General features: G+C 49.3%; 5 protein-coding genes across 6 annotated transcripts; 3 read left to right on the top strand and 2 right to left on the bottom strand.

Annotated features, from left to right (window-relative positions):
• The first annotated feature begins 14,867 nt into the window (after nt 1-14,867).
• On the top strand, nt 14,868-73,467 carry AHRR (aryl hydrocarbon receptor repressor). The gene is made up of 10 exons (XM_016212525.2): nt 14,868-14,929; nt 21,867-22,048; nt 41,776-41,882; nt 60,043-60,132; nt 66,339-66,468; nt 67,657-67,790; nt 69,415-69,614; nt 71,107-71,168; nt 71,404-71,545; nt 72,328-73,467. Exons 1-10 carry the CDS (start codon nt 14,868-14,870, stop codon nt 73,340-73,342), a joined length of 2,124 nt encoding a protein of 707 aa, XP_016068011.2. The 3' UTR covers nt 73,343-73,467.
• A 5,423-nt stretch (nt 73,468-78,890) lies between these two features.
• On the top strand, nt 78,891-96,884 carry EXOC3 (exocyst complex component 3). 2 transcript variants are annotated; one of them, XM_016212280.2, is made up of 13 exons: nt 78,891-79,027; nt 80,391-80,585; nt 82,126-82,345; nt 83,231-83,912; nt 86,546-86,663; nt 87,500-87,625; nt 88,918-89,018; nt 90,562-90,672; nt 90,751-90,901; nt 92,489-92,611; nt 94,834-94,995; nt 95,524-95,651; nt 96,459-96,884. In XM_016212280.2, exons 2-13 carry the CDS (start codon nt 80,442-80,444, stop codon nt 96,628-96,630), a joined length of 2,238 nt encoding a protein of 745 aa, XP_016067766.2. In that variant the 5' UTR covers nt 78,891-79,027; nt 80,391-80,441; the 3' UTR covers nt 96,631-96,884. The 2 variants fall into 2 exon arrangements, with proteins under 2 accessions (XP_016067766.2, XP_016067775.2); XM_016212289.2 differs by lacking the exon at nt 78,891-79,027 and having other exon boundaries at nt 80,044-80,585.
• Nucleotides 96,885-103,721: 6,837 nt separating this feature from the next.
• Nucleotides 103,722-144,806, bottom strand: SLC9A3 (solute carrier family 9 member A3). Its single transcript, XM_016212512.2, has 16 exons — nt 144,590-144,806; nt 119,531-119,833; nt 115,723-115,883; nt 113,487-113,565; nt 112,606-112,783; nt 111,683-111,903; nt 110,353-110,555; nt 109,743-109,832; nt 109,550-109,620; nt 108,530-108,659; nt 106,302-106,417; nt 105,451-105,580; nt 105,001-105,177; nt 104,662-104,734; nt 104,300-104,413; nt 103,722-103,969 (listed from the first exon to the last, which is right to left on the bottom strand). The coding sequence occupies exons 1-16, from the start codon at nt 144,804-144,806 to the stop codon at nt 103,722-103,724; spliced, it is 2,511 nt and encodes an 836-aa protein (XP_016067998.2).
• Nucleotides 144,807-201,410: 56,604 nt separating this feature from the next.
• On the top strand, nt 201,411-228,713 carry CEP72 (centrosomal protein 72). The gene is made up of 12 exons (XM_016212257.2): nt 201,411-201,513; nt 207,009-207,136; nt 208,427-208,619; nt 211,355-211,463; nt 213,539-213,717; nt 215,132-215,344; nt 216,783-217,060; nt 218,923-219,061; nt 220,293-220,489; nt 224,063-224,189; nt 226,934-227,045; nt 228,213-228,713. Exons 1-12 carry the CDS (start codon nt 201,432-201,434, stop codon nt 228,370-228,372), a joined length of 1,917 nt encoding a protein of 638 aa, XP_016067743.2. The 5' UTR covers nt 201,411-201,431; the 3' UTR covers nt 228,373-228,713.
• A 9,411-nt stretch (nt 228,714-238,124) lies between these two features.
• Nucleotides 238,125-246,681, bottom strand: TPPP (tubulin polymerization promoting protein). Its single transcript, XM_016212602.2, has 3 exons — nt 246,365-246,681; nt 238,953-239,106; nt 238,125-238,664 (listed from the first exon to the last, which is right to left on the bottom strand). The coding sequence occupies exons 1-3, from the start codon at nt 246,679-246,681 to the stop codon at nt 238,470-238,472; spliced, it is 666 nt and encodes a 221-aa protein (XP_016068088.1). The 3' UTR covers nt 238,125-238,469.
• Nucleotides 246,682-247,018: the final 337 nt, after the last annotated feature.

The raw sequence follows: 247,018 nt of genomic DNA, 5'->3' as shown, positions 1-247,018 counted from the left end.
CCTGCCATGTGTCTGAGTCAGTCCCCGTGGAGTCCCTGCTGCTGGATGGTCCTCTTGTCTCCTCTGACCAAGGTGCCCACGAGGAGGGGCTGCCCTGCTGCCCTGGAAGGTGGGGACCTTAGGAGCTGGGCCGTGTGTCTTCCTCATCCCCAGCCCCTCACCCTCATGCCACCTGACAGACGGGCCTGGAGCAGTTTGGAGTTTGCTGCTTCTCTAGCACTTACGTGCAGTGTGGGCTTACTCATGCGTGCACATGTAAGTGTGAGTGCATGTGTGTGTGAGTGTGTGTATGAGTCTATGTATATGTGAGTATGTGCATGTGATTATTTGATCAATATCTGACTTCAGACTAGAGGCTCCAGGAAGCTGGCCCATGTCTGCCCCTAAGAGTGGGGACATACATACCTGCTGGATAAGTAGGTAAAGGTGGGGATTCTTAACCTGTTTGTGTGTGGTAAAATGTATAGAACATAAAACTTACCATTTTAACTATTTTTAAGTGTGTGTTGGCATTAAGCACATTCACATTGTTGCACAGCTATCATTTCCACAACTTTTCCATATTCCCAAAATGAAACTCTGTCCCCATGAAACACTAACTCCCCATCCCCGCGCCCCAGCCCTGGCACCTACCATCTACTTTCTGTCTCTATGAATTCAGTGTCTCTAGGGGCCTCATATAAGGGATATCACAGTATTTGTCCTTTTGTGACTGGCTTATTTCACATCAACGTTAATCCATGTTGCAGCCTGAGTCAGAAGTTCCTTCCTTTTTAAGACTGAATAACATTCTGTAGTATATATGTTACCACATTGTGCTCATCCATTCGTCGATGGGCATTTGGTTTGTTCCCACCTTTCGGCCATTAGTGCATAATGCTGCTGGGAACATGGGTGCACAAATATATCTTCAATACCCTGCTTTCAATTCTTTGGTTCTGTACCCAGGAGTGGTGGGTTATTTTTTTGAGGACCCTCCATGCTATTTTCCACAGTGGCTGCACCATCTTACATTCCTACCGAAGTGCACCAGGTTCCAACTTCTCCACATCACTTTTTGTTTTTATTATGATAGTCATTCTAGTGGGTGTGAGGTGTCACCTCATTGTGGTATGATATGCATTCCCCTAATGATTAGTGATGAGCATCTTGCCATGTGCTTATTGGCTACTTGTATATATTGTTTGGAGAAATGTCTGTTCAAGTCCTTTATCCATTTTTAATTGGTTGTTTGTCTTTTTATGATAAGTTACCTTTTCACTCTTGTTAGTGTCCTTTGTGCACAAAAGTTGTACATTCTGATGTATTTTTTTCCCTTTTATTGCTTGTGCTTTTGGTGTTGTTATGTAGGATACCAATGCCAAATCCAATGTCATGAAGCTTTTCCCCTATGTTTTCTTCTAAGAGTTTTATCTTTTATGCTTAGGTTTGATCCATTTTGAGTTAATTTTTACATATGGTGTGAGGTAAGGGCCCAACTTCATTCTTTTGCATGTGGAAACCTTGTTGTCCCACCACCATTTTTGTGGTTTTGGTTTTTTTTTATATATATATTTTTTTATTGATTTCAGAGAGAGGAAAGGAGAGGGAGAGAGAGAGATAGAAACATCAATGATGAGAGAGTCATTGATCGAGCCCGCAACCTGGGCATGTGCCCTGACCGGGAATCGAACCCTGATCGCCTGGATCCTAGGTCGACGCTCAACCGCTGAGCCATGGCCGGCCGGGCTCCCACCACCGTTTTTGGAATGACTGTTTTCCCATCGAATTATCTTGGGACCCTTGTCAAACATCATTGACCACGCATGAGAGGGTTTATTTCTGGGCTCTTAATTCTGTTCCATTGGTCTATATTTACCTGTTTTATAGACAGGAAAATGGAGACCCACAGAGGGCCCATAATTTGGCAGAGGTCACATGATCAGCAGTAGTTAGGCTGGGGTTTGGCCCTGACCTGTCACACTGAGAGATGGGGAGTGCAGAGGTCACACCTGAACTGTCAGCTCTTCCCACCATATGCCACACAGGCCAGCAGGGGTGTTTTAAGTAGGTCACACTAGCTGCCAGTAATTCAGGAAGGTTTTAAGATGGCAGAGTACCTCTTGATATTGCCTTCAACAATGCAAAGAACCAGAGCACCCAACAAGCCCACCACCCAGAGTGCTCTTCAGGGCAGTGCTGCCCTGTATGAAGCACGGCAGAGTTCACCTGACATTTGTAAAAGGCAATTGAAGCATTTAGAATCCTGTACTTTACAGTTGGCATCTCCAGGATGAATGAAGACACTGCATCCATTAAAAAATGAACCAATCCTTTAAGAAAGAAGGAGTACAAGATGAGAATTCACCTGTAAAAATTACAAATAGAATATCTGGTAGGGGAAAAAGAAAGAACAGAAAACTATAGGGAAGAAAACTTCAAAACAAAAGTGGGGGCCGCTTTCCAGAACAGGTGAGGCTTTTTTGGAAGAAAGGTGCACTGGCATCTGGACAAGGCTGCCTTGAGGACCACGGGGGACAAGGAGACCGGAACCCTCCCGAGAGGGCTGGCACAGGCCCACATGAGGCTCAGGGACAGGATGGCCGCACCAGGAGCAGCAGACATCAGGCATGTGGAGGGAAAGTTGTTTCCACCTACAATTCTATCCTTGTGTAGAGTCTGCAAGAAGTTTTCCTCCTACATTTACCTCCTGGAGGGTTTGCTCCAGCAAAAGTGAGTAAACCAAGAGGAAGGCGAGGGGTTCAGGAAAAGGAACCAACATGGGACAGCCCAAGGGAAGCCGGGGGAGTGGGCAGCGGCCCGAAGGGAGCCGTCCCTCTGTGTGTGGGATTGAGATGGTCTGACTCATGGAACCGTGCAGAAGGCTCAGGGACAGAATTTACAGAGCTGCCAAAGGATGTGGAGGACAAGAGCAGGTTCAAAGGAAACCAAGCAAATGAGTCTGTTCAGTCGGGGCTGGGGGTTGTGCAAGAAAGGAAATAAAATATAGTAAGTTGGCCCTCCCTCCCCCTCCTCGACACCTCCCACCCCCACCCCTCACTCTCTTTCCTCCTTTCTCCCCCTTCTCTCTCCCTTTCCTCTCCCTCCCCCTCCCCCCCCTCCCCCTTTCCTTCTTCTCCCCCCTCCCCCCCCCCATGGGCTATGGAGCTATATAGCAGGTTATAAGGTGAATGAAAGTTCCTGCCCTGCCCCCCATCACAAGGCCAAATGGGGAGTGTCATCTTGTTTCCTCTCAGTTCCATTGACTACCTGAGGCTCTGCTTTGGGGACCAGCGGGGGGGGGGGGGGGGGGGGGGGGGTGGCCTCTGCCCATCCAGGGCAGTTTAAGGGAAGGAGGGGGAAGGTGGATACTGGTTTTCTTCGGACCTTGGGCTGTACAGCTTCACCTGTCTGGCTGCAGCCAGTCCCCTGATGGGATGGGGTGGGTATGACTGGTGTCTGGACAACAAGACTAGCAAGAGGTTCCCTGAGATTTGGGGGTGCTGTCTTCCCATGCAGGGGAGTGTCAGCTCTTACTACAAAGTTCTAATTCCTCAGGGTGCCCACCCAGGTGTCTGCCCACATTCCTAGATCCAAAGGTCTCCTACAGGCCTAGACTTCCCACAGCAGACCCACGTCACCACTGCCATTCCAAGAGCCATCCCCCCAACACCATAGACATGCTTACCTATTTTCTTTAACAAAAAGAAAAAACTACCAAAAAGGTACGAAAGTACTACGTGCTTTTTTTGTTTGTTTGTTTTTTATGTTTTTATTGATTTCAGACAGAGGAAGGGAGAGGGAGAGAGAGAGAGAAACATCAATAAGAGAGAATCATCCATCAGCTGCCTCATGCATGTCCCCGACTGAGAATTGAGCCTGCAACCCGGGCATGTGCCCTGACAGGGAATTGAAAAGTGACCTTCTGGCTCATGGGTTGAGGCTCAACCACTGAGTCACACCAGCTGGACCCCACATGCTTCTTGCAAAAATATTTAGAAATTGTAAAAATTTTAGAAAGTATAAAGAAGACATTAAAGTTCACCTGTAGCATTGGAGTTAGCAGACCAACTTTTCTGTGTATAATTGTAATAGGCAGTCAGGCAGACAAGAGAAGAACAACGACAATGGGCCAGGTACAGAAGGTCACCAGGGTGGAAAGCCCCAGATTCCTAGCACCAAAACCAAACAAGCAACACCATGGCTGCCTCAGGACCAGCTGCATTTGACCAATGACCCCGTGCTCTGGTGCTGACCAAGCAGTGGAGACCTCAGTCCTAAAAGGACACACCTGGAAAGCTGATGAATATTCTATTGAGACCCTCCTCTGAGACCTCCCCTAAGATTCCCACCTGCAAGAGAGAGAGAAATACTCCCAAAGCAAAGAACCCAGTGTGCATCCCTGGCTAACCCCCTGAACCTGTCTCCAAGGCTCCCTTTTTTCTGACTTCCCAGTGAGCCAAAGCAGCCCAGCCTAGGCTCCCCTGTTGCTTCCTCTATGCTAAGCCCTTCCTTGTTTCACTGTCCCCAGCTTTAATAAAAGTCCCATCTGAGTGTATTTTTGCTGTGGCCAATAAATTCTTGCTTGCTTTGCTGCACTTGACTGAAATCTTTCCTTCAAGAAGACAAGAACCGAGGTCTCATCCTCTCACCAGTAACATATTTTACAAAAATTGGACCAAGTCACAACTACTGATTTTAACTACTTAAAACAATCAGCATTGTAGTTGCACGTTGTTGCATGTCAAAAAATAATATAAAATCATTTACTCCACCAACATTTTCAGCCCCTGCTGTGCAGCAGGTGCCATGCTCTTCCTTGGATAGAGGCGTACAGAGCAACTCTGGCTGGTGCGTTTACCTGTTAGATCCAAGGAGTAAAGAAACACCTGCTGTGATTTCAGGGGTGTATACACTATGAAAAACATCGAGGAGAGGAAATGGATAGTGGTGGCCTTCCATTTGGGGTGGGTGTTCTCTCTGAGGCAGCAAGAACAGGAGGCTGGCCCTGTGAGTACCTGGAGAAGTGCATTTTCCTGAGGGGACAGTGAGTGCAAAGGTCCCAGCACATTGCTCATTCAGAGCACATCAGTGAGGCCAGGGGGAAGGCGCTGGGGGCTTCTGGGGAGACAGCATTTTGCTCAGCCTGGGGGGCGCCTGGAGTGACATCTTTGGCTATGATGGTGGGGCAGAAGAGGGCACAGAAGCCACTCCAGGGCTGGCTGCAGGGTTGCGAGGTTGGTAAATGGGGCTTGGATGAGAAGTGCCACCCCGGAACCACCGATGGACTGGACTGTGGGAGAGAGCGGAGGCCTGGCGACCCATGGGCGGGCTGGTGAGGGCAGTGGCCTCAGAGTGGGCTGGGGTGTCTGGGGGCCTCTCAGACGTTGGGCAGAGACTTCCAGATGTGCGCCCAGGCTCGGGGGGTGTGCGGGGAGCTCCAGGGCAGGACACGGGGTTGAGCCTCGCGGGGTGTGTGTGTGTGTGTGTGTGTGTGTGTGTGTGTGTGTGCGTGTGTGCGTGTGTGAGTCCTGAGGTCTGCACCAGGACAGAGAAGGAGAAGGGCCCTGAGGACCCCAGAGTGGAAGAAAGGAGGAGAGGAGGGAGCACGCCCGGGGGGCTGGCAGGTACTCCCCCCTGGAGGTCCAGGGAGAAAGACGAGGAGAGGGTCCTGCACTTGGCCGCGCGGGGTCCAGGTGCCCACCGCGCGCGGGCTCGCAGAGCAGGGTGTCCACGCCATGCGCACCCCCCTGGTGGGACCCGAAATATCCCGGATTGGGACGTCACACGAACGAAGCTGGGGTTCCTGGGAAGTTCAGGGTCAAAAGATTAGATGTATTACTATTTTATAGTTTGTAAAACCTTTTGACTCTCACAAGCCCTTGGAGCAGGCGGGGCCGGCCACTACCCTCCGTTTTCTATTCGGAGGGGGACCGCCGGGACCCCGCGGCTGGGGGAGCCTGAGCCTGGCCCCGGGCCCGCGCGCAGGTGCGCGCTCGAGCTACGCGGGCGCAGGTGGGAGGGGAGCGCGACTGAGGGAAGGAGTAGAGGAGAGGGGAGCGTGGGGGCCTCGAGGGGCGCGGGCACCGCCCACCCCGGAGCGGACAGTTCCTGGGGACGCCACGGGGACAGAGGGACGCAGGGCGCGAGCCCGGCACACAGCCCGGCGGGAGCCAGGGGATGCGCGCGCGCGCCCCCTGCCGCCTGCGGGGCGGTCGGCGGGGGCGGGGCGGGGCGGCTCGGTGCCGGGGTGGGGCCGCGCTTCAGGCTGCGGCCGCCGCCTGGTCCCCGGGATGCGAGCGCCCGCCGCCGCGCCGCCGCAGCTCCTGGCCCGGGCGGGCTTCCCCCGCGGGCGCGCCTGAGCCTCCGCGCCGAGCGGCCCGGTAAGTGCCCTGGGCGGGCTCCCGGCCCGGCCCGGCCGCGAGACGGGGACGCTCGCAGGGAGCCCTCTTCCCACCGGTCCCCCGGCCCCATCCTGCCCCGGGGCATCCTCCCGCCGCATCCCCACGTCTCCGCGCGCCGGGGTCCGACGGGCAGCTTCTCACTTAAAAATTAAAACGGGGCTTCTGAGGAAAGCCGGCCACGTCCGCTGATCATGGTCCCTGGGTCCCCCCACCCGCAGCCTCAGCCCCCATCCTCGCCTTCCCCCCACGCGGTGACTTGACGCTCCGGCTGTGACCAGGCGGCTCTGGGGGAGTTGGCTTCATTGCCCTTCAGTCTTAGTCCAGTTCTCTCAGAGATGTTTTGGGAAGATGCTGGCAGAGGGGCTTTGAACCCATGCCCTGAGCCCTCACCAGGGCAGCTGGGGGTGGGGAAGGCTGCGCTGGGGGCACCCAGAGCGGGGGTGGCACAGCTCGGCTCCTGGCACAGCTCGGCCCCTGCTTCCTGGCATGGAGCACCAGGCTTGGGTCTCACACTTGGGAAGGGCGGAAGGGCCCAAGTTCCAGGAATTCGCTGGGTTTCAGTTAGTGGCACCAAGAAAGTTTTTCCCCTAAAGTCCTGTTTTGAGTGGCTGAAAATCCCAGGTCGTGGATACTCTGTGAGTGGCACAGACCCTCAGGGACCTGCCCACCCTAGTGTTGCCCCAGTGACCCCCACTGGGAGGGGCAGGTGCTGGTCAGGGTCAGGGGTGAGAGGCTTTGGGCCACTCAGCCCTTGGGTTCCTCCTATTTCCCGGTAGGTTCCAGGGGCTAGGGCTGGAGGTATTTGCCCCCTGGAAGCATCCAGAAGGCCTCCAGCTGTTAGTGTCATCGTGGGGTTGGGGAGGTGGCTTCTGTGGGATCAACCACAGGCTCTGGTCCTAAGTGTGTGCCCTGGGCATCTGTCCCCAGGCTCTGGGTACTTGATAGCTATGAACTGGACTTCTCAGCCGAGGCCACTCTCCGGGGGTTTCTGGCAGAGGCAGGCCCCTAAGCCTGGTTGGCCTCTGCCCCACAGCAGGCCTGGCTTCTGCAGGCTCCTGGGTGGGAGCCTGTTAGTTGTGGTGGAGGAGACCCTGCAGTCGTGTGCAGACCGTCCCCCCGAGGCCCTGACCCAGGGGGCTCTGCCGTCTCCTGCGGCCTTCCTGAGGTGGCCGGAAGTCACCCTATTTTACAGAGGAGTTCCAGGCACTGGCTGGCAGAGTTTGGACCCAGACTGTGTGGTTTCTGTCCAGGGTTGGTCCCAGAGTGATGGGTGCCCTGTGGAAAGAGGGTGGGGGCACTGCTGGGTGGGGAGGATTTCTGTTTGGTTTTTCTTACCTGTATTTTCTTAAAAGGACAGTTATTTCTCTTACCTCTTATAAGAGAAGGGTTTGTGCAAAAGTTCAGATTTCTCTGAGACACACAATCAGGTCAGAGCTTGGTAGGGGTGGAAGGCCCACGAGTCTCCTAGTAGGGCTCAGTGCATCTGTTGTTCGCCTGTGTGGCACCCAGCCCCCCACGTGCCCCTGCCCCGGCACTGTCCACGGCTGCAGGAAGACCCTGGGCCTGGGCAGCTGCAGGCTACAAGGGGCCTAATGGAGAGGGTCTCCTCCCCCCCTTAGAGAAGGAGGCTGATCCTGGGCTGAGACCTGCGTCCCTCCTCAGAGGGACATTTCCGTGGGAAGGTTGGTTCAACCCTAGGAGGCTTCATGTTTTTGAGGAGAGTACACAAATATTTAGTAGAATGGAGAACCTACTGCGCAGTATCCGCCTCCGTTATTTATGATTCCTAGGCTGGGAACTCGGCACAGATCAGATTCCAAACTGTTACTCAACTGGGACTGTGGATGGGAGAGGGGGCGCAACAGCCGGCTTCCACACCCCCAGCGGAGGGGTACCTGGAGATAGTTACATGTTCTTGGCACTTTTTATCATAGCCTGCGTTTTTAGGGCCCTTTGAGCACCGAGCTGGAGACACAGGGAGAATGTGGCTTGTGGGGGAGCAGGCGGTAGCCGAGGACAGGGAAGGGCCACACAGAGGAGTCTAGATCCTGTCTTAGCTCCTGCTGTGAGGAGGGTCTTGCATAACAGTGTCCAGCCACCAAGGACATGACTTGCTTCTCAAGAAGTGCGGGCCTGGTAGCCCTGGCACAGGGTGAGGCTGAGAAGGCGGGGCCTTCTGAAACATCCGTCCACCTGTTCCTGCTCCAGCCTGTGGCCCCCTGGACCCTATCCCCACTCACCCACCACAACCCATGGATCAGGGCTCCCCGTCACCTCCACAGCACTATCTCCACCAGCCTAAAACGGGCTTTCGACCTTCAAGCCCCTGCTGCTCCACCATTCTCCACTCCCTTCCTGAAGAGCTCCCTGCAGGCTTTTCTGCCTCTGGCACCGGGTTCTCCCCTGCCATACCCTCTCCACCTTACCATTCCAGAGATTTTATTTACATTTGTATATAAATTTGTGTTGTACATTTTTTATTGAGGTAAAATTCGCATAGCAAAGAATTAACCATTTAAAAATGTATACAGTTCAGTGGCATTTATTTAGTATATTGCCAAAGTTGTGCAACTGCCACTTCTGTACAATTCCAAAATATTTTCTTCACCCCAGATGGAAACTCTGTACTCATTAGTGCTCACTCCCCACCCCCACCCCCCACTCCCCACCCCCAGCCCCTGGCAACCACGAATCTATTTTCCATCTCTATGAATTTGCCTGTTCTGGACATTTCACATCAATGGAGTCAATGTGTGCCCCTTGGCGCCTGCCTTCTTTCACACAAGTCGCGTTTGCAAGGTTCATCCATGTTATAGCAGCAGAACTTCATTCCTTTTATGGCTGAGTCATATTCCACTCTACAGAAAGCATGTCTTGTTTGTCCATCCACCAGACGACGGACGTTTGAGTTGCTTCCCCTTTTCGGCTCCCCGTGAATATGCAGCTGGGAGCAACTGTGTGTCAGGTTTTATTTGAACACATTTTCAGTTCTCTTGGACATCCACCTAGGAGTGGGGTTGCTGGGTCATATGGCGACTCTGTGTTTAGCTGTTTGCGGAAATGCCACACTGTTTTGCGCAGCAGCCCCACTATGTTACGTTCACACTGGCACAGCGCAAGGCCCCAGTTTCTCTGCAGCCTCCCCAAGCCTTGCTCTTCTCTGTTCCTTTCCTTACAGCCGTCCCAGTGGGTGTGGTGTGGGATCTCGTAGTGGGCTGGATTGACATTTCCCCAGTGACTAATGGTGTTCAGCATCTTTTCACGTGTTTGTTGACTATTTCTGTATTTTCTTTGGAAAAATATCTACTCGAGTTGTTTGCCCACTTTTAAATTGAGTTGTTTGTCTTTTTGTTGTTGAGTTTAGGAATTCTTTGTATAGTGTGAATTCTAGACCCTTATCAGTTATATGATTGGTAAATATTTTCTCCCATTCTGAGGGTTGTCTTTTCACTTTTTTGATAGTGTTCTTCAGAGCACAGCTTTTAATTTTGATGAAGTCCAATTTGTCAATTTTTTCTTTTGTTACTTGTGCTTTTGGTAACATTTCTAAGAATCCATTGCCAAACTTAAGGTCATGAAGATACATGTATAGCATTATGTTTTCTTTGAGAGTTTTATAGTTTAACACTTACACTTCGGTCTTTTAACTAACTTTGGTTAAGTTTTTTCATATCCTGTGAGGTAAGGGTCCAACCTCACTCTCTGGCCTGCGAATATCCAGTTGTCCCAGCATCATCTGTCAAAGAGACTGTCCTTTCCCCATTGAATGGCCTTGGCACCCTTGTTGAACATCAGTTGACCACAGTATGCCTATTCTTATGGCAAATTTTCTCCTTTTAGTGCTTTAAAAAGTTATTATGGATATTTTCAAATCTTTTATAAAAGTGGACACAATTTTATAATGAGCTCAATTTATTCATCAGCCAGCATAGATGGCCAACCATCCATATAGGCTGATCCAGTTCCATTTAGACCCCACTCTGCTCCCACATAGTAGAAGCAAACTCCTAATATATCATTTCTTTCATATGTGTTTCAGTATGTATCTCTAAAATACATGCGCTTTAAAATAGCTTTTTATATTAACTTAATTTTTTTGTGATTTGAGAGACTTAAATATAAAGAAGTACTAGATACAACAGTAGGATAACTGCAAAGGTGAAAAGAGGACCCTGAAGGGTTCTCCAGGGCTGAGCAAGTCGAGGGTCACACTTGGACGTGGAGGGCCCTCCCCAAACCTGGGCTCTGGCCTCCTCTGGGAAGGTATTGTTCAGCCCCCTGGCTGGTGAAGTTCATTGGGTCCCAGCCTCTGGCAGTGGTGAGCAGAAACAAATAGAAAGATTGGAAGCACTGGAACCCAAAGCCCCTCACTTTGGCATATCCCTCCAGTGCCTCTACTGGCAGTGACATATTGTGCTAACTTCAAAGAAGAAATGCTTGAGTGGTCCAGCCCATCAGTGCAGAGCAGAGGAGGAGGGTGAATGTGGAGCTTGGAGGCAATACTGTTCTACCACTTCAGGGGTAGTGTAGGAACCTTACCCCAGCCCACTTCTCCTTCTGGCCTTTGTGCTGTCCTTGCCATCTACATATGCTATAAACCCCACAAAACATTGTTATCATTATTTTTAAAAAGGCAACTATCTTTTAAAGATATTTAATAGCAAGAACAAATCCGAGCTTTGTGTTCCATTTTGTGTTCCATGTTACCATCTGGTATCAGTTTCCTTTGGCCTGAAGACACCCTTTCACATTTCTTCTAGTGTGGGTCAGCCCGCAGTGAATTCTTTCAGCTTTTGTATATCCGAAAAAGTCTTTATTTCACCTTCATTTTTGAAAGGTATTTTTGCAGGGTGTGGAGTTCTAGGTCTCAGTGTTTTTTTCTCCATGCTTTCAGGCCAGTGCCCCATTGTCTTCCCGTGCACATGTTTCTGCCAAGGCATCTGCTGTCATTCTCACCTTTGTTTCTCTACCCAATGACTGTTTTTCTGGTAACAGTTAAGATTATTCTATTTATCGCTGGTTATGAACATTTGATTATGATGTGCCCGGGTGTCATTTTCTTCACGCTTCTTGTGCTGGGAGTCATTGATCTTCTGGAATTTGTAGGTTTACAGTTTTCATTACATTTGAGGGAAAAATTCTGCTATTATTACTTATTTTTTTCCCCCATTACCTCCTTTACCATCCTATTCTTTAGAGCCCCAGTTACACCTCCTGAAATACCTAAGTACATAATTTTTAATGGTTTTAAAAAATCTGTATTCAGATTGTTCCTTGCTGGTCTGTAGAAACATAGTGGACTTTTGTGTATTGTTCTTACCCTGTGACCATGCTGAACTCAGTTATTGGTTATAAGATATTTGTCTTAGTAAAATTGTTGGAATGTGCAACCGTGTGCCTGTGAACACAGAGCATGTTTCTTCCTTTCCTGGCTTCATGACGTTTCTCATTGTCACTTTGTTGTCCTTACTGGTGCACAAGAGATGTTTGATGGAAGTGGGATGGAGGATGTCCTGGCCTTGTTCTATCTTAGGGGAAGTGCTCAGTCTTTCACTGTTGGGTGGAATGTTGGCTGCAGGCTTTTTTTTGGATGCTCTTTCTCAGGTTAATTAAGTTAATTAACCATTACTAGTTTGATGAGAATTATTCATTATTATGAATGATTTGGATTTTGTCAAAAGCTTTTTTGTATATCTTGAGATGATCATATGTATTTTTTCTTTAGTTTATTAATATAATGAATTACATTGATGAATTTTTGGATGTTGAAGCAGCCTTGAATTTCTTGGATAAACCTCACTTGTGATGTATTGTCCTCTTTATATATTTCTGGATTCCATTTGCTAATATCTAATCAAGGATTTGTATGTCTATGTTCATGAGGGCTATTGGTCTGTAGTTTTCTCGTCTCAAAATGTCTTTGCTTTTTGGTATCAGGGTGATGCTGAACTTATAAGTAAATTGGCAATTTTTTATTTTATTTTCAATTTCTGCCAGAGGTTTTAGAGAATTGGTATTATTTATTCCCTAAATTGGTAGAATTTACCAATGAAACTGTTGTTGTTGGAATAGATATAGGAATAAACAGGTTATCTATTTTTTTCTTGAGTGAGTTTTGGTAGTTTGTGTCTTTCAAGGAATTTGTCCATTTTTTCTAATTGTTGGATTTGTGCAGATAGTGTTTGTCTTAGTCAACTTGGGGTTCCATAACAAAATACTGTAGACTGGGCAGCTTAAACAATGGAAATTTATTTCTCATGGTTCTGGAGGCTGGGAGTTCAAGTTCAGGATGCCAGCTGATTTTGTTTCCAGTGAGAGCCCCTTCTTGGCTTGTAGATGGCTACCTTCGCATGGTAAAGAGAGAGCTCTTTTTCTTCTTACCAGGGTGATGGTTCTACTGGGTCAGGGCTCCACCTTCATGGCCCAAATTAACTTTAATTACCTCCTGAAAGGCACTGTCTCCAATACAGTCAAATGGAGGATTAGGGCTTCAACATATGGATTTGGGGGAGACGCAACTAAGTTCATAGCAGCACTCTCTTATGTTCCTTCTAGTGTGTGTGGGGTCTATAGTGATGTCCCTTCTTTCATTTCTGATGGTATTTTGTGTCTCTGTTCCTTGATCAACTTTGTTGATCTTTTTAAGGAACCAATTTTTGGTTTCTTTGATTTTTCTCTATTTTCCTATTTAAATGTCACTGATCCCCCCCCCCCCCCCCTTTATTGTTTCCACCTTTTTGCTTGATTTGGATTTCTTTTCTTCTGGTTACTTAAAGTGGAAACTTAGATTACTTACTTGAGACCTTTTTTCTAATATAATGTTTAATGCTATCAGTTTCTATCAAAATACTTTTCAGCTTGTAGCCCAGAAAGTGTGATATGTTATATTTCCATTTTCATGCAGTCCAAAAGACTTTTAAACTTCCTTGAGACTTTCTCTTTGACCCATGGTTATTTAGAAATGGGTTGCTTTCTAAACATTTGGGAATTTCTAGTTTAATTCCGTAATTGTCAACAAACATACTTTATATAATTTCTATTCTTTTAAATTTGTTTTAATTTACAGAATATAGTCCATCTTGATGAATGTTCTGTGTACAAAGGCTGCATACTCTGCTGTCGGTGGAGGGAGTGTTCTGTAAGTTGCAATTAGTTCACGCCTGTTGTTTGGATGGTCTGTATCCTTTTGGTTTTACATGTTCTATTGATTACTGAAAACAATGTTGAAGTCTCCGGTGACTTAATCATCTTTTCAGTTTTGTCAGCTCTTGCTTCATGCATTTTTACATATACATGTTGTTAGGTGCATGTACATTTAGGATTGCTGTGTCCTCTTGGAAAACTGAACCACCTGTCATTATGTAATAGCCCTCTTTGTCCCTGGGAATATCCCCTTTTGAAGCTTACATTGTTTGATACTCATACAGCTCCTGCAGCCTCTTGTGATTAGCGTTTGCATGGTGTGTCTTCTTCTATCCATTTACTTTACCTACTTGTGTCTTTATATTCAGAGTGTGTTTCTTGTATTTAAAGTGGGTCCAGGACACATTTCCCATATTCTCGCGCACTTTCTGCACAGGGTGGAGCTCTGTGTCGAGTCTTCCAGGCTGCACACGCTTGAGGCCAGGTGAGGGCTCCTGACCTCCTCGCCTCGTCCATTGGCCCCGAACCTGGCACTGTGTGGTCACTGCACATTCACCTGCAGGACATGGGAGGTCTCAGATGTCCTCACTGCACAGAAGCCTGAAGTGATGGGCAACTGAGCAGCCTCAGGACACAGATAGTGTGCCCGCCCCTCAGGGGCCGCTGCTCGAATCCAGGCACCTGTGCCCGGCAGTGCTGGTGGAGGCTGGCGGGCTTGGTCAGCTAGGCTGGGTGCAGCTGTGAGTTAGTGGCCAAAGTGGGAGATTTTACACAGAAAAGAAGAAGCCTATTGGCCCAGAAGTTCAGGGCCATAAGGGGGAGATGGGAAGAGGAAAGAGAACCACCACAAAGGCCACTGAGGCCACGCAGCTGGGCCCACATGGAGCCCTTACGCTCTGCCCTGGCTGCGTGTCCTGCTCTCGGGGGCCATGTGGACCGGTGTCTGTGTTGTGATAACAGGCCCAGTGCATTTGTCTATCGAAAGGCTCTCAGAGCCAGGTGCAAGAGCACAGGGCTGTTCTCTGTGGGGAGCGGCGATGTGGGTCCTCGGCCAGGCTGGGGGACCGTGATGCTGCCCATCGAAGGGAAGATGTCACCGGGGCTGTGCTGAGTGAGAGGAGGCGTGAGCAGTGCAGGCTTGTGCTGGAAGTGCTGTGGGTCACCTTGCCTGCGTGGCGATGGAGGGACCCCAGTGGGGGAGCGGGATGGCATGACACCTCGATCCCGGCACAGGGACCTCAGCTGACACTGCTGCCTTTGGTGGTTTGGTGAGTCAAGCGGGCCCTGGGACCTCTTCAATGTGACCAACTCGGTGCTCCTTTCTTTTCCAGGCCAAAGACGATGATCCCGCCAGGGGAGTGCATGTACGCCGGGAGGAAGCGAAGGAAGCCCATCCAGAAACAGTAACGTATCACCTTCTTTCTCTGCTGATTGGTACTGACGAAGGCGGAAGGCGTTTGCGTTCTTGTTGGCAAAAGTGAATTTTAGGAACCAAGTGAGGGAGGGGGAGGTGTTGGTCCCACCTCCCTGAGGGACGGAGGGACTTGCCGAGGCCTGGCGGGTGGTGTGCATGTGGCTCCTGCAGCACGAGGCTGCCGCTGCCCTCCCTTAGGTGGTGGCTGATGGCAGAACCAGCTGCGGCTGCTCTTTTGACTTTGATGGAAGGTGAGGTGAGGCCCAGTGACACTTATTTGGCCAAAAGCCCACATGGAGGGCTGTGACATCACCCCTATCAGTGGTGAGCACCTGACTCCCTCTCTGCCCCAGTGACACCCCGTCCTCAGTGAGGACGAACCCAGCACTCCTTTGAGAGCTTCACCACTGGCGAAAGGAGACCGTGGGGGGCTCATCCTCCCTGCCTGGGGGCTTCCGGAACCCCTTCTACCCCCAGATGGCTCCAGGACCCCTGCTGCTCCCAGGACACGTCACCACTGCTCATGGTCCCTCTACATGCCTGTGGCTGGCCCAGAGGAGCTCTGGGCCACAGAGGTGCAAGATCTGTGGTAGCTGCAGGAATAACAGGGTTTGGAGGGTGCCCCGCTGGGAAGTCAGTGGAGAGTGGCATCCCAGAGGCCCACAGGCTACCTCTGACTCCTCCAACAGGGGTCCTGTAGGTATCCACCATCAGCAGGGGTGTGTGTATAATACAGCTGTGGGTGTGTGTGAGCGTGTGTGCAATGCAGCTATGTGTGCATGTATGTAATACTGTGTATGAGAGTGTGTGTAGTACAGCTATGTGTGTAATACAGTTGTGTGCGCATGTGTGTAATGCAGCTGTTTGTAATAGCTGTGTGTGCACATGTGTAATACAGCTGTGTGTGTAATACAGCTGTGTGTGCAATACAGCTGTATGTGTATGTGTGTGATATAGCTCCGAGTGACTGTGTGTGCATGGGCTGTGTGTGTGGGTGCACACCTACAGCAGCGTCTGTGTGTGGGTCTGTGTTTCTGTGACCGGGCCACCCCCCGGAATTTGGCAGCTGCAGGATTCTGTGGGAGGGTCTTGGGAATATGGCACCACCAGCCCCAAGGATAGGCAGGAAAGGCCTGTGAGACTGGACTTCAGCAAGTGGATTTGTCACCTCAGTCTGTCGTGCGACCACTGTGGCATCGGGGCAGCACAGGCCGTAAGTGGGGTGGGTGCCTGGAGCACAGGCACAGCATGGCCTGCAGGGGAAGGCAGCGGGAGAACGGAGCTATGTGCACCTGGACGAGGGCAAGGCAGAGGGGCGCAGACTTGTGCCTCCTGCCAGCACCCATGGAGCAATGGCAGGTTATCAGTTTGCAAGAAGGAAAATCAAGGCCCAGGCCCCACATGCACACACATGCCTAAAGTGGGATTGCTCAGTCACCGGTGTGGGCATTGGTGATGTTGGCGGGTCACCAAGCTCCCCAGCGTTCAAGAAGTGCCTCTTCCCCAGCCTGGGCACATGGTGTAGTTCAGACTTTGGTAATCTGTATGCTTTTCTCACAAGTGAGGTTTAAGAGCCACTGTATTTCCTTCTCTGTGAACTGTCTGTGTTGAAAATTTTTGCTCATTTTTCCTTTAACTCGTTAATGTTTTTGTGCTTCTTGATCCTTGGGAACTTGTATACTAGGGAGACTAATTCTTGAATGTGTTTAAAATACTTTCCCCCAGTTTTAATTTATTTCTGGTGTTCTTTGCCATGCAGAAAAATTTAATTTTTATGAAGTTGAATGTATTAATCTTTTCCTTTGTGGTTAATTAATTTTACGTCACGATTAGAAAGATCTCTGCTTCACGTTTTTAAGAGAATCTTGCAAATATTTCTTCTCAACTTTTATGGATTCCTTAAAAAAATTTTAAACTTTTGAGCCCTTAGAATTTTTCCTGGAGTAAGAAGTGGGGTCTGAATCCACCTCATTCTTTTCTGCTGTGACCACCAGTTGTTCTTAACAGTTTTATTGAAGAATCATTATTTTCCTCACTGATGTGACATCGAGCATTTTAGAATTGGGATTTGAGAAGCTCACGGGGAGCAGCTGGGTGTGTGCATGTGTTCTGAGCATCTCCACAGGGACATATTCCAGGAAACTGGGGCCAGACAACTTCTGTTTTTGATGCTTGAACACAGGGCACCCGAGCCCGCAGCCCCTCCTTGGGTGTGAGCTACATCCCTGCATCCCAGCTGCGGTCCCAGACTCCTTGCCACACCAGAGGGTTGTGGGGCTATGGTCTGGCCCTGCCCTCTGGAGCGGTGGTGGGTGAGGGGTCTGTGATTGCCCATCTTTCCCCTGGAAGGAGTGGGTGATGAGAGTCGGGGAGCATGGGGTGAACAGAGGAGGTAGGATTTGGCTGGACCCACAGAAGCCTGGCTCGGGGGCAGAACCTGCTCCTGAGAGGCTTTCTCGGGGCTGGATGCAGAGAGTGGATGCAGAGAGAGTGGACCAGGAGCTGTCAGGTCCCATGGGGCTTCTGGGTGCTGCATGACTGTGCTCTCCTGGGGTGGCACTTTGAGCTCACAGGGGTGAGCAGTGGGCCTTCCCTTCTGTCATCTGCATTTTCCACCTTTACTGGACTATAACTGAAGTGCGCTGAACGGCACAGATTGAAAGTGCACAGTCCGATTGGTTTTGACCTATGTAAACACCTGTGAAAACGTTGCTGAAACCAAGGTCACAGACATGCCTGTCACTCCCAGAGTTTCCCTGTCATTCCTTCCCGTACCTCATCCAGGTAACCTCTGATGTGCTCCGTGCTGCAGACTGGTCTGCATTTCCTGGAAGTTTCTATAGATGGAATCCCACAGACTGGGCCTGCCGTTGTGTCTGGCTTCCGTCACTGGGCAGAATGACTTTGAGATTCCTCCATGGTGTGTGCGTCAGAGTCGTGCCCCAGATGGGAAGCTCCGCGTCTGTTTGTTCACTTGTAGACGGACACTTGGGCTGATCCCAATTTGGGGCCTTTGGGACCGAAGCTGCTGTGAACATCAAACGTGTGCAGGTCTTTGTGTGGATGTGTTTTCACTTCTCTTGAATAAATACCTACGAGTGGAACTGCTGAGTCATACAGTGGGTGTGTATTTAACTTCTTAAGAAACCACCAAACTGTTTCTGAAGCAGTTGCACTGTTTACATCTGGGGGCAGTACATGAGCTCCTGGCTCTTAAGCACTCTGTCCAGGACCTGGAACTCCAGTCCCTTTGCGTCTGCCCTTCTGCTGGGTCCTGTTGTGCTCAGCCTGCCTTTCCCTACTGACTGCTGGTGTTGAGGACCTTTCAGGTGCTTGTTTGCCAGCCACACATCTTCCCTGGTGAAGTGTCTGCTTAAATAATTTTTATATCTTACTGGGTTATTTGTCTTTTCACTGAGTTGTAACACTTCTTTGCATGTTCGGGATACAAGCTCTTATTAATATTTTTTTCCTATCTATGGCTTCACTTTTGATCTTTGTAAAGGTGACTTTCAAAAGACATTTAAAAATTTTTGGTAAAGATCAATTTATCAATTTTTTTCTCTTATGATTTTTTGTGTGTGTTTTGAGTCTGGGACCACCCCAAGGTCACTAAGATTTTCTCCCGTATTTTCTTGTAAAGTTATACTGTAGCTTATGGGTTCAGGTCTATGATGTGTTTTGAGTTAATTTTGGGGTGTAGTGTGAGGTAAGGGTTGATGTTCACTTGTTTTCATGGATGTCCAGTTGATCAGCACCATTTATTGAAAAGACTTTTCTTTTTCTATTGAATTGCTTTAGTATCTTTGTCAAATGAATTGACCGAAAAGATGTGGGTCTATTTCTAGACTATTTTGTGGATCTTTATTTCTATTTTGTTTCTAATACCAACTCATCTTGAATATTGTAGTTTTAGAGGAGGCTTAAAATCAGTGGGATAAGTCCTCCAACTTCGTTCTTTTTTAATGAGCTGTTCTAGGTCCTTTGCATTTCCATGCAAATTTAGAATCAGCTTGTCAGTTTCTGTAGAAAGGCCTGTTAGAATTTTAATTGGATTACATTGAATCTATAGATCAGCTTATGGGAGTGTTGCCACCTTAACAATGTAGAGTCTTCCAATCTATGAACATGGTATATGTTTTTGTTATTTAGGTCTTTAAAATTTTTTCTCAACAATATTTTTATAGTTTCTGTTTAGGTGTCTGGGATGTCTTTCACTAGATTTTTCCTAAGAATTTCATATTTTTGGTGTCAAGGCTTCCTTTGTAACTCTCCTTCCATCTGAGTTGGCTGTGGCTCCTCCTGCACAGTTTCTGTGCTGATGGTCCCTTGTCCCCATCGCCTCCTGCTGAGTCTGTGTCCTGGGGGATTGGAGCTTTCTCCAGTGCCCCTTACCGCATTTCTTCTCATCTACTTGGGTGTAGGATGGGTGGTTCCTGGCCCTTGGAGCTAGGAGTGGGGTGGAGGAGTTGCATCAGGGGGAAGCCAGATGTTCTGAGAAAGTTTGAAGGAACACAGTGTTGATTGCCAAGCTCTTCTGACACCTGTTTCTTTAGCAGGTGAGTGCCCATCCCCTAGGTGGCCCATGGGGGTGGGTAGGAGAATAGTCACACTCAGCTCATTCTCAGGCATGTGCTCTCTGGGGAGGCAGGTGGGCGACTGCTCCCCCAGGTCTACATAGAGGTGAAATTTGAGCCAGGGCTTCCTGCCCATTTTCTGGAATCTCTCTTCTTCTTTGAACCCACACCTCCCCTTGGTGCTGCCTTGTTTATGGGGACACATGGTGGGAGTCTTTCACTGACAGGGTGGGCCTCTTCTCTGGCCAGGAAGTGCCTGTCCATACTGGAGTCTGCTCAGTTTATCCTCAGTCTCGTGTGTACTTACATTTTGGCTAATGGTGTGAGTAAATTTGGAGTAGGGGCCTCATTAAGAAAAAACAAAAAACAAACCCAACACAGCAGAAAGTGAAAAGATCACCAAAGACATGGGAGAAAATATTTGAAAATTATATATCTGCTAAGGGACTTGTATCTAGAATATATAAAGAGCTCCTACAACTCAACAATAAAAAGACAAATAACCCAATTAAAAATGGGCAAAGGAATTGAATAGACATTTCTCCAAAGAAGATACACAAATGGCCAACAAACACATGAAAAGATGCTCAACATTATTGGTCACTAAGGACATGCAAATCATTGAGGTACCACTTCACATCAGCGAGAATGTCTGTTAGAATAAGAAGGAAAATCACAAGTGTCGGCAGGATGTGGAGCAACTGAGAATCTCCTGTTGGGACTATGAAGTGGTATGGCCCTCGTGGGAACAGTTTGGCAGTTTTTCAAACAGTTAAACAAAGAATTACATACCAACCCAGCTATTCCACTGTAGGGCTATGCCCAAGGGAGCTGAGCACAAGTGAAAACTTGGACATGGATGTCTGTGCAGCATATTCACAACACCCACCAAGTGGAAGTGACTCAAATGTGCTTGGGCTGGCAAGGGGATAAATTAACTGTGGTAAATCCAAGCAGAGGAACATTATTCAGCCTTAAGAAGAATAAAGTTCTGATAAATGCTATACCATGGCTGACTCTTAAAAACATGATGTTCAGTGAAAGAAGCAGGACATGAAAGCCTCACATTGTGTGGTTCCATTTATGTGAATTTCCCAAACAGGCAAATCCATGGGGACGGAGAGCACATGGTGGTTTCCTGGGCTGAGAGGAGGGGAAATGGGGAGAAACTGGCTATCAGTTTTATTTGGGGGTGAAGAAAATGGTTTGGACACTGGTAGAGGTGGTGGCTACACAACACTGTGAATGTACTAAATGGCACCAAACTATACACTTTAAATAGGTTAGTTTAATGTTATATGAATTATATCTCAACCAAAAAATGAAGTGACTCTGGGATTGGGGCTGCAGGTTGTCATGGTTCTTGTGGCAGAGACCCTCAGACAGCTCGGGGGACAGTTTTGTAGACAGAACAGAGGACAGACTGTTTAATGTACTTACAAGAGAACACACAATAGGAAAATAGGAACTTCTGGACAAGAGACCCAAGTCCCTAAAGGCAGTGGGAGCCTCCCAGCAGCTCCAGTGCTCTGGCTGCCTTTAGGGGCAGAAGGTTTCCTTTGATGAGAGCTGGGAAGGACAAATGGGAGAAGCTGTTCTGTGAGGTGGGAAATAGGGTCAGATGAAGGGGACTGTCATCCTGGGGGCAAGAGGGGCAGATGAGGGAGGTCATTGTGAGGCAGGTTGAGGTCTGGGGTCAGGGAGGGTGGGCAGGGGACACCCCCTTTGAGGGGAGAGCAGATCTGTTTTGGGGCAAGAGGAGAAAGCAGCCAGGGCCATGCCCATCTGCGTGGTGGCACAGCCTTTGACTTCAGGCCTTGGAGGAGTAGGCGGGACAGCACCCATGGTGCCCAGGGTTCCTCAGTTACCCTCGCCTCACCACCTTTCAACCTCGCCGTGTAGAGGAGAAACTGAGGCCCAGAGGGGCCGCTTGCACCTGGACTGCAGGGCTAGGAGTCCAGGTCCTAAGAAAGCTGTGTGTTTAGACACCGAGAAATTACTAAAAGAGGCTGAGCAAATGCAGCCTAGCGCCAGCTGTCCTCCCACTTCTGGGAATATTAGCACAGAGAAGTCAAGAGCCATGCTGGAATCACACAGCTTGCACCAAACCACGTTCCAGGCCGCCTGTTCTTCATCTCTGTTCATGCCCTCCCAGTGATGAGATATAGTCCCCGAGGTGTGGTTTCAGATTCTCAGCATGTATGTTTTCAGGAATGGGTGAGCTTTAGTTTGTTTCAGCACTTTTTTCCTGGTGGTAGCTCCATTTTGAAGCAGGGACAGGTTTCCACCTGTGTGGCCGATGGGCCCTGGTAGAGTCACCCGAGCCTGACTGTAGTCATTTCCCCACAGGAAGCCCTCTGCGGGGGCTGAGAAGTCGAACCCTTCCAAGCGGCACCGAGACCGCCTGAACGCCGAGCTGGACCACCTGGCCAGCCTGCTGCCCTTCCCACCCGACGTCGTCTCAAAGCTGGATAAGCTCTCGGTCCTGCGTCTCAGCGTCAGCTACCTCAGGGTGAAGAGCTTCTTCCAAGGTAGGCTCTTACCCGTGTCCGCCTGTGCCCAGCTGGGTCTCGCCTGGGTTCCTCCTCTTTGCTGGGCTGGACCAGTTGGTGCCTCTTGTCCTGCGTAACCATTTAGAGGAGGATTCGCTGAACACTGATTAACAAGAGCAGCTCTGGCAGGTCCTCCCCCTCTTGACTCACTTGCTGTTGGGGCCCTGGGACTTCCTGACAACCCCAGGGCTCCAAGGGACCAGGGAGATCTGCATCGTGTCCTGCGCTGATTGGTGAAGGCTGCGTGGCCGGCCTCATGGCTGCTCTGCTGTCCCGGGTGCTCTCCCGCACCTCGCGCTCCAGGGCATGCTCATTCTCCATGTGGCCGGCTCAGCTCCTGAGAAAGAAAGGTGGTTGTCACTTATTTTAAAACCTGTGACTGCCACTACCAGTGAATTAAGTGTGTACTTCTTACAAAATCATGAACTTACGATAGGTCTTCGGGAGCAGGAAAGGTAAATGTCTCAAATGGGCCTATGTGGACAACAGGGAGGGGTGGGGACTACAGCAAACTGTAGCGTTCCTGCTCCTCCTGCCATCACCTTTTGTACGTCCTCATGGTGCTAAACAAAATGCCTTGGGCTGCAGTGAGGATGGATGGCAGGTGAGGGCTGAGGCCTGAGACCATGTGAAGCAGGTCTGTCTACCTCCCACAGCAGTGGGAGCAGTTTGCGCTGAGATGTGTCTGGGGTAAGACTCAGCCCCTGCCCACTGCTAGCTTTCTCTGTCCCCCCAGGAGAGGGAGGGCAGTTTTCCTGAGGACTCAGCTCTGTCTGCCATGTACTCCAGCTGGATACCATCACTGATCCCTCCTCCATAGGGCCCCCTTGGCCTTCATTTCCTCTCACGGAGCAGGAGCCCCAAATCCTCTGGCCACTGCTGGCTCCCGAGAGTCCCCGCTGTGTGTGAGATCTCTGAGTGGTGGTCTTGGCTCCCTCCCAACCTCTGTGTGAAGGCCACCCATCTGTGTTCCCACTCTGCTCCGGGACGTGGACCCCTTGTTGGTAGTGTGGGGTTGGTCCTGAGCTGCTCTGAGATGTCCCATCATGGAAAGGCCATCTGCTCCCAGGGAAGGCCAAGCACACAAGGCTGTGTGGCTGTGGGATGAGCTGAGCTGGACTTGGTCCTGTGTGCTGGTGGCTGAGGTATCAGCCATGCCTGGGGCTCCTCTGAGGTGTCCCTGTTCCCCGTGCATACCTGTGCCTCCCCGGGCCAGCTGCTGTGTCCACCCCATAGTCATGCCTGTGGGCACCTTAGGCAGGGATGGTGGGCTGAGATTTTGCAACCCAGGCCTGGAGCTCACCCAGCACCCAGCCCAGGTCAGTCCTCCCCCAAGAACCACACACTTTTCCTTTGGGTTAAAAGGCTGCGTCCAAGTGTCTGTCACCCAGACCCAAGTGGCTAGAGGTGCAGGCTCACAAAACACTTCCTGAAAAGTAGGTTTGCAGAATGGCAAAGAACAGTGGGTGCCATGGGGTTGGACGATTCAGTGGGGGTCACCAGGAGGATCGTGTGGGTTGGAGGGCTTCCTGGAGGAGATGAGGGGCCAGGTGCCCTCTGCAGGCTGCACTGAGGTGTTCCGGCATCTTGGTGGGCCCTCTTCAGTGCTCCTCCCTTCCCTACTATAGTCTGGGCCCCTTCTCCAGGGGCAGAGGGATTTTTTGTCCCTTCTCCAGCTGCACTGGGATTTCACTAGGCCCTATGGTGATGGACTTGCTGCCGGCCCCTCCCCCGGCCTGCACTAGAACTTTTGCCTGGCCCCCTCTTCTCTGTGAGCATTCTGAGATCCCTAGAGAAGCAGCTGCAGTGGATGCAGGTCCCCATCTCAAACCTGTATAACTACCAGGGTTCTGGGTTCTCTCACTGGGTTCCAGTCCCACATTCAGAATTATGTCTGAGTTGTGTCTGAATTCTCCTGCCCAGTGTCCACAGTATCAAGCTCGTGTCCTGTTTGTCCCCAGGAGCACCTTTATTTCCTTAGGTTTTGGGTTATTGGATGCCCTGGGACCTTGGGTCTCTGATGAGCCCACAAAAACTTGCAGACTTGCAAATAGCTTGGTGCTGTTGTGAGGTGGGCTGATGGGCTTTGGGCTTCTGTGTATGAAGCTGAAAATGACATCTGCTCAAGTAGTTTTGAATCAGGCTTCTTTCAAGATTAAAAATCAACAGTTTTTGTTCCAGGTCCTCTGTGGACTCAGCACTGGCTGCCAGGTCCTGGGGGACTTCGAGGAGACCAGGGGTGTGGCCGGCTTTCTGGCTTGGAGTAGGGGCTCTGCACAGGCCTCTCACTGGCCCTCCTGTGTCCCTTCAGGGAGGAAGGGCTGTCATGGGTGCCTGTGACAGTTCACCACAGGGACCCTGTGGTCTCCACGCATCTCAGATGCCCCTCGTGAAAGGTGTTGGCTGTGGGGATGCTGGAGAGGGCAACTGAATGGCATTAACACTCAGCATTGTCCTGTGGCCCTGCAGCAGGGCTTCATAGGCCCCCTCCCCAGGTCCCGGCCAGCTCCAGCACCCCTGGAATTGAACACACGAATGTGTTAGCAGCAGGTATCTCTGAGTAGAGACGTTCCAGAGGTTTTGTTTTACTTTCCAGTGGTTTCAATTTCATACTGAAATGTATTAATTTTATAAATAAGAAAAACTCATATATGTAAAACAGCTAAGACAATCTTAGCAGAGCTGCTGTCATCTTGGTGTGGGGGGTCCAGGCTCCTCGTCTGGGAAAGCCAGTTGTGCCAGGGCTGCTGGATGGATAGGTCCAATTAGTCAAATAACTGTTGAAATCATCACTTAGTCCCTCATGTATAAGTGTTATAACTGCACATTGCACAGTAATTCATACAATTGAGGACGGGCCGATGTCGCCCCTGTACATGCTGACGGCAGGACGGCCCCCAGGCGGGGGTGGGGACAGGCATCCACCAGGCCGCACGGGAAGCCTGCTGTGGAAACAGTGATGGAGCAGAAGGAATTCTGTCTCATCAGGAAAAGCTGCAAGACTCTGAGAACTGAGAAAGTAGAAGTTATTGCTCCCTGACCGCTGAGCCAGAAGGGCTGTGTTCACGAAGCTGGGAGAGTCCCTGGAGGGAATGACCAAGGAAGCCCTGCAGATGCAGAGCATGTGCTGCTGGCATATGGCTGGATGTCCCTCAGAACCCTCTGCCTGGCCTGACGCTGTGGGGCCTCGTACCCACGTCCCAATGCCTGGGTATCCCCTCACTGGGGCCACATCCCCACGCCAGGGGCCCCATCCCCACGCCTAGTGCTGAGGTCAGTTTGCTGTGGTAACCTGGAGCCTTGTCACGTCTTGCAGGATGACTGTGCCTTTCTAGGAGGGCTGTGATGTGTTGAAGTAGTCAAGAAAGTCATGCAAAATGACAGTGTGTTGTTGTGTGGGACGCAGACTTGCCTCTGCGAAGCACCTGTTCTATGGCTGGAGCTACTGGGCTGTTTGGACAGCTCAGGCCAGGTTTGGGGCCACCCACCTCCACTAACACACCCACGAAGGCCAGACCTCCTGGCCGGGAGATTGGGAGGTGACCGGTCACTTTCTCTCTGGACCTGTCCAGCTGTGCCCAAGAGTTTAGATGACTGTCCAGGTGTCCACCTGAGTGCCTGATTTTTAACCAGAAGCAGAGTGACAGTCCGATCTCACTGCTGACCCCCTTCCTGAGTCTGTGAGGCTGACTTCATGCTCCACTGCAGGCTGGCCAGGCTGCAAAGCTCAGAGATGCCATGGGAGCATTGAGACATCACCACTGAGTGAAATGACAAACCTGATTTCTCCATCAAACCTTTTTTTTCAAGGATTCCGAAGTTGTACATTTTAGAGAAAATTCTAAACACTTTCCTGAATTCAGTTCCACTGTGTAGTTAGAAAAAAGTTAAGCTATAAAAATTGGATCTTTATCTGTGCTTCCTGACTCAGAAAGAGATGAATTAATTTCATTACAGCTTCTATAAAAAGTCACCTTTGAGAAGGACATGAACTGGAAAGTTTCGTCCTCAAAGGGTAACAATGACCTGAAAATTCTCAGTAATGTTTACTTTAGTGTTGACTTTCATGAATTTTTAAAAGGCAGTGGGATTATTTTACTTATTTGGTTTCTACATAGAGCAAAGAGCCAGCACTTCTGAGTTATAAACCCTCTGCTTGTACCCAAGAGCAGAGTTTTCCACTCGTAAATCTCACCATTCACAAGAAGGATGTTGTGAGGGAAGGTGGGCAGAGGAGAAGCATGAAGGACCCCCTAGGTGGGGCTGGAGCAGAGCTGTGTTCCTTCCAGGACATGTGGCCCCTGATGTGCAAGTCCAAGAAACCTCCACCCCCTCGCTTAGGCTGAGCATTCAATTAGGTCACCCTCCCTGAGCGCCCACTCATTTGGGAGACTCATTGGGCCCAAGGGACAAGCACCCGTCAAGGAGAAGCAGCTTACACAGGTGACAGAGAACTTAATGTCCATGCAGGCCTGGCATGTTGATAGCGTCCCCCAGAGTCACACAGATGGGAGCGTCTATGGAGGAAACAGATGTGTACGCCTGGTGCCCTGGAGAGAAGTGCTAGGGAGATGGGAACAATCTCAGTAAACACAACTGAGAAGGGAAAGATCACAAAACCTGGAGATTCTTCACATTGTGACAACACTGCCCCCCCCCCCCCCCCAATTCTTCACATATCCTGTGGTTGATTCTTTGTGCTCAGCCTCTGGCACCCAGTTCCACACATGCCTGTCCTGGAGCCCTGCTTGGTTGCCCTGGTCCCCTACGCACCTGGGCCGGATGGGCCTGCTTCATCCCACCATGGGCAGGGCAGGTCCAGAAGCCCTCAAATCACGAGTGTGTCTCCTGGGACCACCACGCAGGTGCCATGTTCATTAGATGTCCAAAGGGAAGTGCTCTCTGAGACAGTTAATGATCTTAAAACCCGCAACTGAAGAGTATACAATACAGTTATTAGGCTAAATTGTACCAGTTCACAGCCTTCACTAAAGAGTCATCTTTCCCTTGTGAGCCTATTATGGACGGAGTATTCGTGTCCCCACAGACGGATATATTGAGGCTCTGATCCCCAGGGTGGCTCGTCTTTGGAGACAGGTCTCTAAGGAGGTAGTTAGGGTTAAATGAAATCACAGGGTGAGGTCTCGATCTGATAGGACCAGTGTCCTTACAAAAAGAGACACCAGAGCTCCCTCCCTTCCTCCCTCTCTCCCATGGGGCTGAGGAAAGGCCCATGGGAAGACACGGGAGAAGGTGGTGTCGCAGGCCAGGGAAAGAGCTGTCCCTGGAAAGTGAATCTGCAGGCACCTGGTCTTGGAAGTCCAGCCTCCAGAATGCATTTAAGTTGCCCATGTGTGGCATCTTGTTAAAGCAGCCAAGCAGACTGAGATGGCCCTGTGGTGTGGCTAAAAGTCTGGGACCAGCCTTTTCTCTTTTGAACATTTGGTGAGTTTCTTCCCGCGGGATGGATGTGGTGCGTTCCTGCCAGAGCCACTTCCAGAAGACAGCTCCCTCCTCTGGGGCATTTCCAGCAAGGACACAATGGCTTTGAACCTTTCAGGGCAGAGAGCCAGCCACCTCCAAAGTCGAGGTGACCATCATGTGGCCACCTGCCTCTCTGACCCCAGGGCCCCAGGAGGTCCCCTCACAGTTGTGCGGAAAGATCTCTCTTGATTATTTTATGCAATGGTTTTATTTTTCCTACCATCTCTTAATAAATTCCAAAATATAAACCTGACCAAGAGGAGGGGCAGGCCCTGGGTTCATTCATTCATTTGTCCACCCACCAGGACACAGGAAGGAGCCAGAACGCAGGTTGACAGAAAATAGCTTTGGCTTTCTCTCGTTGCCCCAGCCAACCTCGTGTGTTCACTGGCTCCCCCTCTGCACCTGGAAGAATGGGTGCAGCCCCAGGACTTCTCTGGCCCCTTCTAGTTAATTCAGTGTTTTCCAGTTACTGCCCTCCAAGCAGGCTGAGCAGCAGCAGTGGGAGAGGGGAGAGCTGGGAGGGGTTCCTTGCAACTGGCACTGCTGTGACCTGTGACTGGCACATGCAGCTCAGCTAGGATCGGGGCTCTTGTGTGCTTTCATGATTTCTTGAGAGGCCACTTACCTGGGGCGGGGGTGTCTGTCTGCTGCTGTTGGCCAACTCAGATGATCCCTCCTCTCTGGCTGGTCCCTTGCACTTCCTTCCTTAGCCCCAAGTGTCAGATGGTGGCTCCAGCCTCTTCTCAGGCCTGCAGACACCTCCAGGGAGGATTTGCGACATCTCAGGTCAATGTTTGGGGGTGTGGCCCTACCTGCTCTTCAGGAAACATGTACATTTGACCCACCTGCTTGGCACATGGTACTTCCCACACAGCTCCAGGTGCTGCCTTTGCCCCTTGGATTTCCTGAGTGTAGAGAGACACCAGCCTTCAGTGCCACCACTGGCCCTAGGGATTAGATGGCAGGCCCTCAGAGGGGTCCTCATGAAGCCCCTCTCACTGAGCATAAGGTGAGGAGATAAGTGCCCCACCCTTCTGGTGCAGGTGGGAGCATGGGACTCACTGCACAGCCCCTCCAGGGAAACCTTTCTCTCAACCCGAATGTCTCTCGTCCCTGACAGCAGCTTTGCAGTCCTGCCTAGATCACCTGGAATCTCACTGTGGGGCTTGGGTGTAGTTGGCGCCTGTGGTCTTGGGGCCAAAATTCAGACTAAAAGAGTTCCACGTCAACAACCTGTTATAAGAGCACGAAGAGCATGTTATAGAGGAGCCATAGTCCTGCTCTCCTGGCATTCAGAGTCCAGTGGGAAGAGGTGCTCCAAATACATAGTCTCTCCCATTTCCAGCAGCATGCAGAGAAGTCACCAGTCAGCCCTCCTGCTTATAAGAGCCAAAAATACAACAAAATGTCTGAGACCTTGTAAAATATGTTGATGAGCCAGCAGAAAATTAAGGAATACTCAGAGACCAGAACTAAGTGAAGCTGAGAACCCAAGGAGAACTTTATTAAAGGAAATTGTGAAGAAAGGAAATTACAGGTGGTGGATCTGAGATGCGAGGAGGAAGAAAGACAAGAAGGTGGTCACTGTGGGTGCATCAGGTCCTGATTATATGAAGCAATAGCACTGATACTCTGTAAGAATGAAGGGAAATAAATTCCAGGCATAAGAACAGATACATTTGGAGCAGGAGATTTCTGTTAAGTAGTTCAATGGTTCTTGCATTAATTACCTTTGGAGGTTGATTAGCTAATTTATTATAACATTTCCATGATAATCAAAGACAAGAGAAATGCGATTTAACTTTCAAACTAGTGGAGAGAAAAAAGTGGAATGAGAAATGTAATCAATCAAAAGAAAAAAGACAAGAAAGGAGAAAAAAGAAACACGAAAAGGGTGGAACAAATAGAAAGCACAAAATTCCAAACATGTTACTAAATACAGAAAATGTAAGTGGACCTAGCATGCCAAATAGCAGCCTAGGGTTATGAGAGTGGACAGCTGGGCCTGCTCACAGAGGGCACAGGACAGGAGAGTGAGAGGGTGGAGAGATGCTCACCAAAAGAAATCTAATGAAACCATATTAATGTCAAAAAATCAATTTTGGGGTAATATTCAGACAAAATAACTTTAAATTTGTGTGCTTCTAATAACAACTCAAAAATAAAACAAATATCAGCAGAACTGTAAGGAAAAATAGTACATGAATTTATCATCAGAGAGAAAGATGTTAAATAATTTTCTCAGTATTTAATAATCAAATAAATAAAAATCAGTAAAGTTTATAGGCTATTTGAACAATGCAAAAAAGCTTAATCTAATGGACATACATAAAACACTATAGATTGAAACGAAAGAATTTACAGCTTTTCAAGCCCTCATGAAACTTGTAAATATATTGAAAACAGATTAGTCAATAAAGCAAGACTTAATAAATTTCAAAAGACAAAATCATGGAGAATGCATAGTGAGGCCTCAATGCAATTAAGCTGGAAATCAATAATGAAAATGTGACTTGAAAAACCCTCATACTTGGAAATAAACACTTTGTAAATAACTCATAGTTCAAAGAAGAAAATGTGATGGAATTTAGAAAATATTTACAAATCAAAATGTGTGGGAAACAGCTGACACAATACTTAGAAATAAATAACCTTAAGTGTTTATATAAAAGAAGGCTGGAAATTTATTTCCTGAGCATTCAGTTTAGTAGTTTTGATAAAGAAAAGCATAATAAACAAAGAGAGACTCAAAGAAAGCAAATAATAAAGGAAGATATTCATGAAATAGAAAAGAAACATACAATAGAGTTCCTTTGCAAAGATCTGGTGAGATGGATAAAGGAGAAAAGAGAAACAGTGTCAGGACTGTCTAAGGGACACAATGATAGAGGATGTAGCTATTTCAAAGATACTTTGAAGCTACTCTGAACAAATTTATGCCAATAAATTTGAAAACATAAATGAGTAAATTCCTACAAATACAGCTTTATTAAAATTGACTCAAGAAGAAATAGAAAACATGAACAGTCTTATGACTATTAAAGAAGCTGAATCAGAGAGGGAAGATGACAACACTGTGAGAAGCAGCAGAACGCCCGTGCTCCCAGCCACGGACTCGATTTACTCCTAAAATACTATGTAGCCAGCTTGGAAAAACCAGAGAAACATACCTGAGTGGACAGAGTGCAAGTAGGGAGCACTGAAGAAACATCAGAGTCTGAACATGTATTCGCCCTTCATGCTCCCAGTTATTTTCACTTGGGTTGTCTTCATTGTGACTGTCAAGATATTTTGTAAGATGCCCCTTGTTTCCTGGAAGTTTAGTTGGGTATTGTCCTGCCTTGCCAGCACGCATACAACAGCTTACATGAGGAGGTTGGGGCTGAGACACACAGTTAGCCAACCTGAGAGGAGAGTCCTCCCAAGGACTGGTTAAAGAAGCTGAATCAATTATAAATCTTCCACAGAGAAAATATAGGCCCAGGTAGTTTTAAAGCAATTTCTAACAAATACTAAAGGGAAAACAATTTCACTCTATACTGAATCCTGTGGTGTTGAGTTGGAATTGGAGGTATTGGTATGATATCATGAATTTTGATATGTAGGTTGCTCCAAAAAAATGTATACACACACTCCAAATAATTGTAAAGGCAGTGTTTATTAAAATACATTTCATTTTCAAAGTTGAGCTATCAGCAGTTAAAGCATATATACATTCTTGGGGACACTCTGTATATAGATATAGACATAAATATATATGTATAAATGTGTGTGTGTTCTAGCTCTCTCCACTTATGACACCACAGTTTCAGTGAGCACAACTCACATTCACACCTTGGTGTCTAGACACCATTCACCATTAAAAGGGAAGAGGGCCTTTTTTTTGGTCTCCTTCCAGAGTTGGAGCAGGGAATGTACAAGAGAAACTTAGAACATTTGGACCAGAAAGGAAGACTGTGCTCAGACAGTGATTGAGATGTCTTAGAACACAGAGCCATCAGAAGGGGCTGCACTGGCCATATCTGGGGCAATTTCAACATTAACAAGAGTAAGGATAATGATAGATTATAACCCAGTGAATAAATAGGATTCCATAAGTCCACACTGATACGAATAAATGAATAATAAGAGAAAGACCCTCCTTACAATAAACTGCTAACTAATAGACAGGAGACAGGATTCTAGACAGACAATTGTAGGTAGAAGAGGTGAATTATAAACTAGCCAGTTGGTAACAATTGTAGTAACAATTCAGGCAGCAAACATCAATGATGCTAAAATTAGTGTGTTAAAGTGAGGTGAGAAGTGAGATTTTGTAGTCTTGAAATATCTCCCAACAATATACAAATGAATTACAAAGGTAAAATACTTAGAGTGGAGATACCCAGCACACAGTGCCCTAAGTGATCAAATCTGATCCCACCAATAATGAAATAGCTGACATTGTGCAGGAGAAGAGCACACTGTTACTTCTGTCATATTCTGGCTGAAGATAATTGATCATGGAACACCCAACAAACCCAAATTGAGGGGCAGTCCGCAAAATAACTTGCTATAATGTTTAAAGTCAAGGTCATGAAAGTCAAGAGTGGACCAAGGAGCACTCTAGATGGACAGGAACAGAGTGATGGGGCAGAAGGACCAGACCCAAGGCTAAAAAGATGTTAGTGGGACAACAGGCAAGACTTGAGTGGAGTCTCTGGCCAAAGGATATTTGGGGTGCTTTGTACTATTCTTATAACTTTCCTATATGTCTGACATTGTCTTGAAACATAAACAAACAGAAGAAAGAACAAAGACAACTGCACAACCAAAAATTTGCTCTGAGGTGTGAACGGTGGGGCTCCTGGAGGGGCAGAGGGGAGAGCGAGTCCCTCTGGGAAGGGAGGGCGGGAGGTTGGCAATGGCAGGTGTTTGGGGCAGTGCTAGATGCAGCAGCCTTGTTGGGGAGCATGGTATGCTTGTAAGTGTTTGTGAGGAAGTCATGTTTGGACCTTTTAGGAGCACTTGGCATTTTGGGGCACCCAATCTTTTTGTAAAGAGAAATATGAGAATAGCCAGCGCTTTCCTCACAGCCACCATTGCCACCAACCATTTCACAAATGCAGTCTGAGCAGAGGTGGGTGGTCAAGAGGGAGCAGGCGAGTGGGTGGCTGTGGCCCTGAGGACTGGGGTGTAGCCCCAGCAGGAGCATGAGGTGCCATGGAGCATGAGGATGGGTCTCCTACCTCAGATGGGGGTGCTCTCCTGACAACCCAACCACCTGGGGGTTTTTCTTACAGCCACAGCCTCACGGGGCCCTCAGCTCCTCCAGGTCTTTTCATCAATTCGGTCTATATCTATTGATGGTGAATTATGCATGAACCTATAGTGACTCGTGATTGATTTCTGAGAAAACTGAAGGTGATGATGACTGACAGGCCAACTTCAAGTCAGAGTTATTTGCAAATCTGGGTAACTGAAGGCCGGGCCTCCAGTTTTTACTACATATTGAATTTGCCATAAATTCACAACTCATGTAGGAATCAGATGCTCTCTGACAGCTGAGCTGGGCACTCCTCTAAAGTCTAGGACCCTGGCCCTTGAGTGAACAGCTCTGGGACTGTTGTCAGCTGGGACTGCAACTGAGGGCACTGTGTGGGGCTGTCCCTCAAGGCTCTGTACTGTCTGAACTCTGACCAGGGTTCCCTGTCGCGCTGAGGTACTGGGTCCTGCATGGTGGCTTGTGCACCTTGTCTTCACACCTGCATATTGTGCAGTTATTAATTGAATAAATATTTGAATTTTTAAAAGCACCAGGGCACCATTTTTTGGTTTTGTTTTGCAAAACACTTCTTGAACCCTCAGCTTGACACGTGCACTTTCCTTCCAATGTATTGAAACTTAACAAAAACACCCCAATAGTTGGCTTCTTCCAGGTGTTTTACACCATGAACAAATATGGACCCACAATGTGTATAAATAATATTCCTTTTTCTTTTTCTTTCTAAAGAGCTATTCTTGGTTGTACTTTGCATTGTGGCATAGGGATTACAGGAAGGGTGTGTTTGTGCTGCAGGACCTGTGCCCAAGTTTCCATGGAGCCCCCTGAGGACTCCAGGGAGGAGTGACCTCCGAAAGTGGTTAGCAGTTCGGCCTCTTGACCGGAAAAACCAGGCTCGCTGGCCCTGCCTCCGCACCATCACTGGCTCTGAGAAAACACATTTTTGGTGGTTCTTTGAGCTGTATCGCAGTGTTAAATGTCTAAAGCTTGCCTGGTGCATTTTAGAAAATATGGAGGTTCTATATATGCACGACCCATAGACACAGACAACAGTGTGGTGATGGCCGGGCTGGGAGGAGGTGGACAAGGGGCCATGGGGCCGTCGGCAGTAGTGTCAACAATAAAAATAAAGTAAAACACGAGAGAAGAAAATATGGAAGTTCTTTCTATAGAAAATTAACAACTTGATGCATAAATATCTTGGAACATGCTCTCATTTTCTAAATACATGAAATGCACATGTTTATTTATACTCCTGATGAGTTTTCTTGTCTAAGGGAACTTGGGGCTTTGAATGGCAGTTTTAATCCCTTCTCCCGTCAAGCTGTACCAGTAAGGAGGGTGACAAGCATTTGGAAGGAGGTACACCCATGCCAAATCCCACATGCTGGGACCCTCTGCCCACGTGTGTGTCACGCTCTGTTAAAACACGTCCACACCATGTGTGGAAGCTTCCTCACAAAGGAATCGTTTTCTCCCTCATTGTCTTAACCCAAAACAGGACATTCACACGCTCACAGCAGTCATGCACACACACACACACACACACACAGAGCATTCACACACAGAGTGTTCACACAGTGTTACACACACAGCATTCACACAGTGTTGACACACACAACACACACACAGCATTCAGACACAGAAGCATTCACATACACACACAGTGTTCACACACACAGAGCATTCACACACAGCACTCACACCCAGAGAGTTCACACACGTTACTCCCCCTCCTGTGGTCCTTCCCCACCTGACTTTTTTTTTACATGTTGGGCCCACCCGCTGGCTGGCTGTGGTGTGTGGCTAGCCCTCATAGGAGGGGCACTGCTTAGGGAGGGGTGCCTGGCAGACAGTGGGGACAGTGGGGCTGTGACCAGGGAGGGGGAGGCCTGCAGGCTTGCCCCTCACCTTGCCCCTCTGTGCTGCCCCTGGGGGTCTCCTCCAGACCAGGCTGCAGCCAGGTGAAATGGGGCATGGAGGAGAGGGGACATCATGTTTTCTACCAGAAACTCCCCATTCACCTGCAAACCTGGAGCAGGTTGTAGAGCCTGCAGGCAAAGAACACCTTGGGCACTGCCTTTAATCAAGGCAGGTGAGGTCCCCATAGATCCACAGAGGGAGCTCTTGGGTAGAGGAGAGCCACTGAGAGGCCCATCCTCTCGGGGACAGGGCCAGCATGTCCTCATGTCCTCACTCTGCGGGAGAGGACAGATGCACCTCTGTGATGCTCAGGAGCTCCCACAGACCCACAGGTGGCAGCCTGGACAGCACTCTGCTCCCTCTCACTGGTGCCACATGTTTTCTGGGAGGGCTGGGCTCTCCGGAACCCTCCGCACCCTGGCCCCTCCCCAGACACTCACCCTGGCAGTATCCCTCAGGTGCTGGACTCACCTGCCTTGTGTGTGTGTTCCTTGCTTATTTGTAGACGTGTGCACACAGCAGACTGTCCAAAGCCACCGTGGTCGTCTCACAACCTGGCGCCCTCTGTGTCTTTTCACAAAGTTTGAGTTTAGGCTGCCTTTACACATTTCCTGTCACCCATCTGGGCGCTCCGGATTTATTTGTGGGGACTTCACCTCCTTGGGGTGGTTAGATGAAAGCTGTGCTTGCCCGAGTCTCCTGCACAGAGAACCTTCCAGTGCTTCCCCACTCCCCCCACCCCCCACTTCTGAGCCCAGCAGGTATTGGACACTAAGCACCCGTAACCCTGCCAGCTACTTAGAATGCATGAAGGATCAATCGTCCGCACCCCAGGTGCCTGCAACACAATCTGTGCAAAGGATAACTGAGGCCAGGAGCTTCCTCTACAAATTTAGTTTGTAGTCATCAAGAAACACTAAATACATGTACACTTCATGATCCTCTCCCAAGGCAAAGCAAGGAGTTTATCTTTTAGTTCTGGGGAAAGAAAGGGAAGGAGACTGAATGTGGGAGAACTGTGCAGCGGTGATGTCAGGGAAGGTGGGTGTGTAGACACAGTAGGGATGGGAGCAGAGGTCAGAGGTGGAGCACACCCTCCCTGCAACTTCACCTCCCACTCCTCCCGCCCTCCCACGGAGCACCTGCCCTCTCTCTGCATTTGCCTCTCTCCATCCCCTGAAGCACCCACCCTCTCTGCCTCCCTTGAAGCACCTGCACTCTCTCCCTGCACATGCTCTTTCCCTCTGGGCTGGAGCACCTGCCATCTACTCTGGGGCTCCTGCCCTGTCTCCCTGCATCTGCCCTTTCTCCCTCCCTCCCCCGGAACACCTGCCCTCTCTTCCTCCCCAGGAGCACCCACCCATCTGCTCTCCCTGCCAGGCCCTGGTCATTTACTCCCATGGCCTGGCTGCACTGCACTGCATTGGACTCACAACCATGCCCAGCACTCATGGAGAGAGCAAGTGTCCTGAGAGGTGAGCTGGGGATTTCAAGATGTGTGCCCATGTGGTCGTAATCTGGATACTTTGGTAACTACCTATCTTAGTCAACTCAGGCTGCCACAGATAAGGCAACTTATAAAGAACAGGCACTGATGTCTCACATTCTGGAGGCTGGAGGTCTGAGTCCAGGGTGCTCACACAGTCAGGTTCTGGTGAAAACCTATTCCAGTAGCAGGTGCTGCCTTTTCTCTGTCCTCACAAGGCAAGAGAGGCTAGAAGCTCTCTGGTTTCTTTTTGTAGGGGCACTAACCACATTCATGGGGTTCTACCCTCATGACTCAATCATCTCCCAAAGGTCCACCTCCAAATACAACTTGGGGGTTAGGTTTCAACACATGAATTTGGGGGAGGGACACACAGTCAATAGCACCACCTTACTGTAGCTGATGTTGAGTCAGTGGCAATAAGATGTGGAAGCAGAAGAGGAAGGTGTTCATGGGGCACCTGCTGCCCAGGCTGCATAAGGCATGTCAGGTGTATGGCCTTGTCGGACCCCATCTCACAGGGGGTCCTGGGAAGCTGCTCTAAACTGTGCATACCCTTGTGCTGAGCATGACTCCCAGGAGGCCCGGCTGGAAGTTAGCTTCCAATGAGATGGGCCAAAATGGGGGTCATGTTCATGCCAGCTGCCTATAAATGGTCACAAGATGATGTGGAGGTGGGCTCTGACCTGTGAGGGCCTGGGGCAGGAGGCTGAGCCCCAGGGACCAGCAAGCTGCTGGACCAGGGCTGGAGGAAGAAATACCCAGATGACACTTGCTGTGGGTGCAGCCCCAAGCATGCAGGTCAGGTCACAGAGCAGAGCCCTTGGGGCTCTTGACTTGGTGATAAAATAGTGCCAGATTTTCCCGGGCATTTGTTTTTTCACAGCAGGGGCAGGTGTGTGGTCATGAACCAGTCCTCTCTAGGAACTGCAGCTGGTCAGAATCAGGTTTCGGTCCAGCCTCCTGTGGGAGCCCTGGCTCTCTAACACCGGGGTGACAGAAGTCCTGTACCCCAACCCTTAGATAGCCCCATGAATTCCACATTCGGTTTATCCCACATCCTGGGCTCATCTGTCTTGGACCCACCTGTCCTGAATTCACCTACTGTGGACTTGCTTGTCCTGGGCCTAACTGTCTGCCCACCAAGGAGTTGACTTGACTTGAGCTGGGAACAAAGTGGCTGCCACCTTCCAGGCATCACAGCACTGTCCAGAGGCAGAGATGGGGGAGTCTCCTGACCTCTGCCAGGAGCACTTGGCACCTCTCACTGGCCAGACTCAGGCACATGACCCCTAAACAGCTGCTGGTAGGAGTCGGGCCCCAGTGGCACATGGTTCAGCTCAGGGTCACACCTTGCCCTGAGTCTCCTCTGTGCAAAGGAAATGGAGGTCGCTTAGCAAGCAGGGTGGGGGATACTGAGTGGGGGTCAGCAGGCAGGATGCAGTTAGCCCCACTCTGAGCCTTAAAGGGAAGCCCCTACCCCATTCTGCATGGGTACACAGAGACATCCACTATCTCCATGATAATTCTTCTAATTCTCTGTTCCAAATGAAACTTTACAGGGATCCAAGAAATCAATGAAATGAGAGAAAGGCTGGTTCCAGTTAATTCTGCAGCCAGTTGGGGAAAGCGTGGGCAGGGCAATGAGAATCTCAAGTGTGGCTGCAGTTCCGGGGTTCTGGAGACTCAGTGGGGGAGGCTGCAGTGGGACCAGACTCTGTCAGGGTCCAGGAAGCTGCATGAGCCTGCGCCCCTTCATTTCTGGGATTGGACAGCCCTGGCCCTTGCCATCTAGCCCTGAGCTCTGTCTGACAGATAGGAAGCCCTATGCCCCAGGCTCTGCCCAGGGTGAGATGGGCTTCTGTGGGACCCCACCCCTCACTGCTCTTCAGAGGCCAGGCACACTGGACACTAGGATGTGGATGGGCCTCTCAGTCTCTGGTTGGTACCACAGGAAAGTCCTTGCACTCTGGGTCTTGGGGCACTTCTTGTCCCTGGAACATCACCTCCTTACCATCTCCTCCACAAGCTTGGCTTTGGGAAGTGGGGTACACAGTGATTCTCCACACTTTCACCACCTCCCTGAAAAGACACCCCATGCCTGCTCCGCACCAGCCTTTCCCCTTGACACATTACCTTGGGCAGTTGGGCACAGATGGAGGTGACCTGGAACCTCGATGTAGGCTCTCCCTCCTCATACAGGAGCAGGAGACTGGGTATGAGAGGGTGGGCCCTCCAGGGTGTGCCCAGCAGTGAAGCTGGGGTCTGTTGGCTGGCACCCCTGCCCACAGCCCCACCTTCGCTCAGCTCCCCTCTTAGGAGGGTCACACCCTCAGGTCTGAGTCCCAGGGAGAAGAGTGTCCCCGGGGAGAACCCCTAGGATGGAAGGGCAGACGCAGAATGACCAGGAAGTGCTGAGCCCAGGAGCTGCTGGGAGGGGACCTGGGGTGCCGGCAGGGGCTGGGGGGTGAGGGCTGCTCCTCATGACCTCCTTGCTGTGTCACCGCTTTTACCCATTGATAACACGAATGACCAGACCCAGAGCCTTTGGGCCCCGCTGTGACCCCCCATTGGCGTTTGCCGCCCTGTTTCAACATCCCGAGCACCCCTGAACTGGGGCACCTGGGAAGTGAGGGGACAGGCCCTGTCCGCTCAGGGTTTGGGGGAAGCTCCCCCCTCCGGCCCTGGAAATCGCATTCGGTTTCTTTCTGTCTCGCCTCAGGCCTGGGGTGGGGGTAGCGGCTCTGCTCGCACGCGAGGCCCTGGCCGGGGTCCAGGCGGCTGTCACTGCGCGGAGGCCCCATCGCGTGACAGGGCCGGAGGCCGCTGGGTGTGGCCCGGAATGCGGCTGCGGAGGAGGGAAGTGGGGGTGCCCGCGGCGCAGGGGAGGGGACCCGCGATGCTGGGGGTGCCGTGTCCGGGTGCAGAGATGTACGGAGGAGGGAAGTGGGGGGGGTGCCCGCAGTACAGCGGGGATGGGGGCGGCGGAAGGGGGCACGCGATGCTGCGGGGGTGGTATCCGGGTGCAGAGAGGTGCGGGGGAGAAGGTAGGAGGTGGGGCGCCCCCCCCTTTTGGCCGCCGTGTGGGCTGCAGCCTCCGTGTGTCTGGGGTGGAGCGGGCGCGCTTCAGTGCGGGCGGGGTCCCGGTGGCGGTGAAGGGGTCAGCCTCCGCGTCCGCAGTGACGTCAGCGCCCGGGGTCCTCCTCCACCCAGCCCCACCACCGCGGGGGCCAGCATCCCCTCCCCCACGCGGCCTGCAGGGGCGAGGGGTGAGCAGTCAGGACAGTCCGGCCCCAAGCCTCCCCTTCCCCTGGGTTCCAGGGAGGTGCTGGCCAGGGCTGGGCGGGGAGCTGACCCACCCTGGGGCGGGGGCGGGGGCGCGGGCCGGGCGACCCCTGCAATGGAGTTTGCTGAACGCGAGGTCTTGGTGGTCTGGGTCTGCAGCAGGTGACCTGGGTGCACTGAGGTGGGGGTCCTGCCCCCCTCAGTACCACTCCTGGCCTTTAGGGAGCCCCAAGTCGTCCCAGGCACGGTGGGCTCCCCCCACCCCACGGGCCCAGCCTCCAGGCCTAGCGTGGTGGTACAGTCAGTACCGTGGGCTGGGCGGGGAGCTGGACCTGGCCTCAGGGGCTGCCTGGAGGGGTGGCGCTGGGAAAGGAGGGGTGGGGTGGGCCTCCTGGTCTCGTTCTCAGCGGCTGAGAGCACACACTGGCTGTGAGACCCTCGGTCAGCCGCTGGCGCAGCCTCCAGAGCGTGCTGACCCAGGAGGTCCCTTCAGGGGAAGGGGCCGCTCCTGGAGCTGTCTTGAGGAAGGGGAGTGCAGCACAAAAGGGGATTAAAAATAATCGCCTTTACTGTCTCAGAGCTCAGCCTGTGGGCCTTGAAATCCAGTAGCAGTGTGGGAGCTTGGTTGCTCTGAGGTTTCCACTTGGACTCACGGCTGGCAGCTCAGACAGCCTGTGTGTATTTGTCAGGGACCCCCAGGGACCCCCCCCCCCAAGTGCGACTTCTTATGTCTCCAGAAATACACCTGCCTTCCTGAAGGGAATGGGTTCCTTCTTGTATTCAGTGCAGTGACCAGAGGTTAGTGGGTATTAGCTGTGGGAGAGGAGGGTGAGGGCACAAAGGCTTCTGAGAGAGGGAGGGAGGAGATGCCAGCCGAGACCAAAGGCCACCATATGGCCAAGATATGGCCTGTCTGTGGGGCTCTCCCAAGGGCTGCCTCCCTGAGTTGAGCTCTCTGCCCTGAGGACACTCTGCTGGTCAGTACCAGAGGGCTTACATGAAACGGCCCAGCATGGCCTCTGTGGGGTGGGGGCACTGCTGGCCCAGGGCTGTAACCTTGTGTGTGTCCACTCTGTGGGGAGGAGGGTCACATTCTGGAGCTGGAGCTCACATTTGAGCCCTGCTGTGCTGTGGATCTGGGGGCCTGGAACCCCTGAAAGCAGCTGCTGCCACTTCTTACTAACAGGGGTGAGGGGGAATCTGTGGGGAGCAGGTCCTGTGTCTGAATGGGGCTCAGTGGAGAGGTGAAGGCAGAGCCTTGTGGTTTCCCTCACAATCTTTGGATGATGCTGCCTGAGTAAGACAAGCATCTCAAAGCAGCACATCCTGGAGCAAAAGTTCAATACAAACTACTGGTTTTGAAAGAGAAAACACTGGAGGTTTAAATGCCTGCACTTATATTTTATCCCAAGACCGGAGCAAGTGCTCCGGCTCCACCTGGCCCTCAGGTGCACTAACATCACCTGTAGCTTCAGTTTGCAAATCCCAGAAGTGAGGAGAAGCTGTGAGGCACTTCCCCACCCACCCTCCACGGAGTCAGGGCCCTGAGCTTCTGACTGGATCCCTCTACTGGCCTCTCCTCTTTGCCTCGGGGGTCTTCCCATAACTCCTCCCATAACAGGATGCTGAGCGTAGAGTTGCAGGTCTCATCCAGCTCCTGGGAGCTGTGATGTGGGTGTCTCTGTCTGTCTGAGCTCTTTCCCCCAAAGTGGAGGTGAGGCCAGCCTGGGGAGGATGTGGGAATGTGAGAATGGGAGAGGCATAAGGGTGCCACCAACATCCCAGGGAAGGATGGCAATGTGAGTAGGGGGAGCTTCCTGGACTGGAGCAATCAGTGCAGTAATGGATGCCTGTGGGGTGTGGGCTGCTCCACACCGTGGGGGAAGGGTGCCCCTGAAGCCAGTGGGGCTCTGAGGGGTTTGTAGGAGGTAGGTAGAGAGCAGTTTCTGGGGAGCGGAGTAGGGTGGCGCCCTCAGGTTAGGCCCAACTGTGATGTCCCCATCTCCCAAGTGTTAGCAATTTGCTGCCACCTGGCTGCCCTGGTCCTATGTTCTGGCTCCTCCTGCCCTGCCCTCTTCCTGGGGAGGCCGAGTGGTCCCAGTACATCCTGGTGGCCACGGGTCAGCATGGGGCTGTGACTTTGCCTGAAGAGGGTGGCAGTGAAGAATGCTGGGGTGAAGATTGGAGAAATGTAACTTAAAGGTATGCAACCAGGCCTGGGGCCCAGGAAGGGTGCTAACATGCTGTTTTTCTCTCTGGCAGCTGTGCAGGAGAAGTGTCCGAGGCAGCCAGTGGTCGGTGCCCCCTCACCAGGAGACAGTGGTCCTCGTGGAGGGTCAGCCGTACTAGAGGGAAGGCTGCTGCTGGAGGTGAGCTCCCTTCACCATTTGATCACACTCATGGTCATAGCTTACAGGCCATCTCCCCCAGGGCCCTGAGGCCATGACCATTTACAATTAACTAGAAGTTAAGGCTCTAGAAGTATCTGTGGATGGAATCCCAGGATCTCCTGGGAACAGAGCAAATTGGGGTCTTAGGTACTCCGGGTGACGTGCTGGACAGAGAGAACCAGCCATGCCAGTCTTCAAATCTGAAAACATTTTCATTCTGCATTCTTTGGTTTTACTTGTCCATGGGTCAACCTAATAAAATATTAAGCAAGATTTCTTTACTTTGAAATTAAGGACAGAAAATTGTGCATTAAGCTTCTTGGGGTCTGGCAGGTGTGGCTGGCTGTCCGTTTACTGGTATTACATGCTGGATGTCAAGAACTGGGTTGGCCTTTTCACCTGAGATGATTCTGGGGTGTTTTTCTGACCGTGCTCTGTGCACCTTTCCATGCAGGATGGGGGGCCATGGTCAGTTTCTTAAGGAGATGTAATGGTGAGGAGTTTTCTGGGTTGTATCAAGCCAGTGTTTCAAAGTGAGGGCGTCACTGCCTCACCAGGGGCCAAAAGGCTCTGAGGACCGAGGTCCTGGCTTGTCCTTTCTCGGGCTCACTCAGCCCCTCCATTCTCCTCCTCTGACTCCAGCCCTTCTGTCCAACTTCCCTCGATGCTTTTCTGGGCCCTCCTGGCAGCTTCCCTGACCAGTCTCCTAAGATCTTAGCTATTCAGCTGTTTAACTGGCATGGGCTGTAGTGGACGTAGAGTGACCTCTGGTCATCTCAGGCCTTGAACTTGGTCACGGTCAGTAGTGCTCATGTCCTTGCAGCCCTCTCTGGCGAGGAAGGGGAACCTGCCTGACATCTTTTCTCTCCTACTCATCCAGGCCCCTCAGAGACTGGCACCCTCTTCCCCTCTTCACTTTCAACTTTTTATTAGAAATTTCTAATGGTGACAAAGAGAAGATGGAGTGATGGATGGCCAGGGACTCGTGGCCAGGCCTCAGTGGTAGTCGGCTTTGGCCAACTTGCTCCTCTTTGTCCCCCAAACTCTCCTTGTCTCTCCCCACAGACCCCCCACTCTGCTTTATCTTCCCAGAGCCCTCCGTCGTCCCGAGGCTTCTTGGTCCCCTGATGCCCCTCCTTGATGCTGCACCTTCTCATTGTGTGGGAGCTGTGTCCAGCCCTCTGCCTTCCCATCTGCCTGGCAGTGAGCTCCCCCATTTCCGAGTACCTGGGTGGGTAGCTGAGCACAGTGGGGCCCAGTAAGGGTGATGATGGGCAGACTGACAGACAGACAGAGAGCATCCAGAGTATCTGAGGGGACTGGGAGAGCAGGAGAGGTTTGCAGCACAGGATCTGGGGGTGCTGGTGCCAGATGGAACATGGTAGCTCTGTGTTCCCACCTGCCCCTCATGTACCACCATGCTCCCACCCAGCTCCCATGGCCTCATGAGGATCAATGAGCTTATAAATCATTTCCTTTTAAAAAAAATAAAAATACGTGAGGAAGTACATTCGTGCTGTCTATTTTGCTGGGTTCGTGGGTGTTCGGGGGACTCCCGTCGTAGAGTAAGTGCAGGTTTCATTTCAGTTCTGTCTGGAGCAGAACATGGCAGTGGGGGGATGAGGGAGACTGTCATGCTCTCAGTGGAGGAAATACTTCCATACTTCATTATTTAGCAGGTCTTTTAGGAAGCAAATTCTTAAATATTATCTTTCCTTAAAATTTTTTTTGTCAGTGCTAGTAAAATTGGAGCTGGAAATGTGGCAGTTTGGATTTTATTCTTGGCAAAGATAGTTGGCATTACTTTTTTATTATTCATGTTCAAAGTTAAGATAATAAAATCTTAATCATAAAATCTTTTTAAAACTTTTGTTCTGAGCTATAAATACAGGAGCTTATGCACAAAGCGCCTGGCCTCCCGGTTGGAGTTCAGGGGACAATTTCACACATGTTCACATGTGTTCACACCACTAACCCTCTTCCTGCTTCTCTGCTGGGTTTGCAGAGAGCAGCACCTCAGAGGCTGTCCTGCGCAATCCCCCCACACCTCACCCCTTGGTTCTGCTCTGGCAGCTGGGTCTTCCCTGGGGGCCTCAGGATGTGGATGGCATCCAGGCTGAGACTGAGGCCCAGGATCTAATGACCAGGCCTGACTCTTGGGTCCCCACAGGCTCCCTCAGGGCCTGGGAAGGAGGGGAAGGTGGAGCCTAGCCCCATTATCTGCCACTGATTTTCTGATTCCTGCTCCCCAGTGAGTGTGGATGATTTTGGAGCTACCCTCTGGGGTTGGACTTTTACAAGGAAGAGGTCCCGAGGCTTAGGGGTCAGGGTCTGCTGCCCGTCTGCTCAGGGCACTGTGGTGGTCACCCTGCCCACTGGCTCGAGCCAGGTCGGAATACTGTCCTCCCTCCTGCATTTCAGAGAATGAGATTTCTAAATGTTTGTGAAGTCTCATTCTGCTGCCTCTTTATTGTTCTCTGTGGCCCACAGGAAGTTTCTGGAAGCTCCCTTTGGTTGCAGTCAGGGAGGTTATATGGTGTCCTCCTTCACCTGGTGACTCTCAGACTTTGGGGTTAGAAACTCTTTATGAAGTTTAAAAGTATTCCCAAACAGAGCAAAAGAAGCAGATTAGCAACAATAACAAGAAAATCCCAGCTTTTATTTCCAATCTGCAATCTCTTGAAGATAAGCTAGAAAAAAGGAGAGGTTTATGGCAGGGCATTATTAATTCATAAAAAATTTAGAGCTGGCGCAGACTTTAGAGTGCCTGTGGTCTAATGTCTGTTATTTTAAGATGAAGAAACCAAGATTTGCAGCTGTTAGGGGTTGGTCCAGGGTCCCCACTGGGGTTGGGGATGAGGCTGAGCCCGTGTTTCTTTGAGTTTAGTGGCTCTTGGGTCCAGGGGCTCCAAGCCCTTGGCTCCCCTGGACAGACAGAGCTGCCACCTAGTGAGCTCCTTGGCACAGGCCCTGGGTATGGGTGACAGTGGAGGCCTGGGGGTGAGAGGTTGGTTTGAAGAAGAAAGCAGGAGGGGACATGCTGGGAGAGGGGATGTGGTGGAATAGAGGGTCCTGGACACGTACACATTAGGTATATAATAGAGCAACGCTGTGAGTTTTGAGCATGGATCAGAGTACCTGGGTTCTTATTTCTACTTGTAAGGTGGGCTGCAAGGCCATTGTGTTTAGTGTGGACATGGCAACATGTTCACAGGAACTGTGAACTTGGGCCTGGGGGGATGGGCAGGAAGATGTTATGACTGCTTGACTCTGGCTAGAGTTCAAGTGCATTGTGGCTACATGATACATCTTCTAACATTTTAAAAATTAAATTTATTAGGGTTACATTGGTTAATAAAGTAATGTAGCTTTCAAGTGTATAATTCTATAATACATCATCTGTATATTGTATTGTGTATTCACCATCTACAGTCTAGTTTCCATCACAACTTATTCCTCCTTTCCACTCTTCTACCTGCCCCCACCCCCCTTTCCCTCTGGTAATCACCATACTGTTATCCGTGTCTATGAGAGTTTTTTTGCGTTTTTTGCTTAATCCCTTCACCAGTTTCACCCAGCCTCCCAGCCCCCTATCCCTCTCCCCTCTGGCAGCTGGCAGTCTGTTCTCTGTATCTATGAGTCTGTTTCTATTTTGTTTGGTTTTTTGTTCATTAGATTCCACAAGTGAAATCATATGGTGCTTGTCTTTCTCTGACGGGCTTATTTCACTTAGCATAATACACTCTAGGTCTATCCATGCTGTCACGAAAGGTAAGATTTTCCTTCTTTATCATGGTTGAGTAGTATTCCATTGTGTAAATGCCCCATAGCTTTTTTATCCACTCATCTCCTGAAGGGCATTTGGGCTGCTTCCACATCTTGGCTTCTGTAAATAATGCTGCAATGAACTTAGGGGTGCATATATTCTTTCAAATCAGTGTGTCAGGTTTCTTCAGATCTGTTCCCAGAAGTGGAATCACTGGGTCATAAGGCAGTTTCAGTTTTAATTTTTTGAGGTAACTCCATACTGTTTTCCACAGTGGCAGCACCAATATACATTCCCTCCAACAGTACACAAGGGTTCCTTTTTCTCCACATCCAGGCCAGCACTTATTGTTTGTTGATTTACTGATGAAAGCCATTCTGATAGGTGTGAGGTGATATCTGACTGTGGTTTTAATTTGCATTTCTCTGATGATTAGTGACACTGAGCATCTTTTCATATGTCTATTGGTCATCTGTATGTCCTCTTTAGAGAAGTGTCTATTCAGGTGCTTTGCCCATTTTTTAATTGGATTGTTTGTTTTTTTGGTGTTCAGTTGTTTGAGTTCTTTATAAATTTTGGATATTATCCCTTTTTCAGATGTATCATTGGTGAATATGTTCTCCCACTCAGTGGGTTTTCTTTTTATTTTGTTGATGGTTTTCTTTGCTGTGCAAAAAATTTTTGGTTTAATGTAGTCCCATTTGTTAATTTTTTCTTTGTTTCCCTTGCCCAAGGAGATAGATATATCAGAAAAATATTGCTATGAGAAACGTCCAAGATTTTATTGCCTGTTTTCTCTAGGAGTTTTATGGTTTTTAGTTTTACATTTAAGTCTTTAATCCATTTTGAGTTTATTCTTGTGTGTGGTGTAAGGAGGTGATCTAGTTTCATTTTTTGCATGTATCTGCCCAATTTTCTCAGCACCATTTATTGAATAGGCTGTCTGTATCCCATTGTATATCCCCTCCTTTGTCAAATATTAATTGACCATAAAGATGTGGGTTTATTTCTGGGCTCTCTATTTTGCTTCATTGATCTATATGTCTGTTTTTGTGCCAATACCATGCTGTTTTGATTACTGTGGCCTTGTAGTATAGTTTGATATCAGGTAGCATGATTCCTCCAACTTTGTTCTTTCTCAAAATTGCTGAGGCTATTCAGGGCCTTTTGTGGTTCCATATAAGCTTTTCGAATATTTGTTCTAGTTCTGTGAAATATGCCATTGGTATTGTGATAGGAATTGCATTGAATGATAGATTGCTTTGGGTAGTATGGACATTTTAATGATATTAATTCTTCCTATCCATGAACACGGTATATGCTTCCACTTATTTGTATCTTACTCAATTTCTTTCTTCAGTATCTTATAATTTTCCAAGTACGGGTCTTTTGCCTCCTTGGTTAAATTCATTCCTACATACCTTATTTTTTTTGATGCAATTTTAAATGGGATTGTTTTCTTAGTTTCCCTTTCTGGTAGTTTATTATTGGTGTATAAAATTGCCACCAATTTCTGAATATTAATTTTATATTCTTCTACTTTACTGAATTCATTTATCAGTTCTAGTAGGTTTTTGGTGGTCATTAGAGTTTTCTGTATACAGTATCATGTCATCTGCAAATAGTGACAGTTTTACTTCTTCCTTTCCAATTTGGATGCCTTTTATTTCTTTTTCTTGACTGATTGCTGTGCCTAGAACTTCTAGTACTGTGTTGAATAAGAGTGGTGAAAGCGGACTTTCCTGCCTTGTTGCTGATCTTAAGGGAAACGCTTTTAGTTTTTGCCCATTGAGTATGATGTTGGCTGTAAGTTTGTCATATATGGCCTTTATAATGTTGAGGTTTATTCCCTCCATTCTCACTTGCTGAGAGATTTTTATCATAAATGGGTGCTGGATTTTATGAAATGCTTTTTCTGTATTTATTGATATGATCATGGAGTTTTTATCCTTCATTTTCTTTATGTGGTGTATCATGTTTATTGATTTGCAGACATTGAACCAATCTTGCATCCCTGGAATAAATCCCACTTGATCATGGTGTATGATCTTTTTGATGTGTTGCTGGATCTTGTTTGCCAATATCTTGTTGCCAATATTGGTTTGCCAATATTTTAGCATCTGTGTTCATCAGGGATATTGGCCTATAATTTTCTTTCTTTGTAGTGTCTTTATCTGGTTTTGGAATTATGATAATGCTGGCTTCATAAAATGAGCGTCAGAACCTCCCCTCCTCTTGAAATTTTTGGAATAGTTTGAGAAGGATTGGTGTTAGTTCTTCTTTGATGTTTGGTAAAATTGGCCTGTGAAACCATCCGGTCCAGGACTTTTGTTTACTGGGAAGTTCGGGGGTGGGGGGTGGGTTCTGCTTCAATTTCATTAATTGTAATGAGTCTATTCAGATTTTCTGATTCTTCCTGATTCCGTTTTGGAAGATTGTATATTACTAGGAATTTATCCATTTTATCTAGGTTGTCCAGTTTGTTGGCATATAGTTGTTCATAGTCATTTTCTAACATTTTTCATTTTACGCACACTAAAATTTGTTCTTTTGGCAGTGTGGTGGGACCACCACCATAATCAAGATACACAACAATTCCATCACCCCAAAATCTCCCTTGTGCAGTCAGACCCCTGTCCCCAACCACCACTGCTATGCTCCTTATCCTTATAGTCTTCTCTAACAGCCTTTGTCAGAATGTCCCTTAATCATATCCAACAGCATGCAGCCTTTGGGGTCAGGTTGCTTTCAGGCAGTGAGATTTAGTTCTGACCCACGGTGTTGCTGCATGAATCACAGGTCCTATCTGGCATTGGTGGCTCAGATGTATTTCAGTGTGCTAAACAGTGAAGGAGGCATTTGGGTTGTTTGCAGGATTTGGTGTTTATGAGTAAAACTGTAATAAACATTCACACACAGGTTTTTCCCGAACGGAGATTTTTGTTTATTTGCGCAACACCTATGCGTGTTATTGCCAGGTCATAAAGTAAGTGCGTTTTTAACTTTATAAGAAACTGCCACACTGTTTCCCAAAGTGGCTGTGCCATGTTCAGTCCCTACTGGCAGTGATGGGCATTCCAGTTTGCTCCATCTGAGGGTTGATATTGCAAGGTATTATCTGTTCTCAGACCCATCTTAGGAAGTGTACACTGGAGCCTCACTGAGGTCTTAATTTGTATTTCCTTTAGGACTAATGATACTGGATATTTTTCCTTGTGTTTATTTGCCATCCATCCATCCGTCTTTGTAAACTGTTTGCCTGTTTTAAAATATCAGGTTGTTTGCTTTCTTACTGTTGAGGTAAAAGAGTTCTTTATTTATTCTGGACACATATCCTTTGTTGTATGTATGATTTGTAAGTATTTTCTCCCAGTCTGTGGCTTGTATTTTCATTCTCTTGACAAGGTCTTGCCGAGAGCAAAACTATTTGATTTTGAGGAAGTACAATTTATCAATTTATTTTTTAATGGAAGATGATTTTGGTGTTACATCTATAGGTCCTTGAGGCTCTGTTCACTTTTTCCTAATATTTTCTCTCTGAGGTTGGATAATTTCTATTGGTCTGTCTTTAACTTTACAAACTATTTTCTCTGTCACCTCCATTCTGCTATTGAGCCCCTCTCTGTGGGACTCTACAGGGCCCTGGGCTGAGAATGCCCCTCTCTGTGGGACTCTGCAGGTGGCCCAGTGGGGCCTGGCAGTGTGAGGGGCTGGTGTCAGGGCCAGGGGCTGTCCCACTGTCAGCAGAGACGAGGATCTCCAGTATAGTGACCACTCCCAGACCTGCAGAGTTCTTCGGAGCTTCAGTTTCAAACCTCAAAGTTCCAGGGGAAAGCTGGCCTGGGGCAGCGTCTGTCAGGCTTGCGATGCAGTCCCTGAGGCCTTCAGTTCCTGCCCACACTGAAACACAAAGGTATCAGGGGGGTGCTGCGGCAGCCAGGGCTGGGTGCCTGGGCGCCAGTTCTCAGAACTAAACCCATATTGTAGAGGATTTTCTCCAAGCATTTCACACAGAAGATAAAACGGAACCCAGTTGGAAACCCAAGGGTGAAGGGCCTGAGTAATGACACTCAGAAGGGAAGGCTGGCTGGGTGACCCATGGACAAGGGTCCTTCCGGGGGTGCTGCTGGGCAGGACGCTCCTAGGAATCAAGGTTCATGCATGTGGCTGGGTCTGGGTGCTGCAATACTGGCTCCTCAGGGAAACCTGAGCTTAGCAACAATGCTGGTGAGGGTCCCAGGGAGCCCAGGTGGGGGCTGTCAGGGCTGAGAGATGGGGAGCAGGTGCTTGGGTATGAACGGGACTTGTTAGCAGATCAGGCTGAAGGGGCAGATTTTCAAGGGAAAAAACTGTGAATTCAGGCAGTGCTAGTGATAGTTTCATAATTTCACATAAAGTTCTTAGAAACCAATGAGAAATATCCATGGAGATCATTGGGAGCAGTGGTGACCAGGCCCTGGACTCATGTTTTCAAAGAGAATTGAAGAGATTAAAGTCAAAACACAACCAACATAGGTGGATTTAGGTACCATCTCAGCATGTGGACACGATGGCCTCTGGTCGGAATAACTGTTAAAAACACAACTAGGAAGCAGTTAGCCACCGGGAGGCCCTCCTGTCCTGAAGACGAGAATTGGGGTCTCTGGGCCCTGACGCAGCGGGATGGCCGATGCCGCACACCTGTGCTGAGCCCAAGCCCTGACTCGGCCCCCACAGCACTGACCACTTCCACCTCGAGATGCAGGGAAGGACAAGGCACATCCAAAGGGCCTGACAGCTCAGAAAAAAGACCCAAAGATGCCGGCCCCAGGTCTTCCCGGGAGAGCACACTCCCCAAAGCCTACAGGCTCCATTGTGGGTGCAGGGCTTCCTGTTGAGTCCTGTGCCTGCTCCCAACCCGAGCACACCAGGATCGCTGGACCCTTCAGCAAGGGGGCTGATGTGAAAGACGGGAGCAAAGCACAGGCCAGGAGTCAGGGCAGCGTGGACGCAGCAGACATGCAGAGGGAAGAAATGGAGAGCAAACAAACCAAGACGTTGTTGGGCTCCTCAGGACTGAAGGTCGACAAAATGGAAACAGGTTGCTGTAAAAGGGAATATTCAGAGATTCAAGATGAATAATGAAAAGCATGCGAGCAAAACTTAGCAATCCGTAGGAGGGTCAGAAATTAAAGTTGAAGGGATCTTTCCAAGAGTAAAAGAAAAGTAGGGGAGGAAAGGAGAAGAAAGTCAGGCAGACTGCCAGACCCCACAAGACCTGAGTAATCAGAGTTCCAGAAAAATCAGAGGGAAGGAAATGGGCAAGGAAGCAACCAGAAGCTTTCCCAGAACCAATGACCCAGTTTCCGGCCCAGGAGGTCCCGCTGGGTGACTAGCACAATGGATGAAAGGATGCGGGTGTTTGCCTTTGTGAGATTCTACACCTGGGACAGTGAGAAAGCCTCTGTGCTCCCAAAGAGAAGGAGCAGGTTTCATGACGTGTCCATGGGACGCTGGAGGCTGGACCACCAGGAGGACAAGCCTGCACAGCGCTGGAGGAAAGTGACTTCTCACCTGGGACGCACACACACCTGGGACGCGCACACACGTCCACCCCATGGTTGGAGAGGTGGTGGCATCAGGACAGCTTCAGACATTCTGGGTCTCGAGGGTTTCGCTTCCTCTGCACGGTCTCGCAGGGAGGATCTCTGCAGCAGAACCAGGGTGACAAGGAGGGGAAGGAGGCAGGCTTCCCGGAGATGGGTGAACAGGACGCCTACAGAGAGAAGGCTTTACTCCGCTCAGGGGACTTGGGGGACAAGTCAGGGACGGTGTAAATAAGTCAGCGCACAGGTATTTGTTAACTCCAGGCCCACAAGTTGTTGAGGGACAGCAAAGGGTTCAAAGTGCATCCGCCTGGCTCAGCCGAGAAGACTCTGTAATAGCACAAACACTGCACAATGATTTAAGCAAAATTATGACACAGCTAATTTAGGACGGTGGAGGGGAAGTGAGCGTGTGAGCGTGTGAGCGTGTGAGCGTGTGAGCGTGTGTGCGGTGGGCAGGTACGCGTGGCAGCAAGCCAACAGTGACGTCTGAACCCAGGGAAATGGAAGGCAAGCGTCATGTCAGCCAGCGACTCAGCGAGCTGAGGCCAGCCCCATGGGCCCCCCCACCGCAGGGCTGGAAGCTGCAGCTCTCAGGACGGAAGCTGTGTGTCGGGGGTCAGGCACCGACTGCTCATTGTTACAGGCTTGGGGTGCCCCATGCCTCTTAAGTCTTGCACGTTTGACTTTAACCCTTTTATCCTAGTAAGTTACATTTTATCAGATATAAAATTGTCCCCAGCTTCCTCTGGATTCCTTGCCGCTTGATACATCTTCTGCATTCTTTTATTTTCAGCTTTTCTTCTCTTTTTAAGTCTGCTTCTTGCAGATGTACATGAGGGGACCCTTCCCCCAAACTTTCTTCTGGTGATTATTTTAACCTATTTGTACTTTATGTAATCACTCTAATTTCTGTCATATTTTCAATTTTCCATTTACTATACACTCATTGCTTTCCTTTTCTCTCTCTGGGTCTCCATTTATAGATTGAACTTTCATATGCTTTTGTTCTTATGGGGTTGCCTTTAGCATAAACGCGTTTCACGTTGGTTTGATCTGATTTATTAGACTTATCAGTGTTGGGATTTCCCCAAAAAGACTTGCACGTGGTATATGCTTGGGTCTTCTGGTGCCCCTCGCACACACACTTCCATGTTGATTTGGTCTAGAAGTTGAATCCTGGATGGCACAGATTCTTGTCTTTGTTCCTAACTTTTTAGAAGACTCTTTAGAGATCACTGGGATTTGGTCACCACCCTTATCATGTCTTGCAGCGCGTATGTGTTTCTCTTCGCGTGATTCCCCCAAAGGGCTTTTCTTGTGGGTCTGGGTGTGAAATCTTCTTGTTTCCCGCAGGCTGGGGAGTTGTTATGCCTTCACATCTGGATAATAACTGGGCTGAATATACAATTTTAGGTCCAAAGTTTTTATCCTTCTACCTTCAGAAATACTGTTGAGTTGTTTGCAGCGTCCTTGTGGCTGCTGGTGTGGGGAGTCTGAGGGGTTTTATTCCCATTCTTTCTCACCATCTCTTGCAACTTTGGGATTCTTTCTTTGGCTTTAATGTCTTAGATTTCACTGTGTCATTTGCCTGTGTCACCTGCGTGGTGCTCTGCTCTCTGTCTGTATGAGCTCTTCCATCTTCAGTCTGGACATCTTCCTTCCATGTTCATCCAGCATTGTTCCCTCTGCGTCATTGTTTCATCTACTGGAGCTGCAGCAGCTGCCCAGGTTCCAGGTCTCTATGTCAACCTCCCCTGCCTCGCTTCTCTTATATTCTGTCTGGTTCCCTCCCAGCTGCTTCAGCAGGTGGTGGATCCATCACTCTCAACCCCTCAACTGTTTTCATTCCTTTGTGCCATTTTCATTCCTATATTTTCAGTTGATTTTTTTTGTACCGTTTTTTGTTCTTGTTTCAGTTTGCTAATAGCTTTTCTTATCTCCTTAAATATATGTATTTAAATAATGCTTGTCTCAGCTCTTTGGCATCTACTTTGTGCTGCCCATGTGCTAGACATCTCCCAGGCTCCTGTGTCCTCTGTCCCTGCAGGTGTCTGACACCAGCTCCTCTAATTAGCTATGTGCTGGCCGAGTGTCAAGGGTCGGAGGGGAGGGGAGGGAAGGGACTGGGTGGAGGTTTGTCTCCCCTTTAGAAAGGGGCACAGTGGGAGGAAACCCCTAGCCTGGGGTTTGCACAAGAAGAATAGGAGAGGTGAGTACCTGGAGGGCAGCTCAGCTATGTCAGCTTCTCACTCCAGCTGGCCCTGCACCTCTAGTCCTGCCTTTGTTGTCCTACCAGGCAGAGGCTGTCCCCAGACAACCGAGAGGGTCAGCAGCATAACATCAAAGGATTCCTTCTCCCTAATCTCTGCTTCCGCAAATCCCCTGCAGGCTGCAACCTCCAGGACCCTCCTCACTCCAACCCAGACAGACTTGAGCTAGCGGGAGGCGCCCAGGGTCCCACCTGCCCTCTTTGTAGCCCTACCGCCCTCAGACAATTGCATCCTTCAGGAACTGCGCTCAAGTGCTGTAGCTGCTTCATGGCAGAGAGTCAAGCCTGAGTGTACTGTTCGTGGGATCTATAAACAGCCAGTTATTCCGCTCCCCAAGCAGGAACGCCGCTCGCACGCACGCTGGCTGGCCGAGGAGAGGCCCAGCGAGTGATCTGGCTCCAGGAGGCCGAGCCAGCTGCCTGACACCCGCGGGTTGGTGCCCGCTTGCTCGCTTGCTCACTGGGCTCGCGTGACTAGCGGGGCTTGGCCTTGTGCTGTTGCTTGGTGACCTTGGCAACAGTTCTCGGGGGAGTTCTCTGCTCCCCGCTGCCCTTTATTCCTGGAGGAGCAACATGGGGCTGTGAGAATTGTTCCTTTCCCCTCTTTTTTCCCCCTCTGCTATGACCTTGACAAAACCACCTCTGAAGTACTTGTTAGCTATTTTTTTTTTTGCCACAAGACTGGAAGAGATCAGGATATACAAAGTATCAGCCAAAGGAAGTCCTGGCTTTCTCAGATGTCCCTTTTTTCCAAAAAGGGGCTGCGGATGGCAACTCTGTGGCCAGGCTAGCAGGGAGGCACTGGCCCCTCGGACCCTCCCCCTGAGGTGGCAGGTGCATGTTTCGTGACTTTCAGTAATTGAATGTAGATGTGATTATTTTCCCCTTTTAAAAAAAGTGCAGCCTTAAGCTTGGGGCCAAATCCTTTTTTCCACTTGGAAAAGTGATCTCATTTTCCATGTACCATGTTTAAAAAAAAACACAAAACTCTTGTAGGATTAAAAAGAGAGAGGGAGAGAAAACAAACAAATGCTCACGATGCATATTTGAAGGATGGTCCCACATGTGTAAAAGTATTTGGCGCGATGACTCTGGACCAGAAAGTCAGTCTGATATTGAATCCATATGACTCGGCAAACAGCATTTTATGGTCTTTCTTCTTTTTTTAAATTTCTGCTTTGTGAGTTAAAATTAAGGTTGTTTTGGTTGTGACTAATCTCATAAAATCTTTTTTAAGAAGGCATTTTATATGCTCAAGCCTTGAGCATTTCTTTGGTCTTTGAACTATTATTAGTAGGACATCAGTACGCGGCAACCTCGGCATTGGGAGAAGCTATGGGGGAGCTGGTGCCCAGCCCGGGTGCCCACTTCCTCCACCCAGCGCCGAGTTGCTGGGCATGGAGGATGGGGCTGCCCTGAGCCTGCAGGTGGCTGCACCCCTTCCGCTTGTCCAGGAGATGGTCCCTCGAGGTCACTACTGCCCAGCACTCATGGGTGATTGGACTCTGACCACTGCCCTTTTAGAATATGTTCCCTGGACCATGCAGCCCGCTAGTTACATGAGGTTTTCACTTTTTAGTGATTTGCTGTGGTAGCAAATAGTTGCTCTGATAGTCTATTAGAATTGACGCCTTATCTTCTAACCCAGCATCACCCCACCCTACCTCTGCCAAATCCTGGGGATGGGACTGCAAGGGCCTGATGGAGTGGGTATTAGAAAACCTGTAGGGTTTCCCATCCTGGGCTCCTGTTGCTGGCTCCTGATAAGGCATGAGCCACTGTGGTGACAGCACTGCATCCATTGAGCACCTGTGGGAGCCAGGCATTGAACTTCCCTGGTTTGTCTGAGTGTGCCTGTTGCCATCTGGGAAGTGGATGGTGCCAGCCCCGCTCTTAACTGCTGAGGCCCTGAGACTCACATCCTCCATCAGCACCAGCCCCAGAGCCTCGGCTCTGCCCAGGTCCTGCTGAGCACAGAGTGGGCATGATTTGTGCATGAGTTCTGATCAAATCCAGGTGAACAGGAGCTCCAGGGTTTCCGAGAAGAAGCATGTGGAAGCCATCACAGGAAGGGCATGAGATGCAGGCTGAGTACCAGAGCACCATCTGTCCTTTGAAAAAGAGTTCCAGCTCGGCAGCATGTTTAAACCTCCTTATGAGCCTCTTTTATCTTAGACAGGGTGTCAGGGAAGAGCAAAGTGTTCTTGAAATGAATTTTATTTTTACCTCAGATACCTTCCTTCTTGAAAATGCACTCACTGTCTTACTGGTACCTCCATGGTCACAGCAGCAGCATTCACAGTAGCCAGAAGTGGAAGCAACCCAAGTGTCCATTGATGGATGAATTGATAAGCACAATGTGGCCCGTCCATACACTGAAATATTACTCAGCCCTAAAGAAGGAAGGAAATTCTGAAATATGCTACAATGTGGATGAACCTTGAGGACATTATGCTGAGTGAGATAAGCAGGTCGGAAAAGGACACATCCTGTATGATTCCACTAATATGAGGTCCCTAGAGCTGTCAAATTCATAGAGACAGAGAGTAGGATGGAAGGGGCCAGGCTGGTTAAAGGGAATGGGGAATTACTGTTTAATTGGGACAGAATCTCAGTTTGGGAAGATGGAAAAATTCTGGAGAGGATGGTGGGTATGGCCCCACAACAATGTGAATGTGCTTAATACCAACAAACTATACACTTAAAAATAGTTAAAATGGTGAGTTTTGTGTTATGTGTATTATACCACAATTTAAAATGTTTAATTAAAAAAACTGTCATAAAAAATGCACTGCCTTGCCTGGTTTGGTGGTCCGAGGGAACAGAAATCTGGCCACAGTGAGTCCCAGCCTGGTCACAGGTGCTGACAGTAAAGGTGCTTTGGGAAAACCTCTGAGCTGGTGGATGAGACAGTCTTAGATTTTTAGGTAAAATGTCTCTGAAGTGGCACAGGACACAGTTGTGGGAAACATCCACATTCATTGCTTGCCAGGCAAGGGAGATGAGCCTTCGAGCACAGACTTGCCTGTTTAGGAAAATACCCACATGATGCTTTCACACCCTCCACTCAGCCTGCTTCGTGTCCTAGAGTCTGACCCAAATGCCAGGGTAAGAGCTGTGTCCTGTCTGCGCTCATCAGGCCAAGCAAATCGGGTCTTTTGTTAAATTATGTAAATCTCAAATGTTTCACAGATTTTTCCCCAAGAAATACTGTGTGTCTGAGAACAGAGGCACTGGGGAGACTGTGGCACATTCACAAACTCCAGAATAACCCAGTGGGACGAGGCCCAGGCAGACACTGCACGTCCCACTCTACTCAGAGATGTTAGGACAGTGGGACCAGGCACTTCTCCATGGAGCCGCACAGAAATTGAAATGACAAATGACACAATTTGTTTAGTTCCTGGAGACACTGTGGCGGATGTCTATGCTGCACGGGTCAGTTTCCCATTCTTTAGAAGTACATCAGTGTTTAGGGGTGAGTTGCTGATAATGGGCTTTGCGATGATTTGTGGTCATCGTCTCTGGCTGGACCATTTAAAGCAGCCCCCGTAGCTGTAGTGCCATGTGAGCTGGGATTTCTTGTTCGGAAAACTCAGCACAAAGTCTAAATCATATTGTGAAGTCACTGCCCTGGTGTTTGCACCTCTGTGTCAGGAAAGTGATCTGAAACATTCAAATAAGGCAACAAGCCCAGCTGGAGTGGCACAGTTGGTTGAGTGTCACCAAAAGGTTGCCAGTTTGTTTCCCGGTCAGGGCACATACCTGGGTTGAGGGTTTCACTTCATATCTTTCTTTCTGTCTCTAAGAATGTCCTTGGGTGAAGATTGGGAGGAGGGGGCAGAAATAAGGCAACAATTTGGGTGTCACATCCTTTCCACTAAAGGGTCATCCAGGGACTTAATTTTGCATTTAACAGCAACCATGTCCAATTGCCTAGAGTCACCTCACTTCCCAATAGTTTTTAGACTGGTTTTAACATCTCATTGCTTCCCTCTTGAGTAGAACTCATTTTATATTTTCATGAGCACTGTGGCTTTTCCTTTAACCGGCTGTCCCAGATACATTTATGTAAAGGACTTTTCTTTCCCCATTGGACTGAACCAACACCTCTACTGAAGACTGCCTCTCTGTCCTTACGCCACGTGGCTTAATCACCATGGCCTTAGAGTCCGTCGTGGAGGCAGTCAGCATAAGTCCCACAGTTTTGTTCTTTAACAAGATTGCTTTGCCAAGTCTGGGCCCTTTGCATTTCCACATAAACTTTTTAGAATTAGCTTGTCAATTTCTACAAAAAGAAAAACCCTACTGTGATAGGATTGGGGTTGCTTTATATCTTAGATTAATGAAGGGGGATTAGACATTCTAACTCTACTGAGTCTTTCAAGCAGGAATTTGCATATCAGTGTATTTAGGTGTCCTCTCCGCCCTGTCATTGTTTTCAGCATGTAGGTCATGCACATGTTTTATTAGATTTATTCCTAGGTATTTTTTTAAATCTTGTTTCATCTGGGCCTGGAGTTTTCTTTGTGGGGTAGTTTTGATTGCAACTTCAATTCATTTAATAGATATTGGGCTATTTAGATTTTCTAGCTCTTTTAATATTACTTTTCTTAGTGTTTTTCAAGGAATGTGCCCATTTCATTTAAATTTTTACTTTATTTTTATTTATTTATTTTTAAAAATATATCTTTATTGATTTCAGAGAGGGGGAAGGAGAGAGAGATAGAAACATCAATGATGCGAGAATCATTGATTAGCTGCCTCCTACACGCCCCCGACTGGGGATCGAGCCCACAACCCGGGCATGTGCCCTGACTGGGAATCGAACCCTGATCACCTGGATCCTAGTCGAGGGTCAACCGCTGAGCCATGCCCAGCTGGGCGTAAATTTTTACTTTATTGAAGATCAATTTTAATATTTCCTTACTTTAATGTCTGTAGGAACTGTAATGATGTAGTCTTAAAAATTCCTGGTGTGAGTAATTTGTATTTTTCTTGGTCAAACTTGCTAGGGATTTATTAATGTTATTAATCTTTCAAAGAACCAAATTTTTACTTTATTGATGACCTTTATTACTTGACTGCTTTAGACATTTTTCCTTGATTTTTACTTTTATTCTAATTTTTCTTTCCTTCTACTTACCATGGAAAGCCATTTCATTGGCTTCTTTCCCTAGTTTCTTGAGGGGGATTTCTACACTTTTCCTTTTGAAACAGTTGTTTTAGGCTCACTGGGATTTCTGTTGCCTTTTTTGCTTATAAGTAACTTGAAGTTTACCGATTTTCTGTGTCCTCAAGGTGAGGGCTTGGATTGTGCAGCTTTGCTTGTCCTTGTTGCTCTCCTCCATGTTTTGGACATGGGGGCTTGAATCTAGGTGGCTCCCATTATCCTAGGCTGCCTAGAAATCTTCAATACTAGTAATTTAAAGCTCTTAGAAGTTGATATTTATAGACTCTAATGGAAAAATTAGCACATGACCTTCATGGACAGTTTACCAAAGAAGAAATACAAGTTACCAATGACTGTATGAAATGTTTTCAATCTCATTGATAATGAAAGAAATGAAAGTCCTACTAATGATAAAATAATTTAGCACCTATCAAATTGGCAAAGGTTTTAAAAAGAAAAGAAAAAAAAAGAAAGTACCCAGATGGCCAAGAATTAAGAGAAATATTATAGTATAATGGGGATGGCCACAGACTTTCTGAAAGTTAATTTAAAGTCTTTAAATGTCTGCATTTTAAAGACACAAATCAAAACATTTATAAACTCCACTGCCTGGGTGTCTCAGCCCCCCTCACCTCCAGCTCCTGTGCTGGCAGAGTGGAATCATAACTGTTTCTGCCTCATGGAGGCGACCTGAATTTGAATGAGATATTCCACATAGGATGCCTGACACTCATGAGGACCCACACAGTGTGTGCTGTCCTTACTTTATCATGGTAATGGTGGTGATGAAGGAGAAGGTGATAGGTAGATGGTAGATAGATGATAGATGATAGATAGATAAATAGATAGATGGTAAATAGATAGATGATAGATGGTAGGTAGATAGATGATCGATGATAGATAGATGGTAGATGGATGATAGATGGATGATAAATAGATGATAGATGATAGATAGATAGATGATGATAGATAGATAGATGATAGATAGATAGATAGATAGATGATAGATAGATAGATAGATAGATAGATAGATAGATAGATAGATAGATAGATAGATGGTAGATGGATGATAGAATGCTCACTGGATGATCTTAGACTGAAAAGTTTGTGTCACCCAGGTTGTTGCCTCTAACAGCAACCATATCCCATGTCACCTGCTAACCTGGGACCTGCTGAAAAATGGTCATAAGTAAATTAAAAGTAGGCATTTCTGGGAATTAAAAATATAGGCTACAAAACAGGAGAAAAGGTGGAAAACTCAAGCAAAATGATGCTTGCACTTTTTTATTTTGAGTGATTACATGAATGTATCTTGAAGCCAATTCAATTTTTGTTTCTTCTAGTCCCTGGATGGCTTTGCTCTGGTTGTGAGCTCGGAAGGGGTGATATTTTATGCATCGGCAACGATCGCGGACTACCTGGGCTTCCACCAGGTAAGCAAACCCCTCTCTCTGCCACACGATAGGTCCCTTTACCTGTGAATGCTCATTGTCTTCACGGTTTAAACATCTCCAAAATCAAGCTTTCCTTATCACAGATGTTTTATCAGATAAGGATTTCCACATCCCAGCTTTGTCTGGGGCCCAGTCACGGCAAGAGGAGTGATGGTGTCCAGGGTGCCCCAAGTCTAAAGAGCAGCAATCTTGCTGACTGTGGCACAGCCCCCACCTGTGTTACACTCTGACGAGTCCTTGCCAGCAGCATGGGTACCTTAAACCCCAAGACAGTGTTCTGGAAATGCCCTCATGGATGCGCAGATAATCCATTTGGGATGTTGCCGCAGACCAGCCAAGAGGTTGGTTCCAGACATTGAGGCCAAGAGGCGTGGCTGAGGCCCATCAGATGCTGGGACCCAGAAGGTCAACTCCAGCAAGAAAAGGTGCAGTGAGAATTCCCACGCAAAGCCCAGGAAGGGGAAACGAAAGTTCTCTGCATGGCCTCTGGGAAAGGAAAGAAGTCTCTTGTGAAAAGTCCCAAACCCAAATGCAGTTTACATTCCCACAGAGAGCATACTCCTGAGTCTGGTGAGAGGAGTCCACAGTATGAAATCACAAGCACACAGGAAGCCACGGCCTATAAGGGGCTGGCGCACTCCCCAAGGACTCGCGATAACAAACAGGTGGATTTCAGAAAGAGCAAAACAGAACTTTGAAATAGAAAGGATACAGTGTGTCAGTCAAGGTTCTGTCTGGAAGCAGAAACCATGCAATAATTTGAACAATTTAATATAAAGCATTACTGTAAGTTTACATAAAGATTTATCAACTAGTAACACAGATTAGCAATAAGGGAGATAGACATAAACACACAGTGGATGGAGGGCAGCAGTGCCCACAGCGCTGAGGCCGGGCACCAGGCAGGGAGCACATTTTGGAGACCTCACTGGTGAGGTGGGACCTTGGCCCCTGGATAGAGAAGTCCCTGAGGTCCCCTAGGCCAGGGCTGGCCAGCAGGTAACTGCCCACTGGGATGCTAGTGGTACTCTTGAGGCTATCCATGATGGGGTGCTCCTCAAGAGGCTGATGAGAGTGTCTGACACTTGAGGGGATAGACCTTCCGATGCAGAGCCCCAAGTACTTTTGCCGGCCGAGAGGAAACGATTGTGGGATCCAGGATCAGAGCCAAGCTATGGAAGGGGGGTTTGGAGCCAAGAGGCAGACTGTGAAGTTAGTAACAAAAATCTCACTGGATGGGGAGAACACCAAGGGAGTGCCTGGAATCAAGGGATGGTGGGAGCTGAGATCTGAGAAGTGCGTCCCTGACACACCATTGGCCCCTGAGGCAGAGGAAGCATTTGATCTGATTTCCATGGAAACCATCATTTTGAATGTTTGCAAAACTAAAGTAGCTGTCACTCTACCATGATTCTAAGGAGCAGTTCCTCTTACACCTGCCTCTAAGTTTGCTTTCCTACCACCTGAACCGAAGGACCGAATGGCCACCACCCCTTGCCCTGCCCAGGCTTCTTTCTTGTCACGGGCTCTGTGCCAGTCCCTGATAGGACACAGGACTCTACCCCCGCCCCAGCCTCTAGTGTAGCCCATCACATGGCCTGGGTGAGACCCTGCAGCATGTGGAGGTGTGGCCCCTGAGGGACCCCATGGGACGGCCAGGTCACGGTGAGTGAATGAAGCACCAGGGCTGAGTCCTCTAAGTGGCATTCCCAGGCTGCGTGTGACCACAGGATTGAGCCGTGGCTCTGCCGTTTTGGTGGTTAGGTGACAGCTCTGAGCCTCATTTTGCTCCTCCACACAATGGGGCAGCAGCAGTGTCCACTGCCAAGGCAGCCGCTGGGACCACATGGGTCCCTGAACATGCAGAGCACTGGGAAGGGCATTGGCGCCTGTGACACTTGTGAGAGTTGTCCCCACAGCAGCCCTGCTACAGAGGAGGCTGCCTGAGGTATTTCTCCCCTTGGCTGCACCTAATAGTGTGTGGCAAGAGCTCTGTCACCACATCCATCTCCTGAAGACACCCCATCTCAGGGAGATGGGAAGTGATGGGTAATGAGTCTCTCATTCCTAGGACAATACAAGCACCAGGTGTGGCCAGCTTAGCCCTGATGCCCACCCTGTCCACTGTCCCCTCCTGTACATCATGGTCACTGGCTCTGGGGTGCCTCCTTTACACACTGCTGTTCACCCCTAAGTGACCAGTAGATTGGTGGGCATGGCTGGGTTAATGGCTCCCTCACTGGGGGTCCACTTGCACAACACAGAGCTCACAGCACCGCTGGTGGACAGCGCGAGTGGACACTACTTGATTCCAGCCCCCAGGTGGTGAAGCTTTCTACTGACTTCCCTCGATTGCTTGCACAGGGCCCGAGTCTAGAGAGACATTATTTGGTTTGCCTTTCAGTGCTGTCACCAGAGTTGCTTCATGAATCTTTAGCCGTAATTCAAAGGTCTTAGCATAGACTTTGGCTCAGTGATCAAGGCAGGGGTCCTGTAGAGCAGCCCTGATTCCAGGTCTGAGCTAGTCATTGGACTTTTGTTTTATTGGAGTTTGGTTATTTCCCTCCAAGAGTTGGAAGTTAAAAAAAAGTTTTGCCTTTTATTATAAGGAAATTGTTTCCAAATGCCATTAAATCAGGCATCGGCTCTAATTTATGCAAAACATTTCATAAAAGTATGAGAACAGCTCTGTGCTATTGTGAGCTTCTTGCTCAAAATGCTTTATAAAGTCAGGAGCCAGATTCTTCCTATCACAACCTGAGCCCATTGTCTATCTTCAAGTCCAGCACTTTTTGTGATGAACACACAGGTCTAGGTGTATATTCCAGCTGCCGTTGACATTTATTGATTGAAGAAGTTGCTTGTTCTCTCAAAGGTCAGCAGTGGGGAAGTTGTGCCATGTGAGCCAGGGCACCTGCTGGAGCCTGTTGAGCGGAGCACAGGCTTGGATCACAGATATGCACACACTTTGCACAAAAGAATAAAGATGGTAACTGCTGGAATGAGGACTTTGTTCGAATAATGATGGTTTAGAGCTAAAATAACAGGTGCTTTTACTTGACCAAAGCCGTGTTTTTGTCTATTTGAATAATTGTTACGTTACTCTCTCCCCTCCTCGTACTTTTCCCACCGTTTATTTCTCTTGACCTCACTTCCAAGGCCTCAAACTCTAGGATATGAAGAAAGACGGGTGGTCAGACATGCCACGCAGATTACTACAATGCAGGTCCTTGTTTCCTCAAACTGAAAAATGCATTTCATGTCTTCAAATTTGCCTTAATCAGAAATGCCTTTTCCAGCTTTATTATGCCCTCCTCCAAGTGAATCTGTCCCCTGTTTTGGTAGAGCCACAGACTCATACCTTGCCTGTTAATTCCACACATCCCTTTTGTTAATAACTAAGACGTGATGATGACGAACAGGGCATCCAGGGAGACACTGCCTTCTGGGTTCTGTAAAGCTTGGGGTAACCGACTAAAACTCATGAGGGACTAATGTGAACCACAGTGAGAACTTTGACTACCCAGGGCTCAGAGGCCAGCACACTCTCTTTCTTAATCAAAACCATAGAGGGAAAATGCCATCTATCTACAACAGGATGGAAAAACCCCAAATTCTCAGTAATGACTCAAGCATACAGAAAATATAAAACATTCTTTAAAGAAATTAAAGAAGATCCAGATAAATTAAGGGATAGGCCGTATTCATATTATTATAAAGATGTCAGATCCAGTTATAGAATTAATGACATTACCACAAAAACGGAGCATCTTTTCTGGAAATTGACAAGCTTATTGGAGATGCGGAAAGTTAAGGTGATCCAAGTGGATTAAGGGAGTGGGGGGGATTATGCAGGATTTATGATCCCAGACACAAGACTTCCTGCAAAACTCAGCAGTTAAGACAGTGTGGTTCAGTGCAGGGACAGACAAATAGACCCATAGGAGACCTGGAAGTCAGTGCAGATGTGTGTGTGCAGATGGAATTTATGATAAAGGCGGTACTGCCGATGGTGGGGAAATGGTCAATAAATGGAGCTGGGTGAACCGGATCTACTGTCAGAAAAACGAATCTTGATTCTTGCCTCAATACCATGCACAATAAATACTAGGTGGATGGTAGAAGTTTCTAGAAGATAACAGGGCAGAGTTAGGAGATCTATGAAGAAAGATTTCTTAGGGCAAAACCCCATTCCTGAGGATTAAACTGTGTTAGATCCATTAAGAGAGCAGGAAGGCAGGCCAGGGAGTAGAGATGTTTGCAATGGAACACGCCCAACAAAGTCCTCGTGTCCAGAACAGATAAAGAGCACTGACAAGTCAGCACGACAGTGCCATGGAAAATGGAGACATAGACACAAATGGGCAACACGCACACACACACACGACATGTGCACTCACATCTAAAGACCAATAAATATGTGAGATGCTCAGTTTCCTTAGATTTCATGACGTGCAAATTAAAGCCACACTAAGAAACCATGACACATTTGCCACAGTGGCTCAAACGAGAAAGGCTGAAGTGCCGAATGTTGGCCAGAATGGAAAGCAACTGGACTTCTGCATTCGCCACAGCAAGAGTGTGACACACTCACTTTGGAAAGCTGTTTGGCATTATCTACTGAAGCTGAACTTTGGCTACCATGACCAAGTAATTCCACTCCTGGGTGTGCACGCAGACACGCAGCAGCGTCACGTGTCGCGGGCCTAGATGGGAAGCAGCCCAAATGTCCGTCCGCAGGCGAGAGAATCAGCCAGAGGTGGGGTATCCATACAGCGAAACTCATACAACAGTGGAGGGGAAAACTGCCACACACACACATGGGTAAATGGAGAGGCACCAAAGAGCACACAGCGCTCCATTTAATACAGAAGCAGTGGAGTCAGCACTGTGACCCTCCGGGGAGGCAGGAGCGGAGAGGCCTCTGAGGGCTGTTGGTGTCCTGTTTCCTGATTGGGTGGTGGTCACCCGGGGAACTCATCAAGCTGTATATTTATGATTTAGGTACTTTTCAGCCTATACGTTATGCTTGAATCATAAAAGCTATTAGGAAAACATCCCTGTGGGAAGTGCACTTGTGATCATAGGTCTCCAGGTAAGGTGAGAGCCATCAGGTGAGCTGGAAGCTACCAGGGGAGACAAGAACCTTCAGGTGAGGTGGGAGCCAGCAGGTCTGGAGCTGGAGGGAAAGCCTGGTGCATCCCCTTCTACCATGAGCCGGCCTCTGTCTGCTGGTCCCACATTCAGGTCCAGAACCCCTGACCCTGGACAACACTGGCCAAGGACAACACCACTTCTGACCTCTGTGTCCACTTCTTTCTGTGAAAACAGAGTCTCTTTGGATTGTGGGGTGTGCAGGTGATTGGAGTCCAACCTTGGAGTTACTATCCCAGTCCTGCTCTACCTTCCGGAGATCGTGTCTTGTTTGACATTCGGGGTGTCCCAACCAGCCTTAGCCACAGAGTTACAGTAGGGAAAAGTAGTGGGAGATGTGTACAGGCCCTTGTCACTTATCAACACACTCAGGATGTTTTTCCAACAATAGCAATAGTCCTGTGGTTGTGGCTTCTGTGCCCCAGATGGTGGCTTCCTAGTGTGGGCCTGGTGCTGCGAGGGTCGGCCTCTATGCCCAAGCAAATGGGAAGACAGAGGACCAGAGAGGGACCTGTGGACTGGTGGGCTCATGTGGTGTCCCGGAAGGGGGTGGATGTGGCCTGGAGGTGCCAGGAAGAAGGAAGTCACTGGCCAGGAGGCACTGGTGTCTCCTACCTTGCCTCACAGGAGTGATTTCCTAATAAACTTTTGTGATTTCGAGTATAATATATAGGCTGCAAAGTGCCCAAATGATACAGCTCGATGAGTTCCCTGAGTCATTGAGGGTCGGAATCAATTTAGAAAATTGGGTATCTTGACTTTAGAAGATATTTGGTTTCTGCCCTTGAAGTCACCACCTGGCAGATGGATGGGAGGCTGGGGGGGGGGGTCTGTGTTCCAGGCCACATGCCCCAACTTCCCAGGAAGGGAATGGCCTTGAAGCCAAGCTCTGGTCTTTTCTGTGGACTTTCTCTTCACAGAGGTGACTTGCTCTTGACAGATGGATGAGGCATTTGTGCAGGTAGTAATCACTGGGTACTGTGTGGCAACACCCTCAGGGTAAGGTTGAAATAACTGTTGCAATGTTTCAGACGGACGTGATGCACCAAAACATTTATGACTACATCCACGTGGATGACCGCCAGGACTTCTGCCGGCAGCTCCACTGGGCCATGGACCCACCCCAGGTGGTGTGTGGGCAGCCCCTGCGCTCAGAGACAGGTGGGTCTCACCGAGACTGGGAACCCTTCATGTAAATGCATGGGCTGCCCAAGAAACTGCCCACCCAACTTCCATCTCTTTTTCTTCACAGTGAACGCAGTTTTCCCCCCTCTTTCAGAGACCTCCTCCCACACTCCTTCTGCCTCCTCCAGTCAGCCCTACAGGGCTCTCGGGCTCCTGAGTGTGATGGCGTCTCTTGCCACTTTTCTGTGCTCTGCCAGGGCCTGGGAATCCCTCGCCAAAAAGCTGCGGTGCTTGCCTTCCTCTCGAGATGCAGTCTTCCAGGAAATTCCTCTGGCCTGCATTAGATTTACCTAAAAAAAAAAAGCCCCAAAAGATTGTTGTCTGCTCACAGATGTTGCCCCTTGCAAAGCCCACAGACCAAGGCCCCTGCCCACTCAGGCCGCGCTCAGCAGGCGCCCAGCTCCTGCAGAGGTAGCAGAGCAGCCTGGCACTCAGGGGAAGTGCACTCCGGCGCCCGAAGACAGGGCGCCATCCACCTGGCGTCCAGCAGAGGAGAGGGAGGCCCGGTTCTCTCACACGTCTCCCCAGAAGTTGTAAATGATTCAAGAAAAGTTTCCAACACAACCTCACGCAACAGCACAATTTTCTCATAAAGCTGAGTGAGGAAAGCAAGCCGCAGGTGCCAACACACAAGCCCATTTTATAAAGCTTAAAGTGGACAGACTAAACAACCGGTGGTGGCCCACGTGCAGTTGTACTGAAGTGATCTGCTTCTTTTGTTTTTTTTATAAATCCTCACCTGAGGATTTGTTTTTATTGATTTTAGACAGAGAGGAAGGGGGAGGGAGAGAGAGAAACATCAATTGGTTGCCTCCTGTACACACCCTAACCTGGGATCAGACCCACAACCTGACTGGGAATCGAACCGGCAACCTTTCGGTGTAGGGGACGATGCTCCGACCAACTAAACCACCTGGCAGGGACTGAAGGGATGTTTCTAAGGGCAAAGGACTGTGAGCACATTTGTGGGAGCAGCTGTCTATAAGGTCTTGGAGACGGGGGGTGGGCGGGAGCACAGGGGACATGTGAATTGTGCCCTACAGGGTGTATTAGGTGGTGACAGCTGGCTGTTACATGCACAACCTTGCTCATCAGCATGTTTTTTCGGTTTCTCTCGGTCATTGCCTTCGTGGTTCTCATTGCTGCCTACGCCCACCTGGGCAGGAGAGGATGCCATCCTGGGGAGGCTGCTCAGAGCCCAGGAGGGGGGTGCAGGTCCCACTGAGTACTCGGCCTTCCTGACCCGCTGCTTCGTGTGCCGTGTACGCTGCCTGCTGGACAGCACCTCAGGCTTCCTGGTGAGTGAGCAGCGGGGGCTCCAGTGATGTTCGGGTGCATTGTGTCCTATTGCAGAAGGAACAGAGTGGAAAGTGAGGGGCTGGGGGGTAACCTGCATGTAGTTCTCAGCGGGACTGAGTAACAACAGGTGGGTGAAGGAGAGTGAACATGTGACACCTGCTACGAATACATGGCACAACACAGCTGAAATGTTAAAAATCTGCAGTAGGTCTTACACCATACAGGGTTTTTATTTATGTTTAATTGTACCTTAATTTCAAATTCATTTTCAAAAATTTTCCCAGTAACCCTGATAAGCACCCAAGACCATGTTCCTGCCAGGGCCTTTGGTTTAACCTCTTCTCTTGCAAATAGATAACTGTGTTCCCCCTTCTCATATTTGACCATTTCCTCTTCCAGCTCCTCACTGAAGGGATGAGGGGAAGGGAGAAGACGTCCTCCTGGGGCATGACAGAGCTGAGTCCCCAGCCCATGCCAGACCTCTGCCCACCTCTCAGGCTCTGGGGCATCCCAGAGCCTCTGCTGCTGTCCCCTCCCCAGCCCAGTCCCCACACTCTCCTCTGGGTCACAGCCACCTAAGAGCCCCAGTGTCCCCATCCTTGGGCAGCAATTCAACAACTGAGACCCTCTGACGCCAGAGCCTTTTGTCATCAGTGCTGCATGGCAGGCCCCTGGGGCTCAGCTTCCAGCCCCATATGGGCGTGTGCACTGCTGCCCCCATTCCCCCAACCACTGCACACCCCTCCCAGCCCCACCTGGACTGTGCACCCCTGAGAGGTCCATCTCCCCTACCTGAACTTTGGGTCCCTCGAGGGTCCGTCTCCCCACCTGGGCTGTGGCCCTGGGAGGGATGAACCCCTGGAGTTTGGTGGTGTTTGGTGTTTGGCAAAGCCCCAGAGTGTTGGGCCAGGGCTGGGCTGGCAATTTCTAGCTGGTGCTCAGTGTGCATGTAGGAAGGGAAGGCGGGCAGAGGACGGTGGTGTGTTGGAGGATCATCTTCTAAGTGGCTCTGGAAGAGGGAGCAGTCCCTGCAGACCAGCCCTCGGGCACCACCTACTGGCTTGTTGCATCGATGCCTGTCTCACTGATCTGGATTTGAGCCAGCTTTCCCAGCTCAGGGTCCGTTGAGCCACCATCACCCACTGCCTCCCAGCCCTGGACATTTGGGAAATGCACATCCAAAGCAAACTATCCCACATCGGAGCTGCCCATCGGTTCTGGGCCGAGGGCCAAGCCCCATCAGAACTCCAGACCCTCTGCATCACCAACACGGGCTGGCCCATGGCTGTGCCCTGGGTCAGGGACAGCCCAAGCTGATGCATATTCACGCTCATGTGTGAGGGTCGGCTCACACACCCACACACCGCTGAGTGCACACACGAGAGCATGCTTGTTGGTTAAAGGATATTACAGCGACTCTGGGGAAACCGTGAATCAGCCGGAAGGCCTTGGGATAGTCCCTGTCCCAAGGAGGCCAAGCACGGAGAAATGTTGGTTCATGTCTCCTCAGCCACTTAGAATAAGATTCTTGTCCATGTTTCTATCCCTGAGAATGTCATTTCCACATCATTTGACCATGTTGTTAATCGCTCTGTGAACATATTTCTGTCTTTAAAACATCAGACGATGCAGTTTCAAGGAAAACTAAAATTCCTGTTCGGACAGAAGAGGAAAGCGCCGTCGGGAACAGTCCTGTCCCCTCGGCTCTCACTGTTCTGCATCGTGGTGCCTGTCCTCCTACCTTCTGTGGCAGAGATGAAGATGAAGGGCGCGTTTTTGAGGGCGAAGCACAGGGCAGACATCTCAACTGCGGTGGACACAAAGTGAGTAAGCGCCCCTCAGCCGCCACGCCCGCTGTCGCTGGTGCTTAAGGCAGAGTGCTTGATACGTGGTGCCTTCTGTCTACTTTTTCTTCATTTCCAGAAAGCAAAAAAAAAAAAAGAAAAGAGATATTTGGTGTGTTCTAAGCTAGCACATTATGGAAGCAACTATTAGAAAAAGAAATGCTTTTGTGAGCTGCGGCAACAAACACTGCCTACACCACTTTGCCCCTAAGTCCTCTAGCCACAGTCAAGCCCCAAAGGCCATCTTCATAACTCTCCCCTTTTGTGGGTGTGAGTGTCCATTCTTCTTCAGCACCCAGGATTCACCTCTGATGTCTTCAATGACCACGTGTCGGACAGCAGCCGGGGTGACTGGCGCACCCCCACTGTGTGGGCTGGTTTCTCGCGATCATCATTCTCATGTCCACTCTTTGAGATGTGGTCGGCCTCGGCTCTGCAGTTGGAGCCACTGCCTTCATGGTACAAGCCCCTACCTTGCTGCTGCTGGTCTCACATTTCTGCACTGAAGTGGCTTCCAGGGACACAGCCGGCCGTGAGCCTAGGGCTGTCCTCCGGGTCCCTGACACATGCCAGCATGCTAAGACAGCAGTTTTGCGGAGCAGTTTCAAATGAAATACATATGCCTTTTAACTTTTAAAGATGTAATATGGCATGAAATATGAGAGAGGGAAACCAGAATAGCCAATGAAAACAGCTATAAACGTAAGTGATGAAGCAAGCTAAATCAGGAAAGTGTGCCAAAGTGCAAAGGTTATTGCCCGGAGACCAACGGACTTGTGCAGAGCCCATGGCGAAGGTCTTATGTGTCTGGGAGGGAATGGGTCCGTCCACACCTGCTTTCTTACCACCTGGGCTAACACGCTCACGCTCTGAATTATTCTCCATCTTCATCTACTGTCTTCAAGTTTTCTGTGTTTATGAGCTGTTGTAGCTTGATAATTATTATTGAAGCTCACACAATGACTTTTCTCTTTTATGTACATGTTTTTCAATCCTACAAACAAGAAAGAGGAAAATTCTACTCTTCCCATCCCCTCCTAGAGGTCTGCGTGCAAGGCGGGCTTCTGCTGCCCCCTGGAGCCCATGTGGGGAAGCGCAACTGGCTGCACAGGTGCCGCTGGCCCACGGTGGCAGTAAGGGATATGAAAGCACACATAATGACAGTTGAGGCAGTATTTTCATTCTGGCCATCCAGAATAAAACAAAAGCACTGAAAAATTGTCCTGTGTGCACATCTACTTTCTGAAGCAAATTCATTAGCCCTTTATTGGTCTAAAATGGGATGTGAATTGGAATTTTCAGCAAATTATCTAGCTGAGAAAAGACTTTATGCTCTATACAAAGCTAAAAAGTGTGAGTTACTGTCGTGTCTCCCTCTCCTAGCCATGACTGTAACGCCTGTTGTGCTATTAACTTCCACCATCAACACATGTAATCTGCATGTTATCTTGCTATTATTTGTTTTCTGCAGAGCAAAAGCCACCAAGAGTCTGTGTGTATCAGAATTGCACGGAAAACCCAATTACTTAGCAGGTACTTTTAAAGTTCAGTCTGTCATCCTATTTAAATGGGTAAAATGTGCCTGTGTCCTTGGGAGGGCTCTCCCTGCTCCTGGAAACCATAGCACATTCATTGGAGATGCTGTTTGTAATGAGGGAGGCTGGGACGACAGCCAGTCCCTGTGGTTGCTGGTCTGTGCGTTTCTGGGGAACTCCATGAGTCATGTCAGTTCACCAATGATGCTTTTACCTCCTCTGAATCCTGACAGGAAGAAACAATGGAGAAAACAGCATTTCAGTGTTCAGGGCACAAATGGATGCCTGCCGCTGGGCCCGGGTTCCAGCCAGGACCACATGCCTGTGCCTCAGGGGCGGCCCCGACCTTGTCCTTTACCCTGAGGGGGCTGCAGGGTAAGTGGTGCCTCTACACAGCCCAGCTCCTAGCTAAGTCACAGCAGGTGTTAAGAAAAAAAAAAAGAGTGGCTGGTGGCCTTGACAATGATGGATAAACCTTCCTCTTAGTTGAACATGCAGATATACATGAAACACACCCAAACATGCTTCTCACCCTAGAAGTCATCATTACACATGTGGGGACTGACTGGAGATGGGGGAAGTGACTTCAGCCTTGACCCTGGGTGCCTGCCCCATCCTACCCCCTCACCTTTGCTTGGAAACCTTCCGCACTCACCTCCAGTCCCCACCCCTCCCCTGAACAGCAGGTCTCCTCTTGGAGGACTACCCTGGCTGTTTGTTTACAGGACTCCCCCTCCCCCTCAGTCATCACCTCCCCTGTCCCCACAGGTGAGGCCACACCATGTGATGAGTGTGGCAGCAGCAAGGTCTGTGACAGGACCTGGCACACGGGAACCGCCCAGAACCCCCTCTCCCAGGGTTAGTGGCTACTGGTGGGCAGACTCTTCACACGCGGCCTGTGTGTCACTGCGATGCTGCTCCCTGTAGCCCTACCCCACCTGGCCCTCAGAGTCCCGTCTGGCACCCAGGAGGTGGTGGGAGGGTCAAGCATAGGAAGGGAGGATGCTGGCACTGGCCTCATAGGGCTGCAGGCTGGTTAAGAGCGGCAGTGCAGTGTGGGCACCTAGTGGCCCGCACAGATTCAGTCAGTGTCACCCTAATTTATAGCCCTCCTTCATCTCCGCCCCCACTCTTTCTGATGGGTCATCTCTCCACAGGGACTGGGGAGGAGAGGAGCACGGGAGGATGCCAAGCGGCTCCTCTGGCGTGAAGAGGAGGAGGGACATACACGCTTATGACTGCCACTTCGAGACACCGGGACCCGTGAGGCAGCTGAACTGGACAACAGGGAAACACAGTCAGGATGGCACCAAGCTGAAGCTGGAGCCCAGCAGGAGTGATCCGTTCTCTGTGCATGCCACGTCCCAGGGCTCCTGCATGCCCTACCCCAGTGTCCCGGGCACCATCCCTGCCTTCAGGAATTCACCTGCCACTCATCAGTCCCCCAGTGCCTATGCCAGCCGACCAAGCAGAGCCTTGCAGGATGGTGATCAGGGCCAGGTACACCGTCCTACCAGCGGCCCCTTCCCCCAGGGGAGCCTGGAGAACCAGCTCTCTCAGCCTGGAGTGCAGTGTCTTGCAGCAGGGGGCTATTCCACTGAGGACATCAAGTTGCCAGGAGTGCCCATGCCCCCGGAGGCCCCATGCAACCCCATGTTGTCACTTAATGTGCCCATCAAGATGGAAAGTGACTCTGGATCCGAGGATGCAGCAGATGGCTACTCTGTGTCCCCAAGCCAGGTGTGGCTGGGAGCCAGTGATGTGACTAAGAGACAGCTGGTCACTTTCCCTACCAGGATGCACCTGAAAACAGAGCCAGACTCCAAGCACCACCTATACCCCCCTCACCTGGGGCATGGCATCCTGGGGGCTCCCCCTAGGCCTGGCAGGGAGCTGGCCCCATTCCACCCCACACACTTCGTCTGCCTGGAGCATGGGCATGGCCCTCCTGAGCCGGAGCCTCCCCCCTGCCTCTGCATGCGGGGACACCGGCCCCCTACTCTGGGTTGTGACTGCAGAGCTCCCGGGACCACACCCATGATCAAGCTTGAGCCCTTGGACTCAACCCCATGGGCTGCTCACAGCCAGGGTGGGGTGCCCAGGATGCTCCCCAAAAGTGCCTTGGCAACACTGGTACCGCCCAAAGCCTCCGAGTGTTCTTTTCTGCCATAGAGCCGGGCATTTGTTGAAAGTGGCATCTGTCCCGCTCCAATTTACCTGTCAGCTGGGATGGCAGGAGCAGGTCAGAGCCTTTCCTTAGTGATGCTCTGCAGAGTTGCACAGGTTTAGTCTTCTGTTATATGTGGTCGCTCATGCAACAGCATGTTCTATGTTTTGTAAAATATCACCGAAGTTCTTAAAGTGGTCTTAAGTCTGTTCAAGTATGACAGTACTTCTCTCTGAGGGGTTAATTTTTTCAGGAAGCGGACACAGTGAGGCATGTGGGCCTGCTAGGGCGTACTCTAGGCTCGAGAGGTGGCGGCAAGCTCCGGGCTGACTGGCAATCGCAGTGCATGAAAGCTGTTGAGGTGAAGTTTCCTGCAGCCTCCCAGCTCGTAGGTCCAATTCAGAGAGCAGCCTCTCCCTGGGGGTTCCACTGCTAGACAGGAACTTAGGGCTGTAAGTCACTGAGCTGCAGGTGACCATGCCCCGTTCATGGAAGGCACCTAGGAGTTCCAGGCAGATGGCACCGGAAGCACCACATCTTGCCGCATGTGCTCTGAGACCCGTGGCAGACTTTGAGACCAATAGGAGTGGAGATTCACGGGGTAATGTCCGGTTTCTTCCAGAAGTATCTCTGGGGTTTTGAAGGGGCCTCTGAAGATGGCTTATGCTCCTCTGTCTCTTGGTGCTGCGTGTAACCTAGAGTTCACAGAGTCTGAGTTTGGAGGTAGAGAGAAATTGAAAGAGTAGAGAAAAGAAACAGGAGGTGCTGCTGTCCTGCTGTCTTGCTGACTGTCCTCAGTTTTTCACATGAGGACTCCAGTCACCATCCCAGGAAGAATTATTTGAGAAAAGCCAGGCAGATCATTTTTTTTAATTGAAAGGGTAATACATTCTGATTGTAGGAAATTTATATACAAAGCATAAATCAGAAAGTGAAGGCGACCCCCCAATCCCCACCCAGAGAGGACTTGTGGCTGGTGGCAAAGTTCCAGGGGGACCCCAGGGCTTCCCACAGGGGTATGAAAACCAGCAACAGGCAGGGGAACACAGCAGGGAGGCCCTGGATCTGGGGTCCCCCTGTGGCCCAGCCCACCTGTACGGGACAAGGACATCTGTCCTTAAAGTCACCTGCAGCTGGGCATCTCAACAGGTGGCAGGAACCCCTGGTGAGGACTTGCTACTTCACCATCTGGAAATTCTGCTCTTCAGTGCAGGGTGTTTCTCATTGGTGGCTTTGGGGTGTCAGTGTTCCATCTCTGGGTTAATGCTGAAACTGTTTGCTAAATGCCACCCTGAGGGCCAGCCACCCTGAGAACCAGCCACCCAGAGGACCTGCCACCTGTGAGGACAGCCACCTGTGAGGAACTGCCACCTGTGAGGAACTGCCACCTGTGAGGACCAGCTGCTCTGAGGACCACCTACTTTCCCTTTTCGCCCCCTGCTGGCCCAGTGTCCCCTGTCGACCCAGTTCTCATGCTGAGCATAGCACACCTCTGCTCTCTGGGTAGCTATAGATTTAATCCCAAAGACAAGTGAGGGAGTTTCAGAATTTTCCTGCTTCCTTCCTATTCAAATTGAGTGCCCGCCCCTCATCACAGGAAGCCCCGTGTCTCTCAGAAGTAGCCGTCCACTCTCTGTGCTCCCGTCTGGGAGGGCTCTCCCTCAGCTCCTCCTCTCACTTCATTCCACGGAGGGGATGCAGGCCACTGCCCTTCCCCATCTCAGAGTGCAGCGGACAGGCGGTACTGCACACGTGTAATATGTAACTGGGAGAACATGGGACTGGAAAGATGGAATTCAGAGACATCATCGCGTTTTTTGCACACTGTAGCCAGATCCCAGCGAAACTAAAGGAGACTGCAGGCATGAACCTCACCGGAGGAGAAGCCTTTCCAAACACACTCAGTGGTCCCTGCCCACAAGTGCCAAGGTGCCTGAGCTGCCCCATCCTGCCACGAGTGCCCGTGCTATCCCACCTCCTCCCTAACGTCTGTCCGCATTCTCCTTGGACCATGTGCATCCAATTGGTCTCCGTTGGGTGGACAGGTCATGCTTGTTGGTGTAGAGTTCAGCATCTGGACCTCAACTCTGCAGGTTTTCTGTCCATGAGACCTCCATTGTGCTTGGGCCCAGGCCCCTTCCTCTGCTGGGTCAGCAGCAACAAAACTTCTGTTATTTTACATGCTTGCCTGTCCTAAAAATTATGTGAGGAAGATGATGACAGGAGGCAGCAGGTGCAGCTGTGGCATTCCTGCTCTGAGATGTCAATAGCAGTACTAATTACATGCTGTGTTCTTCTGTTGTCTGTAGCTTTTGCCTGTGTCGCTGAAACAGGTTACAATCAAATAGAAGGTGGGGAGGGGATGGAAGGGGGGGGAGAGAAACACAAATTATATTTTATATTTTTGCAGTTTCTACTGGAAGAAAAGTTTTCGATATTTAGACTGATTTGTCGAATTTTACAAATGGATGACTATAATGTCATTTTTTGCAGTTTTCTTGGTGCCTTTAGGAAGAGCTTTCAAATGTATTTCTGAATCTGTGGTTTCATTACATTTGCAATATTGATATTCAATAAACCACGGTAATATGTGTTTAGCATAAATGGAAACATCTACTTGATTTTTCAAATGAAGTCACTTTATTTCCTTTAAAGTGTGTGTTGGTTAATTTACATTCTAAGACAGGCCTTCACTACAGATACAAGGTAGTAATAAAAGTAAAAATAAACGTGGTGGAGTCAAAAGTCATAAGGGGAAGGGCGACCAACTACCTGGGCAGCATTCTTGCTGTGGCCTAGCAGTGCTTTCTCCCTCTGCCTGCCAGCCACTCTCTTGACCATCAGTGAGGCTTGGGGGACCCTCCCAGGGGCCTTTAGGACACCCCATGATTTGACCTTTTCTGTGAGAATAGGTGCCCCTGCCCCCCACCATGCATGTGTGTGGGGGGGAACCCTGTGGGGTCAGTCTTGCTTGGCCCAGGACCTGGTGATAGGTATGTGGGAAGGGTAAAGGGTCATCAGGGCACACGCAGAGACCCCTCCCAAAGCCCAGAGAATAATGATTTTGTTTCTTGTTTGGTCAAAGAGCACCCCCAAAAGGGAACATGTTTCAGGTGCCCTGGACAGAGCACAGATCTGCCCCTGCTTGCTGCAGGTCAAGCCCTGGCAGGCCTCCTTTGGGGTCCTGAGATTCCTGTGTCCTCAGGGGAGAGCAGGCCAGCCAGTCCCCATTTGCTGGGCCAAACCCGGCTGTTCCCTCTGTAGTGGCCTCCTGTCCTCCCTTGTGTCCCCCTCCTTCCTCCCTGTCTTGCCCATGTTTTTCACACTCACCTGTGTTGAGACCTGAGATGGAGGTCACTCACTTTCACTGTCACATGACTACCTCACTCCTGTGGGGACAGATGGGCATGGGGGTCAATTCCAGACTTCCCAGTGCATTCCTTGGCAGTGAAGGCACCTCAAGAGTGCTGCCCGTGGTCTTCCTCTATGTGGGTGCCCCCGTCTGCTCAGGCAGCTCTAACAGCACCACCACAGACAGGGGCTCATCAGTAACAGGCACTTATTTATCATATTCTGGAGGCTCACCCCGAGATCAGAGTGCTGGACAGTGGGTGAGGGCTCAGCCAACTCCTCAGTGTCCTCACTGGTGGGAGGAGCTAGCTCTGTGGAGTTTTTTGTTTTTTTTTAAATTTAATGTTTTTATTGATTTTGAAGAGAGGAAGGAGAGAAAAAGATAGAAACATCAGTGATGAGAGAGTCATTGATCGGCTGCCTCCTACACCCCTCTCCCCCACTGGGGATTGAGCCTGAAACTTGGGCATGTGCCCTGACCAGGAGTCAAACCATGACGTGCTGGTTCATAGGTTGCTGCTCAACCACTGAACCACACCGGCCCGGGCTGTGGAGTCATTTTTTAAGGACACTTAGGGCCTAGTCCCCTTTCAAAGGTCTACCTCCTAACGCTATCACCTTTGGGGTTACGTTTCAACATATTAAGTTTGGGGGATACAAACATTCAGACCACAGCCATACCCCACCAGCAACCCCAGTGCTCACATTCCCACCAACACTGGGTGTTGTCAGAAGCTTTGGTTTTTTCCTTCAGAGGGTGAGTGGTAGTTAGTTGTTTTATGTGTATTTCCTTCCTTCCATCAGTCAACAGTGGTTGTTGAGTCCCAGATGAATGTCAGGCTCTGTGACAGGGCTGGGGACACACTAGAGATGGAAGGATGCAGACACTAGTGCTGTGCTGGAGCTGACACCCGTGTGTGTGCACACGTGTGCATGGGGGGGGGGGAGAAGTGACCACAGAATCACTAAGTTCTGTAATTCGTCAGAAGGGGATGGGCACCACACAAATAGATTAGCTGGGATGGGGCAGCGGGCAGCCCATGTGGCAGTTTTGTGGGCAAGGCGGTGCTGGGAGGCTGTGTTTGAGACAAGACCTGGAATTGGCTTGCAGGCACAGGAGCAGCTGGGGCAGGTGGGGGTGGAGGTGTCCGTGGGCTGGAGTGGGAGGGGAGGAGAGGGTGAGACAGGTAGGCCTGCAGGTCACAGGCAGGCCTGAGTGAGAAGGGCCGGCAGGGCTTCGAGCGGGAACGCCCCTGGCCTGCGGTTTGAAGGTCCCAGTCTGGAGGGCTGCAGGGCGCCAGGAGCCCGCGTGCCTCCCTCAGGGTGGGGCCAGGCCCCAGGCAGCACAGGCCTGGTTTCTTCCCCGCTCCGGCACTTGTTTGCCCCCCCCCCCCCCAGGTGACTTGCGGCAATCTTTGCTCAGGATAGCAGCTGCCTCAGGGGCCCGGTGTCTCCAAGAGGCCGCATGAGCCTGGATCTCCCTCCTCCTCAGCCCCGAGGAGCCGCTTGGAAAGGAAGCTGGAGGAGGACGGTCCCCGTTTACTCCCTGAGGGAGAAATATGTCCTAATAAGTTTTCAGGCTTGTCTGTGGAGAGAAGCACTATTTGCCTTAACTCGAAGTGAAAAGGAAACCTTTCGCTGTTACCAGCTGCGGCACCTCCTGAAAACCTGCCGAGATGGTACAACTGGGGCGGAGCCCTGAACGGGAAGGGACTGGGTCTGGAGGGGAGGAAGGTGGGGGCAGCAGCCCCCATTTACTGAACATCCGCCACGTGACAATCGCTGGTCGGGGGACAGCCCTGCCACACTGTGCCGGGCAGACAGGTGTGGCAGACGAACAGGGAGCGTCAGAGGTGGACGCCGCGGTGGAGACACGAAACGAGGTGGCGCCTGGCTGCCTCGCGCGGCGCGGGCGAAGGTGCGTCCCGAGGACCGGGTCCGGGGGAGGGGACGGCGGCGCACTGACCCGAGAGGCCTGAGGGCCCCTCCCACCCGCAGGCATCCCCCCCTGAGGGAGCAGCGCCGCGAGTCCCCGACGCCACGGTGAGTGGGCGCCGCCCTTGGGCAGGGACGCCACCAGCCCCGCCCTCCCAGTCGTACGGCCGGAAGCGGAAGTGGCCGTGGGCCGCTGAGTTCCGGTCGGGCCGCTGGCCGCAGCGAAACGGACGGCGAGGGGTAGTTGACACAGGGCGGGGGCGGACGCGGACGCCGACCCCTGGGCAGTGGTCGCGGGTCTCCGCCGCTGTCCCTCTCCGGGCTCGGGCGGGCCAGGGCGCGGCGCGGCCCCGGGGGTGGACAGCGCAGCCTGGGCTGCAGCCACCGTGGCCCCAGCGCCTCAGGTATGTTCAGGCCGAAGTCGGCCGTCGCGAGTGGGTGACTGTTCGGTTCCGAGGGCGCCCGGCTGTCCCGGGCAATGGCGGTGGGAGCTGCGGCCTCCCACTGCCCCGAGGCGCAGACGGACGCTTTGCGCACCTGCGGCCTCTGGAAGCCCCTCCTTGTGCGACTGCCCGCCCCTTAGTGAAAATCCTGCAGGTGTTAATGTCGCTGGAAGTGCTGGAAACATGTCAAAGCGAAACAAGGGAACAGAAGCAAATATAGAGTTAGGAACGCGGGTGGATGCAACTTCGGAATGCAAAGGAAAAACCAGGAGCCCTGGTGGAAGTGCCTGCCTCTGATGGCGGGTTTAAGGCGGGTTGCCTGTTCAGATTTTCTGCATTGGTGTCCGTAACTTCATAATCAGAAAAATAAAAAAGAAAGACAGTGGTTGCAGTGTAGTTCCACTTGAAAGAGAAATAAAAAAGCATACAGTATACAAATGGAGGGATTATGTAACAGCCCTTAAGATAGCCTCGTGGATTTCAGTGTTTTCCTGAAAGCGTGTGGGAGTAATTTAGGGAGAGGTTCGGTCTTTTTCATATTTTTGAGAGGTTGTGTAGAGAAGGTGTGCATGGAAATGGGAGTTCCGTGGCTGAAGTCAAGGGGAATGGGTTCTTGCGTTATCTTCTCACTTGCCAGACTCACCAAATCTCCCTTTTGGGTTCACAGCCAGGATGTAAGTGGAGCTGGGTTGAAGGCAGGTTTGCTTGGTATCAGAACATCTCTGTTGTACCTCGTATGTGAGCCTTGTGCCCTCTCACCTCTGTTGACCAGGCTGTGTTAGATAGTAGGAAACAGGAATCTGGGTGCTACAGACAGTAGTGATTTTTGAGGGGAATCATGGGATGTGTGCTGGGACCTTGACTGGTGTGGTGAGGTGTGCTGTTCCTGTGCCTCCATGTCCTCACTAAGACATTCTGGTGCAGATGCCCCACCAGCATGGCCCAGAGGTGGTATGAATGATTAGGAAATAAGAAATTGGCCCTGTCTGGACATTATAAATGCTTTGGAGACTGACACCTGATAGGCTGAGTGGTCTGGGGTCCACATAGAGATATCCTCCATATGTTTATATCTTTTACCTGTGAATGCCTTTGGTCCCCTTAAAGGTAGAACTTTCTCCATAGTTGAGTTCTGAAGGTTTGTACTTCTTATTAAAGAGTTGATAATCCTAGTTCAGTGTTCTTTCAGGTTTACTGGATTAATCAAATGCTTTCCTTACAGCTCTACTATGAACAACTGGCTGTTGAGGGAGGGGGTTGTACCTAACATTTCTACCGTTCTAACACATCTTCCCCTCCTGTTCCCTCTTCCCCATGCACACAGGGTACATAACTCTAGTATGATAGATTCGGAGATTCTGCCTACTTTTTAACCATGAAGGAGACAGACCGGGAGGCTGTTGCAACAGCAGTCCAGAGGGTTGCTGGGATGCTTCAGCGTCCGGACCAACTGGATAAAGTGGAGCAGTATCGCAGAAGAGAGGCCCGGAAAAAGGCTTCAGTGGAGGCCAGATTGAAGGTACAAGGCCAGAGAGGCCACAAGCACCTGCTGCACCCTCAGGCAGGATAGGGCCATTTATCTGGAGTTTTAGGTCCTTGCTTAGCTTCATTATTGTAATTTTCCTAAATGAGACATAGCGATCTGGAAAGAGACAGAGTGGAGCATGACCTTTACTTAGCACATTCCTTCCAACAGTATATTACCAATCAGTAGATTTATAAACAAGATTATGGGAATATTGAAAACACCAAGGGAACAACCTTTAACAGTTATTCTTTTTTCTTAAAAGCTCTTGTACAGAGTGCTTCCCAAGAATATTTTGTTTATATAACTTCAGCACACATTGTGTAGCAGGCTGACTGTGTGCCAGGTATTCTGCTGGCCCTGGTGTGGGAGGGGGGAGGAGAGTTAGACACATTTATTAAGAGTGTGTGAGAGTGGGGCAAGAGTGAAAATCATTCTTTTCAAGGTATTTTATGGTTTGGATTGGCTTTCAGCTTAATTCATATGGAAAGGAGGTGAGGTTTCATTAAAATATGCACATTCAGTATAGTTATGAAAATGTTAAAACCCTGGACTGCTATGGTTGACAGGCAGCAGAACTGTCTTTGATGAAAGTTAATTCTCACACTGATACAGCAGTGAGATCACCTCTCCACTAGAAAATACTAGCATCCAGGTAAGGTAATGGCAGCCTTGATGAGACAGGATGAGGCCATTCATTTGTACTAAGGAGGCATCCCAAAACCCATGGATGGATTTGAAACAGCAGTTTTGTATTAATTTTAAAATGAGTGTAGACCTGCTGCATTTTTAGTCAGAATGTTAATCTGCTCTGGAAACTTGTGGAATTAACTGAGGATCATCAGTAGTGACTTAGAAACCTTGTGTGGTCTGTTACAATCATTAGTAATTATTTCTAAATGCAACTTAAGACTCCTGGGTTAAAGGTGTTCTTGGCCTCTTTTATGCTACCCATCCACCTGCTGTTGCTTTGTCATGCCCTCTCCCTTCTGACTATACAGTTCCCTGGGTGGCATTCCTCTGGGGCTGGAGAGTGAGCCCAAACCTTATGTGTACCAGCTCTGCTCAGTGCAGCTGGCTGTCCTTGAGCGGAGTCTGGTTTGGGCTGAATGGCAGGAGACCCCTCATCCCTAAAGCTGATGAGCAAGTCCTGACAGTTTTCTGTACTGAGATAAGGCCTGTTAGGAAACTGAGAGGCACCTGGGAGATTATGGAAGGGGTCCTTCTAAAGATACCATTTAAGGGATGGCCATGGGACCTGAGGTGCAGCCACAGGGGCATCCATTCTCTTTAGTAGGAGGGGCTGGATGAGGAGTGTTGTGAGGTTTTCTGAAAAAGCTTTAAAAGACATTGTTTTTTCCAAGGCAGCAGTGAAAAAGAAAAAGTTCCCTTGGGAATCAGTTAGGTTCTTGTTGAGTTTTATTCTCTTTTCTCTGGTATTGACTGTTCCCTGCTACTACAATGGCATTTCTGCACTTGAGCCTCCTGGGAAGATTTGTTTGTAGTGCCCAGCACTGTTCACTGTCTCCCCCAGGCAGCTATCCAGTCACAGTTAGATGGGGTGCGCACAGGCCTGAGCCAACTCCACAATGCATTGAACGACGTGAAGGACATCCAGCGGTCCCTGGCCGATGTCAGCAAGGACTGGAGACAGGGTATCAACACTATTGAGAGCCTCAAGAATGTGAAGGATGCCGTAGTGCGGCACAGCCAGCTTGCTGCTGCTGTGGAGAACCTCAAGAACATTTTCTCAGGTAGCTGGGCTGACATTGGGGCCGGTGGGTGCCACGAGCATTATGGTTCAGAGTGCCACCAGTGCTCATGCCCATGGCTCTTACCTGGTTTTCCTTGCTCTGTGGGTGATGCAGAGGCAGTCTAGCTTCTGTGCAGTATGTTTTGTAGACCTGTCTCAGAGTGGGCAGTAGATGTGATTCCTGCTTGCACCATTACTTAGTGTTTTGAACACGGATGGAAATGATCAACTGAGCAAGTAAGAGCCAATAGTTCTGTGCTTTTTAGGACAGAGGCACAGAAGTGGGTGACTGAACCAGCGCTGTGTGAGCTGCGTTCCCTCAGTGGTGGTAGTTAGATCAGTAGACCAGCTAGGACTTTGCTAGATGCAGAAGAATAAAAATGCACCACACCCTTAAAAGGAGCTTATGGTTTTCTAGAGAAGCTGTCCTTTGAAAGGACAGAGGGAGTAGTCCCCAGAGGAAGAGGTGATTAAGGAGAGCAGCAGTTCCCAGGAGGAGGAAGAGAGTGCACAGGCCAGGGGCCTGGAGGTCAGGGGTGGGGCACGCTTAGGAGTCTCAGTCTTAGTTGGAACCAGACCTTGTGGAGGCTGCGTGTAAGATGCTCTAGAAACATGGTAGGCATAGTGGGGGCTTGGGGACGAGTAGTTTCTGTTGTGCTAAGAGCTGAAATTCACCAGAATTAACTGCAATTTACTGTCAGCGCCTTCCCTTGCAAGTTGCATGCCCTCCATGCTAGAATAGTTACATCAGACAGATTCTCTCAGTGCATTTGTTGTCCAGATAGGGAGGAGACAGATTCCTGGTGCTTCCTCCTCTGCTATCTTCCCAGAAGCCTGCACAGCCTTATGTGGTTTTTTACAGTGCCATTTGTGTCTTTTTCCCTAGTGCCTGAGATTGTGAGGGAAACCCAGGACCTCATAGAGCAAGGGGAGCTCCTGCAGGCCCACCGGAAACTAATGGACTTGGAGTGCTCCCGGGATGGGCTGATGTATGAGCAGTACCGTATGGACAGTGGGAACACTCGTGACATGACCCTCATCCACAGCTACTTTGGGAGCACACAGGGGCTCTCTGACGAGCTGGCCAAGCAGCTGTGGATGGTGCTGCAGAGGTCGCTGGTCACCGTCCGCCGTGACCCCACCTTGCTGGTGTCAGTTGTGAGGATCATTGAAAGAGAAGAAAAGATTGACAGGCGCATACTTGACCGAAAAAAGCAGACTAGCTTTGTTCCTCCGGGGAGGCCCAAGAATTGGAAGGAGAAGATGTTTGCCATCTTGGACAGAACCGTAATTACCAGAATTGAGGGCACACAGGCAGACACCAGGGAATCCGACAAGATGTGGCTCGTTCGCCACCTAGAAATCATAAGGAAGTACGTCCTAGATGACCTCATCGTTACCAAAAACCTGATGGTTCAGTGTTTTCCTCCTCATTATGAGATTTTCAGAAATCTCTTGCGCATGTACCACCAGGCCCTGACCACACGAATGCAGGAGCTTGCATCAGAAGACCTAGAAGCAAATGAGATTGTGAGCCTGTTGACTTGGGTCTTAAACACTTACACGAGGTAACACTAACTTTGTCTTGTGTTTTCTTTTACATAGAAACTGTATAAAAACATACTGACTGGCTCTGAACAGCTACTGTTGTTTTACTCCAGTCAGGTGCTCGGCACCCACAGGCATTATTTTCTGGTTGATAAAGTTGTCTTTCTAGTCCACCAGTGGGGGCTTGTCGGTGAGGTCAGGGCGCAGCCTCTGGTTGTTTGAGTGCTCTTATGTTTGGGTGGTGCCTCTGCTCCTGATATCCAGTCCATATTGAGCAGTTCAGGTTGGACTTTCCTATGGTACTAAGTGTTCACTATGTACTAACCTGCTTTCTCCTTGAGGTGACACTGTGCAGGTGGTTTCACCTCCATGGACAGGTGAGGACACTTGGGCCCAAGAGGTCCTTCAGAGTCACATGGTTGGTGAGGAGACACCAACTAACTCTTTCCCCAGGTTTGGTTTCTTCTTCTCACCGGTATATTGGGAAAATCAGTTATCCATTTCACATTTCAGCCTTGGGGCTTTGTCACTTCACGAAAGTGACATGAGCCAATTCATTCATGTATTAGTTTAAGGTAGGGTTTGGAAAACGAGGCAATGGTGGGGAATTCTGAAATTCTTTAAAATCAGCTAGCTGAAAGGAAAACACATTTTAATCTTGTATGGTTTTGTGAATAGAAAACTATTAAGTACTGTTGGAATTTATTTATTTATTTATTTTTTCTATCTTGCTACTATTGTTTTAGCAGTAAGGTTCTGGGATTTTTTTGTTTGTGTCTTGTTTTTTTTAATCCTCACCAGAGGATATTTTTTCCATTGCTTCTCAGAGAGAGTGGAAGGGAAAGAGAAACATCAATGTGAGGGAGAAACATCAATTGGTTGCCTCCTGCATGCACCCCAACCGGGGCTGGGGATAGAGCCTGCAACCGAGGTATGTGCCCTTGACCAGAATCTACCAGAGACCCTTCAGTCCGTGGGCTGATGCTCTAACCACTGAGCAAAAGTCGCCAGGGCTGTTTTTAGTAACTGCTTATAGTAGAGAATGAGTACATTTCAATGCAGAAAAATATAAAGAGAGAGGAAATATCTTTTTAATCATTATCCTTGGGGCTGCAGCTTTGTTACTTCCTGTGTGCTGCCTTCACACAGCCTGGGAGTCCACAGCTGCCACGATTGCCAGTCATCTCCATGCAGCCTTGGCTACGTGTATTACCTGTGAGGAAGGCACCGTAATGATTATCTTCCTTTCGTACATGAGGGAACTGAGGCATAGGGAGTAATGTGCCCAATTCACATGGCCGGGAAGTGGAGTGGGGAGCAGGATTAAAATTTGGATCCTGGGCCCTTGCCTGTGCTCCAGCCACCTCACCATGGAGTGTGCATTTGTGTGGCATGCCCATTTTTGTGTGTTGACTTTGTTTTTTACTCACTACGTAAGCACTTTTTGTCCTTGGGAACTCTTGGGCAGCTTCCTATTGTCATCCTGTTCTGTCATATTGAACTTTACCGTGGAAAGAATTGAACTGCTTTCATACTGCAGACATTTTCATGCTGAATTAAGGTTTCTGGGGGTGAAAATAATGTGGGTTAAGTAAATAGTCTTTTAACATTGACATAATTTTATGAATTGCTTTTTTTAGTTAAGAAGACCTTGGATTTTTTATAGAGTGGACTAGTGCCATTTAAATACACATTTAGTGACTGCAGCATAAGGCATATGAATTTTCTGAGCAGTTGAACCTAACCACATACACAGGTATTAACTGTTTTTTAGGAAAATTTTTTTCTGAAACTTAGTCCACATCCCTGCCTTTTTTTTCTTTTATTTTTTTTAATCCTCACCAGAGGATATTTTTCCCATTGATTTTTCAGAGAGAGTGGAAGGAGGAGAGAGAGAAACATCGATGTGAGAGAGACACATTGATTGGTTGCCTCCCTCATGCACCCCGACCAGGGGCCGGGAGTGAACCCACAGCCCAGGGACGTACTCTTGACCAGGAATTGAACCCGAGACCCTGCAGTCTGCAGGCTGACGCTCTAACCACTAAGCCAAACCAGCCAGGACCACATCCCTGCCTTCTTAGACACCTTGCTGACTAGTCATGAGTATACATGTGTTTCCGTGTCCGAATGTTGCTGACCAGTCATGAGATAACTCGTGTCTGCACTTATATTCATTTAAGTAATTTTAAAACACTTTGCTGACCAAAGTAGCCAGTTGCATGGGCGAGTTCTGACTCGAAATAGCTGGTCAGCAAAGTGCTAAACATGGTAGACTGGATTCAGTGACATTTTCTTTGCTGACTTGAGTTTCATTAGGGATGTCATGTGTTCTCTGCATTAGAGCTTATTCTCCAGTTTCATAGGATGCATCTTTTCAGCACCTTCTGTTTGACCCTGGTCTTCCATGGGAGGCTTTGTGGATGGAACAAACAGATCTCACCCTCACAGGGCTTCTTTCCTAAGTGAGCCTCCAGTATCCTGTGACATGGGCACAGGGGCTCCTTGGCCAGTACTCTTCCCAAGGCCCCACCTCCCCTTTTGACTGCCTTGAGGGTGGTTTGGGTATATGTGTGTGAAAACAAATAGCAAAACTTGAGAATTTTCTGTTTTCCTGGTTCTTAATCTTTCTCATTCCTGGGTTTTCCTGTAGCACAGAGATGATGGGAAATGTGGAGCTGGCCCCAGAAGTGGATGTCAGCACCCTGGAGCCTTTGCTTTCTCCAAATGTGATCTCTGAGCTGTTGGACACATACATGTCAACTCTCACTGTGAGTAGAGCAGTGTGTTGTTCTAAAACAGTCTGTATCTACTGCCCAGACATTGCACGGGGTCTTTGCGTGTCAGCCTGGAACAAATGCTTGTGAGCAAAAGCATGGGTGAGACCCTGCCTTGACGTTGGTCTCCTAAGGATGTGCAGACTCTGTTTGTGGCAAATTGGGTCTTGAAATGTACATTTGCCAGTTAGAGGAGGAGAGTGGCCCAATCTTTAGCCCTGGATCTGGAGATTGTCTGGGGTGTACATTCCACAGGTATGAAAACCATCTCTGGTTGGAGGAGTGAGCCTGTCCTGTCCCTAGTAGGCTGGCAAGACCCCAGGACATCCTGATGATGTGTGGTGGCACCTACCAGCTTGGGAGCATTGAGCCTGGGAGTGAGAAGGTGGCAGTTAGGGCACCAAATGCTGCCCAGTGACCCCCAGGTGGTCTCAGAGTAAGATGAGGTGGTCAGGGTCTGCTTCCTGGGATGGTTTACCTGCTCACCACACAGTGTTCTGACATGTGGAGGCCCATGCCTGGAAAGCAGGGAGGGGCTCTGTGCACGGAGCTGGTGATGGAGCTGGTGTCTGGTCTTCCACGGACAGGTCTGCCTTGATCTTTTGTGTACTTCTGACAAACTGGCCTGTCCTCCTAAAGGTTAAGTCAGTGGAGGCTGGCAGTGACACTACCACTGTGGAGCTGGCTCTTGGGATGGCTTTTGTGGCATTCTGTTGTTTGGGAGCAGGAAGTCTTAGGGTGCTGTGTTTGGTTTCTGTAGCTGCACCACTATATCCTTGGCTCAGAGAGCCTGTTTTTTTCTCCCTTCCTCTGATGCTAAACTTCCTTAGTCAAACATCATTGCCTGGCTGCGGAAAGCTCTAGAAACAGACAAGAAAGACTGGATAAAAGAGACTGAACCTGAAGCTGACCAAGATGGGTACTACCAGACGACACTCCCGGCTATTGTCTTCCAGGTACCATCTGCAGATTCTGAGGTTCATTTCTGGGTAATTAATAGAGCCTATGGGTTTTACAAATGAACACAAAGTCCCTCATTTCATAGTGAAGATAGAACCCTGTGTAGTTCCTCAAGCTGAAGAAACTGAGGGTTGTATCTGCCAAGTAGTTCTGCCCAGGGTCATTTTAGTTTTCCTAATCCTTTTTTACTTGAAATAAAACTGAATTCTTTGTTATTTGTGTGTAACACTCAGATTTGAGTTTGTTAGGTTAGAGTTTCCTGATATTGTAAATCGCCAAGATATAGCTTCATAAATGCTACAAAATTGAGGCTAACCTGATGGATTTGGGGAAGAGTCCTTTAGATTTTAACGATAATCATGCATTTTTATAGTTAGTTTACTTTTTAATGCCCAGTTGCCTGCTGGTGTCCCCCTGTGTTGTCCTCTTTTTCTCTTGCCTGTGGAATCTTTTCCCTTTGAGTGAGTTACTGACAGTAGGAGAGCTGAATCCTATGGAATATTTGTATGCCGCTCTGCTGACAGAACTGCAACTCTTGCCAGCAGAAGTGAGTGCTGATGGTGTTTTTCTTTAGGTGATACCATTAGGTAGCCACAGGTTGGTCCTCACCCTTTATTTTGAAAAGTCTGACATCATGATAAACCATTTATGACAAGGACCTGGGGTGAACTCTGCCTGCTGGCCCTTCTCTGTCTTTCCAAGTCCAGTTCCCCTCAGCTCCAACATACGTCCTAATTCTTCTTAAGAAATACACATAACTGCCTCGCCGGGCGTGGCTCAGCGGTTGAGCATTGACCTAGGATCCAGGAGATGACGGTTCAATTCCCAGTCAGGGCACATGCCTGGGTTGTGGGCTCGATCCCCAGTGTGGGGCATGCAGGAGGCAGCCGATCAATGACTCTCTCATCATTGATGTTTCTATCTCTCCCTCTCCCTTCCTCTCTCTCTGAAATCAATAAAGATGTATTTTTTAAAAAAGAAATACACATCACTGATCACAGCACAGCCCCTGGCCCACATACCACCGTGTCTCTGGACCCCCCATCTCCCTGTCAGCTTTCCCCTTCAAGGGGACTTGCCTGTTTGCAGGTAATTAGGAAATTATTTACTTGTTTTTATACCCGGTGAAAAAGTTGTTTGTTTAACTAACTTTATTTTCACATGGTTTCACTTTTTCCCCCGAATTTGGATTGTTCTAACTACCAGTTAGCAGATGGGAATTTTATATAATGGGAAACCTGTGCTGTTGTGAGTTTATGTCAAAATTCATACGTTCTCCAATTTTTAGATGTTTGAACAGAATCTTCAAGTTGCTGCTCAGATAAGTGAAGATTTGAAAACAAAGGTACTAGTTTTGTGTCTTCAGCAAATGAATTCTTTCTTAAGTAGGTATGTATTTTTGCCAGTGTACTATTTTAGAAAGTAGATGTTTTTAAAAATTAAAAGCAAAAATGTGTTGATCTTGATATGTCAGATATTAAAAAAGAACTTAAGCCTGTGTTGACTGTAGTCACCTTCTTTTTTTATTTAGAAAGGCAACCTTTTTTTGTTACCCCCTGTTGAAGGTATTTCAGCAGCCCCTAAGAACCCAGAGCTGATCTGTGATGTCCCCAGCAGTGTAGTCAGTATGTCACAGGACTGGAGTTAGAACTTCTCTTGAGATTCTTTTCCTTCCTATAGTCTGAATTTCTGGGGTGAGGAGGACAGCTCCAGGTGCAGTGGTCACTCTGAATTCCCACCACTGGGAGGTACCCTCAGCGAAGCCAGCCCTGGATTGGGGGGGGGGCTTCAGAGGGACTGTGTCCAGGACACCTCCCTCCCTTTGAATTGTTCATGAAGCAGATTTTCAAAGCTGTGCAGAAGGAGAAAGAATGACGTAAATAACTGTTTACCTGTCATCCAGGTTCAAAAGCTCTCCCTTTAAAGCCACCCCTTGCTTCATCTGTCTCTCTCCCTCCTCCCCTCCCTCCCTTTGTTGAAATGCGCACATTGTCCTATAGAGTGACCAGCGTCCTCCAGCCTGGGTCTCAGGTTGCTGTCTGCCCACAAACCATAGGTTGTTTCTAAAGGCTTGTAGGACTCCCCTTCTTTACTTAGTGTTCAGCAAGAACCCTGCATAGATAGTGTGTGCGCTCCACATAGCAGCACATCAGGAGATGCGTGTCCCTCCATCCTGCTCTGGTGGCTCGATGCCAACAACCAGGCCCCTCAGAGTCCCCATCGGCTGTCCATCTGGGGAACATGGCCTGAGTTAGTCATTTTGTTAGAGGAATGAGGTGGGATTCTTCTGTAAAGAGGAAGTCTTTTTCACCTGCCTCAGTGGTTTGATTACCTGAACCATACTTTGGACAGAAAGGTAGAATAAATACTGAATAATTTCCTTTTAATTGCCACCTTTCAGTTTGGGCCTTTCTTAAGATCTGTAGCACGTTGTACTGTTCTATTCCCATACATGTTTGAGAATCTCCATAATAAGTTCAAAAATAAAGCATGTAGCCATCTCAGTTGTTTGTTTTTGTGACATCTAAAGAGTCTAATTTATTTTTAATTTGATTTCTTCATGGAGAGTTTCAGAAAGGGACATTTTATCTAACACTCGGTAGTGTTCCCGTTGTATAAGTTTCTAGGCGAATTATGTCAGATAAAATAATTCTTTTCCAATTACTCATAATATTTCAGAATATTTGTATAATCTGAATGCTGAATCCTATTTCAAAGGATTGATATGAAATTAATTTTTAATAATTTATTTTAAATGACCAACTTTTCTGTTCAATTAGTATAGAGCATCCAAAACAAAAATTTTTTTAAAGACTCATCTGGTCAAGTGTTAGTCATGTGAAACATCTATTTAGGTGTGATGTCAGCATGGTGTTTGAAACACCTGCCAGTTATCCTCTGATAGTGTGTGATGTGGGTTGTGTGTCCTCAGATACAAAGATGAAGCCCAGTTGTATAAAGAGGAGCACCTGAGAAACCGGCAGTACCCACACTGCTATGTCCAGTACATGATTGCCATCATCAACAACTGCCAGACCTTCAAGTAAGTGACCGTTAGGGAAGAAGATAGGCATGTGAGGACACACAGCCATCTCACTGAGCCTCAACTGTTCCCTTGCAGAGAATCTGTAGTCAGTTTAAAGAGGAAGTATTTAAAAAATGAAGTGGAAGAAGGTGTGTCTCTGAGCCAACCAAACATGGATGGGATTCTGGATGCCATCGCAAAAGAGGGCTGCAGCAGCCTGCTGGAGGAGGTCTTCCTGGACCTGGAGGTAGGGCACTCTGACTGCACTCAAGCTGCGTGTGCACTTGCCTTCATCCTTAGTCACAGTTAAAGCGCCGTGGTTTTTCTGTGACACGGTGTGCTCTGTCTGGTGTAGGCCCAAGTTTTGGTCCTTCTGCTACACAACTGAATAGACACTCCCAATAAATATCGTGGCCTACAAACTAAAATCAAGTATATCATAAGAAGACTGTTATATTCATTAGCAGAGTCTTGATGCCAGACCAAACTGAGATCATGTGCATGGTACGCACACGTTACATAGACAAGTCTCGGTTTTGAATAAAGATACAGAACAAAGTCATTAACAAAATGCATTTAGCTTCATATCAAAGGCGTAATACACCACGAGCAAGTAAGGTTTATTTCACAAATACAAAGATGGTTCAGATTATATGGGTGTATTGGCAGAAACCAGAATATGTTTAAAAAAATAAAACCATTGTCATAGGTCCCTTGGAAAGGAGCTCCTGGGATGATTGGTGGGATAACTTCATGATTCTGTAACTTTCTCGAAAATGGTTTAGAAAACAAATGAAATGTGTGAATTTGAAATTATTTCAGAATATGAAAAACAATATAATCAAAAAGTAAATAAAGGACATCAAAAACCACTTCACAGTAAAAGGATCACAAATATCCTAAATATGAAACAAAATGCCCAGTCTTACTGATCTTCAAAGAAATGTAAATTTAAAAAATATTACTTGTTTATCAAGATGACAAGGATTGCAGACATTGATACCACTTGGTGTTGTTAAGGGCATGAGCAAAGGCAGTCTTTTTTTTTTTTTAAATCCTCACCAAAGGATATGTTTGTTGATTTTAAAGAGGAAGGGAGAAAGAGAGAAACATAGATGTGACAGAAACATTGGTTGCCTCCATTATGCTCCTGGACCGGGGATCGAACCAGCAACCTAGGTGTGTGCCCTGACTGGGAATTGAACCCACAACCTTTATGGTGCATGGGATGATGCTCCAACCAACTGAGCCACCCTACTGGCGCCACGGGGCAGTCTCGTGTTCTGTGTAGAATGTGAGGTGTGCAGTTTTTGGAGGACAGTTTGGAAACAATGTTTTAGTTTCCATACTTTTTAAGCAATTCTACTTTTAAGAGTTTTACCTGCAGAAGTGTACAAATTTACTGCAGCATTATTTAATTGCAAAATGTGAAAAATGCTAAATGTCTATCAGAATTGGGTAAATAAATTACAGAGTATTTGTATAATATATACAGGGTGGGGCAAAAGTAGATTTATAGTAGTTTGTATGAAGAATAATAGAATAATAATAATACAAGAATAAACTATAACGTACTCACAACTGTTAACCTGCTTTTACCCAAACCTGTACATGTAGTCATTAAAGGTGAAATGTGTACACACAGATATCTGCATACCTCACAGGTGTGTGTGGTCTGAGTCCTTTGAGGTTAAAGTACATACTTGCAGGTCACGCATCCATAGTGCTTGTGATTACCAGGTGCTCTCATATCAGCACATCAGTGCCTCCTTCCTGATGTACGTGACTTAGGGACAGTATCAAGGTGATGTTTTCTGTCATTTGTGCTTTTTAGCTACAACTCAGTGAGCTGATGACAAGAAAGTGGCTGTTGGGATCGAATGCTGTAGACATCATCTGTGTCACTGTAGAAGACTATTTCAATGATTTTGCAAAAATTAAAAAGCCGTATAAAAAGGTAAGAGTGTGGGGCACAGTCATGTAATCTGAGCTCACCTGCATGCTGGAGCCCATGTGGCATTTTGTGTAGAATTCAGTGTCAAATTAGTTCTGTGAGTGAACATTCACAGATGGTTTTATTAACCTACGGCAGGTAGGAGACATCAGTGTCTAAAGATATGATAAAGTTGGTGTTGGAACCTGTGAGTGAAGATTTAGACCATTCATCTGACTTGACTGTCTCCTCCTGACACCCCACTAAACCCACACTGACACACAGCCACAGACCTGGAACCCTGCGGGTGGTGGGGGTAGTAGCTGTCACTCTGATGAGAAGACGGAGAAAGGGCAGTCCCCTGTCCAGATCCCCATCAGGTCACATTGACTGCCTGCCCTTCTCTACTCTGCAGGGGCCCCGTGAGAACAGGGAGCTCCTGTGTTAACTCGCTGTCTGAGTCTCCTCCAGGCCTTAACCATAAGACACCACCATGTCCTCATCCAGGGCTTGGGCATTTTTCTTGTACTTGGCCTTGTGTAATTTTTGCTGTTGTTGCTATTAAAAGCATTACTTTGTAAAATGAGGCTTTCTAAAACTTTTTGTTTCTAGAAATTAAGTGGTTTTGATATGTTGACTTCATATCTGCACACTGTAAAACTTCTAATTGTTCCTAGGATTTGTCTCCACATATTTTCATGTCTCTATGCAGTCACATGTTTTACCTGTGAACAGTGACATTGTGTGTTTTCTTTTCTGGTCCTTATAGTTTTTGTGTCTTCTCCATGTCTTGCTGCACTGGACATGCAGCCCGGGTCATCGGTGTCTAATTACTAATTTTAAAGGAAATTCTTCTGCCATTAAAAGTGGTATTTGCAGGGAGACCCAGGTGTTCTAAGTCCACCTGACTCATGGGTCCCTTCACAGCTGTTAGGAGCCTCTGGTGCTTAGAGGTCGGTGGGACCAGCTGTGGTCAATTTTGAATTTCTTGTTTCTTGCACAGTTTTTATTTCTTTAAACATGTGTGTTGATTTAACAGTTGATGTCTGGGAGTCCTGAGGCCAGGAGCTCATTGTCTCTGTGGACTCCCAGTCTTGGTGGCTTATCTCCTGGTGTGGTTGGAGCTCATGCCTAAACTGAGAACGTCTGCTCTCCTGAGAGCCTGGGCTGTTGGAGTGGCACACAGTCCTTTGACCCTGGTCTCGGCGGTGGCCCCATGTTGGTGCTTGGTGCCATCTTGCTTGTCTTCTTTGGGGCCCTTGGGGTCCCCCTCCCTTTGGCACAGGATGTGGAGCATCCAGCCTCCCCATGTAGATACAGCTTCTGTTTGGTGTGGGGCTGTGATGCCGCATATCACATCACTGCAGTTTTATTTACATATTTGCGGGATGACTGCCTGGTGCTCAGGTGCTACTGGGGGTGGGCTCCTGTGGGAACCAGCATCTACATTGTGTCTGCATATATTGTGGAGATCCGTGGCCTTCTCTGAAACTTCCTCAAATGGATCGATTCGGGGTTCCTCCTTCCTCTGAAGCTCTCACAATTTCCACAGACTGGTCATTAAACAGCCTCCTGTGGACAAGGCACAATGTGTGTGCTTTGTGTACATCTATCCTGTGGAGCCTGTCTTTCTGTGAGAGCTGGAGGTGGGGCCTGGCCTGGGGTTCCCAGTTTCCCCACTGACCCCACACTCTGCTCTGGGGGTGAAGTGCTCTGAGACTCATGCAGGATGGAGCAGCTAGAGGAGTTGACTGGAGTCACCCAGAGGGGTGGGTGTGGGGCCCTGTGAAGGGCTCTGCGGAAAGCAGGTGCTGTGCTGGAGCAGCTGGCAGGAAGCTTTCCTGCAGTGACGTCTTTTGCTAAAAGGACATGTCACGTGAGGCTGCAGGCAGGCGTCATTTGGGGACCTTTAGTCTGTTTGCTTTCTGGAGGGACCATCAGCATCTGAGGCACAAGGTCAGCTCCGTGGGCGCTCACCTGCATGGCTCCTGCCTGTGCTGTGCCCTACCTGTATAATTCCCTCTCACCTTTGGGTTTTAGGGAAACAGTGAATACTGCTATAATTTTCTAAAGTAAAATTTATAATTAAAAGTCACAGAGGTGCTTATTTACTTAATATATTCACTCTGAAGTTCTGCTGTTTGTATTGACGGGAAATGGGAAGGAATTGTGCTGTGTTCACATATTGACCTAAATTTCAAGTGGAGCCCATGTGTTGGCTGAGCTGACATGCCTCTGCTTCCCAGCGGATGACAGCTGAGGCACACCGACGCGTGGTGGTGGAGTACCTGCGCGCCGTCATGCAGAAGCGCATCTCCTTCCGTGGCCCCGAGGAGCGCAAGGAGGGTGCCGAGAGGATGGTCCGGGAGGCCGAGCAGCTGCGCTTCCTGTTCCGCAAGCTGGCATCTGTGAGTGCCACTGCCTCCTTCCCTTTACTGTCACTAACAAGTATCGCTGTGGCTTTTTTTTGTTTCAACCCCTGGGAGTTTTAGGGCAGTTGATTAGGATCAGTCACATCAGGAACCAAGTAACCGGTTGATTCTTGTTTCCTTTGTAAACAGGAGGATCTGCGTGCAGATCTGTCTCACCTGTGGTTGGGGCACATGCACTCAGGGCAGTAGCTTCTAGACTCTTCTGGTAGCACCATGTAGCCAGACTTCAACTTTGAGACACAGTGCTCACATATCCCCTTCCTCATGAGGGACTGAGCTGATTTCATGACCCACCCAGACCCCCAACCCCGTCTCTGTGCTGTGTGCTCCCATGGGAATGGGTCACTTTTGGGAACTGGTCTTGGTGTTTACATGAGAGGAGGGAGCGGGCTGGCCAGCCAGGCATCCTTAGCCAGAGAGAGGGTTTGACAGACTCCAGCTTGCATCTGGCTTAGAAGCATGGGGGTACTGCGCGCTGCTCATGGCCTCCATGCTCACTTCTAGGGATTTGGCGAAGACGCAGATGGGTACTGTGATACCATCATCGCTGTTGCAGAAGTGATTAAGCTGACAGACCCTTCCCTGCTCTACCTGGAAGTCTCGACTCTGGTCAGCAAATACCCAGACATCAGGTAACGACCTCCTAACTCAGCTAGAACTCGGGGAACAGAGCAGCAGGATCGTTCCCGGGGTCCTGGGCTTTAGGTTTAACCCCCAGGGATGACAGTGCAGTAGGTCAGGGCTCCCTCAAGGACAAGCTGTGCAGACCACAGTTGCAGGCAGAGTGGGTTTCTGAGAATGATAACGGATATGCCTGCATCTCATATGCCCTCCTGCCAGCCCTGCTATGGTTCATGTACCTCCCAGTGGTCAATGCGAGTGGGGCCGGGCGGAGGCTTGATATTGGTGGGAAGGTGGCTGAACAGAGTGGTTTTAGGAAGCTTATATGGTGCTTGTGGTGGATTCAGAGAAGGGAGCCTGCGTGCCATGCTTGGCCAGGACACCTTCCAGCCTTCATATGGAAGGGGCCTGTCTACAGTGCTGTCTACAGTGCTGGCTGCAGGCTCTCACCAGCCTCTCTGAACCCATCCAGGTCACCTCAGCGAGGTTTCTTTTTCTCCTGTTGTTCTGGGCTTGCTTTGAGCAAGAAGAACCAGTGTTCCTGTGCTCTCCAGGGTCCTCGTGCTCTAGTTAGTTCATTAAACAAAGATTTAAAAAAGCAACCTTTAAAAAATTTTGCAATTGTAGGTTAAAAAAAAGACCACATTAGAATATGAAAATTTGGGCTTCTCTCCCTCTGGTATGCCAAAGGAGACGTGCCTCTCATCTGCAGCTGTTGACCTGGTTCTGGGGCCCTCAGTGTCTGCGGAGCTGCAGGCAGTGGGGGAGGGGGACTTGATGCATCCCCCACAAACCCCTGTCTTCCCCCCCTTTCCCAGGGATGACCACATTGGTGCGCTGCTGGCTTTGCGAGGGGATGCCAGCCGGGACATGAAGCAGACCATCATTGAGACACTGGAGCAGGGCCCCACGCAAGCGAATCCAAACTATGTGCCCATCTTCAGGGAAATCATAGTTCCCAGTCTGAACGTGGCCAAGCTCCTCAAGTAAACTTTCAGTTTCTGACCTAAACGTGGTCCCATGATCTTTACCCTGTGTGACACATCCAGTGACTCATGGTGCCGAGCGCAAGGCTGCCTGACAGACCAATGCTCTGGTGTCATGTTCTGTCCCTCTCATCTTGCTGTGGACAAGCTTTGTGAGCAGGGTACTGGTTGACTGTTTTGTTCACCTCTCGATCCTACTCCCTTCTGTAGTGTCAGCACTTCTGATGCTGTTCAATAAAAGGAAACGCTGTGGGGAAATGAGAGTTTTCCAACTGTTTCTTAATAGCAGTGACTGCAAGGGTCTCAGGGCATCTGAAGGCCACCCTCGCCTTCACCTGCCTGGACGATCCCACTGGTGTCCCTCCTGCCCGCTGCTCCGCACCTGCAGAGGCAGCAGCCCTGGGTGTTTCAGATTTATAGTCCCTGCTTATTTCTGACACAGCGTCCCTGAGACCCTCTTTCTTTCCTTCAGCGATCTCTCCATGGCTGCCTTCATACCAGGCTCATGGAAAGGTCAGTGAGCCCCTGTGTGTGCCTCCCCAAACCTTCCTCACCCCACCATCCCAGTGAGCGAGATTTCTTGGGTGGACTGTGCTTGGGTTTAGCTGCGCAGTGCTGACTAAAATAGGAAGTGGAGGCGTTTGCCTGTTCCTCTGTCACAGGTCCCTTCTACCTTTGATTCAGGGTCCCAGGTACTGGCCAGTTCAGGCTGGAGGTTGTCCCTCAGGGAGGCGCCTGTGCTGCTCCCTCCCTGCAGGACAGCTCGTATGGTGTCGGACTGCCTTGAACGTCCCAGTGTGTCTGACAGGCTTATTTCCTCTTAAGACATGTCCCAGTCACAAAGTTGATACTGTGCTTTCATCCTCACGAGACATGAAAAACTCACAAATAGGACTCTTTCTTGAAGGAATCAAAACTGAAGTGGAATTAGGTAACTAAACATTAAATCTAGTTCTTATAAGTATTACTGACTCAGAAGAGAGATAATCTTCCCAAAGACAGCTAATGTGCAGTCTCTATATTCATATTAATCTAGTTCCCTACTTAAGACATGCTTTAAACAGCATCTAACAATGCTCAAAAATATTTTTAAGTTAAATTGTTCCACATTAATTATTGCTCCTTATAATAATAAAAATACATATTTTATTTTCACTCCAAGTGACTTCTGGAATAAATCCAGGGCTGCCTAGAGAATAAGACCCCAGTGGCGTACGTTCTGACTGGTGTCCTGCTCTGCTTATGTGATGGTCACTGGCTATGTCCACTTCCAGGACACCTGCAGTAACAGCTGAGCATTGGCTGCCCAAGCCGAAGGCACAGTCCAAACAGTGGGTACATGTGATTATGGGGACAGGATATTGGCTAGGATGTGTTGGGCAACATGGGGGTGCCCATGGAGGAGGGCCATGTCCTGGTGGGTGGGCAGTGGGTGTTCACACCAACACCCAGGGGAGGGTCATCTCCAGACCACCTGGCGAGAGGTGAGCAGCAAGACCAATACCTGCCTCCCACACGCTGCCAAGTGCCCTTGATTTAACAGGACAGCCTGCAGCCTATACCAGGAGCCGGTTTCATCCCATCTTCTTAGGCCACTCACTGTCTACTCACTGAGTCTTGGGGTCATTCTTCGTAAAAAAAAACCTTACTGTTCCAGAGAAAGAACATCTTCAGGAAATTTCCTTGACTCATTTTATTTGGTGGGTTTTCAGAGAGTGGGAAAGAAAGGGCTCCTGAATATCTAACTGATGAGAGTCATGTAGCTCTTGCCAGTCAGCCTTACCTGATATACGGTCCCCTCGTATCTTCTAACATACCATCCAGGCTGCTGGGATGAGAACACCCAAGACACAGGGCCTGAGAGCATGGGAGTTTCTATCCAGAAGAAACCAGTCATGCCTGATGGGTAATACCATGGCTGTTTGGCCTCGCCCTTCTGTGCAGGGCATGCCTTGGCTAGGATGGCACCAGACACCAGTTGCCAGTTGGGTGCAGACATGGGACACAGAGCAAGGAGAGGCCAGAAAATGGCTCCTTCTGTTAGCCAACAGGTAGGTGGGGCCCTTACCTGATGTTACTGTGTGCTTACAAGGTGATACCAGGTAAAGACAAGCCTTATCTCTGCCGTGCAGAGACCCTCCTTGTGCACATAGGCTCTGGACCCAGCTCTTGTTTTAGCCCCAGGCTCACCCCCCCCCCTTGATGTTTCAGGTGCTTCATTCTCCCACTTAGGCTGGGTGGGCGCTGCTCCCATCCTTCCTGGGCCCTGTCCTCTCTGTGCTGTGATGAGTCTAAGCGAGAGAGTGGTGGTGTCCACCTGTCTCTGCTGGGGAGGAACCAGTTTCCAGGGCCCAGGCTATGCCCACAGCTGTGTGTCCAGTGACCTCGTACCAGCCAGTAGGGCCCTCCTCATTCTCTCTCTCTCTCTCTCTCTGTCTCTCTCTCTCTCTCTCTCTCTCTCTCTCTCTCTCTCTCTCTCTCTCTCTCTCTCTCTCTCTCTCTCTCTCTCTCTGTCTCTCTCTCTCGTACACACACACACACACACACACACACGCGCGCGCGCGCGCGTCAACATTAACTCTAGCACCAGAACAATGTATGCCTTCAGGAGACTGCTCCTTATGTTCTCCTTGATGTGATTTCTCACTGAAATCATTTTTGCACCATGCCTTGAAATGTTTTTAATAGATTTGATCAGGCAGTATGGCAGGGTCTATGATGGGCCCCCTGCCCAGACACTGCCAACAGCACATTGGGGGACACTTTAAGGCACATTGATTGTGGTTAGGGTTACACAAAGTTTGACTAAGATCGTTTTCACAAAATTAAATTCACAATTTCACCACTCATAACTTACAATACATTTCAATTCCAGTTTCATTGAAATTCTTGCTTTAAAAATCTCCTTTCTCAATGGATCAATAGTACACAATATGCGAGCAGTGTGACAAAATTTTCAAGATACAGAAGTGAGAAACAGTGACTTCTAAATTTGTGTGCTTTATAGTCTACCACAAAGTAGGCCAAAGTTCAGTATTAAATAAATAGGAATTCTTTCCTAATAAAAAAATTTTACAACATTTTCCTAAGGAAATACATTCATAAGATATTGTTTACATTCTGTTTTACAGTGACAAGAACAGCTAGGATTCTCATTTATGAAATGTATCCACAGTACTAGGGTTTATAACACTGTGTTGACAGAGTTGTCTCTTGATCACTGAAATGTGCAGTTTTGGGTTCTGTGAGGTTTCATGTCTGGAACTTTGGTTCCATTATGGCTGTGCTTAGACTGTGCAGTTCAACAAACAGAAAATCTGCCCACCCACCGCAGAAACACAGGGCTGAAGGGTTTGTCCAGGAGAGATTTGTCAAATGGATTCACCACCTGGCAGTTTAGTGTGTCGAGTGGGTCAAGTAAGGTATCCAGGAACTGCCCTTGAGCTGCTTCACCCAACTCAGCCTCTGGCCCTGCAGCTGGAAATTGGATGAGTCCTGTGGTCCAGGGGAGTTGTTAAGGCAGCTGGAGATGCCAGACTGGCTGGGCTCAGCGCCTGCTGGCCTAGGATCACTAATAGGCAGGTTTTGTTGTGCAGATCATGGCTGGGTTTTGTGCTCTCAGAGTTGATTAAAATGGTTGCAAAGTGTGGGAAACAACTACTGAAAACCACCGTCACTTCTTTATCTGTGATGGCTGAGCTAATGATTCAATTCAAATAATGAGCAGCTCTGCTCCTCTTAGGATAAAGAGCCTTCTCTGTATTGGTGAACAAACACCACACTGAATGTTCCTTTTGCTGTTGGTTTTTTTTCTCAACAGCAAAGCAATAATCAGTAAATTGTAGAGACTTTCCCATCAGGGACTCAATGTGCACCATGAAAACACTACGAACTGCTAGTAATCCTGACCTGTGATGGCTGTGAGAATTTGAGCACAGCATGAAGCCGCCTTTCCTGAGCAGAGCTGAGTGGCTTTAGAAAAGCCTCTAGGAGTGTCCTGAAGTCCACTGTCCCTTTAATCCTTCACTACCTTGTCTTCATGCAAAACACTACCTCTGAGTAATGGATGGGCAAATGAGGGCCAACTCAGGGGCCCCTTTCCTGGCTCACTGCTCCCCCCAGACAGCCAGGCAGTAATCTCCTTTTAGAGGCCTGGCAGGGTAGAGGATTGCGAGGGGATCTCTAAGGCCATGTCCCTGAAACCTCAGAGGGGATGAAGGTCTGTGCTACAACAGCCTCAAGGAGTCCCAGGAGGGCCTGAGCATCCTTCCAAGTCCCCTTAGCTCTCCATGAAACAGCAGCTCCCAAGGGCAGGGCTTCCACCAGCTTCCCCCTGCTGTGGCTACGAGGGGCCAGACCAACCACCTGGCCCAGGTCCACTTAAGGACTGGCTGTAATTCTGAACAAAAGATGCTTGCTAATGAAGACCCCACTCGACTTAGCTGGAGCTGTGTGGGTGCACCCATGGGGCCAGTGCAACCTCTGCCTCAGCCTGGGCTATCTGCCAGTGTCAGGTGGGGCAACTCAGGCCAGAGAGCAGGTGTTTGGGCATGGGGCAGCACCTGGTACCCAGAAGCTGCCACACTGAGACCCAGGCAGGACAAGTGCTGGGTTCTGGAAGTCTCAACACAAAAAGGATGAACAAACAGATGTTTCTGCAATTGTACCCACTCCATAAGGTGACAGGTGATTCACAGAACTGGTAAGTGGTCATGATATCACACAGGGCCTAGCACAACGACAACCTCAACCACTTGGCCTGTGAATTGCTCCTGAAGTCAGGGCCTCTGACCTCCTAGGGCCCTGAGAGAGGCCAGCCTGGGCCTGGAATCAGGTTGGTATTATGGGCAAATCTCATTTTGCATGAGTCTCAGTTTCCCTGGCAGTGCTGATGAGAGAATGGACACAAAGTGGCAAGAGCTCAAACACGGAGCCTGGCCTCTGGGGTTCCAGTCCCTGAGTCAGGGGTGACAACGGGAATAGTAACAAGTGCCAGCTCAGTTCAAAACCAGGACAGGTGTGCAGAAAGACCCACGAGGCAGTCTCGTACAAGGGCACCTGCCAAGACCTCCCAGAAGCTGGAGGCTTGGCCACTGTCCACTTTCTGCCCCACAGGGTCTCCTCTCCAGGTGGCGCCGAGGAATTTCAAGGTTCAGTCCTTGCAGACATTTGGTCCCCCTGCTGCCGATCCCACACGCATACTTCGGTTGGGGGCGGAGGGGGGTCGCCCAAGGAAGACTCCGGGTGGATAAGGCCAGGGGAAGACTCCCGGGGTCAAGGCCATGGAGAGGACACCAGGGCGGTCGCAGCAATCACAGGGGTGTCTCCTCCTGCTCCAGCTCGTGCGGCGGCGTGTGGCACGATGGCTGCAGCGACGCAAGCTTGAGCAGCGCGGGGCGGCGCGCCCGGGGCCGCTGGAAGGAGCGCCGGCTGTGCACGCGGCGCGCAGCTGCGGACCGCGCGTGTGCCCCAGGCAGCCCGCGGCGCTCCAGCCAGGCTCCCGGTGCAAAATCCGCGTCTGCCGCAGACCCCGCCTTCGAGATAGGCCCCGCCCCCAGCTCCTCGGCGGGCTGCGAGGGGGGCGCTGGGTTCTGGGCAGTGGGAGGGGCGGGGGGCGTGGTGAGAGGGGGCGAAGCGAGCAGGCGCGTGGGCTTCTCGGTGACCGGCAGAACCTCGCGTGGGGATGTGCGTCCGATCAGCGGCACGTCAGAGCTCGTGTTACCTGCGGGAGAAACCAGCGTGAGCGCGGGGCACCTGGGGGCACAGGAGGGCCCCCACAGACCCATCTTTGGGTCCACCTCCACCACCTGCAATGTTCATGGACATTTGCAGGTCACACTCTGGCTGTGTGACTGCCAGGGTCCCCAGTGTCAGGATCAGCTGAGACCCTGACTGTGCAGACCCTCGCCAGGCGCCCACTCTGCCCACCGCTGTATAGCACCCAGCACTGAGACCCAAGGTGTTCAAGAAGACCCCAGGAAGGGGGAAGCCAGGATGCAGAAGGAGCAGAGAAGCCCTGTGGGGTCCTGCGCACAAGCTCTCTGCCAGGACCCGCAGTGGGTCTGTTCGCCACTCGCCCCTGTGCACCCTCACCTCTAGCCCCAGAAACGCCCGGGAGAAAGGCCAGCTTGTGTACCAAGAAACCACTTTGCTAGCCCAGCCAGCACGACTGCATCCCCTAGCTGGGCTGATACTCACCCCTCTCCAAGTGTCCACAGGAGAGAAAAACAGCTGTCACTGCTTCAGTGGAAAGAACGTGAAACCCCCATGAAAGAGTCTGCCCAACCTGTGCTGGGGGAAGTCTTGTTTTCCATCTCCTCCCACGTTCCCGCCAAACATAAGGCACACGTGAGATAAGCCCTTAAACCCTGCCCAAGGGGGCTGGACCCCCTTCCCTGCAGAAGGCAAAGTGGGGGCAGTGCCTTCTGGGACCCAGCAATAGCACCCCTGCAGCGCCTACTGAATGGGGACCTCGTCCTTCACCTGCTGTCCTTGCCCACCGTCCTCCTTGCTTCGCCCTGTCCTGATCCAGGAGGGCGCCCCCACCACAGTGCCTACAGCAAGGATGTGGGCACACCAGCCGCGCTCCTCTCTGTATGAGGGTAAAAGGGAACAGCTGCTTCTCTCCTGGGCTCACTTTTGTCATGTTGGTTTTTCCCAGGGCCCCAGGGCCTTCAGGGAGAAAAACAGATGCTCCCTGTGCACGCGGCACTTGAGCCCAGCGCATGCCCCGTCCCCTCTGAGCTTGTGATTTAGATCCATGGGCTGACCACACAGATTAAACACCCATCTCAGAGTAGTTAGTGATCAAAGGGGCAACCTAAGAGTAAATTCTAATCAATAAGCTGAATCATTCAAATCCTCAGACAGCTCTGGATCCCGACATCCCAGCTGGAGAAGCAGAGACTCGGATGGTCTCCTAAGCAGTGTTTGGCTAGAACAAGAGGCTTGTAGAACAGGCTTAGCAAGAGGAAGAGCAGCGGCTAGAGAAAGTCTGCAGAGTTTCAGGTCCAGGGCCAAGAGAGAGGCAGATGCCTGGGGAGAGGAGCTGAGGAAAAAGCAGGCATTAGGGGCTCGGGAAGGGCGAGGAGCCAGTTACATGTGCGTGGACTCAGGCATAGTGGTGTGGGGCTGCTCCTTGGGGCCCTCAGCCAGCAGGATGGAGTCCACGGACTTGTTGCTGAGGCGGAAGGGAGCCAGGCGGTGGAAGTTGTCAGGAGAGTGGGGGATCTGCATACGGGCCCTCTGGGAGGGCACTACTGTCTCCCCAGGAGACAGCCAGGGTGGCACCCTGGACAGGATGCTCAGGTCCTCATCCGGGGAGAACACAGGGTTGTCAATTCCTAGGAGAAAGGGCAGTGGCTGATCAGCTTCCCAAGTTACCCAGATGGCAGGAGGGAGGGTGCTGCCCAGGGGTCTGACATCAGCACATCCTGCTGCCATCACCTGGAGGTAACCTGGAAGGTCAGGGTCATGTGCTTTTGGGGTTTCAGGTCCTCCACCCCATGATCTCCCCACATCATAGGCAGGATCATGACAGCTCCCTTATCCCAGAGCAGAGACCCCCAGCCTGCCACGTGCAGTTGCACAGCCACAGTCCTACTGTCCTACTGCCCCTGTCCAATCACTGAGTTCACTTCTGAGGCAGCAGAGGGCCACCCCTATCCCCTCACCTGAGGGGGAGTCTGTTGCTATATCCCTTGTGACATTCGCCAGGAACTCGATCCCCCCACTCATCTCCTCAGCATCGTAGTTGGGAGTCTCTTCCTGGTCTGAAAGTTCCAAATCTGGTGGCAAAGAAAGGGCAGCACAAGGGAAACAGGCTGGAAACACAAATGACCCAATGCTCCTAGAGTACCCTGAGAGTTGTCATTACTGCCACTCCTACAAGCAGGGTAGCAGCCTGCAGAGGAGGGTCCTGGGTGCTGCGTGAAGGATCTCCCTCCAAGGACAGCCCTCTGCACCCTGCCTGGCCCCCTGCGCACGTCCCCAAGGTCCTGCTGACAAGCATTTCTGCCATGGCTCCCATCCGTACCTTTTTCCTTAATGGTGAAATTGTGCATGGGGCTCTCCATTGGCAGTTTCCCATTAGGAATACTGCTGTTTCTCTGAAAAACAGAACAAAACCCCTTACAGGTAAGGGTGCAACGGCCACGGGGACCCTGACTGCAGATTGTCCCCAGGAGACCCCACTGGCCTACAGCCCAGGGCCCTCCCTGCCCAGCCCTGTCCCTGAAAGGGGTGCCTTGGCTGTTCCGTCTCTGATCAGCATGGTCCCACGGTGGCCTCAACGCCACGAGCCCCACTCGCGCGGCACCCCCGCCTCACCTGCCACCCCGCCCGGGCCCCGCCCGGCCCTCGCCCAGGCCCTCACCCGCTTCTGGGCGCGCTCTCGCTTGTACAGTTTGGCCGCCTTCTTGTTCTGGTGGATGCCCAGCTTGGTGGACTTGAAAGACTCCAGGCGCTTCCTCATGGTCCTGTGGAAGATCTCCTTATCCTGCTTCTCATCTTCCTCCAGGCTCAGCTCGTGCCGACTGTAGAGATGTTTGTACTGGGGAAGGCAGGGCGGTGACAGTCACAGTTAGGGCTGGTGGTGGCCCCAGGGCTGGAGGCACCCCGACCCCACCGCCCCAGGGCGGGCTCCCTGGGCTCCAGAGCCCCAGGCCCACCTGGCTGGTAGGCTGAGCCCTGGCCCTCCAGCCTGAGCGCTGTCTGCCCTAAGGGTGAGGCTCTCTCCCTTGTTTCAGGGAGAGGAGAGGGGGGCCGGTGTCCCCACCCAAGGCTCTCTCCCTGGGCAGGATCCCCCACTTGCTGGCAAGCGCACCTCCTGCCGGGGCTTGTACAGGTACTGCTGCAGCGTGTGGTGAGTGACCATGTCCTCCGTGTCGCGGATGCTCCTCCGCCTCTGCTCCAAGGACTGCATGTCCAAGCACACCGCACTGACATTTTCCCTCCTACATGGGACCACATGGAGTGTCGGAGAGTTCCGTGCTCTCCTGTGTCTGCCCCCATGCCCTCTGGCCTGGGCACCAACCCCTGCCAAAAGGGCTGATCCTGGGAGTCCTCGCCCTGGGGATTTTGGTCAGAATGACCCCTAGAAGGTCTCGTATTTAAGGTTGACCTAATCTGTGTGCAGTTCCCACAGCCCCTCTAAAGCCCCAGCTGTGAGCCCACCTGCGCGCCCATGCACCCACTGCCTCTCCCCAGCACCTGGACACTGACTGACAAGGCCAAGAACAGCCCTCTGTTGCCTACAAACCCCAGCCAAGCAGCTGGCCGGACAAAGGCAGGAGGCTCTGCCCCAAATCTGCTGCCTGGCTTTCCTTCCCTCCCTCTCTGCCAACACCAACATGTTGACTGGATAATAAAGGTGAATTTGTCTGTGCAGGCGGAATACCTGGCCCCCACCTGTTTCCATGCCCCTCCCCACACCCTGTGCCATCCCCCATGGTGTTCACGCTGGGAGCCTGCACTTGCCCCTTTTGTCCCAAGATGCCCACTGGCTGATGCCTGTCCAGAGGGGCCCCTGCTGTAGCTGTGATCAGGAAGGCCTGGGAACCTGGCCGGGGAATACACCCACTCCCGCCCACAGCAGCCTCCAGGGTCATGGTGCGAGGTGCCCTGGTGAGGGGTGGCTTCTCCCAGGGGGAAGCCTGGGTGAATTGGGGCACATACAGCAGGTAGGAGACGGAGGCCTCCACAGTGGAGGGGCGTGGTGTGTTGAAGTCCACGTTGACCATGTTGTCTGTGCTGGGGGAGCGAATGAAGGCCAGGGACCCACGGCGCTCTCCCTGCGAGAGGATATGCATGCATAATCCAGGACAGGGAACACCCCAGGCACTGGGACAGAGCCCAAGAAAGCCTGCAGCGCCTGATCATGTCACCTCTTAGCCTGGAGAGCTGAGATTTCAGAGGCCACAGCCAAGGCCTTGCTTGAGCTGAGTGGTTAGTCAGTCATTGTGTTAAGAGGAAAGTGAAGACACAATTGTGAGTAAAAGACACAGCACCTCAGTGTGCACCATGGGGAGTGTTGGGAAAGCATGACAGATCCCCATGGGATTAAAGAAGGTGACCTCTGTCCCCACTGGGGGTTCAAACCAGCTGTCTTTGTTTCTCCAAGAAGGGAACCCTCAGGAATTGAACCTTCAGATTGAGACCACACAGAGCAGAGCCCAACAGGAACAAAAATCACAGCCTGGCTCCTGTTGCTGGGGGCTAGGCATGTGCTGGGGGCACCCCTTAGGGGAGGGGCTTGGAGCTGGGAAGGGTGGCCAGGTGGGGCAATGGGTGTGGGGAGCAGCAGGTAGAGGTGAGGCTGGGGGCCTTGCCAGGAGCCCGCATCACCCATATGGGGTCTTGGAGTCTGGAGCATGTGGGTTGGGGTTTCCATGGAGCTGGGTTAGGAAGGCACTGGCTCAGTGGATAGTTTAGGGCCCCCTCTCCTTATCTCCCACTGGCCTCCAGCTCCTCTGCCAGGAGCACCTGGTCGCTCTGTGTAACCCTGGGTCTGAGAGGCCAGCATGTGTGGAGTAGAGGAGCCCTGCAGAGACAGCAGTCATTTTCTCTCTGGACAAGCAGATGCCTCCAGTCCCCTAATGCATTTCTGTGCTGAGGCCACATCATTTGCTGAGACCCCCCAGCTCACCAGGCCCTACACAGATCCCAGCTGGCACAGGATAGGACAAAGGGAAGGCATGAAATCTACAGGCTCTGAGGGATCAGAGGGAAGGCAGAGACTGCCTGGTCAGAGCCCCTCGGAGGAGGCCTGGGCAGGGATCTAAAGTGACCCTGCCCATGTGAATACTGGTTGCCACTGTGGGCAGCAGTGCCCAGCAGGGCCGTATGGAATGGCTTGGAAGTCACTGTTACAGGACACACACTGGGGGTGGGGGAGGAGCAAGCTCGGGACCTGTCTAGACCCAGGCCTGTACAGGGTGCCAGGTGACCTTGGGGCCCACAGGGCATGCATGGAGACATGTATATTGCAGAAGAGGCCTGATGATCAATGTAATGGCCATGTGGTGGTCACATGTATGCATTGAGAAGCTAGGAAGCACTGCCAGGAGGTGTGTGGCCACTGGGGAAGAGGCCAGCTGCACACTGTGTCGCACGAGGGGTGGAGTTAGACCTGAGACCTCCCCATGACTCGTGTCCCATTAGACATATCCTGAGTCCTGACTGTGAGTGGCTGGAGGCTGCCAATAGGAAGGTGGTATCAGAAATAGCAAGATGCTGGGTGTCACCATGCAGCCCACAGAGCAGGCTCATCCCTTATCTACCCACATGCTCCCTGAGCCTGCTCATTCAAGCCACATCCTGGATACATGGGGTTGGACAGCCTTTTCAGAGACCTGGGGGTGGACCCATTCACCTGGAGAAGGCAGGGAGCTCAGTGAATGCAGGAGAGTCCTGCTCACCTGGAGGGATTAGGAGATGATGGGGAGGCCACTTCAGAACCATAGCCTGTCCATGGGTGTGTGCCATACTTACCCATGGGACTGGAGAAGACATCCTTGCTGCTTCTATACATGTGCATATATGTGCATGACTGCCTGTGTGTACATGTATGTTGGGAGCCATGGCACCATATTCCCTACCTGGCCTCAGAGGTCAGACCCACCAGCACCATAGTGTCTGACAGAGTGAGGGGGGAAGGTTCTATGCTTCAGCTTCCCATGAGTGAGAAGGAGCTGTGACATGACCCTTTCTCAAGGTGTTGGAGGACCCATTAGCCTCACATAGACTTGGGGGTGGGCCATTAAGAATAGCATCGTGCCACTGCAACAACCCCACCCACCCAAGTCCTCGGGTGCAGGAAGACCCCAGTGGCTGTCCACATCCCATGTCTGAGTCCTGCATCATCCCCAACCTCCAATACTGAGAACATGTGGTGTGTCTGGTACCTCGGCCACGTAGCTGATGGCGTCCTTCAAGTTGAGCTCATGGAAAACATTAAGAATTCGATCTCGTGACTTTTGGGCTGACCTTCTCATAAGGATTTTGCTGAGGAATTTTCTATCAAAATTGGACCACCTGGGGGATGGAACCAGAAAGTGTCAGCACCTGGCAAGCTGTGGGCAAGGCCTGGAGAGGACGGAGAAGGGCATTCCCCACCCACTACCCAGACTCACTGAACATGGTCTCCTAAGCTGAGTGGGCACAGAAGACCCCCTTGTCTCTCCCTGGTTTTTATGTACTATTTATAACCACCACAAAGGTGAGTTTTAAAATAAGAGCAATAAACCACAATCAGACCCATTTCACAATTCTGTACTTTGTTCCTACCTTTCTATCTGATGACATTTGTCATTAGAAGGTACATAAAATTGTGGGTTCCATTTTCTAATTTAACTCCATATTGCAGAGAGTTTTCCAAATCACTATACAGCCCTCTAGAGAGGTGGGGCTGGGTGAGGGCAGGGGCCCCGAGCTCTGGCTACAGTGACAGGGGTGCATTGTACCTGCAAGAGGCATAGGCCAGGGGAGGAGACCCCCCAACCCCAGCTCTCACACTTAGAGAGAACCAGGCTGCCCAAAAAGAATAAATTTTTTAATTCAACACAATTAGAACAGTGACCAGTTGTTTGGGTCAGAAGAGGATGTGGCTGGGCCAGAGTTGAAGAGGAACTTCTAGAAGAGGCTCAGTGCACTGCGGGAGGGGGGACACCCTGGGCAGGAGGGGCTCCAAGCAGAGGAAGGGGAGGAGGGGGCCCCAGGTGGAGGAGGGGGACCCAGACATTTAGGTTCCTTTGAGTACAGTGTTCTTCCATAATTAGGGTTTTGTGGGGCTAGATTTAAGGTGAAAGGCAGTGTTCTCTTTACCCTGAGGGTCCTATAGTCAGTCATTGGATAAAGGAGGAGGGAAGGAAATGAACAACTGAGGCAAAAGTCCCGCCCAAGGTTCCCATGTGCCAGCCACTTACTTGTCTCTGAGATAATTGTGTCCGATTTGTCCTGATATGTCCTCGATGGCTGAGAGGATGTGGTCAAACGCCTTTCCAGAACAGACAGGAGGGTGGGTGTCACTGATGGCCCTCCCTGTGCTTCTCCCCATGCCTGCCCCTTCCCCCAGCTCTCCCCCTTCCCCACTGCTTCCTCCCTCCCTGCACCCCCTACCCGGCCATGCAGCTTCTCATTGAGTTTGGGCTCACGATGCTCACTCCTCTTCACCTTCAGCCACTGCACCAGGGGCTTGATGGTCAGGCCCTGGGAGACAGAGGTACACTGATGCTGACAGCCAGGGCAGGCCCCACTGCACCCCACTCCAGCCCAATGGGTCCCCAGTGTGTGAATCTACACCCGACTCACTCGCACCCACACAGGGTGAAGTGGGCCACCCTTATCCAGGGACCTTCCCTGCAGAGAGGAACCCCCCCAACAGCCCCTGTGGGTCCATTGATACCCCTAAAGAGCCCCAAATCAGCTTCTCAAATGAGCCTAAAGTAAGGCCAAGTTGAGGGATAAAATATTAACTGGGGCTCCGTTAACCAGTGGCAGCTAAGGAAGGACATTTTTAAGCCAAACTGTGCTGTGTCCCCTGTGGGGCCACATGAAAACCTACAAAACAGCTCCTAGTTACTAAAATTACAAAATCCAATTAGGGCCTGGAGTTGGAAAGGCCCTTTGGAGGGAGCGGTGACGGTGGCCTGCCCCTCGCAGCCAGCGAGTGGGGCGAGGAGGGCTGTCGGGGGGACAGCAAGGCGAGGCTGGCCCGGCCGGGGGCTACCTGGAAGATGACGGTGAAGTAGATGACAACGATGGTGGTGCTGACAAAGAGGTTCTTCTCCTTGACCTTCTTGTCATCTAGAAGGACGACCAGGGCAAAAGCCACGGCGCCCCTCAGGCCGCCGTAGGACATGACCACCTGGTCTATGATCTCCAGCTGCACCATTCGGTACCGGTTCAGAATCCAGGTCTGCAGCACGACACCTGCGGGGACCAGGCGGGGACCAGGCGTGCGCTCAGCTTCCACAGAGCACCGTGCACCCACCATCGTCCTCCTAGGCCGCCGCTGCACTTGAAAGGTAACATCTAGGAATTCCCTCCGTGGATGGAAGGCGGTGACAGGTGACAGCAGCATCCAGCATAGGGCTTGATGAAAACTCCAGCCCGTGGCCCTGCTCACCCCCGGCCCTTGTTCTACCCTGGAACCGCGCGCTCTGTGGATACGGCCAACACTCGGAGTTTGTGGTGCTGGGCTGCCGGGCAGCTCCGCTGTTCTCAGGTCTCAGTGTGGCTAAGGCTCTACTGGCTGAGGCCTTGCCTCTTGCTGCTCAGGCAGCTCCAGGGCCAAAGGCCACTGCTGAGGGCAGCAGGAAGAGAGTGACCCTACCCCACCATGGCATCTGCTCCCCGGAGCCCTTGGTCCCCAGGGACTGGGGAAGGAGCAGGTGTGACCACTGGGAGCCTCTCTCACTGCCACTGACCCCACTCACGGCCCCCAAGGCACCACACACCAGGGATGGTGGCAGGTTCTGGGTGGGGGTAGCAGGGACTCCTGCCTCACACATGCCATGGTTCATTTCCTCAGTGACGACACTGTCCCTGAGTCACTCTGCCACATCCAGAGTGAGTCAGTGGGAAACCAAATGGGTTCCCCTGGGTTCCAGAACCTTCCATCCTGCCCCCAGCTGTGTCCCACCTTAGTCTCACTGTGGTGAGGCCACAAGAAGGCCTGGAACTTCACTGAGGACTACTGACAGTCCATCTGAGGCTCCCCAGGGCTCCTGAACCTACCTTTCACTGGACTGGGGGCAAATGCCAAGTCCCTGGTTCCCATGACTCCCCACAGCCAGTTCCATTGTCACCCCACTATTGTCTCCCCAGTGCTGTCCCTCCATTGTCCTCCTCCCACCTTTCTATTAGCTCTGTAGTCTCCCATCCTCCATCTCTCCATCCCCCATCTTCCCCCATTGTGCCCCATTCCCATTGTCCCCCAGCATCTCCCATGGTCCACATGGTCTCCCCTTCATCATCCATGGCTCCCCCATGCCCACACTGTCCCTCACCATCCCCCATCACCCCCCACTCCCCACCCTCTGCCACCATGCCCTCACCAATGGCTCGGTACACAGAGATGAAGACCAACGTCAGGAGCACGAAGGCCGTGTTCCACTTCCAGATCTGGGGGTCCACCGCCGAGATGCCCAGAAACATGAAGATGATGGTCTCGGCCCCGCTCGCCAGCATCTTCATGGTGTAGCGCACAGTGGTGGCCGACTGCTCCGAGATGTTGGCCTTCACATACTTCTGACAGCAGATGCCACAAAAGGTGATGCTGGGGTATAAGACAACATGCATGAGGCCACAGGGCCACACTCTGCTCCCACTTGACCTTGTGGGGTCATTCTCAAGACCCAGCACTTGCTGTCCTCTGGTGGTACCTCAGGACCTCTGTGTCCTGGACAGACATCCACCTCACTGATCAGCCCTTCTCTCCATGAGCTCGGGGTTCCTACCGTGGATCAGCGCCCTGAGCTGGGCCCATGCCCAGCTCCAGTACCTCGCCACCACTGTCACCTGAGTATGAGCCTTCGGGACCTGAACCCTAAGCTGCAGAGCAGGTTGCCTGTTTCTGTCCAAGCCAGGCTGGCTGGCTCTGCTCGAGGCCGAGGGCAGACCTGGGAGGGAGGGGTCGGGTGTGGGCCCAGAACACAAAGCCCTTCCCCTTTGGCTCGGAGAGGACCTGCAGCTCTGACAATTGCATCAGAACTCCAACTCCCTATTTAAAAAGCTAAATAGATCAAATTTTTCGCCCCCACAGTGACTTTCCACTCGGCTTGGGAAGTGGGCCAGGCAGATAGTGTAAGGGGCTGTGAAAGACGGCGCCTTCTGGGGGGCTGTGGGAGCCCAGGCGCCACTCCTGCCACCCCCTCGTCTGGGTGGGTCCTGCTCCCTGCTTAGCCCTCCCCCCCCTCCCAGCAGGGCCACCAGAATATGCTCCAGGCTCTGGGGCCTATAGGAGCGAGGGAGGACTTACGCCAGGATGGCCGACAGGGACAGCATCTCGGAGGTGAGGTAGGACAGGTAGGAGATGACGAACACGAAGCCGGGCTCGATGATACGCACGTGCTTGGTGAAGCGGGTCACCAGTGAGAGCAGGAAGGCGAACACGACCCCCACCAGCGTGCCCCCCAGGCTCACCACGAAGAAGGACACTGCAAGGGGCAAGGACGTGATGCTGGGCTGCCTAAATGGCCCTTTGTGGCCTGGGCATGGCCTGACCCATGTGGTGTGGGCCAGGCTGGTCAGGCTAGCCTTCCTTCCAGGTCATTCCTCATGGCAGTTGCCTGGTAACCTCCCCCCCGCACACACACACACAGAGGCACTAACAGCTCAGCAAACAAGAGGCCTATTATCTGGAAGAGAGGCCTGGACTCCTCAAGCCTCAACATGGAAAGCTGGGGAGGGGACAGTCCTGCAGCCCACAGGAGGCCCAGCTCCCTGCTCCCATCAGAGAGAGAGCACTGTGACAAGTGGCCCTTGGGTATGGGTTAGCAGCAAGGACCAAGCTCTGCACCTGCAGGCACAGCCAGACTGTTGTTATTCCTGCCCCAAGAAACACCTAGAACCCCTCAGGACACCAGGACCCATATTCTCCAACCTGATATTCTTGTGGGTCTAACCAGGCAGTGACCCTCGGGCTTCCCAGGGTTGCTGGAACCCAGTAAAATTGTTTGTGAAACACACTGGAGGCAGAAAGGACTGTCAAGCTGTGGGTCACAGGGGCAGGTCTGGTGCCCACGCCTGGCCCGGCCCACCTCCACAGTCTACAGAGGCGCTGCCAAGAGGTGGCCTGCATCTTGGAGAAAGAGATGCTACCTTGGCATTCCCCTGATACATGGACCCACCAACACATACCTATGCCTTTCACGCAATCCACACCAGTCACCTTGTCACCACCCAGGGTCACGAAAGATTCAAACACGGTGTACAGGACCTGGGGGACAGAGAAGCAAGCCAGACATGGGGTCAGCCCTACATCAGCACTGACCCCTCCCTGTCCTGGGCCTCAGGCCTTTTGGGACTTAGGGCTGGAGAGAGGAGCTTGTGGCAGCCATCTATTTTGGGGCCTGCACGCTGCTGGCAGGGAAAGCATCACAGGGCAGTAATGGTCGAAAATCATCACAGGAAGAAGGCCAAAGATGAGCCAGCAGGCGGGACCAGGGAGACAGAACATTCTGGAAGGAACTAGAACCTTCAGGAGCAACCTGGCCCTTTCCTACTCTGGGCAAAATAGGGGCGGCCACAAAGCTCACCCACTGCGTTCAATTTCATTTTCCAAGACAAACCCAGAGTTTCATCCTTAATGACTTAGTTCTCTGTTTTGGTGCCCCCCGGTGTGGGATCACACCCCCTGGCATTTTTGCATGTTGATGTTTAAACCTTACCCTACCAAGACATTGAGATAAAACGCCCAGAAACCTTATCCGAGGCCTCAGTTGTGGAGACAGCTGTGTTTTCTGAGCCTGAGCTCTCCTAAACGATGTGCCGGGCTCTACCCCCAGGAGGCCAAGGTGCTCCCTGGGTGAGCTACAGGCCCCCAGGGAGGAAACTTATCTCTGTGCCCCCAAGTGTGTGCTCCCCAGGGCCCCCAAAGGGTGGGTGTATAGAACTGTATTTACAGAAGGAGACACACAAGTGCTGTGCACAGGGACAGGGCGCACACAGGAAGGTCATTGGGAACCAAACCACTGCTTGCCTGGCTTCTTTATGCAAACGCAGGTGGGAGGGAAGACAGGGCCTATGTAGGAAATCCTGGCTCCAGCAGGAGCTTATGCCTCTACAGAGACGCAAAAGCCTCAGGACAGAGCAGCCCCAGTCTTGAAGGAGCCGTGCACTGTGTTTCTGATTATATCTCAAATTACTTTTAATTCCCCAAGACTATCTCATCTGTCACATAGGAATCTGGTGCAATCTGCCCTTAAGCTCTTCCATCTCCTGAACCCTGAAGGGAAATCAGGGAGGAGAATTTCTTAGAGAAGCCACAGGCAGTTTTACAGCAAACAGGGAACTCCAGGTCCCTGCCGAGGTGGTGGGCGAGGTGGTGGGCGGCAGGACATGCAGCCAGGCCTAGAGCTGCTCAGAGACACGTTTACTTCCAGTGAGGCTGTGGCCTAGTTTGGGGGCGGGTTTTGAAAACCTCAAGATGACCACAATCCTGAGACAGTTCCTCGAATTCATGAATCTTTTATTTGCTTCTCATAGTGTTAACCTGCCCTCCAGCCCCTGCTCACCCACGGGCCCTGCTGAGCTCCTTGGCACAACCTCCTTGAGGGAAAATCACCCTCCTGAGCACACTGACAGCTGATGCCCCTCCCTAAAAATGTGAGATTTTGTTTTTATGTATTCATTCTCTTTGGAAAATCAGGAAGGAGAGCACCAACTGTGGACCCAAAGTTAAAGACCCTCTGCTCTGGGAACAGAGACCGTGAAGGAATGAAGTGTGTGTGTAGCAGGGAGGGAGAGGGGGTGCTAAGAACTGAGAAAGAAAGAAAGAAAGAAAGAAAGAAAGAAAGAAAGAAAGAAAGAAAGAAAGAAAGAAAGAAAGAAAGAAAGAAAGAAAGAAAGAAAGAAAGAAAGAAAGAAAGAAAGAAAGAAAGAAAGAAAGAAAGAAAGAAAGAAAGAAAGAAAGAAAGAAAGAAAGAAAGAAAGAAAGAAAGAAAGAAAGAAAGAAAAGAAAGAAAGAAAGAAAGAAAGAAAGAAAGAAAGAAAGAAAGAAGAAAGAAAGAAAGAAAGAAAGAAAGAAAGAAAGAAAGAAAGAAAGAAAGAAAGAAAGAAAGAAAGAAAGAAAGAAATCTGATTAAAACAACCAGTCATTCGGAGTTAGGAAAAAGTAGAGGAAAAGGCCCCAGTGAAAGGAGCTGGCCTGGGAAATGCTGTTTAACCACGAGCCTTTAGGGTGTTGGGGCCAAGGAACAGACTCGGGCTCTGTGGGCGACCTCGGCAAGGCTCTCCCTGTGCTAACGGCACCGAGGGACACGTGATGCCCAGGGAGTGGGGGCTCAGTGGTTTCCAGCACAGTAAATATGGTTCCCCCCACCCACAGCTTTGAAACGCTCTGTTGCAAGTCCAGGACCCTCCCCTGCCCTCTCACCACAGTGACAGCGTCATTCAGCAGTGACTCCCCAAAGACAATGATGAACAGGACCTCGTTGACGTGAACCTCCTCAAACACCGCCAGGACAGCCACTGGGTCCACAGCAGCGATCAAGCTGCCAAACAGGAGGAAATCCAACAGCCCGATGTTCAGATCTCCTGGGAGACAAGGGGGCATCAGGGAGAGCCTTAGAGGGCCGGGCAAGTGAGGGTCCCTACGGTGTCCCCTGGCTACCAGGACCTGGGAGAGAAGAGGGACTATGGGGAGCAGAGGCAGGAGCACATCCTTGACCTTCCCAGGACTGCCTCAGGCTGCTTGCCTGGTAACTGCTGGGCTGGGAACCCCCAGGGTGGGGCCTCTAACTCTCAGGGCTCAGATAACTGGTGTGGAACCTGGGTTAGACTACTGGCCTACCTCAGGGGCTCCCACAGTCCTTCCAGAAACACAGGAAGCAGCAGCCCATTCAGAGGAGACTGACTGCCCCTGGTTCTCTTCATCTCCCCTTGGGCCTGGCTGACCCCTCCTGGCTGGCTCACCAGTGAGCCCACTGCAGGCACGTGAGGGACTCGGGTGGTGCCTGGCCATGAGACATGCAGTCAGATCCCAGCCCTGGGGAATTTGCAGCTAGGTCAATGTGAGTACAGATGGAGGTTCATAAGTGCTGGGAAGGCATCAGGGGACTTGATGGCATGGGTGAAAGCCTCCCAGGGAAATGATGTCTCAGCCATGATTGGAACAACCAGGAAGGGCCCAAAGGGAGGTTTTGGGTGGGGGTAGGCCTCACAGGATCCTGGGGACCACGACTGCCTAGGGCCCCCAATATGAGCAGCTACAGAGGGTTGGGGAGAGAGGGTAGGAGGGAGATAGATGACACATATGGGGGTGCTGGGAGGGGTGGAGCAGAGACTGGAGGCAGGGAGGAGGTCGTGGAAGGCGTGGGTCCGTGTGGAGCCCAGCCCCCTGCTTCCTTCTGCTGCACTGCTCCTGCCCAGGGGGTTCCTGGGCACCCTTGGGTAGGGAGGTAATGCTGAAGTGTACTTTCATCCTTTGCAATTCTTCCAGAGTTATCTCAGGTCCCAGATCACCAATAGGCTGTGTGCAAACCCTGTTTCCCAGCGACGAACCCACAACCTCAGAGAGGTGCATGTGGGTGCCTGTCTGGCTCAGTCTGAGTGTCAGGTCTGCTCTCAGCTGGGCTTGATTGGAGAAAGACATTGGCTGCAGGCCTTCCTGCTGCCTTTTTGGAATTGAGTCCCCACCCCAGCCTAGTGGACCCCAAGGGTCAAGGAGCCAGTCAGGCCTTGAGGGCAGGAAGAGGCCCACCTACAGGGCAAGGAAGATAGAGGGAGTAGGGAGAGGCGGAGTACATGTGGGCTGAACGCTGCAGGAGCCTTGCTCTTCCTCAGGGCTAAGCCACGTCCCCACGGCCCCCTCAGAGAAGGTGGTCTCTGTAGAGGTTTGTGCCCCAGAGGGAGTTGGCTGGGAGCTACTAAAGCTCCACAGACTGGAGCCAGTGTCACTGTCCAGAAGTGACAGGTGTTATAAGACCAGCTTCCAGTAAGTTTAAAATGCCCCATTTGGAATGGGGATCATAGGTTTTGCTTTTCCACCCCAGACTCTGTCAGCGGGCAGATGTGATAACACAGTTCTACCAGGGGCTTCCAGATGTACACCCTCCATCCAGGCCCATCAATCCTTAAATGCCTCCCTGAACGTTGGCCTCAAGTTGTGGAGGACCCTGACCGACCCAATGGCACATTCCAGAAGCCAGCCACTCCAAGCATGACATGACCTGGGGCCAAGAGCAGCCTGCCCTCCTTCCTGGTGAGAGAGTCCACCACCCACTGACCCTGCCAAGAGAGTTCTGTGGACTGGACTGTGGGCTCAGAGCCGACAAACCACATGTTCTAGCCCCTCTCTCCACCTGGGGCATGAAGACCTGTGGCTTCACCCACCTGCTGGGACCTCTCCAACTGCCCAGAGCTTCTGCAGAGCCTATCTTTGAGCTGGCTCACCTGGACAGCGACCCAGAAAGCCTAGGCTGACCCTTCCTCAGAAAGGCACACTGAGCCTTGAGCCCCTGGTCTGCACAGACAGATCCCTGCCCTCCCAGCTCCATTGGTTCCCAGCTTTGTTTATCCAGGAACAGAGCAGACATGTTGGCCCTGGGTTCTGTTCTGCTCCATGACCTGGGCTGATGCCCAGCCTGACTAGCTGTGTGCTGGGTGCCAGTCACAGGTGTTCCTACTCTAAACCTTGAGACTTTCCCTTGGGCCCAGGGGCTGGTGATGGCCATGTCATCTTAGGTATGTCCTGACTACCTAAAGACATCGCCAATAAATGTAAACTAATCACACCTCACGGTCCTGCAGCTTCTAGGCAAGTGTAGCCCTATGTCACCCTTGGTAGGTCTCTCCGGGATGAGCCTGTTGGGTGGTGCCAATAGTGGGGGGCTTGAGGGAGCATGTGTGCTCCCTGTGGAGTAAGGACAAAGTCCTGAGGTGATAAACATGCTAGGTGAGGTGACTGTTCTTGTCAGGGGACCTTTGGTTTCTCTTCCTCAGTGTATCTCCTGTGTCACTAGGAGGAGAGGAGGGGCTCAGGTGGTGCCTGGTGTCAGGTGGTGTGAGGCTCTTCCTTTAATCAAATGGGAAATTGAGGATCTGGGCTCATCCCCACGAGTCTGGCTCCAATGGAGGAAGTCTGTGAGGTGCGGCTAAGTGCTCGGACAAGCCCGTGGGTGCCAACATTGACCCTTTCCCTACCCTGGTTACCCAGTGCGACCTGTGATGCATCAGGGGCAGTGGAAGCAACCCCAGACAGTGCAGCATTTAGGGCTTCATGATGCAGGCACATCCGTGTGAGGTCTCAGTGAACCCCTGGCCTCACCTACTCCAGTTTCCCAGGGAGATAAGAACCAACTCCCAGGTGGGTGGGGTGCACCTCACAAGTCTACCAGGCCAGGGCTGAGTTAAGTAACCAAACTGCAGGAAACACAGCAGGGGAGTAGCTTCAAGTGCATGTGAAAGGGTGTGCCCTTTTCTCCAAGGTTTGGGTAGAAAGGACACCCAAACACTTTGCTTACGTGGGCATTTACATGGGCTAAGGGGCTCTGCCAGAGGGGCCTCCTCCTTTCTGTTTCTGGGGACTTGGGGACAGGGGAGTGGGGCCAGACCTCACCTCCCTGCCAAGGGGGAGGGACAGCAGCTGGGCTGTTTCACCTGCCCGGCCCACTGGCCACCCTGGTCTAATAGGACTTCATTCCCAAGCAAGACACATACCTTGGCCTGGGGATGCTGGGTTGTACATGGACCAGCTATTTATGAATTGAACCTTACTTTATTTTATTTTAATATGCCTTTATTGATTTCAGAGAGAGGAAGGGAGACAGGGAGAGAGAGATAGAAACATCAATGCTGGAGAGTCATTGATTGGCTGCCACCTGCATGCCCCCTACTGGGGATTGAAACCCAGAACCCGGGCATGTGCCCTGACCGGGAATCAAACCTCGATCTCCTGGATCCTAGGTCAATACTCAACTGCTGAGCCATGCTGGCTGGCTTGAACCTTACTTTAAACAAACCAGGAGGGTTAAGTGGACCCACCGGTAACATTTCTCGCTGACCCGAAACACCACTTTTTAGGCCTGTGTTCTGCACCCTAGGCTTTCTTAAATGGGGCTGCCTAGAGCCCACCTGACTGAGCCCGCCCTGAAGAGCTCACCCTCTGATGCCCACCCTGCAGAGCCCACCCTGATGTCGCCCAGCCTGCAGAGCCCGCCTGGTGGACGGGGGTGCCTACTCACCCATCAGGCCACTGAGGAAGACGCCATAGAGGGAAAGGCCCGTGGTGGCCGCATTCCACACGGTGCCGATGACAGCGTACAGCAGGATGGTGCCCAGGTTGCCGAAGAAGAGCCGGTTGGGCATGAAGTAGCCAGCATCCAGCACGATGGGTGGCAGCAGGTAGAAGAAGAAGACGTTGGGCGTGAGTTTGAAGGAGGCCATGCGGTTGGCTGCCCAGACAATGCCGCCTAGCACCAGGCCCACCACAATGAGCAGTGCACTCTCAGGGACCACGCTGGTGACCTTGTGGGACAAGTGGAAGCCTGCGGAGGAGAGAGGCGTCAAGGGGGCCAAGAACCCTCGGGGGAGGGGAGCGAGGTTGTGGGGAGTAGGACCCACAGGGAAGGGGAGGGAGAGTGAGCAGCTGGGACCCCATGTGGGAGGAGAAGGAGGGAGAGGGTTGGGGACCCCACAGGAGGGACCATCCTGGTACCACAGGACAGACATGGGCTCCAGAAGCAAGGCCCACATCCAGACTATACACGTTTCCTTCTGTCCTACTCTCATGGCCTGGACGCCTGGCCAGTCCTCTGTCAGCTGCCCCTCAGGACCTTGCCAGAGTACACCCTCCTCAGGGGTCTCCCCATCTCCTGCCCAGAGAATGACCCCCTCCCAGGAACAGAGCCTTCTAAGACTAGGGTCTCCAGGGCTCCCTAAAGAAACTAGCTCCACTGCCCGCATTCTAGCTTTCAGGGGATCGTGAGCTCCAGAGGTCTCTCCACCCACAGCTGGCCCCTCGCTCCCCTCAAACCCTTGGGCCATCAATCCTGCCAGGGTCTTAGGATGAGGAGGCACTGCCCGCACAGGCCTATTGGAGTCCATTTCTCCTTTGTTCTCTTCTAAGACTCAGAAAAAAAGTGATAATTCCTACGTTGAGCCTGATTGCAAAATAACTGGAATGTTGACGGAAGCACTGGGCTCCTTCTGCTTAAGCGATATTTGGCACGATTATCCTTTTCAGTCACTGGATTCTGCTTATTGAGAGGTTTTCTTTGAAATTCTGAGGAGCATGTCTCCTGAGCTGCTAGGATCGCAACCCCCAGTGGGGAAGAGAGGGATGCAGAGCACAGGGCGCTGTCTTGCCAGGGTCCTGTCCTTACAGACCCTGCCCCATCTCGGGGAGAATTCTTGGGTGAGGCTGGAGGAGGTGGCTGGCTCAGAGGCTGGGTCCAGCTGGTTCTGATCCAGCCCCACCCTTGCTGTCAGGTTGCCTCACCCCTCCACGGCCTGCTTTCTCACTTGTAATTACCAGTTATTGTGGGGGCTCCCCAAGGAAGGAAGTCTCCTGTTCTCACTGTTGTTTCTTCCCTGTGGACAGCCCTCTCCAATCTGGCTGAGAAACCGAGTGACAGATCCAGCACAGGACCTTCCCGGTACCATGGCCTCTGGCCTGTGTCCTGTGACTTACAAGGGTCCCCTGCATGCTTGGTAAGGATCAGATTTCATCTGGGTACTGCTTCTGGGGCCTGAGGACCTGCTGGGGGTCCTGCTCCCATGCCCATAGGCCTGCAGGCCCTCTGGAGCCCCCAGCCCGGCTGCACATCTTGCATTCTGATCAGGTCCTGCTTTCTCCTCTGATATCTCACACACACACACACACACACACACACACACATCAGGTGGAGGCAGCATTTCTTCGCCCCACCCCAGAAGAAGCACCCAGGAAGCCCGCACAGGGAGTTCCAACCCTGGTGGAGAAACTCAGGAGGCCCAGGAGGCTGGCGCCTGGATGTTTCCACATACCTGAGGAGGGGTGACAAGTGGCACCAGAGGGTGACCACCTGGAATGAGGGAAGTTGTTTCTGAATATGGAGGACTGGGTTCCTGGATTTCCTCAGGCCCTGCCAGGCTGCTCAGCAGGAAAACATCCTGGCCGCACCAGAGTTTACAGGCTCACACCCCCTGGAGGGAGTTCTCTCTGAGCTTGGGAAGGGCCATGATGTGGGTGAGAAAGGACAGGCGTCCAGCACAGCCTACCTCGGGCCCAGTTCTATTCCCACATGACAGCGTCCGAGATCCTGTTCTCCCTTGGCAGCAACTGGCCTGCCAGATCCTCTCACAGGGCTAGCCAAGGCAGGGGCACAGAGAAGTCATCTCTTCCTGTGACAGCATGCTCCAACTGCCCCGGGCCCTGAGACATTGGGGGTTGCCTTATGCTTTGGGAAGAGACCTGGGAGACCTTGCCCTTCCTTGTGGCCCTGACATCCAAGCACATAGGGCAGCACAAGAACCCCCTGCAGGTCCCAAGGCCCCACACCAGACACCAGACACCAGACTCAGCAGGTCCTGGACTGTCCCAGGAGTCTGCATTCTAATGGGTCTAAAGGCCCCTCCCTGGCGGACTCTGGAAAGGACTGGGGCATGTGTCTCTCCATCTGGACTCTCCCTAATTGTTTATTAATGTCCAGAGAGAACCGAGCTGATGGTCTTCTCTTCCTTCCTGATGGACTCAGTGTCCAGGAGCTGGGTTTAGAAGGTCAGTGGTCCCTGCCCCTGTCTGGCCCCACTTCTCTATCCTTGGCTGGGCCATTGGTGAGGGAATGCCTTTCTCTGAGGTGGGGGAGCCTCCTGCCCCCATGAATTCCCAAGAGCCCCAAGCCAGCGTGTTGGGGGCCACCCTCTTGGAGGCTCTAACTCCATTCACCATTATGTAAGTCACTGTTTTCTACAAAATGCATGTTTTCTGTCCTTCCTCATGTCCTGGCCAGGCTCTAGCAGCGACTGTATTTGTGACAACCTCCTCACTTGTTTCTCTTGCCTTTTAAGGGCCAGCAAAGCTCCCACAGCAGCTGGGAGGCTGGGACCCTCAGTGCCCACTGGTCAGTAAGCCTCTTGGAAGATGGAATCCAGTGACCAAAAGACATAGCACTTCAGGTCACAGGGCCCAGAGCCAGACCTGGGGGGCACCGAGTGACCTCTGAACTCTGGAAGGCCTCTTGGTGAGGAGGCAGTGAGGGATCCCCAGACCTGGCAAAGGTGGTGTGGTCAGGACTTAGTGTTTAGTCACAATCTCTCCAAAATTAGAGATTCACCACCAATCATGATCATGAGCATTGTGAGTTTACCTTTGACAACTGCAGGGCCAGGGGGCAGGAAGGTGCCGAGGGACCAGGCTTATCCTTAAAAACAACAACAACAAACTTTGCACTTTAGGAACTGGAAGTCCTCGTTGGCACCATCGCTAATCCTCTGCCACATTCCTGTATGGCAGCTGGTTACTACAAAATCTTATTAATTTGGGAAATGAGAGGATGAGACGCCAACTTCGGACCAGATACTTTTGCTCAGAAGCCCTGAAAATCCACAGAAAAAATAATTTGCACTTTTTACTCACTGAGAAAGAAACCCACATCCGCACACAGTGCGTGGCACAGGCACTTGATTCTGAACGTCTGCCGTCAGCGCGGAGCACACTCTGTGGGCGCATTTTAAGGTTGAGGGCTCACCTGTGTTCTCCTGAGTGGAAGTGATTGTCACATGTGCCCACTGTGGGGGGCGGGGTCCCTGTCCTCATCTCAGGCAGGTGAGAAACAAACAGCAGATTTAACCTGGCTTCTCTTCACCTTTGGGGAACAGTCTTTCCTCTTTTGTGACCTGTGTCTTCACAGCATTTGTTCACAACTTCACAAGTTCTCAAGCTTTTTCTTATCGACAGGTCGCTCTTCTCATATTGGTCCAGGGATATTTTCACTGTCAAAGGTATGGCCACTTCTCTTTTTACTTTATGTTGTTTTGCTATAGACACACATCATCTCTTCAGGTAAATCTATCGGTCTTTTGTTTTATGGCTCCTGAGTTTTGGGTTATGCTTCAAATAGCCATTCCTACTCCTCTGATTTCTACTAAACTTTTAACATTCAATTCAGCTTGACTTGAATTTAACAAAGAAAAGATTCAAAAATAGTTGTAAAACTGAAGGACCTTCCCAGTCCCAAAGAGAATCTTCCCTTGAATCTGAGTGTCCGTGGACAACTCACTGCTCCTGTGGCTGGGGCTCCCACACCTCCCGCATCCGTGGGTGCTCGGCCAGCTGTAACATCATGTTCTCTCCTGGGCATGGACTCACTCTCTGTTCCTGCATCAGAGAGTGGCTGGGTTTCACCTTCTCATGTTTGCAGACATCTCCCCGATGCCTGTGTCGAGGGGTTGTGTCCTGGGTTGCACAGAGGCCCAGGACCTCCCCCAGATGCTGCACCATCTTTGGGCTCTAAGTGGTGTGAGGAGGAAAGTCAGGCCAGCTGCTTTTACTTACTTGTTTCAGCCCTGCAAGTCACCTGTTGGCTTGTTTTTTCTGTCTGGTTGTTAGAAGAAATTTTTTCATCCTTGAGAACATCCTTATAGCAAGGATACCTCTCAACGCTGATTTTCCTTCTTCCCCCAAATATTGAGGACGCCTTTTCAGCTGCAACTTCTGCCCTCCCTCCACTTCAGTGCCCAGCCTCTGGTTACAGGTTTCTTTCTGGCATGGGGACACGGGGAGGGTGGCCGTCTGAGACTGTCTAGGTTCTCCCAGAACTCAGGGTCTCTGGTTGAGGGGATTTCTTCTCAAGCGTGTCTTGCCAGCCTGGAACGGGTTAGGCCTGCGGGCAGCTATCTTCATCTCCCATGACCACGCTCGGATGGCAGGTTGCATTGTAATGAGCTAATTAAACCAAAAGCTTGATAGCTTTAAAGTGGCAATTTGCTAGTGGTTTAGCAATTAAGCACATAATGGAGCACTTTAGGGATAAGAAAGTCAAGTTCTGGCTCAAAGTGCCCTGCAGCATTGCTCCTACTGCTTATGGTAAGACTTTCCAGCCAGAACCGGGTCTGGCCACCGTGGGGTGGTCTGTGGTGGACACAGGCAGGGACTAAGCTCTTGGTCAGGACCCACGTCACTGCAGGCCACACACTTCCTGCCTGCCTGCACATTACCAGGATAGGGTAACAATACTCGTGTCTCAGGGTTATTGTGGGAATTTACCAAGGTGATGGGGTGGAGGTGACAACTCATGGGGCCTTTCTTTCCTTCCTGCACCTTCAGTCCACAGTCCACAGCCCTGTGAGGGCGAAGGTGGGGAGAACACCCATCCAGCAACGTCCAACCTAGCATCTTTGTCACTGCCACCACCTCGGGCAGCTTGGTCTTCTGGGGATGCATGCAAGAAGGGCACTAGGGTGGCGGGAGCAGGACACAGAGTGGTCAGGTTAGGAGCTCCAGGCTCTCACCCTGCTCCACTGTCCTCATCACCAGAAGACCCAGCACCTCAGCCCACACTGTGGGAACCATGTGCTTATGTGGGCTTGGCCACCTGGACACCAATGGCAGTGGGAAGATCCTCCGTTCCTTCTCAGCCTTTGTTCTCTTTACCTCCAAAGAGACAAGGGACCAGCAAGAATATGTGAGCAGGCATGTGTGGTCACCTCCTCTGGACCTACAGCTCCGGGGTCTACACATCTGGCCTGCCCAAGGCCTGAGCCATGAACAAAAAGAAAGGACCAGTATCCTACATCCCTGTGCTACCAGTGTGGCCTTGATTGGGACGTGAGCACATGGTGTAACCTTGTGCATCATAATTCTGCTTTTGCTGGGGAGAAGCCGGACCATTTCAGCTGGAAGGGCAGAGGAGCTGCGCTTTGTGTGCCTCGTGGTGTGTGAAAGGCAGCAAGCCACCCAGCTGTACATCAGCCCTGCATGCTGACACTGGCGGCAGCAGCCAGTCAGAGCTGAGACAAAGCTTTGCAGAGAGACCCTGGCTCCCTGCGTACCCCAAACACTTCCTTGGCAGCAACACACACCGGTGTAAACTCCAGCTCAACAGACACTGATGTACTCCCAGGGCCAACAGCACCGAGTGATAATCACAGTGGGACGCGGCATGGGAGTCTCTGTACAGGACAAAATCAAAGTGTGCCAAGGACACCAGACCACCAAACAGCAGAGTGAGGCCTGGCCGGGTCTGAAGCTCCCCTGCTGTGGCAGGTGTCTTCCAACAAGGAACTTTAACAAGTGACTTCCAAGCCTACAGGTAACTGATCGCAGAGACCACAGAGTTACAGCTAATTAAATGCAAACAGCCTGGCCACAGGATAGTAACGACAGGGGACATACACTTTTAGTTCTAATTACAACCTATGACCAATGTTAAAGGTCAGAAGGAGCTGACCAGCCAGCTAGCCAGCCGTTTCTGGAGCAGGCCCCGGACAAAGCTGGCACCAAGGGGCTCAGGAAGGTCATTGTTTATGTGTGTCATGCCCGTCGAGACACAGCCAGGACCTCGACCTGCGGTCAGGCCCTGCGTGGTTGCTGCCTCCAAGGATCTCTCCACAAGATTTCAGCTGAGTCCACGCAAATGCAGCAGCACAGTAAATCCTTTGGTTTTACTTTAACATGTGCAAGCCTGGTAAATTAACCCTGCGGACAAAATAACCAGAGCAAACAGTAACACCTTTCCAGAGGAGGGATGGGAAGCACTTGGGACCCATGTCGCTTGTAGGAGGAGCTGGTAAAGACTGAAATGTCACACACTCAGGTACACACAGACACACAGAGATACACAGAAAGATACACAGACAGACACACACACATACACAAAGACACAGACACAGATACACACACAAATGCATGCAGATATACACACATACACAGAGAGATACACACAAAGATGCACACATACACACACTCACATACACAGATACACATGCATGTGGGTCCCCATCATTAACTCTCTAGCATTCTCTACAGACAAGGTACAGGGGCCCCTCAGCATTCCTCCAGGACAGGGGCTGGCTCTGTATACCTGGTCCCCAGCAGCCTACTCCTCTCTGACCACCAATGCACTGGCTGAGCTCACTCGGCACCCTGTGAAGAATTATAGTAAATGTGTCAGCCGAGTTCAGGGCAGGAGGCAATGATATTTATAGTGTCCGCAAATGTTATCTAACTGACCCAACACCTCCTGCCTGCAAGGATGTTCCAGATGAGTGCTCTGAAGTCACCATCAGATGAAGCAGAATGAGACCCTGGCCTCTCCCTGGGGAGGGCTGTGCAGGGAGCCCCGCTCCCCTGGCAGGTGTGCATGGAGGGGAGGGAGGTGGCTGCTTCTTGCACCACGTGCATAGAGCTTAGAGTACTGGCCCTTCTGCTCACAAACCAGTGTTTAGAATTTTTAAACATTGCATGTTTACAAAACTCAAGCAAACTTTGTCAACTTTTAAATTAAAAAATGAAAATTGTTAGTGGCTTCCTATGAAAGCAGTAGATTCTTCAATTCTGAGCCATTGCGAGCAACAGACATGAGGATAGAAGGAAGACTGGGCCTCCACACTGCAGCGATCTTTCCCCCAAGTGCCTCCTCCCTCTTAGTCCTTCCTCTCTGTCAGTCTGCTCCCAAAGTGTTCCATAGACAAAGGATTATACATTTTAATTTAAAGCTTTGAGAGTGGATTTGTAACAATTACTAACAGTATCTACTGCTTTTCAAAAGTTTGCATTCTGCCACTTCACTTTTATGAAAGACCTACATTAGTACCTGTTTTTGCTAACTGGAAGAAATTCAAAGAGGTTTTTTGTTTATATGAAAAAAGGCAAAAAGCACAAAAAGCATTCAGTGTTTGTTTTGCAGCAGCCATTATGGAGGCAGTGGCACCCAGAGTAGGGAGAGTGGCAATGTTTTTATTGTGTTAATGTTATTTTAGGTCTTATGTGTTATTTGGTATGATTTGGTAGGTTTATTTTTTTTAGTCTGGGAACACTAAAAATGTTTTCCCATATAAATGAATAGTAATTGCTTCTCCCCTTTAAGGCATTTTAAAAAAATGTTTTTATTGATTTTTTAGAGAGAGAGAGGGAGGGAGAGGGAGAGATAGAAACATTGATGAGAGAGAAACATCAATCAGCTGTCCCGCACACCCCCAACTGGGGATCAAGCCCATAACCTGGGCATGTGCCCTGGCCAGGAATAGAACCAGCAACCTCCTGGTGCGTGGAACGATGCTCAATCAACTGAGCCACACTGGCTAGATTCCCCTTTATGCCATTTTGGCTTAAGAAAGTTTTCATAGAAACATTCCATTTTCAAATTGTTGGGGAAATCTGTACATCTTTATGGTTGGAAATTGGTGGAGTAGCTCCTATTGTACCAACTCTCTCTCAAGTAACAAGCATGAACTCTGAAAAAAACCACACACACACATATGAAACTACTTACTACACTGAAGGGATACCTAAAGAAAGCAGAAACTAGAGTGGTCTCTAAGCTTTGAGGAAGGAAAAAGCACTGAGAGATTTCCCTGTTTGTTTTTTAATGGCTTTTTCCCCCAGAGAACAGATCCCAGCCAGGCCATGCAGAGCAGCTAAAACTCAGAAAGAAACCTGTAGTCTTACTGGATTGAAAAATCAGAGGACAAAGATCAGTGTAAGCACAGCAGCCAAGAAGTGAGGGTGAGGGACAAATCCAAGAAAGAGATGAACCTGAGAGCCAGAACACCAGAGTCTGTGTATGAACTCTTTCCAGATCTCTAGCTGATCCTTGCATTACACACGAGAGAGGCAGGCCCAAGCACCAACAGAAGCCAAAATAATTGGGCAGAGATATCAGCTGCTGTCATCACAGCAGAAACATATTTGGAGTTTCAGTCCAGTTCTGGTAAAACAACAATGCAGCAACAACAAATATCACACACAAAAATCAATGTTCCTCAGAAAAACCTAATAGAATACATTGCATCTATAATGTATCAGTAATAATGTCCTGGATACAATCCAAAATCACTAGACATATGAACCAGGAAAGTGGGACCCATAAATCAATGGAGACCTCAAGATGTTGGAGTTAGCAGACAAGGATTTAAAAATACCTATTAAAGCAATGTTTAAAGATATTAAGGAAAGTATAATATGTAAACAAATTGTAAACCTTAGCAGTGTAATAGAACAGGGGTTGGTCAATTTTTCCTAAAGGGCTAGATAGTGGGGTTTAAGATGGCAGCAGCATAAGAGGATACTGAATTCACTCCCTCCCATGAACACACTGAAATATACATGTATATAGAGGGAAATTCCTTCTGAGAGACAATAGATTTTGATGAATGAACAGCTTTTGAACAACAAATGAGAGAAAAAGACAAATAGAGAACACTTAGAAATTGTGGAAGCTCTCTGGAAGCTGCAGGAATTCTCCAGGGTCGGAGGCGCCAGTGTCCCTCTCCATCTTGATAGGGTGGATGGGAGTTCTGCTCAGGTGCTTTAACCTACCTACAAGATCACTACAGCATACTCTCAGACACACTGCTCAGAGCCCATTTCTTCTCTGATTAAAGGGAGCAAGCAGGATCAACAGGTGTCACCACATGACCTGGCCTCCCTGCCCAGAGCTGCTCCAGCCCAACAGTCCAGTGCCCCAGGCTCTGTAGGCTCCTGTCAGTCTACAATCAGTCTGCCAAAACCACCCAGCACACACAGCCTACACAGAGGTCACTTCTACACAAGGCCACTTTTTTAAGACTGGGAGAAAGCTATTTTGTCAAATTCATATAATCAAACTTAGAAAGCCAAACAAAATGAAAAGACAGAAAAACATTTCTCAAATGAATGAACAAGAAAAATCCCCAGGAAAAAAATCTTAAGCAAATGGAGTTAAGTAACTTGCCTGATAAAGAATTTAAAGAAAAGGTCATAAGGATTCTCACCAAAATCGAGAGTGGAATAAAGGAACTTATGGAACACTTCAACAAAGAGTTAGGAAGTATAATAAAGAACCAAGCAGAGCTGAAGAATATAATAACTGAAGTGAAAAATATTCTAACAGAAGAACAAATCGGCAACCTAGAAGACAGACCAGTGGAATCAACCAATCAGAACAACAACAAGGAAAAAGAATTTTAAAAAACAAAGATAGTTTAAGGGACTTCTTGGATAGTATGAAGCACACAAACATTTGCATTACAGGGATCCCAGAAGGAGATGAAAGAAAGGAACAGCAACTTTATTTGAAGAAATAAATGGCTGAAAACTTTCCTAACTTTGGGAAAGAATCAGAAATCCAGGCTCAGGAAGCACAGCAAGTTTCAAACAAGATGAACCCAAAGAGACCCACACCAAGACATATTGTAATTAAAGTGGTAAAAGTTAAAGATAAAGAGACAATGTTGAAGAAAGCAAGAGAAAAAGGACTGGTTATATACAAAGGAAACCACGTAAGACTATCAGCTGATTTCTCAGAAGCAACAATTATGGGCTAGAAGGAAATCACATGAAAGGAACCTACAACCTTGAATAATTTACCCAGCAAGGTTATCATTCAGAATTGAAGGAGAGATAAAGAGTTTCCCAGACAAACAAAAACTAAATGAGTTCCTTACCAGCTTTACAAAAAATGATAAAGGGCATTATTTAAGCAGAAAAGGGAGTCCATAATCAGAAATAAGAAAATATGAGAAAGAAAAAAATCTCACAGGTAAAGCTAAATATTTAATAAATACAGTAAATCAGACATTAAAATACCTACTATAAAGGTCCAAAGACAAAAGTACCAGAATCGACTCAAATTACAATAAGTCGTTAGGAGTTCACAAAACAAAAAGAACTAAAATAGGACATTAAAAACATTAAGCATAGAACAAAAATCTAGTACTTTTACTACCACATGCACCTGGCTTTCCAGCCAGAATATATTAAAACTTAAATGCGTATCAGTTTAAAATATACTGCTATAGATACAGAATGATATACATAAACCTCATGGTAGCCACAAAAATAACCTACAAAAGATACTCAAAGAATAAAGAGAAAGAAACTCAAGCAAAACTACAAAAACAACCCAAAACAATGAACAAAATGGCAATAAGTACATACATAATAATTACTTTAAATGTAGATGGATTAAATGTGCCAATTAAAAGACATAGACTGGTTGAATGGATTTAAAATCATGACCCATCTATATGCTGCCTACAAGATACTCACTTCAAATTGAAAGACACATGCAGACTGAAAGTGAAGGGATGGAAAAAGATATCCCATGCAAATAGAAGCAAAAAGAAAGCTGGGGTAACAATGTTCATATCAGACAAAACTTTAAAACAAACAGTTAAAAAAAAGACAAAGAAGGACATTACCTAAATATAAAGAGGTCAATCCAAGTAGAAGATATAACAGTCATAAAGACCTATGCACCCAACAGAGAAGCACCTAAATATATACAGTAAATATTAATAGACATAAAGGGAGAAATTTACAGTAAAGAAGTAAAGGATTGTAATAACCCACTGACATCAATGGACAGATCATCCAGACAGAATATTAATAAGAAAATGATGGTCTGAAATGTCACATTAGACTAGATCAATTTAAAAGGCACTTATAGAACATTTCATTCAAAAACTGAAGAATATACATTTTTTAAGTGCCCATGGAACATTTTCCAGGATAGATCACATAGTAGGCCACGAACAAGCCTCAGTAAATTCAAAGAGACCAAAATCATATCAGGCATCTTTTCTAACCACAATGGCATGAAGTTAGAAGTCAACTACAGGAAGAAAACTAGAAAAACACACAAATACACAGAGGCCAAACAACATGCTACTAGCAAGCAATGGATCAAAAGGGAAAGCAAACAAGGAATCAAAACCGCCTTGAGACAAACAAAAATGAAAATGCAATTTTCCAATTTTATGGTATGAAGTAAAAGCAGTTCTAAGAAGGAAGTTAATGTTCTACAGGCTTACCTCAAGAAGCAGGACAAATTCCCCCCCAAATCCTAACTTTACACCTGAAGGAACTAGAAAAAGAAGAGCAAACAAAACCTAGAGTCAACAGAAAGAAGGAAATAATTAAAATCAGAGCAGAAATACATGAAGTGGAAATATTTTTTAAAAATAGAAAAGATCAATGAAATTAAGAGCTGGTTCTTTGTAAAGATAAACAAAATTGACAAACCTGTAGCCAAAGTCATCAAGAATAAGAGAGAGCACCCAGATAAATAAAATCTTAAGTAAAAGAGAAGTTAACAACTGACACGACAGAAATACAAAAGATCATTAAAGAATACTATGATTATATGCCAACCAATTCGACAATCTAGAAGAAATGAATACATTTCTAGAAGCATATAACTTTCCAGGACTGAACCAGAAAGAAAAAAATCTAAACAGACTGATCGCTAGTGATAAAACTGAAGCAGTGATCTAAAAACTCTCAACAAGTAAAAGTCCAGGATCAGACAGCTTTACAGATGAATTCTACCAAAACTTTAAAGAAGAATTAGTACCTATCCTTAAACCATTTCAAAAAAATCAAAGAGAAAGGAACGCTTCCAAAGTCATCCAATGAAGACAGAATTACCCTGATACCAAAACCAGGTAAAGACATTACAAAAAAAAGAAAATTACAGGCCAATATCCCTGATGAACACAGAGACAAAAATCCTCAATAGAATATTGGCAAACAGATTCAACAGTACATGAAAAGGATCATGGACTATGACGAAGCGGAATTTATGCCAGGGCTGCAAGGTATCATTGATCAGTGAATTGATCAGCATGATACACCTTATTAACAAAGCAAATGATAAAAATCACATGTCAATAAATGCAGACATTTGACAGAATTCAATTATGATAAAAACTTAAACAATCTAATTAAAAAAGAGGCAGAGAACCTGAATAGATGCTTCTCCAAAGAAGACATATAGATGACCAACAGATATATGGAAAGATGCGCAATGTCAATAATCATCAGGGAATGTAAGTCAAAACCACAATTAGCCCTGGCCGGGTTGCTCAGTAGTTAGAGCTTCACCAGGGACAGCGCGTGCCGCGGCCTCCCTCTCGCAGAATGAGGAAGCTGGAGGCCTGCTTGGGCGGGTGTTCTTTGCGAAGGCTTTAAGTTTCAAGAACATAAAAGATTCATTACATCATCGGAAGCATGAGAGGAGAAAAATCTCGCCCTCAGTTGGGGTTGTGGTTGGTTGGAGGTCTGGAGATTGACTCTGACCTTCAAATTCATTGTAAAGTCCACTGAAGCAAAGAGGCAGACACTACACTTTAGCATGGGGTTGGGGGGACGAGAGGGGCCCCCGAAAAGGCTACAAGGATTTGGCAAACAGATGCTCTAAAGGGGAGAGATTTGGATCTCATTAACCTTTACAGTTTCATGTAAAAAATCCCAGCAAGGCTACTTCCTCCATGGACATCTTCCTGCAAACACAAGGTGTGGACGACATCCCATGGCATCATAAACAAGACTGTGCCTGCTCGCGTAGCCACAGTGTCCCCACGGTACTATTATCAGGGTGCTCTGAGCACCATCCACCGAAGCCAGGACTTTGTCACAGGCCACAGGACAGCAGGAACTGATGGGACTATTGATTTTTTATACTGGTGCGACACAGCCAGAGGACAAAGGGCTCCCCAAGGTGAGAGGACCACGAGACACCACCAGACCAGAGGTCCTGCACAGGCACTGAGTCTCTAGAAAGCTCAACTGAGGCAAATGCAAGCAAAAGCTTCTGGAGGCAAACACAGAGCCAGAACACACTCATGGGGGCAGCTTTTATGTCCCCACATCCCACTGTGTGCCCCAAATGCAGGAGAGACAGGGGCCAAGGGCAGGCCTTGCTGAATGGCCTGGCTGGGAGCTGCCCCCCCACCCCCACCCCCATCCCCAGTGCAGGGGCCCTCATGGAGCCACACCTATGGCAGGGGTGGAGTGGGGGTGGTCAGAGTCACATTCCTGCACATTGGACAGCTTTCTGTAGGAGGGACCTGTCTTGCCACTTACTACAAGTTATTATTAGTATTTTATCTCTTTTAGATTTGGTTTCCTCATTGTAAAATAATAGTCTAGACATTTCTGGGCTGTTGTAAAGATGAAAATCAGATCCCCACAAGGAACGTGCACTGAGTACTTCCTCTCCAAGCCTGATGAAAGCACAGGGGGAAAGCTGTCGTTTATTTCCTTTAGTTTTAATTTTTTGGCCAGGGCAACAGGAAAGAGGGATCTTCCACCCCACATGCCCTCACCATGGCCTACACATGCCCCCACCACAGCATGCACGCACCTTCACCGTGGCGCACACAGGCATCCTTCCTGGGCCCAGCCATGGGCTGCCCAAGTGGCACTCATGGCAGGAGGGTGGGCTCTGGGCCAGGCTGCTCGGGGAGCACAGACCCTTCCCTGCTCCCCTTGATGGAGGCACAGGGTGCTACCCCAGGGGGCACATTATGAAGCAGGAGAACCTTCCCGGGGGGTGTCTTGTTTAACTACTAATAGTCAGGCACTGAGGCCCCATAGCATGGACTTAAGCTGAAAACAGCTAAGCATGGCCCCTCAGGCTCTTGCAGGTGGCTGGGCTGGTATGATGGACCCTCTCAACTCGAGGGCTGCCTGCCCTCAGCACCTCTCCCCTGATGGTGGCCACCAGAGACATGGGTCAGGGGTCAGGGCCAGGTCTCCACCAAGGACAGAGCTTCCAGGGCAGCGGCATCCTTCCTGCTCCTCTCCTGGGAGCAAACACCACTATGCCACATCAGGTCTACCTGAGAAATTTTACTTGGTTCTGTGTTAGCCACAGGCCACAAGCACAAGTGAGGATTATATATGATATGCCACACACTTAGCAGAGGCCCCATTCCACCCCTGACCCCTGACCCGTGCTCTGTTCACTAGTTATATTTTTAAATGGCAGTCACGATGACCCTACAAATCTCAGCCACACTGTGCTGGAGATCTCCATCCAACCCCAGCACTGACATATAGTGGCAGAAGAGGTAAATTAGCGGTGTGGGGTGAGGTGCACCTGTGTGGGGCCAACACCGTCACTGGGTGGTCCCCTCCTCACAAGCCTGACCAGCTCCATGAAGTAACCTTGTAGCTGGGGACTCAGTGAGTGGAAGCCAGCACCCACCAGGATGGGACCACAAAATCATTCCCAACTCAAGGACAGGTGAGACCAAGAGGCTGCAGGTAATAGGTATGTGGGGGTGGGACGGCTGTGTCCCTTCCTTAACCAGCATCAAAGGACACTGGCCCCTGCCCTTGCTGGGTGCTGTGAGAGCCACAGCTCAGTGGCTCAGATATAGGTGCCTGAGCTATTGTGTGACTGTCTTGGCATTTTCATTTTTATTCAACTGTTGTTTGTTGATCTCTTATTATGTGCTGGGCACTATGCAGGGTAATTACAATGTCCACAGAAAGTCCACTAGGCACTTTTCACTTTCCATGCACTCATTCACCTGCCCGAGTCTACCCTCACAGCCACATCTGAGAGAGATGCCATTACTGGCTATGTCCCTGCTGTGGAGGCCGAGGCTCAGAAGGGACAGCAGCTTGCCCCCGGACAAGGCCGATCACGAGTCCTCTGAGAGGCAGTAACAGACCAGGCAGGAGCCAGGGGGTGGGAGGCCCTGGAGAATTGTCAAATTCCATGAAGTTGCAGGCAGGGGGTGTCTGCTTAGGGACAGTGAACAGCCTCTTCTTTCCTGCTCCCCTCCAGGAGACCCATGTGCTGGGGTCCTGGCCCCAGCCTCACCCCAGGAGCTCTAATTTAAGATGGCTGGAGCAACCCCCAGGGTACTGAACAGGCTGAGCACCACTGGTCTCACCGGGCTTCTCAGCTGCTGCCCCAGGTGACAGGGACAGCTGATCCCTCATCCAGATTCTTGGCTGAAGGAGCAGGACATGGAAATGTGCGGCAATTCCACATGCAAAGTGTGGTTTTGCTTTACAATATGCACTTGCTGCTCAGTTATTAAGTTATTGCTGTCACCGCACAGGGATGACATCTCCTTCAGGCAGTCTGGCCTCTGAGTTGGCCTTTGGGAAGAGGCAGGAGACTGAAAGCCCTCTGGAGCATTGGTATTGACCATGCCTGTTCCCAGGCCTGCTCTGGGGCCCTGCCTTGGGACTGGGGGTGCCTGGCGACTTCTCAAACTGGAAAGGCCTCTGTGACCCCATGACACACTTTCATTGGGCCAAGCCTCCAACAGGTGCAGCCAAGGGATAGCCAAAGAGTGGCTTCAGCCTCTTCCCGCACCCCCAGGGTTTTCCCTAGCCATTTCCCTGGGAGCCCACTTTTTCCCATTGGGGTGGGTCCCAGGAGCCTCCCTGGTGACCCTGTGTCCAAGGTTCAAAGCCATCATGCCAACACTCCATTAGATGGGTGTGTGGGGTGAAAATATCGTGAGAGTTAATTGGATAGCGTCTGCCACCATCTGTCCTGGCCTGAATTTCACCCACTTCTTACTGACCCTTTATAGGAAGGGTCTGTTGGTGCCACAGAGGTCACTGAGGAGCCTGGGGCAATGACAGAACCAGGATTCAAACCCAGGCCCAGCATCCATGGCCATATGCGGAATAGATCTCAATGCCACAGGCTGAAACCCTCAACCTCAGGGGAACCAGCGCAGACACGCACATGTGCATGAACATGCACAACCACACATGGACATGCCCATGGAAATGCACAGACATGGGCCTCCCCAGTGGCCCTGCCCCATTCACTTTCATGTCTAGCTAGCAAGCAGTGGGGGTGAGGGTGAACTGTGCTGAGTGCCTAGCACATGGGGGTCAAGTTTTAAGGGGAAGCACGAGGGGGAGGCTGCAGCACTGTGCTTATTGCACCCCAAAACTAAGGCTAGCTAAATCCAAGAAGAAATAGAGCCCCCATGAGCTGGTGGTTTCCACCCTTTGCATTGTTCCAAAAGCTGTTAGAAACCAGCATTTCCAGCTTTCCCATCCTGCCTTTGCAAGAAACCTTTTTCCAGCTGAGAACTCAAACCAGGTTGGACTTTGGCATGACAGCTCAGCAGGTGGTAAATTCATGGAAGGGAAGAAACAGAGTCTGACCCTCCCCCAGCAGCCCTGCTCCTTCCCTCTGAGCACTGGTTTGGCCCTGAAAGGAGCTAATTTACCTCTGCCCCCAGAAGCTGGAGGTTGGGGCTGGGATGGTTCACAAGCTATCTTCCTGGAGCTGACACTAGTATGTCTGCAGGGGCCCTGTCTGTGCCTGAAGCAGAGAATTCTATGGTGGGAGATACCTAGGGCTCAACCCCTCCCCATCCCCCATCTCCTCTTTCAGGACCGAACCATCCACCACTTCAGCCCAAATGGCCCTGGCCCCCTGGACTGGTGTTGCTGCCTGAGCATTTTCCCCTCAGCCTCTCTTGCTCAGCCCAGCCCCCTCTCTTCCTCTGAGGCCCGTCTTGACTGCCCCCTATATGGGAAGCCTGCATCTGGCCACCATCTGACCCCTCCGCCTGGACTCTGACCCCTCACCTAGTCAACTATGGGGCTCTCATCTCTTTCTAGACCTGAATGAACACTTGGGTTATAGATATGGACTTGAGACACAGCCAGCTCCAAGGAAGGACGTCGGGCCCAGCTGAGGTGCCTTGCATGACCTGAAGAATGGCCACCTCAGGGCTCACCACACTCAGGTGCTGTCCCGGACTTCACCACGGGGACCCACAGCCCTGATGCTGTCAGTGGTCATTGTGTGTAGACACCAACCCTGCATGTGGTTCATGTCTAATAGAGCCAGACCCCATGCACCCTCTTTACCTTCCAGGCCTCCACCCTCCTGGGATGCTGGAAGCACAGAGGCCCAAACAACAGCCTGGCAGGCCCTTCAGCTCTCAGAAGCCTTGTCTCACCAAGGCTGTCAGCAGCTCCAGAGAGAAGAGCCTGCATCTCTAATTAGACTCTAGCACACATACACACTGGTTTTCTGACTTGTTTATTCCGAACATGTTTTGAGGAAGAATCTTATGAAATCAGAGGAGTTTTGCCACATTACAAATCACCTTGGGGCAGCTCAGCTTATGGAGTGATGGGTCTGAGGGCCTCATCCCTCCCTGGTGTCTTGTTCCTCCCAGTGGGGTCAAGTTCGTCTCAATTCAGAAGCCCTCATGGCTCCACTTCCCTGGCCCCTCTGACCTCACCTCCCACCCTTCCACTGGTGGCTCTCCCAGCTGCTCCTCAGACACACCCACACATGCCCATCACAGTGCCTTTGCACTGGCTGTTCCACCCCTGAAAATGCTTTTCCTCTCACCCAAGGGCTCACTCCTCCTGTCATTTATTCACTATTGCATTTAATGCATATCCTGTGGCATGACTGCATTGTCTGTCCCTGTACAAATGCTTCCCTCTGAGGTTTAGGTCTGTTTTGTTTAAAGTGACCTCCTCCTGGCCTATAGCAGTGCCAGGAACATGGCAGCACTAACATTTGTTAAATGACTATTACACTGGTGAGTGCTCATCTAGTGCCCAGAACTGTGGCTAAAAACATCAAACATTTTGGATTATATTAATAAATCAAACTGTTCAAGCCCAAAATAGTCATCACAGTGCTGAGGATATAGACTTGCCTGGGACCCAATTTCTAGGCTCTGTCCCAGGAGGGTGCATGAGCCAGGACCTGTGCAGGTGTCTGTGTCTCTGGAGGCCAGCATGTCAGGGCCTGGTTGGATTCATCCTGTCTTGTTCCAGAAGGTCGGATGGCGGTGAACAGGGCAGCAGATTTCAGCTTGTGGTGGAGGGCACTTTAAACACGCATAGGCGAGCATGCTGTCTCCTGGAGACCTGGCCCACCCAGGCTAGCTCTGTGTGGGGTGATGGTGCTCCCCACCCTGAACCCCAACACGCCTTCAGTGCTCTGAGCAAATGCTGGCGCCACTTGTCATAGGGTGTGCCGCTAAGCTCACCGGAGGCTGTGTGGCAATTTGGGGGGGAAATTCAGCTGAGGAGCTTAGGGAGCGGCTTCCCAGACCCAGCATCTGGATGGTTTGTAGGAAGCTCAAAGACAGGTTAGAAGCTGACATTCGTCAGTGCATTCATTCATTCACTCATCCATCACCTCTGCACAAGCAGATCTTCAGGAGCACTGCTGGAGACCGGTAGGACTCCGAGCTTCAGGTTTTGGGGACACAGCAGGAAGAGAAAGACACAGTCCCTAACTTTGCAGCACTGACCTGGTTGTGGAAGCATCCTTGGGAGCTCTAGGGTTGGAGGGCTGGAGGGTTCTGAGCTCAGAAGTGGGGCAAGAGAAATTCTGGGTAGGTGGGGCTCAGCGCCCTGGTGACCTGCCTGAATAGGGGTGTGTGTGTGTGTGTGTGTGTGTGTGTGTGTGTGTGTGTGTGTGTGTGTGTGTCTAGAGGTATGGATGTGGAGTCTGGGCTTCGGGTGAAGCCAAGAAAAGCCACTGCACAGCAGCAGTATGGATGAGAGGCTGCCACAAACTCACCCACCCCCAACCCACATGCCCCACTAAGCTCATCACTCCAGAGTCTGATGGACTCTGCAGGCAGGGCTGGGTGAGAAGGGGCACTGCGAGCACCAGGACTCACTAGTGCTGCTCTCTCCTCAGCTCTGAACAGAGACAGGAGGAGATAGAAAACAAAGATATGAAGAGATAGAGAAGGGCTGGAAATAAGTGCATGAGGTCAGGTCAGGAAGAAGGGCTGGAGATCAGAGGGTAGGGGCAGGATGTGAGCAAGGTACAGGCAGAGGTGGGGGGCAAAGATCTGCCCCCGTTGAGCAAACCTCAGACAGCTCAGACCCTCATACTAGGAAAACACCCAGACGCCTTGAAGCTTTACTGGGTGCAGGTGACAGGGACCCCACTGTGCCCAGCATGGCTCAAGCAGGAAACCACCCACTCTGGGCTCCAGTGCTGAGGGGTGGGGAAGTAGGCTCTGCTTAGACTCCCCACCCAACACCTGGCACCCTAACACATGGTACCCCAAGACAGGGTCCCTGAGGCCTGGTGCCCTAACACCTGGTACTTGAGATCCAGCACCTCAGTACTCAGCACCCCAAGGCTGGCATCTGAGACTCAACACCAGAGAGTTGCCAGCTGCCAGACTCAGAGCTGTGGGCACCGTGTTCCTGGTAGTAGGTCTGTCCTAGCACCCAGCAGGGACAGAGGCAGAGAAGACCCTTCTCTAAGAGAAACTCAGAGCATCTGCCAGCGTAGGGCAGGTAGAGGAGCTGAGGAGAGCTGGCCCTGACCTTGGCCAGCCCTGACCCTGGCCAGCACTGATGTTGGCTGGTCTCCTTCATCAGCCACTGAGCAGCCCCAAGCCCTTCGTGGGTGCACAGCTCTTGGTAAAACTTGTAGCCAAAAGGAAGTGGGGAGACACTGGGGAGAAGATGTGTGGCTGGGAAACCCAACTTTAAACACTCCCTGGCTCCTGGGGAGCACATGGTGAAGGGTTTACTGGGCCAGAGCGGGGGGCCAGAGCGGGGGGGGGGGGAGGAGGGGGGGAGTGGGCCTGACATGTCTGTGAAGAAATAAAATGTGAGGCTTATTAAAGGCCAGATCAGGGAGCCCAGAGATAAGTTTCACCAAAGTCCTGTGTTCACAGAGCCTGTGTGAGCCGAGGCTGACCCAGGCCCAGGCTCTGAAGAAGGACCTGGAGTCCTGGGAACAGATAATGATTCTCTCTGGGACTCTTACTAGAAGCTGGCCCAGGTGGAAGGCTCCCTGGGGAGTCCCCTCTATGGAGCAAGCAGGACTGGGTGCTATCGCACTTCCCGACCTTTGCCCCCTTCCTCAGATTATCCCAGCAAAATACCTTAGCTCCAAATGCCCAGGGATTGTTTTATAGCCGGGGGCTAATTCTCCCATGGGCCGGTCCTGAATAAGGAGACTTTACACCTTCAGCATGGAACTCTCCCTCCTAGAAGACTCTTGGGAGAGTCCTTGGTTCCAGGCCTTGGATAAGGGGTCTTCACTCCAGGCCCACTGACTTCATCTGTCCTGTCAGGACTGGGGTCCACTAGGGCCCACTGACTTTGTCTACTCTTGGGAGGATGGGGTCCACTGGGAGCTCCTGCTCGTCGCTCTACCCTTCTAGGCCATCCTTATCTTCCAGATCTTCACTCCAGGGGAGCAAGGGAAATTCAGCGGGTGCAGGGAGGAGAGCATGGTGGAGGGTGCTCAGGAGCCCACAGGAAAGAGGGGGACAGGGGTCAGGTGCAGCGTCAGGGGCTCCTGGTCTAAACCGGAGCATGTAAAATTAGCCCCAGGAGGTAAACACCACCCCAGGGCTTCCCCCACAGCCTGGAACATAGTTCAGGGCAGACGCCCAGTGCCTGACAGTTGTACCTCAGAGAAATCCACCATTAGGCAGGGGGTCTAGACAGATGTCACACAGCCAGAGGAGGGCTAAGGACTGAGACCACTATTAGAGAGAGAAAGCCTGGCCTGGTCCAAAGTTCAAAGTGACCCTGGTGTGGGCGGCTGCAGACTCAGGAGCCCCCAGAGAAGCACACGGCCAGGCTGGCCTAGAGGAAGTTCCCCACCAAGTGCAGATACTGTCCCACTGCATAAGGGTATTCAACCTCACTTTCCACCTGGCCCTGAGTTGTGGATGGCTCCCTGGCCTCAATGGCCCCCTTCTCCCTTGAATTTCCTAAAGATGCAATAACACACCCAATTGTAAACATGTGGGGTGCTTGCAGACACAGGGTCTCAGGCATCTGTGGACACAGTAGCCACACCTGCTCCCCACCTTGCAAAGTGGCAAAACCCAGGCCCGGGCCACCAAGATAGTGCTATGACCCTGCTTTCCACAATTCTCTGTCCCTAACTGCTGAGCAGAGAAGTTGCCTTGAAAGATGCAGATGAGTTATTGCCTCTGTCTCAGGGTCCCCTGCACCTTGTTTCCTCAACAAGGTTACAAATGGCTGGAAAATGTCTGACCTCTCCAACACAAGGTGTTTGGAAATCAGTATCAACCCAGCTTTTCTGTTCCTGTAACTTGAGACTCAAATAGTCTGGATGATCCCTGATCATTTTAAATGATGAAAGGGGCCAAGTAGCTTAACAAGTGTGAACCCTGGACTGTGGGGCAGGAGGAAGTGCACTGTGATCCCAACACGTCTCTCATCTGTGCACAGGCTGGACCCACGGCCATGAGGCCTCCAGACCCAGTCAGGTGAAGGCATGGGTGTGAGTGGTCTTTAGGGGTTTGAACGATGGGCACTAGGGTTGGCTTCACAGGGAGGGAGATGTCTGAGGGGGCCTGGTCCCTGAGTCAGGACCTAAGTGTTAAGTCCAGAGTTCTTGGGGAGGGGAGGGTGGGGAGGGGTGGGCAGGGGGACCCAAATACAGAGGGCTGAGCAGGGAGGTGGGCTGGGCAGTAGAAAGTCCCTGGCTTAGTCCAGCAGAAACTAGGTCATAGCTCTGGTTTTTCACAGCAGAGAGCACAGTGAATTGTGGGGGGTGGGACCTGAGCCTTGGAGGGTGTGGAGCACAGTCTGGTCTGGTCTGCAGTGAGTCGGGACCATTGAGATGAGGCGACTGGTTTGAGGTGACTCCTGGTTTGTGCAGCTAAGTGTGAATGGTGGGTCCAGATCATTTGCTAAGCTTTGGTTTTGAGCCTGGAGGGCTAAGTGGGGACATGGGGGTCCATCTGAGGTGTGGGGAGATTTCTGTGCAGAGATGCCTGATAACCAGCCATACTTTCAGGGAACCCTGGGCTGGAGATGAAGGCTTCCCTGGCACCAAGACAGTACCTGGAGGTGCTGAGTGTGGGCAGTGCAGGGAGAGTGGACAGGGGGGAGGGCTTGTGCCCAGGTCCAGGGGCAGGGCCTCAAGGTGGATGGAGAAGGAGCAGCCTCAGATGATGGAGACAGGACAAGGCAGTAAGGGGTGGGATTCCAGAGGGTAGGGGAAAGAGGAGAGGTTATGTGAGGCCCATGCTGAGCCACGAAGAGGGCCTTGGGGAGCTGGGCAGGGTCAGTGCCGGGGATTCCAAGGGACAGGATTATGGGTGGGGGCCACAAGGAGGAACAGGGAGTGAACAAAGTGGTGAGAGGGCTGGGTATGGTTAGAGTCCCAGCTTATGTGTTAAGACGGGGAGACTGAGTGTCTGCAGTGCTGCCTATTCACAGGCAAGGCCCCGGTGCCGTCATAGTGGGAGCCTCCAGACACAGAACTGTGTAGGCAGGGACAGGACAAGGCCTGACCCAGGGCCAGGGGGCACTCCAGGAGGCACTTGGTCAGCCCCATGGGTCTTCTCCCTGGGGTCCTCTTCATGTTGTCCCGAGAGCCCCCACCTCCAGCCTCCCAGGATTACAACATAGAGGGTGTGGTGCTGTTAAGGTGAGCCTTTTTAAATGGTGAGTGCCAGGAGGAAAACACATTCTGCCCTGCCCAGGAGACGAAGCTGGAGCTGCTGGAGTGGGTGGCCCCCACCTGGGAAAAGGCCCTCTTTGGACAGTTCGAGTGCTCAGAGACCTGCAAGCCATGGATCTTCCTGGGTGAGTAACAAAATCTGGGCTAGACAAATACTTGGGTCAGTGCTGCCCTCCCAGTGGCCCCACACCCACTCAAGGCTGAGCAGCTGGCGCCCTGATGGATGTCACTGGACTCTCATATGCCAGGCTCCACACCTGTGTAGACACTGAGGCTGGACAGAAAATGCACATTTGATTACACAACAGAGGTGCTGCCCTTCCCAGAGTGTCTTGGGCCCATCCTGCACAAGTCATCATCCTTATGATGGCTTCAGAGAGTAGAGAAGGTTGCAGAGGAAGAGACGCTCCCCACAATTCTGCCCCAGAAACAGGTCAGTTCTTAGGTGAGCAGCATGAGTGTCAGGGCTGGGTGTGCCCAAAGCCTCAGGATGAGGCTGGACCTGCCCAGTTATATCACATTGGACACGGCCAGTGTCAGTGGTCTCCCCATGGCAGAGGCGTCTGGCAGAGACATAGCATATGAGACCCCCTCTTGGTGCTCACATTTCACTCCTGACATCACAACCCCCACTGGAAAGCCCTGTGGGGGACAAAGTAAGCGAGGTGACCAGGCAGGCAGGACCAAGGGGCTACACATATGCCAGGAAAAAGGAGGGAGGAGGCAGGGGGATTCAGAGAGCTTCTAAGAAAGACAAAGCAGAAATGAGAGGGACTTCAAGGGAGGCCACTGGCATAAGCAGGAAGTGAAGGGAAAGCAAGCTGCAGCCAGCCTCTGTCAGGTACCCCCGAACCCCAGGTCCAAAGCCCTCTAGGGTCTTGCCCCAAACCTGTCCTTCCCGTCATGTAGAGGACAACAGTGCCCCCCAAAGCCCCAGAAGGGGCCCTCTTCCTTTTGCCTTGCCCTTCCCCATCCCAAAACCATAGGTGATCTGTCCCTGCCACCTACAGTTCCTTGGAGGGCAAAAGTGGGGGATGTCCTTAGACCTTGCTCTCAGTGGGCCCTTCCTCAGGCTGCCCCCAGTAAGTTACAAATGCCATTACACCTCCACCACCTCAACTAAGATCCTGCCTGGTGCTGACCAACACTAAGAAACTTTAGTACTCATAAGGTCGTAGGGAAGCTGACCTCCCCCATCACCTTGCCGCAGAGTTAGGGCAATCCCACCTTGCTGGCTCACTGGAGCAAGTTAAGAGAAGAGAAATCTGACAGAAAGGGATTTTAAAAAGAGAAACAATGGAAAAAATGCTCCTATAAATAGGATTTTACTGGGTTTAATTTTGAGTGACACCCTTTCCCTTCTGCTCTGGGAACAAAGTATCACTTCAGTGCTTGACAGCAAGGACATTCCCTCTCTCAGGGCATTAAAAAGGCCCGTAAGCCCGACAGACAGAAAACCTGGCACAGGAGCACTAGAGCGGAGCGACGCGCTGTACCGCAGGCCTGGATGGGCGGACTGGAGCCCAAACGCGGGACCGGGGATCCGGAGCGGAGCGCGTGGGCTTCCCAAACTGCACCCCAAGGCAATCCGGGGACTCTCTCAGGGACCAGCACGGAGCTCTGGGCCCCGCCAGGCTGGGGGGGGGGGCGTCTGAGCCTCGCCCTGCCTGACCCAAGGGCTGACTCCCTGGGGTTGGGCGCAGTGCCCTCGGATGGGACCGCGGGGCAACTGACGCTGGACGTGCCCCTTCCACAGGGAAGACTGTGGACCCAGCACAGACCCGGAGGAAAGCTGGCGCCTAGTCCTGTCCCCTGGAGCGCAGGCGGGGTTGGTGGAGGGAAAGTCGTGGCGGGGCCAGAACCCCAAAACCCTCTGAGTGCGGGGTCGCTTACCGATCTTGGCCACGCTGGCCACGAGGATCCAGAGCGCGATGATGTATGGGTCCTGAACGTGGTGCCATTTGAAGGTGACCACTTGGAAGCCATGGGTTTCTTTGAGCTCGCTTTCAGGGTTCTCCTCGATGCCCTGCGCCTGTGGCAGCTCGCCCAGCACCAGCAGGAACGCTAGCAGAAGCCTCCAACTGGGCCCTGGGACCTCGCGCCGCAACATCGTCCCCACCGCTCAGTGCCCTGTTGGGACGCTCATGTCGTGTGAGTCCGGCTGCGCTCTGCAGGACACGCTGCGCTGGGGCCAGTGACAGGACGGCCGGCCGGCAGGACGCGCGTTGGGCGGCGCAGAGCAGAGAGCGCTCCGGGTGTGGGCTGCTGTCCTGGTCCCCGCCCGCTGGGGTGGCCTTTAATCCAGTGGCCCCCTCCCTCCCCGGGGCGGGGCCTTCCCGCCCCCGCTGCGCACAAGCCAGCTAGTACACGGGTTGCGCGTTCTCGGCACGCCCACCCCGGCCGGACCGGCCCCTAGACTTCACCTTCCCACCTCCGCGCGCCGGGTCCCCTTGGTCTCCCTGGCTCACTGACCTGCACACTCTCAGCTCTGCGCGCTCCCTACTCCCGCCCTCTCCTGGAGCCCTGGGCTGCAGGTCGCAGGGTGATGGAGGACCTCCTCCCTTGAGGACCGAGGGCAGCCCTGAGGGCTGGAGGTCCCTAAGGGCTCTGCTGCTCGGTGCCTCAGGCGCCCCTCGGGGGCTTTTGCTCAGCTCCGGAGTTGCCTGGGGCCGCCCGCGGGCATACTAGCCTCAAGCCCCTCCTTCTCCACAAACGCAGGACCTGGGGCTGTGCAGACCCCGCTAGAGGCCCCAGGACCCAGGAGGGGGTCAGGCCGCCAGTCTCGTGCTGCCTTTCACATGAACCTGCATTTCATCACAGGATCCAACAACTTGTCAGGAACCAGGGCCGACTCCTCCTCAACCTCAGGTGATGCACAATCCAAGTCGCTGCCCTTCCTCAAGCATGGTCCCTGTTCCGTCTGTGAGGGACCCCTACCTCGCCGCCCAGACCTGAAATGCCCTTTTTACCGCAGGGTGGGCTTCGGATTGACATGGTGGCTGGGGGGGGGGGGGGGGGGGGGCGGGGGGAACGGGTCTGTCCTCAATCCCCTTCTGCTTGCACCGCATCTGCAGACTGCTCACCTGGACATCTCAGACTCCACCATGCAAACGCACCTCACATTTCCTCCCTAAACCCACCCTGCAGCCTTAGCGGGGCAGCTTTGTCTTCTGTTCAGGCCCAAACCTAGGAGGCATACCTGACTTCTTCAACTCCTGCTGTTTCCATCTCAGAAAACCTGTCTGCTCTACTTGCAAAATACAACCGGAACCAGCCACTGCTCATCACCTCTGGCCACTACCCGCTTCTGCAAAGGCTTCTCCTTCATCTGCCTGGTCTGGCCCTCCTGTTGGACCCTCCCTCCTCCAAGCCTCCCTCTGCCAGATGCTCCCCCTTTCTGGGGACCTCTGCTCCCAGACTCCCTTGGCTGCCTAAGGTCTTTGCTCCAATGTCACCTCTTTGTTCCATCCGCTGATCTCTCAGCTCCCGTTGCCCCCTTCCCCACTTGAGTTCCTCCATGCCTTCTGGGCTTCTGACACGCTATCTGCTCTGTTTGCCTGTTGACTGTCTCCCCTCTCCATGGAAACATCTGTTCCCTGAGTGAGGGGCTGCACAAAGCCCTCCAGGCTCACTGGCTGCATCCCTAGTGCCTGAAATGGTGCCTGGCACACAGGAGCACTTATGAGACGTTGGTTAGGTGGATGGACAGGTAGGTGAGAAGGCAGGTGGACATATCTTCTAATATCTGAGCATATGTCAGTGTCTCAGGGGTTGGGGAGGGCAGTGCTGAGCTGGATGACTTCATTCCTTGAATTCTCCCCTAGTTTCTTATGGTGAGAGGTGTCTATCAGTCGTGTAGTGGAGAGAGAGTGAATTCAAATCATGCTTACTTGGCTGGATGGCTGGGTGCTGAATGGAAAGTGAAGCTGGGCGACCACTGGGAGGATGCTGCAGTCTTCACTGGGGGTCCTGGGAGGACTTGCCAGTTGTAAGGGCCTCTGTGGTAGCCCAGGGATTCTTGGTGGGGGAAGAAGGCCAGCCTCAAGGGTTGTTGTGATCATGGGGGAGGAGCTGGACTGAGCTGGGCACAGGGTCTGTAGGAGTATGTGACTGCTGGCTGCCAGGGTGGCTCTGCTTGGTGGGCCATGGTGGATGGTGGTCACTCCCAGCTCAAAGCTATCCATGCTGTACTTGCTTCTGTCCCTAGCTTTATTTTTGGCTTCCTGTCCCAGAGGTAGAGCCAGCTGGACATGATTAGATTATTTGCAACTCAGACACCCTCCCTGTTCCTTTTTCATGGTTCTTGGGTGAAGCCTTTACAAGGGGTCCTCTTTGAAGATGGTGCCTTTGCATTCCACAGGAAGGCGAAATGCCCACTAGAACGGCATGTACTATGATGCCCAGTCACCCAAGGGTCATGCCACCCTTGGGGTTTTTTACTGGAGCCTGTCCTAAGAGCTCACAGTATTTCTCCTGGGAGAGGCCACTTCTGAGACCCAGGGGGCAGTTCAAAGGGCAGAGGAGCAGAGCATTATCGTGCACACATGAGGATTCAGAGTGAAGATTTATTCTAGTTATTGGCCACTGGACAGTGTGCTGCAGAGGTGGCTACAGGTTGCCCAAGGACAAGGGAGAATTGAAAGGAAGCAAGCCCCTGCAGTGGCACAGTTGGAGCACGGTGTGACCATGCAGGGCAGGCAAGGTCTGGTGAGAAGCAGGCTGTTTGCAAGATCTGCGGGCAAGTATAGGATGAATGCATTTGTACTTCAGGTTGCTGGAAGGCTCCAGGGCAATGGTGCATTGGCGAGAATACCAGCCTTCCTTACAAGCAGAAGTCAGTTTAAGGGGGTGGGGAGTGTGTACTGCTCCATTACTCCAATACACCACCCACCTACTGGCCCACTTCTCCACAGTGCCCACCCCCCAAAAGGACAGGAGCCATGTGGTAGGTGATCAGCCCTCATGACCTCTTTTCCTATAACTGGGCTGTGGTTTTAAGCAGGGCTACAGCATTTCACCACTCCAGGGCTACCATTATGAACGGCGGTGCACAATCCAAATGGCCATGTGGCCAAATGTAGCCAGAGGCCTGTGTGTGTGTGTGTGTGTGTGTGTGTGTTGGGAGGTGTCCTCAGGGCCTGGTGGGTGTATGATTATCTGATAACTGCCCTACTCAGCACCGCCATCAGGCAGGCCTGAGCAGCATTGCAGAGCTGCCCCACTGCACCCTCCCCAGTGGTGAGGATCACCTGCGGGTTTGCCCACACACATGTTGTCTTAGTTTGGTATTAAGTTTCCAAGCAGGTTCTGGTTCTGCAAAGAGCCCCTTCCTGCCTGGTGACAACCACTATATCCTCATGTGGCCTTTCCTCGGGGTGCAAGTATGAGGAGAGAGAGGGAGGGAGATCTCTCTTCCTCTTCTTGTAAGGGCACAGACCCTATTGGATTAAGGCCCCAACGTTATGAACTCACTTAACCTTAATTACCTCCCAAAGGCCCCACTGCCAAATACAGCCACAGTGGGTGCTCCGGCTTCAACATAGTGACAAACATTTAGTCCATAGCATATGTGAGACGCCATGACCACATGACCGACTCAGAAATGTTAAAGTAATGCAAATAACCAGTCCCAAAAGAACTGCAATCTGCCATGAGCATCTGAACTTCAAAATTAAGAAAATGGAAGTGAAAACATCACATCTAGTCCATCGTAGTAATTTCTGCTTATTGTGAGAAACATCTCATGAATAGAGACAAAGGTTTAGAATCTATTTATGCTTTTGCTGACAATACACAAGAGATGAAAGTTAAGTTTTAATGTAACTTAAATGGCACTCTTAAAGCACCAGCTGAGTGCCTGCCATGCCCAGGTCCTACCTAGAGTCCAGGCCCCTCTGGGAGCAGACCACCATTCTGGGTGTTGTTCTTCTTTATTTGATTACTGTAATACAGCTGCATTTTTCAGAACAAATTGTGAGCACGGGCTCTTCTGTAGTCGGCCTGTGGTGGCCCTGAGGCCTCAGGTGAGTCTGGAGCCTTTCCAGCCCACAGCCAGTGACCAGTGTGCAGGTGGGGGGAGTCCAGGGCAGCAAGGTCTCAGGCCAAGCAGAAGTTCCAACGTTGCCATCTTGGCTATAGTGTCTCCAGGCTCTGGGGTTGCCCGGCTGTGGCCACAGGACTGGGATTGCAGTCACACTCTATATTCTCCCACTGCCCTGCTGGCCTGTGGCTTGGCAGCAGGTGGGTGTGGCAGTCTGGGGTGGGGTTGAGGTCCCAAGGATCTTGGGCCTGCCTTGAGCCTTATGCCCTTGGCTTGGCAACCCCTCTACCCTTGGCGACATGGGGGACCTTCTGCAATAAGGACTCCTTGGCTGCACTGAGCTCCCACAGAAGCCTCTCCCCCAACTACTTTGATCACTCCCTGCTCCCACCTCCTGTCCCTTGTGATATCCTGCCAACCCCACCACACCCCTTGGTGGGATCCCCACTCTCCAGGCCTGGCCCCCTCCTCCAAGGAATATTGACATCCCCCTCCTTTCTGGAGGCAAGACCTTATTCTGGAAGGGAACCCCTGCCATGGGCCACTCCTCCGGACATTCCTTGGTTGGGACCCCTTCCCCAGAAATACCCTGTGACCTGCCTGCGTAGTGTTCCCTGCCCCCACCCATGGTCATCGAAGATCCCCAAACCCAGCTCCTCACTGAGGCCCCACAAAAGTCCCTGGACTGGTGACCAGTGGTATCCCTCTACCCCCACCCCAGGCCTGCCAACTGGCCCAGAAGCCAGCCTAGTCACCAACAACTGGAAGCATCCTAAACACAAGGGACCAGCTGAACCCTGCAAAGTGCAGAGAAGGTGCCAGGCTGAGGAGCTGGCTTAATGTTAGAAGAGCTGCTTGTGAGTCATCACCTCAACAGCTTAAAGGAGAAAGCTCAGTGATGTGTTAACAGAGGCAGAAAGAGCCTTTGGGAAAATTATAAATGCACTCATGACAAAACATGCAAGAAGGAAAACTCTCAGCAAACTTAGAGCAGAAGTAAGTTTCCTTGCCCTGGCAAGTAGGATCTACAACCCCTCAGTGAGTGCAGTGCTGATGAAACTGGGACTTGTCTCCTGGAGGTGAGGAGCCATCCAGATGCCTCCTTCACTGCTTCCAGGAGCAGAGAGAAAGAAAAGCTGTGAGAACGGGAAAGGAAGGAACAAAGTTGTTCTTAGCATGTGAGATGTCGCCTATATGTAATGTCCAAAAGGACTTATAAATTATTAGAATTAAGGAGAGTTAGGTCAGCAAGGTTGCTGGCTACAAAATCAATTTCTATACACTGCAAAAGATGTTTTAGAAAATGAAAATTAACTTGACAATACTATTTACATCAAAAACAATGAGACACCTAGGGGGAAAATCTAAAAATATATATATGCAAGACGCTTATGGGAGTGTCCTCTGCAGTCCTCCAGCTGGCTCTGTAGTTTTCTAGGTGGAACTTTTAAAGTTTGGATTTAATTTATTTAATAAATATAAGGCTAGTCAGACTTTCTGTTTTTGTGTTCATTTTGGTAAATTGTGTTTTCAAGGAATTTGCCCATTTCATCAAAGATTTCATGTTTATCGATATAAGTTTATAATGTCCTTTTACTATCTTTTTATGTCTATAAGACTGTGTGGTGATGGTTCCCTTTTTACTCCTCATGTTGGTAATTTTTGTGTTCTCTCTTTTTAATGATCAATATTTCTAGAAGTTTGCCAACTTTATTCCTCTTTTCACAGAATCGGATTCTGGTCTTGTTGATTTTCTCCACTGTATTTCTGTCTTCTCTTTTACAGACTTTTAAATGCTTCTTTCTTTCTACTTTCTTTGCTTTTATTTCGATGTTCTTCTCCTAGCTTCTTGAGCTGGAAGCTCAGGTCATTGATTTTCAGCGTTTCTCATTTTTTAGTGTGTGACTTTTCCAGTAAGCTACGAAGTTCCCTTGGATAACTACTTTTGTGCATTCCAGCATTTATAAGATGTTGAATTTTCCTTATTCAGGTCAAAATATTATCTGATTTCTACTGGGGTTTCTTCCTTGATGTAGGTTACTTTAAGTGTATTTCCAAACATTTGGAGAGTTTTCTATCTTTCTATCACTGAGATATAATATAATCCCACCCTGGCCAGAGAACACGCACTGTAAGATTTCAATCCTACCCTGGCTGGGTGGCTCATTTGGTTGGAGTGTTGTCCCATACACACACACACACACACACACACACACACACACACACACAAAAGGTTGCAGATTTGATTCCCCGTCAGAGCACATGCCTAGGTTTCCTATTCGATCCTCATTTGGAGCATGTGTGGAGAGCCTCCGATGGATGATTCTTTCTCACATCAATGACCCTCTCTCTCTCTCTCTCTCTCTCTTCCTCTCTCCTAAAAAAGAATAAAATCAATGAGCATATCTTTAGGTGAGGATAAAAAAAGATTTCAATCCTTTCACCTTTGTTAAAACTTGCTTTGTGATTTAGAATATGGGCCACTTTGGTAAGTATTCATGTGCTCCTGATAAGAGCGTGTATTCTGCACTTGTTGGATGTAGGGTGCTTTGTTTGTCCATTTGGTCAAATTGGTCAATTAAGTTGTTCAAATTTTCTGTATTCTTACTAAGTTTGGTAACTGAGAGAGACATGTTAAAACCATGTCTGTCATTTTAGTTCTGTTAGCTTCTGCTTTCTATAATTTAAGCTTAGAAATAGGGTCGCTGTGTTTTCAGATTGAATTGGCTCCTTGTCATCATGGAATGTCCCTCCATTTCTTTCCTAATACTTCTTGCCTCAAGTTTACTGTGATATTCTTGCAGCCACACCGTTTTCTTTCAGTTAATGCATGTAAGGTGTGCCATTTTCCATTCTTTTGCTTGCAGCTATAGGTGTTCTTATATTTAAAGTGCATTTTTTTGTTTTCTCATCATGTCTGACAAGATTTGTCTTCATGCATCCATTCTTAACTAATAACACAAATGGCCGGTCTGTATATTTAAGATCTGGATGTCGCTGTTAACCTCCTGCTCTTTATATAAGCGACAAACTTTTGTCTTCCTTATCACTTACTCTTCTCTGCCAGAGACACAGCTCTGTTTGTTTCTCCACTCACTAAGACTCCGCTCCATCTGGTCCATCACTCACCCAGAATCAGCTCCTTTTGGTCCACCACTCATTTGGACTCAGCTTTGTCTTGTCCATCACTCACTCAAACTTAGCTCTGCCTGGTCCATCACTCACTGGGACTCAGCTCTGCCTGGTCCATCACTCACTGGGACTCAGCTCTGTTTGTTCCATCACTCACAGGGACTCAGCTCTGTTTGTTCCATCACTCACAGGGACTCAGCTCTGCCTGGTCCATCACTCACTGGGACTCAGCTCTGCCTGGTCCATCACTCACTGGGACTCAGCTCTGCCTGGTCCATCACTCACTTGGATTCAGCTTCCCATCACTCATACTCAGCTCCTTTTGGCCCATTACTTAATCAGACTTAGCTTTATCTGGCCCATCACTAATTCAGACTCAGCTCCATTTGGTCCATCACTCACTCAGATTCAGCTCAAAGAAAAGTGAATTCGCTCTGCATGTCTGTCCTCGGATGTTTTCTTCTTCCTTTGGGCCTTGTTAATTTTCCTAAGCACTCTTGTTATATTTACTTCCCTTCAGCTAGCTTGACTTGGATTCCTGGGTTCTGTGGGTAGCAGATGTGCCCTCAGTCATGCATGGGAAGGGGATCCTCACATGTAAAAGTCAGAGGACAGCATAAAGAGTTGTGAGCCCGGAGACACGGGGAGAGATCCAGGAGGCAGCACCACAAGTGGGATCTCACCCACATCCCCAAGATCCAGGCCTGCCCACTGCTTTACACAGGTGCATTCCCAGTCACTGCTCATGCAGAATTCAGCTTCCGTTGGTGTCCCAGAGGCTTCTCATACTTGAATGGTCATCCAGGTCTCCTCCTCGGCTTCTTCCCAGGCCCAGAGGTCCCCCAAGGGCTCCAGACTCTGTTCCTAGCTGGACAAAATCAGGTTTTCTGGACTGAGCTTTTCGATCTGGCTCACCTGTGGATTTTCCCATTTTCCAGGAGACTTGCTTTTGGCCCCGTCCCTGGTCCTGCAAGGCCCACCCTCTGGGAGGATTCATTCACCCGCAAAGGCAACATAACAGCCCTCTCAGCTGACCTGAGGCTTTGTGCTTCTGAGGACCTTGGAGTTCACTCAGGTACTTAGACCCTACAATCACCCGGGGGCTTATGAAGCAGCTGGGCGCAGATACTCAGGAGGGGGTGACCCAGAGCTGGCCCCACCCGCCACTGCAAGCAGCCCGCCCTCTGTTTGTCCCTGCCTCACTTGGGAGTCTAGGAGTCTGGACCACTAGGCTGTGCCTTCTAGGGGCAAATTATCATTCAGAATGTGGACCTGCACTCAGAGAGGGCATGTGGTGGGCCTGCGTGCGATGACACTCACTTCTGCTGTCTGCTGGTGGAATTCCTGCCAGTCACCATGGAATTATTGAAAAAGGAAGGAATTAATTAATCAGGCAATTGTTCACTTGATCCTAACTCACCCCCCAGATGGGGAAACTTCTTCTCCTCCAGGAGAGCTCCAATGTTCCTCACTCCTCTACTTTCCACAGTTTTCTTTTGAGCTGAAAGTGCCTGGAAGCTACTGGGCATTTCTGACCGGAACTTGATTTGGGAGACAGAAGCTCTGGAGACCCTGGGACCAGACTCCCAACTGCCTTGGGGGAGATCTTATTTATATTAAAGAGCCTCAGTTTCCTGAAGTGGCCACCCACTTAGGTGCACAGATGTGAACAAGACTGTACCCAGAGGCCTCGTCTGCAACCCATGTTGTACACTATTGGGGGTCCCCATCTTGAAACTGGGAATGCCCTGGGGCAGTGGTGCCAGCCTGTTCCCTGCTCCCTGGACCTTCCAGATGGGGAGAGACACACAGCTAACATGTGAGTGTGAGAAGAAGTCTGCGGAGCCCTCACAGGGGCTGCTGGAGGTGGGCCTGAAAACCACTGTGGGCCCTGTCTGGCCTGTCAATCAGTAGCATCAGGCCAGGTACAGAGAAAACACTCCCTGAAACACCAGTGACAGCTCGACAGGGAGGGTGGGGCAACCTGGCTTGTTTAAGGCTGCAAGTGTATGCCAGAGGAGTTAGGAGCCTCTGAGCCGGTGCCATCGCAGGGACACACAGTGCTCCTGGAGGGACTGGTGGCCCCTCTTCATAGAGGTGGGTAAAGCTTTGTTAACACACTCACTCCTGAGAGTATTTCTTCTGAAAAAAATCTAGAGGAATTTCTCCAAGAAATGGCAGTTTTGTCAATGGGAATAACTTTAGAACTCCTAACATGCTATGAAAATTGGCTCTTAACTTTTTTGTGCATTTGTCCTCTTATTTATATTCTTAAATGTAAGCAAAGGCCAAAGTCTGGTTGGCAGCCTCCAGATTTCCAGAGAACTGGAGGCCTCGAAGTAAGCCTTGGGTTCAATCATCCCGGAAGGTATTGAGGAGATTGCGGGGGGGGGGGAGAGGGTTGCGCAGAGGTGAGGGGCCATGGTGGGATATTCGTTCCCACCTTGGGCTGCTGGAGAACCTAGGAGAGCTGGGCTATTTAGTCAAGGAGGTAGGCTGGTGGGGATCAGGGCTGAACCCCAGCTGCCTCTGTCATGGCTCAAGCAGTTGCTGTATGCAAAGGAGCAGGTCAGGCTGCAGTGTGTCCCATGGCCTCTTTCAAGTTTCATTTTCTCCTACCCTTGTTGTGATTCCACGGCGGACTGCTGGGAACCATGCTGGCAAACTCAGAACCCGATCACCCAGCATCGTGGCCCAGAGAGCCTTCACCATCCTTAGCAAGGGAGATGGGGGGCTGGTTTGCCACAGCTGTCTCTCAGGGCCTGTCACTGTCACCGGAGGGACCCTCCCCCTTTAGGAAGCATGCCATGAATGCCATACACCCCCACTTTGGGGTCCTGTTTGTGGGGATCCCCACCAGTGGAGTCGGGCCCCCATGAGTGCTCTGATGGGACTCACAGGCAGAATCAGTGACAGGCATCTGACGCCCCAAACCCACTGATTGAGAACATGCAGACGCCTCCTCCCCTGCTTTGCTGAGCCCGAGAGCAGAGGACCAAGGGCCCCAGCTGGTGATCCCAGGCCCTGTGATCAGCACAGCTCTGTCCAGACCTCCCTGTCAAAGGCTCTGACCTCCAGAAATGTTGCCTAAGCCCAAAGACAGCGCTGGAAATGGAAACAGAAACATGGGAGCTGGGCTCCTCCGGACAACAAGCATGTGGTCCCTCCAGTGGGACCAGCAGGGCTCACTTGACAGTGGAAAGTTTTCAGAGAGAGGAATGTCTGCAGCTTGCGTGGTGGGGACGGGAATTCCTAGGTAGAGGTGAGCAGAACTCTCATTTGCACAAATTAGCCTTTTAGATGGGAATGTTGCTCATGCAAGACCTGACTGGCACAGAACCGCTTCTGGGGGGGACTCTGCGTCCTGGGCACAGAGTCAAGGTCCCTGCAAAGGGCTGGCTTCCCCCTGCCCCCCACACAGCCTCTTCGCTCCAAGCCTCTGGGCAAAGCTGACTGCCTTCATCAGGAGGACCACAGGGAAGACAAAAGGCCTCTGGTCACCTGCTCATTTTGGCTTTTAGGATGGGTAGGGTGGGGGTTGACTACCCCTACATGACTCTCTGGCCTGATCCTTACATGGGTGCTCTTGGAGCAGAGGGACTCACTCTTGCGCTCAGTGAGAACACTGGGAATACACTGTGCCTGCACTGTCCCCTGAGACCCTCACACAATCCTTTACAGTCCTGTAGGTGGGGGCTGGCCCAGCAGGGGGTCATGGGTGTCCTGGCAGGAGGCATACCACTGTCCCACCCAGTTCCTTTCACTGCTGTTCTCCCTAGGTGCCTGGGGCCATTTAAGACCTCCTGGCCCTGGGCAGGCCTGAGATGGCTGAGAGAGGGAGGCCTTCTGCCTGGATACTGCAGGGGGCAAGTATTTCCCCTGCCCCAGGACAGGGGGTGGCAGAGGGTCCCTTCTGGCCTGGCCTCTGTAACTCAGTTCTGCTGACATGTGCAGCCTTCCCATCCAGGGGGCCACCCAGTGTTGACCCAGACTTGCCTGAGCACACCTGTCCATTCAGACTTCCATGACTAAAACCACTAAAACAGAAATAAAGACTCTCGAGGAACCTGTCCTCCCTGGAGGAAGAGGGCCCAAGGAAGCCCTCTTGGTCCCTGAAGACCCCCAGCATTTTACTGTAGACCAAGGGACCAACGGCGGTGGGGGTCTATTTGGCCCTCTGGTCTCCTCTGTGAAGGGCGGAGGTCAGGGCAGAGCAGAGCGGAGGGCGGTGCTGAGTGAGTGCCCAGACTACCCAGCCTTGGCCCAGCAGGGGCCCTGCCCTCTGGGGATGTGTTGGATTCCAGGGCATAAGGAGGCTAAAGATGGGCATCAGCCAGGTCCCAAGGGCAGTTCAGTGGATCTGTCCTTGTCCTCGCGGTGCAACTCCTATCAGACTGTCCTAAACTAGGGCGGCAGGCAGGAGGGCGAGGCTATACAGACCACATGGCCAGGGGGACCCAGCAGGTGCTGTGTGCACAGACACTCCCCATCTGCCTCCCACCCCCTCCCTGCTCCATCCCCTCAGGGCCCTGAGACCCCATGGAGCCTCAGACATGACTTCCCTACCCCAATTCTTATGGCACCCTGACCAGGGCTTCTCCAGGACACCTCCTCCCAGCTAAGACACTTGGAGGCCTCACCAGCCCCACAGCCAGGGGATATCAGGACTGGGCTTCAAAGCCACTGTGACCGAGACCAAGGGCAGTGAGTCCGAGCCTCCACCCTTTTGCCATGGGTATCATCACAGGCCTGTGATAAGTGCTCTGCAGCATTTGCTCCCAGTTATCTGTGGTGGCATTGAGGCCTGCCTAGCGTTCACTGCACGCCAAGCTCACCAGACACAGGGTCTTTGTGGGGGTGGTGGAACTTGGTTGGACACTCAGCCTTTCAGTGTCTCAGTTTCCCCACCTGTAAAATGAGTGTGAAAGCAGGGTTGAGGGAGGGCAAAACCAAGGACTGCATCTCCCTTTTAGTAGATGGGGAAACTGAGGCACATTGATTTTGCCCCAGGCCACTTGATTGATGGTGGCCTGTACACAAGAGTCCATCCTTAAAGCCCCTCACTGCCCTTTCTTGCCCTGTCCTGTGTGTGGTGAACTGTGCTATCCCCAGGTTCTGTGACGACCTTGTGGATGGTAGCCGACACCATCTGGGTTGGGTTTCCCCCATGACAAGGTCCATCCAGCTCAAGGAGGGGAGGGAGAGGGATGCTGAGCCCGTCATCCCAAGAGGCGGTCCTGGAGGACCACTCGGCCTCCTCTCCGAAGCTTGAGGCATTGGGGTGTGGCCCTCCTGGCCCCCATCCAGTTCAGGCAACTCCTACTGGAGCCCACAGGTTCCCTTCGGAGCTCAGCTTTGGCTCCCTCTTGCTTCCATCCCCTCCCCTGCCGGGAGGACTTCTTCCATACTGGATTTGTCCCTGCAGCCCCATCCTTTCTCACCCCTCCTAAGATCTTACAAAACAGAACCTGCGGGCTGGCCCTGAGCACTCACCCTGGGCCTGGCAGTGAGGGCACTTGAGGGTACAGGTTGGACGGAGGTCAATTGGGCTGTTAAAGAGATGTGATTGTGTAGGACATAAACCAGGACTTCTTTCCAGAAACACAAGTCACAGGGTTTATTGAGTGTAATTCTGAGGAAAAAGTGGAAAGCCAGCACTGTCTGAGTCACCGTTTAGTGGCCCAGGAGAGGGTGTGCAAGATGTGAGCGCCACTCCCTTGCCCCTCCCCCTCCTGGGGTGGACAGTATGTAAATGCAAGTGTTTCCTCCCCAGTTTCAACAGGCTTCATTGACCACTTCAGCCAAGCCCCAGGGTGGACACTGGTGTCCTGAGACCAAGATGCCCAAACAGCTGAGCTGCCAGGAAACAGTAGCTGCAAGTTTAGATTTCAGGAATAATATTTTCAAAAATCAATCTCTCCTGCATCTGCCGACTCAGCTTGTGAAAACAAGGGTGTTTTCCTTGGATATGCATGGGGTCCTCCTGCAGAATAGCCACCGTCATCAGCCCCACCGCCCCACCCCACCGCTGGCCTGTCCCTGCTGGCTCACCTGCCCAGGGTGACAGATATCACTAACTGAATAAATAAAATGAGTGGTGGCTTGCTCACCATTTCCCTCATGTAAAAATGCCTGTGCATTTTGTTTCAGTAATTCTGACATCATATCAAAGGCATAATGCTCTGCTCATGATTGGCACCCACTCACCTGGGCAGGTTATAGCCACAGGAATTCATTAGTCCCACTGATTTTTGTTTATGGGTTGGGACCAAGGTCTCCTTTAGTTAACATAGCCTTTGGCATTTATGAAAATGTACCAAGAAAGAATACGCTTCATGGTGTGGCAGAGGCCCAGAGCACACTATTTTCAGGCAGCACTGGCTGTCAAGGGGTTCTCGACTTAGTATGGGAACCATCCTTCATGATCCCCTGCAAATGAATATATTCATTGTTCTGCCTCTGAACTTCCCTATTTAGAGATCGGGTATTAGCTACACAGAAAAATAACAACAGCTCAGCTGCTTACCCCGCACACGTCCCCACCCTAAGTTTCATTTGATACCCTTGGGAATCCCACGCAGCAGGTCCAACTGACACTCTCTGCCCTCACCTCTGGATCCCATTTTGAAATAAAGAAGCGGAAAACCTCAGTGATTTGCCGAAGGTCACACAGTCCAGAGCCAGGCCCCTGCGCCTCAATTGCCCTGCCTCTCTGAGAGGCAGCATGTATGGTGGGTGGGTGGGCCTGCAGCAATCCAAGGGCCCCGGGGAATCCTGCCCCCATCTGTGGCCAGCTGTGTTGCCTTTGGGGAATTACTTAACATCTCTAACTAACTACCTTATCTGTCAGACAAGGTGATGGCAACAGCACCCAGCTTTCCAGCTCCATGTGAGGGTCCAGCATCTGGGTCAGTGAATGCAGGTGTGGGCATTTGGCCATCCCGTGCAGGAGAAGGGGGCATTTTGTGTGTACTGAGGGCCACTCATGATGGTCCCAGGGAAGCCACTGCCCAGGTGTGGAGCCAGCAGAAAAATTAGCCAGAATGAATATGCTAATAGTGAACTGATTTACTAACTTGCCCGGACAGCCCTGGGCAACAGTGTTCTGCTAGCAGGAGTCGTGCCTGTGTCCAACCCAGGCACAGTGCACTTACCGGCCTAGTGAGGAGCTTCTCTGTCTCTCTTCATGGCACCATTGCAAAAGGGGCACTCAGGTTTCTCTCCAAAGCCTGGAGTCCCCAGTGGGAAAAGCAAGAAGGCTAAAAGCGAAGGCTTGGGTGGTGAGGTGGGCAGGTGACTTGGGGCAGTGGCATGGGGTCAGGGATAGAAAAACCTGATGAGCCCTTGACCAATAGCTAGAGCCCATCACACGGCAGGTTTTGAGAGAGACGCAGAGAACAACAGCTGGGACAATACTCAACCTTATCCATGTCCCTCGTGTCTGTGGATAAGATCACCCCAGGATGCCCAGATGCCTGCAGGCACAAGAGCGGCTCAGCTGGGGGGAAATGCATCTCCTGACTCTGATCTAGCATCGGGTTAGCTGAGTGATCACTTAATATTTGCTGAAGATCACAGTTGACTTTTCATTAATGCCGCAAACGCTCCAGAGTTATGATCTGATGTGTCAGCTTGTGTGACAGTCATGGTTTTGGATGGCTAGAGAATGCACACGCACTTGAAGGTTTTCTTCTGGGGTTTTGTCCAGGGTTTTCCAGAGCCCAGCCCACAGCCCACAGGCCTGGCTGCGGTCAGCTGGCAGAGAAGGGGAGAGCAGCACTGGAGCAGGAGTCAGGTGCAGACCTTCTTCCCACCGCCCAGCCCCAAATATGTCTCCTAAGCGGGCACTGTCCACCTACCCGCAGTGCAGGAGACATGGGAACTGACTCACCAACCACATTTGTACAGAAAGTGGTCCTTGAGACCAGGACCAGATGTGTGAAACCAAGCTGTGTGTGTGCGTGCGTGCACCTCGAGACCAGGAAAATGATCTCTGAGTATCTGCATTTGAACAGGGACCTCAGTGCGGAGCCCCTGGGGGCTTGTCTCATGAACATATGTCTAATGTATGCCCCTTTTCCTTCTGGATTAGCTCATCTGAGAGGGGGCTACACCCAGAGGGTCATGGAGGGGCTCTGCTTGCCTCCTCAGGAAGGTGGGTGGAGGTGTGGCCTACAGCAGAGGACTGGTAGCTTTGGCAGTCACTCACTACGTGGCTGGCTGACCAGAGGCAGAGGGCAGGTCGGGGAGAGGGGCCCTCAACTTGTTCCTTTCTCTGAGACTCATTCCTCTGCTTCCTTGGAAGGCTAACACCCACCTGCTGTGTTCCTACCAGCCCTGGCAGGATATCTCAGGGAATAGCAGGTATCAGCACTTAGTCACCATTCCTGTTGGCAACTGGCAGCTGGCCTATAATCGGTCAGCGTGCAGGCACCCCACAGACACAGGATGGGCTGGGAGGTGAGCCCAGTTTATGACATGCCATATCCTTGCTTTAAACCCCAAATGCTTGTGCTCTGCCCTCCCTGCCACCTTAACCTACTTGCAGGAAGGGAACTGCCTGTTCGGGAATGCATGACTCTACAAATCACCCGCTCCCTGACCTTGCCCTCCCGGGATTGCTGTCTGTGCGCCAAGAGGGAAAAGCACACGGAGACGGGACGGCTTGGGCGCCTGGGGGTGACCTGTGCGGACAAGCCTCTTAGCAAAGCTGCAGCCTGTGGTGAACGTTAACGCAAATAATAGTAAAACACCCTCCCGAAACTTTCAGTGATGACGCTTGCTGAGGCTTCACCCCAAAGCCCTCACCGGGTGGGTGCTGACATCGGTGGGGGCATCAGGGCCTGGATGATGTGAGGGGCTCCCTGTGGCAGGGCCCTAGGTGGGTGGTGAAGGAGCAGGGTCCGTGCCCTTTCCTGGGGCAATCCTCCCCCCCATTCTGTGACCTTGGTGCTGTTCACAATGAGAAAAGTCTCTTATCAGGCGCCTTCCCTTCTTATTTCTCATTAAATCCTTATCAAACAATAGTGCTGGCACTGGCAAGATACCCGTGGGTGTTTGTGTGTGTGTGTGTGTGTGTGTGTGTGTGTGTGTGTGTGTACGCCCACACGCAGAATTATATATTAACTCGTGCTAATTAATGTTTACGTAGCTGCTTACAGCAGACAGCTCCTTGGACCACCATCCACAACAGTGGCTTCCACACAGAGAGTGGCCTCCTGACATTCTGGTCTCAGGCTCCAGGGCTTGGCAGTTGCATGCCCTGGTCCCCCAGGCAGGCCAGGCCTTCCCTATGCTCCTTGTCCCCATTTGGGGAGCTGTCTCAAACACCTGAGCCTCCCCTCTGAGAGCAACAAGAGCGATTAGGGTGACTGCCCCACTCTGAGCCTGTCCATGGTCTCAACTCAAAGAACCACTACCCCTTTGGATGAAGCCCCCGGCCCATCTCCGAGGCCCAGCCCAGGCCTGGGTCCTTTCCCTGTGTCCTGTGCCTTTGGTCCTGCAGCTCCAGTTGCAAGCTCTTCCCCCTCCCCTCCTCAGCCACACCTTCCTTTCTCCTTGACCTGCTGCCCCTAAATGGGCTCTGCCAGAGTCACCTCTTCCCTGGCACCTCAGATGGTTTTGAAGCCATCTAGATACACTATCATTTCATTCAAGGTAATAACAACAATAATAACAACAATAACAATAATGTCTGTAACTTCACGGGACATGGTGAGTAGGGAGACAATCCTTCAGGGAGAGGTGCTGGGCTCTTGGAGCTTCTCCTTTTGGGAAGGATTGACCCTCTAGCTCTGCAGGGCTGCACCTGGCTGCTTTGGGGAGGGTTTGGTCAGAGGAGCACCCTGTCCTGAGCTGTGTGGGGACCAGGGACACTGTGTGCAGGGAACATGCCCACCAGGAGTAGGCAGGTGTGGGGGGCTGCAGGGTGACATCCACACTGGACAGCTGAGGAGGGAGGGGCATTTTCAAGCAGGAAAGGCAATTGAAGGTGCTCAGTGGTGACCTGGAACCCAGCCTGTCTCCCTGTGTCAGCGGGAGCCTCATGTGTAGTCGGGTGGGGCTGGAGGGGCTGGTGGATAGGGCCAGATGGGACAACAGCCAGCTGGGGATATGGATGAGCTGGGATGAGTGGAGTTGGGGGAGGCTGGGGGTCCACAGATGCCCTCAAACTGCCCTAGGAACTGGCTTGCATGCTTGGTTCAGTGTTTGACCCCAACAGGACACTCACTGCTTTTTGACCCTTTGTCCCCTCATCCTTTTGTCCCACCTCTCCAGGTCTCAGCTTCCTGTTCCCCTGTGCCCTCAAGCTTAAGCTTGGGACATCACCAAACCTCCAAGTCACATTCAAGTCCTCAGGCTGAAGCTCCAAGACCCCAGAACAAGAGGAAGGTGTGGCTGTTCCCAAGAGCTGGCTTCCTTTGTGGACCCCCGTGTTTGTTCCCAGATGGCTACCCCACCAGATCAGGACCTGAGCCTGCTGGCCTTAGACATCAGCCCCACAGACCTCCTTTCATAGCGTCAGACTTATCCAGTGAGTCAACTTGGGAAAAGAGGCCTAAGGCAGGAAGATCCAATAGTCATGTTTGGCTTCAAAGTAAAATTTGTATTCACTCCTAGAGAAATCCCTGCCAATCACTGATTTCATCCAGGGAATGTTCAGATGGATTCAGCCTTCTGAGATCATACTCTGAGGGGTGGCAGTGGTGCAGCCCAGGGCTGGGGCAAGTGGGCATTAATACTACCCAGGATGCAATCCAAAGACTGGGGTGAGCTGATCTAAAGTTTATGTGGAAGGAAAAGACTCAAGACAGCTAACACAAAGAGAAGACCAGAGTTGAAGGCTGACGGCACCCAACTTCAAGACTTGCTATAAAGCTGCAGTAATCAACATAGTGTGGTGTTTGCGATGTAGCAAATAGATCAATGAGACAGAATAGAGCACAGAAACAGACCCATAAATATAGTCACTGATCTCTGACAAAGGAGCAAAGGCAACACAATGGAACAGATAGTCTCTTCCACCAATGGTGCTGAAAGAACTGGACATCCACATGCAAAAAAAAAATGGATCTAGACACAGACCATTCACCCTTCACAAAATTAACTCAAAATGGATCAGAGACCTAACTATAAAACACAAAACTATAAAATTCCTACAAGATAGCACAGGAGAAAACCTAGATGTCCTGGGGTATGAAGATGATTTTTTAGATATGACACCAAAGATATGATCCACAAAAGATATAATTGATAAGCTGGACGTCATTAAAATTAAAAACTTCTGCTGTTCAAAACACAATTTGAAAAGAATGAGAACACAAGCCACAGACAGGGAGAAAATATTTGCAAAAGGCAAATCTGATAAATACACAATGAAATTCTTAAAAGTCAACAATAAGAAAACAAACAACTGAATTTAAAAATTGGCCAAAGGCCTTGACAGACACTTCACCAAAGAAGATATACAGATGGCAAGTAAGCATATGACAAAGATGCTCCACATCACCAAGGAAATAAAAATTAGAACCATAATGAAATACCACTATACACCTATCAGAATGGACAAAATCCAGAGCACTGACACCCCCAAATGTTGGTGAGGATGTGGAACAATAGGAACCCTCATTCACTACTGGTGGGAATGCAACATGGAACAGCCGCTTAGGAAGACAGTTTGGCAGTCTCTTACAAAACTAAATGCACTGTTACTGTGTATGACCCAGCAATTATGCTCCTTGGTATTCACCCAAATGACCTGAAAACTTATATCCACACAAAAACCTGCATGCTGATGTTCACAGCAGCTCTATTCATAATTTCCAAAGCTTGGAAGCAGCCAAGATGTCCTTCAGTAGATGAATAAACAAAGTGTGGTCCATCCAGACAATGGACTATTATTTAGCACTAAACAGACATGAGCTCTCAAGCTCATGAAAAAACATGGAGGAACTGAAGTGCATATTAGTATAGTAAGTGAAAGAAGCCGATCTGAAAAGGGAACACACCACACGATCCCAACTCTATGACATTCTGGAAAAGGCAAAACTGCGGAGACAGTAAAGATCAGTGGTTATCAAGGTTTGGGCTGGGAGGGAGGAATAGACAGAGCAGAGAGGATTTTAGGGCAGCGAAACTGCTCTGTATGACACTATAATGATGAATATGTGTCATTACACATTTGTCCAAACCCACAGAATGTACACCGGGGGTGACCCTAATGTGAACGACAACTCTGGGTGATGATGATGTGTGAACATAGGTTCAGCCGTTATAACAAATGTCCCATCTGGTGGGGGCTGTTAATAATGGGGGAGGCTGTGTGCATTTTGGAGGGCAGGGAGTGTAAGGGAAATCCCTGTGCCTTTCTTTCACCTTTGCTGTGAACCTAAAACTGATCTAGAAATGTAGTCTTAAGAAAAATAAGAAAAGACAACAAAAAGTGTCTAAAAGGGACAATGGAGTTTAGGTAATCCCCAAGGAGAAGCAGAACTTGGCAACGGGCGTTGGACCACCTTAGAGAATGGCCATTGGAGGAAGGCACGTAGGACATGGCACTCAGCTGCCCTGCTTGCCGACCATCTCCCTGGCGGGTCTAGGCCCTCGGCCCCCACAGGAGACCAAGAGATCCTTTTATTTATTTATTTATTCATAAAATTTTTATTGATTGATTTAGAGATAGAGAAGAAAAGAGGAAGAGAGAGAGGGAGGGAGGGATGGAGAGAAAGAGAAACACCAATTTGTTGTTCCACTTTTTTATGCATTTGTTGTATGTGCCCTGACCAAGATTGAACCTACAACCATGATGTATTGAGATGCTGCTCTAACCAACTGAGCTACCCGGCCAGGGCCCAGGGTCAGCTCCTGTTCCTGGCTGCCCCACCTGGTTCCTGCATGCCCCTGGTTCCTGGTTCCCCCTCTTCCTGCCTCCCTGGATCTGGCCCTCCCTAGCCTGTGGTTACCCCTTGCTCTCTCAGCCCTGACTCGGAGCTCCGTGGGACAGGGTTTCTCAGAAATGGGAAGGAATGGCCATACTCCTCTCCAGACCAGGGCCACCTCGTGCTTGGGCCGCACTGGGAAGGCACAATCCCTCCCCTCCCGAACGGATGAGGGGGTGGCATACTGCTAGTCACGTGCACAATGTTGAAAGCAGGCTTTGCTCAGTTTCTTTTGCCTCAAATTTGTTGAGGGGCATCGTCTGGGCTGCTTCACTGTTTATTAGTAAGACATTCAGTGCTAACTGCTCAGATAGCCCAGGGCAGATTGTTTCTGCAAAGGCAGTCTCCATGGGGCACTGGATGGCGGGGGGGGGGGGGGGGGGGGGGGGGGGGGGCAGGGGCCTTGGTGGGCGGAGAAGCAGCCCGAGTGAGCATCTCAGCTGGACACACACTGGCTCTGGGCCCTGGTGGGAGACTTTGCTCCTGGGCTTGTGTCCTCTGTGGATGCTCCTTGGGTCCTTGCCACCTTCAGACATCAGAACAAGTGTGGTCAGGGGATGGGGTGGGCCAAGGACCTCAGCAGGGCCATGCTCTGGAACCTGAGTAGGAAAAACAAGTCTTGTGGGGCTGCTAGGGAAAGCAGGGAGGGTGGGATAGAGGTTCTGGGAGGGCAGATGATAAAGGCCACTCGCAAGAATGCTGCCCACCTGGACCCACATCACAGTCAGGCTCAGAGGAGACCCGGAGTCTCTTCTCTCTGCACATTCAGTCATAAGCCTCGAGTGATTTATGAAACCTTAGTCAGCAGAAGAGAAACAGTTAACCTCTGGGAGCAAATAGTGAAATTGGGCATCATCTGTCATTTGAACTGAAAGAAAAAGCAGCTGTAGTAGGAGCTGATCAAAGAACAGGATTGTCTCACTGTGATGGCTTCTGATGGGCAGGGCTCCTGCCATGAACACCGAGGATCCAAAAATAGTTTTATGATCAAGTCACCTTTAACCTACCTTGTTCTTTAGAAGGTGGGGGCCAGTGCAGGGAAGTTAACATGCTGGCCAAGTGCAGGCTCAAGGCTCTGGCCCTTGAGCTGTGGGAGGAGCCAGGTCCCTATGCCTTCCGCTTCCTCACCTTGTTTCATTTTTACATGCTTCATAATTGTGGGAGTAGAGTGGGGAGGTGGGTGGCGCCTACAGCTGTAACAGACGCTGGGGGTTTTCAGCCTGGCAGATCTGCCCCCTGGAAAGTGAGTAAAAAGTAGCCATGCATAGTGGCTCCCTCCCAGGGGACAGGAGACATCGGTGACATTGACTTGTTTCCTCATCATTACTAATGAAGAGCCATTGCAGGGGCCCCTGAGCAAGGTCCTCAACAGGACTCCAGATGCCCCACGCCATACCGCTTTCTGTTCTCTCAGCTTGTCCAGCCTGGTGTCAGGTGAATCTGAACTGTCACATGAGCCTGGTGAAAAACAAAACTCAGATAGCAGATTAGGCCCCTTGGATCACACGGAGAAATCAGCTCTCACTAAGGGGCTTGTGGCTGGGGGGCAGAGCTGGATGGAACCTCGGTGCTCTGTGCTTACTGCTCAGATCACTGTGCTCTTCTCCTGCCGTCTGCTTTCAGGGCAGAGTATTGACATATGTCCTGAAGATTCTCTGGTGCTTAAACTCTCCAAACCCATCAGAGGACCAAGAGGGCTTGTCTTTCCAAGAGCAGGCCCCGTCTCCCAGAGGCCCCCAGAGCCATTTGTGAATGACTGTCAGCTGTGCACCCTTTGGTCAGTCATGACCAAAGAGGTCTCACTAGATCCTGAGTGTGAGCAGGTGACCTACTGAGGACTCAACACATAGACTCTTCCACTCAAACTTGGCCATTAAGAAACCCCTTCTTCCTGGGCATTGCTGAACCCATATTTGGCTGGATACATGAGCAGACATGAGACTGGAGGTCAGACATCCCTGATGACCCTGCCTGCTGTGAGTGATCTCAGGATGGTATGTGATCTCTGGGCCCATTGATGATGGCCATCAGCCAGGATAACTTCACCTTCCCTGCTGACTAGAACTGTCTCTGGGGGCGTGATCGCCAGGGTGGTCCAGGACGTGCCAGATGTGGCACCAGGTACCTAACAATTTCCATGGGCTTGTGCACTTCCAGAGCTTGTGCACTGGAGCCAGGCAGAAGGGAGGGAAGGCTGGGTTCTGTTGAGGCTGTGTTGGGTGTTGGGCCCGAGTACCTCCCCCTTACCTGTCTAGTTGGGAGGGTACTACCAGGGAGCCAGGTATCTGCCCATGTATGCAGCATGTTGGTTCCAAGATGTTCCCCAAAATCCTATCTACATTAAACCCCATTTAGGACATGTTGGGGGGAGCCCTGTATGAAGTTTGCCATTGATCAGTTGCTCACGTTCCTTTTTCCCAGCATGGGTTCTTCTTTCATGGGGCTTTGCTTTGACCTGCCCACCCCTCATCTGTCAGGGTCCTGCAGAGCTCAGCAGCTGGCAGCTAAAAGCACTGGGGATAGGAGGGGCTTTGGGGCTGCTTCTCAAGGTCATGAGGACCCCACCTTGAAAACCTGCAGAATTGGCCTGAGACAGTCTAGTAAGACAGGACAAATGGGATAGGGAAACTGAGACAGGTGGTTTTAAGGGCCAAGCAGTTTACAGTCATCTAGTAAATGACAAAATCATATCTTCCTCTAACCAAGGACACTTAAACACTTAAGAGTAAATGGTTTACACTTTTCTCCTCCCCAACCAGAGGGTAAATAGCTTAAATCACCCTACTCAGGGAGATAGCAGAAATACAATTAGTACCATTTGTGCCAACCACACCCAAGGACAGGTGAAGTTAAGGGAATTAATCTCATTTTGGTGCATCAGCATAAAGCTGGTGAATATTCTATTGAGATCCTCTCCTAAGACCTCCCCTAAATGCCCAGCCTTTAAAACCCTCAGTACAAAGAACCTAGGGCCCACTCTCCCTCCCAGGAACGAACCTTTTCCCCTCCTCTTCCCTCACAGGGGTGCATCTCCTAAACTCTAAGGGACCCCAGGAGACTTGCAACCAGGGGAAACAATGGGCAGCAGCAGCTTGCCCCCCGCTCACCCCTTGAATGTCTCCACGGTCCCCTCTTCCCTGACTTTCCAGTGAGCTTATAGCAGTCCCCCCTTGGCTCACTTCTTTCACAATGACTTTTATTTCTCAGCAAGCCAAAGCAGCCCCACCTAGGCTCTCCTGCTGCTTCTATCCTAAGCCCTTCTTTGTTTCACTGTCCCCAGCTTTAATAAATGTACTCTCAAAATCACCTGGATCTCTCTTGTGAAATCTTTCCTGCACAAAGTCAAGAACACATCTACTACAGGCCAGCTCAAGACAGACCTGCTCTGGCTGGTCTCTTTCTGGTAAAGGGCCCTGGGCCCCAAAAGGCACAGGTAGAGGATGTTTCCAAATCCCACAGTGCACTCATCCAGTTCTTAGCAGGCTCAGCCTCTGTTGCCTCCAGCAGTTTTGGGAAGGTTCCGGGAAGGAGGTTGAGGAAAGTCACTTTGTCTGTCCCAGCCAATGCCTGGAGCGGTTGCCAGGGACTTATCAGGAGGAAAGTCTACCTGCACATGCCTGTCATCTCGTGGTTCCAACACTGACATTGGGAGCTTCGGTCCGAGTGGGGGCTTTGTTCACATGTGCGTGGCTGTGGGGCCAGGCGACAGGCTAGCCTGCCCAGCTGTGACCCTAGTGCTAGCCCCTCCCCTGAGGCCCAGCTCAGGCTCTCCTGGCCTTCCATGTCCTCTGCCTTTTGCCTCGCTGGAGGTCGAGCACAGATGTCCTATGCCCAAAAGGCTTTGCTGTGGACTGGGGCACACATATTTGGTGCCAAAGCCATTTTTAGAATAGGGGTAAGAGGGCCCAGAAGATGGCCCCTCCCGCCAATAAAGTTCACAGAGTTACAGGCTTGGACTTTGTGCCATCAGATGACTCCTGCGGCTCAGGCCTGCCATGCTGACTTCCTGCTTCCTGATAATGAGGCAGGAACCCTGTCTCCACAGCTCAGCGCCAGCCCCGGAGCCTCCCAGATGGTCAGGAAGATGGCAGCTGCCTCCTGCCTGTTCGAGTTTAAAACTCACAGCTCCATCCTGGAGGGGCAAAGGGCCCTCTGAGGGTGAGCTTGAAGCCCCCCGGCAGAAGGGAGAACCAAGTGTGGGACCCAGAGAAGGAGGGGATGCTCTGGGGGTCTCCAAGGAGCCAGGGAGATGTCCCCAGATGAGGGTCTCCCCCTAGTCTGCCCTGACCCTGAAGGAGCAAGCAGCCTGGGAGAGGGAGAGGTTGGCCATGGCCCGCTGCTCCCCACGACCCACTCACCCCAGCCCCCTGGACCTACCATGCCTGGGTAAGGAAGCTATACTCTCAAGTGCAGCTTTTATTATTCCATTAGAATCACTGAAACAATGGAAGCAGTAGCCCCACCTGTGTTGTCTGCACTGACCAGTGGTCTCGGTGTCCACGGGGCACTGGCTGGACAGTTCAGTCCAGCAGCTCTCACAGTCCCTGGGGCCAGGCTCTGACTTTGGGTTTATTGAGGGGCCCAGGATCAAGGCTGCTCAAACCCAACATAGGGAAGAAGGCAAGTCTGGGGTCCAGCCACTGGGCATCTACGGCTTAGAGGTAAAGTTCAGCCCATGGGGTCTGAATTCATATACCTTGGCTGTAGGCGGTCAGCAGCGTGGGGAAGGAACCTGGCTGCGGATGGTGTTAACAAGGCAGGTGGTATTCCAAGACTCTCATTGGCAGGCAGTCCTGTCTTGGAGTACCAGCTGGATGTAGCTTTGGGGTGGGGTGGGGATGCGAGTTGTGTGGATCGGGTGCAGTGGGCCCCAGCAGTGTTGCTTCTATTGGCCCACAGGAGATTTGGCCCAGGGCAGCCCAGCCCACAAGTGGTCAGGTTGGGACAATGTTCCTGCTGCCTGTTGGTGGATACAGCCTGATGTGCGAGGTGCTGCCAGCCCAAGTGAATCCAAACTCACGTGATGCTCAGGCATCAGGTGGATAAAGCCCTCTCTGCCCACACCTGCATGAGGAGCCAAGTGCCTGGTCCCTCAGCCTTCATGGTGTCCAGCCTCCTACCAAGACCTGAACCACAGGGACCCTCCCAACCAAATAACTTGCAGGCACTGACTCACCAGGGTTCATTAGTGGTAAGTGCACAATGAATAGTTTTCTATTTATTCCAATGAATAAATATCCATCTTATGATAACTTTAATACTGCCACACAGTAATCTTGTCTTTGGACTGGGTGCAGTTTATATGAGTCACTTTGTTACAATTAGGACTCTGATAGTCTTGGTAAGTTCAGGTCTGACTACGGGGAATCAGCAAACAGACCCTAAAATCACTAATGCCACCTTGAATAGCTTTGGGGGCCACGAGACCTGAGAAGTCCATCCAGTATCTGTATTAGGAAGACAACTACTCACCAGCAGCTCTATGCAAAAGACCATGCACTGTTGGCCCTGGAGGAAGGGAGACCCTGCGAGTGTCGACAAGGGCCAGGCTCCTGTTTTCGAGATGGATAAACTAGATTCCCACTCTCAAAGTGCTCCAGAGATATTTCAGCTCTGTGCAGGGTCTGCTAGGGATGTGGGAGCCCCTGTGGGCCCTAAAGGAAAGGCACCTGGCCAGGGGGTGGGGGGCTTCCTGGAGCAGGTGACACTGTGGTAAGACCTGAGGGTGGAGCTTGTAGGTAAAGACAGAGAAAAGAAGGTTGTCCTGGCAATCTCTCTCTAAAAATTTTATTTTTATTAATCCTCAACTGAGGATTTTTCCATTGATTTTTAGAGAGAGTAGGAGGGAGGGAGGAGGAGAGAGAGATAGGAGGAGAGAGAGAGACATCGATGTGAGACACATTGATTGTTGCCTCCCACATGCGCCCCCCACTGGGGCTGGGGATGAGCCTGTCAATGTGCCCTTGACTGAGAATTGAACCAGAGACCCTTTGATCTGTGGGCCGACGCTCTAACCACTGAGCCAAACCAGCCAAAGCTGTCCTGGCAATCTCTTGATTGTAAACCATTCATTCATTTTCTACGCTGTTTGACTGGAAGAAGGCATGACTGTGGTCCTAGCCTTATGTTTCCAAATGCCTAGAGGGAAGTCACACAATCTCAGTAGAAGAATCCTTTTTCCACAGGCCTGTGGTGCTGCTGTGTGCTGTCCCAGCCCTCCGTGAACTTGGGGCTGCCTCCAGGCTGTTATCCCTCCCCTTTTGGCCTGTTTCGCATCAGTCTGGTATCCACCACTCTCCTGAAATTCTGCCAGCTAAAATGGTCAACTATGTGAGCCCCCAAAGTGAAAATGCATAATAAGTAAACTGCTACAATCTTGCTATATTTACTGAATTGTCCAGCCACCATATCAAATCTTGGAGTTGAGGTGGACCTTGGCCTCTCCCCTTCCAGTAGTTCCTGAGAGATGCCACTGGGGCCCCAGCAATGGAGAGGCTTCTCCCGTCTTCCCAGTGAGAAGAGTCGCCTGCCCACCTCCCTGCAAGGGTCTTAATACCACGAAGAGGAGTCTTGGTGACCATAGCCGTCTCTTCATTCTACACACGAAGAAGCCTGTTTCATCTGCACTTGGGTTGTGGTAAAGCTAATGCTGCAAGGACCTCTTCCTCCCTACCAGTCATCGAGTAGAAATGCAGGGTAAGTGTGTGCACATGGACACACACACATACACACAGAGTTCTCTTTTATATTATGCCCTGGGCTTCCTTTAATCTAGGAACTCCACTGTTAGGAATCTACCCTAGGGAAACCACAAGATGCAAAGACAAGAAAAACATGGAAACAACCTTAATAAGGGGACCAATTAAATAAATTACAGTACATTCAAATATGGGTGTTGTGCTGCCTTTAAAATTCCAAGGAATTTTAGTGACATGAAAAATATTCCCTATTTGATGTTAGGAGAGAAAAACTATCAGGACCCACGCACACGTACACTGTGATTGCAGCTGCACAAGACTGCAGCTATACGCATCACGTATGCGTACATACAGGAAAGTAGATGGATGGAGGTGTAGTTAGCTCTAGAGAGGGGGATTTAGGATAGTTTGATTTTATGATCTTTTACTTTCCTATAGCTTCCAACTTTTTTTTTTTATTTTTACAGTGAACACACACAGCTTACACAAATGAAAAAGATCTATTTTAAAAAGTGAGTTGACTTCCCCTCTAGCTGGAAGTCAAGGTGGAGTAACTGGGACCAGTTTTACTGCCTCATGAGACAAATGGAAACAGGAATAATAAGTGGAACAAAGGTTTTGGAGACACTGGACATCAGGCCACCTAGACAGTGATGCCCGAGAGACAGGAAACAAATTGACTGTGTCATGGAATTTGTAAGGTGTGCAGAACACGCACCTGTTGTGAAGGTCTCAGCTGGTATGACACCAGTGCAGGTAGAGTGTGATAAACTAAGGTGTGCGTCATAAACCCTAACGTGACTGTGAAAACCCAACAAACACACAGCCAGTAACAGCCAAAACCCAACCAAAGAGATGAAATAGAATCATAAAAACGTACTCAGTCTGAACCCTGCTCCAGCACGTCTCTGGGGGGCGGGGGACGGGGGGTTCTCTCTGCTCTGCTTGCTGGGATCTGACCTAATTCTGATTAAGTAAAAAAAAAAAAGAAGAAGAAGAAGAAAACCAAGCACATACACTCTCAAGATAAATGGAAGTGACCGGGGCAGTAAAGTTGCTTCTGTGCTGTGGACTAAATGGCAGAAGAGCAGGAACAGCAAAGGAAGGGGCCTCTGCACTGGTGGCCCAGGCGGGGAAGTGATGGCCTGCCACCTACTGGTGAGTCAATGCCTCCCCAAGCCACAGCTGTGGTCAAGGCCCACTGCGAGGAGCAGTGGGTTTCAGGATCTCCAGTGGTGTGGCCTGGCTGAGATGCCAGACCGTACACAAGACTGTTCAAGCCACACTCCACAGAGCCTCCAGAGGAAAGGGACAGAGCTTGATGTCTCTATGGTCAACCTCACCTCTGCCCAGGCCTCCTAGTCTCTACAGACCACCCACACTGCCCAGATCCCCCCACACTGCCAGGACCACCCACATTGCACAGACCACTTACACTGTAAAGACCATCTACATTGTCCAGATACACCCCACACTGCAGACTAATCATACTGCATAGACCACTACATTGCAAGGGTCACCCAAACCTCACAATCACCTGCGTTGCACAGACCATTCATACTGCCCAGACCACTCGCATTACCCAGATGACCCACACTGCAAAGCATCTCAGTGTGTCTGCTTCTTAGGAAAACAAAAATGACAGCTGACACTGTGGGGAGGCTCTAAGTATGTTGTATTAGCTCATCTGCATCACACTCAGTGAGGTAGGTGCTATTACTATGCTATTTTACAGTCAAGGAAACACAGCTCTGTGCCACCTGTCTGACCAAACAGTCCTCTCCAACGGGATGGACATGGTGTGGTTCTAGGAGGTTCTTCTCTGTCTCTGATACAATTAAGGAGAAACAAGACCCCAGGCTCTTGTTGGAAAGACACTCCCTAGTCTGGGGCAGAGCTGGGCCAGGAGGCATCTTAAGCAACTAGATAACCCCATCTCAAGATAGGAGCGTTGTTTTCCACACTTTTGAGATTATCATTAGCTTATAACCAACTGACTAAATTCAACAAGTTTGCTAAAAGAAGCAAAATAAGAACCATGTGGTCCCGGGGATTGGTGGGGGGATACCATAAATGAAATAAAACAGCTCAAAGGATAGGTTTAACAGTAAATTAACTTCAGGTTTTCAAAACTACTCATCAAGAAAACACACCTTTTTGAAAAAAACTATTGACTAGGAGAAGGTATTTGCAACTCATGAAATGGACAAAAGATTAGTATCCAGCAAAACAAAACTTCTGTAAATCAATATGAGAAAGACAAGTAATCCAAAGTTTTTGTTTGAAGAATCCAGCTTTGCTATTTGCCTCTTTCTGAGCCCATGTAACAACACCTTGATGAACGATTTTATAACAGTGACATCTTAAAAGTCATGAGAGCAAAGAAAGCCTGCAACCTAGAGTCCTGTACTCGTGGAAAATCTCCTTCAAAATGAAGGCAAATAAAAGTGTTTTCAGATAAGCAAAAGCAGAGCTTCACCACACACACAACGCACAGGTTCCTAGGGCTGAGGAAACGGAACCACGTCGGGGGAGACAGTGGAGGCCACCGCAACCGGGGCAGATGACAAGTGACAGGGAATGCAGGAGGAAGCAGCCGCACCGGCCTGGGCAGGGGCTCCCCGAGTGCTGGTCCAGGAGGGGGAAGGACTTGGCCGGGATGGTGACAGACGTGTTATAGGGTTTACTGTTGGCTTGAGCACCCGGGAGTGACATCAACAGGTTGCTGAGACAGCTTCATCCAGGGTTTCTCAATCTGAGCATTGCTGACATTTCTCCCCCAATTTTTTTTATTGTGGTAAGCTGTATAAAACATAAAATTTACTATCTTAACCCTTTTGAAATGCTGAGCTCAGGGGCATTAAGCATATTCACATTCGTTGTGCGGCCATCGCCACCATTCATCTCCAGTATTCTTTTCCTCTTTCAAACTGAACCCCCATCCCCATTGAACACTAACTCCCCCACCTCTACCCCAGTCCCTGGCTCCCGCCATCTACTTTCTGTCCCTATAAATTCGACTACTCGAGGTACTTCATATAAGTGGTATCACACGGTATTTGTCTTTTTGTGACTGGTTTATTTCACTGAGCATAAAATCCTCAAGATTTTATCCATGTTGTAGCATGTGTCAGAAATTTCCTTCTTTTTAAAGGCTGAATTACATTCCACTGCAAGTATATGGAACATTTTGCTCATCCATTCATCTGTCGATGGACACTTGGGTTACTTCCACCTGTTGGCCATTGTGACTAATGCTACCATAAACATGGGTGCACAGATATCTCTTCAAGACCCTGCTTTCAGTTATTTGAGCATATACCCAAAAATGGAATTGCTAGATTGTATAGTAATTTTATTTTTAATTTTCTGAGGAACCATCATACTGTTTTCCACAATAGTTGACTATTTCACATTCCCACCAGCAGTGCACAAAGTTTCCAATTTCTCTACATCCTTGACAATATTGCAATTTTCTGTTTTGCTTTGTTCTATAGAAACCTTACTAATGGTTGTGAGGTGGTATCTCATTGTAGTTTTGATTGACGTTTTTCTAATGACTAGTGATTTTGAGAATTTTTTCATGTTCTTACTGACCACTGTCATGGACTTCCACTGCAAATTTGTATATTTTCTTTGGAGAAATATCTATTCAAGTATTTTGCTCAGTTTTGAATTGGGGTCTTTTGTTGTTGTTGTTGAGCGTTAGGGGTTTTCTCTATATTAAATATACCCAACCCTGCTGATACCTTGATCTTGGACTCCTAGCCTCCAGAACTGTGAGAAGATATGTTTCTGTTTAAGCTGCCAGCCTGTAGTATTTGTTATAGCAGCTGCAGCAGACTAAGACCATAGGGGAACATACTCTACTAGGTGTTCAGACTAATAAAACCATATCAGTTAACAGAGTTGGGCTCTGGCATGAGGTTGAATGGAAAGAAATGAAGAGCCCAGTTAGCATGTGTATGGGCACTTGTGACAAAGGTGCGCTGCAGGCCAGTGGAGAAAGGATGGTCTTTGTAAGTAAAAGGTGTTGGGACAAGTGAATGTCTGTGTGAAAAAAAACAAAAACAACTAAGCATCCATTTGGAAAGATTTCTTACATAGGACACAAAATACATTAACTATAAAATATGGATAAACTTGACTATGTTAATATTAAGAACTATTTATTCAAAAGACATAATTTTTTTTTTCAATCCTCACCCGAGGATATTTTTTCCATTGCTTTTCAGAGAGAGTGGAAGAAGAGAGAGAGAGAGAGAGAGAGGGAAACATCAACATGAAAGAGACACATCCATTGGTTGCTTTCTGCACTCACTATGACCAGGGGCTGGGGATCGAGCCTGCAACCAAGGTACGTGCCCTTGGCTGGAATCAAATCCGGAGGGCCGACGCTCTAACCACTGAGAAAACTGGCTAGGGCTCAAAAGACATAATTTTGAGAGGAAAAGGTAAGCCAGAGTTGGAGAAGATACATGACTATATGTGAGTTACAAAGGAATTAGTACCCAAGTTACACAAAGAGCTACAAAAAACGAGAACAAGGAAAAGGAACAATAGAAACAGCAGATGTCATTGTAAAGGAAACCCAAGTCCATCAGCAATCAGGACAACGCAAACACCACCGGAATGAGAACCGCTAGAAGGTCTGAAACGCAAAGGTCTGATAATACCAGTTATGGGGCGTGAAGCATCGGGGTCTCCTCCACCACTGGTGGGAATTTGTGAGGCTACTCTAGGTTAGGTGTTATTTACCAAAGTTCACGAGCTCACGACCGCGTGTTTTCCCAGCAAAGCTCTTGCACATTACAGCAGGGCCGAGTGCAGGAAGACTTACAGTAACATTGCTGGAGACAGCGCATTGCAGAGAAGCAACGTCTACTGTGGGGATGCAGTTGGTGGCCACCCAACCCACTGGCCTGCCAACACCTGCAGCTGCTGTTGTGACAGTGCACACCTGGTGGAAGGGGCCTGCCCTCGGGAGACCTGGGGAGTGACATCCCTGAAGCCCTTTCTGTCCACCATTGGAGGAACCTCTACACAGTTCACACAGCTGCTGAAGAGACACTTTGAAGTCTCCATCTCTGAACAGAAGCAGTGGCACAGGTGGAGGTTTGTTCCCGTGAGTCCCTCCTGAATGTGTATTGTCCAACTATCCATGCCTGTGCACACTCACGGCGGTAGCTCCAGGCCTGAAGTCTCTGAAGCCCTTATAGGCACGCTCAAGAAGTGTCTGGTCATTCCAAATTGTCACCCCTAAATCTTTTGCCCCCAGTACAGCATCAGGAGGAGGACTGCATGGGGCAAGGTTGCCCTCACACCTGTCGTCTGAGTGAAGACGATATTGCCTTCCCTTCCCCCCCCCTTCTCTACCCTGAATCCTCCAGGACTGTTATCCCACCACATCTGTTATCTCCCTCTCTGCCCATTATAAGGAGCTGGACTCCTGGACCACCCTCATTCCACACCGTGCATGCCCACCTGGCTCTGCTCACCCCATCCTACCCCTCCTGACTCCTAAAATCCTTCCACTGCTTCCAGACCATTCTCCCTTTCTTGTCTTCACCAAAACTCCTAGGTCATTGTATAGCACCCTTTGCCAGGTCATTTCCCCTCATTTCTCCAGGATTTTGGCTTCTGGCTCAGTGTTACTTCTCCACTTCATCCCTGTCTGAATTTTGTCACCATCGAAACACACATAGGCTCCTTCCTGAGCCCCTCCCCTCCAGGGGCCTGTCTCCTGCCCACCCGAGCCCCTCACTCCCACAATCACACCCTAGACCTTGTCCTACCAATCTCTGCACCTCTCCAACCCAAAGGTAAGCCTCCTACTCCCTGACCATCCAGCAACAGGGACCTCCAGGCCACTGACCCTCACATTTCCCTCTCCCCACGGACCAGCCCCCTAGTACAGTCACATCCTCACATTTCCCTGGACCCCTTCCATTTCCACTTCATCACCGTAGTACCCACTTGGCAAAGGCTCATGTGTTCAAATCAATCCTGTGCCCTCCTGCTGCTTGCTTCCTTCTTCCTCCTGCCCATGGCCTCCTGCAGGTGCAGGCACAGCCCCAGCCCAACTCAGGCCCCAGCCAGCGCCCTCCTCTCTCCTCTCTCTCTGCTGGACGATCCCTATTGGCCTATAGACAAGCTGTGAATCCCTCCTATCTTAGAAGACAAACTTTCCTTCCACCAGACCCTCACCCCTGGGGAACCCACAGTAGGTACCCCGCTCACTTGTCCCCCCTCCAAGGCTTGGCCTGGCTGTGTCCAGGCCTCTCCTCTGGCGCAAGGAAGGAAAAGGTTGCCAGTGCCCTGGATGGCTTTGTGTAGCCCAGTCAGGGTGGATTCCCAGGCTGTTCTCCCTCAGTCTTCCCTGGAGGACTCCCAGGCCACTCCCTTTCATTCATCCTATACACCAGCCAGCAGTTCCCTGTAGAGCTACTGGCAGTGGTGAACACCTTCTCTGTCTGGTCTATGTCCACTCCAGCTCCTGGCTCCATAACTGTGACCACACCCAGACACCTGCCACCCCAGGCAGAGGCTCAGGAAGCACCAGGCGGCCCCCTGAGGTGTGGGCAGCCAGCCGAGAACTTGGAACAGTTGTTCAGGGCCCTCTGCCTTGGGCAGTCTCCACATACCTTCAGTATCCTGCAGCTCTAAAACCTGTTTCCTGGGCTCCTTGGAGCTTGCAGGTCACCTTGCAAAAGGAATTAAAATCTACCAATTCCAAATCTATCCTCAAATGTCAGAACCCTGAGTTCTGCTCCACAGGGAACTCTGCGGGCTTCACCATGCAGTTTACACAGAAGCCTCAGAAAGCTGGCCACTCAGTGTTCACAGACATCCTCCTGCTCCCTAAAAAGCCCCAACTGTAATAGGCAGTCAGACAGACAAGAGAAGAGCAAGGACGATGGGCCAGGTGCAGAAGGTGACCAGGGCAGAAAACCCTGGATGCCTAGCAAGGGGCAAAACTGGGAAAGCAAGGATCTCACTCCCAGGGTAAACTTTCCTCCCCCAGCATATCCCTGGTCATGTGGTTTAGACCCCCTGACCTTTCCTCTCTACAGATAACATCTAGGCCTCAGTTGTATTTCAGTTCCAGGTTCAGAAGAGCAGCAAAACCGACAAGTGACACCATGGCTGCCTTAGGACCAGCTGCATTGACTAATGACACCCTGCCCTGGCGCCGACCAATCAGTGGAAACCAGAACCCTGAAGGAGCACACCTGGAAAGCTGATGCATATTCTATTGAGACCCTCCCCTGAGACCTCTCCTAAGATTCCCACCTGCAAGAGAGAGAGAAATAAGCTCAGGACAAAGGACCCAGCACGTGCTACCTCTCAGGGGAGCAACGAAAGCCATCTCCTTCCCCCTTCTTCCCTCCGAGAGGACCCCAAGAGACTTGCAACCAGGGGAGCAATGGGCAGCAGCAGTTCGTCCCAAGCTAACTCCCTGAACCTGTCTCCAGAGCCCCCCTGCTTTTGGCAGACAGATGTAGGCCCCCCACTCAGGCCAGACATTTCCCAGCCCTTCCAGGCTCTCCCTGGCAGGGAGCAGAGAGAAGTTGCCGCATGTGTGTGGTTGCTGGGGTGGGTTCTACCTGCACCCTGGGCCAGGTGGGTAAATTTCTGTCAGCTGACGGCCCTGCGTGCCTGTCACAGCCTTCTTTGTAGGTGTCTCTTCAATTAGCAAAGCACCTCCCCGCCCTTCATGTCCTCTTTGACCTATGCTCTGGGTAGGACACTGCTACCTGAGGGTAAGCCAGTTGTACCCTTTAGGAAGGACATACGGCCATCGGCAGCCGGGCAGGGCTGGGACCAGACCCTCAGCACCCGGCCCCCTTGCCCTGCCCGCTCCTGGCCACGGCACACACACTCATGCTCCACCAATCTGGTGCACAGACAGGGAATGTTAAAGCCAAATCAATTCTCTTTGTAAAGAGGAGGTCATTGGAATCAGTCATAATTGAATATACCCTTTGTCTTTCTTCTTAATCTGGTCACAATTTAATTTGACATATAGCCCCAAAATTCAGTTTACCCTTACAGCTGAGTTATTTGTTCTGTGCGATTTTACCAAGAGGCTACATGTTTTATAAAGATTAAGCACTCACAAATTCACACTCCAAAATTTGTGAAAATGGTGGTGGGCATTAATCTCGTATTCAATATAAAAAAAAACACTAAACAAATGTACCAAGAGTTGCAAGGGGTCAGGTGACTCCTGTACAAGGGAGCAGGGCCTTCTTGCTCACATTTGTGCAGACGCATGGCAGCCAGGCGGGCCAGCCCACCACCTACCGCTGCCGAGGGGTCCCTCAGACAGTGGTATTGGCCAGGACAGTGCCCGTGTGCACTCGATTAAGCAATTCCACCTCAAAGAGGCTCTTGAAAGCTCAGCAGGCCCTGAGCCTCAGCCTCCTCCTCACCCCGCTGGGTAGGTGTGGGACTGAGATAGCCCAAGAGGGTGTCAGGCAGGAGGGGGGACAGTGAGTGGCCAGTGCTCATCAGCCGCTCGCTTGAGCCTGGAAGGCCTGTTTGCTGCTCTAGAAGAACAGTGCTTACTTGCAGAATATTTACAAGGCACAAGGAATTGTGGAACAAAACCAGAAAGGCCCTGGAGACCACTGAACAGCACTTGGATGCTTCTAGAGGCTTGTTCTGCGAACAGAGTGGAAACCCTCAAACCAACATGGTGAGCTTACCCGCAAGGGACGAAAGGGCCACAAGAGTCCACAGGGTGATGAGGAAGGGGGCTGGCACAGAGAGCCACCGCAGGCTGGCCACCAGGACCCCACTGCTGTTTTGGGGGGCAGTGGGTGCTGGCCCTGGGCCCCAGCTAACGAGTGCCCATCAGTCAGCCAGCAATGTAAAGGCACACAGACCAGACCCCCATGCCTGCATGCTGGGGATGGGGTGCCGTGCTCCCAACCAGTCTCGCAATATCCGCCTCAGGTTTTCACAACTGGTGGCCACCTGGTTAATGCAGGGAACTGCCTACCTGGTCTCTGGCAGCACTCTGGCCCCACTTCCCTCCAGCCACCTCATCCTAAAGTTGAGTTGGCTACACCCTCAACCTCCCTACTACCTTTCCTTCACTGACCAGCCTTGTCCTGGGCAGCGCCCTGACCCCCAGGTCATCTCCAGATAAGCCCCCGGTTCCTTCCTTGCCCATTGATTCTGGCCAGCGGGCCTTCCCTGGGGCTGGCTCTCTCCCCACAGGAGTTCAAAGCCTTTGCCGGGATGGGGTGCCCATTTCCCTATGGTGGGAAGATAAGGGGCTGCCCGTTCCTATGAGATTAAGTTTTGGCTGTCACATAAAATAAAAGCAGATGAAGAAATGGGGTTTAATGGGTTCTTTATCAGTTGTTTCAGTCTTTGTTTGGAATACTGCTGTGGGATGGGGAAACCACAGGAAGGGATCACACCTGATAACATTACCTGCAAATGCAACACCAGCAGTGTAGTTCCCATGTGGGGTCTGCAGCAAGCTGTGCGCCTCACAAAGCTCCCTCCTACCTTCTCTGGGGCTCCTTGGTGGCAGATCGACCCCAGGGCCTTTGGCTTTGACAGGCGCCTTCCCTCCAAGTCAGGCTTAGGCTTGTTGAGCCTTCATCCCAGCTGGCTCCCACTTACCTGAGCCCAGGTGGCCTTGCGAACTGCACTGAAGAGACACTAACTAGAAGCCTGGGGAAAGCGGGGCATCCTGCCTGGTCAAACCTGAGCACATTGGGCAGATGGGGGTGGGGACAATGGCCTGGGCTGGCATGTGGTACTGAAACCCAAGCAGGGTGAGGGGGCATCCTCATGGGGTGACCTGGCATGGGTTTTCAAACCCAAGCAAGATGAAGAGAGTGCCATGGGGAGGTGAGGAGGAGTGGGGGTGTCAGGAGACTGGTTGCCTAAAGGGGGGTGGGTCAAATATAAACTATATTGAGGACAACAGAAGCTGACTTTCTTGCTTCCAGAAAAGGGAATGACATTTTTGAAAGAGAGAAAATGCTTATAAACTTGTCATCATGTTTGTGGTACTCCTGCAGTAGATTCATAACCTGAATCTAATCACAAGGAAACATCCGACAGACCCAAACTGAGAGAACTTCTAAAAAAGTAAATGAACTATAACTGTCAAAGAAGACTAAAGAGACATGACAACTAAAAGCAACACTTGATTTTGGGTTGGATTCTCTGCTAAAAGACACCCAGGGAGACTGGGGAAACTTTGTGGAATCTGAGGGCCATGAATTGAGTTACTATTCTGGTTTGTATGTTGAGACTTCAATGAAAGACATCTTTTTGGCAATTTACTCTCAAATGGTCAGGGAAAAAATATTTCATGCAACATTTCTGTCAAAATAAAATATTTTATGCAACATTTCTGTCAAAATAAAAATTTTTAAATATACTACTTTCAAAATTCTACAAATAAATAAGTTTATATAAAAATGCACATTTAACTTCTTCAATTATAATGCAGAAATCACAGGAGACTATTTTCACCTAACAACTTAAATTCATAGTTTTTAGAAACCTGTCAAAGAGCCACTGGAAGTGAGGAGCCCCTTATAAGAGAGAAGGGACTATTCTCTCCACAGAGAGAGCAGGGAGACCAAACCCTGGGATCTGCTGGGTTTGCATGGCATGGAGTTGGGGAAAACTGCCTGACTCAGCCTCATGGGTCCAGAGAGGTACCTCTGTCTTGGACCTAAGTTTCCTCCAATAGCATCCTTCACCACTTATATTTCAAAGGGAAACAAAAAGAAACCAGTTCTCGAGTGTACCAAATGAAGACAGAGACCTCTATCTTGATCACAAGGTTCCTAAAGAAAGATGCTGAAAGTAGCCAGGACACCTCCTCCTTCTGGGACAGATGTCTAGTTGTTCCCCCAAAGCTTGGCTCTGGGCTGTGGGAACACTCCTCTGTGCCTGCCACCACCTCCTGGCAGGCAACCGCACTCAGAACCCAAACTGTTCAATCCATTAGAAATCTTACCTTTGGCAGAAAGCAAGAGGGTAGGAACTCGTAAACATTGCTCAGCATTGTCTTAGGGAATAAAGGGACAATGAGCCTCTGTTGTCTTTCTCGTGGTGTCCTGACACTTCTGTCTCACTCCACTGAAAGGATTCCAAAATAGATCTAATGTAAGTTGAAATGTCATTCCTAATTGTGTCATGTCCTAAAACACTGCAATCTTGTCTTTGATTTTTTTTTTTTCTACTAGTGACTTAGAAAGGCATAACTTTCTGGACTGGCAAGTGTATATATGTGAGTAACTCTTCCCAGGAAGTGTGATATGGATGCAGCTCAGATACTTAGGTATCTATGAAGGGCAAAGACTGAGGTGAAGCAAGTACTGAGGGTCCAGGAGGCAGGTGAAGCTGAGAGGTTGTGTGGATGTGTATAAGATGGTCCCACATACCCACCAAAGGATGACAACCAGAGACTAGCAGCAGATTTTTCATCCAGGGCGATACATACCAGGGAACAATGGGATCATGGCTTCATAGTATGAAGGGTGAGTAGCAGTAACACTGATCCATCAGTTAAACTATCACTCCAGAATGAGGGTAAAATAAAGATGCTCTGGGACACATCAAGACTAAAAAGAGAGGGTGTGGCTCATGGACTCTCCCTGAAATAACCACTAAGTATATACTTCATTCAGAAGGAAGGAGTGAAATGAAAGAAGCAAAAGAAAAGAAATTGGTAAATCTTATTAGTAAGTATAAATAAATATCAAGTATTTTAAAATAAAAATTTGGAGGACCTATAAAAATTATACAAAGAATTTTTCTTTGTAAATGGCAGAGTAGCTTGTATCAGAGTAACTCTCCCTAGATGATAATTATACATTCTAGAAAACAAACAAACAAACAAAAACACTAGTTGAATATATTGGAGAACAACTAAAAGGTAGAAACTGAAATACAAGTAACCCTTGAAAGAATGGAACTGCAACAAGGGAGAGTCAAGTGTACAGCTTTTTGCCAGGTGGCACACCTGGTCAGTGTGACATGGGGCTGCTGTAACCCAGGCAGGAAGCTGTAGCCTCACTGGTTTGAAGAGTCAAATGCTGGAAAATGAAGGATAATATCCTCAAAAGGGGGAGCCCCAGACAATGAAGCTATCAAATCTGTATAGAAATCCCCTCCAAATCCTTGGCGGACTCCTGACTGCATGCATGGGGAAGGTGCCAAGGATCCCAGTGAAGAAAAGCAGCAGCTCGAGGCAAAAGGAGCTGAGCAGAGGTGGCAGCTGCTATCCACTTCAGGGAAAAAGAGCTCGTGCTTGAGTTCAACCAGGTAAATGACCTGCTAGAACAAGACTGAACACTCTTCAGAGGCAGATAATGTAATCCAGAGTCTCTACAACATACTAACAACAGTGACTGGTAAACAGTAGTTTACGATAAAAAGTTACTAGCCGTGCAAAGAAACAAGACAATGTGACCCAGGTACAAAAAAAAAGCAGTCTACAGAAACCAACCTTAGATAATAAAAGAGGGTGAAAGTAGAAGACAGTGACTTAAATATGTTCAGGGAATTCAAGGAAAATATAGTCACAAGGAATAAACAGGGGATCTCAGCAGAGAAACAAAATTTAAATTCTGGAACATAAATGAACTATGGCTCATATTATGGGTCATCAAATATGTCTTAAGTACTCCCAATAAGTGAAATCTTAGGGAGTATATTAACTCTCTGATCACATCGGACTTAAATTAGAAGTCAAAACTAATTATACACAAACATCTGCAAATCAAATAATACACTTTTAAATAATCCATGGGTTCAAAAAAATCATGGGAAATTAGAAAATATTTCAAACTGAGTGCCATATAACAGATCAAATCTATAATATGAGCTTAAAGGGAAGCTGGCAGCTTTAAATGTTCACTTTAGAAAAGATAAATTTTTCAAAGAAGTTTATAATATTTCACCTTAAGAAGTTTAAAAATGATGAGCAAATTAAATCCAAAATAAGAAAGAGAGAAAATGACAAAGATGAGAAAAAAATAAAATATAAAACAGAGAAGTCAGAAAAGACAAGTTATTTTTTAAAAAGGTTAATAAAATTGATAGAGCCCTAGCAAGACTGATCAAAGGAAAAAATAATCATGAATTACCACTATCAGGAATATAAGAGAGTATGTCAATACAAATTCTATACATTTTAATAGTATAATATTGGAACATTATGAAAAATTTTATACTGATAAATTTGACAATTTATGTAATAAACAAATTCTTTTGGGAACTCAAGTTACCAAAATTGACACAAGGTGAAATAGAAAATTTGAACAACCTTATATTTCCCCCCAGGTGAGAACTTTAATGAACTGAACACTATTGACATCACTATATTTATTAAAGAAATTGAATTTATTATCAAAAACTTTTTCACAAAGATGGTCCAGCCCCCAAAATAGGGTACCTGAGGGTCAGTGCCCGGGGTTCAGCTCAGGGCTGGGACGCGATTCTGAACACTGAAGTCCTATTTCTGACTATGTGGGTTGGATCCCAGCCCCTGTGAGCTCCGGCAAGACCTCTCCTCTTGAGGACATCACTGTATCTGGGCTGTGATGAGGACATTTGGCCCAATGGCCCCAGATTCTTCACTGTGTTTGGATGAGCCCTGCTCTGCCTGTCACTCCATGCTGACTGGAAAGTGTCTGCCTATAGACCGGGCCTGCCTCCCCGCCTCGGGAAGTGCTCGTCGTGTTTGGCACAGTGCCTGGTGCACAGTAGATGTTCAACAGATGCCAGCAAGTGGTTGCATCAAGCGGTCACCGTTGCTTCCCTCTGCGGTATGAGGATCTTTGACCAAGCCTTAGACCCTCTACGCGAACAGCCAGGGATTCCACTGGCAGGCACAAGAGTGAGCACAGAGTTAGTTAACTGAGCATGTGAGCAACTATCGCATCTTTGTTGTAATCCTTAAATTGGTGGGCACAGAGTTTTCTCCTCTGATAAGCTCTGCCTTGTTTTGAATTTCACCCAGTCTCATTTTGTGTGTATTAAAGATTTCTTTACATTTGTTCTGCCCTTTTAGGGCATTCACGTGACACCAAGCACAAGGTGTTCCCTTCTTTTCTCGTAATTCTTCAATTTCTGTTGATATTTGATATTTTCAATTCCTGGGCCTTCACACGGGTATTATGCCCTTGTTTGTTGCAGAATTAAAAGCAGGAAGAGAATAAATAAAGCAGTGCCTTTCATGAGGTAGGCTTCAGTGACCCTAGCCCTTGGGGTTGCAGGTAGGGGTGCTACCTTGTGCTCAGGCCACAGGAGCAGGTGTGGAAAGTATACAATCACTAGGCATTTTGAAACCATGTAAAGGAGATGAGTGGATGGGTAAATGGATAGGAGTTGAAGAAAATTAAATATGTATACCATTTATCGTTATAATTTTTTAAATTTACATTTTACTTATATATTTGCAAGATGCCAAAATAGAGATGGTCTTTTCTTTCACCTATTAGATCATTGAGGCGGCAAACAGATTTAAACCCAACATGGGTGCCCAGATGCAAGGCATTCTACAAATAACCAGGGCTCCTCAATACAGCTGCTGAGGGCTTCTGGTCATAATAAAAAGTGGGGACTGCATATGACATAGGGGACATGTTTGCTCCAGGAAATAGCTATACCGTCAGGAGAGCCACATGCTTTACAGCAGGCTTCTCATGTGCTAATAGCATTCAGATGAAACACATGGCACAGGGGCATTTTATATTTTATATTGGATATTTTATATTTTCAAAGCAGAATTGCACACGCACACACTTGTACACACAGATGTGTACAGACACTTGTCCTGCTTGCAACTCTGTTCCTATCTGGGACTGACCTGCTCTGACACTTGTATTTTTCATTCCTTAACTTCCCTTTTGGAGATCATCCTCAGGTTTATTGGTGCTGTGCATTTGGTGACCACCAGCTGCGTCTGAGACAATCAACCAATTGCACAGTGAACAGGTAGAAAAGGGAAGATGTAACTTCCAAAGGGCCCAAAGGCATGCCCAGTTTTCCCCCTTGAAGTGGACGCTGTCCCACAGGTGGGAGCCAGAAGTGGCTGAAGAGAAAAACATGGGACACTCACAAGCCTGCTGCCACCCTCACACAGGGTTGTATTAATCTCCACGTGCTCCCAATTTTAGTACATGGCTTAGTTATTACTCTTTTTTTTTTAATATATCTTTATTGATTTCAGAGAGAGGAAGAGAGAGGGAGAGAGAGAGATAGAAACATCAATGGTGAGAGAGTCACTGATCGGCTGCCTAGCCCATGCAACCCAGGCATGTGCCCTGACCGGGAATCGAACCCCGATCACCTGGATCCGAGGTCGACGCTCAACTGCTGAGCCAGGCCAGGCCCAGCCGGGCTAATTATTAGTCTTGAAAAGAAGATGTAAGTTGGAGAAAATTTAAGGAAACTCACATACTAGGTAACATATAGATTGCTCTCTGCCAGGCAATGTTTCAAGTGCTGGACAGGTGTTCACTCGCTCTCTCCCCACAAAGCTCAGTGAGGTACAGGGGCCACACCAGACAAGCCACTGAGAGGCAGACAACTGGGTGTGCGACATGGGGCCAAGGGTCACACTGGACTATGACAGGATGCCATCCTCCCACTGAATCTGACCAGCCAGGTCCACACCTGCCCCGAAAGACTCAGACCCTGCAACTCTCCCTGGATGGTACCAGAAGTTTAAACCAACCTGGAGTCCCAGTGGGCCTCAATGTCCTCTGATCTCCAAGAGAAAAAGTTCAAGAAAAGGACATCTCCCCAGCAGCTACCCAAAGTCCTGAAGCTCTTCCTCCCATCCAGGTTTTGCCACCTCTGTCTTTATTCTTCCAACAGAGGGAAACTATTCAAAATTCTTTTCTAACCTGGTGAATTAGATGTCTGAAGAAATGGGCAGAGATTCATTTCCATAGCAGCCATTCCTCTAGCAATGAGTGCAGATTTTCCCTCCGGAATTACGGGCATAGACATCTTGGGTGAGAAGTTCCACATCAGCTTGGTGTGGACTGAACGAAGCTACATTTCTTTGCTTCACGGTGTCGCGTCATGTGTGTTGTGTGTCTTTGCAGAAGGAGCCCTGGTGCTCAGTGTTTCCGAGGCACACTAACCACAGAGCCCTCCCTCTCCACTCTGTCCATTTTGTTTGAAGGGTCCCATTGTCATCATATCATTTTTTGTGCACAAAGAGTGGGAAACAATATTACTGCTCTGTGACCTATTTACTTTAAAGATGCTGTGAGATGTTTGTGGACATTAGATTTAAAAATAATGATGTTTTCAGCCTATCACCTTAAAACAAAAGAGAGTGAGATGTTGCACCTATCTCCCAGTCCACAAAAATGTCACTGGGCAGCTCGCCGAGGAGGAGCTGGTCTGAGCTGGCCTGTGACTCATTCTACCAATAGCTGCAGGGGCAGCCGTGGACCGGAGGCAGAGGGAACGCATTGTGCTTAGCGGTCACCGCTTTCCCACAGTTATTAACATGTTGGGAGTCTGGCTTGTGGCTCAGCAGCTCAGAAGGTTTCCACCTGCAGAAAGAGAGAGTGTAATTCCATCTTGCTTGGTCCTGCGTTGTCAGGAAAGCATCTTCAGGAACATTGGGCTAAGCTGGATGTTCCTTTCTCTGCCACGCCTTTAAGCCAGGTGCTTTTACAACTACCCCTTAGGACACTGTGATCTATATCCTGGTTTTGCAGTCACGCCACTGCTTTGCTAAGCCATAAATAACGCAAGTGGGAACACATTGTTGTTTTGGCTCTGAAGAAAGACAGCTCCCAAATCATCACTCACTCACAAGGGAGAGAGGAAAAGGGTACCATCCACATAGCTCTACCACCACCTAGGCTCCACCCAAATCATCTTGCTGAAATTGTAGTTTTATCTATTACTGCAACAACAACAACAACGATAAGAACTACCCTGAAACTGAGTAGCTTGAAACAACAAACTTGTTTTCTCATGGTTTCTGTGGGCAAAAAACCTGGGAGTGGTTTTACTGGCTAGTCTGTCTCGGAGTCTCTAGTGTGGCAGTCAAGCTCTCATTTGGGGCTGTGGTCTCATCTGAAGGCCCGGTTAGGGTCTATGGGCCTGTCCTTAGGCTCACCCACATGAGGTTGGCAGGAGGCCCAGTTCTTCTCCAGAGACCGCTGGAGCACCTCCCAGAACCAGCCATCCCAGAGCCAGCACTCAGGGTAGAGACACAGTCTGCAACATCCAACTCAGAAATGACATCCCTTCACACCTCCCATTTCCCATTGGCGACAGTCCAACCTAGTGTAATGAGACCAACTACCTGAGTGTGTGAACTCAGGAGCAAGATCATGGGGCCACTGAGGAGGCTGCCAATGGCAAAGTGAGACCATTTAGGTGGATTTCCTTTACTTTAAATAAACATCTATTGTATGACTGATGTGTTTATAATGTGCTAAATGTTATAGATAAAAATTATATATCTGGCAAGACCTTAACAATTTCACTGTTTAATTTTGTATTTTGCTGCAGAAAGAACTGGCTTTGGAACAAGGGCAGAAACTTGCCCCAGATATGAAGACACAATTAGCTGGTAATAGAGCTGTTATCAGAATTTTTGTCTGTAATTCCCATTTCTATTTCACCTTGCACAGTTTCTAAGAAAAAAGCACAACATTTGCTTTTAAGAAAAATCTGAAAAATTTCTTTGGAAGATAAATGCTTTTGAAATGAATGAATGAATGAATGAACTAATGAAGAATTGTGGTCTTAGTATTTTCCATAGAACTATAGAAGTTACTGTTCCATAAGGAAGCTAAGAGAAAAGCAGTAGGGAATCTTAGCACATGAGGACAGTGTTTGCACTAATCAATAAAGAAAGCCTATTCGGGTACAGGAGAGATGAATAAAGGAAAAATCAAGCCATTAAAGATAGAGGAAAAGGACTGTATCATGTCAGAGTCTCTTGTAACCAAGAAAGAAAGTTTCAGGTATAATTAGATGTGTTTCCTTGACATCCTAAAAAAATAATTTTCTTATCAAGAATGTTCATTTGCACCCTGGCCTGTTTGGCTCAGTGGTTAGGTCATCAGCCTGTGGACTGAAGGGTCTTGAGGTCAATTCCTGGTCAAGGGCACATACTTGGGTTGCAGGTGTGATCCCCCGCCCCCGTGAGGAGGTGTGAGGGGGGGGGCAACCAATTGATGTGTCTCTCTCACATGGATGTTTCTCTCTGTCCCCCTCCCTCCCTCTCTTCCACTCTATCTAAAAAATCAGTGGAAAAAATATCAAGGATTAACAACAACAAAAAAAGAATGTTCATTTGTAATGATGTGGTGAGATATTACCATTTTAGTCAATAATAACTAGTCATAAGCCTCATGTATCCATGAGGGCACAGTCAGAAAACAGAAAACAAAGCAATTATTTGAATACAGGGAATTAAATATAAAGGATTGTTAACTGGGTATGAAGTTTACAGAGGACTAAAAGGTATCTTGGAGGTAGGAACTACTATGCTTATGGCCAAAGGAACAAAGGGAAAAGGTTAGAATTATTAAAACTTTAAAACTCAGACCTTTGAGGAGGGAAACCAACTAGCTGCAGCTGGTCAGTCTTAAGGCTCAGAGGAGAGGTCCCATGTCAGGTGAAGGGTCGGTTTCATTGTTTTCCATGTAGATATGAAATTAACCTAGCACTATTTATTGAAAAGATTGTTTTTTCCCACTGCTTTGCCAATATTTTTATTGTTCTCCCAGGAGTTTTAATTCCTTTTGTCTTTAATTATAAAATGTTTTTATTTTAACTTTATTCTTGAGTGACATTTTTACTGGGTGTAATATTCTAGGTTGGGCATTAATTTTTCTTTTCTGCAGCATTTAAAGATATTATTCTATTGTTCTCTATCTTTCATTGTATCTGTTGAGAAGTTAGATGTCTATCAAATTGTTTCTTTTAAAGTAGTCTTACTTTGTTCTCTAGCTGTGTTTGGGATTTTCCTCTTTGTTTGGTTCTCTGAAGTTTCACTATAATGTGCCTAAGCTGTGACTTTCTTTTTAATTCATTTTGATTGGAGTTCTTCGTGATCCCTGAATTTGTAGATTGATGTCTTTACCTACCTTTGCAAATTTCTCAACCATTATCTCTTTCAATATTGACTCTGATCCATTATGTCCATTCTTTTCTTCTACAACTTTAATTATACATATATTAGACCTTCTCACTGTGTTTTCTGTTTTCTTACCCTCTCTTCTTTATATTCCTTTCTTTTGTCTCCTAACTTCATTCTGGATAATTTCTTCTGATCTATCTTTCAGCTCATTAAAATCTCTCTTTCATTGTTACTAATCTTCTTCTATTAAACCTATTTTTTGTGTGCTCTTAATTTTTGGTTATTGTAGTAAAGTTCTAGAATTTCTGTTTGGCTTCCTGTTCAAATCTGCCATGTCATTTTTTATTGTTTCCAATTCTCTGTTGGAACCTTCAGTCTTATATGTATCTCACTGAATATAGTTAGCATTACTATCTAAAGGCTTTGCATGATTATTCCAATACCAGGACTTTTGTAGTGTTTACTTCTTGTTAGTTGTTTCTGATGCATTGTGTTCCTTTAAGATCATGCAATTGGTGGTTTATTGTATGCAGACACTCTGTCTGAAGTTTTGTATTTTTGAGCCTAATATCATTTCTCTACCTCCAGTGAGGATTTTTGTTTGCTTCTTCTCAGAGCCTGAAGCCAACAGTGTGGTGTCACCTTGATTCAAGTATCAGGGAGAGATTTTCTGGGCCACCCAGATGACTCAAGTCTGTGCTGTTTACCTCAGTCCACCTCCCTGCTCAAGAGCGGCCATGCAGGTTCTCAACCCCAGCTAGAGGTGTACACCAGAGCCTTTGTCCCACTGTGTCCTAATGGCAACATTTGTTTTCCAGATCCCACAGTGCTTTCAAAAGGCTGGCTCTGATATTTAGCCACTCTTTATGGAATTGGCACAGTCCACAGAAGACATGACCCCAAATTCTAAGGTCACCTATCTAGACCCATATTTCTCTCAGCTATTGATTAATTATATCTACCCAGCCATGCTAGCTCACAATGCTTTCAAGCAAATGTTTGTATTTGCTCTTTTCCAGTTATCCTTAGCAGCATGGTTAGTTTAAATTAATTTGAATTCCCTTGGTTGACTTTTTTCCAGTTTATGCATTTTCCAACTTATCTGCTGGCACTGGTTCTAGTTATGTGGTAGAAGGCACAGACTAGCCTGTTAACCATTATATGCTCTTTTCTGTGAAGTGTCCCACATATCACTCAGGCTCAGACCTGTACTGACCACTAGAGTTATCCATCATTTGAGATCATGTCTTTACTGATGTTCCCATCACAGAGAACACTGTTTTCATCAATGTGCCTTCTGTGTCATAGGGATTCTGGCTGGCTGTGTTCTTGCTGCTTCTCATCTAAGGTGGCTGGAATCATAAGCAAGTCATTTACCCATCAAATTAGGTCCAAGGCTCAAGAAAATCTGTGTCTCCTAGGAGGTCAGTGCTTGCTGATTAGAGTCAGTTTCCTTAACTCAGTAAGAAAACCATGCTGAAAAGCAAGGTGTGGGACCCTGCAGCTTTTGCCCAAGCAGGCCTATAGGACTTAAAGGAAAAGAGGCATATACATACAGAAAAGGGGTGTGTATGAGCATCCCAGGGCTGCCATAACATATTAGCACAAACTGGGTGGCCTGAAACAGCAGAAACATATTCTGGAGGTCAGAAGTCTAATCAAGGTGTCAGCATGGCCACACTCCCTCTGAAGGCTCTAGGGGAGGAGCATTTCTGCCTCTTTTAGTCTCTGAAAGTTGCTGGCAATCATTGGTGTTTCTTGGGTTGTAACAACTTCACTCCAGTCTCTGCATCTCCATGTAGCTACCTCCCTCTGCATGTGTCTGTGTTAGTTTCCCTCTTCTCACAGGGATACTGGTCATTACATTAGGGCCTACCTTAATCTAATAGGATCTCATCTTGATTTAGTTACATATGCAAAGACCCCATTTCCAAATAAGTTCACATTCATGGGTACTAGAGGTTTGGATTTGAACATATCTTTGTGGGGCACACCATTCAACCCACAACAGGGTGCTTCCTCTTCTCCATAAACCTCCAATGTTATCGTCTACCTGGACCCAACGTCTTTAGACCTAATACCGATCTTTCCCCAAAGTTCCATATGAAGTGATGGCTCATTGACCAGAGAGGGCATTTGATTTCCAATCATCTGTTTGGAAATCATCATGTCTGTTTTACCCCTTGACAGAGCGCAGTTTCTCACCATGTCCATCAAGTGACAGGTGTTCAATAAAGTGTTTGTTGAAAAAAGAGTGTTTATTTAAACTAATTAACTTAGTGCTAGGAAAGCAATCAGAGAAAAATGGCACAGTGCCCCACACAGAACAATAATCCAAACAAGTGCAGGTTTCTCATCAGTGCAAGTAGAGACCAGAAGGACATGAAGTAACGTGTTTAAACTGACAAACTAAGGAACCATTGGGTCAGAGTTATGTGTCCAGTAGCAGCACCCTTCAGACGTGAGGCCAGTGAAGGTGTTCCCTGGGAAAGAAGCCCTGAGTGTCTGTGCCAGTGTGCCTACTTCAGAAGGTACTAGAAGACTTGCTAAGGAGCCTTTCAGGTGGAAAAAGATGATACCAGAGGGAAACCCAAAGTGCAGGAAAGAAGCAAAATCAGGAGAAATGGTAGATATCTGAGCAATCACAGTGGACTATTTCTCTTCTTTACTCCTACTAATTTTCCTGGCTCTGATGTCTGTTTGTCTAACATTAATGCGGCCATTTGAAGAGTTTTATTTAATTGATGTTTGTCTTGTCAACAAAAGAATGCTGAGCCTAAGAAAGTGTTATGGGTTTATTTGAGCCAAACTGATGACAATTTCCGGGAAGCAAAATCTCAATGGATTGAGAAAATGCTCTGAAGAATGACAGTTTTACAGCTCATTTTATATGTTAGAGTCAAAGGAGAAGCTGTAAGGAGGGTAAATTACATGAAATCCACTGATAGTAGATTAAGGGGGTAGGAGAAAGCAAAGTGGAGAAATCTCTAGGGTTGGATAAAAACCAATGGAGAGACACATACCTGTTTTACAGTGGTGGGTACAGGATAATTAATAATTAACATTACAGCACATAGAGATGATATGCGGGAAACAAAATAACAACAAGGGGTCTGTGGTCTTGTGCTCTAGTGGGAGGTTGTGCCCTGAGGGGTCTAGAAAAGGGGGATTACTCTGACATTTCAAAGGCGTGTTATCTGAGATGCAAAAAGACAATAGATAGACTCACTTAAGGTAAAGATTGACCTTTTCAAGGAAGCTACCAGCCTAAGATGTGACTGCTCACTGTGACCCACTTTTAGTAATTTTTATGTCCGACCATCCTATGTGGTGACTTTTAGTCTCTGGGTTTGTAAGACCTGCCATGTGACCCCCCCAGAGTTTGTTAGGTTTAGTATGTGACCCTTTTTTTGGTCCACAGTCTGGTATACTTTTTCATTCCCAATATGTGGACATTAAACAGCACACTTCCAGGTAATCCAGGTATTCAGGAGAATGTCTCAGAAAAATTGGAAATTATTTGAGCTGAATGAAAATAAAAATATACTATATTAAAACTAAACAGTGTTTAGAGGGAAATTTATAGAATTAACCATTTATATTAGAAGCTAATTAGAAAAAATAAATGCTTATATTTAAAAGTCAACAATCAAAAAAATTAAAAGTCAACAATCAAAACGTTCACCTTAAGAAACTAGAAAAGGAAGAGCAAATTAAACTGAAAGCAAGCAGTAGGAAAGAAATAATAAAGATAAATCAATGAAATTAAAAACAGAAAGACAATAAAGAAAAAAATCAATGAAACTAAAAGCTGGCTCTTTGAAAAGATCAATAAAGTTGATAAACCTTTAACCAGACTTATCAGAGAGAGAGAGAGAGAGAGAGAGAGAAGATATAAATTACCAATATCTGTATTGAAGAGGAGATACCACCACATCCCCACAGACACTATAAAAGTATACTAAGGGAGCATTATGAACTACTCTGTGTTCAGGTTTGGGGTTCCAAGTTCTGTATGTAGAATCTTTCATTCAAAACCAGATACCAAATTCTAGATCTTAATTCCTAGCTCACCTTTCCTGTCACTTTGGTTGTCTGAGGCTAGTTCTCATATACAGAGGTCAGCACAGCCTGACTCCTGGCAAAGTCAAGCCCTTCCAAAGGAAGAATGGTCTTTACATTCTAAGTAGTTACATTTTAAATGGTTTGTTAGGCCCTATATAGCCCTAACTTTACTTTGCCTGTGGGCCTGAAGAGCCTAAATTCTTTCCCGTCTCGCCCTTAGGCATGCATTGCTGACCACTGCTGTGCTGGATCCTCCGCCAGGCTCTCAAGAACATTCACAATGTGTCTGAAGCTCTTCTGTCTACACTCTGGGGCCAGTTTGGCTAAATGTAAGTCCCTGGCCTATATTCTCTTTCCTTGATTATCTTGAAAATGTCACTCCTACCAAAAAGATGACCCTGATTTTCTTTCCTTTATAAGTGAGCTCATTTTTGTCTCATGACCAAATAAGCTCTCTTTTTCTGTAAAGCCCACTAGTTTTGTTAACAGATGCCTGATGCCGGTCACTCTGCCTCGGTTTTCAGGACATGATGCACTCACTGTCATATATATTTTCAGCTGGTTTTTCTTCTTCCAGGAAAGTTTTCTTGAATTACGCTTGTGCTATTGGTCTGTACTTTGCTCTCTTCTTCAGGGACAAGTGTGTCCATGGGCTTCTTTGCCCATCTCCAGGCCACTTCCTCTAGAGCCCCTCCCTCGTTGTCCTTCATTCTTTACTTTGAAACATAGCCTTTGTTTCTTTTATTTCTCTTAAGGCAATATTCATTGTGATTTTTCACTGTTGTGATCCTTCTAGTTTAGTCTTCTCTGAATTTTAAAAATATTTTAAGTTCTTTCCTGAGTTTAGTAATTTGCCTTTTCAAATACTTTCTTCAATCACTTCACTTCCAAGTTGTTTTAATCTATTTTTTCCCAGGTCATTTGTGCCATTGTTAAACACTTTTTTTAAGGTAAGATGTTCTAATTCTGAATCACTATGTTCTTCTTTTATAGCTTTAATCATTTTGTTTCTTTTTATTCCCTTTTGAAATGTTAAGTTATGGTTTTCATGTCTTTTCTATCTAGTGTATCTTTTTTATGTGCTACATGGATTTAATGACACACAGCCCTTAGTGTGGGTTAGAAATTAGCCCATAAGCCAGTCCTAAGCTCACTTCAAAAATTAGGAAATAAATTACATAAATGAATTCTATTAATATCACCAATTCTATTAATATACCTGTTTACATTCATCTGCTTCTTTGGCTTTCTACTCTAAATCTTTATTTATTTATTCCTATGGCTATTTCTGTTCAAAAGTATTAAATGAACCATTTGACAAATGAACCATTTGAGTATTAAATAACTCATGTGACATTTATTTAAACTAAATTAAATACATTTCCTGTAAGACCCATCATTTGATTTGGTACCCTGTCAGTATGTATAGAAGTAGAGAAAGGCCAAATGCACTATAAGATAAGGTGGGACATGGATTTAATGGCAGTCAGCAGAAAAATAATCCCAGCAAGAAGAAAATGGTAGAAGGGGTAAAAACAAACACTTATTTGGCATTTTGCCTTCAAGAGGTGCTGATGCCAGTCAGTGCAGGCCAGCACTAGTGCGGACAGGACTGCATGTCCCATTCACCTACCCTCGTAGCCAGCCATGGTCACCAGCCCCTGACCCTGAGCACCTGTGTCAGGGCCTCTCCTGCTCTTCCCCAAGAGCCCCAGTGTAGATAGCAACGCCTCCGGTCGAGTGGCAGGTCCCTACTCAAACAGCGTCTCCGTGATCAGGCCTCTCCTGCCTCTGTGCAACTTGGAGCCTGCCCAGTGCTGGTGTCCTAACCGTGCTCCCCTCTTCACTGTTTCCAGAACACCTCACCTTCAGGCATGCTGTAGCATTGACTGCTGTCCCCATCCCTGCCTCCCTCACTGTAGTCGAAAGTCCACTCTACACCCAGCACCTAAAGCAAGACCTGGAATAAGTAGGCACTCAATAAACACGTGATGAATGAATGAATGAATGAATGAATGAATGAATGAATGAAGGCTTCTTCTAGAGATGTCTTGGCCTCACTCATCTACCTTCCATTGGTACTGGCAGCCATGAAATAGAGAAAGAGATGTCAGGAAACAAGGCAAGTCGAGGCTTCATAAACAAGGCTGGGTAAAGACACTGGGCTGACATTGCTGGGAGGAGCTGGCAAGAGTGGTGGTTGTGTGAGGAGCTCCTGGGGGCAAACTTTCTTGGCACTCTTTCCCAGATGTTTTCATCCCTTTGGCATTTTTCTCTGCAGGGCATGTCATGGGGTTCCAAGAAAAGGGATATGTTAGCAAGTTAAAAGGCAGTATCTAAACATCCGTGAAGTTGGTGAGAATCCAGGCATGTGTCTGTGGGATAGGACTGGGTCCCACCGTGTGCCAGGTGTGGCCACCTCCCATGGACTTCAAAGGTCGGGAGAGGAAAGGGGCTGCAGACCTACAAACAAGTGACTCAGTCCATTGTTCCACGTATCTGAAAAATCAATTAGGTCCAAAGTAAAAATATTTATTTAATGAGCAAAAATGTGTGGCTAATTGGTTTTTAAAAGAATATTGCTTCCTGCTCCTTAAGACTGAAAAAGGGCCTTTGAAAAAAAATTATTTACAGAGATTCAGTTTTGAAAATGGTTATTGGAGGTTAAATAAGTACAGAAAATGGCATATAAGCCACAGGAGGCAATGCAGTCTTTTCCATGGGGTACTGAGGAAAGGGGACACCTTTCAGAGCAATACCATGCCAGCAGAGAACACACTACAAAAAAATGTACATTGGAGAGCCAGACTGCTAGGGTGGTGGTGATGTGACAACCCTCTTGGGCTCCCACCATGCACTGCAGGCTTGCGTCTTATGGAAGGTGGTCTCCATTAGTGAAGAGCTGATGTCTGGAAGCAGAACTGGGTGTGGCTCACGTCATGTTTCATAGCTCCTTCAAACCCAGATCACTGCTCTATAAAACAGACATGAGATAATGATGTCCCCTCATTCCTTGTGACAATACCTGCAATGCACCTGCCATAGCTCAACAAGGCTGAATCTGCTCTTGGTCAGGCCTGCTGCTCAGTGATGCAGATGAGGCTCTTCTCTTAGGGTGCCTGTGCCCTGTCCCACTGTCAGTCCTGCTGCCCAGTGTCCTAGGACACCCCCCCACACACACACACTCCTACCCAGGAATCCTGACATATGAGAGGATGCAGGACCCTGTGGAGCTGTCTTCTTAGCATCCCACATGCTGGCTCACTTTTACCATATAGATGGGGCCCAGACAGGAGCCTGCAGAGCAGAGGCCCTCACAAATAAAACAACTGGTTATCTTCGGAACTTCGGTGAAACATTTGACATCTGTGAACATCAGTTTTCTGTATAAGCAGACTGATCAAGTTGCCATCTAATGTCTTTTTGTATTTCGATATGCTGCCGAATTTGGACTGTGTGTGTATGAGTTTCCTGGAGATGCTACAACAAATCCCCCACAGACGGAGTGGCTTAAAACCACACGCGTTTGCTCTCCCACAGCTCTGTAGCCAAGTCTGACACCAAGTATTCCCAGCACAGCTTTCGCAAGCACACAGTCAAGTCAATTGTAAGCTTCTTGCAGGCAAAGATCTTCCATTTGTGCTTTATTTTTCTGAATGCAACCTGTAACAACAAACCCAGGCTCCGGCTTTGCCCCAGGAGTCTCGTCATTGGCTGTTTATTTCAATTCTTGATAGTTACAAATGACAAAGGGCAGAAGGACTATCAGAATTCTCTGTCACTTTGTAGTTAGGAAAACAATTAAGTTTCAAGTTTCTGTTTGTACTTCACCCTGATATGCAGGGCCTGTCCAGATGGAGTCATGGAATGCAGAAATGCAGGCCTCGTTGTCATGTCTCCTCATGTTCAGAAAGATCTGAAAGTCACGATTTTCCTGATAAGTCTCGGGTTTTTACGTATTGGCAACTGTAGGAAACAGCCGGCCTCTATGCCTCTTCTGAAGGTTGAGGCCCCTCCCCAGCACAGGGTAGCTCAAGAACACGGGCACTGCGGGCTGGCAGATGGGACAAGGGACTTGTGAGGCTGTGGGAAGCTTTTCTGGGCTCAGTAGCAGGGTGTGGGAGCAGGGGGGTCTCCTGCTGGAGACAGGTGGAGGGAATTGTGTCCAGCCTCATGGGAACTGAGAAGTTAAGTTGCTGATCAGCAAAGCTGAACCCTCCCTGCCTTGCATTCTTGTGTAGCCTGTTCTAGCTGGGTTTTACTTGCATCTTAACTGATACCTCAACTAGATGAAAATGTTTACAAACACTCTCAGGTGAACACCCTCCCATGCTCCACAGGGTGGCCCATCTGCCCCTTCCTGCTCTGTTCCCCTGTTGTATCCTGATGTCCATTTTACTGATGACTCATGAGGGTACATCTCCAAGGTTAAGTGTGTCTTCCCCATCTCAGGGGACTACTGCCCCAGGGACCAAGACCCTCAGCTCCCAGGGGAAGCCACTAGAGCTATGGGTCTAACAGGGAGAGGCCTTATACCTCTAATTTTGACATCTCGCCTTCCCAGGATTAAGTGTAAATCACATGCAATGAGAGCTTCAGTGTAAAGCAAAGACACAGATCTGGACTCCCTCCTGGCCACAGTGGCCACCCCGCAGTCTGTCCCATGAGCTGATGGAGCTCACATGACACCCTATTGTTCTGGACAAGGGAGAAGAAGCAGGACTCAAGCTCCATGTTAAGATTACTAGTTACAGGTCAAGATGTTATCGTGAGCCCCAGCCCACCCTCAAGAGCGTTAACCTTAAGGCAACCATAAAAAGGGTCTTGCACCCCAGCTCATTCCACACTTCAGAGAGAAATTAATTGGAAAAATGACACATTGACTCTTCACAAATATTGATGTTGATCTTTACTATTAGAAATGTAGCAAGGGAAAGGGCTCTTTTGTTCAACATTTATGAATGAATGAGCACAAGAAGGAAGTATATCCATTGCAAAGCTGCATGCATTTGATCATATGCTTCCCATGAAAAAGCTTTGGTGGGGGGACAGGAGGGTGGGCAGGGCCTGCTCCATGGGCTGATGGCCTCCCCTGCCTCCCAACAGGGCTCCAAGACTTGGGAGCAGCACTGACCACAGGCTCATCAATGAGAAATCTTTTGGGTGTGTCTGCTCAGTATCCACCTTGTCCAAGGTAGGGGTGAGCCCACAGAGCACTCAGGCTCAACAGTGCCTCACTGGTGACCAAGGGCAGTTTTCCTGTCGTTCGGCTGGGAAAGGCCCACAGAGTTGGAGCTCTGGCTGTGTGCTGATCCTGGAGGTTTGTGTGAGTGTGTGCAGGTATGCATTTGAATACATGGCTGAGAGTCTGCCTGAGAGTATGCATTACATTAGAAACGCTGTGTGGTGCTGTCCCACAGGGTATGTGCTGAGGTCTGTTCTCTACAACTCAGCCTCAAAGAGTGGGCCACCTGACCTGAAGTGACTGCAGGCAGGAGGAAGCAGTGGTTATTTGGAGTGTGGGCTGTGCCTGACAAGCTACTTGTCTTGGGTTGGGGCCGACAGAAGCCTTTTGTCTGCCTTTGTTTGTTTCTGAAAAGCAAGGATATTTGTTCCTTTTCCAGGTCTCCTGGCTGCACAAAGTTCCACTCAGATGAAACCTGGCGTGGTGACCGCAAGCTGGCCCGGGATGGGCTGGAATACCTCCAGTCTTGTAGGAAGGGGACTTGGGAACAGTATCAGGAAAGATTGTGTTACAGGACAATCTTGACCCAGTGTTACTGAGTGTTCTCCAGTCACAATAAATGACTCCGTACAGGTGCCCAAGGAGGCCTGTGTGCCAGGTTTGAAGCTCTGCTCTGCTTAGATTGGGCACCCTGCATAACCACCCTGCACCCTATCCCTTTACACATCCACCACCTAGGCTGTGACATGCCAGGGGACGTTACCAACAAACTGTTTAAACCTGGGGTGAGGGGTAGCAGGGGCGCCCTCAGACACCAGGAGGGGGTGTAGGGAGGGTCACCAGGAGCCCCGGCTGGGTGGGGTAGATTCAGACCCCGAATGGGGTCTTCCCTAAATCCTGCAGATCTCAGAGGCTCCTCACGACGCCCCATAAAGGACGCAGAGGGTCAGACACGAGCTCTCCGGTGAGTGGGTGACCCGCATGATCGGACCCCAGAGATGGCAGGGAAGTTCAGGACCGGGACAAAGGAGGACTGGCCGCCGCGAGTGGCTAAGGAGGGGAAGAATTACGACTCCACGTGCGGGGGTTCTGCCCAGGATGCGGGCTAGGCTGGGGACGGGTTGGGTCCCCGGGTGGGGCGAAGTCTCCAGGTGGGGCGGGGCGGCAGGTGGGGCTGGTTTCCGCGTGGGGCGGGTCCCCGGGTGTAACGGGCTCCCTGAGGGCAGACGGTCTTTCCAAGGAGGGGCCGCACCCAGCAAGCCGCAGCATTCCGGGGGCGTCGTGGGCAGAGCTGGCCCGGTACGAGGCTGGGGTGGCTGCCCCACGCCCTAGGACGGGCTCCAACTCCATCCTACCCTGCGGCTGTGGCCCGGCCGCCCCGCTCCCCTCCTCCCAGGGGCCCTGCCTTTCCCCCGCCCCCGGAGGGCCTTGGCCACGCCCTTTCGACCCGGTCCCAGCTCCTGGCCCCGCCCCCAGCTCCTGGCCCCGCCCCCTGCCACCACTGCGGGGGGCTCAGCGGCCAAACTGCGCAGGCGCAGGCTCAGGTGCGTGCCGTTTGAAAGCATGGCGCCGGCGGGCCCGCCGTTGGTGCTGAGCGAGGAGAAGGTCCGGGAGAAGAGCTGCCTGTCGCCTCACCGCGACCTGGGTGCGTGGGGCCGGCAGGCGGGCGGGGCCGCTGGCTGAGGGCGCAAACTTCCGGCCAGAGGGTCAGCGTCAGACCAGAGGCGCCGGCACACGGACCGGTCGCCCCGAACGGTCACAGGCCAGGGTGGTGAGGGTTGGGGGTCCCCAGGGGCACGTGTGCAAAGGAGGGGGTGAAGGGTGGAGGGCTGGGCGTGGGAGCCTGTTGGGGAAGAGGCGGGATGTGGGGGTAGACAGGTGGGAGGGGGGTTAGGTGGGGGGAGGAGGGAGGAGGGGGGAGGGGAGGGGAGGGGGGAGGGGGGTCCTGACTGTAATTGTGGATTTGCCGGTTTCTCCTTTCACTTCATGTGTTTTGAAGCTCTGCGATTTGTTGCAAACTATTTAGGATTTTTATGTCTTGTTGGAGGGACTCTTGTAGTATCATACTTTTCTTTGTTGAGACGTCTTGCCCCTGATAATTTTCTTTGTTGAGGCATCTACTTTATCTGATATTAGTGTAGCCACTCCGGCTGTGCTTTGGTCTTTGAAGAGCATATCTTTCCCCATCTATTTACTTTTTAATCTTTTAACTTACCTATATCATTATATTTGAAATGAGTTTGTTGTAGACAGTGTATATAGTTCGTTCATTTTAATGCACTCTGCCAGTCTCTGTCTTTTATTGTGTATTTAGACCATTTACACTTAATGTAATTGTCAATATGGTTGGACTTAAGTGTGCCATCTTATTATTTTTTTTCTGTTTGTTCTCTTTGTTTTTCTTGTGCTGTTTCCCGTTTCCTGCCTCCTGTAGTTTACTTGAATATTTTTTAGTTTTCCATTTTGATTTGTCGTATATATTTCTGAGTATATCTGTTTGTATAGCTCTTTTAGTGGCTGCATTACAAATTACAGCCCACTTGTGTGGGCATTTTACCACCTCAAGTGAAAGGGAGAAACCACCACCATTAGGTTTCATTTTCATCGCCCCTTTATATTGCAGTTGTCTTAAATGTACATAGCTTGAGAACTACATTAATGATAGGATTTTTTTTTTACAGTCATCTAACATTTTAAATAACTCAGAAGGAAACATTTATCCACATGTTACCTACCCATTTTTTTTTCTTCATTCCTGATGTTCCAGGTTTCCTTCTTGTATCTTTCCTTTATACTTGAAGAGTTTTTGTTGTTGTTTTAACAATTATCTTAAAGTGCTGGTGACACATTCTCTTAGTATTTTTTCATTTGAGAATATCTTTATTTCACCTGTAGTCCTGAAGGTTGTTTTTGTTGGATATAGACTTCTGGGTTGAAAATTCTTTTCTTTCAGCACTTGAAAAATGTGACAGGCCTTCGTAGTTTCTGAAGAATAATTCACTGCCATGTGAGTTGTGTTCCCCCTATGGGTAATGCCTTTTAAGTCTTTTTTTCTCTCTGTTGGTCAGAAAGGACAATTTTGTTCAATCTGTCTTTGCATTTACTCTTCAACTTTTTTCCTCGTGATCTCCATTCTGTTATTGAGCCACTCCTGTGTTTTTGTTTCAGTTATTTTTCATTTCTGAAGTTTCTTTGTTTCTTTATAGTATTTGTCAAGACTTCCTAATTTTTCACTTATTCCAGGAGTGTTTGTAATTGCTCATTGAATTATTTTTATAACAGTTGCTGTAAAATCCTTGTTAGGTAATTCTGACTTCTGTCATCTCAGTGTTAGTGTTTATTGATTGTTTTTTTCTCATTCAAACTGAGATGTTACTAGTTTTTGGTAATTTTTTTATTGTATCACGGACATTTTGAATATTAAGTGGCGAGACTCTGTTTTTTGTTTAAGTCTCATTGCTCATTACTGGCACTGATTGGGTACTGCCTAACTGAGGTGGTAGACAGTCTCCTGTCACACACATGGCCTCTGCAGATGCCTGCAGGCTACCTCATTATAGCCAGGCTAGGATAGTAGTCAGGGTCCACTCACACAGTTGCTGTGCTAGCCACTGTGCAAGGCCAGGTTTACAAGGTGCATTTTTTCCCCTTGGTGTTGGACTGGAATGGGCCTGATGTTGTCAGGAGTCTGTCCTAGAAGGCTTCCCCATCCTCGGCCTTTGACCATGGATGGCAGCAGGCTTACCCTTGTTTTTTGGTCAGTGTCTGCTGGCATTTCTGGGTTAACAGCTTCTTTGGCACTCAGATTGGGGTGTATAGGAGACAAAAAAAAACACACCAAACCAACCCAACTCATTCATTGCTTAACCATCTTTCTTTTCTTCTTTTATTGTTTGTTTTAGTACAGTTTACATTCAGTATTATTTTGTTTTAGTTTCATGTGTACAGCACAGTGTTCAGACAATCATATACTTTGCAGTGTTCCCCTGGATATTTCCAGTACCCACCAGGCACCATACATAGTTATTACAAACCTTGTTGACTATATTCCTTATGCTGTGCTGTACACCCCATGACTATTTTGTAACTACCAATTTGTACTTCTTAATCCCTTCACCTTTTACACCCAGTCCCTCAACCTCCCTCCCCTCTGGCAACCATTAGTCCATTGTCTGTATCTATGAATCCCTTTCAATTTTGTCTGTTTATTTTGTTCTTTAGATTATACATGTAAGTGAAATCATATGGTATTTGTCTTTCTCTGACTGGCTTATTTCACTTAGCATGATACCCTTTGGGTCCATTCATGCTGTCATAGATATTAAGATTTCATTCTTTTTTATGGCTGAGTAATATTCCATTGTATATATGGGGGCGGGCAAAAGCAGGTTTACAGTCGTGAGTGACATTCTTTTGAGTTAATAAAGCTATTGTAATAATCATCACCTGCATGTCTTTTTCCACATGAACAACTGTAAACCTACTTTTGCTTACCCCTGTATATACCAGATCTTTTTATCCACTCATGTATTGATAGGCATCTGGGTTGCTTTCATATCTTGGCTATTGTAAATAACACAGTAGTGAGCATAAGGGTGCATATATTCTTCCAAATCAGTGTTTTTTGGATTTCTTCAGATACATATCCAGAAGTACAATCACTGGGTCATAAGGTAGTTCCATTTTTATTTTTTTGAGGATTCTCTATAGTGTTCTCCATAGTGGCTGCACCAATCCGCATTCCCACCAACAGTACATGAGGGTTTCCTTTTCTGCACATCCTTGTCAACACTTGTTTATGGATTTATTGATGATAGCCATTCTTACAGGTGTGATGTGGTATCTCATTGTGTTTTTAATTTGCATTTCTCTGATGATTAGTGATATTGAGCATCTTTTCATATGTTTGTTGGCCACCTGTATGTCCTCTTTGGAGAAAGGTCTATTCAGGTCCTCTGCCCACTTTTTAATTGGATTGTTTGCTTTTTGGGTGTTGAGTTGTATGAGTTCTTTATAACTTTTGGATATTAACCCCTTATTGGATGTATCGTTGGCAGATATCTTCTCCCATTCAATAGGTTGTCTTTTCATTTTGTTGATGGTTTCCTTTGCTTTGCAAAAAAATTTTAGTTTGATGTAGTCTCATTTATTAATTTTTTCTTTTGCTTCCCTTGCCCTAGAAGATATAACAGAAAAAATATTGCTAAGAGAGATGTCAGAGATTTCACTGCCTATGTTTTCTTCTAGGACTTTTATGGTTTTGAGTCTTACATTTAAGTCTTTAATCCATTCTGAGTTTATTCTTGTATATGGTGTAAGAAGGTGATCTAGTTTCATGTTTTTAGCATGTATCTGTCCAATGTTTTCAGCACCACTTATTGAATAGACTGTCTTAATATTATTGTATGTTATTGCCTCTTTTGTCAAATATTCATTGACCATATAGGTGCACTTATTTCTGGACTCTGTATTCTGTTCCATTGATCTATGTGCATGTTATTATCTCAGCACCATGCTGTTTTGAGTACTATGGCCTTGTTTGTAGTATAGTTTGATACCAGGTAGTATGATACCTCCAGTTTTTTTCTTCTTTCTGAAGATTGTCAAGATTGTTTGGCTGATTGTTATACATTTTTGGAATATTTGTTCTAGTTCTGTGAAATGTTCCATTGGTATTTTGGTAGGAATTGGACTGAATCTATAGATTGCTTTGGGTGGTATGGACATTTTAATTATGTTAATTCTTCCTAACTATGAACACTTGATATGCTTCCATTTATTCGTATCTTCTTCAATTTCTTTCTTCAATGTGTTATAATTTTCCTAGTATTGGTCTTTTACCTTCTTGTTTAAATTTATCCCTAAGTATTTTTTTTATTCATTTGTAAATATGATTTTTTTTTTTTTTAGTATCCCTTTCTGATAGTTCATCATTGGTGTATAAAAATGCAACTGATTCCTGAGTATTTATTTTGATTCTGTTACTTTACTGAATTAATTTATCAGTTCTAGTATTTTTTGCATGTGGAATCTTTAGGGTTCTCTGTATACAGTATCATGTCATCTGCAAATAATGACCATTTTACTTCTTCCTTTCCAATTTGGATGCTTTTTATTTCTTCTGATTGTTTGATTGCTGTGGCTAGGACCTCCAGTAGTATGTTGAATAAGAGTGGTGAAAGGGGACATCCCTGTCTTGTTTCTGATCTTAAGGGAAATGCTTTTGGTTTTTCCCCATTCGGTATGATGTCAGCTGTGGGTTTGTCATATATGCCTTTATTATGTTGAGGTATGTTCCCTCTATTCCCATTTTTCTGAGAGTTTTTATCATAAACAGATGGATTTTGTCAAATGCTTTTTCTGCATCTCTTGATATGATCATGATTTTTATCCTTTGTTTTATTTATGTGGTGTATCACGTTAGTTGATTTGCGGATATTGTACCAATCTTGCATCCCAGCAATAAATCCCACTTCTTCATGACCATTTTCTTCAGGTCCTTTGATAGTTGGCCTTCTGTTCCCCACCCTTCAGAGTAGTCTGGTGTTTGTTTTTTGTATTGTCCAGGGTTTTTAGGATGAGAAATAGGGAGAAATAGGGTGAAATCTGTCTGCTCTGTCTTGTCTGGGACTGAAAGCATGCAAACCAGTTTCTTTAATGAAGACATTTTTTAAAACATAAATATTCCTGGGAAAGTATTAGTGTAATTTAGACCCAAACTGTCTTTTTGATTACAGAAACTTATTTTTGTAGTGACATTTATTAAATGGCTGCTTATTGGGCGTGTCATACAGAGGCATATGGTACACAGAGCATGCAGTCTGCCCTCACGTGTAACGGGCATGGAGTGGCCAGGTCAGCGAAATAGTGATCCCTGCATGGAGGCTACATAGGCAGTGGGGTGAGCAGCCAGGAGTGAAACTGGGAGTCCATTCAGGAGGGCGTTCCTGGCAACAGAGGGTGTTGGACGGAGAGGCAGTGGAGTGAAGAACAAGCAGGGGTTTGCAGACAGTTTGGAGGTGAACATAAGCTAAAACTGTATGCAGTTCTTGTTCTTGAGGTTATGATATATCGCTTTTATGACAATTTATTTTCAACTTCAAAAATAAGGTTAAAATCTCATAATTTTCTATTTCTTAGCTGAACTTCGGTCATTATCTATACCTGGAACTTACCAAGAAAAGATTACTCACCTAGGAAATTCTTTGATGAATTTAACAGGTCTAAAATCTTTAGATCTCTCGCGCAACTCCTTGGTTAGTCTAGAGGTAAGTTTTAGGTTTGTTTTTTCTTTAAAGGAGGAAGTTGGGAGAGGTTGTTTTATTTTATTGTACTGTATTATTATTTTATTAAATCCTCAGCCAAGGACATGCTTAGAGAGCAGAAGGGGGGAGAGAGAGAAAGAGAGAGGAAAGAGAAACATTGATGTGAGAGAGAAACATCAATTGATTACCTTCCGTACATTCCCCAATTGGTGATCAAACCCATAACCCAGGTATGTATCCTGACTGGGAATTGAACCGGCAACCTTTCAGTGCACAGGACAATTCTCATCATCTGAGCCACTCCGGCCAGGCTCAGTTCGTTTTTTAAAAGAAAATTTCTTGCTATCAATAGCAGTGGAAAGTCTGTTTATAATTAAAACGACAATCTGTTTTATGACTATGCCTATAATATTTGTAAACTGTACACTTAACAATGATTTAAGCACAGGGTTGTTTTTCTTGTGTTTACTGTGAACTAGATTTCTTATGCATCACATTACATCTTTAAACTACTTTGACAAACCAAAGTCTTAGCTCTCTGATGAAACAGTTGTATCTTTAAAGGAATAAAATAAGGCCCAGAAGACTAATGTGTGTGTGTCCATCCCTCTCCATCCCTCTATCATTTGTATTTTTCTTTATCCACTTTCTGCACTGTACCTCTGTTTATAGTCTGCCTCTTGGTGGCTGCGGGCCCTTGAATGGCAGGGACACAAATGCAGGCTTACTGCAGGGGGCCTGACCTGACGGGCTCAGTCCTGGTGAGTGAGTGAGAAGTTACCTGGGTGATGGCAGGTGGCTTATATTTTAAAGGGGTTCTTGCCTGAAAGAAAGGCAGGACATCATTACCCTGGAACATGATCCTGTCAGTGCCCCTGACATGGGGTCAGGCATCTGCTCAGAGTCAGAGGAGAGTCCCAATCCAGGCTGCACCCAGTGCTGGCTCGTCTCTCAGCCCCCCAAGCCTCAGTTTTCTAATCTGTGAGATGGGAGCAGTAATAGGGCTTACCCTGAAGGGTTGTATGTGATGGAATGAAGTTGTTTGTGTAAATCACTTAGCTTGGCACATGCCAATAATACCAGCTGTCCTTAGTAGTCACAATTGTTGCAAACTTCCCTGAACAGTCATATAACTGTGTGCAAGACAGAAATTTCATCTTTATGCTCTTCCTGTAATAGTATGTATTCATTTTAAGTGCATTTGTTAAGTTGATCAGTTTGTACTGTGGCTCATATTGCTATGTGTTTATTTTTAAAAGCACAGACTCATTCAGCATTTTGTCCTGTTAACAGGGCATTCAGTACCTGGCTGCACTGGAAAGCCTCAATCTCTACTACAACTGCATTTCCTCACTAGCAGAAGTGTTCCGGCTCCACTGCTTGACTGAACTCATGGACGTGGACTTCCGACTAAACCCTGTGGTGAAGAATGAGTCTGATTACCGCCTCTTTGTTGTGCACATGCTCCCAAAGCTCAGGCAGCTGGGTAGGTGCAGTGTGCTGAGGCCCTTGCTCAGTAGAGCCCTGACGAGTGTTTGGTGCTGTCAGGTTATCCCACTGTGGATCTTCCTGAAAAGGGAAGTTACTTTCTACTCTGATAGCATGAGTCCCTCTTTCACAGGATGGGTCTTATAGGAGAGCCTCCTGGGAAGGTGACAGGGAGCCCCATGACCACAGATAATTGCCAGGAGGCCAGGAGCACAGGTGTAGGCTGGACTGTTTGGTCTCATTCTGTCTTTGCTTTCAAGCTATTTGACTTAGGCATGTTTCTGAACTTCTGGTGCCCTGTTTCCATGCATGGCCCCCGGGCATTGCCTTAGGCTCAGCTGGACAGCTGGATTCTACTGGTTTCCCATCTATCTGGAAAGATACAGAACTAGAAATTCATTGTGCCACACCCTCCCATCTGCCTCCCCACCAACCAGGAGGGGTCTTTGCTGTGAGCAATGTGGCCGCTGGTGCTTCTGATACTCCCTTATGTCACACTTCAAAGGGAGAGAACTGGAACATGAGTCCAGGATGCACTGACCATGCAAATGGGGAAGGGAGGGCTTGGGTACTTCATCCCCTTGGTCCTGTGTGAAGGGTGGTGGTAAGTGCTGGGTAGCTGTGGTGCAGGAATGTCTGATTGAAGGGTATTGTCGTGTGCCCCAGTGATCACAGCATGTCCTCAGTCTGCAGCCCCATTCACCTCTTGGCAAGGCTGGGGATGCATTCAGGGCACCTCCATCTCCTAGGTTCTGATCTAATGAAACTAAAGTGAGACCCACATCAGGGCTGCATTTGTCAGGGAAGATACTGCTCCACCACTGTTACTGTGGTAAATACTGAGCTGTGGGCAGACTGCCCCTCTGTGCTGTCTGTGTCCAGCCAGTGTCTATAGAAACCCATGTTTTGCATCTCTTGGCTGTGAGTGAATTTATGCATATCTCAGCCGCTCGTGTCAGCTTATCCCCCAGTCTCCTCTACACTGCCTGGGCCTGGGAGCAGGGCTGGGCTGTGGGTATAGTGACTGACCCCTAAAGGCACACTCTTCAGTGTCAAACCTACTTAGAAATTCAATGTTTCATTTTAATTTTTAGATACTTGGGAGGAATAAGTGCTTCTGTTCCAACTTTTGACTCTAAGTAACTTATAAATAGTTGAATTTGGGTCTTTACAGAAACATTACAATCCTTATGGGAAGTTTTTGCAATCTTCAGTCTGAAATCATTACTTTTCCTTTGTTGTAAAAGTTTTAGGTTGAGAATTACACAATGTTTGTATAGAGAAAGGACATGAGAGTCTTTCCACATGGGAAAGATATTTTCAGACATGAAAAAGGAACATAATTGAAAAAGTCATTTTGGGACTCATGGCCCACCCTACCTAGCAGGGTGCCCAGTAAGGACATAGCTCAGTTGTTTGTTCTTAGTAACTGAAGGGTTCTGGAGGGGTGTGGTGTCTGGGGTGGTGCGAGGGGCTGTGGAGTGGAAGTGGGGTCAGGGAGCAGAGCAAGCCACCCATATGGGTCTAGGGATTGTGGGGGCTGGGAGAATGTTACAAAGTCAAGAGAGATTCGCTTTGGGGAGAAAGAGTTTGCATTTGGTTTTAGCCATATTGAACTTGAATTTATAGTGTAATAGTCCAGAGAATTATTCTTAGAGTAAGGGATTTGGAACTGACTCAAAAGTAAAGTTAAGTCTCAGTGACTAGAATTGTTGTTAGCACAAAGGAGTGTCTACACTATGAGAGCAGATGCCGTATTGGGAAGTGTGGGAAAAAAGGCCAGAAGTTCCCAGACCGTGTCTCAAGGACGGGAGTCACAGGACAGGCCATGGACAGGATTAGGAAGGCAGTTGTGTCTTGAGGAGGAGCCCCAGTGTGCAGAGGCACTTCTGGATGGTTTTCACAGCTCCTTTGTTTTTCTTCTTTGAGAGTGATTATTGTACTATCATTCATTTACTCATTTCTTACTGAAATTATGTACTTTTGGGGTTGTGCCACAGGTTAATGCTCTTTGGGAGGCAGCTTCAGAACTTAACCACCATGTGTAACGTTAATTCTATGCTCAAACATGTTGCAAGTTCCACCACACTGACCTTCAGCATTTGGGAATCACCTCATCTTCAGTACTTCCTGAGGAAGTCTGGGAGTTGCTGAGTAAAGAGACGCCTCTGAGGCCCAGGGCATGCATGTGGGGACAGTTTAAACTTACCTCTTTTTCCCATTCCTGAGGATCTGAGGGTGCAAACGCTAGGCATAAACACACAGCTGGGATGTCTTCTCTCTTTAGCATGTTCAGGATTCTCACCCATGGAGATTCTTAGCAGTGCTCAATGTGGTTCAAGAATCTCATGCAGCACTCAAAATGTACATTAAAAGAAGGGAGCCCAGAAGATGTGTCTGTATGTGAACTTGTTTGTATATTTATTTTCCTGCGGCAGTAGCCTGCCTCCAAAGGAGTGTCTGAGCAGTGAGCTATGTGGGAACAGGGCAGCCTCTTGGAATCAGCACCTCAGAAACCAAGTGTAGCCACCAGAACCCAGCATCCCTTTACTGGGTCTACTCAGTGCTGATGGGGGATGCTGTGGCGGGGTCAGCCCTGAGGGGACAGAAGGTCCAGAACAAGCAGTGGCAGCCCTGGTCATGTGTGGTGTGCTGTAGGGCAGTGATGGGGTGCTGGAAGGTGCACCTGCTTCATGGTGTCGTTTGCTAGTTTCTCTGGCATTTTCTCCTTAGATGACCGCCCTGTGAGAGAGAGCGAGCGGAAAGCATCGCAGCTGCATTTTGCTTTGGAAGAGTCACTTGACTCCGTACACAGCTTCCCAGCTATTTGCAGAGTTGGAAGGTATGAACACGAGTGGTGTTTGAATGTGGAAAGAAGTTGCTCAGGCTTATTTATTCATAGAATGACTAAAAGATATAAAGCCCTGTATTAACTAAAAGATGTAAATGTTCTTGTGCACTGATCTCCACTTAAAGGGCAGACATGCAGGAAGAGAGGAAAAGAGCAATGCCCAGATACCAGCTGGGGCTCCGGGAGACAGTTGGACGGAGTCTGTCTGTTGCCCACATTTTCTATACATTATTTTTTAATATTAAAATGTTTATTAAAGTAATACATGTAAAATCAATAACACGGAAGACTTATGATGATAAACAACAGTCCCCTCTCCCCACTGTCCAGCCCACTACTCAGAGCAGCCACTTTCATTCACTTCTGTAATTGTTTCTGCTTCCTTCTGAATCCCCAGACAATACAAATTAATTGCCCTTTCTGGGTGTGCACACTTGAAGCAGGGCCTGACAGCTGCCATAGCCCCTTCGCCACCCCATGGTGACAGTTTGTGGACTGTGCCCTCCTATATTCTCTGTTCAGTGCCCTGTGGCCGGTGCTCCAGGCTCTGCTCTGGTGGGGCTGTAGGAACGTGTACCTGTCTGTGCCTCCCCGCTCCTGCCATCTGCATCTTTATGTTTAACTTTAGATTGTCTGGGTCAATAGTATTTAAATGTTCTGAAGCCATAAAGGGCCTTCATGCTTTGTGTATGGGTTGATTCTAAAGGCAAAAGTCAATAAACTGTTTACGTTTCCTGTAATGTGCTAGGATTATGTACTCCTTGTACACTATTTTGTTTTGTCTGAAGTTTTTAATAGTTTTTTTCTTCTTGCATTATATGCCTTAGTTTATCTATAAATTCCTCTAATGTAGAGGTTGGCCACCATTTTTTTGTAAAGGGCTGAGAGTGAATATTTTTACTTATTTATTTATTTGAAAGTAATTTATGAAATTTTGTTTCTGTTTGCCACCTTTAGGGGAAGAATCAAGTGACCTCCACCCCAACAAAAATCATTCTTGCTTATTTACTTTTTTTTTAACATTGTATCATTTAAAAATTTTTTAATTACAGTTAGCATACATTATTATTAGTTTCAGGTGTACACCCCAGTGATTAGACATTACGTAACTTACTAAGTAATCGTCCAATAAATCTCACACCCATGTGACAGCATACATGGTTATTAGATATATTCCCTATGCTGTACTTCACAGCCCCGTGACTATTCTATAACAACCAATTTTTACTTCTTAATTCCTTCACCTTTTTCACCCACCCTCCAAGCCCCCTCCCACCTGGCAAGTGTCAAAACATTCTCTGTATTTATGAGTCTATTTCTGTTCTGCTTGTTTATTTTGTTTTTAGATTCAATTGTTATAGATATGTATTTATTGCCATTTTATTGTTCATATTTTTGATCATCTCATTCATAAAGAAGACCCTGTAACATTTCATTTAATACTGGGTTGATGATGATGAACTCCTTAAGCTTTTTCTTGTCTGGCAAGCTCTTTATCTGTCCTTCAATTCTAAATGACAGCTTTGCAAGGTAGAGTAATCTTCGTTGTAGGTCCTTGCTTTTTCATCACTTTGAATATTTCTTGCCAATTTCTTTTGGTCTGCAAAGTTTCTTTTGAGAAATCAGCTGACAGTCTTATGGGAGCTCCCTTATAGAATCACTGTTAAAAGGAAGGTAATCTTCTAAAACACCTCACATTCTAGTCACTTTGTGTAAAAATAGAAATTTGGAACACTATGTCCTTTAACTTTCTTGATTATATGATACGCTAAGAAAAGAGGAGCTTTCTGAACTTTCGTTCTTGAACAAACCCTAGTGGGGCTCTGCACATTCTGGATGGTGTGGTGACATCATACACCCTTGCTTTTCATCACCAGTTGTCCTGCTGGGTCCCTCTGAGACCTCACTTTAGTAGAGACCCAAGAGCCATTTCCTGCAGTTCACCAGTTGCTCTTCCCAAGAGCTCAGTGGCTGTGCTGGCAGTGCAGTCATCTTCCTCACAGGGTCTGGTCAGCTGGAACGCATCCCAGTTGGGGCAACAGCACTAAGTTGGCTTTTCTTTGCAGACCACACCCCTCCAGAGCTAAGTGCACTGACCCCTCAGCCAAGAAGTGCTTGGTCATGGATGCAGATGATGAGGCGGTCCTGAACCTCATTGCCGAGTGCGAGTGGGACTTGAGCAACCCTCCTAGGAGTACAAGTTCTAGCCAGAAGGAGCGAGAGGATGACTTCCATAGTTCCCAAGGTACAATGCTGCTCCACCCGAAGGCCCAGCGAGTCCAGCTTGCTCTGGGCACAGTTGTGCTTTTTAGAAAGCTTACCTTTAAATATAGAATCTTCATGAAGTCTTGTGTACTTGCAAATATCAGTAATTTGGATTATAGAATTATAAAAGAAAAAGTTATGTATTTGAGTATAGTCATACTGCATGGTGATTTTAATTGTATTCTTCCTCAGATCAGTTACAGTTGCAGGGAGGAAGTAAAATGTCCAAGTGGGCAAGAAGGTAATGTGTCCTGTGGCTGGTGGAACTCATGTCTGTGTCAGCCACCAAGGGGTGTTCACTTAGCTTTAGGGAGCATTTAGAGCTCAGGCTCCCACGTTAGAACATTAAATCTGACAAGGACATTGTGAAGTCCTCCTAATGCTTGCATGAACTTCATTACTTTGCCAAGGACTCTTTTCTACTAGGACTTTTTTTAAAAATCTTCACCTGAGGATATTTTTTCCACTGCTTTTCAGAGAGAGTGGAAGGGGGGGGGGGGGAGAGATCCATGTGAGAGAGACACATCAATTGGTTGCCTCCTGCACACGCTTCAACTGGGGCTGGGAATTGAGCCTGCATCAGAGGTACATGCCCTTGTCTGGAATCGAACCTGGGACCCTTCATTCTGCTGGCTGACACTCTAACCACTGTGCCAAACCAGCTAGGGCTCTCTATGGTTTTTTTAATACAACCCTTTCTCAGATCTAAGTACTGCAAATTTTCTCCCATTCTGTTGCTTGCCTTTTGTTTTCTTAACAGTGCTTTGAAGACCAGAAGTTTTAATTTCAATGAAATCAGCTTATCAGTTTTTTTCTGTATATGATTTGCACTTTTTTTGAGCCTGATAAAAAAATCTTTCTCTGCCCCATGCTTGTGAAGATTTTCTTCTATGGATGTGTATAGATGTCCTATGGTTCCAATGTTCAGCTCTGTGGTCCACTGTTAGAGTGGTTTTGTGACTGTAGTATGAAATGGGTCAGGTTGTCTCCCCTCAGCCCTACTCCATATATCCAGTTGTGCTAATGCCATTTGTTGAAAATACTGTCTTTTTTCTCACTTAATAACCTTAGCACATTTGTTAATTCAGTTGACCTGAGTGTCTGGGTTCTGGGTGCTGTTTTATCTGTCATCACGTCTGTCTTTGTATCAATACCAAGCTGTCTTGACTCCTCAGCCGTGTAGTGAGTGGTGGTTGGTCAGTGTCAGTCCTGCACCTGCAGCACTGTTTGCAGTGACTACTAGGCTCACTACAGGTTTGGCGATTGCATTATTAACCCACTCAGTCATCTTTTTTTATTTAATTAATACACGTTATAGATATAGTATACTGTCAGAAGCTTAAAATGTAATTTTTAACGAACTAAAACTTTTTAAATGTTCTTAAATAAAATAGAATCCAGACATCTATTGAGTCCTCACTCAGTGCAGCACCAGTGTGGGGACTGCATAAAGAAGGGCCACGAGAAGCGAAAAAGCTGCTCCAGAGAGTGTTGTCCAGAAAAGAGGCTTCAGAACCAGTACTGTGGAGAGCTCCCGCCACAGCAGGGAGACCAGCCCGAGGTCTGCTGCTCCTTCAGGCAGCACGTGCACTTCCCCCCACACCCAGGTAATTTCACGCGACTCCTTCTTAAATGTGTACATTTCTCCCATTCTCTACTGCATTTATTTGTTTGTGGAACTCTCTAAAGTGACTTAGGAAAGAGCCTTGTACATTGAAATTTAGAATACATCCACCCTAGTTAGGTGGCTCAGTTGTTGGGAGCGTGGTCTCCTACACCAAAAGGTTGCAGGTTCAATTCCTGGTCGGAGCACACGTGAGAGGCAACTGATCGATGTTTCTTGCATCATTGTTTCTTCCTCCCCCTCTCTCTCCTTCCCTCCCTCCCTCCCTCCCTCCCTCTCTAAAAGTCAATGAAAACATATCCTCAGGTAAGGGTAAAAAAATTTAGAATACATTCCTATTTTAGATTCCTAGGCTGTGAGTACTCTGTTGCTTTTCTCTACACACAGACCATACACACATACTTTTTCTCCCTCTCCCTCACTGACACACACGATTTCTTATGACTACACTGGCCCAGGTTATGACAATAGTTGTATTTTAAAAATTAAAGATGAGGGAAGTTAATAAGTTAATTGAGAGTGTTGTGTGCACATCTGTGACAAAAATGTCAGGAAACCTCCCAATATGAGTGAACCGAGCACCTTTCTGGGCCTTGTTCAGGCGAGTTCATGGGGTCTTTGGAATGAAGGCGAGTTGTGGTAATGACCTGCCCAGGTTGCCTGTGGCCACTGCAGAGCAGGGTGTGGCGTTGAGTCCAGGTCACGTGCACCCTGTTGCCTCCTTTCACTGTCCCGGTTCCTTTTACCCTGTGTCCTGAGGCTTCATAATGCTGCTGTGGCGTATGGGTGCACAGGACCCCCATCTCCACTCGTCGTCAGAATTCTTCATTCCACCTCTGTTCACAAAGGCATATATGCTTGATGTTTAGACTCTGTTGACCTGTAGTCCTTGTGCATTTCCACAGTGAACACAGAAAGGCTGCCACAGCAGAACAAGGAAGATTCATATCTGCTTCACCCAGACCCCTAGTCAGCATTGAACACATTTGCCCTTGCCCCTGCCCTGTGTGTCCCTCTGTGTGCGTGTGCATGTGCATGTATATACGTATGTGTATGTCCATATGTATGTATGCATACACTCCCTTGTCAGCAGATGTGGGCCGTGTCCCCTGGGGTAGGGAGTGTCCCAGGTACTCACATTAACAGAATCTCCTATAGGAACAAATTATTGAGTCCTCCCTAATTTCCAAAGTTTTAGATTTTTACTCACTTAACTCATCTTTGTTATACATAATTTTGGCAAGAAAACATATAATTATCAGTTGATTCATTTATTAAAGTTACTCAGTTTTGTCACACTGATGGATTTTCCATATGTGCATGCATGCTTACATACACATGCACACTCTGTTTAAATAATAGTCCTGGTCACTGTGCCTAGAGAACTTGGTCTGAGGACTGTGTTCTCCCCTCTGTTACAGACTCCGCAGACACTGAGGACTCAGCCTCCTCTTCTCAGAAGTCAAGTTTGTCAACACAAAAAGTATTAAATCCTTTGCCTGCTCTCGAAAAGTACAGGAAGCGAAGAATGCCTGGTGGGAGATTCCAGGCACCTGCAGACCAGGAGTGTATTAGCTGCCTGGAGGAGAGTCTGGGCAGGCAGAATGGCTCCGAGGGCAGGAGCGAAAGGGCCTTTTCTCATCTGGAGGTATCTGAGCCTGAAGAGCAGAGGCCCCACAGCACAAGTGGCGCCAGGGAGGTAAGCGGAGAGCCAAGGATGACTGGATGTTGAAGGGCTGCCATCTTTGGTAATGCCATGTCTTCTATTTGCAACATTAACTGTGATCCCAAGATAAATACAGCTCTTAAATGTACTTTTCCTCAGTGTTTGTCATCTCTCTGTTTTACTAGAAGTGTGCATGCATTGGGTTCGGGACATTGTGGCTCAGAGTCTGTTTTTACAGAGGGCCTGGCTGTCATCCATTCTTACATGCAGTCTTTCACTGTCTCACTGTCCAGGTTGAGAGAAGGAAGGAAAATAGGGATGTGCTCAGGCCAGGGATGTGCACTGGCCTTTCCTGTCTGCCAGGGATGGACATCGCCAAGTGTAGAGCTGTGCCCAGCAAGCTTGCATACTCACTGTGGGGCTGGGACTTTACAGGAGGGACTCCTGCCCAGGGCGCCCTCTCCTCTCAGTTTAGGGCTCTGACCTCATGGTGGTCGTCCTCTTGGAGAGGGCACAACCTGTGCATCTCAAGTGGGAGATGGAAACCTGTGTGACTGTGCTGTGTCCACCCTGATAACTTTGCTCTGTCATCCATGCCTATTGCACTGGCCAAGTGTCCAGATGATGGAGGTGTTTGTGCCAAGCACTCACTGGGATGGTCTTAGCCTCAGTTCTGGGAGGCAAGCAGCTAGGCCTTAATGTTACCTTGCTGACCAGTTACAGGATATGGGCTGCCCCATCCCTGGTGTGAACTTGGACAGAGCAGTGCTCCCTTGGTGGGCTTGCTCCTGGGGGGCTGAGGGTACATCCACCACCCACCACTGTGCTCCCTGGTGCTCATGGAGCTCTCTTTGGGTAGGTGGTGGTAGTGGGAGGTGAGGGGCATCCCAGCTGAAGCAGCTTTACCTGCCCTGGCCTGGGTTCTCCCATCACTCAGGGCCTCACTGGCTGTTCCAAAAGTTCTTCAGTAGAAAGCCCCTTTGCCTGTTAAATAATAGTTAAGAGCGCTGGCTGTGAAGGGTGGGGCTCTCGCTGTCCTTCTGCCTGGAACTGATTCCTGGAAACCTGGGACCAGTTCTATGTCTCCAGCTCTGGTCATGGCCTGTGGGAAAGATGTCAGCTTTAACTCCACCTTCCCTTCCCAGACACCCTACTCACAGTAAATGTACCCTGAACACTTGGAAAGTGAGCAGGAAAGCACGAGCCATCTCCTTTTCTTCAGTAATTCTCTCAAATTGGTAAAATAGTTTTCCTAAAGGGAGGAAAAAAGAGAGCACGGAGGTGAGTGCCGACAACGGCAGACTGTCGAGGCCCCTGCAGGTGCTGGTACGCTCGGGCACTGGGTGCAGCCTGGACAGTTCTGCCCTGTAGCCTCTTCTGCAGGTGTGGCTTTATTACATTCAGGGCCCTCTGCCAGTGACCGTGCAGGCTGAGACTGGCTCTAGAGAATGTCCCCCTCTTCAGGAGTCACTGTGGGCTAGTCAGGAAGACCCAGAACAGCCACCACGGTGGACGTTCCTGCAGCCTCAGCCCGAAAACTGTGATTGTGGCTTTCATGACCATGTGTTAGTGCCAACACATGGTGTAATGCCTTATAGTTTAGGGTACTTATAGTTTAGCTTTTCCTCCTGGTGTGAGATGTCATCCCCACCACACAGCTGTAGACACTCAGGGCACTAAGCTCTTGTAACCCTTCCATGGTCACAGGTCCAGGGGGTGGGGAGGTGAATCCCATGAGTCACTTACCTCCTGCAAATTTGTGAACAGCCCCATCATGCAGCCTCCATGGGACAAGGGCATCAGTATGATGCTTGGTGGGCATGTAAGCATGTGGTATTAGAAGCCTTGTGTTTCAGGAACTGAAAGTCAGTGTCATGGTTTTGTTTCTGTTGCAGGTGTCTCCCAAATTGCACCCAGCTGTGCTGCCTGGGAAGAAGGTGACCCTGGAGGTGGCCCTCCTTGAAGCACTCCTTGACCTGGTGGACAGGTACTGGAGTGGCTGCAAGTCCCTGCATAGCAACGAGGTGTTCCTGGGTGAGTCAGGAAGGGACATCAGCTCATCAGTTCAGTGCCATGTGCAGGCCCACCCTGCAGGTAGCATTGTGTTAGTAGGTACCTGTTCTCCCATTGGGTTCTGCACCGCCCACGTTGCTGTGCCCTCCTCACCAGCTGTCACTGTGGCTGCTGTGCTTCAGGGAGCACGCTGACAGTGTTCCTCTCAGTGGCTGGAGGCTCCCCTGAGGTGTGGCTTTTGGTTTTCCCAGCCACTGGTTCTGGTGTTTGGGGAGATGCCTTGTTGCCTGGTTTTGCTAGAAGTGTTGTTCACAGGTATTTGGTTCTCGTGGCTGTGTTTTCACATGTCCCCATGGAGAAATTAAAAAGCTGCTGCTGTCTTCTCCAAATCTGAGAGCTTGATTGTGTGGAGGATCTGGGATTTGCCCAGATTTTGATGGAAATGAGATTTTGATGGAAATGTCTGAGGCCCAGGAGGATGGCCCCTCCCCTAGGAGGACTTTGGTTTGCTTCCACCTGGTGCCTAGATACAGGAGCACATTGGGGATCCCATCGCCCAGAGTCAGGATGTGAAACAGGATGCTGCATCCTCAGGGAACCACCTCTTTTCCCCACAGCCTGGGGTGCAGCATTCAGTGTCCCAATGGGAGGGGATTTGCCAGCCCTTCCCTACAGACCCTGGGCCCTTCCTGGAGCTGCCATCTGAGCCACCACCAGAGGCTCCTGAGTACTTCAGCTGCTCAGTCTTATGGCCCCTTAGCTTCTCCACCTAGAATCAGGATGCCCCAAGATGCTGGAGCCCCTGGATGCTGACCCCATGAATCTACACCCTCTCGTTAGGGTAGCAGCAGGACTGGTCTTTTTTGCCACGCTGCTATTCCCAGTGAAGTTGCCAGATGGTGTCTACACACATGTCCCAGGCCAGGCGCAGGAGCAGTCAGGGCTGTTGAAGAGAGTGTGGTGGGCTGCTGGGGCATTCAACCCAACCATTCTAGTCGTAGCCTTCTCCTGAGCGGCACCTTTTCTCTAGAATAAAACTTTTTCTACTCTTCTCTGCCTCCCATCCTTGACTAGATGTGAACAGCCTGAGCAAAGGTAATTTCAGTGGTGCCCTCATCCCTTGGCCAATCTCCATGCCTGCAGTGCTTTTGAGGCCTGTAATGTGTGTGATTCAAAATTTATTGAATGTATTTTGTTTACACTTTATCCTTTTGGCATAAATGGGATAATAATACTTGATTTTTATTCCCAGCTCAGGCAAGGCATATTTTGTCATCTGTTCAAGAGATTACAGCAACTCAGGACAGTTCAGCAATTGTGAATGAAGAAATTAGCTACTTGACTCTTGAAAATAAATCTTTGCAAAATCACCTTGTTGAACAACAGCAGCAATATAGTGAAAAGATGAGTGAGGTTGTATCGGAGCTCAACAACACTCGGAAAGAGATGGTGAGCCACACCCCTGTGTTTCATTTTATTCACAAATGGGTGAAAACATCATTTTGACTTCACAGAAGGAGGGGAGACTCTCCACTCTGCACTTTCCCTTAGCTGCCGTCAGGCTGTCCTTCCAGGATCACAAACCCTCCCCACCAGGCTTTCCCCACCTGAGGGGACTCTTAACTGTGTGTTAGAGTCCCCTCAGCAACACAATTTGCAGATGGAGGCATGGCTGCTTCTCCCAGCTCTGCCTCTCCTGAGTGGCTACCGTCACTTCTGAGAGAGGGTGAGTGGGAGAGGGAGAGACAAGGTGAAGCTGAGCTTAAGGTGGAGTTTTTGTGGTCCCGAGTTCCCTGCCCCAGGCTCCCCAGACCACTGATGAGAGAGGTTCCAGTTAGCTGGGTGATCCTAGGGTTCCTGCTCCAGTCCTACCTGCACCAGCCACAGGCCCAAGGTGTCCTATTGGACCTGAGGGAATTTCCACCACCAGGTGGCTCCACAGGGCAGCCAAAGCCAGCACAGCTGGGCCTCCTGGCTGAGCCCAAGAGTCCTGGCCTTCAGGGCTGCCCTTTTCCTTTGTAACTTCACCATAAGACCATCATACACAAATATCTACATTAAAAAAGAAGAAAGATCTCAAATTAACAACCTAAATTTATACCTCAAGGAACTAGAAAAAGGACAACAAACTAAACCCAAAGTTGACAGAAGGAAGAAAGTAATAAAGATCAGAGCAGAAATAGAGAATAGAAAAGCAATAGAAAAAATCAACAAAACTGAGTTGGGTTTTTGAAAAAAAAATATACAAAATCAACAAACCCATAGCTAGACTAAAAAAAGGAAGACTCAAAATAAGAAATGAAAGAGGATGCCTCAGAAATAAGTAAAAATCATAAAGGACTATTGTGAATGACTATATGCAAACACATTGGATAACCTAGAAGAAATGAATAAATTCCTAGAAACATGCAACCTGCCAGAAGACAGGAAAAAGCTTCTTGACATGGACTTGGAAAAGATTTTTTTGATATAACACCAAAATAGCAGGCAACAAAGGCAAAAATAAGCTAGTGGGACTACATCAAACTAAAAAGCTGCTGCACAGCAAAGGAAACAGTCAGCAGAATGAAAAGGCAACCTATAGAATGGGAGGAAATATTTGTAAATCATATATCTGATAGTAGGTTAATGTCCAGAATACAGAAAAACTTGTACAGCTCCACAGCAAAAAAAAAAAAAAAAGAGCCTCATTAAAAAATGGGCAGGGGACCTGAATAGATATTTCTCCAAAGAGGGGCATACAAATGGCCAATAGGAACATGAAAAGATGCTCAACATCACTAATCATCAGGGAAATGCATCTCAAAACCACAATGAGGTACCACCTCACACCTGTTAGAATGGCTCCATCAATAAATCCACAAACAACAAGTGCTGGTAAGGATGTGGAGAAAAGGGAGCCCTCGTGCATTGCTGATAGGAATGTAAATTGATGCAGCCACTATGGAAAACAGTATGGAGTTTCCTCAAAAAATTAAAAATAGGGCTGCCTTACGATCCAGCAATCCCACTTCTGGGTATAAACTTGTAGGAAATAAGTCAGTATCACAAAGAGATATCTGAATGCTCCATTTTCATTGCAGCATTATTTATGATAGCCAAGGTGTGGAAGCAACCTTGTCTATCAGGAACAGGTATATGAACAAGTATATATGCAACATGTATTCAGCCTTACAAAGAAGGAAATCCTCACATTTGCAACAACAGATGGACCTCGAGGTTAAGTGAACTAAGTCAGGCAGAACAAACTGCATGACCTCACTTTTTATATGGAATATAAAAAAGTTGGAGGGAGGCTACCTGCCCAGGCACACCATAAAGGCCTGGGGACTGCCTGTGCTCTTGCTGTGGTGACCATGGGGTCTTCCTGGAGGAGGCAGGCACTACATTTATTCCTCTCAGCACCAGGCCTGTGGCTCCAGCTGAAGCATACCCTTCACCAGGGGACATGGGAAGATGGGTGCTCCCCTGTGAGCTGAACTACCCTTTTTCCTGTCCTTTCTGAAGGACATTACTTTCAGCCTGGGCCAGCCTGCTGACAGGTAAGATACATGCTTACAATGATGTGCCACATAATGACATTTCAGTGAACGCCAAACTGCACATAGGACAGTGGTTCCATAAGATTATAATGGAGCTGAAAAATTCCTATTGCCTAGTGACATTGTAGCTGCCCTAGTGTTGTAGCACAAAGGTTGTAAAAATCACCAAGGCCGTGGTTGAGACGGGAAACAGCTTTACCCCTGGTGTGCATGAGGATGACATTGTCGAGCTCCTAGAGGTGGTTCCTGTGGGACTGACTAATGAGCTGTTGGAATTGGAACAGGAATGCATAGCTGACAGACAAGAGAAAAGGAAACTGCAAGAGAAGATAAAGCAGGACCCCTAGAAAATTTAGTGAAGGATTTAGCAGAAGCTTTTGCAGACCTTGCCAAGCCCCTTAGAAGATTAAAAAACATGGACCTCAACACCAAAAGCTTTCATTAATAGAGAAGAATGTTCATGGTGGTCATATTTCTAGAAGGAGTGATGTCCTCAAGAAGAGCCTCAGGCAGGTCCTTCAGGAGGTATTCCAGAAGAAGGCATAGATGTCGTCATAGGAGATAACAGCTCCATGCCTGTTACTGCCCCTGAAGACCTTCCAGTGGGACAAGATGTGGAGGTGGATGACAGTGATGTTGATGATCCTAACCCTGTGTGGGCCTAGTGTGTGTGTGACAGTTTTTAATAAACAAGTTTAAAAAGTGGAAAAAAAAAATTGGGGGTGGGGGAGCCTTTAGACTAAGGATATAAAGAAAATATTTTTGTACAGCTATACAGTGTGTGTGTTTTAAGCTAAATGTTATTACAAGAGTCAAAAAGTTTTTAAAAATTCAAGTTTATAAAGTGAAAATTTATAATAACTTAAGGTTAATATATTATTGAAGGAAAAATATTTTTTATAAGTTAGTGTAGCCTAAGTATAGTGTTTTATAAAGTCTACAGTCGTGTACAGTAACATCCCAGGCCTTCATATCACTCACTCGCTGACTCACCAGAGCCACTTCCAGTCCTGTGGGCTCTGTTCGTGGAAAGTGACCTACATACACACATACCACATTTTATCTTTTATACTGTATTTTCACTGGGTCTTTTTTGTGTTTAGGTATGTTTAGACACACAGATACTTCCCATGTGTTACAGTTGCCTGCATTACCTGGTGCAGTAACATGCCGTACAGGTTTGTAGCCAAGGAGCAACAGGCAGTACCACATAACCTAGGTGTATAGGGGGCTGTACCATCTAGGTTTGTGTACGTGCCTCTGTGGCATTCACAAAATGACAGAATCACCTGACAATGCATTTTTCAGAACATATCTCTGTCGTTAATCAACTCATGATTATACAGCTTTTCACATTGTGATTCAGCAGTTCTGATATGTAAAAGGAAACTGGTTATTTCGAAGGGCTTTATATAATTTTCTATATGCATTTTGCTGAATTTGACTTGTCTTTTTTAAGTGTATTGTTCTGTGTCCTTAGGATGACTTGAGGCAACATTTAGACAAATCTTTGGAGGAGAATAGTAGCTTAAAGTCTCTTTTGTCCAGCATGAAAAAAGAAGTAAAAAATGCAGATGCTTCAGCTGCCTTAAATGTGCAGATCACTGGTGAGTTGACAGTCTGTTTAGCACCACTACTTGGTAAATGTATGTGTTCAAACACTCATGAGATTTCATTTTAAATTATTCACAGAGTTCAGAACCAGCAAATACTGGAAAATGGGTGTTGGAGCCCACACCCCTGGTTATTCTGTGAGTTGTCTTGGCTCACGAGTGATGCTCACGCTTGCCCACGGCACGCTCGGGTGTGTATGGAAGGAGGGCTGTGCCTGAAGGAGAGGTGCCTCCGCTGTGGGCTCCGTCAGGTCCTTACTGCTCCATTCCTTTGACTCCTTAGGTGCTCAGGGATCATCCCGTGGCTGTGGCGCCGTGGACTGTGGTGGTAGCCTGTCTGCCCCTGACGTGTGCAGGGCAATAGCACTTACTGCTCAGCTTTGTCTGTCCCCAGCGGGCACAGTGGTCCTTCTCCTTGATCACTACCTTCCAGACCCAGATCATTTTCATTTCCCTCTCTTCTCTTTCTTTGATTCTATTTTGCCATTTTACAAAAGTACACTCTCTGTATTTCAGATTCAGATACTGAAATAGAATGAGGAGGTGTTAGTGGTGTCTGCTTTTCATGGTAGAATGAGGAGGTGTTAGTGGTGTCTGCTTTAGAATGAGGAGGTGTTAGTGGTGTCTGCTTTTCATGCTAACTTGGGGTGAAATGGGGTCTCTTGAAGCTTTTTATTTCAGAGGAAGGACAGATTGAGCATCTTTTCCCATTCTCACCTCTCAGGGATCCAAAGGCTTTTACTTAAAGTTCCAGATAGTAAATATTTCAAGGCCCGTGGCCTCTGTCCCAAGTACTTACTGTGGCCTTTGTCACGTGAATGCAGGCATGGAGTCCCCCTCATCTGTCCTTGCCCATTGTTTATTGGTCTAGTTTATTGAGTGGTAAAAGTTGTTTACAATCTTCTCTTTTTAAAAAAATTTTTTACAGAATCATTTATTAGTTTTTAGAGAGAGAGGAAGGGAGAGGAAGAGAAGGAAAGGGAGAGGAAGAGAAACCAATGCGAGAGCACACTGATTGGCTGCCTCCTGCACGCCCCCCACTGGGGAATCGAGCCCACGCTCTTCTAATGCACCCAACCAACTGAGCCACACTGGCCAGGGCTAAATTTTTATTTAAAACCTTTCCTCTTTTTGCCTTCCATTTCACTGCTCTTGGGTTCCTTTTGGTTCAGCCTCCATTCTGCATTCTTGCTTGAGTTCAACCGCCTCCTTTCTGACACTGCTCGATTCTGACTTCAGTTCATTCTGAAGCAGTTGGTTGTGGTTTTGATCTGTTGGGAGTGGCTTTTGCTGTCTGAATGGCTGCTCTTGTGCTTGTGCAGTAACTTGTATGGGATTTGACTTCAGTACATCTCTGTTGTTCATTGTCTCGTGAGGTTTGTTCTGAATTTCTAGAAGGAGCAGGTCAGACAGCTTCTCTAACCTCACAGATAAATATGGTGGCCTCCTTTGCCCTGTTCCCTCCCCTCTTCTTTCTGGTGTCCTGTCTAATTCAATCTGAACCCCTCACCAGCTGTTTCTCTGCAGAATGGCCCTGTTCTGGAAAGGACCAGGTGGATCAGCCCCAAGGGCTCATGGGTTGCTCCAACCTTCAGACCACGCAGGACACCCCTACCCCAAGTTCATCTCATTAGAGGAGGCTGAACCTTCCTCCTGCCAGCCCTGGTTCCCTAGTTGGCCTGCCAGGATTTCCCATGAAAACAGGACACTTGGGGGTGCTCCGTCCTCAGGTCTGTCAGCTGCCCCACTGCTGAGTGCTGCACCTGCACAGATGTGGATACCATGCAGGGCTATGGCTGCCTTGCGTTTGGGGTCTTGAGGCTACCTCATCACCAGGAGCTATAATGTCTGTGGGGCTCCGGTCTCATCATCTAGTTATTCTTGGTGTTGACTAATGTGGGGTTCTGGGAGAACTGACCCATGCGCCACTGCCCCCTTCCCAGAAGCTCAGCATGCCCTCTAGGGAGGTTTGGGTGGACACAGACTCTGAGTAGGGTTTTCTTGTCTGAGTGCAAGAAGATGCCCCTCCATCTCTGGGACAGTCCTTGTGAGAAGGACCCACTGTCAATGTCTGCATCCCTTTGCCTGTGGCTTTCTCGTTGTCTCTGGCGTTGTTTGCTTTTGCAGTGGTGTGTCTACATGTGGAGTTATTTGTATCCTGGTTTTGGATTTAAGAGCCAATGAATGGTATATTTCCCCGACCCTCACCCCTTAAGGAAACCCAGAGAGATGCAACAGTCATATAGATGGAATGCAGACACAGGCTCTGCTACTGATGGACATGGGACCAGAGACCTGTGGCCACAGTGGGCTTCCAGTTGCTTCTCCTCAAAGCTTCTCCTCAAAGCCTCCCCTCGGCAGAGTTTGTTGCTCTGTGGAAGAGACACCCTGAAGCCCTCCCCTGCCAGCAGGCAGGCCCAATTGAGGGATCATTCACCTGGTACCAGGCCCACCTCTGTCATCACTCTGCCCTCCACACAGGGGTGTGGTTCCTCAGGGATATCTGCAGGGCAGATTCCCACAGCTTCAACCCAAGGAGGGAGCCAGGGCTGGGCCCTGGGGTAGAAACAGCTGGATGTGTTCACCCTTATCTTTGAGTTGCTTACAAAAATTGACCTTTTTTAAGCTATATTCTTTTTCTTCTGTCCCAGGTCCAGTTTAAACTCTTGAATTGTTTTTAGTTTTCCAAATATATAAGTGAATTTCACTCAATAATGCTACTTAATTTTCTTTTTCAGGGCTTCAAACAAACGTGAAGAGGCTCTCCGGTGAGATCGTGGAATTGAAGCAGCATCTGGAACACTATGACAAGGTCCAGGAGCTCACACAGATGCTGCAGGAGAGCCACAGGTGCCTGCGGGGGTGGGGGTATAGATGAGGGGATGGGGGCGAGGTGGGGTGAGGCATGGGGAGGGTGCAGGAGCAGCAGATGCTGGTGTCCAGTGTTCTGGGCCCATGTGTGTCACTGTGCTGACTTGGCACTTCCATGAGCTTCCGTTTCTTAATGAAAAGCAAGTCCCTTTCTGCTGCAGTATTCTGTGAGGTATGTGACCTGAGAGGTGAGGGGCATCTGAGTGGTGATGAGTGGTGATGTGGGTCTGTGTTCCCGGAGAGGCGGGACTGAGCTAGACTAGATGGAGGAGCAGAAGGAAGGGAAATGAGACACAGTCATGGTGCAGGGAAGTGGCAGGCAAGGCAAGATCACTCCCTGGAGTCCAACAGCCCCATCTGTGGCAGGTCACAAGGTATTGGCACCTTGGCATTAATGTTGACAAGGCAGGGGGGCAGAGCCTCTAAGTGCAGTAGAGTGAGAGAGTGAGGTCCATAAGGACGTGTCTACTCTGAGCCTCTGTCTGGTCAGTGGCTGTTTTCAGTGGTCCAGGCAAACAAGGCTGCCACGTGTACAGGGAGTTTGTCAGTGGGGGGACCTTTGTGGAGAAAATGGCCCTGCTTTCACCCATTTCTTGTGATGCCACAAATGTGCTTGAGTCATTGCTGACTGAGTGAGTTGGATAATTTGGTAAAATACAACACCACTTTCTTTCTGAAATCCCCTCTAATTAAAAATGGTTAATAATATTAAAAAATCAGAGCTTTTCAATTATACTATTACAATGTCAGGATTTTTAAGAGGGTCCTTTATATTTGACTGGAAATTAGAAATACTTTGGTATTTGGGTCATTTCTAGAATTAGAACATTGTTTTGCTGGCCATGCATGGCCGGAGCACTGAGGGACCATCTATTCACTTTGAGTCATGGGTCCATTCCACGGGTGCTGGGCAGTGCTTGCCGGGCAGCATGAGGGCTGAGGGGTTGAGTCAGACCTGGCCCCACCAGGTCTGGAAGCAAGAGGCAGATGGGCAGTCGCCAGGAGGGAGCAGGAGCAGACAGGTTTGCGAGCCTGGGCACGGCTGGGGCGTGTGGGGTCAACAGGCAGGCTTGGCCATCTGAGGGAGGATGCTGCTGGAGAGGACAGCAGCACAGCCAGGACATGGCTGCCCTGTGTTCTCTCCAGTTCCCTGGTCAGCACCAACGAGCACCTCCTGCAGGAGCTGGGCCAGGTGAGGGCTCAGCACAGGGCTGAGGTGGAGCAGCTGCACTGGAGCTACAAGGAGCTCAAGAAAACCATGGCCTTGTTCCCGCTTAGCAGCGCCCGCCTCGGTGGCTGCTCCTAAACCTGACCTTCCAAGCAGTGTGGTGTGCATGTGTGTATTTTTACCTGGCGTACTTGATGAGAGTTGTTTCTTCTGTTTGCAGTTATCTTGTGAGCTCTGAAATGTATTTAGGGCCCACAATTCAGTTTTCTAAAACATTTTAAAAAGACAGGATTAATCCAGGCCCTTCACATGTTTTGAGACAAAACACATTGACACTTAAGACAAACAGATTATTAATTTTTCATCAAATATCTTATAAAGAAAATGCAGTATTTTTCTGCCTAATGTAAAAGAGAACTATGTATGATGTTTAAAGAAAATAACTTATTGTGTAACAAGCAGTTCTTATTTAATAAATGAATACATTGTTCTGAAAAGTGGGTCTTCATAAATTATAGTTGATTTTATTATTGAATTCTTTTATAAAACAAGCTATGCACCATGGTTGGTGAGCAGAAACAAGTAAGTTCCAGGACTTAATCAAAGTAACATTTATAGTGTGGGAAACAAAAAATGTTCTGTGATATTACCATCCTACTCTAAAAGCATCTACCCAAGCTCTGGCTCTCTTTTGCTTACAGTGTATTTCTGAAAATTATGTCATAACAAGGCATAAAATTAGGTTTTTTAGTTTGAAACTTTATATCTTATGTAATACTTGCTTTCTTTGATAAAACAAAATGATTTTTTAGAATAATATATTTAATTGGTTGAGGAAGAAGAACAGGCCTCAGAAAAGATGCTGTGTGTAGCTGTGCACATCAGGACTCCGTGGGAAGTCAGAGGGGCATTGGTCTTCCCCTTAGAGGGGGGTCCCTGGGCTTCAGGTGTCTTTCCAGTCTCCTATCTGATCATGCTTATGTCCAACAGCACCAGTTTTTGTAGCTTAGCTGGGAAATGTGTCATCCCAAAAGTGTGGGAGTGGAATTTCTGTCATCAGATCATTTTTAAAACTTTAGAAGATTTTAGTATTAATGCATTTTAAGCTTATGGAGAATAGTCACTGTGCTGCTACTTATGAAGTCTTGTTAAGATTTTATTGAACTTCTTAGACCTGTGAGTTTATATTTTTTAATCAAATTTGGAAGTTTTGGCCGCCGTTTCTTCAGATTTCTTATTTGACCCAATGTCTGTTTCCCTCTCCCTTTTCTCCTGGGCTCTAGCCACACTTAGTTTGCCCACTTGATATTGTCTCCACAGGTCCCTAAACTTGGTCTTTCTTTCATTCTAGTTCTCTCAGTGCTTTAGTTTGGATCAGTTCTGTTGCCCTGTTGCAATGTGTACTGACATGACATTCTGCCTTCTCTGCTGTTAAGCTTGTATAGTGAATTTTTAATTTCAGAAATAATATTTTTTTAGTTCTAAAATTATGTTTGGTTCTTTTTTATTAAGGTTTTATTTCCCATTATGTTCATATTTCATTTAACTCCTTAACCATATTCTTAATAGCACTACTATATATAGATAATTTCAAAGTGTTTCCAAAGTGTTAAACCAACTAACACTCTTAGTAGTGGTATATGAGAATTTCCATTGGTCTATGTTTTCAGCATATATTTCCAAAGTTTTTAATATCTTCATTCTAGAAGGTGTGTAATATATCTTCTGTGGTTCTAATTTGCTTCTCCCCAATTATCAAGGGAGTTGAGCATCTCTTCACATGTTTATTGGCCATCCGGACTTCCTTTTGTAAAGTGACTGTTCAAGTGTTTTCCTTATTTATCTATTGTATAGTCTGTTTACTATTCATTTGCAGGAATTATTTATAATTCTGGATAGTAGTTCTTTGTGGTTTACATTTGCTAATAGCTTTTTCTTGTCTTTTTACTTTTTAATGGTGTCTTGATGAAGAAAACTTTTAAACTTTAATATGGTCTAATCTATTGTCTTTTTATTATGCTTTAATAATTTTAGATCCTAATTTTTAGAAATCTCTCTCTGTTTGTAATCATGAAGATATTCTGGTGTATTATCTTCCAAAAGACTTTATAGTTTTGTCTATTAGATGTATATTCTACCTGGAACTGATTTTTGTGCATGTAATAAGGGTTAAAGACCCAATTTTGTTTTTATATGTAAGTCCAACTACCCAGCATCGTCACTGACAAGATTCCTTGGGCATAAGTGGTGTGTGTGAGCTCTGTTCTTCCCATGGGCCTCCCTGTCCATCTCTGTGCACGTCCACGCTTTGCATGGAAAGACCTTCTGTCTCAAGTGCAGGATGTTTGGGTAACTTTTGACCCTTTGCATTTCTTAAGTTTTAGAATTAGCTGGTTGAAATTTTGTTTGAGATTACATTGGTTGGTTTGAGAAGAACTGACATATAGGTAATATTGAGTCTTACAAACAGTGGATAGGATATCTCTGTTCACTTGTTAGGTCTCCTCTAATGTTCATCATTGTAGTTTTTGTCACTTTCTCCATAGGTTTTATGCATATTTTGTTATATTTATTCCTAGGTTTTTCTTATTTTGTGATGACATTTCTAAAAGATACTTTTAAAATTTATTTGATTTCTTTTTCTAATTAGTTGTTGCTGTTATATGGAAATCCAGTTGAGTTTTGTATGTTTTATACCAGCAAACTTGTGAAACTCTTAACTAATTTTAATAATTTACCTGCAGTTATTTTAGCTTTCCTAGGCACATAGTCGTGTTTCCTGTGAGTAATGGATTATTTTGTTTTCTTTTCTATTCCTTTACTCTGGGTTTTCACTTTATTTTTTTTCTTTTTATTTTCCTTTGGTTTTTGCTTTTCCATGCTGGCTAGTAATTCTAGTACAATATCGATTAGACATGGTATTAGAGTGGGCTCTTTTGTTTTAGATAATAAATAAAAGGAGAGCTTTCACCATTTCTCCACTAAATTTGTGGTAGGTTTTTTGGTAGATGGCCTTTATCAGCTTAAAGAGGTTCCTTCCTATTGTTGATTTGCTAAGAATTTTTCATCATGAATGAATGAATTTTATCAGATACTTTTCTGCAACTATTGACATGACCATATGATTTTTCTTCTTTATTATTAACATGGTTAATCACAATAGTTTGCTAATGTAAAAAGTACCTTAAATTTCTGGGATAAATGATGGGTTTCCTTTATAGATATATTGTTGTATTTTAGTAATGATGGGTTTTCCCTTACAGATACATTGTAAAGGAAAATTTAGTAATGATGGGTTTTCCTTTACAGATATATTATTGTATTTTGTTTGTTAATATTTTGTTTTGTATTTTATAGTCTAGTACACCATTTAATGCCTAACTCTGGGTAATTATTTAAATTTTGTGTTCCTCAATTTCCTCATTTGTGAAATGGGGTAATACTAGTGCCTTTGTTATAGGTTGTTGTGATGGTTAAATGGTAAGTTCTAGGACAGTATCTGACACATAGTAAGCATGATATAATTGTTTGTGTGGTAGGCCACTCCAATAGCTTCCCATCCCTCAGTGACCTTGCTAGCTACATCACAAGATCAGGAAGCCCGTTTCTCTTCTGTTGAAGAGACCTCTGCTTGACCCCAGTTGGACTTCTTGTGAATGAGAAATAACTTGTTGTGTCCAGCTGCTGAGATTTGGGAGGCTTTCCACTACAGTTGGTAGTTATTTTCCTTAAATCATAGGACTATGCAGGCTTTCCATTTCTTCTTCTGTTAGTTTTCATAAGTTACACATCTCTAGGAATTTGTTCGATTGTTTCAAAATTTTTCGCATAACACCCAATCTTTTAATATCATTTTAATAGTTTCAGCATTTGAAGTTGTGTCCCTGTGGCAGAGATGTAGGGGTAGTTGTGTCCTTTCAAGTAAGTCCTTGCCATGAATGTAAGAGATGACCACCAGCTGCTTGTGGCCTCAGGCTCTGCCCCAGCTTTCATCTGTGGGCCCTAGCCAGTGACTGAGCAGGTGGGGCACCAGGACCTGACCCTCCTGCCACGGGGATTGCCTCAAACTGGCTGTCTTGGTTCACAAGACTTTGTCGAGTCTGCATCATGGTCTGGAGGGCTCCCTGCTCCTACATCCTTCCAGTAACATGCTAACTGCTCAGCATCAGCTTCCTGGGCCCAACTCCCACTCCCCTCCATCATCTGTCTCATCTCTTCATTAATCTCCCAGAAGTTTGTTGAGCTGACCAGTCCTGTCAAAGGACCAGCCTTGGTCTTCATTTCCTTCTCTTCCTTTTTAATTTCTGCTGTTCCTTTCCTTTTTAGTCATGCTGAAATTAATGATACATTTGGCTTAAAAATACTATTTTATCAATTTTCCCGTTCTGTGTTTCTCTTGCTTTATCCTCTAACAGAATTGATACATTTTCATTTAAATCTGCCATGTCATTCTATGCTGTTCAGTGTCTCCTGTCATTTTTTTTCCCTCCCCACTATTGCTGTTTTTGGATTTTTTATCATTTTGCATTTCACCTCTACTAGTTTGGAAGCCATGCACTCTGTTCCTGGTGTATTCTTACACATTCATATTTATTTAATCAGCCCTTCCATCCGCCTCTGATATCATATAGCAACCATGAGCATGTAACCCCCATGCACCCCTTCTGGCTCACGTGTGATGATGCTTTTCATTCATTTTAATGAAATAGTTAATCCCACAGAAAGTCATACTTAGTCACTATGTATTTGTAGTTATTTATTTTCTTCTCTTTCCTTTCTCAAATCTCACTCTTTCTATTTGTGATCACTGTCCTTCTGCATTTAGAATTTCTATTCATGTCTACTGGTGGAACGTCCCCTGTTATAGTCTAAAAATGCCTTTATTTTATCTTTATTTTTGAAAACTGTTCTCTGGCTGGGATTTCAGGTTGCAGTTATTTGATGACGGTGTTCTTGTTGGGGTTGCTGTGCTGTAATGTAGTTTGTGTCCTGTCCCGCTGGATCTGGACCCCCCAGGGCTGCACAAGAACTCGACTAGACCTCAGACATAGCAGGTGGTCAGTCCACCTGCTTCTCATGGGGTCAGTTCAGTAGCTGCCTAAGTGAGGAGGTGAAAGACTCTCTCTTGGGTGAGGGGACAGGAGGCTCTCTGCCCTGGGAGCTATGGCTCTGTACTCCCTCCCCTGGCCCCTCCCAGGTCCTGTTCCATGTTAGATGTTGGTGCCCATGTGACTGCCGGTCCAGACAGTACACTTTGAGGACAAGAGATCCACCATTTAACACTTTATTTATCACTTTTGACACACAATGTTAACAACAGCGAACACATAAGGAGTAATGTGCAGACAGACATGAGCTGTTTCACTAAAGGTTTGCAGGCCAGGCTTTGACAGTGACCCGACAGGTGACTCCGAGCCTCACACTCCGAGGGAGGGAGGAGAGCAGGGCCCCCCGACCCCACGGATGTTCCTGTTGAGTCCAGCTTAGACTTTCTGAGTCAGAACACCCATGACATTGACGTTACTGTACCTATCACTCTGGTAAAGTGATACACTCAGTACTCCCTAACATTAATAAGATGGTGTAAAAATATATTGCATGTATATATAAATTTTATTTCCCTTTCCTGAAAAAACTTAGTACAAACTAGTAGTATATGATCCCTTTCAAGTTTCTTTTAAGTTGTGCAGGTTTCCTTTGTTTGGCTTGGTTTGGTTTTTCAAAAGTCTAAAGGAAGAGAGTTAACTAGAGCATCTCCAAGCACAGTGACCACTGCCAGGCACACCACCACCTGGGCCATGCTCTCCACATGCCCACAGACAAAAACCAGGCCCCTGAACCACCAGATTTCCTGAAGTGTTCAGTGGTAAATCAGTGGAAGGAAACTGTTCAGGGTCAGTGTTTTAAGGACATTCTAACCTATTAATAATTTCACAGTACAGCTAAATTGTCAACCTGTACTGTATTGAACAGGTGACAACAGGGTGCCCCTATGTGTTGTGTGCTGCAGGACAGGGAGGTACCCAGCTTGTGTATAAATACCTAGGAGCACATGAGCCCCAGTGGATCCTCTAGGGCTCCCCCAGCAAAGGCCAGATGGCGAATATTTTAGGTTTCATGGGTCAGGGCGTCAACTCCCCAAATGCCAATGTCACTGCAAAAGCAGCCACAGACAGTACATAAGCACACGGGCATGGCCTGTGCCGTTAAAACTTTATTCACAGAAACAGGCGATTGTACTGGCCCAAGGTGTTGGGTTGGTGAGCCTCTGCCTGCTGCCACAGTCTCTTTGTCCATTGAGCGGATCCAACAGCCACTGTGGCCTGCCCGGAGCTCTCAGCCCACGGGACATGGAGCGAGTAGTACAGGCTGGCAGCGAGTGGGTGCCAGTGGAACGCCTCCGCGGACCTTTTCCTGGCAGATCAGCGTCTGCTATAATTTTCATCTGTCTCAAAACTCAAGCCAGAGAATATTAAAGGTTTAAAAATATCCCAGTATAAATATATATCTTACTATAATATTTTAAAATTATGAAATTTGAACTTCGATTTTGGTAAAGCTAACTCTGTTCCTGACCATGGCCTAGTTGTGTTAAATAGAAATAAATAAGTCTTCTGGTATGATCAGTGTTCTCAAATGCATTCCTTCTACTGTTCTTTCCTGATGTTCAGACACTGTCATCATTGTCCTTCCCCAGGACCCTCCCTGTCTCCTGGGTGTCCTCCCCAGAACCCCTCCGGCCCCCCGGGTGTCCTCCCCAGAACCCGTCCTGTCCCCCGGGTGTCCTCCCCTGGAACCTGTCCTGTCCCCCGGGTGTCCTCCCTCAGATCACGTCCTGTCTCCCGGGTGTCCTCCCCGGAACCCGCCCTGTCTCCCGGGTGTCCTCCCTCAGATCACATCCTGTCTCCCGGGTGTCCTCCCCGGAACCCGCCCTGTCTCCCGGGTGTCCTCCCTCAGATCACATCCTGTCTCCCGGGTGTCCTCCCTGGAACCCGTCCTGTCTCCCAGGTGTCCTCCCCGAACCCGCCCTGTCTCCTTGGTGTCCTCCCTGGAACCCGTCCTGTCCCCCGGGTGTCCTCCCCGGAACCCGCCCTGTCTCCTGGGGTGCCTGCTGTGCAGTTTCTTTTGTTCACAGATAGACATTGAACTTGTATTGAACTGGTTAGTAGAAGCTGACTGGCATTGCAGAAAAACGTGCAGCACAGACACACACTGCCTATGTGTTCACAATATTCAGAACCTGATGGAGGGACATGCACGGGTGTGTCTGTTTTGTGCAGTGAAGTTGGGTCCAAGCTAATGTGAGTCTGGAGGCTGCACACAGACGCAATGGTGCACTCACCAGGTGACTATAAAGGGACAGCATGGCGAATACTTAGTCTCAAACCTACCCCTTGTTTCTCCTCCTCTGACAGAGGGGAGGGTGGGTTTTCAAAGCTATACTTTGACTAGAGAACGATGTGCCTGACGAAGCCTGGGGACGGGCAGGGGACGCAGGGAGGCCACAGTGCCTGTGTGGCCAGCAGGACCGCAGTGCCATAGACCTGCTCCCGGCCCTGGGGGGTAGGGAATCAGGCCCAGGGTATGGGTTCTCCCGTGAGCTGGGCTGGGCTGGGCTGGGGAGGGCCGCCCAGGGGGAGCAGCTGTGTGCACTTGATTTCATTCATAAAACCCCAAAAGCTGCTGCTCTCAGGGTCAGCAGAGCATTTTGAAATTTCCCTCAGAAGTGACCAATAGTTTATCAAGTAGCTCACCTCCACCAGCCTGAGGTGGGTGGTAGTGCTGCTCCGCAGGCCGGGGCTGCTTTGAGGGTAGGTGGGGGGGGCTCCAGTTCTGAGGCAGGCGCCGTGGGAGAAAGCTGCTAACTGCGGGTGCTGCGGCAGCGTCCCCGAGGACAGGCATTCATGTTCCTTTCGCTCAGACCCCACTTTCCCAGTGTGCTCCTGGAAGGCTGGCCCTCAACTGGGGTTAGAACCTTCGGGTGGAGGCCATTCTTGCCTGAAGACAACACTCTGTGACAGGAGATCACATCCTGGTGCTGGCACCTCTCTCCAGGGTCCAGCAGGCAAGGAAGGGCTGAGAAAGGCCTGCATCCATAGCAGGCCCAGGTGACATCTGTCTCTCTATGGGTTGTGGCATGGGGAGCCCTCGCCAGCAGGCACCCTGTAGTGGCCGAGGTCCTGCTGGATTCCAGTGTCTGTGATGATGGAGTCTGGGCTGCTCGCGGGCAGGAGAAAAGCGGCCTCAGACCAGGAGACCACAGCCTCTGGTGGTGGATGCTTCTCCACGTGGGGTCTCCAGGCCTGCGGAGGAGCCCTGTCTCTGCCACTGAAGAAAACCCTGCCGGCACTGGAACACTAGGGCTGTGGTTTGTGATCAGCTTATTGTCAAGAAACACTTTGCATGTCTTCAGACGCGTTTTCCACAGGTTACTCTTGCCTTTGCGTTTTACTCAAAGATCCAGCCTGGGGGAGGAGAGGGAGGCACAGGGTGGGAGCCTCACATCCTGGCTGCCTTTGATCCTCAGTTTCCCCACTGTGGAGTAGCCCAGCTAGGCAGCTTAGGATCCCCAAGTTAGAAACTTTCAAGACAATAGTGAGATTAGCCCTAAAAGCCTGAGCTCCATCACCTCCTGGGTTTTAATGCCACACGCTGAACTCCCATAACCTCAGAATGAAGCTGCCTACAGAGGCCACCTACATCCGTGAGTCGAGGCCACCCTGGGTTGCAAGGGGAGGCCGGTGTTTGAGGGGCCTGTTGGAGAAACAGTCACTTCAGAGGAGCCATATCCACTGGGAGCGCTGGCCCTGAGCTGGTGGGTGGGGGCCTTCCCCAGCCCAAGAGGCGACCAGCTCCTGTGCCATGGCAGTGTTGGTCCATGTTTCGGCCGCCCATGCTAGGTCAGGCTATGTGTCAGGGAGGGGGCAGAGCAGATAGTGGATGTGGCAGCTGGGCTCCAGGAAGCATTTTCCTGAGACTGCCGTGGACTTTTCCCAGGATCAGCTCCAAGACCATATGATCCAGCAGGTCACACACCAGACTCTGGCTGTATTTATGCAAAAGTGTTGCCTTGTGGCCTCTGTGAGAGTGCCCCCCTCCCCTCCAACCCCAGCATATGCAGTGGTTGTGTGGTTTCCTGTACTCTGGGGTTGGGAGAGTCCAGAGAGGCGAGAATTAACTGTAGAGGCTAGAACCGCAGAGATTTGTGCTGTACTGTGAGCAAAGGGAGTAGCCACATCGACCGTAGCCTCGAAGCCCTGATTTCAGAGCAGGGATGGGCAGAAGATGCCCCGCCACACGCCTGCCTGCAGGGGAGCCTCGGGGCCCACAGTCTTGTGACCTGGAGACGCGGGGACAGCAAAGAGAGAGTCACAGAAACAGGATACTCTGAATCTTCCCTGATCCGTTCTGACAATCAACACACAGTCACTGTTTCTTCTTCTTTCTAATTTTCTTTAAAAAGCAAAGTGAAATGGCCTGTCCTTGGTTTCCATTTAAAAGCTTCTAACTTCACACTTCAAATCACGTTCCTTTGGTCTACTGAGGAGCATTCTCTCACTGGCTCACCTGTCGCACATCAGCCTCCGCTGACATGAGCGCCCTTGGCACAGACCTGGTCCGTAGGCATGTGTGTAAGCATCTGTGTGTCAGTGGATGTGTGTGTGCATGAGCATGTGTAAGCATGTGTCGTGAGTGCACGAGTATGAGTGCATGAGCGTGTATGTGTGTGCAAGCGTGCACCCATGTCTCGCACACCTGAAGAGAGCCCTTGCAGACATTGCTGTGTCCTGTTTGAGGTTCACTTCATCTCACTGGTGCTGCTGGTTAGTGCATTAGTGCATGTTGCCCTCGTGGCTCCTGGGAGGGTCTGCTGGTCAGGAAGTCAGCACCGCCTCTGACAGGGTCTGTCCCACGCGCTCCTGTAAAACAACCGCTTTTGCCTGCAAACCAGGTGGCCTCTGTGGTCTGGATCCAGGAAACACTTTGGAAAGGACCATTTGTTGACTTCCCAACATGGGACAAGGCAGGTGCATTAGAGAAAGGTCAGTGAGTTCAGGGGCTACACCTGGGGTAGGAGAGGAGCATGCTGGGGCCCCTGGCAGGAGGGAGGCCTGGGAGTCACCACAGCCACTCTGCCCCAGCATCTGAGTTCTGCCCCAGTGAGCCCAGGAATGTAAAGAAGAGTGAGGTGATGTGGGGCCAGCAACAGAGGAAGGCCCTGTCCCCGGGATTGGCTACTTGCCCCCCTGCACCTTCTGGTCGTAGGTGCCTGCGTGCTTGTAGCCTGGCACGTAGCCCGACTCGTCCACCAGGTCCACGCGGCCGGCCTTGCCCTTGCCCCTGCCGGACGGGTCAAAGCGCTCCTTGTGGGAGCCTGTGAACTTGGTCGTGTCCGTGAGCCGCGACACAGTGGGCGAGGAGATGGCTTTCTGTAGGAGAGCAGGGAGATGGGTTAACTGCAGTCGAACCACAGGAGAAAGAATGGGTGTGTCAAGGGGAACCAGAGGTGGGAGATTCCAACAAAGGGGCTGAGCCTGTGCACAAGGGACAATAAAGGCTCCTGGAATCCATTCTGGGCTCTGGGCCCAGGGAGATGGCCTGGGTCAGCCCACTCCCGGGGGATTAAGGCTTCCACCCCATCTTTAGGTCACTGCCATCTGTCCCCTAGACCTCATGGACCCTGCTTCCCAAGGGACCCGCCCACCTGCCGTGCTCACCGTCACTCCTGAGATGATGGGGGCCTTGCCCTCTATAAGCCTATGCACCTCTCGCACAGCCTCCTCGCTGCTCTTGTCCTTGAATCTTTTCTTGGAGAGCTCCTCCAATGCCTCCTTGAACTGCTCAAACGTGATGGTCCGGCAGGACTTCCCCCTGCAGGAAGAGAGGACTCAGGGGCACTGGCCACTTGCCTCACTGGGCTGGGACCTAGGGACCCAGTGACATTGAGGAACCCTAATCCTGCCTGGGGACCCACTGACATTGGGGGACCCAGCCCTGCCCAGGGACCTGCTGACCACAGCCTTGCCCCGGGGACCCCCACCCCGCCTCTCTCCCACACCAGAAAGCAAGTCTAACATTAAAACACAGAACATGCCCCTCCCCTTGCAGTGTTTACACCAAACAGTCAGTCACCATTGGCAACAGCAGCAAATATAAATTGTCTTGGAAAAAAGCTTAAAGGAAGCACATCCTTTATGAACAACTGGACATTAAAACAAAGCCGTTGTCTGGCTCTAAATGGGGCATGTGTGTGGCCTCCACTCAGGGAAGGACTTTCAAAGAAAAGTTAGGATGAGCAGCCCGTCAAATCTGAACCAAAGATGGTCCTGCCAGGGGCCACCACAGGCAGTCTGTGTGTCACGGTTACCACATAGGGACAAGAGGGGTGCACCTCCCAGGACACCCGATAACGTGGGCCCAGAGCCTACACGTCAGGCCCACCCCGTGGGACGCCCGCTGCCCCTGCCCAAGGGCTGCATGGGCCTGACCAGGGCTGGTCCAGATGAGCAGCACGGGGCCGCGGGGCCGCCTGCAGCGCTTCATCCGCATGCCTCCTGTGGCAGCAGAGTGCCCCCGGGGAGGCCAGTCATGCAATTTCAAAACACTCTAAACTGGCTTTTCACCTTTTATAATGTTAACTAAAAAAACATTTTTGCCATTTTGACTGGATCTTCCCCGATTCAAAATGGCAAAAATGTTTCCCACAAAAGAGCCAAGGCTATGCCACGCAGCAAGGATCATCTTTCCAACAGCTGGACAGCCACAGGTAAAGTAATGAGCTTCAATCTGGGCCTTGCACCATATACAGAAGTTAATTCAAAGTGAATCAGTCCTAAGTTTATTATGAAACCTAAAACTATAAAACTTCTGGAAGAACATCTAAGAGAATACTTAAGACCTTAAGTTAGATAAAGTTGTCTTAGGAATTACACGGAAAACAGTCCATTAAAAAGAAGGATGACTTGGACTTCACCAAACTTTTTAAAACCATTTTCTTCAAAAGACACTGTAATGAGGAGACAAGCCACAGACTGGGAGAAAATACTTGTAAAACATGTCTGATAAAGGACTGTATTGAAAATACTATATGAAGAACTCTTAAAACTCAAGGAGAAGAAGAAAAACTCCAATGTGAGAAATTGGGCATAATATTTGAACCAGACACATGACCAAAGATCTGAGGTTGGCAAACGAGCACATGGAGAGAGACTGCACGTGTCCGTTCCCAGGGAGACGCCGCCCATCCACAGGATGGCCCAGGTGACTAGATGAACATGACGACATCCCCAGTGCTGGGAAGCTGCAGGGCTGCTGGGGCTCAGACGCAGCCCGTGGGGACACAGTGTGGCGTCCTCTACGGAAAGCTGTTTGGCAGTTCCGTAAAGGTCACCTATGACACGACCTCGAGACCCCACTCCTGGGTTCGCACTCAAGAGAAATGAAAACTTGAGCTCACACGTTATCGCAGCTCTACTCACAGTTCTACCATCACCAAGACCCAGAAATGGCCCAAGTCCTTCAGCGGTGGATAGACAAACATGCCTTGGCACATCCCTAGGAAGCGCACGGATTCCCTCCCATGTTACACGTGTGTCTGAAGACCAGGGATGCTGACTGAGGCGCCCAACCTCACCCCTCAGGGAGGCCATTGGGAAGGAGGGATGGGGAGCGGGCCCTCTGGGCACATTCAGAGCCATCCATCCATCCTGAGGGTGCTTGTGTGAATGAGGATCACAGGGCAGGGGCTGGGTAACGTGCTGGATTAGGGTTTCATTAGCCTCGTGTTTGGTGGTGGGTTCTGCCCCTCAGTGCTCTCAGACTCAACACCCACAAGTGTGTTGAGGTCCACGGGCACTGAGGGCCATTCCAGGAAGCTGCCCTCGGCTTGGCGTGCCTGGAATGGTGTAAACACAGTCTCTTTTCTTACTCTCCACCCTGCTGGGTGGGTAACCTCTGGGGCCCAGAGGAGGCCTGTTTGTCCTGGGCTGTCACAGGCACTCCTGTCTCCTATTCATGGCCAGCCTGGGCTGGCATGTGGACACCAGGCCTGATGGCTGGCCCAGTGACCAACCACTAGAGCACACAGCCCTCTGGGCACTGCGGCACCAGGCGCCACCAGTGTGAGTCACTAAGGCCCGGGGTGGGGGGATGGCCCATAGGGACTCCCGTCAAAGGGCACATTCAGATTGGGGTGGGTGCACAGGCCCAGGGCCCTGACTTGCCCGCTCTACCTGGCTGGGCCAGGTGTCCCCACTGTGACCAATGGGTGGGTCTCAGAGCCCTCCCCAGGGAACCTGGTGCCCTGCTGCTGAGAGAGTCCCCAGGGAGTTCTAGAGTGACAATGCCAGTCTCTTCCCAGAGACACGATCACATTACGCTGCTCTCCACACATAGAGCGAGCCTGTTATCAAGAGTGCACACAACAGTGGTGTCCCCACACCGAGCCCCTCCTCTCCCCACCAGCGCTCTGCTCAGAAGGCTGTTGTTCTGCTGGAAAGCCAGACACAAGGCCCCTGCATCCCCTGGGCCTCCAGGCCCAACTAAGGGCAGGCAGGGAAGGGGCTGGGCTGGCTGCTCCTGAAGGTCACCCAGGGACACTAGGGGCCAGTCCAGCCCTCCAAGGACAGGCTCAGACCTGTGTGTCTCCCAGGCCAACACCACAAAGGCTCCCAGGCTTCTGCCAATGCATCTCAGGATGGATCACCATGATCTCCCAGTCCCCTCCTTGCCAGCACCTTCGTGAATCAGAGTGAACTGCACACTCCCAGGGGCCCCTCTCTGAGAGGCAGTGTCCAGCCTACTGGGTCCACTGGGGGTGAAGGGGTGAGGGGTGTCAGAGAAAGTGCTGGCTCTGCCAGACTCCCTTGACCAGCTGTAACTGGGACCTGGTGACCGGTCGGAGAGCAGCCTGGCTGGCCAGGATGCCACTGTGGGCAGAAAGTGGGGATGTTGAGGGACAGACCTAAGGCACTGATGAGGGTCAGAGAGCCAGGAGCCTCCATGACATTCCCACCGTCCCCTGGGCCAGTGGGATGTGGGGGCTCCTGGAAGAGCTGTGTCTGGTGGGGACACGCCTCTGGGGGAGCCCTGCCTGGAGGATCTCTTGCTGTGCTCTGGTCAGGTTCTCCTGGCAGACACTCACCCTCATCCCTGCCCAGAGCCACCCCTCCGCTCACCAGCCCTGCCTGCCTGGGCCCAGCAGGTGCAGAGCTGGGAGTGTGGACCCAGCTGCGGTGGATGAGACATGCTGACAGCCACTCAGATTGTAGATCTGGTTGCAGATGGACCAACCTGCCTGAAGGGACAGCTGTGATCCTCCCCCCACCCCTAACCACCACCACATTCAGTTACTGCCCTTAAGTAGGGGAAAAAATACCCTTAACGATCTTCCCAACTCTAACTTCGAGTTTGCCTGGTGCAAGCCTGAGGTGGCTTGGACATGCAGATGGGCTCCTGGGGCTAGACTTACCCTGGGAGGGGCAGGGTCTGAAAGGCTCTGGGTGGAAGCCACGGGACACCCTGCACTTCCACCAGTGGTCACAAGGGGGCCCCACAGAGAAGCTCTCCCCACCACAGCCACCTTGACTAAGAGACCCCGAGGCGAAGCTGAGAGCACAGCAGGGGACTGAGTGCACAACTCAAATGCCCCAAACTTACCACCAGCCTGAAGGGAGGGGCTGGAGCCCTTCCCTCCAGGAGCATGGCCATGTCAGCCCCCTGTGACACCCCCACCCCACAGATGCACTTTGCTGGGGCTCCTACTACGGGGTCAGCCTGCTCCAGATGCTGGACACCACTGGACAGCACTGGGCTCCAGGCCTGTGCTTCTATGCTGAGCTTCTGTGGCACACACACATCCATGCCTCAGGAGCCCCTGCTTCTGATAATTCCCATGTGTCCTGGCTTTGACTGTAGCATGTGTGGCAAGAATGGAGCAACTTTCCAAGTCTTCAGTGACAGGGAGCCCCGCCCACCTGCTTCCTCCTAACCTGGGACCCAGATGCCAAACACAAACACATGGGCTGAGCTGTCTCCCTGCACCAGTGTCACAGGAAACAGGTTTTCTCTGCAAGCACACAGCAGCTACCAGACAGGTGTGTGGGTGGGGGGGTGGGGTCAGGAGAGGCTGCAGCAGAGATCCCTGCCCTCCTCTGCCCCCTTGGTCTGTCCTCTCCACTTGCAGGGTGGGAACCCCAGTGCTTGACCCCACACATGCAGACACACGCAGGCAGGATAGAAAGGGATGTTGCTGTCCACAGCCCCCGAAATTGGACTGTCAGGGTGACAGTCCTATTTGTGCATATGAGGTCCTGATTAATTAATATTTCAGACTGACCATCATCTGTCCTTTGGGGCGTGGAGGATGCCGGAGTCTTTGTCTAGGTAACAATAGTCTTCAATCTAGACCTGGTATAGAGCTGCAAGAAATTTGTTTAAAATTTAACACATAGTAACATCAAAACAAACAGGCACTGCCATGGCGACAGGACCTAAACAAAGGCTGCAGATACCCTGGCTGGCGTCACCGCCTAGAGCCCTGGCAACCGCCCCCAAACAGAAAGAGCTACTCTTCTCCACCAAGTCAGCAACTTTGAGGTTCCACACCCATCCCGCAGGATCCTGTGGCCCTACCCAGGGCACTGTCCACCTCTCCCATCCCAGGGACAAGGGCATGAATCCCACCTACTGTAACCCCATGGTATCCAGCAAGCCACCGGGGGGGGGGGGGTGCCTGTTCCCTTCTAGGGGCCCTGCAGCCACCACAGGCTGGTCTTTACTGTGTAAAGACCACAACCCCTCACTGGCTGGGGCCACAGCACCCATTCTCCCATTCCATGTCCCCCAACAGTGAGATGAGGCAGAGATACCAGGGGACCTCGAACAGCCCTGGGCTCTGCAATAGGGAGCCCTCCATGCCCAGGAGCTGAAGGCCATACCTCAGCCCCTAAGGGTCCAAGCAGCTGATACCCTGCCTCCCAGGACAGGTACAGGGAGCAAATGGAGTCCTTCCTGGTGCCCACTCACTCCTGTGAAGCCAGCACCCGCCATGTGGGTGGTAGGGCGTACATGCCTCCTGCACACAGGGTCTCCAGTCTTATCCAGGGCACTTGTCCTCTAAATGAGCCACCGCCACGCTTGCCACCTCCCCCTCTGCAAGGGTATAGGCAGCCTGAGTTCTACCCATGCACACATGCATGTATTGTGCATGCGCACTGTGAGCTCGTGGGCACATGTGCATACATGTGTACAGGCATGCCTGTGTATATGTGTATGGGCTGTGAGCTCCTGTGTGGACATGTGTGGACATGTCTGCATGCAATAGTTTAAAGGCAACTTACTAAAGAAGGAATTAAGATCGTGGGAAAGAAAATTGCCCCCATCTGCCCCAACACTTTGTGTGTCTGGGCCAGTGCAGAGGGTATGGGAACCTATGGCACCCCCTGGTGGGGTGACCTGCCCCTGGACACGCCACTTAGCTCACCTCCATCCCAGCCCTTCTGCAACATCCCCAATAGACACAGCTCTTGGGTTCCTTTACTCCTGGGTCTGTCCCGCTTTCTCTCCTGGACACAATGGGTTTACAAAGGCCAGTGCTAAAGGCTGGAGAACCTGCCCAGAAAGCTGAACAGAAGGCCCATGCTGGGCCTCATCTCAGTCCCTGTTCCCAGCTCCTCCTCACCTGCACCCCACCTCCTGCTTTTCCTTACCTGCACTCACCCCTTTCTTCAAGTCCTGGCCCACATTCTCCTCTGACTCCCCAAGGCCCCTTCCCAAGGCCCAGGCTCACAGGAAATGGAGGGTCCACCAGGGTCCCATATCCTGTGCTATTGTGTCCTTGGGGCTCTGGCCCAACTGCAGTAAATCTGAAATGGTTCCACCTCTTCAGGTGAGTCGAGTCCCCTCTACTTGGCAAGTGCCTATCTCTTGTGCCCCATGACTAGATCCCGACGGTTGGCCCTCAGGGGCCACTTGTGAGGCCACCTCCACCCTACCCCAGCCAGGCCACCCCGTGCAACCGCCCACTCAGTGGCAATGAGCCAACCCCGGGAGAGCTGGCTGTTAGGCTGCCTCCGGCGGCCGTTAGGATGGCAGGCAGGCTGAGGAGTTGGGAGACCTCACCGTCATGAAGATACACCAAACGTTTCCACAAGCGAAGTGGTGACATGAAGTCACAGGCTCTGGAGGCACAAAGAAAAACTGTTCGCTGCCTCCTGCTCAGAAGAGGATGGGTGGAGAGGAGCCAGGCAGGCCATTAACAGGGAGGGAGCCGGGGCACATGAGATGAAAGGCGGCAAGGTCACAGCAACATACAGCTAAAGGATTACACCAACCACGATGGACACAGGCCAAAAATAAGCTGAAATAAAGCCATTTTCCAGCAACAAGTATGACCTGGATAGAGAGGGCTGGACATCTGGTGGCCTTGGGGACGCTGTAAATTTTCTCACGTGTGGTCACGGGTTGAGGAGGGCAGGAGAATATTTTCACACTCCAGAGACACCAGGGGAATGGGAAGGGTGTGTGTGTAACTTTTCCTGGGTAGGTGCAGGAGCACATGTGCACATGCGCATTCACACACGTGCAGCACCCGTGTCTTCACAGGTGCACAGGAACATACACTTGCATGCACACAGGTGTATTTGCACACAGAGGAAGCACACGAGCATAATGCTCACAGCCGCTGAGTCACAGGTGAAGACTCGGGTGCTAACTGCTCTGTTACCTACACTCTTTGTCATGTGTGATCATTCCCAAAGCACAGGGGAACCCCATGGAGGGGCAGCAGGCAGGGCAGGTGAGATGCAGGTCACACCATAGGGGCAGGCTTCACAGTGGCACCTCTCGGACTCACCCCACAGTGGGCCTGGAGCTCTGCCACCGAGACTCCTCCAAGCTCCCGAGGGCAGAGTAGTGTCCCCCTCCCTGGCTCCCAGCCTGCCCCAAGGCAGCTTGTTCTGGTTCCAATTCCTGGGCATGTGATTCTGGGAAGGGAAGGATCTTGAAGCATCACACTTCCTCACAGCCCGTTAAGACACAAAGCCCAGCAGCGGACCCTGGACGTGCGGCCTGGCTGAGCACAGGCCTCTGGGAAGCTGGCTCTGCCATGTGAGAGCCCCGGCTCACTTACTTGATTTTGCTGAACACGATGTCCACGTCGGTGACAGTCACGTTCTTCCCGTCGATCACCTGGCAGTCCTTGCACAGTTTCGACCAGTTCTTGCCATGCATCTCCTTCCCGGTGGCCCTGGTGTCCCCGTGCACCGCGAACCGCCGGAAGGCCTCCTCCAGAGCAGTGAGCTCCGGGGCCAAGGCGGCCGCCCCCTCGTTGGCACCTTCTGACTCCAGTGACAGCCTCTTAGCAGCCTTGTCCTTTGCAGGGTCTCCTGGGGACTTGGGGGGCGTCTTGTTGGCGGCTTTATTGGGCTTGGCCTTGCTGTCGGCCATGTTTCTGGTGGAGGAAGGAGAAAAGAAAGGGGTTATTCTGTTTCTGCAGGGCCTCTGTCCAGGAGCCAAGCTCTGGGCATGAGGGGGCAGAACCCCTGTCCAGGTGGCCACAGCAGGATGAATCTCTGCCTCTGTGAGGCACCTGATCCCCAAAGCTGGGCTGGGTCCCTGGGGGGCTCAGAAGATAGGAGCCCGTGCTGCCTCTAGCAGGTTTCAGGAGCACAGAACACCGATGCCTCCCCATTGCTGCAGCCATGCAGCCCCTACTGCATCATGGCTGGTGGCCAGGGCAAGACCCTGAGATGCCCAGGCCCAGAGTAAAACCCCCATGGGTCCC

Source organism: Miniopterus natalensis, chromosome 3, assembly GCF_054644295.1.
Source record: "Miniopterus natalensis isolate mMinNat1 chromosome 3, mMinNat1.hap1, whole genome shotgun sequence".
NCBI lineage: Eukaryota > Metazoa > Chordata > Mammalia > Chiroptera > Miniopteridae > Miniopterus > Miniopterus natalensis.
The sequence above is the reverse complement of the archived record's forward strand: the minus strand, read 5'-3'. Positions and strand labels throughout refer to the sequence as shown.

Bases quoted from the DNA above. Each gene is read 5' to 3' on its own strand.
- CEP72 (XM_016212257.2), top strand. From the start codon at position 201,432: ATGGCGCCGGCGGGCCCGCCGTTGGTGCTGAGCGAGGAGAAGGTCCGG. The intron at 211,464-213,538 runs GTATGAACACGA...TTTTCTTTGCAG, and splicing joins GCTATTTGCAGAGTTGGAAG to ACCACACCCCTCCAGAGCTA. The intron at 220,490-224,062 runs GTGAGCCACACC...CTGTGTCCTTAG, and splicing joins ACAACACTCGGAAAGAGATG to GATGACTTGAGGCAACATTT.
- SLC9A3 (XM_016212512.2), bottom strand. From the start codon at position 144,806: ATGTTGCGGCGCGAGGTCCCAGGGCCCAGTTGGAGGCTTCTGCTAGCG. The intron at 115,884-119,530 runs GTGAGTAGGCAC...CTTGTCTCCCAG, and splicing joins CTTCCTCAGTGGCCTGATGG to GAGATCTGAACATCGGGCTG. The intron at 109,621-109,742 runs GTAGGGGGTGCA...TGTTCTGGAAAG, and splicing joins ATGAGAAGCTGCATGGCCGG to GCGTTTGACCACATCCTCTC.
- EXOC3 (XM_016212280.2), top strand. From the start codon at position 80,442: ATGAAGGAGACAGACCGGGAGGCTGTTGCAACAGCAGTCCAGAGGGTT. The intron at 87,626-88,917 runs GTACCATCTGCA...TCCAATTTTTAG, and splicing joins TCCCGGCTATTGTCTTCCAG to ATGTTTGAACAGAATCTTCA. The intron at 94,996-95,523 runs GTGAGTGCCACT...GCTCACTTCTAG, and splicing joins TGTTCCGCAAGCTGGCATCT to GGATTTGGCGAAGACGCAGA.
- TPPP (XM_016212602.2), bottom strand. From the start codon at position 246,681: ATGGCCGACAGCAAGGCCAAGCCCAATAAAGCCGCCAACAAGACGCCC. The intron at 239,107-246,364 runs GTAAGTGAGCCG...CTCTTCCTGCAG, and splicing joins ATCGTGTTCAGCAAAATCAA to GGGGAAGTCCTGCCGGACCA. The intron at 238,665-238,952 runs GTGAGCACGGCA...GCTCTCCTACAG, and splicing joins CCATCATCTCAGGAGTGACG to AAAGCCATCTCCTCGCCCAC.
- AHRR (XM_016212525.2), top strand. From the start codon at position 14,868: ATGATCCCGCCAGGGGAGTGCATGTACGCCGGGAGGAAGCGAAGGAAG. The intron at 14,930-21,866 runs GTAACGTATCAC...ATTTCCCCACAG, and splicing joins AGGAAGCCCATCCAGAAACA to GAAGCCCTCTGCGGGGGCTG. The intron at 22,049-41,775 runs GTAGGCTCTTAC...TCTCTCTGGCAG, and splicing joins GGTGAAGAGCTTCTTCCAAG to CTGTGCAGGAGAAGTGTCCG.